This window comes from Gopherus flavomarginatus, chromosome 2 (genome assembly GCF_025201925.1).
Source record: "Gopherus flavomarginatus isolate rGopFla2 chromosome 2, rGopFla2.mat.asm, whole genome shotgun sequence".
NCBI classification, from domain to species: Eukaryota; Metazoa; Chordata; order Testudines; family Testudinidae; genus Gopherus; species Gopherus flavomarginatus.
In genome coordinates this window covers 277,016,183-277,304,540 of record NC_066618.1, presented here as the reverse complement: position 1 = coordinate 277,304,540, position 288,358 = coordinate 277,016,183, and the positions used below count along the sequence as shown (strand labels likewise).

The window sequence follows — 288,358 nt, the reverse complement described above, 5'->3', positions numbered from 1 at the left end:
TACAGCCACTTATCAGGTGGAACATCCCAGCTGTTTAGCAGAGCACAGTAGGTCTATCTTTTTTCCATTTTATCCACAGGTTGAATTTGGTTAGAGAGAATGTAGTGACCTGTGTTGGTAAGTTGGCTAGAACTAATATAACAATTCTGCTGAAAAGTTCAACAGGGTCTTTCACAACTGCAAATGGTCAGGAACTATTAAAAAATATTTCATCCAAAAGAAATCTCTCCAACAGCATAATGGCTGGGGCATCATCATCATCACTTTCTACAGAACATGGACTCCATGGTGGACTCCCAAACCATAAGAACACAAAAACAGCCATACTGGGTCAGACCAAAGGTCCATCTAGCTCAGTATCCTGTCTTCCGCCAGTGGCCAATGCCAGGTGCCCAGAGGGAATGAACAGAAACAGGTAATCATCAAGTGATCCATGCCCTATCACCCATTCCCAGCTTCTGGCAAACAAAGGCTAGGGACACCATCCCTGTCCATCTTGGCTAATAGCCATTGATGGACCTATCTTCCATGAATTTATCTAGAATTTAACCAAGAATTGACTGGCCTTGCTCTCTTTCTGCTATCTGACAGTGTCACAGCACAAGACATAATCAAACGTGATTAAAAACAGTCAGATGTTTATCAGTCAATGCAGTGGGACTTGTATAAAAGTTCTGATTCATACATTTCTCCATTTTTAAACTGAACCCATGTTTTAACTTGAACTCAGATGTTTGCATAGTATGAGAAAATAACAAAACAAAACATCTCTTACTCATACCTTTCTGACCGCCTAAAAACAGAATGTTTGTACTTACAGGTTTTTCCAGGAGCTGAGACACTGACTCCTTCCCCATCAGAATAGATTGGAGTGACAGTAACTTTGTATACAGTATCTGAGAGGAGAGGCTGAAGAAGAAGATTGTTTTGTCTTCCAGGTACCATCACCTGGATGGTTGGAACATCAGAAACAGACAAGGTTGACTATTAGCTTCTTAAATCCTTTTATAAACACATATGAACTCTGCCATCATATACCTCTCCCACTTCTGTACAGCAATTTATTCCTAATGAGCTGGTTTACATTTTAAATATGTTTGTGATGCTCTATTTTGACAACAGTTGCCCTCCCTAAATAATCAGCGGACTTGTTCACTATACATATCTAAGATAGTAATGTACTAAGAGAACCTGCCTATGATAGACAGCTATATCTGCATGTATGAACTATCACTCTGTACTAAATCTCTGAGCCAATACAACTTTCAAATATTCCTTAGATCGGTTATATTAACTGCATGATTACTATTCAAAGAGTGGTTTCACTATAGAGGGTGGGGGGAATCTGTATATTTTGCTTACACTTGGTCTGAAAGGGATTGCCCAGCACTGTCCCTGTTAACTAAGGCCCATCTAGGTTTAATTTAGGGATTATTCCTTATGCCATGAGGCACTTAAGCACGTGTTTTAGTTTAACTTCAGTGGGACTAAAGCACTTGCTTAGGTGCTTTGCTGAATCGAGACTAAAATGCCAGGTCCTGCAGCTTTACCGTTTACATTTATGGGCATGTGATCCAGATCAAAATTCATAAATATTTTAATAGCTAGAGTTTTAATATCTTTACTAACATTTTATTTTATGTTTTTAAGTAATAACTTATTATTGACTATTAAAAACATAGACACATCTATATTGTCTATTTGGTTTGGTTTAAGCTTTCACTGACCTGAAAAAAGTTAATCTGGGATTTGAATTTAATAAACCTCTGGCTATATCAGATGAAACAGAAGAATATTGCCCATTATGCTATATATTTTTGATATTGCCTTGTACTATAGTATTATATATGCTATGCATATCTATAAAGCTTTTTGTACTGGTCCAAAAAGAAACCACTGTATTTAAAAGGTTCAGTTTAGGATTACTGTTTTGAAATCAAAGAGATAGCTAAAAAGTAATTTTCTAACAAAGCCTCATAAAATATGGATGAAACTGAAAAGAAACAATAATATGATTCATATCTCAGTAGAAAATATATTCAAGTAATCCCTTTCTTTGCCGTTCTTATTGATCTAGTGGTCAAAAAAAAATAAAACAGAAAAAATGAAAAAAAAAACAGACTGCAGGGAATATGAAAGAATATCCAGTATGTCCAATAACACTTCCTGTTAACATAAATAGGAGTGTGCTGCATGAATGAGAACTCCATCAGATTACAGAATGTGAGAGAAAAAAGCTCGTACATGAAAGGACGCTTTTACATTCTGAAGTAATGATTTGGAGACATAAGCCTGAATGATACATTTTGCTCTATTTTATATATACTGTTAGGCCCAAATTTTAATACTTGACTTCAATAGGAAACTCAGGTATACGCTATTGACAAACCCAAGTGTTCAAAAATCATTAGTTGGGCCCCCAAATATTAAGAAACTGGCTCAAAAATCATGAGATTTAAAAAATAATAAATGTAAGGTTCTTTTTGTATTCTGGTCTTTAAACCATTAGTGTTCTTTCTTTCAAGCTTTCCACCCTGTCATAAACAGATAAGTAAGAGTTAATAGAACAAAACTGCTTCATATCTCTTTGCCTGGAAAGGGTTAAGAACAGTGAGCCTGGCTGTCACCTGACCAGAGGACCAATCAGAGGACAGGTTACTTTCAAATCTTGAGGGAGGGAAGTTTTTGTGCTGTGCGTAGTTTTGGTTGTTGTTCACTCTGGGGGCTCAGAGGGACCAGGAGTGCAACCAGGTTTTCTCCAATCTCTCCGATACAGGCTCTTATAAGTTCAGACTAGTGAGTACTAGGTAGATAAAGCGAGTTAGGCTTATGGTGGTTTCTTTATTTGCAAATGTGTATTTGGCTGGGAGGAGTTCAAATGTGTATTGGCTGAAAGGACTTTTAATTTGTACTTGTATACTTAGGCTGGGAGGGTGTTCCCCAGTGTCTATAGCTGAAAAGACCCTGTACCTATTCCATTTTAAATTTACAAAGATAATTTTTACTGTTTTTTCTTTCTTTAATTAAAAGTTTCTTGTTTAAGAACCTGTTTTTTATTCTGGTGAGACCCCAGGGGACTGGGTCTGGATTCACCAGGGAATTGGTGGGGAGAAAGGAGGGAAGGGGGAGAGAGAGGCTGATTTCTCTCTGTGTCAGGATTACTGTCTCTCTCAGGAAGAGTCTGGGAGGGGGAAGAGAGAAGGAGGGGGGAAGGTGCATTTTCCTTTCTGTTTTGTGATTCAAGGAGTTTGAATCACAGTGATCTTCCAGGGTAACCCAGGGAGGGGAAGCCTGGGAGAGGCAACGGTGTGGGAAAGGGTTTGCTTCCTTGTGTTAAGATCCAGAGGGACTGGGTCTTGGGGGTCCCCAGGCAAGGTTTGGGGGGACCAGAGTGTACCAGGCACTGGAATTCCTGGTTGGTGGCAGCGCTACAGGTTCTAAGCTGGTAATTGAGCTTAGAGGAATTCATGCTGGTACCCCCATCTTTTGGACGCTAAGGTTCAGAGTGGGGAATTATACCATGACACCCCCCAACTATGAGGGTTAGAAACTTACATTTTATTAAAAAATTAAAGATGAAAATCTCCTTGTATTTATATGACTCCAGAAGATGAGGCTTTAAGAAAAACACCAAATATTGCATGACTTAGAGTTGACAACAGTAGGTGTAAAGCACAGCTTAGAACGAAGACTTTCTTCCTGAGATGTCCGATAAAGATTCACATGTATCTTTCTTAAGCACCCAAATTTGAAAGTGTTATTCTTACTGTGATCCCAATCCATGAGTAGTGTGACAGACTTGGAGCTCCTCTGCACTAGTTTAGGAAAACTGTACATCAACCTGATTGTTGGGATGTTTACTATATGGATATATTGGTTTAGTTTAATAGGGGACCGTTGGGGGAAAACAAAGCCAGAAAAGAAAAATGGCTCAAGTGTAGCCACTTTTCCAAAAATGTTTGAGGGTTGGTAAGGGACAATGCCAGGGCAGACAAAGGTCCAGGTACACAGAAGATCAAAAGAACTCTGGTCGGTTAAAAAAAGGGACTCTCTCTCAAGAGAGAGAGGTAGTTGTTCAGAGGAACGAGACAGAGACACATACCCCCACTGGGGCTACCTGAAGAAGTTAAGCCTGTAGGTTACCCTGAGGGGATGGGAAGACTTCATGTATGATAGACAGTCTAAATGCATGTCTGTTGTTTAAAACTCCTTTTTCCCCCCAATAAGCTTTGCCCCTCCTGCAAACTGAACAATACTTTGCATTTCAGAAGGCTGTTTTGGCACTATACTTGTCACAGGTGTCAGAAACTCAGCTGCCTCTGGGCTTGGTTCCCTAGCAATCCAATAAGCTCAGTTGGGGCCGATAAATCCTCACTAAGTGACTGTGCTCCCAGATCACTCAGGAGGGCCAACAGATCACCATTTAGCAATAACAGCACTGTCAGTGGCGCTGGAACACTTTTAATAGTGGGGGTGCTGAAAGCCAGGAGCCGGGAGCAGGGCTGTGTCTCCGGGATGGGGAGGACCAGACAGGGGTAAAGAGGCCGAGTCTGGGGCTGGGAGCCCGCATGTAGGGCAGAGAGTAGAGCCCTGGGAGCAGGGCCAGCAGCTGCAGCCCCGCGTAAAACCTGGGGATGCTGCAGCACCCCCCACACCCGTACAGATGCGCCACACTAGCACTGCATCAGATCTGCTTCCTGCCAAGCCCTTCCTCCGGTCCTTGCCTGCTCTGCTCCAGTCCTAGTCCCTGCCAACCTTTGAACTCCTGATTCCTTCCCTTCTGGCTCTGACCACTGGCTTTTCTCTTGACCATGGCCTTGACTTTGCCCTTTGATTCACTTCTGGCTCCTGGCTCTGACCATTGGCTTGCCTCCTGATCACGCCCCCAATTCTCCCCTTTGATTCTCCTCTGACCACTAGGCCAAACTGTCGTAGTAGGATTTTATGTTTGTATTTTGTATAATTTAGCAGGAAGGATAAAGAATAATCATGTAGCATGTATTAAATGCGTTAGTGTATGATTTGATCATATCCTGCCAGCCACCCTTTCTGAAAGCAGAAAGGAATGGCCTAATGGGCCATTGGTAAAGATGCATCAGCCAGAATCTGTGTCTGGAGCTGATTTCAAGGCAGTGACAGACCTTTAGGGTCACCATTTTGTTGTAGGTTTACCATTTTGAAACAAGTAAAAGAATGCAATGATTGTTTTCTCCTGCATTGCAATTTGATATTCCTGTTCAAATGTTTTGTGTACATCAATCCTGTTTTATGTGTGAATGAGGAATGTATATGTTAGAAGTTAAGTGTGAAGGCCATCACCAGACCAGATGTTCTAGGGAGGAACCGAAGACAGATGTAAGGGCACCAGGAGATTGCAACCCGCCCCTATTGAGATGTCAGAGAGGGCAGACTGACAACCCTAAAAGATGTGGCAGGCATCCATCAATGGGGATGAGATAGCTGTGATCAAAACCAGCATGGGGTAACTCCTGAGAGACTGATGAAAGAACAAGATAAAGAGAAGAAAAATTTAAGAAAACAAGCACTTGTCACAAGACGATTGATTACAGCATGACAGTACAAATCTCATTGGTCCCAATGAAGGAAAATTACTATATAAACAGGGTGCTTTACCATGAAACTTTGGTTTCATCCTGCCAAGACTTCCCCGGATCATTAGGTTGCGAACCCAACTCCTACCTACCCATGATCAACCTAGCTTGCCATTAGATTGATCCTGACCCTGGACTGGTAATTATAACATCGACTGGTGGGACTGTGTGTGTGTGCATGTGTGACTGAATGCATATGCTAATTGTTGTATCTTCAATAAATGCGGCCTATTGCCTTTTCCCCTGAAAAAAGATACTGTGTGCTTCTTATAAGCATAACAAAACTCATGCTCCAACCACAAGGTTACCCTGCCTACATGTCAGTGTGTGACAATAGGATCCCAAAGGGAAGAACTGCGGGTACCTGAACTCAGTCAGGACTGCTAGGTAAACACAGTTAGTACAGAAGGCACTATAGCCCGGGTCCCAGCCTAGGAGTGGGGGAATTGGAAAATTCCACTCCAGAAGAGGTGAAGGCAGAAGGCCTGAAATCTGAGGGGCTGCACTAAGAGAGACAAGAAAGGGGACAGAGGTGCAGCTAGCCCTGAAGTCGTGAAAAGTACTTTCTTAAATACTTGTATTACAAAGATTGAGGCCCGTCATAGCATAATCAAGAACAGCAGCAGTTAAGCATCAATTAACCTAGAAGTTTAACCCAAAGTCCAGCATCTTTAGTCAGTTAGGCCCTAATCCCGTATTTGACAATGCACAGGTAGATTGCTTCACCTACATGGGGCACCTTGAACAGGTTTTTGCACAGACACAGCAGCCTGCCTGCACTGCATCGATTGCAGGATAGAGATTTAGAGTCCAATTCTGCAGCAATTCCATACACAGATCGTCCACTGACTTCGATGTAGGATAGGTGCAGGATTGGGCTCTTTGTTAATACTAATAGGATCTCTGAACGTTTATTTAAGTCATACAAAAAAAACTCATGCAGACCATTCTTACCACTTCCTCAGCACGATCACCTTTACTAGTGAGGTAGGTCACTCTGAACTGGTGAACGTTGTAGTCTGAAATGTCCCATGTCACTCTCAAGCTTGATGTGGTTTCATCATCTATAACAAGGTTTTTGATTCCTGTTCGGAAAACTAAAAATAAAAACAAAAGTAAATCAAAAGAATATGTCATAGATCTCATTTAAAACATGTCTTTTGAAATGTGTCACTCAACATTAGGGGACCATTAGGGGAGTGAAGTTCTGGAATAGCCTTCCGAGGGAAGTAGTAGGGGCAAAAGACTTTCCTGGCTTTAAGACAAAGCTTGATAAGTATATGGAGGGGATGTTATGATAGGATCGTTAATTTGGGCAATTGATCTTGAATTACCACCAGACAGGTCTGCTCAATGGTCTGCGGGGAGATGTTGGATGCGATGGGTACTGAGTTGCTGCGGAGAATTCCTTCTTGGGTGCTGGCTGGTGACTCTTGCCCACATGCTCAGGGTTTAGCTGATCGCCATATTTGGGGTCGGGAAGGAATTTTCCTCCAGGGCGGATTGGCAGGTGCCCTGGAGGTTTTTCGCCTTCCCCTGCAGCGTGGGGCACGGGTCGCTTGCTGGTGGTTTCCCTGCAGCTTGAGGTCTTCAAACCATTTTTGAGGATTTCAATAACTCGGTCCTGGGATAGGGGTTGTTATAAAATTGGATGGGTGGGGTTCTGTGGCCTGCCTTGTGCAGGAGGTCAGACTAGATGATCAGATTGGTCCCTTCTGACCTATGAGTCTATGAGTCTATTATTTTGTATTAATTATCAACAAGCAACAACAGCTGCACCCCATTTCTATGGAAGTAATTATGGGGGTTTGCAGTGGATTTAAATAGGAACAGAAATGAACCCAAAAATGTTACCAGGAATGAATGGATACTGATCTTAAGGAGCAATAAATGTTATATAAATGTCCCTCATTGTTTTATTTATTTATATGACACCTATCCTTGGCTGTCTATGGGTTTTAGAATAATTAACCCTGTACAAAAGCTCAGTTTGCTATAGAAATCACTATGCTAGACAGGCAGCCTACATTTAGAAACAAATTGTTTGATTCAAGAAAACAAACAATGAGATCTTTTTAATTCTGTTTTTTGTATGGGGCCTAAAACACGTTAGAGTACATTGTATTGACATTCATTTCTTTTACCTGCGGTTGTGGGTCTGGAGGTTGCAGTACTGCTAGTAGCAAGGCTGGTAGATACTGTAGTGGTTCTTGCAACTGAAAAAATAATACTCCATTCATTAACATTTCAGAAAGATCTGGAAGCCATTTGTGTACTCTTTTAACACCAGTTATGGAAATATTTTCTGGTATTTATAACTATGATCCTGAGCCCACTTACCTACCTTTATGCACCCACTTCATTTTAAGTAAATGAGTCTATTTAGGACCTTTCAAGAGCACTACATTCAATGTATAAGATGATATTCTGCAGAGAATGAAACAGTGGAAGGTATTATGTACCTCCTAGTCAAATTAGAAGCAAAAAGATTCAGATGTGTATCTGTAGGAAGAGGCTGGAAATGGGTGGGATGGGAATGGGAAAAGACAGGGTGGGGTGGGATGAGATGAAGCAGGGCGGGGCTGAGGACTTTGGAGAAGGAGGTGGGGGCAAGGCCTGGGGAGGAGCTGGGGCAAGAAGAGATGGGGTCTTGGGGGGAGGGGGCAGGACTTGGGGCCGAGCATAGGGTTGAACGTCCCCTGGGCCCGGAGGAAGCCAGCGCCTATGCCCATGACTTCTCTTTGAACAAAAGAAAGACATCCAGAAAGACAAAGATTTAAAGACTTCTCCCCTTGCTAAATTGTTCCAATGGTTAATTACCCTCACAGTTAAAAATCTGCATCTCATTTCTAATTTGAATTTGTCTAATTTCAGCTTCCAACCACCACTAGTATCACCCTTCAAGCGTTAGGAGGGTAGGCTAGGTTTCATGCCCATTCTTATATTTAATTTGTCTGCTGAGACAATCAACAAGATTGCCAGCAAGGCCAACAAATTACATTGTTGTCACTATACACAGTCATAGCCATGTCAGTCCCAGGACATTAGAGAGACAGATAAGCTTTCAAGCCACACAAAGCTAAACATAACAACAGCAGCAGTACTGATGCATGACTACTTGCATGGATATAGATTTCTTGCCTAAGTAAGGGTTGCAGGATCAAGCCAAAGTTACTAAATATGTATGTATACCTAGATTTGAGTCAAATAAATTTTCCTGTTTACAACTGAGAATACAGTTTCAACTTAACCAAGTCACTACCCAAAAAAAGAAAATAAAATGTATGTGAACTTCTAAAGAATGTTGTCTGATGATTTTTTATATTTTCTTACTTAATGAACAAAAGGGATACACATCAATTCACAGCTTACTCTACGTAATGCAACACTGTCCTAAGCTAGTTTTCAGTAATAAGTCATAGTGATATCACCATTATACAGTTGGTCAAAAAATTAAATAATCTTGCCTTCTAATAAATCTGTTTTATATTCAAGAAAAGAAATTGTTATGCAAGCTCCTTTACTCTTCTTTCCTAAGGGCTTTATTGAGCACAAAAGAACCACATCCTCCCCACAGAAGACTGATTTTTTAGAAACAAAGCACAGCGGCCCATTAATATTTATTTTTCATGTTGAGAGATGTCTGCTGCAAAGGAAAGGGACTTTGTTAAGATGGGCATAATAACTTAAAGATACTGCCTGAGTCTGCTGGGCTAAAAATAGCTTGTAGATTGCCCCAGAAGTAGAGTTTTAAACTTTCAGAATAAACCCATTTTAGAGATGGGTAAGAAAGGGAAGCACTGATTAAACACAAAGGTGGGGTAAAAGACAGACAGACTGAAGGAAAGAAACATGGAAAAGATGGGCGGAGACAGACAGGTAAGGAAAGAAAGAAATGGATGGAGACACAGACAGACAGACAGATGGAGGCTGTTAGGGCAACGTTCACATTTCAGAATGGGAGTGCAATAGAGATTTTTTCCAGATACAGAAAAGTACACCTAAATACAGATTTAGTGTAGGTGCTGGTTTGAGTCAGTAATTCATCTCAGTTCAGCAATGCACTTAAATTTAAGCATAGGAATGGATTTAATCATGTGCTTAAATGCCTACATGAAGTAGAGATTTTAAACACCCAAGCTGGAAACGGTCACAATGGCCACTATAAGCCATTTGTATGTTTTCTTCCGACGTCAGTGACAGTTGCACAGGCACTGATGTAAACATACAGGGCCAGATCCTCAGCTGGTATAAATCAGTGCAACTCCACTGATTTCAATTACATTACAAATGTGTGGCTGAGAAAAATATACAGTAAATGTCAAATACTTCTAATTATGTTTTTGAAAAGTATTTAAATTAAAATATTTCCATTCCAAAACTAAATCTAATATAGCTTTTAATTAAATATCCCACCCCCAGACTAAATATTGACATCTAGACCAAAGAATGTGAAATAATCTTTGAGCCAAAGATGTGTAACCAGAGACAGTCTAATGCTATTTAAGCTGGAAGGGCAGCCAAAACCTTCTTTCCGGGCTGGATGCCTTCTACCACACAATATTAAATAAAAGCACAAAATAGGTCTCCAAAGCCTTGATGATAAATCATATTTTTCAATATTAGAAGCAAAGGACAGTCTATATTTTAAACATAAGCTTAATATATATTATACTTTAAAGTATATAAAACTTTTTAAAACAATACAATACAACCATTAGTTTTTGTCTTACGTGTAGTTCCAAGAACAGCAACAGCATCACTTTCACTTTTATCACTGTAAACTGCCAGCAACGAAACTTCATACCCTGTATTGGATAACAACCCCTCAACAACATGCGTGTCCTTGTCTCCATCTAAGACAACCTAAAAAATAGAGCAATATCTAGAGAAACCATTCCCCATTTTTTACTGTTGTATTTGATTAATTTCATAAAAACTTTACTGAATTATAGGAAAGATAGAATTTCAGCACCTAAAATATACAGTCAGATATACCAAACTACTCACTAATAATTTGTTCAGCTCATAGATTGAGTTATTCTATTGCCAGTTTTATTGCTCTGCCATGTAACTTTATACTATGATCCACACAAATAACGTTAGCTTACAATTAAGGCTGATGAAGTTTAATTTGAAAGCAATCACTAAAACTCAAGGAACTGACCCCTAGAGGCCTAACTTAAACTTCATGATACCAAAACACATTAGTCAACTCAGCAGCCTTGGACTCTTCTGACTCCAAAGTACAAGTACTCACAAAACACACATCCATTTCCTCAATGTTTCACTTAATCACAGAATTTTAGCTTTAACCTCTGCAAAATTAAGGTAATTTACCAACACACATACTTGTAACTGAAAAACCAAGAATGTGTTATTACAATCTAAGAAATTACAAGGTCAAGAGTTCATATTTTGTATTTCAGTGTGAATTTGAGAGTTTTGTAGGAGGGAACTGAAAGGTAGTTTTTGTTGCTGAGCTGAAGACCATAGGTGTGTGTTTGGATATGACAATGTGTGGTTGAGAAAGCATGGATTGTCTTAAATGGTGATCTCCTTTATTTTTAGTGATTGCATTGGCAGCGAGTGAATTTGAGCAACATTAACTATATGATAACGTTTTTGTGTGCGGATTTCCCTGTTTCTTCATGTTTAAAAATTGAATTGGGCAGTTCAGTGGCTGACAGTGGATACAGGGGGACCAAGAGATGGAGAGAGGTGTACAAGACTGACCCCAGGATCAGGAGAAGTGAGGAGTGCTTCTGGTGAACTGGGTTGGCAAGTGGGTTTGGGACAGTGCGTTTAGGCCACTGCAAATATTGATATGACTCCCTGAGGCAACACTGGCAGACTTTTAGGGATGGACACTCATCTTATCATCTGAAGAGAAACAAAACCACTCCACTAATGAGAACCAAGTGAAGTGGGGAGCAATTTGTTCAGCATACGGTGTTTTTGAAGCACTCAGTCAGTATAAATAGCACAATATCTTTATTCTGTGCATAAAGACATGCTACAGTGTGAACGTTTCTTAATAAAGAAAGAGGTGCAAATCCAGGAAAAATTTGCTATGGTGGCTAACAGCCCACAAAACCATCACAGACTCCCGGGCTCTGTGGAAATAGAGACTGTTCCCAGTTCAATGGGGAATGGGTCTAGTCTTCTGAAGGTACAAAATGTTGACCTGGCACACTGCTCAAACAGATATTTTTAGGCAAAATTCAGATACAAGTCTGAGTGAGTCTACATGGAATTTAAGCTGGTATAACTAACACCTTCTTCCAGCTCCACCCACCCACCCACAATGCATGTCAAACCATCTTAGACACCCAAGACTCACTTGGACTTGCTAACTTATCTCTGACTCACATCACTTACCAATGTATAATTGACACCACCTGTGCGTGCATTCATGCACACACACACACACACACACACACACACACACACACACACACACACACACACACTCTCTCTTACTCTGGACCATGGAGCCTAAAAGAACCTCAGGCAGTCTATGCTGGTGCAACTAACAAGCCAAAGGATCACAAGAGATTAGTGTAACAAGCAAATCAACCAACTTGAGGGTATAATAATGTGTGCCCCCTATTCTAACACCCACGAAGAGCTATCCTTGATCATGCACATTTTAAAATCGTTATTCCAGCTCTTTGGGTAAGTTACACCAGCCTAGACTGTGTTACACATTGCCAGAGTTGGTGTGAGCAGGCACTTACAAAACCTTTCACATCACTCTCAGAATTTGGCTCCACAGCGTCTACCCAGTCAAATGGCAACAGCTCTTGAGAGCGAAGGTGGGTGTATTGTATTTCTGCATGCCTAATAAGGCAGATGGGAAAGAAGTTTAAAGAGGAAGCAGCCTGGAGGTTTTGTGCTATCCTTGGCCTGACCTCATTACAAAGGTCAACTGAGGAGAACAAGGAAGGAGCCTGGGTATTTTCTATATTTTAAAATGTAAAAATATTGTCACCCAGCAGCATTTTCCAATGAATGAACCATTCACCCTGATGAGAGAGGGACCCCAGATCAGCAGATATTTCATGATAATTTTATAAATATATACTAATACAAAGTGATTTAAAAAACAATACAAGGACAATAATAAGCTCCAATCCAAAATACATACCAGTCAAAGAGACTCATTGGCAACAACATTTTCAGGGTAGGTATGTGAAATAAACGTAGTAAAAAGGGAGTCCAGGAAAAGGGGAACCTTAACCCATCTCACGAGCAGGGGAACTCCAGGGTGTGACAGGCTTATCAACTAGCTCACTTACAAATTCCTTCTTTTGCTTTCTTACCCTCCAAATTCATCTCATCATGCACAAGAGCATCTCCGGCTAGGTGCGGGAAGACAGAATTAGGGCAAGGCTATTTTCCAGAAAAGCCCCAGTTTCACTACCCTAGTAGGACCAAGTCCTACTCACACTGCTTCTTCTCTGCTCCAGATGAGGAAGAAATGCTGCCCCAAACCCATATCTGGCAGTGCTTCCTCCACCCCTGCAGATAGCGTTGTGCATAGGGAGATGCTATCCCATTCCACAATGGAGTCACTAGCAGAAGGAGGAGAGGAACCGGGGTGGGGTGGGACAGTAGAGGATCATATCAATGAGTAGAAAAACATGGGTACAGAGGATGAATGAGAAAAGAGTAAGTGGAGAGAAACTGGGCAAACAGTGAACAGAGAAAAAGGGATGTCTACCTTTCATTTCTCTCTGCCCAAACAAAGGTTACAAATATGAGCAGAAAGGATAAATAAAGAAAAAAAAATCTTGAACTAGAGAACAAAACAAAACATTTTAAAACGATGAAAATGTTGCCTGAGGACAAGCACAGCTATAGAGAAAGAGATGCATGATGATCTAGAGCTAAAAGTAGAGCACAGAGAGAGAAAGGGGAAAGAGGAGAAACAGAAACACAGGATACCACTGTAATTTATTAACTGTGTGTAAAGTTGGTTTGTCAAATGTTTTGAAATTATGGTTTTATAGGAAGTTTTACTGTTTCCAACTGATTAAACAAATCTAGAACATATTCTCATCCCTTTGCTGGGCACGTCACCCAGCCTCCCCTAGAGTAATCATCTAGTTTTACCTTCATCTTTTTCACTGGGAAGTAGGAGAATTTGAGCATTCCAAGAATTGGGAGTGACAGAGAATGGAAGGGAAGTTCTATGGTAATTGGCACATTAGAGATTAAATAGCTAATTTCCATGAGTTCTCTTCCCTCCGGGTTTATCTACAAAGAGACACTGAAACATTGGTTCAGTTTAATTTTGGAGGGCTTCATGGTAAGCCAGGCTGTTCTCTGAATAGGTCAAACTGCCATGCATCAGTTCACTTGGATTTTGCTTTGCTTAGCTGGCAATGTATTTTCTACAGCATTGGGCCTCTCAAAGTGGAATGTATTTCCTCTTCCATTTATGAAGCATCCATACCAGAGCCTATGAGAGTCAAGAAAACTCACCTCTTCAGATGCACCCCCATTCAGGGGGGTCCATGCCAATCTGTAGTGAGCAATATCAGAGGAGATGGGCTTCCAATTGACTCTAAAACTATCTGTTGATACTTCATCTATTTCCAAATACTGTGGGGCTGGAACTTTTTCTGCAAAACAATGTTATGCGCAAAATATAAAAAAGTGTAAGTTAAAATTTGTAAAAAAATCTTAAAACTACACAAAATGGTGATATTCAACAAGTCCTTTATGGGCTGTAATACTTTGGTCTCATTTCAGTTGTTGGGTTTAGTATGCAGATGCTGGGTGATGGTGGTGGCCCGTGATATATAGGAGGTCAGACTAGATGATCTGCCGGGCCCTTCTGGCCTTAAACTCTATAACTCTCTGTGACTTTTTCAGCTGTAGCTACCTACACAAAATAGAGCATAAGGGATAGCTATCAAAGGTAGCTCCGGTTATAGTCACACTTGGTGATTCTCAAGGAGGCTAGGTATTTTCACCCTGATATACTTACTTAACCATCGAGTGAGCAACATTTTTATCACCCAGTTATTAATTATATTACGATAGTACCTCAAAGCTTCAATCAAGATCAAGATGCCACTGTCCTAGGTATCATACAAACACAACACAATTCCTGCCCCTAAATGGCTCACAGTATAAATAGGCAGGGCAGGCAAAGGGTAGGAGAAAGGAAATGTAATCACTATTATTCTTTTATGAAAACATTACTTTGCTCAGAAAAACTGTACTTAAGGGACATCTACACAGCAAAAATAAATAAATAAGTAAATAGAAATCCCCACAGCAATGAGTCTCAGAGCTTGGGTTGCCAGCCGTAGGCTGGCGCTGAAGAGCTAAAAATAACTATGTAGATCGGAGTGGCCAACCTGTGGCTCCGGAGCCGCATGTGGCTCTTCACAGGTTAATATGCAGTTCCTGGCATAGGCACCGACTCTGGCAGTGGAGCTACAGGCACCAACTTGCCAATGTGCCGGGGAGTGCACTGCTCATTGCTCCCCGCCCCCTAGTAATTTTTTGCTTTGGAGATGAGTAGTTCAGGATGTCAACATTGTAAACTCCATTGGGAGGAGGAGCAGTGATGAATGAGGGGTATTGTTATGCTAGATGGTAATCGGTGCCATCAACCAGTTATTTGATTTACAGACAATTGCAGAGGTGCTTGAAGCAATAGCTGTGCTAAACAGATGACAGGGCTTGACTATGCCTTCTCTTTACCCTCCTTTTCATTTTCTAATTTTCCCAAAAATCAATAGAGTTCTGGCCACTGATGCCTAGAACGTTCACTGAAATCTTGGAACTGACCTGCTATAGCATTCGGATGTTAGCATGTGACACAAAGATATATGGAGAAATGCCATAAAAGTGAGTGAATGGCCTAGCAAGCTCTGCCAAAAAATTATGTCACTACTTTACTAGAAATAAAGGATACAAAATATTGCTGCTCCTGCAACCTTTATATCCTTGATCACATGAGTATATTAATGATGTCATGGATTACTCACATAAGCAAGGATTGCAGCTTTGGTCCCATAGTCAGGACATAAAAAGTTGAAAGACTAAAAAGTTTCTCATGAAAGAAGAATGCAGACACTCATTTCCAGGGAATGAGTGCAAACTTCCAACTGCTTTACACTGTTAGATGAGAAATTGCAAAAATGGGTACTACATTGCAGGTTCTATGAAGAAATTTACATGGACTAAAAAAGCAAAAAAAAATTATGTAGTTCAGTAATTTTAGATTTACTAAGCCTTCCAGTCCTTAAATTTTTACTTTTTATAAACACTGGAGATGCTATTTGTCTACATTTTAGCGGCATAATGCACCCCAAATGAACAAAAAGCAAAAACACCCCGATATTTTGAAATCACAGTTGGAGAGTATCACAATTACTGGTCTTGCTTTCCAAAATAGTAAGTGAATATCAAAGGTGTTCTTGGAAAGCCTTCAAATATGCAGTTAGACTTACTTGTAGAAAAACTGCCAGTCAGCGGCTCAGACTGTCCTTCATCATAGAGGGAAAAAATGGCAACAGTATATTCTGTAAGGGATGTCAGCCTTTTCAGGGTGTATGTTGAAATGTGATCAACTTCCACCTGCAGAATTAATAATTTGTAATTGATACTGTCATGTGCTAGGAATACAGGAAACAAAACCCCTTTACGTTATCAGTGCCTGCAACTCGGCTGGCTAGTAACGGATATGGACAGATAATGCCATGCAATTATGAAAAGAGCCACAAATTATATAATTATATGCAACATTTACATTATGAATGAAGGTAAAGTCAAGGTTATCAAAACCTATTAAAAATGAGATAGTCTAGATTGTAGAAAACTGGAGGTAGAAAACTGGAGGAAGGGAGAATTAGAGAAGTCACAAGTATAAAGGCATTTCTGACAGATGAGCACTTTATATTTAATATTTATCATAAAAAGATGTTCCCATTGTTGTTGTAGCCATGATGGTCCCAGGATATTAAAGATAAAAGGTGGGTGAGGTAATATCTTTTATGGGACCAATTTCTGTTGTTGAAAGCTTGTCTCTTTCACCAACAGATGTTGGTCCTATAAAAGATATTACCTCACACACACACACACACCCCTTCTCCCTCTAATAAAAAATGATGACAGTTTTCTTTGGTCTTCAGCCAGAGTACATTTAACGTGGCATTATAGGGGACATAAACCTCAGAAAGCTGCATAAGCTAGCTGTATATCAGGGCATTCAATGTCACGTCAGATCAGGGCACAAAGAACAAGACACAAAACCAGAAAACTGGAAAAAATATACCATCTAATTTATGAGCAAGAAAACTGCAAAATATACATCACCAAACATTATATATGAGGCTCTCACCATATAAAGTATACATATTACATTACTAGGTATCGGAGATGTTTGCGTACCATGGTGATGAGTTTAGACAGACATTAAAAACCTCACAGATGCCCAGATTATAAGTAAACTACAGAATGGGATTAAGTGAAGTTTAATTTATTGACAAATGTTTAAAGACATGAAAAAACTACTCAGAGCTTTGCCACCCATGAGTTATACTGTCAAACTTGCGGGTAACCTGTCTCAGTTTAATATGGATATTTATCCCATTTCTAAGAAAGAACTGATAACTCTAAATAGTTATAGCCACAGGCTAATGTCAGAAGCTTTTATATCATATTTTATTTGCACAGAATCTGGTCTGTTTATATGATTGGCTCCACTTATTGCAACTATTTATTTAAACATTTTTCATATATTTTGTCTGATTTTTGTATTAAGATGTTTCATTCCATTTAGAGGCTGCTAATGGTGCATATGCTGGTGAAAGCTATAAGGAAAACTCTTCTAGTTACAATGCAGATGTTGTCAGATTGGTAAACTAAGTATTATAACTAAGGGAATGTCTACAATACAATTAGAAACCAGTGGCTGCCCCCAGGTCTGCTGATTCAGGCTCATCTTGCAGGGTCCTAAAGCCTTGGCTCCAGCCTGGGCCTGGAAGTCTAAACTTCAGTTAAACAGCCCCGCAACCCAAGCCCCAAGAACCCAAGTCAGCCGGTATGGGCCAGCCCATGGGTATCTGACTGCAGTGCAGACACACTGTGAGAGTTCAAGCTGAAATAGGTTGTTACAGTCAAGTTATATCCTGCCTAAAGCAAACACTCATACCTATTCTGAGCCAAATCCTACTTCTGTTGGAAGTCAGTTTTTCCTCTTACATGTAACTATAGCAATAAAATTAACAAAATGTAGTAAAATCCCAAGCAGCCAAGTTTTGGGGTAAATTTCTTTTAAAAATTAGCTTAAACTCAGAACCCACAGAAGTCATAGAATTGGAAGGGACCTCAGGAAGTCATCTAGTCCAACCCCCTGCTTAAAGCAGGACCAATCCCCAGACAGATTTTTACCCCAGTAACCTAAATGGCCCCCTCAAGGATTGAACTCACAACTCTGGGTTTAGCAGGCTAATACTCAAACCTTCATTATGTGGTCAGATCCTCAGACATTTTGGATACTGCCCACTTAGGTCAAAGGTCATATTCTACAAACACTTACTCACTGGAATAGTTCCATTCACTTTACTATGAGCATACGGAAGGAGTGCTCACGCAAGTAAGGTTTTGCAGGATCAGATCCCAGAGCGTGACACACTCTGAATAATGCCCTGTATAAAGCATAACGTTCCATGCACAGAGTTTGAAAATTTTAAGTCAATCTTTTGTTACAGCTTGAAAGATCTGATCTGTTTACAGAAATTACACTTAAAAATAATAATATGGTACATTATTAAGTGCTTACTTCATTGGTTTCTGTCCCATCAGTTTTAACATACATAATACGATAACCATTTATTTTTTCGGAAGCAGGATCCCATGTTATCCTGGAAGTGCTGTGTCCAATGTCTGAAAATCTCAAGTTCCTGGGTGGACTTAAAGGCACTTGAAAAATAAATAATTACCATCATGAAAATAGTTCTGTCTTTTTTTCATCCACAAAACATTCTCTCTTGACAATGAACATGAAACACTTTGTTTTAAAAATTATAATCTTAAGCAATATGACTGACATTCTTGTTTCTATATCCTTTTCAGTTTAGACCATTGTTCAGGAAAGTACTTAAGCACATCTTTAAATCTAATAGCTGTGTAGTGCCATTGATTTCAATAGGATTGCATTTGTGCTTAAAATTAAGTATGTGATTAATTGCTTTGCTGAAACAGAGGCTAAAGCACTGGTAAGTATAAGAACCATCCTCACTGTTGAATATTGACATTGAAAGAAATGGAAGTGGGGATCCTGCTTGCTGCTGGACAGTAGAGTTGGATTTATACTGTACAACATTTTCCCCACCTGTGCATTTGGATTTGTAAATTGATTTGTGTTAACTATCTGTGCTCCATGTGTTTGTTAGTGGAAATGGCGTCTTTTAAATGATTATATGATCGTTTAAAAAGTCATCTAATCAAGAAACAGACAATGCTGGGTGATGTTTATAGCTAACCACAAAGGGAATTGTGAGTGTTAAATGCAAATACACCATAACAATTCATATACGTAGAATATTTGATCTCAAAATTCATTTTTCACATGTTTTTATGCTAGTGATGCTTAAACACACAAAAAGTGGAAACAAAAGGATGACAAACATGGTAAATTCAAATGAATATTAGTGAAAACATTTCCATTATTAGTTCAGTTTTAGTTAACACCAAACTTCATTTAACAAATCCATTAAATTACCTTCATATTTTCCTAATCCAAGTTCAGCAGAACGATAAATGCACACTGTACATGTTCATAGAATACTTAACTTATTGTGGAACTTTCAGGACTGACAAAAAACAGTTTGTTTTTTAAAGACCTTAGCAAAGGGGAAAAGGTTTTTAAGATCAGAAGTTAAGTGAATTTCAGGATGCTTTCTCTTCAGCATATGAGAAAGTTAGGTGATAGCCTTCCATAAGTCTAATGGAACATTTGACCAGAGATTTCTCCAGTTCTTGGGCAGAGGGAACTGACAAGACCTATAGAGCTACTAGCTGTTCGACACTTATTATATTTGTTCCTGATTATATATGAGATTCCTCTTTAGGCAAGATTACATTTGGATGGAGTGTTCTCCAAGCAGTTAAGGCCTCCCTACTATATATTGGTTGACTGATGTAAAGGGGTGGCAGAGGGACTATGCTACATATACCGTCACAGTCTACTTCCTGGTTTCCCCTCCCTGGGGGAGAATGCAGATACTATTGTCTGTTTCTGGATCCCATTCTGTCCCATGTGTAGAAGCTGTGCAGGGAGCAGGCATACAGATCTATGCAGATCCAGTAAAGCAAGGAGAGAACAGAACCTGGCCTGCTTGGCACTTGCTACCTATTAAAAACACACTACCTATCACAAATGTGGGTGCTCTCCAATCCTTAGCTCTGCAAGAGGCTCCTCCTGCTCCTTTTTCCAAAAGGGCTTCTGTCCCACACTAGTGCTACTGTTGCCTTCTCTCCCTCTCTCCTAGATATAGCAGCGTTCAGCTAGAAGATGCTGTTCTGGGTGACGGGGAGCCCTCATACTCCCCACTGAACTTTGGCAGGTTCTCACTCTTAATTAGCACCTAAATACCAGCATTAGCCAAAGACCACCCTGGTGCTACTACTGAGAGCTAGCAATACCTGTGGCTGAAATGAAAAACAAGTGATAGGATCACAAAACAGAAAGGGACCATGCTCCCCGAAGCTCCGTTTCAACAACCTGTTATAAATGTGATCTGTTGTAAACAGAAAAAACAGAAGGACCTAGAGTAAGTTACTTGGGGAGTAACAACAGTGGTCCAAGAACAGCAACCCAGCCTCTCACAGGTCACTTCCTGGTGTCTCTAGTATTATTAATTCTGGATCTCTTTGGTTTGCACTCCTCCGTCATGATTCAAGAGAACTTTACTCTCTTATAAAAGGGTTTCCCTGCCTTCTCCATCTTGTTACTGCATTATTCCCTTCCATCCCCAACCATCTGATGTCTTAATTTGCTGTGTTAGCTACCTGTTCTAGATTGTACAGTTGTCTGTGAAGAGCCATGTGCCCCAATGGTAATATGTAAATAATAACTAAATATATTAATTGAAGAAGAAGAGTAAATAAATGATACTAATAATGTCCTCACAGCAAACGAAGCCTAAACTGAACATTACTTTTCATTTTAAAAGGTGGCCAGTCAGAATCTGGTATCACGTGTCAGATTGAGAGCAGCCCTTCCATGGTGACCAAGGGAAAAGCAAGACATCTCCCTTCCCACTTGTGCAGCTGCACAAGCACTGCTGTCAGTAGTGCTTGTGAGCTAGGAAGAGCTGGTGCTACTCATTCCTGCACCCTCTAGGACAGGGCCGGCTCCAGGCACCAGCCCAGCAAGCAGATGCTTGGGGCGGCCAACAGAGAGGGGCGGCATGTCCGGTTCTTTGGCGGCAGTTCGGCGGCAGGTCCCTCAGTCCCTCTTGGAGAGAAGGGCCCACTGCCGAATTGCCGCCGAAGACTGAAGTGACGGCGGTAGAGCTGATCGCGATCTTGGCTTTTTTTTTTTTTTGGCTGCTTGGGGCGGCAAAACCCCTGGAGCTGGCCCTGCTCTGGGGAACAAGATGCTAAAAAGGGAGAGAGGGAAAAGGGAGGGAAAAGGCAAGGCAGCACCACAAAACCACAATGTAATCCTAGGTAGTAATAAATAATAATAATAATAATAATAATAATATATGGCCAGACTTCTGCCACCCTCACTCACGCTGAGTAGTATCTTCCTGTGCAATTAGTTCCACTGAAATCAACAGGGCTATCAGCAGCACAAGACACTACCAAACATGAATCTGGTCTATGGAAAACATGCTCTTTTGTGGGGAATTATATACCTGGTCCTGCAATCTACAGTACTCTGTCTAAATTAAATAGCAGCAGCAGGAAACTGAACAATTCATCCAAACCGTAATGAATGGTATGATCTCCTCTCAGTTACTCCTCTATACAGATGTTAAAATCTGAGATCTATTTTCATACATACAAAGACCTCCTGGAGTTTTATTACTGCTGTATAGTGAATACAGATGTGTCTGACGTACATGTTGTTTCTTGTCCTGTCAGGGGGTCACTAGCTTCTTCTCCAAACATCGCATAAACTGTGACTGTATATTCTGTGTTAGGCAATAATCCATCCAGTTCAATATCTGTCAAGGCCTCTCCAATTTTCATCTAAAGGTAATATGAATAACAGACACATTATTTCTAAACTAGCTCATGAGGGGGAAAAAACAAGCCAGGAGCATTTTTGTATAGGAGAAAAGTATATTCAATAGAGAAAGAGCATATTATTATAGAGCTGGTAAATGCCATAAAATTGAATAAAAGCAAAAGGCTACAATATGCTCATTTAGGCTCCAGTTCAGCAGAGCACTTAACTCCAGGCATACAATCAATCCTTTGAGGGTCAATGGGACTATTCAGGTGCTTAAAGTTAGGCATGTGCTCAAGTGCCTTGCACAACAGGAGCTTCTGAGCACTGTAGTTAAATAGGAAATTGGTAGGATCAAATCTTGCTCTGTGTTGACTCAAAGAAATTGATCAGCTGAACCTGAACACAGAACTTGGCCCGACGTGAACAGTTTTGGTCTTGCACAGAGCAATACCTAACATTGTCTAAAAGGCAAACACCCCAAGGAGACGCCTAACATGAAGGTGGAGGGGATATAAAGGTGACCAGCCACACAAGCAACAACACAATAGTTCTCTGTTGTAGCAAAACAAACAGCCCTCAACTTCTCTTCAATATGCATCTATGCCTAAGAGACTGTTGAATCTTTATACCAGTTCAGTGGAAACTAATGGCCTCAAAATGACTGCTGAAGTGAGAATATTGCAATGAGGGGAAAGGACTCTGGTTTATTAATCAGAAGTCTGTCTACAGGCAGAGGCGTGGTTTTGCTTTTTGCTATTTCAGGTGTGTATCGTTTTCCCCTTGAGCTCCTTCAGTAGGTGCCGCATTAACCGGGACTGATTTATTTATTGAAAGATCTTTCGACAGGGTGAGGCTCAGTTCTGCTGATGTCAGCTCGCTTTCAATGAGGCCCCATTTGCAAGAAGGCTACATGATCATAGCTACTCATTTTGCAAAGAACACAAGTCTATTCGAGCTCTCAGTGGCTTCCCACACCCTTTCCACAATGTTGCATGCACTTGCATGCTGCCAATGAGTCCTTATAGAAAATACTCTTAATTTCACATACAGTCAATGGAGCATAAAACAATTTTAAATCTTAGCGCTAAGATTGCACTGGCACTATATTAGCCGTTTCCAAAAATCCAGTGATATTTCTAGTGACAACATAATATTCTGCCTATCATTTTACCTAATTGAGAACTGTACCTAACTCTGTTGTTCTTGTTCTACTCAAAGTTTAAAATTAATCATTTTATTCTTTATAAAACTAACTTAAAAAACAAAGCAAAAACAAAAAACCTTTGATATTTATTAAACATAAAAGAATGAAAACAAAACATTGAAATGTCACATTTATTAACTTAAGTTGATTTCCTTTCAAAAGTCCAACTATAAAGAAAAAGACTAAAACTTCATGATCTTCTAAATCTATTTTTCAGAAAGATCAAGTCATTTGTGTTTTGATTTCTTTTTTTCTCTGTTTGTGGTTTTGCCTTCATGCTGTGATACAATATTGCCTCATGAATCATTCCAAGAGATTCCCTTTAACTCAACTATAACTTGTGACATTTCTGTGTACTAATGAGGACAAATTTGAAAATACTGAAAATTAAAAATAGCTACTTGGCATGAAGTTTACACAGAAAGTCAGTAACATGTACAGTACTTTAAAAGTTAGAAAATAGACAAGCTTTGAAGGTAAGGACCATCTGACATTTTATTCTTTAAATGTTATGTTTTTTAATAGGTAGAATTCAAATGAAAGCTAAATACATCACCTCCTTTTCATCTGCTGCCTGTCCCTCTGTAAGGGGAGCATATAGGATCATGTAACCAGTGGCACCCGCTACTCCATTCCACTTTGCTTTCATCCTGCTCTGTGACACATTATACAACTGTAGATTTGATGCTGTAGGCAAAGCAACTGTGACAGAAAGAGGTAAAAAATTTTCAATTGCATCTAAAAAAACTTGCTTAACATTTCATAAGATTTTGTTTGACTATAGGGAACACAAAGGAATCCAGCAGAGTAAACACTGGAAACACTGTTTGACATAAAAACAAAGAGGTATAAAAAGATCTCAGAATTAGAGAGATGGGAAAAGGACTCTGTCATTTATCCAAGCCTCCAGTCAGAGCTTGGATTGTTCTTACAGAACATTTCTAGTACTTTGCTTCTGTCAGATTTTCAATCCTACAAAAGCAAGGACTTCTACCCTTTCCCTTGGGAGAATCCTCAATAGTTATAGATATACAGATATAGTTGGACCAAACTGCTCCACACAGAGGTCCCACCCCATCTTTCTTCTAGATCTGCATGGGGGTAAGGATTGGTAGTGGAGAGTGGGTAGGGCCACCATTGGGGTAAGCCACATAAGCAGCCACATGGGCACTGAATTTTTAGGGGTAGCTTCTGTCTGGCAATAACCTCTTCACCCCTCAAGCCACAGTGTGGGAGGCATGTTCATGGTGAGGGGGCAAGGTCAAGAGGAGCAACAGATGGCTGAGCTGTATTCTAACATGGGGTTGTGCCTAGGGTCCTGGGTTGCCTTAATTAGCCTTAATGATCTGCTAAGATCATTTTCCTAGCCTGTTGCTTTGACCACATCACCCCTTTCTTTGACTCCCTACACTGGTGCCACCTTCTTTATTGCATCAAACATAAGCTACTTGTCTTCACTTTCAAGGCCCTTCATGCCCTATCTTCACCCTCTCTACCATCTCTCAATCACTATTGAGCCATTGACTCCTGCCTTCAACTGGCATCATGCCAGTCTTCATTGGCCACTTGTTAAATATAATAAATTAATAGAGATATCTTAGTTCCTAGAACTGGAAGGGATCTTCCTTTGGTCCTGTCCCCTGCCTTCACTAGCAGGACCAAGTACTGATTTTGCCCCAGATCTCTAGGTAGCCCCCTCAAGGATTGAACTCACAACCCTGGGTTTAGCAAGCCAATGCTCAAACCACTGAGCTGTCTCTCTCCTCTTTCAGCTTTTCATCCTTTTTCCTTTCATTCCCTTTCATCCTTTTCCCCATGCTGCGCCTCATGCTTGGGAGGAGCTCCCCATAAACATCTGCAAAGCAATCTCATTATCTTTCCAAACCCCTCCTTAAAACTCTCCTTTCCAGTGATGCCTACAAAAAGTTTGATAACAGATAGGGTACTGGTGTGCTGGAACCATTGTCCATCATGCTGACCAATATTATCTCATTTCCTTGTACTCCCTCATCTGTCCATTTCTGTCTGTTGTCTCTTGGTTTAGACTGAGTTGTAAACTCTCTGGGGTAAGGACAATGTTTTGTTCTGGGTTTGCACAGAACCTAGCACAATGGGGTCCTGGTCCATGACTAAGTTTCTGAGGCGCTCCAATAAAACAAGTAATAAATAATAAGGAGAGAGAGAGAAGAGGGACAAAAAGATGGGAAGGAGAGAGTGCTTCTGCTACAATTTTCAAACTAAAATTAATTGCAAATGTCAAAACTTTAAGAGCATATTAGACAAAGATCATTTGCAGCTGGGATAGATACCTAATAATGCTGATAACTGAAAAAAATAAATTAAGAGGAAATTTTAAAGTAAATAGGATAAATATAGGTATAAAGAAAGCACACATTTGCAAGAATTTCCAATAAATATAAGTTTGATACTTATTTTGTATTTTTCAAAGTGATTAAAAGATAGGCTCCTCTCTTACTTTCCTATATTTTATGCATTTATGGCACTGAATATATTTATCTAAACAGCATACTACCGTAAGGCATTTTTAATGTACTATATACACAAATGTGATATTTTTCACATTTGTGCTTAATTTTAATCTGTCAGTGTCACACAAGGTAAAAAATGTAAACTATAATTTTTCACAGATTTCAACTGGCATGGTGAAAAATACTTCCAAACTGCAAATATTTTATAACCTGGAGTGATTAATACTTACACATTTCAGACTATTACTTATGACACTCCAAGATTTGTTTATATAATGCTTGCAGCCACACCACCTTGGGCTGTGATCTGATCGGATCTTAGAAAATAAGTAGGGTTGGGCTTAGTCAGAACTTGAATAAGTGACTTCAAAGGAATACCAGATGCAACAGGAAGTGATCCTATTGGCTCAGTATGTGACACTCTTCCCGCTGAATCAGAAATTAATCAATTCCTAACATGGTATTATAGAACATAGTGCTGCTCGAGATTCAATTTTTTTGGATGAAACAAAAGGCCTAGGTCTCAAACATATGTAACAAGATCCCATCTCACTTTTTGTAAGTTTGGTAGTGTTAGCTTTGATTTCCTGGCTGAATCCCAAACTAGATAATTGCATTCTGCCTATCTTCCACCCTGTAGTTTCAACTGGAAAAGTGATTCTTCCCTTCCCTGCATAAGGTCTGTCATATTGCTGGGACAAAATGATTTAAATTTAAAGGGCCTACCCCTCTAAGCTACTTCTATGACCCCCATTGAATACTTCACAGTGTTAAATGTAATTAGCCTTACAACATCTCTGAGGTAGGGAAGTACAATTATCACAGATGGGAAACTGAGGCACAGAAAATCAGAATCACTTCCCACCCTAACTTAGGAAGTCTGTGGAAGAGCAGGAAATTAAACACTTGTGTCTCCAGTCCCGAACAGTCCCCTATTGACTGAACCTCCCATCATGTCTTAAGGAACTAAGGCCAAAAAGTGGAAATAAGGCTGTTTGCCTAAGCCATAAAGTTTTGATCCAGCTGCAGCTCCAAACTGTTCCAAAGTCTAGGAGTGTTATAATTTAGAGGCTTGGTTTGGCCCATTACAGAGAGAATATAACTGACTCAAAGTTTGGGAGCATTTGGACCCCTGTCTTAAGTTCAGGCCCAAATCTAATAAATAAATGTCGGACAATATTAGTAAAAAGAGCTAAAGAGAAAAAAGACTTCATTCTGCATCCCTTACTCACACTGCACAGTGCCTATGTTCAGCGTTACTGAGTCAGGTCCATAACAAATTGAGTGAGGACACTTACGTGTGGTTTCAGTACCACGGAGGCCCTCACTTGCAGCACTTATATATATAGCAAACACAGCTATCTGATATTCAGTTAGAGACATCAGGTTTTTTAGAACTGCTGTTGATACACTTCCATCCACCACTACCTGTTTGGGAAAAAATTCAGTCAAATAAGGATAAAATAAATTCATTTTATTACTATTTAATCCATTTTATCGGTTTGTCTTATCTGTCATATTTCCAAGACACTCCTTGGCATGATACATAAATGTTAATCTATCTATGTTTAACACAGCAAAAATGATATTTGTATCTTCGTATACAGTACAGTACCCAGGAAACAGAATGGCAAACATATACATAATGAGGAGTTTTAAGGCAATACAAAGCAGAACTTTGGATCAAAGGAAATGTTAAAAATACAATTAGCATAATGGCAATTAAGAATATTGTGTAATGAACACTTTCTAATATATTTTTTATGTAAATCAAAATTTCATTATAGTACTGCATACACATACCTGTGTACACACACACACACACACCACAACAACAAAATCCCCAAAACAAAATATCTTCAAAAAATAAAATGCATTTAACCTCACCCTTTAATTATACTGCTTCTGTTGTCTGCTTCCACTCTCCATCCCTTCCCATACTGTTCTGAAAGTTGTCTGCTTAAATTGTAAACTTCTTCATGCAATGTCCTTGTTTTCATACCTACCTCCAAAGCACTTAGTGAACTGTTGGTGCTACACCAATAATAAATATCCATCTGGCCCCCTGGTCAGTTTTAGCCAGATTCTCAACTCTACATCCATGTTTTTTTTTAAAATGAGTTATGTTTGCAAAGCTCAAACTCATCCCTTCGGCCTCTTTCTGGTCCTGTATCCTTTGAAATAGCATCATACAGAGTTGGTCCAACAAGGCAAGTTGATGTATAAATAAAAACACAGTTTACATATTGGATTTAAGTCCTATCCTTGAACAATGTAATCACAGACTGTGGTGTATGTTTACATAGCCTGTGGTAGCAAGCCTCCAAGCCTGAGTCAATGTACTTGGGTTCATGGACTCATGCTACCGAGCTAAAAATAGCGATGTACATGTTGCGGCTGGGGATGGAGCTCAGGCTGTGAAGCGGGCCTCAGAGCCTGTGCTCCAGCCCAAGCTGCAATTTAAAGTTCTGCCTACACAGCTACTTTTAGCGGAGTAGTGCAAGTCCCACAAGTCTGAGTCTGTTGGCCTGGGCTCAGAGATTTGTTGCCGCAGGCTACAACTGACTGTGTAGATGTACCCATAAATGGAAGCAGCATCAAGCCTATGACCAAGTGCTATCATTCCGAACTGGTGAATTCTTTCTATTTATGTCTACTAGAAGTTCTCACAATCAGGAACCTGATAGGATTTTTCCTTTATTACCTCTTCTGGTTGGCCTCCTCTAGTGGGATAGTACACAACTCTGTATTTTTCCACCTTGCCCGGTGCATGGGTCCAGCTAACACGGAATCCTCTGGCTGTTACCTCAGATGTGACCAAATCTGTAGGAGCTCCAAGAGTGGCAATAAATGTTCCTTTTTATGAGATAACAGAGAGAAATTATTTTTACTCCTATAAAATAATGATTTGTTTTTGCTCTAATTGCTGAGTTCCCAAAGATCTCTCATCATTAGAAACTGAATTAATTGGAGACGGCACATTTATTTAGTTAGTTTTTAATATTAACTAAATAATAAAGATAATAATACACATACAATTCTCAGTAGGACCAGGCCTCCATTAGTTTATGTGGAAAACTTTACATGCATCACACACAAAGGTTTCAGCACAAACGCTTTTACAACTGCAATCCTTCTCCCAAGCTTTCCTGGTTGCCTGGCCCTCCATGCATTCACTCCCTCCCCAGGTGCTTCCAAACACCCTCTCCCCAAGTTCCAGAACCAGCCAGGAATCTCCACAGCTGTGAACCTGCTACAACACTCAGTAAGAAAGCCTGTCGCCTGTATTCCTTGGCAGGTCTGCAGGTGGGGTGGTATCTGACAAGACACATTGGAGCTTCACTTGGCAGACATCTACCTCTGCAAGACTCCCTCTCCCTGCTCCGAGATACTTCATTGGTTCATGAGCCCTTTGATAGCCATGTCTTCCAATCCACTGCTTCCTCCCACACCCAGACCATGGCCAGTCACAGATCCTCCTACCATCTGTGTAATTCTTAGGGGATCCAGGGGGAAGAGAGAAGTCTACTAATGCAACATCTTTTCAGTACACAGCTTCAGAGGCATGTGCAATGCAACCTTCCTCAGTGAGTCACTTCATAAACTTAGGGAAATGCATCTGGCATTTGCATCTGCTGCATACAATTTTACAGGGTCACAGCTCAGTCAATTCAAATACATTTCTCTGGAACATTTCACAGATACTTTCTCAAAGAGGGCTATTTCTCTGATGAATTTCAACGTTCTACCCCTAGCATTTTCAGCTGCTCAAAAGGTCCTAAGGTCAGCAGAATTTTTGTATACTTGTAATTTTTCCACCCCCACAACCTTTTCTTGTATTCCAAAATGCTGGGGGCGGTTTTCACTCAGAGATTAAAAAAATAAAAATAAAAAAGTTCAACTTCATGTAGAGACCAAGCCTGGGAAACTTCATATTGAAAGTCTGGCTAACTTATGAGACTAAGAAAACAAGGGATTAGAATGGAAACCAGGGCACAGCCTTAATTAGCTTTACTCCTTCTCTAATTGATCCCAAAACCTGCACAATAAAGATACCCTTTTTTTACCTGGTAACTAGTGATAACTACAGCAAAACGAATGCACTTTTTTTCATGTCACCTAACACTATAATAACAAAAGATAAATTACTATCATGGAACTAAGCAAAAGGTATTAGCATATGCATGAAGTACACACCAGAAAAAATACCTTCTCTGATAATATAGTATCCTGGTAGCAAAATATACATAGAAAGAGTAAAACGTCAGAAACTAGTTCAAAACTGTCCCTATTCTAAAATTGGATTTGCTGGTCTAATATCAAGATCAAACAAAGTTTCTTATTTACCTTTGATTTCCTTTTCCTGTTCCTCCACTCTTGAGCACACTGTTCTCGTAAGACCTTCTACAATGGTGTGCATAAAGTTAAAGTCAGCAACATTGTAGACATGAGTACTATCTGGTTCAGAGGCAATCTCTTTGAGTTCATTTATATCTGCATTCTTCACACCTTACAGTGGAGAGACAAAATAGGAAAATGTTTGCAACAAAAGAAATCGGTGTAACGTTTAAGCCATGCAGCTTGACCAAAGCCTACTGATGCCCATTTCACTGGCTTCAATGTGCTTTGGATCAGGCCTACAGTCAAGCTGTTAATTATAGGTAGTTATAATTAATCACAAGGGTTAATTTCAATATTATAAGTGTTACTGACATCTTTGCAGTATTCTGATGATAACTAGCATATGTTTATCCTGCTAAAATGTCAGTTACACTAACAGTCGGACGATACTGAAAAAAGTTAAACATTTCCAAAATATTTCTGATGATGTTTAATCCAGATAGAAACATGATAGGACTCTTATAAATACACGAGACAGACAGAAAAGATCAGCGACATATAAAAGATACAATGCAATAAATAGATACATTAGAATACATACCAATAGCAAATAATTCAACACCAGCATCACGCAGATTTTTTGCAGGTGGGATGACATCATCTTGGGATTTTCCATCTGTGACTAATATACCAATTTTGGACACATTGAGTCTTGCACCTGCTTCAGGCTTAAAGCTGTTCTCCAAAATAAAAGTTAAGGCAAGACCTAAAAAAAATAAAAAATAAAAAAATGGTTTGGCTAATGAAATTGTCTATGTAACAATGATATTTTTATTGATTTTTTGAAGTTTAACTTTCTACTCAAAGTAAAGAATGCTGAGAAACCTCCTACTGAATAATAACTTCTAAAAGAGAACAAACTTTCACTTAAAAATATACTGTTCCAAACAGGCAGCTTGAATTAAAGGCAGGGCAAAAATGGGAGCAGGCCTCAGCAATCTTCCAATCAATAAAATTATTTACAACAGAGAATAGAAACTTGTTTGAAACTAAAATGGGCTACTGAGCTACTCACATACCTTACCGCACCAGAGACACAAGGTGGGTAAGGTAATATATTTTATTGGGCCAACGTCTGTTGGCGAGAGAGACAAGTTTTCGAGACACCAGAACTCTTCTTTTATTGGACAGAAGTTTGGTCCAGTAACTATATTACCTCACCCACCTAGTCTCTCTAATATCCTTGGGGCTGATATGGCTACAACTACACTACATATTACTCCATCAGCAGTTAGAGGATTTCATCTATTAGTAAATTTGGTTTCCAATTCAGCAAAGGACTAAAAACACGCTTACCATTAGCCCTGACTTCTCAAGATTGAAAGCATCAGGACTATTCACATGCTTAAAGTTAAGCACATGCTGAAGTCATTTGCTGAACTGGTATTTCAAAGAGTAACATATACATTCTGTTTAACATACATTTTTAGAAATGCTGGTCAAATTACAAATGATATTTCTGTAATGAAATGGCCTTTAGTTGGTTTGTCAGCAGAAGTCACTGAAACAGGAAAACAGATTGCTAATTTCAGGCCTGAACCTGAAAACCCTCCCAGGAGTGGTTCTTCTAGTTCCACTGAATATGGGACAGATCCTGAGCAGCTTTCATTGCCCTCAGTTCCCACTGGAGTCTTTGAGAGCTGACAGTGCTAAGTTTTACAGGAGAAATTCACCCTGTGCAGAAATCCTGCTAAAAACACATTTACCACATAATTTAGGCCATTAAAATCCAGTTGCTGAGTACAATCTTTTATTTTAAAGCTTTTTACACTCACAAGCTGAGGAAAAGCTTAAATTAAGCTAATGGAGAATGTAACGTCAAAAACTGATTATTACTGATTTGGGAGAGGCAATTTGGCTCTATTTCAAAAGTTAAAATGAAGCCGTATGAAAAGAGGTTAGGCAAAAGCCACCTCTAATGCCAGAATATAATTATCATAGTGGATTTATTACTTGCTTCTTGGTATTTCTATCAAGCATCAGTTCAGCTATGGTACCACAGTATATCCCTTCTGTTCCCAGTCCAACCATAATAATTCTTTCCACCAAAATAACGATTGGTGGAGGAAAAAAGGGAAACTTCTAAGCCTCTCTGGAAAAAATAGTTTGGCAATAATTTACTCTTTCAGTCCATTATCCTCCAGACAAAAAAGCCAGGACTATTAAGTGTTGCACTGATGCTATGGGATTCCTCTCCAGAGAATATATATTTTATCATATTGACAAGTATCCCGCAGCTATCCAACACTAAATTTCTAAAGAGCCATGCAGGGTTTCAATATCATGAAAGTTAATGGAAGTCTAAACCCCCCAGGTGATTCTTTGAAAAATTTACCACCCCCTCCAGTCAGATGTTAAAACAACAGACTTTCTTTCTCCAACTGATGGAGGTTTTGTGTATGAACAGTGTTAATGGCTTTTGCTGCTCTAGCCTCTTTCCAGAATGTAAAACTGAACTTCCTTTGCTTTTAGTTTTGGCATAGACAAATCATAGACACAGATTTTGCAGACTGAGGCCTGAGTCAAAGCTCACTGAAGACATGAAGATTCCCTTTGACTGCCGCTACTTCAGATCAAGCTCTTAGGCAAACTTCAAAAATAAACAGCACATTCACCTTTACGAAACAGAACAAAACCCCAATACTTTAAGCCAGTGCAGCATGGCATATTTTGGAGCATGTGGCTGATGCAAAAATACATACTGTACCTGTTAATGTATTCCCTCCCTTATATGGCAGATTACGTACTGCATCCAAAACAGCATCCTTTGTGCTAAAGGCATTCAGATGCCATTCAATTCGGGGATCCCCACTGTACTGAGCAAGACCTAGTATATCAGAAATAAACACATTGTAGGAGATGCATTTTTTCAAGTATATACATACTAGGCTATCAGTAGTTTGTTGTCGTAACAGGGCTCTTTTGAACTCTTTAAAGATGAATTTATTACTCCCTAAGTTGTTCTGGATGCCAACTCCACTATGTATTTTCTAGGTTTTTCTTTCAAGTGCTAAAGAATTTAAGTAAAAGGTAAGGTGCATTTTTTCAGGTTTTAGTAAGATTGCAAGAACTCGTTTCATGAAAGAGAACAATTTTATTAAATGCCTCTTTGAACAGGCTACAATATAAGTAGCAAAACAGATACGATATATTGTTCAAATCAGTTTTAAACATGATAGAAACCATCTGTTGGCACTTTCTTCATGTAAAAAATCCACTGTAAGGGTCTGATCTAATGCCAATTGAAGTCAATAGGAGTCTTTCTGTTGATTTCAAAAGGCATTGGATTAGAATCCGAGATGAAAATATGTCTATATGTCATCTCAGGAAGAGATAAAATTCCTAGACACCATAAATGACTGCTTCTGGAACCCAGAAGGGGAGAGTCAATTCTTGATATAGTCCTAAGGGGAGCACAGGATCTCATCCAGGAGCAAATATAACTTAACCAATCAGTCATAATGACCATAATGTAATTAAATTTAACATCCTTGTAGGGTAAAAAGTAGCATTTAACTACACAAAAGTGAGGAAACTAGCTAAATGGAAATGAAAAGGAACAGTCAGAAGGATGAAATGCTTGCAGACTGCAGGAGCCTACTCACAAACACCATAGTAGAGGTTCAAATTAAATGTATACCCCAAATAAAAAAAAAATAAAAGCAGTAAGAGGACCAAACAAATCCCATCATGACTAGACAGCCAGCAGTTACAGGCAAAAAGGCATCCTTTAAACATTGGAAGTCAAATCCTACTGAAGAAAATAGAAAGGAGCATAAACTCTGGCAAGTCAAGTGTAAAAATATAATATAAAATTGAAGAGCAACTAGCTAAAGACACAAAAACTAAAACAGCATAAAACAATTAAGCACATCAGAAGCAGGAAGCCTCACAAACTATCAGTGGGGCCACTGGCTGCGTGAGGTTCTAAAGGGGCACTCAAGGAAGACAAGGCCATTGTGGAGAATCTAAATGAATTCTTTGCGTTAGTCTTCACTGCAGAGGATGTGGGGAAGATTCCCACATCCAAGCCATTATTTTTCAGTGATAAATCTGAGGAACTGTCCCAGATTGAGATGTCAATAGAGGAGGATTTGGAACAAATTGACAAATTAAACAGTATTAAGTCACCAGGGCCAGATGAACCTTCAGAGTTCTGAAGAGTTCTGAAGGAACTCAAATATGAATTAACAGCTATGGGATTAACCTATTACTTAAATCAACCTATGAATGAAATGACTAGAGGGTAGGTAATGTAATGCCAATTTAAAAAAAGCTCCGTCCGGGGCAACCCTGGCAATTACAGGGCAGTAAGCCTAACTTCAGTACCAGACAAATTGCTTGAAACTATAGTAAGGCACAGAATTATTAGATCCAAATGTGATATGGTTGGGGAAAAGTCAACACTGCTTTTGTAAGGGGAAATCATGCCTCATCAATCTATTAGAATTTTTTGAGGGGGTCAAAAAATGTGGACAAAAGTGATCCAGTCAAGACAGTGTACTTGGACTTTCAAATAGTCTTTGACAACGTCCCTCCCAAGGGGCTCTTAAGCTAACTAAGCTGTCTTGGGATAATAGGGAAAGTCTTCTCCTAGATCAGCAGCAGATAGGAATCAGAGGGTATGAATAAGTGGTCAGTTTTCACAGTGGAGAGAGGCAAATAGCAGGGTCCTCCCAGGATCTGTACTACAACCTGTAATGTTCAACATATTCATAAATGATCTAGAAAAAAGAGACAAAGTATGGTGGCAAAATTCGCAGATAGTACAAAATTATTCAAAATTGTACTCAGCTTTGTATTTAACTAAGACATACAAAAGGATATCACAAAACTAGATGACTTGTCCCCCAGTCATCTAGTTTTGTGAGATCCCTTTGCACGTCTTTACAGATGACAAATGAAATTCAGTGTTGGCAAATTCAAACTAATGCATATTGGAAAAAAATAATCCCATTTATACATACAAAAAGATGGTTTCTAAATTAGCTGTTACCACTCAAAAAAAGAGATCATGTAATCATCATGTATAGTTCTCTGAAAACATCCGCTCAATATGCAGAAGCAATCAAAAGAACAGATATTCAAAATGGGATATATAAGAAGACAGAAAATATCATAATGCCACTATGTAAATCCATGATACACCCACATCTTGAATACTGCGTACAATTCTGGTTGCCCCATCTCAAAAAAGATATATTAGAATTGGAAAACGGTACAGAGAAGGGTAACAAAAATGATTAGGGGTATGGAACACTTCCTATGAAGAGAGATTATAAAAACTGGGAGTGCTCAATTTAGAAAAGAGACAAAATATGGTAGAAGTATATAAAAACCATGAATGGTATGAAGAAAAACAGTGTTACTTCCCCTCTGCATAAGACCACATTAGGTGTCATCCAATGACATTAATAGGCATCAGGTTTAAAACAAGAATAAGGAAATACTTCACATAACACACATTCAGCTTGTGGAACTTGTTTTCAGGGGATGTTGTGAAGAACAAAACTATAATTAGATAAGTTAATTGAGGATAGGTCCATCAATGCCTATTAGCCGAGATAGTCAGGGATGCAACTCTGTGCTCCAGATGTTCTTAAACCTCCAACTGCCAAAGTTGGGACTAGACAAAAGGGGATGGATCACACAAAATTGCTGTTCTATTCATTACTGCTGAAGCATCTGGCAGCAGTCACTGTTAGAAGACAGGATACTGGGCTACGTAGGCCATTAGTTTAACCTAGCATGGCCATTTCTATGTTCTTATGAATATTACAATTCATTATGAGAAATACCTTGTGTACAATGATCAGGTCCAATATTACAAGCTTTCCATTCATGTTACTCTCATTGATTTAAATGGAAATTCTGTGTGTACAATGCTTTCAGGATCAGGCCCTAATATTTCTATTAATGACAAATAAATAGGATGATGTATGTTGTACAAATATGTAGAGATTAAGTTCATTACTACCTTGGAAATCAAGGGTTTATTGTTGTTTTCTTTTTTGTTTGCTTTAATTCAACTGTAAACTTACAGAATTTTCTTCAGAAACCTTACCTACTCTTGTTTTCTCAGAACCCACATTGAAGGCACCAACCAGATTTTCCAGGAAAAGCCGGACAAGTCTGAAGTTGAATCTGCCAATACTCCAGGAGCCATCTATCAGGATCACAATGTCTGCGATTGCTGGAGTTTTACATGTAAACTGATTTTCTGTAAATCATAATATGGAAAATAAAAAGTAATCACAATGATACTAGGGCAATTAAACATTTCTGGGATTTTTCCTTCTAAGTTTAATACTTAAAAGACAATATAGTCTTTTATAGACCATAAAAATGATGCTGAGCAAAGTTATTAAAAATAAATACATTAATAAGATATTGTCAAATATGTTCTAGCCTCTTATTTGGTTGTATGAAATTAATTTTTAGAAGAAGTATTGATTACTTAAAAATACAGTGTTCCTGTAAGAAAAAAGCATAAACTGCTATATTGGTAGAATAGCATCAAATGGCAGCTCATGTTTACATTTTGATTCCTGGGGATATATGCACTGGGCTTCTAGAATGCAACAGAATATAAATTATGTTTACTGCATAAATCCTGCTATGTATGAAGTAAGACAGATCTCAGAACACATGGATAATTCTAAAAAGCTGTCACCAAGTGGGGAAGTCCTCAGCTCGTACAGAAGAACATAGTTCTGTTGAATTCAATGGAGTTGTGCTGATTTGCACCAGCTGGGGATCTAGCCTAGTCTCTCTTGTACAATCAGAAAGGAAAAGCAATGTACAAAAATAGAGGATAGTCACAGAAGAGAAAGCTGAACTTCGGAAGCAGTGGAGATGTCTGTTAATATTCTTGCTGGCTTGGTTAAATTACAGGGAAAATGGAGGAAAGTGGTAATAGGAAAAGGGAAACAGAAAGTTAAGTAGGTTTTAGAGTCACTCACAGGCTAAGATAACAGGAAGATTTTAAGGTAAGACACAGGGATAAAAGAATTCCTGACATACTAGGCTGGACAAGCGAAATTGCAACATTCAACTGTGAACGTAGCAGTGAGACAGCTGAGAAAAGGCAAAATAATGCAGCGGATCAGGCAGAAGAGTGGATGGTTATAACATCACAGAGCTAGGGGAAATCATGGAATTTCATGACCAGAGGAGGGGCTGAACTGGATTCAGGGATGGAGGGGATGCGTGTGGTGGTGGACAACAGTTACTGATAGTTTGCATGGCCAAGAGAAGGGAAATTAATGGGGACCTGTCATGTAGGTGTGTCAATGGATTTCTGGATACCTGGCAGCAGCAATGAATTATCTTTTCTATGTTTGAAAGTAGGAATATAGCAAACTCCTCACTGCATTCAATGGAGAATGAGATGAATGGGGAAATGTTGGGGATAATTGAGTCAAACAGTACAGAAGGGGCAACATGCATTACAAACTGCCTCAATTGATATGTCTACACTTACACCAGTATGTAGAGTACATACGCTGCACATCCAGCTAGCATAGATATAAACTGCAGTGTAGATGGTGAGGCACGGCTTAGGGAGTAGAAAAAAGCCCCCTACATGCCTGAACCCCTAGGGTATATACCCTACACTGCTTTCTACAGGCACCAGTAATGCTTCCCACAGCTATACTGCTATTTTTCAGTTTCATGCTGCCTCCTTCAACTAGAGCCTTTCCCTGCCACAGTGAAAGGCTCTGTCAGCAGGGAAAGGTTCAGGCACAGAGGAGGCTCAGGCACAGAGGAGGAAGCGGGAATGCTGCTGGATCTTTTCACTACAGACTCTACACATGTAGCTACCTAAGTACGCTGTACTCTGCATGCCACCATAAGTGTAGATATAGCCAATGATAAAATAACCTGTGTCTTTGAACTTGGGAGAGAGGCTAAGTAGACAGAAAGATGAGTTTTCACTTGGCCTGATAGACAATAAGCTCTGATGTGCATCACCTGTTTCCCCAGGAGCCACAAGGTAAACTTGAGATTACAAAGGGTATTCAAACATCAGCATGAGTAGTGCAGAAAGAGGTGAGTGGAAAGGGATACAAATTGCTCAAGTGCTGAGAAAAGGACAGAGTTGTTTAAATGGGGGTTTAATAAGAGCGGAGGTTCAGTGAGAGGAGACGGGGTGCACATATTGGCCCTCTTGAATGCTCATAGAACATTGAATGTGATTACATACCATGTGGTCAGCAGCTTAAAACAACACCATAACAGTAAAGTCACTAGAATGATTATCTTAAATATAAATACAATCTGATGTGCAGAAGGACTAAGAATGGTAGCCAACGTCACAAACTTTTTTAACTGAACAGAATAAGTCATGTTGTTTGTTTCAAATTTGATATAACCACAGTGGATGGCAAACCCAGTCCATAAAGTTAATGCTAATTCACTAGAAGTATTTTATAAGGATTAGGGTGTTTTTCCTACATACAGTTAGCAGTAAGGAATAGACTACGAACACATGGAAAAATTCCACTTGTGAAATTGCCAAAACAAAACCTTTATTTCAGATTTTTACAGTACAAGACAACGGTATTTGAATTGGCAATATATTTTAGTGTATAAACACTAGAAAAACAGTAAGTATCAAGAATGTGAGCATATTGGAAAAAAGTGAGAATAAATTGGAAGATAACTTTAAATAAAGCTCCCAATCCTTCTGCCATTGAAATCAATGGCAAAGTTTCCATTGACTTCAGTGGGATTAGGATTTGATTTTTCATTATTTAACTGCAGCTGATATCTGCCACAGCATGGTCTAAACATAAGTATGTTTGCCCAGTTATGTTTCCTGTTGATCAATTTGCATTTCTTGACTTGTCACTAAAATGGAGGTCAGTTTTACCATCCTTACATTGCATAGTACATTATGTTCCATTAGTTTCAGCAGGACTATTGGCAGAGAAAAATGCTATTCAAACAAAGTGAGGATGGAAGAACAGGTCCCTGGGTTTTCATCCAAGTAGGTACACTGCAGCGCAGAAGTGACTTTTCAGTGTGATCCACGGAGATTTATCCATCCACACAATTAGGATAATAGGATTTGTGTGGCTAAAGTCCCTCTCACCACTTTTAAAAACTTAGGGTATTCATGGTTTCAGAATCAATCTATTTCTCACTTCTTACACATGAAGAAGTTTTTTTGAATGAGGCCTTTTCAATCCTGTAGTTATTACTTTGCCAAATTTATATATCTTTAATTGGAGTAGGCAGATTCATTTACAGCAGCAAAACAGTAAAGAAAACAAAAACCGCATTCTTTCAATATTTTATTTCCATATAATCAGACCAGTGTAAATAGTTGTATCAAAATAATCATTTGTGATTTGATTCAAGATTGTATTGAAATGCCACAGAATGTGAAAATATAGTTCACTCTTCATAGCTGGGATGCACTTGTGGGAATCTTTTCTGCTTAAAACATTTGTTTGTTACTTCTGTATACCCACTATTTGTTTATGTTTTCTCCAGTTCAACTTAATAGAAAGTGTAGAAACTTCCCTAAAATGGAATAAACAATAGTGAGACATTAAAAGCAGTCTTTGCAATTTGACAGGAATACAAATTCAACATCATCCCAGCTTACAGTGTTATTGTGAAAGAGATCATGAGATCAAATACACTTATTCTTCCTTTTGACCAAAACACAAGATTTAGACTTTCTAAACAAAAAAAAAAATCTGATTTTTAAGCCAAACTCATTGTTTGCTGGGGGAGAGAGGTTCTGGCTCATGACTTTTGAATGCTTGGGGGTGTCAAGGTGGATATTTCCTGGGTCTTCATGGGAAGAGGGGCAGAGAGAGAGGAAGAGGTTGAAAATGGACGTAAGCAACATCACATGGAAAGAAACTGAACCTCAGAAAGAGTGGTCTAATTTTCACCTAGTTTCAGATGTAGTTTGCAGAATGAAATATGATGTTTTACCTCCCTGTGACTTGACACTTTGCTCTGGTTTTCAAGAGCCAAAACACATGGTTTTTTTCTGCTAGGAGTTGGCGTTATAATTCTTTCTGAGGCTGCACTATATCATTTCCTTTCTTACTCCTGGTCACAGTGGTAAATTAGAATAATATATCAGGAAGAGGTGAGATGGAGAGTTTAAGCAGATGGCAGTGATTGTACAATATGAATGGAAAAACCAAGATAGCTTAGTTCATAGGGTAACGAAGTACAAACAGAAAGAAATTTGATGACAGATGTGAATGAAATATAAGATGGGAGTAGAACAAAGATGAAATATGGAAGTCAGTCCAGCACAGTATGATTGTGTGTGTGTGTGTGTGTGTGTGTATGTATGTGTGTGAGAGTGAGAGTGAGAATATGATGGACAAGGAACCATTATTATTCTGGCATTATTATTACAACACTATAATGACAATATCTTTGAACTGAGATCAGAGTCTAGTACACCCCATATATTAAGGCAGGGACCAACCAGATGCATAAAACATATCTGACCCTCCATTGAAACAAACAAACACTGCTTGAATTTGAAGGACTCAGATATTGGAACATTGTCATGTTGTGAGACCAGTCCAGCAAGCTCAGGAGCACACCCCTGAACCACAGGAGAAAATGAGGCCAGCCCTTTCCCATATATCTGTGTCTGGCCCAGAAAACTCTTTTAGTTCAAGAAGCAGACATACAAATTCTGAGGCCACTTGGTTTTATTTTAATATCCAAACCACACACAATCAGGAAATTCAGTAACTCTTAAAGGGGAGAAAAAAAACAAAGATTATTTCAGGGATAATGCTAAGCTTGAGGTTTTTAATAAAAGTTATAGCCAGAAATGCAGAAACTTGAGTAAATATATTTGGTAACAACTCTTCAGACCTGCAGCAGATAGTCAGCAATTCTTTTTAACCCTCCTTCAAAATCAAATGGTATTACAAAACCAATCAAATGTATTTTTAAAGCAATCAATAGATCTATTTAGTTTACAAAATGTTTAGGATTCTTTCCTATATCCTAACAAGAATTACTGCCTGTACATTTACTTGAGAGATGCGTTAAAATAACTGGTGCTTCCTGGTTGAATCATAGCCCTACTGGCCATGTAATATTTCCTGTGTGAAGTGCCTGAAACTTGAGAAAAACTCTTTCATAGATTGCAGTGATATTTCTATTTCTCTTCACTCTTTGGTACTGTATTTGGACATGTTGATGTTTTAAATGAAACAGCTGTTCTGAGGATTAACAAACAACTTTTCAACAAATTGGATTGTAAATTTTATTTATATGGACACATTTACTTATTATTTCAGTACAACAAATATACTATGATTTAACAGACATCTTCAGGGAATTAGACATGCCACTCAATTATAATTCAAGAGTGTTGAGTGTCAAGTTCTCTCAGAACTGCCTCAGATGGTTACTCCTAGATATTAACACAAAACATTCTCAAAAGGTTGATATGTCATTAAGCCACAGGAAAAAACATGGGCCATATCGTGCTATAATCTTTTCAATGGAACTCAATGGAGGATTGTGTTGAAAGAATCATGTCAGCATATGATTCATTAGAAGGAAATGTTTTTTAAATACCAATACAGCACATCATTAGCCCCTAGATCACATTACATGATGTACATTGTATGTAATCTGCTAGAAAATGTTTACGTGTTTAAACAAAATTTATAAGCATGTATAATATATGCAGCCATATTTTCAGAATTAATTTTGCATGCCATGAGATTTGTGTGTCCAACGTACAAAACCCTGAGTGACACGCTGGCTTCACTGACATCAAATAGAGTTTTCCCATTGACTTCAATATGGACAAGATTTTAGCACATGTGTCTGATCTGTAGAGATGCTGAAGTCACTGGATCAGCAACACTTCTGAAAATAAGGCACTAGGTGTCTCACATTGGTGTTTGCAAAGTACTTTGAGATCCTGACTGAAAGATGCCATGAGATTGATCCGGCAGTCTTTACACCTATTTTTCCACTGAATTCCCAAGAGAGGTATTATTTTCACTCTTTTTATAAGACTGTGATAAATTTTGTACAAGGTATGTCTTGTGAGGTATCGTTTGAAAAATCTCAATCTGAGGAACATTATTATCCTGATGAAATATGTGTGGCAACATTGTATGTACAGTTAAAAGAATCTACTGTATAGACTCCAAGTTTAAGAAAAGCAGTCCCAAGCCAGTTTTTCAGAGACAGACACATGGGTGCCCCAGCCATGTACCAGCATAATCAGATGAACTATTATGGAGTATCGCCTAGTTAAATGGCCATTCTTTGGCAGGAAGAAGGGTGTGAGCGAGAACTTTACACATTGACAATGGAACAGATGGAAGTTTCCATGTAAACAGACTGCCTCTCACTTGAACCTCAGCAGGAGATAATTCTCAAAGAGGGGAAAAGGGTATAGGAATGAGAAATAGAGGCCTGCCTGCAAATCACCTCTCTCGCCTCGTCTCTACTCACAGAAGTTACAATGCTTAAAAGACAAGGGAAGGATCATTGAATGGGGAAAGGGTCCCGGCTAGGAGGCTGTTCAGCCAGTACAGGCTGTTGTAAGCATATGGTGAGATAAAAACCTTTGTTTTGAATCCATTCAGTTTGCTATATTAGGTATTGGTTTGCAGATTATCTTTTATCTTCTTTGTAACCAATTCTGATTTTATGCCTCACTACTTGTCATCACATCAAATCTTTCTGTAATTAATACATTTGTTTTATCTAAACCAGTGTGTGCTTTGGATTGAAGTGTTCGGGAAACTCCACTTGACATAATGGGGTCTGTGCATATCATTTTCCATTGATGAAATGACAGACATTCTATTACTTGTATTGTACAGAAAGTTGCGGGGCAGTACAAGATGCACATTTCTGGGGGGCAAGTCTGGGACTGAGAGTTTGCTGCTGTTGCCCTGTATATAATTCATGAGTGACTGGCTGCAGCATTCATGTAATTCAGCTGGGAGTAATTTTGCATGCTAGAGGCTGCATATGAGCAAGATCAGGAGTGATGGCTTTTATAGCAAAGCACTGTAAAAGACACCCCAGGCTAGAGTACTGAGGGGACTCAGCTGTTTAGCAGTCTAGATTGTGCCCTGGATAACGTCATAAGACGTCCTTCCTTGTTCGTGAACAATGGACTTCAACAAACTCAGAGATCTGCTGGTGAGGTCCCATGGGAAGAAAATCTAAAGGAAAAAGGAATTCAGGGGGGCTGGCAGTTTCTCAGGGAGACAATATTAAAAGGCACAACTGCAAACTATCCCAATTCTAAGGAAAGATAGGAAGAAGAGGAAAAGTCCAACATGTCTCCATCAGGAGCTCTTAAATGACCTGAAAATCCAAAAACAATCCTACAAAAAAAAATGGAAACATGGATGAATTGCTAAAAAGGAGTAAAAAAGAATAGTACAAGCATGTAGGGACAAAGTCAGAAAGGCAAAGGCATAAAATGAGTTACATTTAGCAAGGGATATAAAGGGAATAAGAGGTTCTTTAAATACATGAAGAGAAAGGGAGAAAGGAAAGTGTAGGGTCTCTACTTAATGGGAAAGGACAGCTAAAAACTTGTGACTGAAGAAAGTTGAGGTGTTTAATGCCTATTTTACTTCAATAGTCACTATTGAACCTTTTAGTAAATAAATACTCAAACACAATTAATATTAAACAACAAGGGGGAAGGAACACAAGCCAAAATAGCTATGGACCAGTTTAAAAATATTTAACTAAGTTGGATGTGTTCAAGTTGGCAGGGCCTGATGAAATTCATACTAGGGTACTTAAGAAACCAGCAGAAGCAATCTCAGAACCATTAGCAATTATGAGAGCTCCTGGAGGATGGGTAAGGTCCTAGAAGACTGAAAAAGGACAAACATAGAAAAGAAGAATAAAGAGGACCTGGGGAATAATAGACCAGTCAGCCTAAATTTGATACCTGGAAAGATACTGGAACAAATGATTAAACAAGAAATTTGTAAGCACCTAGAGGATAACAGGATTATAAGGAAGAGCAAACATGGCTTTGTCAAAAACAAATCATGCCAACCCAACCTAATTTCCTTCTTTGATAGCGTTATTGACCTGATGAATGGGGGCAGGGAGGGAGTTGTAGACTTGAATATATCTTGATTTTAGTAAGATTTTTGACACAGCTCCATATGACATTCCCACAAACTAGGGAAATGTGGTCAGGATTGAATTACTATGAAGTAGGTACATAACTGGTTGAAAGGCAGCACTCAAAAGTAGTAGTTATCAATGGTTCGCCATCAAAATGGGAGGAGATATCTAGTGGCGTCTTCAGGAGTCAGTCCTCTGTAGCTATTAAAATATTTTCATTAATGACATGGATAATGAAGTGGAGAGTATGGGTATAAAATTTGCAGAGGGGTTGCAAGCACTTTAGATGACAGGATTAAAACTGGAATAAGTTGCCCAGGTAGGTTGTAGAATCTCTATCATTGGAGATCTTTAAGAGCTGGTTGGAAAAACACCTGTCAGGGAGGGTCTAGATCAGTGGTTCCCAAACTTTAACAACTCATGAACCCCTTTCACTAAAATGTCAATTCTCGCAAACCGCCTCCTAAAAATGAATATTTCCAGGGATTTTTTTTTACCTGAGTATAAATTAGAAAAGCAGTGATCTTGGAAATGTAAAATTGGTTTTTAGGACATGCTTATTACACACTATGTATTATTAATTATTATTTATCATGACAGTATTTTCATTACATTATGAAAATGGCAACACTCTTCCAAGATCTCATTTTCGTCGCTTGTATCACTTTGAATAAGCCTCTAATAAGAGAAGGCTCCTATGTTTCATCAAGGAGTATCAGATGTGAAACAGCATGTAGGGATTTAAGAAGCCAACTCAGCGTTCCTCCTACACAAGCATTCAGGTCTTGAGCAGTCTAGGCAAACAACGCTCGTTATAACAAAGCTTAAACTTGTTCTTCATAATAATTTTAAGAACAACACTAGCTGCCTATTTCATTTTAAAAACAGCAAAAAATATCCACCTCTCTTTGCATTTCTTATAAGGAGTCTTGAAGTTTAAATCTCAGTGAGATAGATATGCTCACTTTGATCTGCTTAGCTCTTGGAAGTCCAGGGGCTCCGGCCTGCTGGCCCTGGGGTCTCTAGGGACAACTCTGTCTGCCATTAGGGATTTTTTTCCCTGAGACCCTCCTGTAACATTTCATGAACCCCTAGGGGTTCACGAACCCCAGTTTGGGAACCACTGGTCTGGATAATACTTAATCCTGCCATGAGTGCAGGGGACTGGACTAGATGACCTCTTGAGGTCCCCCCTCGTTCTATAGAATTCAAAATGACCTCAACAAATGGAAGAATTGGTCTGAATTAAACAGGATGAAATTCAATAAAGATAAATGCAAAATATACTCCTGGGGGTATTCTGTGCCAAACAAATAAAAATTCTGCAAATGTTATTTGTCAAAATAATGCTATATAATCACACCAGTTTCAATTATTTTGGTAATTTATTTCAAAATACCTGTCAGCAAGTATGTTTGTAACAATACAGACACACAAATATCCCCCCAGGAGTAGGGATAAAGAAATTCCTATGGCAACCCATTTCTTGTTTCTCTGCCACCTCCCTCACAGAGCCCAGTCAAGGGGCCACAACCCCTCCACCCTAGAGGCCAGCCATGCGCCCCGCCAGCCAAAACACACAAATCCCCTCCCCCACAGAGCCAAGACACCAGCACTCCCCCCTCCCCGAGCCCAGCTACACCCCTCTCCTTGCCCAGATACCCACATCCCTCCCCACAAAGCCCAGGGATCCAGAGGGAGAAACAGCCTGATGCTCGGTCCCAAGCCTGCACAGAGTATCCTGCGTGTCGCCGTCTCCTTCCCTCTAGCTCCATCTCCCTCCCTCCAGCAGTGTCTTCTATGTGCGAGCTGGGGTCTTCCAGGTCCACTGGCCCCTAGTGGCAGCTAGCAGCACTGCAGGCCATTTCTGGGGGGGGGAAAGGAAATTCTGCACGTACAACATTAATTTCTGCAAAACTCTGCATTGCACAGTGGCACAGAATTCCCCCAGGAGTATTAAACTACCTCACTTAGGAAGAAAAAAGTCAAATGCACAAGTGGAAAATGAGAAATAACTGGCTAAGTGGTAATAATGCTGAAAAGGACCTGGGAGTTATAGTAGATCACAAATTGAATATGGACAAATTAGAGAGAGTCTAGAGCAGTGCTTCTCAAAGCTGGTCCACCTCTTGTTCAGGCAAAGCCCTCAGAGGTCCGACCCAGTTTGTTTAGCTGCTGCATCCGCAGGTTTGGTCAATCGCAGCTCCCACTGGCCGCAGTTCACCACTCCAGGCCAACGGGAGCTGCAGGAAGTGGCATGGGCTGAGGGATGTGCTGGCTGCCGCTTCTCGCAGCTCCCATTGGCCTGGAGCAGCAAACTGTGGCCAGTGGGAGCAGCAATCGGCCAAACCTGCTGATGCAGCAGGTAAACAAACCGACCCGGACCATCAGGGGCTTTCCCTGAACAAGCAGCAGACCAGCTTTGAGAAGCACTGGTCTAGAGAACAGCAACAAAAATTTTTAAAGGTTTAGAAAGCCTGACTTGTGAGGAATAAGAAGTAATGGGCTTAATCTGCAGCAGGGGAGATGTAGGTTAGATATTGGGAAAACTTGCTAAATATAACAGTAGTTAACCACTGGAATAGGCTTCTGACAGAGATTGTGGAATCGCCATCTTTTCAGAGGTTTTTAAGAACAGGTTGGACAAACAGCTGTCAGGGATGTTCTAGGTTTACTTGGTCCTCCCCCAGCACAGGGGACTGGACTTGATGACTTCTCAATGTCCCTTCCAATCCTACATTTCTATGATTCTATGAATCCATGTCACGTGGCACCTGCCACATGCTCTCTTTCTTTTCTTGTTATATTAAATATTTATATTATGGTAGTTCACAAATGCCCCAACTGTGACTGGATCCTTATGATAATAGGTATGGCGCAAACACAGAAAAGAGATAATCCCTGTCCTGAAGGGGTTGCAATCCAAAAATATGCAGTCTAAGCGGACGGGCTGGGGATAGGGATAGAGATACAATGCACAAGTCAGAGGAATCTACTGAAGACTTAGCACAGGATTTTTAGTTACATGGATTTAATTTTTTTAAGCGGAGGTAGAAATGGGGAGGAAGAGATTAGGAAAGAGGAACAATCAAAACTTGCTGCTTACCTAGCCATGATCAGGGGTTCCTGGCTGAGCCTAACCATGGTTATCTCAGAAGGGAAGAAATACAGACTCTTAGTTAAGCAGGTTCCAAGCCATATATAAGTCAAAACTAGGGCTGTCGACTAATCACCATTAACTCATGCGATTAACTAAAAAAAATTAATAGGTATTAAAAAAATGAATCGTGATTCATCGCAATCTTAATCACACTCTTAAACAATACCAATTGAAATGTATTAAATATTTTTGAATTTTTTACATTTTCAAATATATTGTATTCTGTGTTGTAATTGAAATCAAAGTTTATATTATTTATTACAAATATTTGCACTTCAAAAATGATAAACAAAAGAAATAGTATTTTTCAATTTACCTCATACAAGTATTGTAGTGCAATCTCTTTATCATGAAAGTTTAACTTACAAATATAGAAATATGTACAGAAAATAACTATTCTAAAATAAAACAATGTAAAACTTTAGAGCCTACAAGTCTACTCAGTCCTAATTCTTGTTCAGCCAGTCACTCAGACAAATAAGTTTGTTTACATTTGCAGGAGATAATGCTGCCCACTTCTTGTTTACAATGTTACCTGAAACTGAGAACAGACATTCACATGGCACTATTGTAGCTGGAGTTGCAAGATATGTATGTGCCAGATGCACTAAAGATTCATATGTCCCTTCATCTTCAACCAGCATTATGTGTCCATGCTGATAACGGCTTCTGCTCGATAACAATCCAAAGCAGTGCAGTCCGATGCATGTTCACTTTCATCATCTGAGTCAGATGCCACCAGCAGAAAGTTGATTTTCTTTTTTGGTGGTTTGGGTTCTGTAGTTTCTGCATCTGAATGTAGCTCTTTTAAGACTTCTGAAAGCATGCTCCACACCTCGTCCCTCTCAGATTTTGGAAGGCACTTCAGATTCTTAAACCTTGGGTTGAGTGCTGTAGCTATCTTTAGAAATCTCACATTGGTACCTTCTTTGCATTTTGTCAAATATGAGTGAAAGCGTTCTTAAAACAAAACATGTGCTGGGACATAATCCAAGGCTGCTACAATGTGGAATACATGGCAGAATGTAGGTAAAACAGAGCTGGAGACATACTAGTCTCCCCCAAGGAATTCAGTCAAAATTTAATTCATTTTTTTTAAATTAATTTAGTTAATTTTTTTAACAAGCATCATCAGCATGGAAGCATGTCCTCCGGAATGGTAGCCAAAGGATGAAGGGGCATACAAATGTTTAGCATGTCTGGCATGTAAATACCTTTCAACACTGGCTACAAAAGTGCTATGCGAATGCCTGTGCTCACTTTCAGGCGATGTAAATAAGTAGCCGGCATTATTTCCCATAAATGTAAACAAACTTGTTTGTCTTAATGATTGGCTGAACAAGAAGTAGGACTGAATGGACTTGTAAAACTTTAGCACCTACATTGTTTTGTTTTTGAGTGCAGTAATGTAACAAAAAAAAAATCTAAGTTTGTAAATTGCACTTTCACAATAAAGATATTGCATTATGGTACTTGTATGAGGTGAATTGAAAAATACTATTTATTTTGTTTAATTATTACAGTTCAAATATTTGTAATACAAATAATAATATACAGTGAGCACTGTATACTTTGTATTGGGTTGTAATTTAAATAAATATATTTGAAAATGTAAAAAAAAAATCCAAAAATAGCTAATAAATTTCAATTGGTATGCTATTGTTGCAATTAATTTTTTTCATCGCAATTATTTTTTTTGAGTTAATCACAATAACTGTGATTAATTGACAGCCCTACATTTTATTATTGTTTAACAGTGTGATTAATTGCACGATTAATTTTTTTAATCACTTGACAGCCCTAATCAAAACCCTACATCTTAGGTCTTGTCCACATGATGCACACCAAAGGTCTGTAAACTGTAGAACAGTCTAAAGTTTAGTGCTCTAGTTGTACTGTGTAGACTCTTCTGAGGTGCTCCAAAAGGTACCTTGTGCATTGACGTACTCCTGTAAGTAGTATGTTAATGCACACTAGGAACTTTTAGAGTGTGTCGGCATGCTCTACACAGGACAGTTAGAGTGCAAAACTTTAGAGCGCTCTATAGGTGCACAATGCCGCATGTGTAGACAAGCCCTTAGACAACCAATGAAGACCATGTTGTTTAACAAGGGTGACATATGCCACTTAATAGCAATATCTAGGGAATCATTGTGTCACCTGAATAACAAACACAAAAACAGAATAATATTTTTCTCAAAGGCCAAAAATATTTCTGAAAAAAAAAATCCGAAAGACAGACAACACAACAAGAACAAAAGAGCCTTGAAAGAACCTGATCCTGGATACCTTGTGCATCCTACACACTTGCTGAAGTCACTGGGGGTTTGGAGTATGCAGCAAATGCAGGGTAAGGCCCTGAGCAAGTTTAAAAAAAAAGTACTTTGTTGTATTCAGTGTTTATACCCAAATTATCTACGTCAGCTGTCACATCGCTCACAAGAAATTTGTTTTGAACTTTTTATTTGATGAGTCTCTGTTCAATTCAAAGTGTCTCATGTGATAGGATTGCCATCAATTATTTTATACCTGTTACTCCTACAGCGAGTACATAGATATAGATAAATAAAATTAAGGCTGAGATTTTAAAAGGGATATTTTTAGTAAAAATCACAGACAGGTCATGGTCAAAAAAGAAAAATTCATCAAAGCCATGACCTGTCCATGAGTTTTACTAAAAATATCTGGGACAAAATGGGGATCTGCAGGTCCCCACATGGCCTGAAGCAGGGCAGATGTGCAGGAGCTAGGAGCCCCCTGCAGCAGCTGGGGGCTGTGGGGTACTCCTGCTGCCTGCAACTTGAGAGGTCCCTGCTCTGCCTGTGGGGGCTGTGAGCTGTGGGGTGTCCCCACAGCCCATGGCAGCCGGGAACTGCAGGATACTCACACCACCCGCAGCTTCACGGGCCCGCAGCAGCCGGGAGCTCAGGGGTTCCCCGGCCACTCATGGGAGCCAGGAACTTGGGGGTTCCCCCACCACCACCAACTCTAGGGGTTTCCCCACCACCCACGGTGGCCAGGAGCTGCAGGGACCCCAGAGGCAGTGAGCATACCCTGCAGCTCCCTACCCCTGCGGGCAGCGGGGGACCCTGCAACTCTACCACCACAGGCTGAAGTCATGGATTCCGTGACTTCTGTGACTAAATTTTAGCTTTATATATAATGCATTCTCCTGTAGAGAACTTCCCTTTGCCTGCCACTCTCTATTCAGTAGTTAGAAGACTAGGAAACAATACCAATACGAAGATTATCACGACCCCATCATGCTAAATGCCATAAAATGCAGAACAAAAAGACAGTCCCTGCCCCAAGAGAGTTTACAATCTAATTGTGCTCCTTTCTTTCTAGGAGAAGTTCACTGTTTTTCAGGCTTCTCTCATCCTCTATAATAGCCACGAATAACCTACTGAATAACCATGTTTCAGATTATTTTTCCCACTGCTACATTGCCTTTTTTTTCAGTTTCATCTAATTTTTGTCGTCTACCCCTGTTTCTAATCTCAATAAGTCCCTTATTATTTTTCTAGCCTCACTCTTGTAACATGTGTGAGTTGAACAGATGTAGACGACATGTAGGCAGCCCAGCTGTCTGACATCATATTATATCCCCGATGATTAATGAAGAAGTTAAATCAGAGCAGACTCAACTCTAATCCCTGAGGTACTTTACTAGACACTTCCCTCAATTTGATGTCACTTATAACTATCCTTTTCTTATCGTCTTCATACTGCTTTAAAACCAAGTGATAATTCTCATATCCATGCCCATTTGAATTAGATTTTTTTAGGGTAGACCCTTATGGAAAAGTCCAATAGAATTTAATACAAAATTATTGTTGAACCAACCTATAGAATTAAAGAGAATTGTATCCCTCGTAGAGAATTCCATGGAATGATTAACTAACCTTATACAAAGGACACTATTCTCTATTAAATGCCATAGCTTTAGAAAGTAATTTATATAGAATACTATTTCACCATTATTATATTGTATAGAACTTTTCCGTAAGGGGAGCTTCTATAATATGGCAGAGACACTGAGAGATCCTAAATCTGAATGTTTTTAGTGTTGTACTTAAAAAAGGAGCTCAAATTTACCAATGTTATCATTTGAATTAAGTCAGCCAACGTTATGGAGACCGCAGGAATTTCTGTGTTAACTTGGTATATGATTTGGCTCATCTTTAGTTGGGTTTTGTAGTGACATTTAAAAATATAAAAATGTAGAGTCTGTAAAACCATAATTTACATGGTGGTCTGCTATCTGCCATTAGCACAAATGGTTACTTTCCAGCATAATGCAGGGACTGACTGGATGGTAACACTTCACGAATACCAGCCGATGAACACAGTTGCCAGAAGAAAGGAGATTCCTGTCACAGAATGCAGTGGCACCTAGTCTTCTGGGCTTTATTCTCAATTCAGCCAGTGGTTGGCTCCCTGTTTGTTTTCTACGAGTCACTGAAGCCAAAATTTGCAAGTTTGGGTGTCTAAAGCTAGGCACTTTCATAACCCACAGGTACCTAAATAAACAATGGCACTCAGAGAGCAAGATGGTGTTTAGTCCAGATTCCTGGGTGAGAGCTTAAGCTGATTTTGGTTTATAATGTTAGGAGAAACCCTTGGATATTGAACGCAGCCTTGGGTGGTGCTGACACCACCTGACAGAAGGATTACATAATTATTAGGAGCAAAGAGTCCTATGGCACCTTATAGACTAACAGATGTATTGGAGCATGAGCTTTCGTGAGTGAATACCCACTTTGTCAGATGCATGTATAATTATTGGGCTGACAGACAGAGTGTGTATTTGATTGAGACAAAATCTGAACATCTGAGGTTTTTCCTTTTACAAAACCAACCGTATAGAGTTGCCCTCACTGAAATAGTTATAAATCTCTTTATAACTATCAACCTATCTGTAGACACAGACAGATAGCTTCACCATTACTGCTTGCAACTCAGACTGTATTACTACTTCTTTGGAGAACAATGGAACACTAAATATTATGAAACTCTGAAGGCAGAAACATCTGCCACAGTTTGACAGCACCTGTCTGCCCTCTAGGTATTGAGCTAAATTGGGATATTGAGCTGGAAAGTTCTTAGAGGAGAAGAACAGATGAGATAACAGAGGTATTCTACAGGAAAGAGTTGATTAGCCTTCCAGAAAAAACTACCATCCCTATCTTCCACCTATAGTGTTTATCACACATCTAATTTAAAACAGAAGTCCCAAATATGAGCGTTCAACAAAAGGTGATTTTTCCAAATTCTACTAGTACTAGTTAAATAAACTGAACTGAAGCAAGGGCCCTGTTGAGGTTAAAATTTGCCTCACCTAAAGCTGCTGACTTACAGAAACCTTGCAAATTTCCTGATATATGCTGCTATAGGGCCTCATTCTCCAAACTGTTATGCATATAAGACACTTTCTATGCTCTATTATTTTCAGTGGGACTACTTGTGTGAGCAAAGTTATTCCTGCAAGTAAACATTTTCAGGATTGTGCCCATTGAGCCCACTCATTTGTAGTATGGAGCCATCACAGTAATATTAATGAGACTATAATTCAGAGTCAAGTTAATTAAACTGTTCACTAGCAGATTAGGCTTCCAGAAGCAACTCAAAAGTGTTCCCTTCCAGTAGTGGAATCTCAATCCTCAGCTAAGACAACTGAGCTCAAGAGAAGAAGTGACACAAAGGAATGGAATGGAACGGAACAAGTCATGCCAGAGATCCTAACATGAACGTGGGGTCATCCCCCGGCTGACTGACAGTTGGTGAAGGATATTAATGGATGTGCCAGCCCCCAAAATATCCCCATGACACTGAAACAAAATGAAAATTGGGGGCAGGGTTGAAAAAGGATTAAGAAGATTCCCTCAGGAATTAGGTAATAATGCAGAGGCCCAGCTCCCCTAGTCCCACATATTTGCAATTAAGTGTCAGGAGATCCATCCACCTCCATGAGGGGAAGACGGGGTCACCCAATCCTCAGTAACACACCTCCTCTCATGTTCAAAAGTTGTGTTCAATAGTTCTAGACTTCAACAGGCTCCTGAACCCTCTGACTCCCCTCTTGCAGCTGTGCACAGCTGTCACAACTCTTGTGCACTGGATAGCCCTAGCAGCATGGCAGAATTACACAAATCCCATGAAGATATACAGACATGTTACTCTGTAAACAACAACCAAACGTGCTCTCTCATCCCTCTGACCACTGCCAGAACTCCGTTTGATGGAGGCTGGCTTTTTAAAAGGTGCTTTTTGACCTTTGCCAGCAAACTAACATCTCTCCTGGATGTTGGCCAGCTGTGGGACCAGCATTCATGATATACCAGGTTTATCCATAGCTATAAAGCACCCAGCGCCATAGTTTTAATTCCTGCAAACCCACTATGACAATCTTTCTATGTGCAACTAAATACAGAAATCTATCAAAGGTGATTATGTGGCCTCCCTTATTGTAGTTTGAGCTGCTCACAGTCTTTAACGTATTTATCCTCACAATGCCTCTGTGAGGTTGGTAAAAGCTATGATCCCCATCTTACAGATGGCAATGAAGGGACTTAAATCCTGCACTCCCAAATCACAGACTAGTGCTCTAACCACAGAACTGCTCTTCCTCTCAGCAACAGTGCATATGGACAGCATCCTACACATTTATTTATAGACATTTCTATAGTGCTAGATTGAAGTATGGATTAAAGCCAAGAGGACTGGAAACACCATTAATACACAAAAGCTCTTGCCATGCCAGACCACTACAGTGTTTCTCAGGACTCCAGTTTGTCTCCCCTATCTCTTCTAGCACTGTCCACAAAGTGGACAAGTTCAAGCAGAGCTGTTACCTCATCTGCAAAACTTACTGTAGTGTAGATACAAAGGGATGTAGCTGAGATGTATACCAAGTAATCACAGTTTATATCATTCCTTGAAAGAACTTCTACTGAAGATGCAGCATCGTGCAAAGAAACCACACTGGAAAAGTTTTATTATGAAAGAAAATATTCATCAAAACAACAAAAGCACAGTTGTGTGGAGAGACAGACAGACGTGTCTTTTATTCTAAGGGAAGTTTTGCTTTCAAATATTACAGAAAGATTTACAATACTGTTGGATGATATATAGTCCAAGAACAATTCATTTACAGTTTATAACCTTAACTGCTAAAGATTAAAAGTAATTATTATACCACTTCATACCTGGGATAAGAGGGAAGGTCCTCTCATGGATTGGTAACTGGTTAAAAGATGGGGGAAAAGGGTAGGAATAAATGGTCAGTTTTCAGAATGGAGAGAGGTAAATAGTCATGTCCTCCAGGAGTCTGTATTGGGACCAGTCCTATTCAACATATTCATAAATGATCTGGAAAGGGGGGTAAACAGTGAGGTGGCAAAAATTGCAGATAACTATCTTGAGTAGTTTTGTAAGTCCCAGCTAGACTGCAGAGAGCTACAAAAGGATCTCACAAAACTGGTTGACTGGGCAACAAAATGCACATTGGAATACATGATCCCAACTATACATATAAAATGTTGGGTCTAAATTAGCAGTTACAACTCAAGAAAGAACTTGTAGTCATTGTGGATGGTTTAATTATTTATAATTGGAGATATACCTAGCTCCGGAAGGGACCTTGAAAGGTCATTGAATCCAGCCCCCTGCCTTCACTAGCAGGACCAAGTACTGATTTTTGCCTCATATCCCTAAGGGACCCCTTCAAGGACTGAACTCACAATGCTGGGTTTAGCAGGCCAATACTCAAACCACCGAGGTATCCATCTCCCTTGTACTGTATGGGCTTCCCCAGAGGTGATTTAAAGGGCCCAGGGCTCCAGCCGCTGCAGAACTTTAAAGGCCCCACCTCTTCCAGTTGAGGTCATGCCCCCACTCAGGACTCCGGCATACCAGTAAGTCCTTTCAGTTACTTTCACCCCTGCCTACACCCCATAACCTACTATAATACTGTGACCAGACAAAGAAGATGTTTCAAGCTTCCTCCAGTGAGTAAACTACGTTTCCATCCTGCACAGAGAAAATTCTCATCTCCAGGGCACACTGTGGATTTCTCTTACACATCACATACACAAAAACTACATCAAAAGGACATGGTTAAAGTTGTAAAGTCAAGATGTCAAAAGTTAGGAAATGACAGAATTAACATTACTCGTGCAATACGATGCAGGATTAAAACAAAATAATCACAGAAGCACCATGGGTAAGTGCCTGAATTGCAAGGGATGGCACAGCTGCCAATTCCCCCTCCCCATACCATTTGACAATAGGTTTTGCTTATGGAATAAGAAGCAGACAGGCAGTGGAGACACGCTGCCATTTGCAGAGTAAAAATGTATTAGAGAAATAGCAACAGAAGTGATCTAATCCCCATTCAGCTGACTGTGGAGATGGCAGAGTAACATGTTTGCATTTTTCCCTAATTAATGCTCTATCTCAACCCTCCAACATTTCATGATTTTCCAATGCCAAATGCTTGATGAGACAGCAGATACAGTAGAACCTCAGAGTTATGAACACCAGAGTTACAAACTGACCAGTCATCCACACACTTCATCTGGAATTGGAAGTATTCAATTGAGCAGCAGCAGAGACAAAAAAAAACAAAAAAAGCAAATACAATACTATACTGTGTTAAATGTAAACTACTAAAAAAATTAAGGGGAAGTTTAAAAAAAGATTTGACATGGTAAATAAATAATTTCTGTTCATGTTTTATTTAAATTAAGATGGTTAAATGCAACATTTTTCTTCTGCAAAGTAAAGCTTCAAAGCTGTATTAAGTCAATGCTTTGAAAGAATGACCATAACATTTTGTTCAGAGTTACGAAAAATCTCCATTCCCAATGTGTTTGTAACTCTGAGGTTCTATTGTACATTAAAATTTGTCAAACTGAAAGTCTGCACAAGGTTTAAGCCAGTAAAGAATCCAGCCTAATGGTGTCTTTAATTGACTTAAAAGGGGCTGGATTGGGAACAGAGCTGTACAAAATAAAGAATTAAAGTCAGGATCCACAAAAATAGCAACAAATAGGGCAAAAAAGTGAGCTACTTGCAAGTTTTATGTTACCCCAGCACACACCCCAGCTTCACAGAAAACCCTCAGACAAGACCAACAGTTTTTCATAGAAAACTTTTGCATTTCTTCTGAGCATATGGCACACTTCCATTTTGGTATTCAGTACTAACCATCCGTATTTACATGGCATGTGAAGACCTTCAGAGAACTAAAGCAAGTTTTGAAGTTAAAAGATTTAATAAATAAAAAAGGACTGAATCATGACACGGGGACACAACAGACCACAACTTTCTTGTGCCAACTTCATCTCCCCTTTCTCCTTTGCAGATAGACTCAGCTCTGCTTCTACTCTTGTCTCCCTGAAGGGTGTAGTAGATCCTCTCCTGAAATCTGACTCAGGCACCTTCTCACTCTGAGCCAATTCAACCCTTTCTTCAAATGTTATTACAGGCCCAGCTTTTTCCACCCTGGCCTTTTCCATTTCTTAAGCCTCTAAACAATCACATCTTCCTTCCCTAACCATCTCATTTCCCCCAGCTCAGACATTCTCCCAAATACTAGGTCAGATCACCTCCAACCATATTACATCGGCAAATGCAGCTCACAGTTTACAGAACTATACATGCTAGTAAACTTCTTTCCATAAGCTTCTTTACACACTGTATTGAATATGAAGACTTAGTGGCAATTTGGTATGAACCATGCTGTACAAAACCAAACCTTATTAAATAATTACAAGACAGTATCTAAATTAACAGCCATATAGGGTATAATCCACAGCCCACTGATATGAACGGAAGGATTCCCATTGACTTCAGTGACTGTTGGACCAATAACATAGTGCTTGCTTGAAATGGCACTGGAGAGGTGACAGTCTTTTTCAATGTCTATTTATTGCAGAAAGATTATTTGAGGTCATATTAAGCTTTTCTTGCCCTTGCTTGTTCTACATATCATAGATAACCGCTAAAGGAAATAATTGCCTTCAGTGCTATTTCTGAAAGGAGGATTTCTTTTAATAATTCAGAACCAACCAGAAGCTATGTTATGTATTAAATGCAGAATGGATTTTCTTGTATGTGCTATATATATTCTGGAAATGTTTCTGATGACTAGCACAGTTGCATTACCCTCCAAGTCTGCTAAATTTCTTTCTGTTAACCTGTTACGAATCTCTCTCTCATACACAAAATCAAAACATCTAAAATAAAACTCATGTAACTACACAGAACTTCCTGATTTTTGCATACAAGTGTTTTGCGTGCAAGTGTTTGCATGCATAAGACAGACAGCTGTACATAAAAATCAGGTAGTTATGCAAGGTTGATTCTAGGGGACAATGTAATAAAATATGCCAATTTCACATCAGTTCCAAGCATGAAAGTCATATTTAATTCTGTTATTATTATATATATACTATGTTGTATATTGAATAGTGAATGCAAGTGCAGAAATCAGGCAAGACAATCTGTTTTATGCAGGTTCAAAAGAATACTTTCAATTATTTTTCATGCTGTTTAGTTTTAAAACGCTGTTTAAAGCTGAAAAATAGAACAACAAAGTAAAGAAAACTTTCTATTGTAGCTAATCAAATATCCAGGGTGAATAAAATTGACTTTTACTTATATTTAATTGCTATAATTGCCATCAGTGCAATTAAATGCTGATAATTATCTTGGAAAACAAATGAAAAAAAAGACACATCTGTAACGAGGAAAACGGTCTATGTAATGGCAGAGTTATATATTTAACTGGTTATTAATGTGACATCACAAAATCATATTTTTTGACAATCTGACCTTCTGTAGATGGAGATGGTTTACTCCCACCTGTATCTTCCGTACCCTTGACCTTGGATTTACTTGATGTTTCCTTCTTTCTTTCTAGATCTTTAACTACAAAGATAAGAACAAATGTGTCGGACTGAGAAAAGTTTAGTTAAATGTATTATATTCTTCCCCCACACCACAATCTTCAAGCAAAGTTGTACAATTTGCTTAGGCAGCAAATGGCAGTTAGCAATTGTTTGTTTTCTAATCTCAGTCATGTTCTTGGTGGGTCTTGGTGAGAATGACTCCTCACTCAGAAGAGTCCAAGCACAGGTACATCAGTATTAGGACCTAAATTGTTTCTACTAGCAGTTCTACTACCAAGTTTAAGACAGACTTTGGTGATGGAAAAATCTGCCCAGAGGAAAGACACATGGTGAATTCATTCAGCTACTATATCCCTCCATGAAGCCCATGCCTTGGGATGCCTCCTCCCTGCCTTCTCCAGGGCACCACACACTCCTACAGGAGTAAGGCAGGTCCATAGCTCAGACTCCAATTGTGCCTAGCCCTAGCATGGGCTAAACAAGGTAGGGGATGGGTATGAAGGTTCCTTATACCGTCCCCCATCCACAGGACGCAGAATTCAGCCTGTTTAGTGATTCCAAACATTGTATTAAAGACCAGAGGGATCACGGTGATCATCTAGTCTTTGTACCACCCTGTTCTTCCCACTCAGAAATATTCTGGCAATATCACATCTAAAGTCCATGTGAATGAAGTTCACTCTGTGCAGGATATAGTTTTTCTACAAAAAATTGAATTGTTTTAGGAAAATTAATTGGTGTTAATATCCATGCAGCCACCACAGTGGCTAAAGATCTAATATACCACCTTGAATAGCTTTGAGTCTTGCCAAGAAAGGGATGTGTTTTGCCTGTGAGAACTGACATACATACTTATAAAGAACAGAAAATTAATCTGAGTAGAATTTAAGCCTTTAATTTATATAGTGCTGATTTATGGCCAGCATTGATCATTATTTATATTACGTGGTGCATAGAGGGCCCAGCTGAGATCACAGCCTCCTTGTGCTAGGCATTAACGCATAGTAAGAGACTCTCCCTGCCCCAAAGAGCTTACAAGATAAATAGACATGACAGTTGAAGGGTAGAGAGGAAATCTTATGATCCCTGTTTTGCAGAATTGAGATCAGAGATATTAAATAATTCACCCAAATTCCCAGAGAATGCCTGTAACAGAGCCAGGAATTAAACACAGATCTGTTGAGTCGCAGTCCAATCTTCCAACCTCTGCAGTACTGCACAGGGAGTAAGGGGGATACAAGCCTCCATTCTACAGTGTTGATACCCACATTGCAGGTTCCAGTGTGTGTGGATAGCGGGCGGAGAGGGGAGCAGCCTCTGCAGGCCTGCTATCCTCCCACCCTCACCCCAGAGCAAATGGGAGGCAAGAGCATGAATCCTGGTGGGAAATAATTGGAGTCTTGACTTCTTCCCCAGCACACTATGGCCAGCACAGCTCTGTCATGTCTATACCAATAGCAGATTACTTACCCCAGGAGCAAAGTGGGAGAACTGTGATTCAGAGACAATTCTGTCCTTTGTCTGCTCTTGGAATAGTGAATCCACATCCTATCCCTTACTCGGGGCAGACTGAGACCCTCATGAGCTAGCCCATGATTAGGTTATGCCTACACTCGAGCTAGGGGTGTCATTTCCAGGTTGGGTAAACATACATGCACTAACTTTGATTGAGCTAGGACCCTAAAAATAGAAGTATAGCTGCAGCTACACAGGCAGTGGGACAAGCCAGCCACCCCAGTAAGCATCTAGGCACGATTGTACTCAGGGTGACTAGCCCATACTGCCACCGGCACTGTTGTGGCTACACTTCTATTTTTAGCACACTTTCTCAATCAAAACGAGTATGAGGCCATTTATCTGAGTCAGAAATTACACCTCCAGCTCAAAGTGTAGACATACCCTAAGAGTCTTATTCAGAACTCTTGACTCACATCTTACCCAGGCAAATCTTGCACTGAAGTGAAAGGGAATTTTTGCCAGAGAAAGGGGGGGGGGGGGGAGAGAGAGAACAAACGTCATGATTTGGCCAATTGTGAGTGTTGCTTGGGTAAGGACTGATTTGGCATCAATAGCCAGTGACTCCAGTGGCTGTTGAAGATGTCCACGCACTAGACTGGTCTCCAGGTGGTGAACAGAGCACTAACATGAGAGAATTCTCACTAGAAGGCAAAAAACCAAAGTAATTCTGGCAAAGAGCTGGCCATTCTTCTACAGAGACTACCCCTATGGAGTTGAAGACATTGTTAAAAATATTGCCTCTATAAAGCTTTAAAAGCCAAAACTAAAATTCATTCACATATTTGCTTGATGAGGAAATTGAATGTATTAGTGCATCTGTCCAATCTACCTCTTTAAGATAAAACTCCATTACAAGGCCTTAGTTATTTTATATGTTTTTTATTCTACTGTGATTTGTAAGCTATCACATAAGAATTGCATGGTCATGTAAAAGAAAATATAAATTATCCTAAGGATAACAGACTACTGCAAGCTGTTAAGATTTCTGTAGGTGTGTGTGGGGAGGGGGACTTTGTACATTAGCTATAACTCAGAGTTTAAAATGCTGATGTGTCCAGTGTCCTGCTAGTCCCTCTTGATTTTACTCTGGCCCTTCCTTCCCCTCCCCAAAGGTGCCCTGGAACAGTTTAATCTTCCACAGTCCCAAGAATTAGTCATCACATTGTCATGGGGGAAGAAAAAGCCATGAAAATACAACATAAAAAAGGAAGGACTTGCATACACATTGTATCTGGTTTCATTCATGCAGTCATTATACTGTCAAATGGGATCCAAGTCTCACTACAGCCAATGAAAACATATTGCAGCTAAAGAAACAATATATTAAATAGAATGTAACCCCTGCATTCTAAAATCAAGCTGCCAGCTCTGCTTTTCCTGTGGAATACAGCCAGTTACGAACAACCACAGCTAATACTTTGGAAGTTTGAGTAGCCATTCCATAGGTTTTTCTTTAATGTTAAAGTAACCTGTGGTTTTGTGGGTTCTGCAACCAGTGATATTTAAAATAATAAATACAGGCAGTGGGGAATTCCTAGAAGGATTTGTCATGGCCTCTACATCAAGTAATCAGCACTGGTTATCATGTGCTGGATGGGATAGGAGGGTGGTCTAGCAATTAGAGCTGTGATTGGCAGACCCATTACACAGATAGAAACCTGAAGCACAAGCATCTCAGATATTAAAAATGTTCAAAGAAGGTGTTTTGTAGGAAGAGGATTCAGGAAAAATTACTTCCCTACCCACAGTCTATCTGGTTTTTGGTTCTATAGACTAAATCTGTCCTGACCTGTCTTTAACTGAGTTCCAGGATGGCTTGGCTACACTGCTGTAGCACTTCAGTGAAGACACTACCCAGGCCACTGGACAGGTTCTCCTGTTGGCATAGGTACTCCATCTCCCTGAGAGTTGGTAGCTAGGAGAATTCTGCCATCAATCCAGCACTGGTCATTGTAGGTCAGTTTCACTGCATCACTTAGAAGTGTGGATCTTTCACACCCCTCAGAGACATAGTCATAGAATCAGAGTTGGAAGGGACCTCAGGAGGTCATCTAGTCCAACTCCCTGCTCAAAGGGGGACCAATCCCCAGATTTTTACCCCAGTTCCCCAAATAGCCCCCTCAAGGATTGAACTCACAACCCTGGGTTTAGCAGGCCAATGCTCAAACCACTGAGCTATCTCTCCCCCTAATACTGACCTAATTTCCTAAAGAAGATAAGGTGCCACAGGATTCTTTGCTGCTTTTAAGGCCTGTGGTGTAAATCAGGGCAGAAAGTGCACCTAACTAATCAACACACCCTCAGACAGAACACATTTATCCTTTTCTGTATATATTTGTCTGGATTTCGCAGGATCATGTGCTGAACATATTAGGCCAGATTCTCAATTGGTGTAAACTGGCATAGCTCCATTAAAGTAAACAGAGCTATGCTGACTTACACCAGCTGAGCATCTGGCCTAATACAAGTTCAAAGTTTTAAGACTTACCCGTAGCTTCCCTCACCCCATTGTAAGAATTACACTGGAAATCCATGAAAAAGGGAAGAAATAAAAAAGATATTCCATTCATTTCCTCCTGCTCACAATTCCCTTTTTATGAGTTATGGGCTATTTTCACAAGGGAAAGAAGAAAATTAAAAACATTGGGCAATTAACGTTTCCTTTAGTTTAGAATTCCTGCTACTAAGATCTCTTGCACAATGTCCGATAAAGCCAGACTTTGTATTACCAGATGTACTTCACTGAAGTCAACAGACTTGCACCTTTTTACACCTGGCTGAAATTGGCTCTATGTTCTCTATTGGTCTAAGTATTCATAACATGCTCATCTCTGTGGTACCTGAGTACATTGCAAATGTATAAATTAAAGGGGTATGTGGTAAGACAGTGCTATATGTGAGATATGATATGTGCATACAGATACATACTTCTGAACTGCCCTTGTGCTGGCTTGCTCTCTTGGTCTTTATTGTATGTAATAATCTGAACTGCATAGCTTTGATCTGGAATAAGACCTTGAACAACTGCTTTGGTTGCACTGTTTTGAAGAGTTAGTTGATTGGTTTTTCCACCTGCAAGGAAACAAAACGAGAAATAAGATCAGCGGCATAGTATAAATAGTGAATGCTATGATAAGGTAAATTGCTACATTTTAAACCACTTAAATGTATATTTAAGCTACATTAAGTATGGTAATGACCAAAGTCCAGTCACTCATCACTTGTTGTCTGTTCCAAATCCTTGTCCCTTTGGAATGACCCAGAGAAAACCTAAGAAAAGCAGGGAGCCAAGTGGGCTGACATACTGTGACCTTAAAAGGATGGTCTCCTGGGGTGTAAACCTTCTCCAAAACCTAACATGAATAATAGGTAAGACCCTGGGTATGTACACACATGTGCAAGCATGCACGCGCACACACACACACGAAGGAAAGGCCTACATGAAGTGGAGATCCTGGAGAAGGGACAAAGTGAGACACAGGAGAGGAACTGGAAAGCCACCCAGGAAATTAAGCCATCTGACTAGCAGATACCTCTGTGGGAATCAGTCTGCTCAGGAAGCAGTCCAGAGACTCAACCCCAATTGGGTATGGGTCCGTGAAATGAGAGGCTACAGGAATAAGACATCATGAAGTAGACCTTGACTAGGAGTGAAAGGAGATGGCCAGGAGGCATAACTGATAGCAGTAGCATTCCAGAAGCTCTGAGGAGAAGTGTTGCAGTAACCCTGAGAGGCGCAGATAATAGAATGAGCTACTGGGAGGAAAGCAGCTACTAGCCTAGCATCATGAAACCTGGAGAGTGGGAAGAATCTCCTCAGAGAAGGAGAGACTGCATTCACAAGCAGGGACAGTCCCAGAGTGCTGAAGCCAGAAAGGCTGCTAGTGAAATGCAGATGCCAGTAGGCCCAGTAAGACAGCCAGGAAGCCCAGCTCAAACCCACTGTCAGGATCACATCTGGGATGTAGGCAGTCATGCATAATGGTCAGAACCATGAAGGTGGCCAGGAGATTAGAGCAGAGTCAAGAATAAGGGCTCTGTGGGTGGAGTTGAGACCAGAGCCATGGGTCAGAAACCAAATGGAAGAGCCAATGGGTGAGCTGGAGATGTAGTCAGGAAGTAGAACCCGGGGTCAGAGTCAGGGGTGTTGAGGATGAGAAGGGCAGGAACTGGAACAGGCACAAGAACAGCCTGGGTAGGAGCAGGCAGGGGCTGGACTGGAGCAGATGCAGGAAGCAGGATCTCAAGCACAGCTGTGGCATGGGATCGGGGCCGGTGCAAGCATTTAGGCGACCTAGGCGGGCACCATGGGCACTGGCATTTGGGGGGGCGCCATTTTCTTTGTCAGCGACTGCGGTGGCCAGATCTTTGGCCACCCTGGTTGCTGCCGGCATTTAGGGGGAGGGAGCTGGGGCAGGGGAGCACGGTCAGGGCCACCTGCAGCAAGTAAAGGGGGAGCGCGGCACGCAGGGGAACTCCCAGCCCCAGCTCACCCCTGTCCCACCTCCTCCCTGAGCACGTCGTGGCCGCTTCACTTCTCTCGCCTCCCAGGCTTGTGGCTGCCTAAGCTGATTGGCGCTGCAAGCCTGGAAGGCGGGAGAAGTGAAGCAGCCACGGCGTGCTCGGGGAGGAGGTGGGACAGGGGTGAGGTGGGGTGGGGGAGGGGTGCATCAGGGCGGAGGGTGAGGGGTGGGGAGCTGCCGCAAGGGGGGTGCCTCAGGGCGGAAGTTTCACCTAGCGTGAGAAACATCCTTGCACTGGCCCTGCAGGGGATGCATTGAGCAGCAATCGAGTTCTAGCTGCTGCTGGCTCAAGTCGGAGTTTGACAGCACTTCCTGACTGGTGGAGGGCAGGTTTAATCAGACAGCCCCTGCCAAGTTCAGCTGTGCCCAAGGAGTTGCTAGGAGACTGACCCTGCTGTACCTGGATCCCCAACACCCACATGGAGACCAGGGAAAAAGCAATTTGTAATGAGTGGCAGCTACAGGTCTGTTCTTCAAATGAGGCCAAAGCAGAGCAACTGAAACAGGAAGGGACAGTTTATAAGAGCAGAGAACTGAAGAACTGCAGGTAAGAAAAATCCTATGCGGAAGTTAATCTGGTCAAGCACACTTCAGGGGGTCAGCAGCTCTAAAAGGGTTTTGCTGCAACAGGACAGTCAAGACATAGGAACTAGCTGTAGCAAGAGTCAGGGTAGTTTTCAAGTGCCCTGGCTTAAAGGAATGGGAATGAGAAAAGGCTTTAAGAGGGGAGACAGTCTTGCACAGGGTTAACTCAGCAGAGAAATGGATCACAGTGCAAACAGATACAAATCAATGAGCATCGGACCCATGATCCGAGACACTAGGAATAAGGTGGGAAGAGTTACAAAGGGGGCACCAGCTGTGACACAGCTAGGTAGGTAATTGTGGGGAGGGAGCAGTCCATAAAGTCAAAACCTAAAAAGCAATTTTCAGCATGACTGAACCGTGAACACTTATCTGGCATTTCTGAGTCTCCCACAATCAGTGGCAGGGTGCAAGCGGCTGGGGGTGAATTTTTAACTTTTTAAAATACTTAGGTAACAGTCCCCGAAGGACCTATTAAAGGAGTTTGTTTTAGTTATTAGGCAGAGGAAGGGCATGGCCTAATAACTTTTCACAAGCGTGATCCAATAACCACTAGCAAGGGCTCAGCAGCTGCATTTTGTGCATTTCACTACTCCTGCCCCAATCCATATGCAGGCTTTGAATGCAGGGTGGTGAGCAGTAGGGCAAGAAGCACCAGCAGTGTATCCTACTCAGCACTGCCCATCAGTGCTCAACACACACTCCCTTCTCCATCCTTTCGCATGCCACTACTAGACTGGGCCCTAACCTACCACTGCTCTCATTGAATGTACAAACTATCCATGTTGCAAATTACTTTGAGAATTAACATTTATTGGAGACCATCAGCTGACTACCAAAGCATACCACATTCATGCTGTCAAAACTGATTACACTCTTTTTCCTTTTGCCCGTCTGACTCAGCAGTTATTCATTCCTTTTGCAATTTAATAGCTTTTAGCACAATAGCTGATTTAACTGCTTCTTATCACATATTGTTGTAACTTTTGCTGGTCTGTGGGTTTTGGCACATTTTGATTGCTTTTATATGTCACATGTCTGCTCATCTTAAGATTGAAAAGCCTGCCAGGCACAAGCCAGTGCAACAGTAACATATAGGGAGGAAAAAGGAATCTATTGCTTTCTCATCAAGAAATTGCTACAGCTGTTCTTTTAAATACATCACTGTCCAATTTGTAAGCTACATTTTATTCTTCAAAGTAGACTACATATAATGAAACAACAAAGTGCAAATGCAGTTTGTAGACCTCACATTTATAAATTTCAAATTAATACATTATAGTCTATATGTGATAGTTATTCTAAAATAATTAGGCTATAATTTAGTTCTCTTGGTACTGGCAATAACAATGTGGACATATTGCAAAAATTTGTTTCAGGTTTCTCCAGCAGCACAGTTTATAAACATACCCCATATCAGGAGAGAGTGACTGTAGGATAAGGGCTGTATTAAAGGATGACTAAAACATTATGCAGTCTGGAGAAGATTCTGAATAGTGTATTCTGAACTCTTAGTTGCATTGACAATGGAGCTATAAAAAAAATTATGCCAGCTAAGGACCTGCCCCTCTGCCTCTTATTCACTTCCCTTGTTCTAACTGACCAAAATTCCCATGAACATTCACAAAACTTCGTTTACTGACTCTTTTTGGGCACTTACTATTTCCCTATATATGGCAAGAAGGACAGAGGAGGGGATGCTCACAGGGACAGGACCAGAGGTGGAGCCCACTACGGATGATGAAGCACAGGAAGTATCTGTCAGTTGACTCCACTCCAAGGACACCCCAGACATCTGTATTCACACTGGCCTCCAACTGCTGGACAGCCAGAGCTCCTGGTTGTCCAGAGCCAGCTCAGAGCCCCCAGTTATGTGGAGTGAGATCAGCCCCCAAGCAATAGGAGGCTGCTTTCCTCCAGTTCACCATGACAGCATTATCACTGGACCTAAATGAAGCAAAAGTTTATAGACAAACGTAAATATTTTTACCTGAACTTGGAGTAACAAGAAGCTTAAATCCAGTAAATTTCCCTTTAGGGGCTTTCCATGAAATCTGTACACTGTCATGAGTGACTAAATTATATCTTAGTCTTGTTGGTGGAGCAACTGTAAGGAAAAAATAAAGAGACCTTACTTTACAGTAAAAAAGTTTATTAATTTTTAAATAAAGGTTAAGGAAAATACACAGGCAAACACACACAAGTTTGACAACACAAAGGATGCAAGTTATTCTAAATGTCACATAAATCAGCTTATTAGTTTGTAAAATAACATTAATCCCCATGGTGCCTTATTTCCCCCAGTGATATAACCTTTAGATTTATGGGGGAGGAAAACGCAAACTACTGACCTTATAAAAGACAGAGACAAATGATGTTAGATGTTAAGATGCTAGTTTAGCAAGCAAAGCTGGTTATACAAAATGCTCTTTGTTAATGTATAGGAACTAAAATTGATCTTCCTTCTTATTTGACAATATGCCTTTCCTAGCTCTTCTGCCAAATATCATGGGTTTTTCATTTAAGTCACTCAGGGCCAAATTTTCAAAGGCTTGTGTGGGCACAAATGTCCTTCTTACATGTTTATTTTAAGCTGCAAGCAGGGGACAGGAAATAGCACAATTTTCAAAAGGGATGGTGGGTGGGTGCGTGCAGAGCTGCAAAAATGGAGCATGCAAACTGATTGGGTCATGGGCATGGCCTCAGTAGTTAATGCCCATTCATCCCTATCAGAAACCAGAATTGTCCTGGGCCGCTCCACAGCTAACTTAGATGTATACAGGCTAACCAAGGTTCAGGCAAAGGCAATCCAGGCACTGTAGGTGAAGCCAGCCTCTACTGACTCCTGGATCATCAACTATAGTTCAAAATAGAAACAGTGGGAAAGAATGGAAACATGAAGGGATTGTGGGAGAAAGGGGCAGGTAGCATTTTAGGTGCCCAGGAACAAGCAGAAATTCCAGACCTGTGTGCTCTGAGGTGACCAGAGGAGCAGAGGTGGCTGAAGTAGAGGGAGGATGGGAAGGACTATCACGGGCTCCCCACTTGACTCAGCAAGGCAGCTGCATGCCTGGAATGCTTTCCACTGTGTGCTTTGGGGCATGCCTCAGCACTTAAGTGTACCATACTGGTTCACTGGCTTACTCTAATGTATTATTAGCATATGCCAGTGGTCTCCAACCTTTACACGCCCAAGATCACTTTTTGAATTTAAGGGCAACACAGGATCTACCCTTCCCCTTTCCCGAGGCCCCACCCCTTCCCCAAAACCCCACCCCATTCACTCCATCCCCCCCTCCTCCATCACTCGCTCTTGCCCACCCTCACTCACTTTCACCAGGCTGGGGCAGGGGGATGAGATTAGGGAAGGGATGTGGACCCTGGGCTGGGGCCGAGGGGTTCACAGTGTCTGGGATAGGGCTCTGGGCTGAGCCTGGGGCAGGGTGTAGGAAGGAGTGAGGGATGCAAGCTCTGGGAGGGCATTTGGGTGCAGGAGGGGGCTCCGGACTGGGGCAGAGTGTTGGGGTGCAGGAGGGAGTAAAGGGTGCTGGCTCTGGGAGGGGGGATCAGGGCTGGGAATCGGGGTGCAGGAGAGGGTTCACGGTGCTGGCTCCAGGAGGGGGCTCAGGGCTGAGGTGCAGCCTCACGCCAGGCATCACTTACCTTCAGCGGCTCCCTGTTGGCAGCGCAGAGTGGCTGCCGCTAAAGCAGGCTCACCACCTACCCAGGCCCCACGCTCCCGGACGGAGCCAACATGCCTGTGCAGCCCCTAGGGGGGTGGCACATGACTCCACGCACTGCCCCTTTCTGCAAGCACTGCACCCGCAGCTCCCATTGGCCGCTGCTCCCCCATTCCTGGCCAATGGGAGCTGCGTGGGGCGGTGCTTGCAGGCAGGAGCAATGCTTGCAGGTAGAAGCAGCGCACAGAGAGAGACCCCTACTGCCCCTGGGGCTGCACTGGCCGCTTCTGGGAGCAGCGGGGAGCCGGGGCAGACAGGGAGCCTGTCTTAGGGAGATCGTGATTAACTGGGAGATCCCCTAGGATTGCAAATGACTGGTTGATGACCACTGGCATATGCTATGGTCTTGTAATGAGTTGTGTTTGCCCAGCCCTGTATGTACAGACTGAATGATGTGCTATTTATGAAAATTGTCCTACCAGACACTTAGGAAAGGTAACAGTACAGGAGAATCAGCCCTAGTCTACACTACAGAGTTAGATCAATGCAAGGCAGCTTACATTGACCTAACCCTGTAAGTGTCTACACGAAAATGTCGCTCCTGCCGATATAACTCACCTGCTACATCGATTTAATAACTCCACCTCCAAGAGAGGCGTAGTGCCTATCAGTTAAATCGGTGCAAGCGCTCCTGGTGAGGACGTGCACCACTGATACAAGGAACATCGTGTGGACATGCAAAAGCGATTTAATTACTGCAGTGGCTGTATGTCGACGTAACTTAGGTTGATTTAATTTTCTAGTGTGCACATAGCCTCAGCAAGAGGAAGAAGCATTTTGCTAGCTCAAGGGCAAAGGTAACTGCTACCAAGCTAAACTACTCCAAATGGTTTATTCCAACAATTGGTTCTGTCCTGCCTATAAAATTGAGGATACATCCCAAGGGCCTCTGCCTTCACAATTCCAGATGAATATGGCTCCTCCTGCCACTGAACAAATAGTTTCTAGATCTGAAGGCCCAGACTATCGCACAGCAAACACCATGACTTAAAGATAGGATGTGCCATTTCTATTATCTTTTAATAAGTTTAATAATGTTTTAGTCATTTTTTTAGTTGCTGTTGGCCAAAACATGTGGTTTCTGGTCCCAATTTATATGATGAGCTAATATTTATCTTCTCCTGTGTTGTTTCTCATTAAGATCCACAGACAGGCGTGACGAGTGCCAGAGCCCACAGAGAGAAGGGGCTGCCAAGACACTCCCTCAGGTCTCACTAGTTCTCCCGTTTCAGTCAATGGAGCTGTGGCAATTTATACCAGCTGAGGATCTGGCGAAGCATTTTTTGTGGTTCATGGTCATATCATCGAGTAGGGTTTTTTTGCCTATTTGTTTCTTTACGAGCTGAGAAAAGAAAAGTCAGCTAGTATTTTTATGTTGGTTTTGTTTGTTGGTTCAATTGTTTCTCAATGTTAACAACACTACAATGTTAGAAGTTATCAAAATGTTAACCAAAGTTTAATGGTAAAGCTTTATTTCCTGCTATTGAGTTGTATTCAGCTTATTAGTTAGAGGGGCCTATTCTAGCAGAGCATACCAGCCTCGGTTATTCTCCAGCCTAAAGAGCCAGAGGTGGCAAGGGAATGTAGAAGAGCCAAGACCAGCTTAGTGACATCGCAGCTGCTCTCAGGACAGTGGAATTCAAGGGAGAGAAAATCAGAGGGAGAGTGGGAAGCGAGGGGCACAGAGACAATGAATGTCAAAACAGCCTGGCACAATGCAGACACTTTTTAAAATCTCTGCAATGAGCATGCGTACAAACTATGCGCTCACAGACGGTGGACATGATCTGGACAGGCCTAATCTCCAAACTGTCTGTCCACCCCAATGGGGCTTTAGAAAATAGGCATTAATCGATACAGAAGAATGAGCACATAAAAGTATCCTTTCACACATACAGCTTTGAAAATTTGGCCCTTGCTGTTTTGTGACTAAAAGATCAAATATGAAATATTGTGCTAGGCAAGATACTGCAAGAACATTCAGCATACTGTAAGTGTAATAAAATAACTGAAGCTGTGGTAAAAGTTTTAAAAGCCAGAAAGGCTGTAGGTATGGATTACAGTCTTTAATTCATTCTCAAGATTGATAATGAGTTACGCATAGCTCAAGGACAGATTCAGTCAGTGCTGAATTAACCTAGAGTGATGAATCATGACTACCAGTTCATGAAAATATGTAATTCCAATTATTTACTTTTTCTAAGCAACAGTAAATAATCTTTGGGAAAAACAGCTGTAAGATTCACAGGGATTCAGTGGCTAAGCACCAAGAATACAAATGCCAGCCAAGTGTGTCCTATACCATTGCAAGGGAAAACGAGCTCCAAAGCCCCCTTTTCTCCCATGTGTGACCTAAAGATTAAAAGAGCACTTTCTAACAAAGCAGTGGAGCTCTGACCTACTTGTAATTAGCCATCACCAAATCAGGTAAACTTTTGGAGCTTCTATAAAACCAGACACGTCTGACAATAACAAGCAAAGAAGGACATAATCACCAGAGGTGTTTGTGCTTACTATACAGCTAAAATATGATAGACTACAAGACTTGTGCCAGAATAATCTTTACATAACTAGCTGATCTTAGCTAACCACTTATTCATTTTTGTGTCTAAATGGGGGGAGGACATTTCCAGCCGCAATTAATCATAGGGAGAAAAGAAGAGTTGTTCACAAAACAGATATTTAACTATGTCTTAGTTATGCAAAGACTAGTGTTCTGGCACAGAGAGGTACATATAACTAAGGAAGTTAAATCTAACACTTGGACAAACACAACAAAATATTGATGGGAATTACTACATGGTCACCAACCTGAAGAGGAAATCTTTATTTCTGAGGACCTTTATTGTCTGTGGAACAAAATTTCACTTCTTGCAGAAAGAAAGAAAAATGAATACAAACTGAGTCAGTAGCGAGAGCTTGTTAAGCAGTTTTACAGGGATGAGCAAATGAATGGCCGTCAGCAACATTAAAGCAATCACCCAAAAAGACACTAAGGACAAGTTCAAGGCCTTGGTTTATGCAGCTACATAGAAGTCAGCTATTTTTGTTAGTGCTCCAAATACATTATTCTTGAGGACAAGCAGGAAAACAATGCTTTGAAATACTCAGTATTCTAAAAGGAGGACATACATTCTCAAGGACATAGCTGTCAAACAAACTGTGTAAAGTTGGCAATACTAGTTGCACTTGATTAAACTGAACAAATTGATACTCTACCAAAATTATCTAGCATATACATTAGCAACTTATGGAAATTCTCACAACATGAAGTACAATCACCATCTTGTACCCATAAAAGCAAATTCTTAAATTAACACCCCAATTATTGAGTGGATAAATGGGAACTCTAGCGAGAGCAGACATATTTTCCTTAGTTGTGATGGTTTATTAGCCAGGGTTGTTTTGCGGAGAGTAAACCTTTTATTATTTTAATAGGCTGGACAAGAAGCTCAAATATTTTTAAAGTAACTTTATCTGTTGAACAAGGGGAAAAAATGTTCAAACTAAATGTGAGAGAGTAATTAAATATTGAGTGAAAGCAGAGGGATAGTAAAGGATTTGGAAGGCAGCTAGTAAATGCATCACATCAAACTGGGAGTTCAACAAATGAAAAGATGAAAACATTAAAATCTAAAAGTTACATTTTGAATTATCAGTGACCAACAAATAATAATAATAATTGGATAATTCATGAGCAAGATGGTGGAATGACTCAGCAGAAAACAATCTCACTCAGCAGGGTCTGTTTCTCAAAGAACAACATTCATAACAAGAAAGTACTATAAATTAATGTGTGGAAAAGGGATCATAGGACTGGGATAAAACCTCAAATGTGAAACCAGACCTTCCCAAACATATTCTTTTTTTCTCCTAAGGAATCAATTTGTAGTAATTCCCCAAAGCACTTGTGCACACTAGAACTAACCCCTATTCTTCCTGCACCTTGTTACAATGTGTTATTTCTTTAATCAATGAAACATACTATATCATTTATAGTTAGCCACTTGTTACAAGGAGGAGGAAGTAAACAGTTTATTGCAAGAGGAAAAAGGAAAAACTTTGTCAACAAAGGTCAAAAGGAGAGATTCAGAGGACATGTTACTACTTTAAATGCAGCAAAAGAATATTCTCAACTCGTATTCCACAGGCTATGGATCCACACACTCCATTATTCAATAATATGATGGTGTGGCCTACATTTTCTGAGACCTGCACTTGATTTTAGTGTGCAATTTGTGTCCACTGCTAACATGTGGCTGATTAAATAATTTTTTTAAGTGTTTGATTTTCAAAGCAATTTAGGGGATTTAAACACACCTTCCACTGACTTTTAGATGTATCTGAATCCCCAAAACAGCTTTGAAAATCTGAACCATATGCCGTAACAATCAGGTCCAGACTCCTCACAGGGAGAGCAGAGGGTCTGGACCCCTCAAAAATAAGGAATTGAACCAACTGACTGTATACAATATTACTGCACTATAAAAAAAGTATAAACAAGTATGGTGTCTTATAAAACTTGGTGACACACTGGTCCCAAAAATCATTGTGTGATAGATGTATGGGTGGTGTACAAAGAGTTACATGAGTGTGCTGGAGATATGTTCTTAAAATGTGTTTGGGAGGCAGTGTATAATCCCAGCCTGTGCTAGACAAAGGAATGTGGATTTACTTTGCTGATTAACTTGACTGCAGGCAGAGGACAATAAAAGTACATTTACATATAAGGTAAACAAAGCCATCAAGTTAACAAGTGAGGGGAGAAGAAAGTTTAGCAATTGCTCTGGGGACAGAATATGCACCCTAGAAAGCCTTCCTGTCTCGTGAGGCCGTGACAATGGACTTTGGATAACATAAGGGGAACAAAATGACATTTCAGTTCTCCACTGCTTAGGGGACATGGGAAAAAGCACCTGGTGATCCTGAGAAAGTTGGATCTCCTGGCCAGAAGGGTTAGAGATGCTGTTAACTTGAAGTAAATAAGCAAACTACATAGGCAAAAATTGTAACTAGCTAAAATTAAGTTTTAGTCACTAGAAAGTATGTTTTATTTTGTTTGTAACCAAACTTGTCTTTTTCTCTTGTTCAATATCACTTAAATCTCTGTTCTTTGTTAATAAACTTATTCTTAGTTTTACTATAAAGTATCTAAGTGCTGTTCTATTAAAGTGAAGTGTGAGTCTTCAGCTAACCTAAAAGCCTGGTGTGTACACTATCTCTTGGAAGGAAATGAACTTTATAATTTCTGCGAGTGCCCAGTGAGAGGGACTGGACACTGCAGAGAGATGTTTCTGGGCTTCACTGATGGTTGCCTGCAGACAAGGTTTAGACTGGCAGAGTATCAAGGAGTTTGCTGGCAATGCAGAGAGGCTGGAGTGTCAGGGAGCTGACACACATCTTAGCAGCAGAAAAGCTCTCAACTTGCTGAGACAGAAGAGTAACACAGTGACTTACAGTTCTAGGAGTCCTGAGCGGAATGTCACATATGTATCAAGTGTAAGATATACAGACATATGTATAATCATATGCTTCACTTTGACTCATTAAGTCACAAGCATTTGGAGGCTAAGTTTCTGTTTAGAATAGATGCACAGAGGTAGAAGAAAGGCACAGTGAATCTCTTTCCTCTACAATAAATACTACAGCTAGCATTCCCCGCACTCTGGGAAGTGTGGTTAGTGCACCAAATGATGTTCCATAACCCCCAAGGGTCATGGTCCCCCAAGCAGGTGCGCTGAAATGGGAGGGACTGGGGGCCATGGCTCTCCCACTTTTTAATGGCTGTAAGGGTGAGCAACGGGGAGTAGGGGTGGAGAGGAGCGAGCGAGGGGGGAGGAGGCTTAGGGAAAAGAGTCAGCGTGAGGTCAGAGGCTTGGAGAGAAGGGGCAGTGTGAGGATGGGGCCATGGTTTGGGCGCCCATTGCCCCCCCTCAACTTTTAGGGCTTTTCCGCCACTCCTGCCTCCAAGCATCAGTCAGCATCAAAGACCATTTGCAGAGTGAGCAATGTCAGTGGCAGTATATGCATCTGTTAAGCATGCTCTTCCCGTGACCTCAGAGCCATTTCTACTTGTAACTATCCTCTGGAGATAGAAGATCTAGGCACTGCCTATCCACTGACCATGTTCATGCATAAACATACAACCCAACACTCCTTTCAGTGAAAAAGAGAGGGCCAAATTCTGCTCGGTTATGCCTGTGCAACCTCAGCTGAAGTCAAGGGGGTTGCATGAGCATAGCCAAGAGCAGAATTGGTCCTGTTTTTTCGTGCTTTCAAAGCAAAGGTTGGTTTGGAAGGAAAACACACTAGGACAGACTTGACACCACTGTCAAGACCACATAGGATCGTTTTTAAGCTTAGCAACACCAGCAGTATATTTTTTAATAGTAATACATAAGATATAGACACAATGCAAACAAAAAAGGGTGCATGAACAATCATGACACTTGGCAGCCCAGGGCAGCTCATGCCATCCTACATAATGTAATGATGGTATTAGCTACAGTTCTGGCAAAGCAGCAATATGTATTCCATGCAAGTTCTGTGTCCCACTGCAGAATGATCATTCCCCCAAAACTCATTTGCTTAGAGAGTAGTAACAGCAATATTTTATAGTTACATTTAAGTAAACAGAACTGAGTTTTTTCCCTATAACTCATTTTCAGACATTTTAGCTATACAGATAAATAAGAGCAAGCTTCCTTCTAAGACATAACAGTTCAGAGAATGTGTGAAAATGAGTCAGGAAGAGCGAGACCTGATGATGTACTCTTTGAAGTCAATGGCAAAACTCCCACTGATGTAAATAATGCTGGACTCTCCCCTTAGCAAAGGGCAAACACTATTGCATATGTAAAAGGGGAAACGCACTTCTGCACATCAGAGTGATCTAATGAAAAAGCACTGCTGTCTTATATATCAGTTACCTTGACCCTGAACATGACTGATGAGATGAACTGTGACCACTAAAAAAGCCAACAGGAACCAGTTCTGTATCTTGTATCGACAAATCTTCATCCTGGATACACGTAGTATCAGCAAGTCTGCAACATACAGAACAGAAATATTTATCAAACCTGTAAACCTAGAACATTCACTCAAATGAAAAATGAAGGGTCAAGTCATGGTTCCATCATATCAATGGCAGTTTTGCCATTGACTTCAAATGGGGCCAGGATTTCACTCACAAACTCTGGGTAGCAGAGCACTTTTCCTTGGAAAAGGCTAAGGAATTATTTGAGCATTTATTTCTCTCTCCAAAGTTGCATTCTGACAAAGTAACAGCCAGTCTCCAAATCTTGTCAGGAAAAGGGTTGGAGCCATGAAGTTAAAAGCTGAGGACAATTTTTTCAAAAGTGCCCCAATTTCAGATGCTGAGCCCCTTTGGAAATCTAGTTTGTGTCCTTTGTGGAGCAGACAGGGAGAGTGTTGGGAACAGAGACTGCTATAATGATGAACTAAAACCTCTCTTATTCCAAAACGAGCTTTAAAAAAAAAAAAAAAAAAGACAATGGTATCCTAACTGAGCATCCCTGTGAATGTCAGGCCATGTAATATGGACCAGTGCTGCCCAGACACAGTATCAAGGCATCTGAAACAGGGATTCTATGATCACAAATACAATAATAATTACAACTTAATATCTGCTTTGCATCCACTACTCTGAAAGTGATTCCTTTAACAATTGCATCATGGGGTAACATGTTTATGGTCTGTAATGGCTTCACAAATTTGCACAGTTTATAAGTAAACAGATGGATTTTCCTAATTGCCAGACCTGCAAACTCAGCCAGAAACCCATTTGTGGGGGCATTTACTGTTTAATTGATGTGTGCTCTTCTGCACACTGTGGTAAGGGGGTAAAAACTGTGCAGTCAATTTAGTTAACAGTTCTGCTGAGGAGTCACAATCCAGCTCACTCTCCCATAGCCCTGCAAAGGCCACTGAGCCAGTTCTATTCTACTGAAGTTTTTAATACCACCTTTATCACTCAAATATCTGATAACTGGAGTAGAAAATCATTTTGTCACTAAAGCAAGCAGATATGGCTCAGAATACACACTGGGAATAGACCATTTTTGTACAGCCGCTTTTTATTTTAAAGCTGTCATGGTTAGAAGAGGAGACTTGCTCTGAAATACATGTAAGAAACAATATGAATTCATCATCTGAACTTGGCCCATGAACAATTTATACTATTACAATTGTTGAATAATTGTAACCCCTCTCATAAATGAAAAAAAAATAGAAAATTCTTGATTATATTTAATTGTTTAATCAAACATCTATAAAGGCACAGATTTAGAAACAACTTTGGTATAATTTGGCAAATTGCCAGCACTATTATGATGGGTCTTGCGCTTTCTCTTGTTTGGGGGGGGGGTTCAAGGCGCCATTTCTTGCCCCTGCAGTGGAATGTTAACTGTCCCACTAGTGTCCTAGAGGAGGGGAATGGAGAGGAGGGACCTGGGCCCGGCCTCTACTCCAGGTCCCGGCCCTGAGGATAGTGGTAACCCACTTGAACTGACAATTCCTTCCCCTGGGCTACTTCCCTGTCCTGCCCTCCCTCTGTACAAGCCAGGTGCCCCTTTACTTAGGGTCTTTGACTTCTTAGCCCACCGCAGCACTTCTCCAAACTGTCCTCTGCTTCCCTTCAAATTGTTCTCTGCTCCAACACCAATTCCTCTCTGCTCCAACACCTTCAAACTGTTCTCTGCTCCAACACCAATGCTTTCCACTCCAACACCTTCAAACTGTCTGATTGAAGCAGGGGGTTTTATCATGTGACTGACTGCAGGTGCTCTAATTGGCTTCAGGTGCTCTAGTTAACCTACAGCAAACTTTCTTCCCCTTACAGGGAATAAGACTCCCTTCTAACCCTCTCTTGCTGCCCTCTGGCCATGCTGTAGCACAATATATTCTGCTTTGCAATTTCCTCCTCTCTGCTTCCCACCTCACTCCTCTACAATCTCCCCATATTACCACCAATAAAAAACCACAAACACAAACTTCCTGGTGACCTGTACTGAGTGGGTCACTCCGCTCTTAGGCCAGGTCTACACTACAGGGTTAGGTTGAATTTAGCTGTGTTAGGTTGATTTAAAAATGACTGCATCCACACAACCAATCCCGTTCCGTCAACCTAAAGGGTTCTTAAAATCGACTTCTGTACCGCTCCCCGGCGAGGGGAGTAGTGCTAAAATCAACTTTCTGGGTCGAATTTGGGGTAGTGTGGACGCAAATCGGTGGTGTTGGCCTCCGGGAGCTATCCCAGAGTGCTTCATTGTGACTGCTCTGGACAGCACATTGAACTCCAATGCACTAGCCAGGTACACAGGAAAAGCCCTGGGAACTTTTGAATTGTATTTCCTTTCACTTTAAAGCTCCTCGCCCTCACAGTTGTGCTGTGGCCTACCTTTGATCTCATTCTTTACCACTCCTCTTAATTTCCCAACTCCCTCCTCTTTGCCAATGCCTAAAAACATAAGAATATCCACCCTGGGTCAGATCAATGGTCCATCTAGCCCAATAGTCTGTCTTCTGACAGTTGCCAATGACAGCTGCTTTAAAGGAAATGACCAGAACAGGGTAACTATTAAGTGATCCATCCCCTGTCATCTTTCTGGCAGTTGGAGGCTTAGGGACACCCAGAGCATGGAGTTGCATCCCTAACCATCTTGGCCAATAGCAATGGGTGAACCTGTTCTCTAAGAACTTATCTAATTATTTTTTGGACCACCATGTTATCTAATTGACAATCAATTAACTTTAGTTAGAACAGAACCAAAACCTCTAGTCTAGACAAGCTTCATAGCTTTGATTTGTCCTCTTCATATATCCCAACCTTGCAAACACTTTCTTCAAAAGGAATTATGGGTAGTGACTGCTATGCCTGATAGCCTTTGCAAGGTCATACCATTAGGGCAGTGTGACACACAGTTTTTATATTGCCTTAACTGTATTGGTTTATAAACAGATACAGTTAAAGCAGTACAACCCCATTGTGTGGATGGAGCTATGCTGGTATAAAAGTTCCTATATGGATATAATTTCCATCAAGTACCATAGAATCATAGAATATTAGGGTTGGAAGAGATCTCAGGAGGTCATCTAGTCCAACCCCTTGCTCAAAGCAGGACCAATACCAACTAAATCATCCCAGCCAAGGCTTTATCAAGCCAGGCCTTAAAAATCTCTAAGGAAGGAGATTCCAGTACCTCCTTAGGTAGCCCATTCCAGTGCTTCACCACCCTCCTAGTGAAATAGTGTTTCCGAATATCCAACCTAGACCTCCCCCACTGCAACTTGAGACTATTGCTTCTTGTTCTGTCATCTGCCACCACTGAGAACAGCTGAGCTCCATCCTCTTTGGAACCTCACTTCAGGTAGTTGGAGGCTGCTATCAAATCCTCCCTCACTCTTCTCTTCTGCAGACTAAATAAGATCAGTTCCCTCAGCCTCTCCTCATAAGTCATGTGCCTCAGCTCCCTAATCATTTTCGTTGCCCTCCGCTGGACTCTCTCCAGTTTGTCCACATCCCTTCTGTAGTGGGGGGACCAAAACTGGACGCAATACTCCAGGTGTGGCCTCACCAGTGCCGAATAGAATGGAATAATCACTTCCCTCGATCTGCTGGCAATGCTCCTGCTAATACAGCCCAATATGCCATTGGCCTTCTTGGCAATGAGCGCAGGTTGCTGACTCATATCCGCCTTCTCATCCATTGTAATCCCCAGGTCCTTTTCTGCAGAACTGCTGCTTAGCCAGCTGGTCCCCAGCCTGTAGCAGTGCATGGGATTCTTCCTTCTTAAGTGCAGGATTTGGCACTTGTTCTTGTTGAACCTCATCAGATTTCTTTTGGTTCAATCCTCTAATTTGTCTAGGTCCCTCTGTAACCTATCCCTACCCTCCAGCATATCTATCTCTCCCCTCATCTTAGGGCTTGGCTACACTCAAAAATCCAAAGCGCTGCCGCGGGAGCGCTCCCGCAGCAGCTCTTTGAAGTGCGACTGTGGTCGTGGTGCCAGCGCTAGGAGAGAGCTCCCCGTGGGGATTAGCTTGCAGCTCCCCATCTACTCCACCTCCTTGTGGGGATTAGCTTGCAGCGCTGAGGCACTGTTTACACTGGCACTTTGCAGCCCTGTAACTTGCTGCGCTCAGGGGTGTGTTTTTTTTCACACCCCTGAGCGAGAAATTTGCAGTGCTGTAAAGCGCCAGTGTAGCCAAGGCCTTAGTGTCATTGGCGAACTTGCCGAGGGTGCAATTAATCCCATCATCCAGATCACTGAAAAATATGTTGAACAAAACCAACCACAGGACTGACGCCTGGGGCAGTCCACTTGATACTGGCTGCCAACTAGACATCGAGCCGTTGATCACTACCCGTTGAGCCCGATAGTCTAGCCAGCTTTCTATCCATTTTATAATGCATTCATCCAATCCATACTTTTTTAATTTGCTGGCCAGAATACTGTGGGAGACCATATCAAAAGCTTTGCTAAAGTCAAGATATATCATGTCCACCATTTTCCCCATATCCACAGAGCCAGTTATCTCATCACAGAGGGCAATTAGGTTGGTCAGGCATGACTTGCACTTGATGAATCCATGTTGACTGTTCCTGATCACTTTCCTCTCCTTCAAGTGCTTCAAAATGGATTCCTTGGGGACCTGCTCCATGATTTTGCCAGGGACTGAAGTGAGGCTGACTGCTCTGTAGTTCCCAGGATTCTCTGTCTTCCCTTTTTTAAATATGGCCACTATATTTGCCATTTTCCAATTGTCTGGGACCTCTCCCAATCATCATGAATTTTCAAAGATAATGGCCAATGGTTCTGCAATCATATCAGCCAACTCCCTCAGCACCCTTGGATGCATTAGATCTGGGCCCATGGACTTGTGCAAGTCCAACTAATCTAAATAGCAACATAACCACCTCTATGCCAGCATAGCAGTGTCCACACTGGGCGGTTGTTAAAGCTGTACTAGAACTGTGTTTAGACAAGCCCTTAACTTGTAAACTCCTCAAGCCAGGGGCAAGTCTGCTCTGAGATTTATACAGTAATGGGCACGCTGTCAGCACTCAGCAAATAACTAGAGGATAATAAAGAAGTACCAGCTCCTAGCTAAAAACCAGAGGTGAAACAAAAGGGAATGTGAAATGTGTGGCAGTTGGGATCAGGCCCAATATGAAATCATTGCACTGGAATGGGTTACCTAGGGAAGTGGTGGAATCTCCTTCCTTAGAGATTTTTAAGGTCAGGCTTGGCAAAGGGATGATTTAGCTGATGTTGGTCCTGCTTTGAGCAGGGGGTTGGACTAGATGACCTCCTGAGATCCCTTCCAATCCTGATAGTCTCTGATTCTATGAGCAGGTACCGGGAAGCTAAAGGGTGATTTCAGTAGCCTGCACGCACCAGGGAGTATTATTGGGAAATGATGTAACCCAGCATCAATCCACAGACAAGGCGGATTTCTCTGTTAACATTGCCCGGAGCGCACGGGCAAGAGAGCTTGACCTGATCCTTGGCATTGCTAGGAGCTGGCTACGGCCAGGTCAAGGGCTCGGGGGAAGTAACTGGGCCCGGAGCGGCTCGTGGAGCAAGCCCGTTACTCCTGGCTCCTGCCGGAGGGCTCAGGTGGTCTGGGAGTTCGCGGTTTCCTGCCTTCCCCCGAGCCCTGCTGTCTGCAGGCTAACTCGGTTCGCGTGTAACCCCACTGCTCTGGGGGCGGGGGGACTCTCCGGAGCCCAGGCCGTCCCCCAGCAGTGCCCCCCAGGAGAGGCTGCTGATCTCCGGGGTGCAAAGCTCCGGCCCCTTGCCCCGCACACTGGAAAACGGGACCGAGACCGAGAGTGGTTTTTTTTCCCTGTGCGGAGCTCAGCAAAGGAGCGGGGGAGGGGGGGCTGGCAAAGCCTCTGATCTCCTGTAACCGCCCTCCGGAGATCAGACAGCCCGAGGGGACAGCCCGCAGGTCCAGGCGAACCCCAGCGAGGAACTGCGAGAGCACGCCCGGGCGAACAAGGAAAAAAACCCGGGCGTGGGGGGGCAAGGGACAGGAAAGTGTGCGTCGTGCCAGTCAGCCTCGGGGAGCTGGTGCACCCGGCCGGCGAGGAACTGAAGCCCAGGGAGAGCCAAGACACTGATTCAGGATGCCACGTTTTGCAGAAGATTCTGGGGATTTTTCTTTTGCATCTCAGCCCCCGTTCTCCTAAGGCTTTCCCGCGCCACTCGCCTACAGCTTCCTCTCCTGGCTGGCAAGCCAGCAATCAGTCACATTCACCACCCATCACTGACTCTCGCCTGCTTCTCCTTTGCTTAGGGCCAACGAAAGGTTGAATTCCGAAGGTGGCAGAAAATTATCATGATCAGGAATAGCTGGGGTTGTTATCCTAGTTATTGTACAAGAGTTTAATCAGCTTTTAAATTACCTTCCCCCGCCCCATGGAAAAAAGGGTGACAAAATAAAAATCAAACAGACCTTTGCAGTCATGAGTGGTTTAGCTGCTTGGCGAGGAGGTGTAGCTTTGCCTGGGAGGAATCACTCTTTGCTAATACACACCCCTTCTTTCACTCTTTAATGTGGGTGTTACTCTGCCTCTAAAAGTTTCTTTCCACCCTCCAGCTGCTGCTGGCTCCTTCACAGCACGATCTGATAAGAAAGGGTAGAGAAACAAGGCAGCCAATTATAAAGCAGACGGTGGAAGGAAAAGGAAAAAGGGGAGGGGGGGCCTGAAGAGTCACTGACATCCAGCCAACCCCCTCCCCAGCCAGCTCCAACTCAGGATTTCAGGGAATGAATCCCTGGACTAGTGCAATTCCAGGTGTATACTGGAAATCTGAACTGAAGGTAATTTAGCCTTTTCATTTAAAGGAAACTTTAGGTGCTGTTGCGGGAATGGGATTAAAAGTACGTTTTCGGAGTGGAGCTCAAGCAACCATATTTTTTTCTGGGTGCTGTAGCTTTCCTTATGTCAATTATATGATGCCTCTTCCTTTGGGGTTTGTTTCCTTTCAATTTACATTTCCTTCCCCCAAAGTTACTTACTTATGTAGATTTAAATAATTTTAAAAGATGCCCAATCAAGACCCTAGGTGCCCTAATACATCATTCCTAAAACCATGTTTCCTGCACTATTTGGAATCCAAATGTTCTTGACCCACTTTGTAATAATTCATATCTAGACAAGCTACTTGGCAAATAGGCCTCCTGAAACACCCTAGTCATGGTCTGCCTAGGGCCCCAGGATTGGTCCTGCAGACTCATGCATAAGTCATTTTATGGGCAGGAATATCTTCACCAATTGCTTCAGAAGGGAGTTATTTAATTCACTCCCTTTCAAAATCATATTGCAATGCAAATGTTTAAAATATTCAACGGGAAAATGCAGAAATGTGGGGATTTTATTTTCGTTATACCCTTAGACTTTCTATTATACCTACATAGACTTCTATTACGGTCATTTCTTTGTATTCTGCTACATTGTGCGACGTGCAATAGCTGACACTTTGTACCACTTGAGAGAAAAAAGCCCTCTGCATTATGTGAGTCCTCTAGAGCAATAATGTGACAGTGACCTGGGTTGCAGTCATTGTACCAGAGAATCACACTGAACATTAACTTCAGTCACTAAATTACTTGGTGGGGGGGGGAGGGATATACAGAAGAAGGGGAGATGGGCAGATCTAGTAATTGATCCCCGAAGCCTTTGTAAAGGTGGGGAGAAAAATCAACGCAGTTTATGGACTGCACACGAAGCTGCAATCAAGCATAATGAAGTTGGAGCTCATTTGAAGACACTTCAAGGAGCAGAGTCTGGCTCTCTTTAAATACAAGAAAAAAAATCTGGTAGCAGTCAAAATGCATAAGCGCCACCATGTGGCGGCATCCAGCTAGGTTTCTGTACTAAGTAGCCACCCTACAGCACGAGAGCAAATCTCACCTATCATACCAGTGATTAAACATTGGAACAGCCTGTGAACAAATCTACACTTCAATTTTAAGCCACCTATCTACAGCAGAAATAGTTTTCAAAAATCTCTTCCATGGATACAATGCATCTATTTTAAAGGAACACTATCAAATTAAAAAGGATGGATCTGCTTCTGACCTCGCATTGGTTTTTTTTAATTGCATAACTCCATAGGCTTTATTTATAATAATCTCTCTTCCTGACTTACACCCCTGTATGTGCAGTTAAAACCAGCCCTCTCCCCTCCCCCCCCCATTGATTTTTCAGAATTAGTGTTCATTGTTTACACTTCACTATGCTTGGTCAGTGAAACACCACAGAAGAGCAGTGCAATGACAGAGCTGGATGTTTGGGTTTCTAGAACTAGTTGAGCATTTATGCTATTTAACAACTGTTTTTACTGAAATTTTCTCTTCATTTTAGGTTTTGTAAAACCCTATGAAAATAAAACAAGTATTGGGCCATAGCCTGCATACCCTCTATGCAAATATAGATTAATGTAAACATGTCTACTGTTGACATATGAACAAAATTCTTAATTGACTGTTACTATTGACATAAATAACCTGTCTACACTGAGGTCCAAACTTGCTTCCACTGAAGTTAATGGGAGTTTTTATTGGACCCTAGCCTTTATCTTCAGCTTGTGTAAATTGGCCAAGCTTCACTGATTTAAAAAAGAACAGGAGTATTTGTGGCACCTTAGAGACTAACACATTTATTTGAGCATAAGCTTTTGTGGGCTACAGCCCACTTCATTGGACGCATAGAATGGAACATATAGTGAGGAGACATATATACATACAGAGAACAAGAAAAGGTGGGATTTCAAAGAAGCAGATTTCAAAGGAGCAGAGCAATACCAATTTACACCAGCTGACGATCCAGCCCATTATTTTAAAACTATTCTTTAAACACGCTTTGCTTGGACAGTATGGATCATACAAAATATACGGCATTTTTTAAAAAATCGGAGTTAGAAATAGGTCCACAGGATGAACAAAGGTTGGGATCCACAAAAATCCTTAGGCACCTAAACCCCAGGTTTAGGCACTTGTGTCCCACTTTTGGCTCCACTGCAATCCATAAAACTCCCAATGAACCCTGTAGGCACCTAAACTCACTTGATTCCTAAGTTTTCAGAGTAAAAATTCCCACAGCGCCTAAGGTTCTACCACTCAGCATTTGTACTACTACCTCCCTCAAGGCACCTGGAAGCCTATCTCCTGCTTAAGCCCCAGAGCTATTCATGAACCATGGGAAGAGAGGGTGTTTGGACACCTTAGTTGTGTGCAAGGGCTGATACACTAGGTTGTAGTGATCACTGGGCTGTCCAGAGTAACAGCACTGTGACACTGGCAGACCAGGTGCCCGCTCTTGCCAAGACTTTAGGCATCAGCCAAGAACTGACAAATTCATTGCTGGAAACCAGTTTGTTTCATTGGTGTGTTAGTATGGTTAAGATGGATATTGGCCTTATAACAATGTGTTTAGACCAGGGGTAGGCAACCTATGGCATGTGTGCCAAAGACGGCATGCAAGCTGATTTTCAGTGTCACTCACACTGCCCAGGTCCTGGCCACCGGTCCGGGGGGGCTCTTCATTTTAATTTAAATTTTAAATGAAGCTTCTTAAAAATTTAAAAAACCTTATTTACTTTACATACAACAATAGTTCAGTAATGTATTATAGACTTATTGAAAGAGGCCTTCTAAAAAAGTTAAAATGTATGACTGGCATGCGAAACCTTAAATTAGAGTGAATAAATGAAGACTCGGCATACCACTTCTGAAAGGTTACAGACCCCTGGTTTAGACATTAGGAAATGCTTGTAAGATGTTGCATACATAAATACTACCTTATAGCATTTGATAACAAAATTGTAAGTTTTTGTTTTGTAATTGTAAACAATGTTTCTTCTGAAACTGTGAGCCCAGTCAGGAGTCATTGTCTTCTGCCCATGAAGAAGGCCTATCAAAACTAAATGGGCCATTGTGAGACATCACTATAGACAAACTTTAATAATTGCTCCCTTACGCCCATGAAGAGGCTATGTGCAAAAGGGCTTATCTCATCAGCTTGAATTCTGGAACAAGGAATTTAAAATAGCTGAAAAGAAAAATTTTCATCTTTTATGCTGTTTGGGCTTCTCACAGACCCAAAGCAAAGATCCCCAGGATCAACCTGTGTTAGCCTTAAGAGATATTCAGAGCTGACAGATCACTACAACTCTGTTACCTTTTAAAAACCATAGACTGTAACTCATTAGCATGTATATGTTTGCCTGTGTTAACTTGTAATAATGCTCTCTCTCGTTTCTTTTCTTAGTTAATAAAACTTTAGAGAGTTTACTATAGGAATGGCTACAAGTGTTGTCTTTCATGTGAGATCTAAGATACAAATTAACCTGGGGCAAGTGACTGGTCTCTTAGGACTGGAAGCAACCTCACTATTTTGTGATCTTTGGCATGCAGCAATTCCCTCTCACTATATCCAACTTGCCTGGGTGGCAAGATAGACTGGAATGTCCAAGATGACTGTCTGTGACTCCAGGGTAAGACTGATATAGTGAGTTAGGAGTTCACATTTGTAACTGTGTCTGTGAGATCTATAGTTATAGAACATACCACTAGTTTGGGGGTCTCTGCCCTACTTCTTGGCAGTTTCCCTGACGTTGGCATCATGGTCATGACCCACTCCAGACAGCATGACAGGCACCCGCCTGGCAGATAGGACACTCGGGTGCAGTCCTCCTGGTCCAATGACTCTTTCATTATTTGTCCACAGTGGAACAGCTTTGACAGGACAGGTTGAGGAAGCCCCCCCAGTCAGAGTACCTGATAGCTCAGCAGTTATGACATGTTCCCTGAGTCGTGGGAGACCCCTGCTCAAAGCCTTTCTCCCACTCTGCCAGAGAAAGGGGAAATAGAAACTGGGTGTCCCACACCCTGGGTCTGAGTGCTCTAACCACTGGGCTAAAAATTAAGGTGGGCACCACCACCACTTCCTCCTCTAGCTGTCATGTTGAATGAGGCAGGCACTGAATCCCACAAGAAATACCTTAGCCGCCTAACCCGCTTGACTTCAGGTGGCAGGTTCCCATTTGTGCATCTCTAAGCAGGATTAGGTGTCTATCTCTGGTAGAGGGGTGGGGCTTCGCACATGCCCCTCATCAGCATCTCCCTACCTAGGATGCTGGCTTTTGTGGATCACTCTTAGCCCCTATCGTTCCCCATTCATTGCAGAGGGATCCTAGGCACCTGGCTCAGGCTTTACGGGTTGCAGTGTTGTTCCTGTGATTTTCTAGGCCTCTAAAAGTTAGGCATTGTGACATTCAGTGTTGCAAAGCCTAAGTCCCTTCATGGATCCCACCTGAAGTGCCAGTGTAGAAGGATCATAAAGGATGGAATAACCATGGAATCATGGAAAGGTTTGGATTAAGAATGAATGTGACTGAAAAGCTAGTTGTAAAATTGAGCCAAGTATTGGATACATGGAAATAATATTCAGCTGAAGCCAATCAGAAGCCAACTATTAGATAAACTCTGTTGGTGGGGGGAGGGGGGAAGGGGAGATTATTTGCATAATTATAGACTCACCACTTTTTAAAATGTGGGTTTTTTTATTTCTCTCAGTTTCCCTGTTCCACAGATTAAAATTAATGTGTTAATTGGCAGTGATGTTCATTTTGGAACTTGTTTATTTTGTATTTCAAATAATTGCAAACAATTTGAAGTAAACCAGGCCTTTACTGTAATGAGAGAAGCCAAGTTATTAGTGATTTTTGTTCTCCTATCTTGAGAGCATGAGTGGCGTGAGGGTTTTTGGCGCCCTAGGTGCAGGGCCGGCTCGCCGGTCCCGCGGCTCCAGTGGACCTGCTGCAGGCGTGCCTGCGGATGCTCCACCGGAGCCACGGGACCAGCGGTCCGTCCACAGGAACATCTGCAGGAGGTCCATCAGAGCAGTCTGCCACCCTCCCAAATCCTGGTGCCCTAGGCGACCGCCTAGGTCACCTAAATGGAAGCACTGGCCCTGCTTGAGAGGCCTTAAAGAGGGCCTGATTTTTAGAAATTAGCACCCTCCTGCAAAAAAAAAAAAAAGCCCCCTTTATGGTATCTCAAGATGAGCCCCCAGAAGTCAACTCATCAAAAAATTCACTAGTCTCTTTTAAAAATCTTGCCCAGGGAGTTTTACTAAGGTTTGCAAAACTAGGCCTAATTGCATGGCTCCAAATAACATTCCTGGGATTTTAATTTTGTAACAAGAGAACAGAATACACACAAAGAGAAAGCTTAAGTTTGAAATTAAGTTACAGTGCATGACATCTACCTTAAAATTTGAAATTCTGATTAAGAAGCATGATAGTTCCTACCGATACTCTTTTGAAGCAGGTTTGCCAAGATCAGTCTTTAAACACTTGTGATAATGACATTATTTATGAAGTCATATGCTCAGAGACTTGCGAATGCTTTCGAAATCTATTTTTAAAGCACAGAAAAGTGATTTCATTTAACCCATCTTAAATCAACAGCAAAAATTGTATTGAAAAACATAATTGTGCTATACCATATTTGATATATTGCCCATGCATACAATGTAAGTGTCTTCTCTATAGCGCCTAAGAATTTTTCAGTTATTTTAGGACTTAGAAGCATAATCAAAGGACTTACTTTCAGGGGTAATTATTTTTCTGGAGGAATAATTTTTCTAATGCTTTTCTCTGTGTAACAACAGCTGTTTCTCTTCTGTTATCTTTGTTGATGTGGCTTTTTACATGAGAGTGTTTTAGCTAGGAAGTAACTGGCTAGTGCAACTCTATCCTATTATTGGTTGAGATGTTTCTCTGATGAATCACTTAATGAATTTCAGATGCCTTTGTCATCATCAGTACTTTGTGAGTGACAGGGCTGCTGGATTTATTCATTTGGAGTTTATTATATATGACGAGGTAAGGACAAGGGATACAGAGAAATAAAAGCCAGCATGATGATGTGGCAACTCAAGTGTTACTGTTGATGTACAGTGTTTGATACTGCCCCTATGCGTAGGCAAGGGAAAGGAGCAAACTGAGTGGAGATGAGCCAAAGAGGATGGAAAGAGGAGAGCTTTTCCTCTTCAGCCCCTGAAAGCAAGGAATGTCTCATGTCCCCATTAAATGGTGCATGGGTTAGCAGGCAACACAGAGCAATGGAGTAAATGCTGCTCCTAGCCACACTAGATTCTGCCCCACACATGCACAGGGTTTATTGGACAGGCTCAGGCAAAAAAATGAATTGCTTTATAGCATTTAAAAGAACTCTGATGCTAGAGAGTAGAGGGAGGCCAAACAGAAAGGCTGTTACACCATAGGGAAGTAGTTTCCTGTCCCTGGTATCTGTGATTAGAGACGGTGACCCCTTTAGGTGAAATCCATCAAATTCTGTGATATGGCCCATAGAAAAAATGATATTATTTTACAAAGACTGAAGGCCTGACCCTGAAAGTACTAACAATTACATGTGATGTTATTTACTACCTCTAGTAATTCTACTGACTATAGAAGGACTAGTCAAGGTTAGTAAGTATTATAGACCTGATCTTAAGCCCACTGAAGTCAATGGGAGTCTTTCCCCTGGTTTAAGTCAGCTTTCGATCAGGCCTTATACTCAGTAGATCTGACCCATAACTTTTTTCCTTTAATATGAAAGCTTGTGGGAGCTGAGAGCCATGCCAGTACAGTCTCTGTAATGTATACAGTGAGTTATGACATAAGTCAGAAGAAGTTATTCTAGTACTGCTCATGGGACACATCTGGAACAATGCACACACTCCTTTCCAGCTAATGCCTATCTTATGGTCTCATCTATTACATCGGAGGCTAAAGGCCAACAGAGAGCTTCTCTCTTTTTCCTGACTTGGGTAAGCAGCATTCCCATGGTGGATGCTGTGGTTAGCACTCCCCCATCTGTTTCAATCTACTTTAACCACTGTTACTGGATTTCTACATATAATAAACCAGACGTGGATCAACTGAACCAATCTCCACCCTTACTCTACAGCTAATTTCCATGTAACAATTTATCTTTGGTTGTGATGAGTTTGTGATATGAGGGAAACTGCACAGATGATTGATTACTTGGCCCAACTGCCAAAGTTCTTCAAAGGTTGATTTGCCACCTGTACAGCGCAACCAATGCAACCCACACACTCGGATGAATCAACACAACCACCCACACACCAATACAATCAGCACACCCAACCCCAAATACACACAACCCCTCACTGCAGCATGCACTTCTCTCTACCACCTGCACAAATCTACACAAAATCCCCCAGGACAACCCCCACAGATACAAATCAACACACAACAATCCCACATGTCCCAAATATTTCCATTTTCCTTTCTGGATAACTTTAGAGATAAGGGGTTATTGAACTCTGATGAATCTTGCCATTATTAAGTCCTTCCATTAAATACTTAGTATTTTTCTAAGGCATTTGCTTTTTAAAGCTTTGAGGCATTTGTCTAAAGTAATGCTTAAGTTGCAAGTTGCTGGATGTGATGCTTTTGAGGGGTATCCAGGGTTATGAAGCACCTCATCGCCACCTGGTCTAAGTGTAAGGAAGTGTTGTCTGTGCCTCTTGTGGATCAGCTTCCTGAATCCACCAGCCTGTGGTAACACAAGCACTGCATTCCAGGCCTCTCTCTATACAGGCTAGCGATGGCACACACTAACAGCCCCTGTTCCACTGAATGCTCACAGAAATCCCAGATTCACTATTCCCAAAGGATTAGTACACACCTGTATACAAGACTCAACTCAGGATCATCACCTTATTTAACACCCAGAACTTAGATATAGGTATATATAGTGAAAACATGAATACGTTTAGTATCAAAGCAGAGAGAGGATGTGATAGAAAGCAAGAATATTGGAAACAAATGGTTACATGTAAAACAAAAAGTAACACTTTTTCTAGAGCCTAAACTTAACTCACAAAGCAGTCCCCCATCTCCTATAAGAGAGCTTATCCCAAGTCCTTTTTCCAGTGCTTTCGACCAGTTTGGCTAAGACTTCCCCCTTTCATAGCATCAAGTCTGCCTGTTGCTTGTCCTCCTTATTGAAGGATAACTGGGAGGTTCATCTGCAATTCCGAAAGATCATTGTCTTACTCCTAACCAGGATAACCCCTGCTGTTTTTTTTTCCTGCAACCCCCACAATCTATTGGAATAGCATTTTGCTCAGACTGTAAGTGGACATCCACTGTGAATCATACAATACTCAATTTACACATGACCAGCCAGACAGCGATAAGAGTCTCTTCCCCTAAGCCTGACAGGAGTATGTGCATCACCTTTGTTGTACCTGCCTTAACTCTCAGAACTAGACTTTAATTTTTAGTATATAACTCCCCACATATTTTTCTGAATATACATCTCACAAGGGTTGTGATGACCACTGTGACACATGCTTTCAGTAGAGTCTTTACATGACCCCCTTTGGTGAACCCAGGGAATCCGTGTACCTCTACACCCTCTTCTAGCTGACATCAAGATGTTCCTGAGTCACACCTCCTCTCTTACATTGATGCAGTAGGGTCAGACACTGTCTGATCCATAGGTGTCAGTTCAAAACCTCTCTTGCCTGAACTGTGCATCTCCCACTACATTTCCTCTACCTTTAATATGTACAATTTCCATATTGTATTCTCAGAGGGCAATGCTCCAACATAGCAGTTTGGAGGTGATACCTTTTGTCCACTGTAGCCATTCCTAATGGACCATTCTCCATTGGTCTCTAAATTTCCTGTTAAGTAAGACAGGCCATAACTGCTGGACTGCCCACACAAGCCCATAACATTCTTCTGTGACAGAGTAGTTCTGGTCACTGGGTGTCAGTTTTTTTACTTAAGAAAGCAATGGGAGGAGTCTTGGTTTCTTCCCGTTTGCATTAATACCCCTCCTAGACCAGTGTCCAATGCATCAGTGTCAGTTCAAACATTTTGTCAAAGGCTGGACTGGCCACAACAGGCTTTTCTGACAGAATTTTCTTCACCTCATCACCCTGTCTGACAAGCTGCTGTCCACACTACCTTTATTGAGTTTTGTCTTGTGCACAAGTCTGTGATAACAGCCACAACGCTGCTGAAAGCACACACCTGGCGTAATACTTAGCCAAGCCTATAAAAGACTGGACTTGTTTTTTGGTCTGAGGCACAGGCCAAACAATGAATTCCACCTTTAAGGAATCTGGGGAAATCTGGCCTAACCAATGACCTAGAAAATGGACTGTGGCCACCCCTATTCTACACTTGGACGCTTTTACTGTGAGCCCTGCATCTTCAAGTCTCTTCAATACAATTACCCAAGTGGTTTTTATGATCTGACCAGAAATTGCTGAAAATTACATCATCATCAATGTAGGCCTATGCAAAGTCCTTCCAAACAGCTAACTCTTGATTAACGAGCTTCGGAAATGTGGCTCCTGCATTTATTAATCTAAAAGGAGGATTGTTTTCTGCACTTTACTGTCTAATGCAATTTCCTAACATATTTTGTTGAATCTAGGGTGTTCAGGTATTTTGCTTTGCCTACAGTGTTTAATGCACCATCAGTTCTGAACCTAAAGTATGCATTAATGTGACAGCATTAAACTTTCTGTAATTAACACGAAATCTTATAAGTCCATTCTTTTGGGAAACCATAACAACTGGAGAAACCCTGGGAGTATTTGATTTTGTAATTATCCCTATGTCCAGAATGCCTTTTATCTCCTTACAAATTTGCTCCTGCATTTTTTCCAGTGGTCTGATATGCTCTGTTAACAGCAAGCTGTAGCCACCCAGTATTAATCTTATGGAGTCAGAGTTGGTCTGCTGTAAAATACCCGCTGGTGACTCTGCGCCACACTCCCAATCTCTGCCTTTTCAGCTATAAACTCTTCACATACCTTAATGCTCATGAGGTGTCACCATGGCAGAGTGTAGCCTAACAATCCTCCTCTGCACAGTGTATCATGTTCACGAGTGCTTCTCAACTGTGATACTCCTTTAACCTGTTTACATCCACCATCTATGGAGTAACCTTACTGCAGGATCTCAACATATTGTAGGTAACATTAATCCTTTCCACAACTTCAAAAAGGCCTCTCCCAGGAGTTGTGCATTTTATAAGTAACACCAGCACCAAATCTCCCACATCAAGTGATCACTCACAGGTACTGAAGTCATACCACTTTTTCTGAGTCGCTTGGCATTTTGTGAGGCTTTGCTGACACATTTCCATCATAGCTTTTAAGTATTCCCTAAACTTTTGCACATATTCAGTCACCAGTTCCACCTCTGTCCCAGTGCCACCCTCCTAGGAGTCTGATGAGATCCAGGACCCTCTGACTTTTCTTCCATACCAGAGATCAAACAGGGTGAACCCCGTGGACTCTTAGGGCACTTCTCGGTAAGCAAATAACAGACAGGGTAACACTGCATCCAAGTCCCTCTCCCTTCTATTTACAAACATTTTAAAGTCCCCTTGAACCTTTCAGCTAAACTCTTTGTCTCTGAATGATATGGGGTAGATTTTAATTGCTTTATCCCACACATCTTCCATAACTCACTAAATTACTAAGACATGAAAATTTGACCCATGATTTGACAAGATCTCCTTTGGGAAACCTACTCTGCTAAATATAGAGAATACAGTATCTTAGCTACTGTTTCAGACTTTATATTAGAGCAACTGTCTCTGGGTATCTGGTAGCAAAGTCCACCATGACTAACATATATTTCTTTCCCCTCTGGATTGGCAGGTGTGATGCCGTATGATTGAACTATGACCATTTATATCAATGATATTACCACAGTTAGACAATTGCAACAAATCTTGTACAAAACAGGTCATGTAAGGCATCAATGGGAACATTATGATTTATGAGGTATGATTATCCTGTTTACATGCATGTATCATTTTTGTATTTGAAGTTATGAATATTGGTTATATACCTGTATCACTGTTGTGATTGCTCCTGGGGTAACACCCACTTGGCAGTTTACATCCAGTCTAGCCAGTACATTGTGAATAGACTTTTCAAGCTTGATTGCCCCAAGTCCAGTTCTAGGCTCCAGGTTGGGAGGCAAAGTCCAAAGCAAGTTGAATTCAAAGCTAGGAATAAAAATGGTCATGACAGCTACAGGAATCCATATTGTTGCCTGGACCCTTTCTGGAATGCCCCTCTGATTTATATAAGTGGGGAACCAATCAGGAACCCTGAGGCTGCTGCCTGTCAGACTCCTTGAGGCAGGACTTCCCATGGTCTATAGTCCACAACGGGTCATGGGCAGTGGCGTGCCAGTAGTTACAGCTGCTGCTAGGGGGCAGCATCAAGAGGCTAGCTACCTGGCAGCTCTGCAGGGCCAAATTTTATACCTGCAGGACTTTACAAAGACCTGCTTTGCCAAAGTGACCAATTCTGGCTGGTGTTGGGTTATAATCAGGGGTGAAAGTAACTGAGGACACTTACCAGTGGGGGGTGGGGCTGGCCCCTGGAAGAGGCAGGGCCTTGGGCAGAAGGTGTGGGGCTGGGGGTTATCCCTATTGGCAGCCCTGTCAGTATGGACCCTACCAGCAGGGCCCCTGACAGGGGAGGCAAAAGAGGCAGGGACATTAAAGTGCTGCTGTGGCAGTGCTTTAATGTGGGCTGGGTGTGGGCCAGTGCGGGTTCTTACCGGTACAGAGTACCAGCCCGTACCAGCTCACTTTCACCCCTGGTTATAATTCACTTTAGTATGGAAGGCAAGGTTAATGAAATGTTTTTATCCTTGTGGTATGAGTAAAGAGCAGAAACACTTACTTAGCATGCCCTGATTGAGGGAGTCACCCTCAGCTGAGCCTCACTTGCCAAGCAGTGGTAAAGATGCCAGATCTCCACTGGAGATGAGGGGGTGGGATCAGGTGTTATTACTGCTGGTGTGGATGCTGCCTAACACATCCTAGACACCATTTGACCCTCCCATCTCTGGTGTTTAAAGACAGAGCTGATTGGACTCAATTGAGAGTCCGTATTTCCCTTCAGTGATTACCAGAGCAGAAATCACTGATGAGCAGATCTAGGGACCTAGCCTTAAATCTTGTGTGGAGATAGTGTTGCAGTGAAAGAGAGGCACAGAGGTTCCCTATTACCCAGGAAAATCACTAAGGGTTGGGCTACATGGGGTAACCTCAGGTCATGGCATTGAAGAAGTAGCATCAAGCAACCACCAGCCGCTAGTCAGTTGCAGAGGGGGCAGAAAAAGCAGCCCCAGTACTCAACACTTGCTCCCTCCAGCTGTGAGAGGTGGACGCATGTGAATGCACCTCTGAACTCTGGGTCTTTGCTGGCTAAGAACAGCCAATGGAGTGGGGTGCAGCAGAGAGAAAGGAGAGTGTCTTGTTAAAGGAATGTTTGCTTCTTGGACTTTCACACTGCAGGATGGGTAACTGAGGCAAAGGACACTGGCCAATGCACTGTAAAGGTAGGTGTTTACTCATGGCCACATGCTTTCGAACCATGGTTGTGGTGTTTTCTCCCAATTAATGCTGGGTTTCCTTTCAATAATTGTTTTATTATATGCAGACTCAGTGCTTGGGTGGAGAAGTATTGCCTCTTAAAGGTGCCAGATTACTGGGTAGGGACTTGAGTCTGGTCTATTTTGTGTTGAGGAAGGAACCCTAGATAGTGAACCTAGTTCTCATTGCTGCCGACTCCACATGGCAGACAGGTTACATAATACTTTCTTGGGCCTTCCTCTTGGGCTGGGGGCTGGTTACTAAGAGGAGACCAGTGTTGGGGTCACAGGTACTTTGTTCCTGGGGAGAAAGGGGATGGGGAAGAGGAGGGAAATAACCATGAATTCTCTTTTAGGCACGTTTCTGCCCTCCCTTTTGGGACTTTGCATTGTCTGAAGTTTTGCTTGTATACAACAAGGCAGCTGCTTCCACTGATGCTGGAGTTCTGTCACACCGCAGGTTTCACTTCCTCAGAGCAGACCTCAAAGAGCTGCTCCTAGCAATTAACTGGGCTGACACATCATGAATTTCTGGCCCTTCGCTCTTTATCCATTTTCTCAAGATAATCTCTCATTTTATGCACATGTTCCCTGTGACTTCATTAATCAACCATTGTGAGATTTCTGAATTTCATAGAATCATAGGACTGGAGAGGACCTCGAGAGGTCATCCAGTCCCGTCCCCTGCACTCATGGCAGGATTAAGAATTTATTTAAGAATTTGAGGTGAGAGGGCTCTGTAGTAATTTGAAACATTATTCAACACACACTCCTTGAACTGAACATATTTCATAGCCTCACCTACATCCATATCATTAAATACTTCCAGAGTTTTACCAGTCAGTATGGAGAGTAGGACAGTCATTCTCTGTTCATCAAGGATTAATGTACCATGCATATTCTTTCAAAGATGATTAGATATTCTTCAGTGCACTCAGTCTTCATGTAAGGCAGGTACAGCTTGTCCCAGCTGTATGATCCCCGATGAGGATTACCCACATGCTGAGGGATCAGTTCTGTAAGTCCAGTATGCTCAGAACTTGCTACCTCTTTTTCTCTGCTTCTCAGACTTTGCATTTTTTTGTTTTCTAGCTCCAGTGCTCTTTAGTGGGCTGCGTGGTCTCTTACATCTTCTGCTTGTTTTTCTGCGGCCACCCACAGCTGGTATTCTTGTTACTTCTCTGACTTAGCCATCTTTAGTCTGGTCAGGTCTCTACACCGGGCTGTGTCTGCATGTTTCTCTTGCACCATGAGTGAAAAAAATCTCAGTTCCTCAATGGTTTTCCCTCCAGGGTCTAATTCTCAAGCTACACACTGCTCCTTGTTCAGTTTGGAGTATGGTTCTAGTCTATTCATGGGTTGGCTTCCTTTGTTTATTTTGGGTAAGGAAAATTGATCAAACGGAAAACAAACCATGAGCTTTACTTTTCTTGTTCCCAACTGTCTCACTTGTAAATTCCTCTATATCTAGATTATCTGGCATATTAGCTAAACAATAACCTTGGTGTATTTCCTGCCACCTACCCCAGGCCCCTTGTGATGCTTTCCAGGGGCATACAGAGTGGTGAGGAATCCTCACTATCACCAGTTTGAAGCATGAGAGTCTTGTCTGTTCCCACTGTGGATCAACTCCCTGAATAAACCAGGCTCTGGCACTACCTCTCAAGAGACGCAGATAAAAACATAATCAGTGTTAATTGGCAGTGATGTTCATCCTGGAACTTGTTTGTGTATTTTTTAAAACTGAAAACAGTTTTCTCATAAAATTCTTAGCTCCATCTTTGTTTACAATACTGGACAGTATTTCAGTTTTTATTGCACTTTGGTTGAGCTGTCACATAGATTTTGCTAACAGTATAGCTCTAGACATTTGAGTGTACTGTTGTTGAGCCAGGCACTGCCTTTGTCATATCCATCTATACTTTTGTATAATGAAGGCAATGGCAATGTAACCCTTCTGCCACGTGGAGCTGGCAGCAGCAGGCCAGGTTCAATAGCTAGGGGTTCTTTTTCAACAGCACAACACAGAACCAGCTCTAGCCCCTACCCAGTAACCTGGGATAATTACACACCACCCCTAGACACCTCTGAAAGGCAATACTTCCCCACTTGCAAACAGAGTCTGAGTGTAGAAAAGAAACTTAATGAAAGGAGGGAAATCACCCAACGTTAATTAGGGAAAATGCCACAAGCAGGATTCATAAAACTGTGACCAGGACACCCACTCCAGAGTGTGTGGAGCAGAGTCTTCTGCCTCATGTTCTTGAGTTCTACAATCAAGAGTTCCTTTTCTGTGCCCCTCTCTGCTCCCTCACCATACCCCACTCACAGTGGCTGTCCTTGGTCAGTGAGGACACAGAGTGCAGAGGTTCATCTGTGAAAGTGACCAGATGTCCCGATTTTATAGGGACAGTCCTGATTTTTGGGTCTTTTTTTTTTTATATATATATAGGATCCTATTACCCCCCACCCCCTGTCCTGATTTTTCACACTTGCTGTCTGGTCACCCTAGCGAGTTCACATCCCACTTGGGGAAGAAGGCACCTTGCTTGCTCTACCATCTAAGCACTTACTCTGGCTTGCCGCCTTGCCAGTCACCATTCCGCTCACTGGTCACCTTCTGCCACCTGCCTCTCTACTGTGACTGCTGCAAGTCAGGCTCGAAAGTTTACCCAACTCTTAGCATTTCTGCCCAGCACTGTCCCATCACAAGTATTTTCAGATCTACTGAGCACTTTAAATAACAAAAGATTCCTAATGGAGCCTATTTAGCTCTGTCTTTGAACAGTGAGGAGGAACAGGTTAAACCAGATTGGGGACCCTTAGGGAGAGTCCATACCTCCTGGTTAGGCCACCTGTCCCCATCCCTCTTACTTACCAAAGTCCTTTCAACTGAGGGTGACCCCCTCAAGTGGGACAGGCTGAGCACAGTTCTGTTCCCTATTATTCATAGAATAAAGACAACATTTCATTACCCCTGCATTCAGTACTAAAATGATTTGTAACCCAACAGCAGCCAAAGCTGATCACTTGAAGCTACATAGTTCCTGTCTGCTGGATACCTATGCAGAGTAGGTGTATTTATGTAAATACAGTTTGCTCCTGAAGTCTCTCCCCATCTCCAACTAGCTGTCAGAGGTGAGTTCATTTAGACCCTGCTTCTACCGTTTAGCACTGCTGTAGGTGAGAGAACGCAGATGTGTGGGTTTTGCTGATCAATGCTCTCTCTCCTGATTATTCTTAGGATGAAAAGCTAGTTAACAAGATCTTGTGAGTCAAAAGCCAGCCTGCTTTTCCCTTGGCTTCACCTCAATCACTTCCTATATAAATGTTTAAGATGATACTGCAGAAAATTTTGTCCCCACATTAAAAGTGCACTGCTTTGCCAGTTACCAAATAAAAGTGACCTAAGAAACTGCAGTATTTTGACTATAATGCTAAGCTCCCATTGTTCCAAAGACTTTTCCTGCTCCCATGTTTGTGTTGTTACTGAGGTCTGTTCAGCATCTCTTGAAAGTCCTCTGCCCATTGTGATTTGTTCTTTTTTCTATTGTTTAGCTTTGGCAAACCCTCTGGAACTTACCAGTTAGGACTTTGCTGAGCTTCTGAAGTGTTTTACTATCTCCTCTTTCCTCAGATGTTCCAGATTCTTTGGCAATGTTACCAATGTACATCTTGTCTTTCCCCACCACTTTTTACTACTCTGTCTTTTGTTTTATACAGATTTTTGCTGCCCTTTTTCTGGAGGTGTTTGCAAGGAGTTGTGTTTGCATTTTGGCTTGTTTCCTTTCCTTCACACAGTTCCACATATCCTCACTTATCCCGACATTAGATTTGCTTGTCTGGAAACCAGCTAGAGTTGTTGTGGCATGAGGGTGACCAGATGTCCCGATTTTATAGGGACAGTCCTGATTTTGGGGTCTTTTTCTTATGTAGGCTCCAATTACCCCACACCTGCGTCCTGATTTTTCACACTTACTGTCTGGTCACCCTATGTGGCATCTATGATACACTCATACAGAAACAGCCATGACATATGAACGTTGACTTCTTTTGCATTTTTATATGCAATAGAATTACTTTATTAAAAATTTCCTGTCTGTGCAAAACACACCCATGTATCTCATTATTTCTTCAAAATGTTTTGACTACCAACCAGACCATATTTTCCTTAGCAGTTTTGGAAAAGGGGGGGTAGGGGGAGACTTACAACATATTCAGCTTAAAAATAAAAAACCCACCAGGTTGTAACAACAGGGGGCAGCATCACACCACATTCACTTTCATGGTCGGAGGAACCAAAACAGACTTCCATCTCTACAGAATCTCAGGGTCGAAGTTCAGCACTGTCACTGATGACATTTTCTACAGGCCCTTGATTTTTAAAAGCTTTGAATATTTAAAATACGCTTGGTGTTTTGCTGTGCATTGCGGGTGTCAAGGAACGAATACAAGGAATGCTGCCATGGCCATGGCTGTGAAGACAGCTCTGGCCATCAAAGGCAATTCACCACAAAGTTTCTGTTAAAAGAAAAGGAAAGAGGCTTCTGTTAAGAGATTGACTCTGGGATTTTTGGCTTGGAACAAGCACCCTGAGCCCTGGAGACCCCTGGCTCCAGTTTTTGAACTTCTATCCTAACCCATATCTATCTAACAGACAGCACCAAAACAAATCACAAATGGAAAGGAAATAGGGGAAGCTCAGCTCTGAAGTACATGGCATAGGGCCAACTCTAGTTAAAAATCTTAAAATAGCAGGGAGTTTGTTGTTTAAAGGTAATACCAAGAGACAGAGTAGCTAGCCCCTGTGCAGGTGCTTAAGAAATTGAGGCACTCTTTTCTCCTTTCCCTTTGTAGCCCCTACAACCTTTTTGCCAGGCAGCAGCAAAGAGGGCTATGTTCGCTTATCCAGGGATTCTTCGGAAAACTTGAGCACCACCAGTTCAAGCCCGCATCCATCCAGAGGCTTAGGAAAATGATCTACACTAGGTGCCCTTAAGAGGCAGTACTTCCTCACTCACAAGCACTGAGTCCAGGGGTTTAAAACAAAGATCTCCTTACAGCAGGGGCAGCAGAACAAGCTTGGGAAAGCTAGCAATTAACCAACCAATACCTATTAGGTAAGACTCCCACTCCCAAGGGAGTCTTGGCAAGTCTTCAGTCTTCCTCTCCAGGCTCTGAGTGGCTAACAAGACAGTGCATTCTAGCATTAGCCACTTCCCACCTCTCGTGATCTTCACTCTGTTTTTTGTCCAGGGCTGGCAGTGTTCAAAAATTCACACAGGCCTGTCTCCAACCTGTAAGTGAAGCGTTGCCTGGGCTGCTTCAAGGACTTTACTGCCTCCCCCAGCTGAAGGGATTACAGCTTTGTAATTGGGTAGGGAGACCCTCAGAGTCCCTCAGCTAGGGCTACTGCTCTCTGCAGCTTCAGCCTAAGCCACCTCAGCTCTGTGCTGAATTTTCAGATAGGAATCAATATCAGACCCTTACCAGATGCTTTGTCCCATGAACAAAGCACTCCCAGCAGAAAGACAGAGAGAGAAGGAGTGTTATGAACTTTATCCAGATTCCTCTAGCCAACTATGCCAGACTGAGGTTTTGATTAAGAGGTTATCACTCACCCACTAAGTTCTTTTACCCTCTTGTTACCCAACAGGGATGATGAATATGTCCAAATTTAAAACAACTGAATTTTGCCCCAAACTGTCACTTAACAGAAATACAAATGAGGTGAGGCCCATTCAGTCATACCCTCTACCCCCCGCTGATGCCAGATCAAGTATACCTACATCATGCATGACAGGCCTTTTTTTAACCTGTTCTTAAAAACCTCTAGTGACAGGGATTCTACAACTTCCCATGGTAACCTGTTCCAGTACTTACACTTTCTAACTATCAGGCTGTTTTTTCTTAATATTAATTTAAATCTCCCCAACGCAGATTAAGCAGATTATTTCTTGTCCAATCTACAGCTGACATGGAAAACAATTGATCATCCCCTCTTTGTAACAGCCCTTAACATATTTGAAGGCTTATCACACAACTCACCCCTTCAGTCTTCTGTTAACACTAAACATGCCCTTTTTAAACTTTTCCTCATAGGTCACATTTTCTAAACCCCCTGTCATTTTTGCTGCTCTCCTCTGGAGTGAGTCCAGTTGGTCTACAGTTTTTCCTAAAGTCTAGCACCCAAAACTGGACACAGTTCTCCAGATGAGGCCTCACCTATGCTGAGCAGAGTAGAACCATTGTCTCCAATGTTTTACACATGACATAGTTAATACACTCCAGAATGATAAGCGTTTTTTCACCGCATCACATTGTCCACTCATATTCAATTTGTGATCAACTAATTCTACCTAGCCAGTTGTTCCCCATTTTGTAATTGGGTATATGATTTCCCCCCCACACACACACTCCACAGCACCCCATCTTAAGTGTAGTACTGTGCACTTGTCTATTTAGTTAAATTGGAGAATTGGTCTGAAATCAACATATCATGGTTTCTTTGGATTCTAACCCTGTCTTCCAAATCCTGCAGCCTCTCTGTCACAGGACAGGGCTTCTCCCCAGCTTCCAGACACTCACAGACACAGCAGTTCTCTTAAAACAGGCAAGTAAAGAGAGAACAGTCTTTTGAACTCTCTCCTTTTCTCTCAGACTTCAGGGCTGCCCCTTCCTGGGGTCTCTGGCACTGCTGGTCCTGGCAGCTTCCCAGTTCTAGTCAGCTCTACTCCCTTCCTAGAACAGTAGCCCCAGGGCTGCTTCCCTGAGCACCTGTCCTCTTGCTCCAGGTACCCACCCCAGCAGTTGGCTTCACTCCAACACAGCTTCTCTTCCCCAGGCATATTTCTTACCCTCTGGCAACCCTTTATAGGCCCAGAGGTAGCCCAGCCCTGTTTTAATTCGCTGGACCAGGTTCACCTGTTCTGGGACTCTGAGACTGGGCTCAACTAGAGTGTGACACCTTCCCCCTCCCCCTTACTTTTTCTGGAGGAAAAAAAAATTTGTAAAAAGAACAAAGGGAAAAAAACAAAAATATATTTTTGATAACACTCCTGGACCTGAAAATTTTGCCAGACCAACCAGTGTGTTCCCCTTAGTCTTTCAGTACAGAGATTCCCAAACTTTTTCCCCTGAAACTGCAATAGGCACTGCGACCCACTGTTAACACTTCTTGAGGAAAATCACTAATTGCATACATATAAACTACATGCACCCCATGAGTACTGGCTCCCTGATAGTATACCCTGGACCTTCAATGCTATGGCTTGGGGGCAGGTGCTAACCCTCCTCTCCAAAGGCAGTGCACCCAATTGATGCCCAGCATCCCTTCCTGACAGTCAGGGGAAAACACCCTGATCTCACCCCCCACAAGGAGTCACCCTTACCATAAGCAAGGACCTTCAGCCTCTGCTGATGAGGGGGGTGACTGAGGTTGCTTAGTGTTGCCCATCACCAGTGGTAGGTGCACATTCTGCTCAGCCCTGGGACTATCATGGTCCCAGCTGGGCCTGGTTCTCTTGCAGCAGACGGGAGAGCACCTACTCCAGCTGGGATGAGATGGGGGCAGAGAAAGCAGACAGAACCTGTTACCCGGCCCAGTCAGAGCAGAAGTTCAGCCCCAGAGAACCCCAGCCTACCCCTGGAGTGAGGAGGCCAACACTGAGACTAGTTTGGTCCAAGATGGAGGACACTGATGACAGATGGATCATGGAAGGTTGAAGGGTTGGGGTGGACGGTGGTGTATAAAGAGTTAAGAGCATTTTGGAAGGGGTGGGACATCCATGTTGGGGAGATTTGAGGTGTCTGGGGTGGATGAACCCCAAGTTTGGGGATATGGAGCAGCAGAACCCTGGGTTTGGCAGGGGAACCCCCAGTTGACAAGATGGTTGAATGAGCCCAGCTGCCAGTGACAGGCTGAGGATGCTCCCGTTGGCAGTTTCATGCTTCACCTGGTGAAGGATGGATGGCTGGGGAGGACATCGTACACAGCCTGCAAAGAGGATGGGGGGTTGACTTCTAACACAGAAAGCAGAGATAGGAGAGGGGAAGGGGACAGGTAGTGCCCTCGGGAGGAGAGTCTCCCAACACCTGACTGCAAAACAGCTCATCCCACCGCAGGCAACTGAGATGGAGGGAACAGCTCAGTGCATGGGCGTGGGTGATACTCCTAACTGCAAAAAGGTACCCCCGCCACACAAGCCAGATGCTGAGGAAGGGAGGCGGAAACCTTCCAGATGTTGGTCTAGATTTACCCTCAGCCAATCTTCCCAGACAAGAGTGCGCCCACAACCTGAGCCCAAAGTCCCTTAACCACTGTTCCTCTCAATCCAACTGGTACTACCCGTGGTCAGGCCTCCCCACTGCAGTTTTGGAGTGGACCCCACTGCCTAATCCCACTATAGTAACAAACTAGGTAATCATATTCCATGATAACCTCATGGGAACTGGGGTTATTTAGTCTGCAGAAGAGAAGATGAGGGGGGGACTTGATAGCAGCCTTCAACTACCTGAAGGGGGGATTCCAAAGAGGATGGAGCTCGGCTGTTCTCAATGGTACCAGATAACAGAATAAGGAGCAATGGTCTCAAGTTGCAGTGGGGGAGGTCTAGGTTGGATATTAGGAAGCACTATTTCACTAGGAGGGTGGTGAAGCACTAGAATAGGTTACTTAGTGAGGTGGTGGAATCTCCATCCTTAGAGGTTTTTAAGGCTCGACTTGACAAAGCCCTGGCTGGGAATGATTTAGCTGGTGTTGGTCCTGCTTTGAACAGGGGGTTGGACTAGTTGACCTCTTGAGATCTCTTCCAACCCTGATATTCTATGACTGGGCATTCTACTTAATGTGCCCAGGCTGGCCACACTTTGAAGCATGCCACAGGGCCTGCAGTACACCCCCTAGACTGTTTCAGCAAGACTGCAGGGCTAACCAGGACCCTTCTAGGTTGTGTGTGTCCCCCAAGTTTTGGCTGCTGAAGGTCTCTCCTCCTTGAGAGATCCCCTGTGTTAAGCTCCGCTTGGTTTACCATATCTCCCTGGCTGCATCCACCTGACAGAAGGCTTCAGCTTGTTCCACCACTTTCCCAGTTGGGTTCAGCTGAAAGCATCTTACCAGCTCTGTGCTCCCACCAGCAGAACCTTCAGGAACTGCTCCAAGACAATCTGACCCAGGAGGTTCTCTACTGAGCTGTTTCTAAGCCACTACATAAGGTCATGCCCCTGATGGAAATGGTTCTACCTGAATCTAGTGTCTATGTGCCTCAAGAGTCAGCCCTAATTAGTCCAAAACAGTTTCCAGCACTACCAGATAAGAGTTCACCTGGTCATAACTTACCTCCCAGTAAGGCAGCGATAGTCAATGGGAGACTACAGGCCAAATCCAGACACTTTTGAACAGACCAAGAAATTTATTCATTTTTTCCCTCTGGAGTTTGGACCTTGATTATACCTTGACCAAAAAATATTGACTACCTCTGCAGTAAGCCATCTGTGCCTCACCTGCCATGAATGGTGCTACATGGGCTGCCTATGTGGAGTCCTCTCAGTTCACTGTCTTTGCCACCCCCTGAAACATTCAGAAGAAGACCCCAGGGTCAGCTTTCAGTCTGAGATTCACTAGGCCCAGCACTAGCCAGCCCAGGGTCCCATCACCAACTGCATCAAGTGGGCTAAGAAGCACTAGACATTTCTGCAGCCACTTCTGTTGTTGGAAGAGGCCCTCTTGCCACTTCTGTTATGCTGCAAACTGAGCCTCCTGATGCTTCTTCATTAATTGCATGAGCAGGGCCAGAGTCCGCTGCTTCTCTTGTTGCTGCCTATATCTCAGCCATCTGCTTCTGCTGCCCTGTCACTAATAGGCAGATGACCTCCTGCATCTTCTCCTGAGCCCCCAAACTAGATAGAGTCAGTTCAGTTTTCCTCTTCATGAGGTACCAAAGATTCCTCTCACTCTTCTCTAAGGGCCAATCAAGGTGCCCACATTTTCCACCATATATCACAAGGGGCAGAACTTTGCCCCAGCTTCCAAGTAGTCTCTGCGATCCCCAGTCTCCTTTAAGACAGTTTATTCTCTTAAGACAGGCAGGTAAAAATTCCCAGAGAAGAGTCTTTGAACTCACTCCTTTTTCTTAGGTTTCAGGGGCCCCCCGCAGGGTCTTTGGCACTCCTGCTCCTCGCAGCTTCCCAGTTCTCACCAGCCCTGCTCCCTTCCTGGAGCAACAACGCCCAGGGGCTGCTTCCCTGAACATCTTTTCTCCAGAGTTTGCTGTGCTATGGCTTCTCTTCCCCAGGCACAGCCTGTCCTAATCACTCCCACCTCCCTTTTGGCAGCCCTTTATCAGCCCAGATGTAGCCTAGCCTGATTTAATTGGCTGGATTAGGTTCATCATCTCTGACACAGGGGCACTGGGCCCAGTGACCCTGTGACATCCTCCCAGTTTGATGTCATCTGTAAAATTTATAAGCATAATCTTCACTCCATTACCCAAGTCATTAATTAAAATACTGAATAGTGCTGAACCCAGGACTGACCCCTGTGAGGCTTCACTAGATAAAGCACTGTAATAAGAGAGTGCTCTCATTTTTTAAGTTTGTCTGGACTAGTTGGTGGACCTATTTTAACTCTGAGTTAATTGATTGATACTTTACTTGAGTTAACTGACACCTTTGTAAATTTTGTTCTGGGACACTGTGGTTTACCCTGTGACTCACCTATAACACTGCTCTACAGCCAAAATGCTTCTGAAATAAATGTAGTCCAACTTTACTAATTCTGGGTCACTGAGAATGAAAATGATGCTTAAAATTGTTGATTGGCTCTAGTTTTCAAGATATGCTATTGGGTCAGTATATACGACCCTTGACTTGGGAATGGCGGAGGATAAGTGAGTTATAAAGGGAAAGGATCTCAATTTAAACCAGAAATGACTAAAGTACATCTTTGACTGGATCTATGCATAAATCTATGACTGGGTTTGGACAGTACTTGCTTTTTAGGCAAAACAATGAATGATGCAATCTGAAGCTGGTATTGCATCATACATGATATGAATTGCATCATGTTATTCCTAGAAGTCATGGATGATGCAATCCTAACGAAGCTTACATCACTCTGCTGAACAAATTGCCCTATATCAGCTCTAGAAATCATACAGTGTGGTGCTCTCTTATTTATCAGTGTCTGATTTTGCAAAGGGACACATTTCTGTTTAGCCAAAGTGAGCAGAGATGCCTCGTACTTGTGTGAAAGTGCAGATAACTTCTGCTATGTTTGTGGTGAAGTGTCTTTTGCATCACAATAGCGGAGTATAACCACTATGGTTAAGAAAGCCTATCACCTTTCTTTTGGCTGCAAAATTGGAGATCAGGACAAGAGGTGGGCCCCACACATATGCTGCAACACTTGTGCAACAAATCTTGGCCAGTGGTTGAACAGGAAAAGGAAATCTATGCCAGGGAAGAGCAAATAAGTTCAGACCATTTAGCTTTATGGCATCTTTATTAGGTTCCATATGGAGGCCATATTGTGAAACTCTGTGTGTCATTTTTAAGCACTGGTCCTGAACTGAGACACAAACAGGCAAACCCCTGTGCCTGTGTACAGACTAGTTTCGTTTGATGCCGAGGGTCACCTGTTGGTTGTTAGTGCTGGCTCAGGGTCTGTGGCATCTCTGCAATATCCCAGATTTTGTTAAATCAAATTCCTAAACTAGTCATGTCTTCGGATTATGCCAAGCAGTGATATTATATATCAACTGCCCTAATGTAAGAATCTATTCACACTGTAGCTACAACAAGCAACCACTGCCATTTTTGTCACCCTTCTTCTTCTTTTTTTTTTTCCTTCTTCCCAGGAGTAAATTATATTGCCATGATATGCGAATAAATTATAGTACCTGCACTGTTCACTGTGAATACGAGGCAAGAAACTCATGAGGCTGCATCCTGTGTATGATACCAGCTCAGGCTTACATGATCTCCCTCTAAATATGCATTTTCTCCTTCTGTCCCTGATACAATCAACCTGTTAGATACAGGCCCAGATTCTGAACTCATTTATACTAGTGTAAACAGAGTGAAGCTAATAATTCCAGAAAAGCTAATGGAATTATGCCTGATTTTCACCAGCGTAATATGATCAGAAGCTGGCCCTAAATGTTTTTTTATTCTGATGTTGTCATATATCTATTCTCTTGAGTATGTCAAACAATAAACTAATATTATGTAATCGATCAAGACAAATCTGAGGCCTTGGTCCTGTAGGGCTTTAAGCATGTCCATAGCTTTCTGCATGTGAGTGGCCCTACTGATGTCAGCAGAGCGACTCACTTGCATAAAATTACACACATGCAGAAGTCTTTGCTGGATGTGGATGCAATTCACAATTCACTTCCTTTCAAATGGCGAAAACCTCCCCTTCTATTTTCTCACAGCCAAGTAGAATATATGACCTTAATCTATGATGGCTTGTCCCTTTTGTGAGTTCTGCCTATTTAACTAAAGAGAGTGTAAACTCTTACAAAAGTCATCAGCTAGTCGCAATTTTATTTTGAAATGCCTGTTGGCTTCCTAATGTTTGCTACTGCACTAGGAAGAGATGTATCAGGTATCATCAAGTCCTCAACTGAATGTATTATTTAGAAGGTACAATTTTCTATGAATTGCAGGCTGTTTCTGTGGTTTCAGTACTTGCTTAAGTAAACATGATGTTCTCTGTACAACATGTAACTGCTTGCGTAACCTGGCATGCTGTTGTGCCTCAGCATCCTCCCACATTCTGTATGTAACCGTTGTACACTGTTCTGGAGATTCCAGGCCTGATCCAAAGTTCATGGCAGTGAACTGGAGTATTTACATTGAGCTTTGTCCTATTAAATTTGGCACTAGCGTGGGCTCTAGAGGAAGCCTCTTGCAGCTGAAAGCAAGACTTTACAAACAGCTGCTACAAAGGAAAGAGAGAGAAGAACATTCACATAGTAATCAGCCTGAGACGCAAGAGGGTGGTGGTAGGGAGCTGGGAAAACGGAGCAGATATCTTTACCAAAACTGTACATAGGGTCAAGACATGATTCAAGACTCCTTCATGGTTGTAGGAGGCTCAAAATGTATCAGAAATAGTGTGTTCCAGCACCATGCAAATGAGTGCTGGCTCTCTGCAGCGAAGTCAGAAAGTGGGGAAGAGGTAGCTGAGGTGGCCTCATATGTAATATGTAGGAAGAGGAAGTCTGTAACAGAAAGCGGAACGAGATAGGAAGAGTAGTCCAGCGGTTAGGGCACGGTCTTGGGAGACCTGGTTTCAATGCTCTGCTCTACCACAGACTTCCTATGTGAACTTGTGCAACTTGCTTTGTCTCTGTGCCTCAGGGTCCCATCTGCAAAAATGGGGGCAATAGACACTTCTCTTGTATTGAGAATCAATGTGTTACAGCTTGTGATGTGCTCTCTTACTGTGGTGATGGGGGCCCATATAAATACCTAAGATGCATATTGATACTTCAGTACAGCTGAGAGCCACAGTATCTATCAGGGGTTAAAGCGGTGGAATGATACCGAAGACCAGCTTGACATGTCCCTTCTGCACAGTACCGGGTTTATAATGGTACCAGTGGTGCTGTGGCCCAGGCTCACACTTGAGAAGAGGCCCAGAATCCCTGCCCTTACTACTTGCAGCTTTCCCTGGGGCTGGGAGGTAGGAGAGGAAGGCTGGGTGAGGTGTGTGGTGAGGGCAGCAGGGGAGAGACTGTGGGAAGCTACGGGATGTCTGGCTGTCCCTCAGCTGAAGGCAGAGGATGTCAGTACCTCATGCCAGCTGCAGGGCTCAGGGAGCTCAGCAGCCTGCCACTCCAGCCCCCCCCCACCCCTTCCCCTGGCCTAGCAGCAAGCAGGAGGCTGTGCAGTGTATCTGGCCCTGCCTCCCCCCCAGCAGCTCATACCGATCAGCGGAGTGCATGGGCATGTGGCTTGGCAGGCCGCAGTCAGCATTTTCTGGCTGCCATGTGGACAGCTGAGCTGCCTTGTGGTGCCTGTATACAGATCATGTGGCACCTGCTCGGCCTGGGGTCGAGAGGGATCCTGGTGGCTCCGGTTAGCACTGCCGAGCAGTCCATTAAAAGTCCAGTTGACAGTGCTGCAGAGCTAAGGCAGGCTAGTCCCTACCTGTCCTATGTGCTGTGCCCCGGAAGCAGCCAGCAGGCAGGTGACCCACCTGCTGCGCCTCCACCTAGCACTCAGGAGCTGGACCTGCTGGCCACTTCTAGGATGCAGTGCAGAGTCAGGATAGACAGGAAACCCAACCCCCAGCCCAGAGTCCCCTCACGCACCCTGAATCACTCTGTCCCACCCTCCAGCGTGAAGCCTCCTCCTGCACCCCAATCCCTCATCTACGGTTCCACCCTGGACCCCACACCCCCTGTTAGAGCCCTCACCCCCTCTCACACCCCAACCCCCTGCCCCAGCCCAGTGAAAGTGAGTGATGGTGGGAGAGAGCAAGCCACCGAGGGAGGGGGAATATAGTGAGCAGGGGGCATGGCCTCAGGGAAGGGGCAGGGCTAGGATGTTTGCTTTTGTGCAATTAGAAAGTTGGCAACCCTAGGCTCTCCCACCCTCGTGTGTTATTCCAATGCAGAGGCTGAGCCGTGCAGCGGGATGTGTGGGGGTCCTGGACCAAGCTGGGCATAGAGGTGGCACCTGGAGGAGATGCACCCTGACCAGCAGGTGCTCCTTGCACCAGATACTGCCCCTCGGCCTCCGTCCTGCTGAGCAGCTGGAGCTGCAATGACCCATCCCCGCACCAGCATCCCCAGGGGAGACTCGAGCCCCCTGTCCCCTGAGATCCCCTGGCCCACCTGTGCTCCAGGCCTGATGGGGAGCTGTACATGGCCAAACTGCAGCCAGGTGAGGCCTGGCCCAGTTCGATTCAGTTTGGAAGAGAACAGGGGATTGACAGCAGGGGGTAGCTCTAGAGCGAGTAGCCGAGAGCGATCTGGTTGGGAATTTGGGCGAGTCTACTTTAGGAATAGAGGTTCAGTTCGAGGGTTTTGGTCTGGTGAGGAATGTGGGTCTGGTCCAGTTCTGAGGGGTTGTTGTGGGGACAGATGTGGGTCTGATTCAGTTGGGGGTGGGGGGAGTTGTTCTGGGTAGGGATGTGGGTCTGGTTCAATTTGGAGGGTTGACTCGGTCTTTTGGGGGTCACAGCTTGTCCTGATCCTAGTCTCTGCCTGACTAGCAAGTCTAGTGTGAATAATGACGCTGTAAATAAAATGTATTAAAGTTTTTCATATTTTTTATTTTTAAAATGTTTTAAATCTGCCCCAATTTCATACAAAACTGTAATTCAAACCCTGAAATGAGAAATATGAAGGGTGAGATAGTGTGAAGGTTCCCTTTTAGTGAGAGCAGCACATGCCTGTTGTTTTGGCCAGCTTAGGTTTTTGTTAGCTGTTTTTACCCCCCGTTTTATTTTGTATGTTTTCTTTTATAATTTATTTTTTGTATACTCGTGTGTATTCTCTTTGCCTTAGCCACCTCCCTCTGCAACTTAAAACTTCTAAATATTACAAATAAAACCTGTGCAGCTGTGTGCTGTGTCAAAGACAACTCCTGTGTTGATCTCCTGCCTGTTACAATTGTTCCCCATGGGGGCTCACAATTATGTTTCGTGCTGGGTCCACAAAAAGTTAATCCAGCCCTGCTTCTGCAAGTAGCTCCCATTCTGTCCCTTTCTACCTCTGAGAGTGATGGCTGCTGCTGCTTCTCTTTCCTCTGCTCCTCTTATTGCTCCCTTGGGAGCAGCTGTCTGCATCCCTGTGAGCCCGGGGGCAAAACTAGTAGTAATGCACTAACTTTTTTAAAAAAAGAAAAACAAATTAGGAAAAATCTGCTGACAGGAGACCATTCCACAGCCTGACAGAACTCATGAAAGAAGGGACGAGAGACCTATTTCTTGGCATTTTTAAAAATGGACTGCACATAGGTATGGTCAGAGCAGTACAGCATAATTCTGCAATGGAGGATAGACTAGATGACCAGACAGGTCTTTTTTTCATCTATACTATTGGATAAACACATTAGCTGAATGTTTCCAGTAAAACTATCAGCAGCAAAACAATTTAACCATGCCGGAATTAAATTGTGATAATTAGGTCTCTGAGCTAATATTAAAATTAGATGCATGGAGGAAGTTGGCACTTCTGTGATGTTGGTTTCAGGCTGTCTGCAGACTGAGGAAGCTGGCACTACATTGGGTCACACTCAGCAGGACATCTTTACAATTTACAAAACCTAGAGAGTGATTCAGAACACTGATAACCAGTAGAAATTAGGTATCAGCCAGCCTCAAACAATGTGGGCAATCTGCCTTTCCTTATGACAATATATTATTGTCATTGCTGTGTAGTAATGTTTAGTAAGATCGCTTCAGAACCTTGGGCCACTCACATTTTTCATAAAAGTCTTCCAATGAGAGTTAAGGGAAATATTTTCTGAGCCTTCACCTTCAAAAACAAACAAACAAAAAACCAAAAACAAAAAAACCCAGCTAAACCAGAAGAGAGAAATAGTATCTCCAGCCAATAAGGTGATGAAATCAACTGGATTTTATATTCACATGGAGTCTGGGACTGACCATAGACTGCCGCCACAAGGTAGGCAAAACAACAACTCTTTGATAAGAGGCTCTATAAGAATGAAATACAACAATCACAGAAGCACATAGAGTAATGCTGAATAAAACAGAGTGAAAGCTTTTTAATGCAGATTTTACTAGCAAACTGGTATTACACATTATAACTCAATAGCATCATTTTATAAATGGCACTTCAGTCACATTAGAGATTTGCAGCTTTGGTATTTAAATGGAAGAAAAGTAAAAAAAAAAATCCTCTGTTTTTGGTTTGTTTTTTAATTTTTCTACAATATCTGGTAGATGAGCAGGAAAAAAAAAAAAGCCTAATCACTTTACCCTTAAATTTGGGTGAGCCAGTGAGCTGATAATTCTAGAGACACAAACCAGTCAAAGAAGAAAACATTAAAAATGTTATAAGTGCTATTGTATTCTTCCATAAACCTATTCTGCATATTTGCCTACTAGCCAGTTTCATTCTGCAATGTTTAAAATAGCTTTGAGACAATCTTATCCCATGTAGAGAAATATTTTGGATGTAAAGCAGCATGGATACTGGTACATTTAACAAAACACAGCTAGCTTGGAGGATGATCCTGCAAGCTGCTAAGCATCCTTTGTGAGCTGAGGCCATTCAGCTCTTCACAGGGTCTGCTCTGCATCATGCCGAGCTATGTTCTGGCTAACAATAACCAAAGGGCTTTCAGCGTCCATTGAAATCAACAGCAAGACTCCGCTGACTGTAATGGGAGTTGAATTAGTCCCTCTATTTGTGTGAGGATTTGCCATTATTCTAACATGCTAAAACACTGTTATACTATAACATAAATAAAAGAGATTTTGTAAAGCGAATAGTATGGGGGTAGCTCTATGATTTTAAAAAACAACAACCCTGCTTCACAGAACCAAAGTCTAACTTCTACTACACTCTCATCTAGACACTATCAAGTAAACATTATAGGATAAAAATTTGGCCTACTGTACCATAAAACTTTCCCTCTGGATTCTACATTCTTGTTGATTGATATTTACAACAACCGATAGAATTTTTAAAACAAGTTTGCCAAATAGCAGTAAGCTTATACAGAAGGAGTGGCTTGTATTTGCTGTTTATTTTCAGCAGCAGTGAACTAGTACTGGGCATAATAATGCCGTTTTTACTTGGACAAAACTCCCCTGGGAAGACTCATTGGGAGTTTTGCCCAAGAAAAGACTGCAGGGTGAGACCCGTTATTCTCAAAGTCATGCTGGGATAAACAGGAAAGTAAACAAGCATTCTGTTAATCTTAACCTCCATTAGAAACAGGATGGAAAAGCTCATGGTTCCTAAATGGAAAAGAATGAAATGGGGGAGAAAAGTACTTGTTTATAAGCGGGTATTACAAAAGCAAAGAGGGAGAGGAAAAAATTAACTCTAAAGACTAACTTCTGCAATCACACTTCTGCAGCCCCACTCACTTCAGCAATGCTGCATTGTAGTGCTTTGGAGCATCCCTATGGCTCATAATTTACTGCAGTTAGAACTGAGGTGCTGAGGCTGTGCTCCAGCCACGATGAGAGAGAGAAAGACCTTTAACTGTTTGTTTAACAATATTGTGCAACAAAATGTGAGATAACAGGCCAAAGAGTTTATGTGCATTTCTGTTGCCTAGGTTTTTTGGGGCTCTTTTCCAATGCACCTAATGGACTGGAAAAGAGGAACAAATTTTTTGAGCTCTCGCTTTACAGATGACCACACAAAATGTACGTGTGACCTACAGCTCATATTACATTTTATGAGTCAAATTGAGATCTGGTGTTAAGTGGGTGCACCACTCTCTTACAGCAGGGATGGATTTGCTGCTATATTATAATACACAGGTTCAATTGTATTCTCCTATCTAGGTTTTGGGTTTTACATTATGCATATCACAAATTATTCGATAGCTGTTTACATCACATTTCAGCAGCAATCATAAGCTAACAGCCATTCTTTAATTTCACTCACAGTGAAGAGTCAGTCAAAAACCAGAACACTAGTGTCAGAGAAGCCAGACAATACTAACTGCTTCAAACACTCATTTTAGTGCTGGAACCAGAAAGTAGGAATTCTGGACTAAATAACTTTTCTACTGTTGGGCAAAGAGAGGAGCGAAGAGTGAGAAAAGCCTCTTAAATGTGTCCATAAAGCTTTGGAAGGAGAAGAGCACAGGCTTCCCTGCATACTTTCCCTGTCCCCAGCATGATGGAAAGCCCCTCTGCAGGAACCCTTCTGAGATGAAAGTTCTTCAGCAAAGAGACAAGGGTGCAATCAAATATAAATTGTGTATACAACCATGATCATTTCACAATACAAAGACAAATCAGAGGAGAGCTATTGCACAGTATATTAGCAAGAACTACAGTGACATGGGGATAAAGAAGTTATGGTAAGTATGATATTATAAGAATGCTACACTACAGCTTACAATACAGTGTGTGTGGTGATCATTTTCCAATGTACCTGCCCAAAAGTTAGTCATCTACATTGATATTTAGGCACATAACAAATTAGTCTGGTTTTCAGAGATGCTGAGCCCTCTCTGCTCCCATTGACAATATGGATTTAGGTATATAACTTGGATAACTTCACCTGTGCTTTACAGGACACTCATTTTGGGGTGGATATTTTTTTCTAACCTAAAAATGTTCTTTAAAATATTATTCATAGATTCATAGACTCTAGGACTGGAAGGGACTTTGAGAGGTCATTGAATCCAGTCCCCTGCCCTCATGGCAGGACCAAATACTGTCTAGACCATCCTTGATAGATATTTATCTAACCTACTCTTAAATATCTCCAGAGATGGAGATTCTACAACCTCCCTAGGCAGTTTATTCCAATGTTTAACCACCCTGACAGTTAGGAACTTTTTCCTAATGTCCAACCTAAACCTCCCTTGAGGCAGTTTAAGCCCATTGCTTCTTGTTCTATCCTTAGAGACTAAGATGAACAAGTTTTCTCCCACCTCCTTATGACACCCTTTTAGATACCTGAAAACTGCTATCATGTCCGCTCTCAGTCTTCTCTTTTCCAAACTAAACAAACCCAATTCTTTCAGCCTTCCTTCATAGGTTATGTTCTCTAGACCTTTAATCATTCTTGTTGCTCTTCTCTGCACCCTCTCCAATTTCTCCACATCTTTCTTGAAAAGCGGTGCCCAGAACTGGACACAATACTCCAGCTGAGGCCTGACCAGCGTAGAGTAGAGCGGAAGAATGACTTCCTGTGTCCTGCTCACAATACACCTGTTAATGCATCCCAGAATCACGTTTGCTTTTTTTGCAATAGCATCACACTGTTGACTCATATTTAGCTTATTAAAGAATTACAAATATAATCATTACATATTTAAATCTAACACAAAAAAGTCATGTTATAATCTGATTTTGAGGTAAATTAAGTGCTATGAAACTCTTAAATATTCCCTTGCATTAGTTGTTCAGCCTAAAACAGTGTATAAAATAATCTTTAAAGCTTTCTTTTCATTTACTAAATTTTTATAAAAGTCATTTCATATTTAAATACATTTCTCTGTAATACATTCTAGTTTTTTCATATGTATTACACATTTTATTTGAACATTGTCCATGTACAGGAGAGAAAAGGATCGTGTTTGCAATTTCACTGTTCTTAAAGCACCCAACAAAATATAAAGTATGTCACACACTAGATGAAGAAAGATTGTTCCATTTTTAAACAATTATTGTAATATTCATGATATTTTGATGGCTCTGTTTATTATAAAAAGACAGGATATCACCATATTGAGGCAGAGGTGTGTTCCAGTCTTAAGTATTTGACTGGGAGGAAGGAATTCCCAAGCTTTCTCCCTCTATGGCCGTGGGCAAACCATTTAACTTCTCTGCCTCAGTTTCTCCACAATTAAGATAATTCTTACTTAGCAAGGATGCCTTTAAAATGTCAACATTCAGCCACATCGTTTTATCTAAGATTACTACTGCATTTCCTATAGTTAGAATAGGGCTTCTCATTCCTACTTGATCTATGGCAAAAGGAAACTCCATACACAGATTCCTATGTGGATAGAGAAGGAGGTCAGCCATCATTCCACTCTCCAATTAAACATCAAATTGCTTTCTTTGGGTCCAGGAATCTGCACCAGCGAATGGGAAGAATCTCTACTAGTGAAACCCTGAAGGCAATTCTTCCTGACCTCATTCTGTAGGTATGTTTCCATGGAAATAGAGGTGATAGGATGGACCCATTGATATCTCAGTTGTCTGTCATATAGCCGTACACAAGTGCTGTCTCTTTTCAGTTCTGAGCACTGGACCTTCAACTTCTATGGGGTCCTAAAACAGTTAAGGTCAGACTCAGATACACTTATGTTGAACAGTGCTTTACTTCATGAGTGATCCCAATAAAGGGTTATTCAATACAAGCAAGCATATCAGAATCTGACCCTCTACATAGTGCCTACAAATTACACCTATTGTACATATTGCAGCATACTGAACTGGTGCTCCAATTAGCTCAACAACTGTTTTAATAATTTGTCTAGCACACTATACAGATATCAATATTCCATCGAGAACTTCTGTAAAGGACCTGCTGAATGTATATGTACATACTAATTTTACACTTCTGTTTATACCACAAGATCTTTGAGGTTTACTACACTAAATCGCACAAGATTTATAAGACCTTCATTTTAGCAAATTTGTGTTTGCATGAGATATCTCAGTATTTCACAGTAAGGCTTAGGAGGTTTCCCTAGCAACTGACGATATTGAGCATCACTGCTGGATACAATGGGGCTGATCCTCAGCTCACTGGCATAAATTGTCTCTGCTCCATTCCCTTCCATAGACTTTAATTGAGCTACAGCAGTTTACACCAAGTGACAATCTGCCCGTCTGTCATTCCATGTTAGTTCCCCTGGGCCAGACTGTGATACTCTCACTCATGTTTGCCAGTTCCATAATTCCATTGACTTCAATGGTAATTCACATGGAGTAAGGTTTTACATAATGGGTGAAATCCTGGACTCACTGAAGTCAATGTGAGTTTGCCATTGACTTCAATGGGGCCAGGATGTCACTCAGTGTGAGTCTTTCTCTTAGCGTATGCGCAATTGCACAACATGCCTCAGGTAGCACGTGACCAGGATTCATCACCGAATTTGGTCCAGTGGTTGGATTATTAGCTTCCCCAGCATGGGCTAGGTACTGACAGGGAGTGCGATTTGAAACACATCACAGCGTGTAGCTACATAACATTCTAATCTGAGATGATACATATCATAATTATAATTTTAAAAATCTCACAAAAATCTTACAAATTTCACAGCTCAAATATGTAGATAATTTAAAAAATCTCAGCAACAAAGAAGAGGGAAAGAAGTTATTCAAATTCGGATCACAAATCAAGCTTAGAAAACAATATGGAAATTGCCATGAAATGGCAGGCAAGTAATGGTATTCAAATTGCAACAGAAACAAATGTATCTCATGAATCAAAATGCTGTTTTCTATAATGAAATGCACAAAGCTCCCTTTCCGCTCCACTGTAATCACTTCTTACTAAGGTCTCAAGAGCTCTCTGCATTTCATTATGAATCTAAATTCTGACCCAGTTTCATAATTGCCTGGAGGATACAGGGAAGCGGAAGCAGCATATTAACTACATCAAGGAACATAAAATACAAATGCCATGCTGATATTAGCAAAATGCTAGTCATTGTCTGTAAAACAACCCTTGGTATTTTAATAGTTAACACATCCTTATATTTAGAAGTTACATTTAAAGAGAGGTAAAGAATATAACAAATTAGAAGTATTTGGGGAAGCATTACCCTTCCTATATTCACTGAGTTGCAACTATTATATCATATTAGTAACTCGTCTGGGACTTCATCCTACGCCTTTTAATCAAGTTCATTTGAAGTTGACCAAAGCCCTAAATGCTCTACACTAATGCCATATCACATAACATTATGCAGTATGGAAATTTTAGTATATTTGAACCCTTTTGCGACAATCTATTTATTTTAGTTGCACTTAGCATTATGGAAAGGACAGTTACCTTAGACATGTGTTGCTCATGTCTATTCCACAGTAGGTGTGCATGTTCGCCACATGCACTGGTGCCCGAAGTTTTTCCCTTAGCAGTACCTGTGGGGGGGGGGTGCTGCTGCAACCCCTGGAGTGGAGCCTCTATAGCGCGCAGTAAGGGGAGCCTCGTGCTCCCCCCACCCTCAGTTCCTTCTTGCTGGACCAACTCTGACAGAGGGGAAGGAGGGCGGGATGTGGAATAGACATGAGCAACACATCTTGAAGAACGCCAGTTACAGAACAGGTAATTTTTCCTTTCTTCTTCGAGTGCTTGCTCATGTGTATTCCACACTAGGTGATTGCAAGCTATGTCTGATGGAGGTGGGTAGGAGTTCACAGATTCCCTGGCTGAAGCACAGCTCTACCAAAGCCAACGTCATCCCTGGCGTGGGAGACAATCGCATAGTGCGACATGAACGTGTGTACTGAGGACCAGGTAGCAGCTCTACAGATGTCCTGGATAGGGACATTGGCCACAAAGGCAGTCGATGAGACCTGAGCCCCTGTCGAGTGCCCCTCATAATAGGTGGTGCGGGAATCCCTGCTAGGTCGTAGCATGTGTGGATGCACGATGTAATCCACCTGGAAAGCCTCTGGGTGGAGATCGGTTGACTCCTCATCAGAGTTGGATCCAGGGGTTTGGCCGCCCCAAGCAGCCCAAAAAAAAAAGCCGCGATCGCGATCTGTGGCAATTCAGCGGGAGGTCCTTCGCTCCAAGCGGGAGTGAGGGACCCTCTGCCGAATTGCCGCCAAATACGTGAAAGTGCCACCCCTGTCCAGAGTTGCCGCCCCAAGCACCTGCTTGATAGGCTGGTGCCTGGAGCCGGCCCTGCCCCTCATGCGGTTAGCTGACGCAACAAAGAGTTGCAAGGACCTGTGGAACAGCTTAGTCTAATCCAGATAAAACGTGAGCACCCTGCACACATTGAGCATATGGCATGAGGCATGAGGTTTGGGGCAGAGGACAGGCAGGAAGAAGTCCTGGCCCATGTGAAAAGCGGAGACCACCTTAGAGAGGAATGCAGGGTGTGGGCAGAGCTGCACCTTGTCATTGTGAAAGACTGTGTTGGGGTGGGGGGCGCAGGTCAGGGCCCAGAGCTCCAAGACCTGCCGGGCTGATGTGATAGCCACAAGGAAGGCTACCTTCCTTGAAAGGTGAGAACATGAGCATGTGGCCAGGGGTTCGAACGGGGGCCCCATGAGATGGGATAACATCAAATTTAGATACCACTGAGGAACTGGGGTTCTAACATAAGGGAAGGACCAGTCTAGCCCCTTGAGGAGATGCCCGGTCATGGTATGGGAGAAAACCAAGCAGCCCTGGACTGGCGGATGGAATGCCGAAATAGCTGCCAGGTGCACCCTGACGGAGGAAGGTGCCAGGCCCTGAGTTCTAAGATGAAGGAGGTATTCAAGGATAAGTTGGATTGGGGCAGCCATTGGGCAAGTACCCCATTCGCCTGCCCACCTGGAGAACCGGGACCACTTCGCTGGGCAGGCTCGGTGCGTGGATGGCTTCCTACTTTCTAGGAGGACATGCCTGACCCCCTCAGAACACCTTGCCTCCTTCGCATCTAGCCATTGAGCATCCACACTGTCAAATGGAGGGTGGCCAGGTTGGGGTGCAGGAGGTGGCTCTCGTCCTGGGAGAGTAGGTCCGGGCGGAGTGGCAATGGCTGTGGAGGAGTCACCAGCAAGCCCAGGAAGATCTCATACCAATGTTGCCGGGACCAGGCTGAGGCAATCACGAGGATGCGTGCCTTGTCTGTTTTTACTTTCTCCAGGACCTTGCCAATGGGGGAAAGGAGTTGACCTCACCATGACAGGAGGAAGGCATCTGAGATGGTGTTCCTCTCCACCCTGCCTCTGGAACAGAACCTGGGGCAATGGCGGTTCTGTCGGATCGCAAACAGGTCTACCTGGGGAGTGCCCCACACTCGGAAGAGCTGGTGAGTGACCTCCAAGTGGAGGGACCACTCGCATTGGAAGGAGAAAACCCTGCTCAAGTGATCGGCCTGTGTGTTGTTGATGCCTGGCAGGTGGAAAGCCTTCAGGGAGATGTTGTGGGCTATACAGAACTCCCAGAGTTTGAGGGCTTCCTGGCCAAGGACCTTGTCCCGCCTTGCCTGTTGATGTAAAACATTGCAGCAGCGTTGTCCATGAGAACTCTGACCACCTTGCTGCGTAGCTGTGAGCTGAACGCCACACAGACTAAGAGGATCGCCCTGAGTTCCCTGACATTTATGTGAAGGGACAACTCCACGGACGACCTCATTCCTTGGGTCTGTGCGTTCTCTATGTGGTGTTGGACATTAGGTCTAATGACAGGGTCAGGCCCTGGAAGGGAATTCCCTGGAGCACATTGGCCGGGCAGGCTCACCATTGTAGCGTGGTGATCACCAGCGCCGGAACCGAGAGGATCTTATCCAGTATGTCCTGGGCCTGGGAGAACTCTGAGACCAGCCAGAGTTGGAGGGGACTCATCTGAAGTCTGGCGTGGCGGACCACGTATGTGCACGCCACCATGTGGCCCAGAAGCTGCAGGCATGCCCTGGCCGTGATGACGGGAAACTCCATGACTGAGGCTATAAGCCCATTCAGGGTCTGGAACCTGACCAGGGGAAGGGAGGCTGTGGCCTTGAAGACATCCAGGAGAGCGCCTATGAATTCTATGCGCTGCATCGAAACCAATGTTGACTTGGTCTTGTTCACTAAGAGGCCTAGGTTGGCACACGTAGCCAAGAGCAGATCCACGTGGTTCTGTACCTGGGATCGCGAGCTGCCCTGGAGCAGCCAGTTGTTGAGGTAGGGAAATATCTGTACCCCTTGGTGTCTGAGGTAGGCTACTAATACCATCATACACTTTGTGAATACCCTGGGTGCAGTGGACAGGCCAAATGAGATGACCATAAATTGGTAGTGGTCCTGTTCCACTAGGAAATGGAGGAAGCATCTGTGTCCCTCGAATATGTGGAAATGGAAGTATGTGTCCTGAAGGTCCAGGGCCGCATACCAATTGCCAGGGTCCAGAGCGGATATGATACATGCCAGAGAGACCATGCGGAACCGGCATTTTACCATGAACCGACTGAGGTCTTGCAAATCCAGGATGGGCCTGAGTCTCTCTTTCACCTTGGGGATCAGGAAGTAACGGGAGTAAAACCCTTTTCCCTGGAATTCCCATGGAACCTTCTCCACAGCTCCCAAGCTGAGGAGCCAACCCACTTCCTGCTGTAGCAGGGGTAAATGTGATGGGTCCCCCCTGCCGTTTGAGAGAGGGAGGTGGCAGGGTGGGGATAAGACAAATTGTAGCATGTAACCCTGGGAAATGGTGTTGAGGACCCATTGGTCTGATGTTATTTGGGACCATTCCGCAAGGAACGCAGACAAGTGGTTGCTGAAGGCAAACTATATTGGTAGGAGAGTCCACTTGGGGGCTACCCAGGCACCCTCCTGCAACCAGTCAAAAACGCCTCTTGCCTTGCTGCTTGCCCCTGGAGGGCCCAGGCTGTGGGGCAGAACGATACTGCCTCTGAGGTTGCCTCTTTTGGGTTTTGGACCTCTTGTAGGCAGGGCCGGCTTTAGGCCTATTCCGCCAATTCTCCCGAATCGGGCCCCGCACCTAAGAGGGCCCCACACCCAGTGAGAATCCCTTCCCTGGCTAGAAGGGCCTTATTAATTTTTACTCACCTGGTGGTGCTTCGGGTCTTCGGCGGCACTTTGGCGGCGGGTCCTTCGCTTGCGCCGGGTCTTTAGTGGCGGGTCCTAGAAGACCTGGAGCGAGTGAAGGACCCACCACCGAAGTGCTGTTGAAGACTCGGAGCACCGCCGGTGAGTACAAGCCCCACATGTTTTTTTACGTGTGGTTTTTTATTTAGTCATCCCTGCTGGGGCCCCGTCAAAACTTTGAATTGGGCCCCACACTTCCTAAAGCTGGCCCTGCTTGTAGGCGGGTTCGTATCTTGGCTGGGGCGCTGGGACGGGGGCCTGTGGCTTAGGCTTTTCCTTGGGCAGAACATAGATCCCGAGGGTTTGAAGGGTAGTATGTGAGTCCTTCATGCCATGGAGCCTCACGTCTGTTTGTTCTGCGAACAGGTCCTTGCCATCAAAGGGAAGATCCTGCATCATAGATTGTGCCTCCGTGGAGAGCCCTGACAGCAGAAGCCACAATGCCCTGTACACAGACATGGCTGAGGCCATGGACCAAGCAGTCATGTCAGCTGCATCCGACGCCACCTGCAGGGCAGCTTTTGCAGTGGCAGTGCCCTCCTCCACCAGTGCCTTAAAATCCTTCTTTTCGTGCTCCAGAAAGAAGAGCTCAAATTTCAGCAGCAACCCCAACAAGTTGAACTCATAGTGACTGAGGAGGGCATTGTGGTTGGCCACCTGGAGCTGGAAGCTGGCCGACAAATAAAACTTCCTGCCAGTCCAGTCTTTTAGAGTCTTTATTTTTGGGTATGGGTCCTGGTTGACCCAGTCTTTCTCTATGATTTACGGAGTCCACCACTAGGGAGTTGGGGGCCGGGTGGGTATAAAGGTGTAACCCTTCTGCCCCTCTAGTTGGCAGCAACAAGGGCCGGGTTCAGTATCCAGGGGTTCCGTTTTAGTAACACAATGCATAACCGGCTCGAGCCCCCACCCAGTGACCTGGGACACTCACATACCACACCCCCCTGGGTGCCTCTAGGAGGCAATACTTCCCCTCTCGCAAGCACGGAGTCTGAGTGTAGCAAAATCTTTTTTAATAAAGGAAGGAATCAATGCGGCATTCCATTGGAGAAACACCACAAACAGGGTTATAACACAAACCATACACAAAAACCCACCTCCAAGTACGTTTGGCACTGTCCTTTTTCCGCTTAGGGTTTTAAGTCCAATCACCCCAAAGTCCAACAACCCAAAAGTCTTTGGTCAATGCCACCCCAGAGTTCGAGAGTCTATCTGTAGAGGTCCCTCCCCCCAGCCTGGGTAGAAAGGGGCACCTTACGTGGTCCAGGGCCAACTGCCCTGCCTCTCCGTGGGTTCTGCTTCTGCCTTCTCCACGAACTGCTCCGCTTCACCAGCCGCTCCACTCTGCTCCTCCAGCCGTCCTCAGGAACTGCTCCGCTCCACCAGCTGCTCTGCTCCATGAGCTGCTCTGCAAAACTGCTCGGCTCCGCTCACTCTGTGGGCCGCTCCACCCGTCTCACAGCTACTCCGCTCTGCCAGCCGCTCTGCTGCCACCAGCTGTCCCGTGATCCGCTCCAGCCGTCCCCGCAACTGCTCCACTCCGCCAGCTGCTCTGTTCCACAGCATATCTTCAGGCTCCCCTACTAGTTAGCACAATGCTCAGGGCTCTCAGCTCAGTCATTCCAGCTCTTTAGTGATTTCAACTCTTAGTGATCTCAGCTCTTAGTAGGGGAGCCCCAGTGCGAGTGCACCATTAGCCCAAAGTGAGTTCAGCTCAGCAACCTGTATTTAGATTCTTGAGGGAATAAAAAAATCAACTCTGACATTCCACAGTGGAGAGAGGAGGGGGTGCAACTGGTGCTTCTGGCTCCACAAGGAGACTGCACCACCAGGCACAGATACCTGTCCCCAGCCTCTCTACTTCACTGGGTTTTGGAACCCATGTCCCTTGTCTAGCAAGTACCACCCAACTGAGGGTGAGTCATTTGTCACCAAGCAGTCCCACCGCTCAGCAGTCTGGGATAGGGTAGGCGTGTCTATGCAAATAAACTCTCTGACATTCTTTCCACCAGATGTCAGGGTAGAGCTTATCCTGACTCTGCTTACATCCTTCCCCCAGCCAAGAATTTGTCGTCCCGACAAATCACATTCCCTACTATACTAACTTATTGGTCCCCTCCAAAAGGCATTAGATAGCCCACTTTAGCTTTCACAAACCTGTGTGCTAAATGTATAGGCTCCTTACTAATCACCCCAGGTGCATTGTAAGTTAACCGTTTCACTGGTCTTATTACCCTGTCTCGCCTATTAAGAATTTTTGTTGCTATGGTAGGGGGGACATCCTTTTGAGTGCCGGATGGGGAGGTTTCCTGTGAGTTCCCCTCAGATACTGGCATAGGCTCCTGCATTTCTAGTTCTAACAGTGGAGGGTCGCAGGTGCTCTGGACATCCTCCATCTGTATGTCACCATTGTCCAATAGCCTGTGTAAGTCATTACACGGGGGTCCCACCAGTGGCTCAGGGATGTCAGGAATGGGCCTAAATACTTCTGCCATAGGGTTTAGGGCGGAAGAGGATGTGCTCTCTTCTGATTCAGCGGATCGAGACTGAAATCTTGTCTTCATCCCAGGATACACCATGGTTGTGTCTTCCTCCTCAGACTCACTGTCAGATGTGCCGAGTAGGGGTAGGTTAGCTGCAGGAGGCCGGCTGTCCACATTGGAAGGCGGCTTTGGTACAGCACCTTTGTTCTGCCCAGTTGCCATGTTGTGGCCCATCTCATAAGGGCTGCCTACCAATTTTCCCACAGGGAGCAAAAGGTTTCTATGCACGGTTTTGGTCTGCCCTGGACCCTCTTCAGGTTTTATTTTGTAGACCAGCAGGTCTCCTAGCTTTTTCATCACTAAGTAAGGTATTGCCTTCCATCTGTCAGCTATTTTGTGTTTGCCAGCAATACCCAAATTTTTTAGCAGGACTCTGTCCCCTGGCTGGAGCTCTTGCAGACGTACCCTAGCATCATATCGATGTTTGTTGCGGCCTGCATTTTTCTGAGCTGCAGATGTAGCTAAGTGATAAGCATCCCGCAGCTTTTTTCGTAGATGGGATAGATATTGCTGGTGAGTTTTATAGCTATCTCCATCCTTGGATACACCAAAGCACAGGTTTATGGGTAATCTTGGTTCTCGCCCAAACATTAAGAGATATGGGGTGACTCCCGTAGCGTCGTTCTTTGTGGCGTTGTAGGCGTGCACTAGAAATGCGACATGTTGGCTCCAGGTTGCCTTTTGCTCTGGCCGCAAAGTCCCTAACATATCTAACAGGGTTCGGTTGAACCTTTCTGGCTGAGGGTCACCCTGTGGGTGATAAGGCGTTGTCCTTGACTTTTTAATTTCTGCTATCCTCAGCACCTTCTTCAGAAGGTGACTCTCAAAGTCTCGTCCCTGATCTGAGTGTATCCGGGCTGGGAATCCATAAACTGAGAAATATTTTTTCCACAGTACTCGAGCGACGGTAGTGGCCTTTTGATTACGTGTGGGATATGCCTGCGCATATTGCGTGTAATGGTCGGTTACTACTAGGATGTTCCCAATATTCCTTTTGTCCACTTCTAAAGACAAGAAATTAATGCAAACCAGCTCCAGAGGTTTGTTGCTGGTGATGTTCTTCAGATATGCAGCCCTCGTGGGCAGAGTTTTCCTTTGCACACATCGCGCGCAGGTCTTACATTTCCGGCGAACATCTTTAGCCATCCGTGGCCAATAGAATTTACTGCGGATAAGTTTCAGGGTCCTCTCCATCCCTAAATGTTCAAAGTCATCATGCAGGGCCCTTATGGCCAGGGCTCTGTAATCTTTTGGCAGCACTAGTTGATTCCGTTGCTTTTGTAGAGGGTCTGTGGTCGTGCGGTGTAGCACTTCCTGAATCAGTTTTAGTTTGGTCCATTCTTTTAATAGTAGTTTGCCCTCTGGGGTAGGTGGGACAACCTCAGCTGGGCCTCGCCCCTCTCTTTTGGCAAGTAGTGTATCACGAATGTCAGCATCTTGTAGTTGGGCCTCTTGCCAGTCAGCCGTATTGAGCATGGGCAAGAGAGATTGGTCCAAAGCAATATAGTTCACTGAAGCAGAAGGCACGCCTTCAGGGGGTAGGCCCAAAGCTTCAGCAACACATCCATGAAGGCTCTCAGGGGCCTCCGGCTCTCGGCGACTCACACTGCAAATAGCTCTTACGCCATTCGTGGGTATCACAGCAACATCAGGTGCCTGCGGACGTCTGGACAAGGCATCTGCATTTACATTGCTTCTCCCTGATCGGTATTGAATGCTGAACTTATAGCTAGCCAAGGCGGCCACCCATCTCTGGCCTGTAGCATCCAATTTAGCACTTGTTAACACATAGGTCAGTGGGTTGTTGTCTGTTCACACCTGGAACTGAGCACCGTACAAGTAGTCTCGGAATTTCTTAGTGATGGCCCATTTCAAGGCCAAGAACTCCAGCTTGTGGATGGGGTAGCGAGTTTCACTGTCAGACAGTCCACGGCTGGCAAAGGCTACCGGTTTGCGTTTGCCTTCCACTTCCTGATACAGTACTGCTCCCAGACCCTCCAAACTGGCATCAGTATGCAGGATAAACGGTTTGCTTGGGTCAGCAAAGACTAGGACGGGAGCATGAGTTAAGCGAGTAATGATTTCCCGAAAAGCTCTCTCACATCTTTCATCCCACCGTTGCCCAAATGGTTCGAAGGGGCCATAGTGTCTCTGCAAAGGCGGCTTTGGAGGCCTCCGCTTATTCTGGGTCTTAGATTTGTTTTTGTTGGACTGGTATTTTCTGGTAAGATCATTCAGAGGTTTTACAATCGTAGCATAGTTCTTCACAAATTTGCGGTAGTAACCACTAAATCCAAGAAACGTCTTGAGTTCTCTGTAGTTAATGGGACGTGGCCAGGTAGTGAGTGCTTCTATTTTATCGGGGTCAGTACTCACACCCTTTTGGGACACGATGTGACCTACATACTTCACTGAGGTTTGGCAGAACTGGCATTTATCAATTGAAAGCTTCAAACCGTATGCCTCCAACCTGTCGAGCACTTTAAGAAGTCTTTCTTCATGTTCCTCCAGGGTTCTTTCAAACACAATCAGGTCATCCAAGTAAACTAACACCTGCAGTAAATTCATGTTTCCCACGATTTTTTTCATAAGACGCTGAAATGTGGCAGGTGCTCCAGAAATCCCTTGGGGCATGCGTTCGAACTGATAAAACCCTAATGGGCAGATGAAGGCTGTCTTCTCCTTATCTTCTTTACCCACAGGGATCTGGTAGTATCCACTCCGAAGATCCAACACAGAGAACCACTGACTACCCAGCAAACAGTCCAAGGCATCTTGTACTCGAGGCATGGTGTACTGATCAACTGTAGTGCGCCTGTTTAGAGTGCGGTAGTCAATACACATCCGGATTTTTCCACTCTTCTTACGAACGACCACAATGGATGAGGCATAGGGGCTTCGTGACTCTGTGATGATACCATTCGCGATCAGCTCTTGAAGATGATGGCGCACGTCTTCCATCTCAGAGAGGGCAATCCTCCTAGACCTCTCCCTGAAGGGTCGGGGATCTTGTAGCCTGATATGGTGTTCCACTTCCTTTGCACATCCCACATTCCACTCATGTAGTGAGAACACCTTGGATCTCTCGCAAAGCTTCTTCCTCAGGCGATCCTTCCACTCCTCAGACAGCGGTGAGTCCCCGAAGTCAAACTTCGCAGGATCTATCATTGGAACTTCAGCTTCACACTGGGGTCTCACAACGCTTTCAGGCTCAAAAATGTCTGCAATCTTCTGCCCTGGTTTTACAAACACATCACGGCGTGTTTCATTAGCAACCAGTATCGTCACCTCCTCCTGGGCTTCAGCAGGTAGGGTTATGACTAAGCTGAGAACCAGCACTCCTTCTGGGAGCCCTCCCTTGGTTGGCTGCTCTACCACAGTTAATGTTCCCTTACTGCCTTTTAGGCAGGTACTCCTGACAATTACCTCCTTTTCTGACATGGCAGGCACCACTAAAGGGACCGGGCCCGCATACCTCAGTGCTCCGACTGGCAAATCAGGCAACACTTTTCTCGTGTCCTTAATTTTTCTGTAAGCCTCGGCACAGTGTGTGTGTATCACCAAGGTATTCAGATATTGGTCTTCTGCTTGCTGTCTGCAGTAATCGGCCAGTATCCTAAAGAGGCTGGAGTTGGTCCCTATTAGCACAGACACATCAGAGGTTTCTTTGGGGTCAGGGCATATTAAAGCAGCAGTGTCCACCTCCTGTCTTACCCCAGCAATCTCTTCTGGGAATTCCAGGTGTACTATGACATAGCCCTGATAAGGGTATTCATCCATGCTGAGGCCACACAGACCAATGCCAGTCAGTGGCTGTATGGGCAGGTGCCTAAGCATCTGTTGGTAGAATGACTGAAATATAATAGTCACTTGAGATCCAGTGTCAAGCACGGCTTTACACTCCGCCCCTTCAATCCTCACCATGACCTCTGCTCGAGGCCCTATCAGTCCTGCAGGGATCCCAGCTGGTTGGTCTCTTCTGGGGGAATCTTCAAATTCTCTAGGCCTAGATGGTCTCCGTCCCCGGACCTTCTGGCAGCTACTGGATTTCTCCCAACTGATCCTCAGCTTTTCATACACTAAGGAGGGGTTCTCTTCCTTATGGCAGTTAGCAGCACTGTGCCCATCCTGACCACACCGGTAGCAAAAGAAGTGTCCTTTCTCCATTCGGCGAGGTGGGACGGTGACTCTAGATACTGACTTCTCTATCATCACAGTCTGAGGCTCCTTATTCCGGGAAGTCTTAGCTTGGTCAATGATGCTTTGCAGCTCAGCTATCCGTTCTGTCAGGACCTGCATTTGTTGGGCAAGTTCCTCTGTGGTGCTCACCATCAGTACACTGGCCATTGGCGGTGGCGTTGTACTGGCTCGTTCCAATGTTTGGGCTTCCCAACACTCGCTGGCTGCCTGCCTTTTTTCTTCTTCCCTGACCTCCTTTATCAGCTGGGAGTAACTTGGGGGATGTTCCTGCCGTTCTCTTAGTCGGAGATGAAGTAGGATTGGGTTCCGATACTGAGTCCCTCTTACAACTTGAGCCAGTCTGGTCTGATCCATCTGCTCAGCAGTCACTGCTCCCCTCATAACAGCTCTCTGAAGTAATCTCTCCAGCCTCTGTATATAGGCTGAAATTTTCTCACCCCTTTGCTGTCGGGAATTAATGAATTTACAGTAACTGTCCTCAGGGCCCTCTACGCTCCCAAAGGTATTATCAAGGGCCTCTAGGCAGTCCTTCACACTGACCTCAGGGTCAGTAAGCTTCAGGGTGCGAATTACATCTAATGCTGGGCCACTAAGGCTCTCTATTAGACATCGTCGCTTTTCTACATCGGGTACGGCCCACTCCCGCAGCATTTCAGTAGTATGCTCCGACCAAAGTTCAAACTCCTCTTCCCCATCAAATAACCTTAACTTACGACAAGAGTTTGACGTAGCATAGGCCAACACAATTTTTTCCAATATATGCCCCAGTGCTTTTGCCCAATCATAGGCTGAGTCTGCCACCCCTGAGCTAGAGGCTGCAGGACTGGGGCCCAACAAACCCGACATATTAGCCATTATACAAACAGTAGTTTCCTCAAAATATAAACATAATTATTTCCCAATACAGTGGAACACTCAACAAGTGCTTGCGAGGGGTACTGACCCAGGGATCCCGGACGAGCCCCCAAAAATGTAACCCTTCTGCCCCTCTAGTTGGCAGCAACAAGGGCCGGGTTCAGTATCCAGGGGTTCCGTTTTAGTAACACAATGCATAACCGGCTCGAGCCCCCACCCAGTGACCTGGGACACTCACATACCACACCCCCCTGGGTGCCTCTAGGAGGCAATACTTCCCCTCTCGCAAGCACGGAGTCTGAGTGTAGCAAAATCTTTTTTAATAAAGGAAGGAATCAATGCGGCATTCCATTGGAGAAACACCACAAACAGGGTTATAACACAAACCATACACAAAAACCCACCTCCAAGTACGTTTGGCACTGTCCTTTTTCCGCTTAGGGTTTTAAGTCCAATCACCCCAAAGTCCAACAACCCAAAAGTCTTTGGTCAATGCCACCCCAGAGTTCGAGAGTCTATCTGTAGAGGTCCCTCCCCCCAGCCTGGGTAGAAAGGGGCACCTTACGTGGTCCAGGGCCAACTGCCCTGCCTCTCCGTGGGTTCTGCTTCTGCCTTCTCCACGAACTGCTCCGCTTCACCAGCCGCTCCACTCTGCTCCTCCAGCCGTCCTCAGGAACTGCTCCGCTCCACCAGCTGCTCTGCTCCATGAGCTGCTCTGCAAAACTGCTCGGCTCCGCTCACTCTGTGGGCCGCTCCACCCGTCTCACAGCTACTCCGCTCTGCCAGCCGCTCTGCTGCCACCAGCTGTCCCGTGATCCGCTCCAGCCATCCCCGCAACTGCTCCACTCCGCCAGCTGCTCTGTTCCACAGCATATCTTCAGGCTCCCCTACTAGTTAGCACAATGCTCAGTGCTCTCAGCTCAGTCATTCCAGCTCTTTAGTGATTTCAACTCTTAGTGATCTCAGCTCTTAGTAGGGGAGCCCCAGTGCGAGTGCACCATTAGCCCAAAGTGAGTTCAGCTCAGCAACCTGTATTTAGATTCTTGAGGGAATAAAAAAATCAACTCTGACATTCCACAGTGGAGAGAGGAGGGGGTGCAACTGGTGCTTCTGGCTCCACAAGGAGACTGCACCACCAGGCACAGATACCTGTCCCCAGCCTCTCTACTTCACTGGGTTTTGGAACCCATGTCCCTTGTCTAGCAAGTACCACCCAACTGAGGGTGAGTCATTTGTCACCAAGCAGTCCCACCGCTCAGCAGTCTGGGATAGGGTAGGCGTGTCTATGCAAATAAACTCTCTGACATTCTTTCCACCAGATGTCAGGGTAGAGCTTATCCTGACTCTGCTTACATCCTTCCCCCAGCCAAGAATTTGTCGTCCCGACAAATCACATTCCCTACTATACTAACTTATTGGTCCCCTCCAAAAGGCATTAGATAGCCCACTTTAGCTTTCACAAACCTGTGTGCTAAATGTATAGGCTCCTTACTAATCACCCCAGGTGCATTGTAAGTTAACCGTTTCACTGGTCTTATTACCCTGTCTCGCCTATTAAGAATTTTTGTTGCTATGGTAGGGGGGACATCCTTTTGAGTGCCGGATGGGGAGGTTTCCTGTGAGTTCCCCTCAGATACTGGCATAGGCTCCTGCATTTCTAGTTCTAACAGTGGAGGGTCGCAGGTGCTCTGGACATCCTCCATCTGTATGTCACCATTGTCCAATAGCCTGTGTAAGTCATTACACGGGGGTCCCACCAGTGGCTCAGGGATGTCAGGAATGGGCCTAAATACTTCTGCCATAGGGTTTAGGGCGGAAGAGGATGTGCTCTCTTCTGATTCAGCGGATCGAGACTGAAATCTTGTCTTCATCCCAGGATACACCATGGTTGTGTCTTCCTCCTCAGACTCACTGTCAGATGTGCCGAGTAGGGGTAGGTTAGCTGCAGGAGGCCGGCTGTCCACATTGGAAGGCGGCTTTGGTACAGCACCTTTGTTCTGCCCAGTTGCCATGTTGTGGCCCATCTCATAAGGGCTGCCTACCAATTTTCCCACAGGGAGCAAAAGGTTTCTATGCACGGTTTTGGTCTGCCCTGGACCCTCTTCAGGTTTTATTTTGTAGACCAGCAGGTCTCCTAGCTTTTTCATCACTAAGTAAGGTATTGCCTTCCATCTGTCAGCTATTTTGTGTTTGCCAGCAATACCCAAATTTTTTAGCAGGACTCTGTCCCCTGGCTGGAGCTCTTGCAGACGTACCCTAGCATCATATCGATGTTTGTTGCGGCCTGCATTTTTCTGAGCTGCAGATGTAGCTAAGTGATAAGCATCCCGCAGCTTTTTTCGTAGATGGGATAGATATTGCTGGTGAGTTTTATAGCTATCTCCATCCTTGGATACACCAAAGCACAGGTTTATGGGTAATCTTGGTTCTCGCCCAAACATTAAGAGATATGGGGTGACTCCCGTAGCGTCGTTCTTTGTGGCGTTGTAGGCGTGCACTAGAAATGCGACATGTTGGCTCCAGGTTGCCTTTTGCTCTGGCCGCAAAGTCCCTAACATATCTAACAGGGTTCGGTTGAACCTTTCTGGCTGAGGGTCACCCTGTGGGTGATAAGGCGTTGTCCTTGACTTTTTAATTTCTGCTATCCTCAGCACCTTCTTCAGAAGGTGACTCTCAAAGTCTCGTCCCTGATCTGAGTGTATCCGGGCTGGGAATCCATAAACTGAGAAATATTTTTTCCACAGTACTCGAGCGACGGTAGTGGCCTTTTGATTACGTGTGGGATATGCCTGCGCATATCGCGTGTAATGGTCGGTTACTACTAGGATGTTCCCAATATTCCTTTTGTCCACTTCTAAAGACAAGAAATTAATGCAAACCAGCTCCAGAGGTTTGTTGCTGGTGATGTTCTTCAGATATGCAGCCCTCGTGGGCAGAGTTTTCCTTTGCACACATCGCGCGCAGGTCTTACATTTCCGGCGAACATCTTTAGCCATCCGTGGCCAATAGAATTTACTGCGGATAAGTTTCAGGGTCCTCTCCATCCCTAAATGTTCAAAGTCATCATGCAGGGCCCTTATGGCCAGGGCTCTGTAATCTTTTGGCAGCACTAGTTGATTCCGTTGCTTTTGTAGAGGGTCTGTGGTCGTGCGGTGTAGCACTTCCTGAATCAGTTTTAGTTTGGTCCATTCTTTTAATAGTAGTTTGCCCTCTGGGGTAGGTGGGACAACCTCAGCTGGGCCTCGCCCCTCTCTTTTGGCAAGTAGTGTATCACGAATGTCAGCATCTTGTAGTTGGGCCTCTTGCCAGTCAGCCGTATTGAGCATGGGCAAGAGAGATTGGTCCAAAGCAATATAGTTCACTGAAGCAGAAGGCACGCCTTCAGGGGGTAGGCCCAAAGCTTCAGCAACACATCCATGAAGGCTCTCAGGGGCCTCCGGCTCTCGGCGACTCACACTGCAAATAGCTCTTACGCCATTCGTGGGTATCACAGCAACATCAGGTGCCTGCGGACGTCTGGACAAGGCATCTGCATTTACATTGCTTCTCCCTGATCGGTATTGAATGCTGAACTTATAGCTAGCCAAGGCGGCCACCCATCTCTGGCCTGTAGCATCCAATTTAGCACTTGTTAACACATAGGTCAGTGGGTTGTTGTCTGTTCACACCTGGAACTGAGCACCGTACAAGTAGTCTCGGAATTTCTTAGTGATGGCCCATTTCAAGGCCAAGAACTCCAGCTTGTGGATGGGGTAGCGAGTTTCACTGTCAGACAGTCCACGGCTGGCAAAGGCTACCGGTTTGCGTTTGCCTTCCACTTCCTGATACAGTACTGCTCCCAGACCCTCCAAACTGGCATCAGTATGCAGGATAAACGGTTTGCTTGGGTCAGCAAAGACTAGGACGGGAGCATGAGTTAAGCGAGTAATGATTTCCCGAAAAGCTCTCTCACATCTTTCATCCCACCGTTGCCCAAATGGTTCGAAGGGGCCATAGTGTCTCTGCAAAGGCGGCTTTGGAGGCCTCCGCTTATTCTGGGTCTTAGATTTGTTTTTGTTGGACTGGTATTTTCTGGTAAGATCATTCAGAGGTTTTACAATCGTAGCATAGTTCTTCACAAATTTGCGGTAGTAACCACTAAATCCAAGAAACGTCTTGAGTTCTCTGTAGTTAATGGGACGTGGCCAGGTAGTGAGTGCTTCTATTTTATCGGGGTCAGTACTCACACCCTTTTGGGACACGATGTGACCTACATACTTCACTGAGGTTTGGCAGAACTGGCATTTATCAATTGAAAGCTTCAAACCGTATGCCTCCAACCTGTCGAGCACTTTAAGAAGTCTTTCTTCATGTTCCTCCAGGGTTCTTTCAAACACAATCAGGTCATCCAAGTAAACTAACACCTGCAGTAAATTCATGTTTCCCACGATTTTTTTCATAAGACGCTGAAATGTGGCAGGTGCTCCAGAAATCCCTTGGGGCATGCGTTCGAACTGATAAAACCCTAATGGGCAGATGAAGGCTGTCTTCTCCTTATCTTCTTTACCCACAGGGATCTGGTAGTATCCACTCCGAAGATCCAACACAGAGAACCACTGACTACCCAGCAAACAGTCCAAGGCATCTTGTACTCGAGGCATGGTGTACTGATCAACTGTAGTGCGCCTGTTTAGAGTGCGGTAGTCAATACACATCCGGATTTTTCCACTCTTCTTACGAACGACCACAATGGATGAGGCATAGGGGCTTCGTGACTCTGTGATGATACCATTCGCGATCAGCTCTTGAAGATGATGGCGCACGTCTTCCATCTCAGAGAGGGCAATCCTCCTAGACCTCTCCCTGAAGGGTCGGGGATCTTGTAGCCTGATATGGTGTTCCACTTCCTTTGCACATCCCACATTCCACTCATGTAGTGAGAACACCTTGGATCTCTCGCAAAGCTTCTTCCTCAGGCGATCCTTCCACTCCTCAGACAGCGGTGAGTCCCCGAAGTCAAACTTCGCAGGATCTATCATTGGAACTTCAGCTTCACACTGGGGTCTCACAACGCTTTCAGGCTCAAAAATGTCTGCAATCTTCTGCCCTGGTTTTACAAACACATCACGGCGTGTTTCATTAGCAACCAGTATCGTCACCTCCTCCTGGGCTTCAGCAGGTAGGGTTATGACTAAGCTGAGAACCAGCACTCCTTCTGGGAGCCCTCCCTTGGTTGGCTGCTCTACCACAGTTAATGTTCCCTTACTGCCTTTTAGGCAGGTACTCCTGACAATTACCTCCTTTTCTGACATGGCAGGCACCACTAAAGGGACCGGGCCCGCATACCTCAGTGCTCCGACTGGCAAATCAGGCAACACTTTTCTCGTGTCCTTAATTTTTCTGTAAGCCTCGGCACAGTGTGTGTGTATCACCAAGGTATTCAGATATTGGTCTTCTGCTTGCTGTCTGCAGTAATCGGCCAGTATCCTAAAGAGGCTGGAGTTGGTCCCTATTAGCACAGACACATCAGAGGTTTCTTTGGGGTCAGGGCATATTAAAGCAGCAGTGTCCACCTCCTGTCTTACCCCAGCAATCTCTTCTGGGAATTCCAGGTGTACTATGACATAGCCCTGATAAGGGTATTCATCCATGCTGAGGCCACACAGACCAATGCCAGTCAGTGGCTGTATGGGCAGGTGCCTAAGCATCTGTTGGTAGAATGACTGAAATATAATAGTCACTTGAGATCCAGTGTCAAGCACGGCTTTACACTCCGCCCCTTCAATCCTCACCATGACCTCTGCTCGAGGCCCTATCAGTCCTGCAGGGATCCCAGCTGGTTGGTCTCTTCTGGGGGAATCTTCAAATTCTCTAGGCCTAGATGGTCTCCGTCCCCGGACCTTCTGGCAGCTACTGGATTTCTCCCAACTGATCCTCAGCTTTTCATACACTAAGGAGGGGTTCTCTTCCTTATGGCAGTTAGCAGCACTGTGCCCATCCTGACCACACCGGTAGCAAAAGAAGTGTCCTTTCTCCATTCGGCGAGGTGGGACGGTGACTCTAGATACTGACTTCTCTATCATCACAGTCTGAGGCTCCTTATTCCGGGAAGTCTTAGCTTGGTCAATGATGCTTTGCAGCTCAGCTATCCGTTCTGTCAGGACCTGCATTTGTTGGGCAAGTTCCTCTGTGGTGCTCACCATCAGTACACTGGCCATTGGCGGTGGCGTTGTACTGGCTCGTTCCAATGTTTGGGCTTCCCAACACTCGCTGGCTGCCTGCCTTTTTTCTTCTTCCCTGACCTCCTTTATCAGCTGGGAGTAACTTGGGGGATGTTCCTGCCGTTCTCTTAGTCGGAGATGAAGTAGGATTGGGTTCCGATACTGAGTCCCTCTTACAACTTGAGCCAGTCTGGTCTGATCCATCTGCTCAGCAGTCACTGCTCCCCTCATAACAGCTCTCTGAAGTAATCTCTCCAGCCTCTGTATATAGGCTGAAATTTTCTCACCCCTTTGCTGTCGGGAATTAATGAATTTACAGTAACTGTCCTCAGGGCCCTCTACGCTCCCAAAGGTATTATCAAGGGCCTCTAGGCAGTCCTTCACACTGACCTCAGGGTCAGTAAGCTTCAGGGTGCGAATTACATCTAATGCTGGGCCACTAAGGCTCTCTATTAGACATCGTCGCTTTTCTACATCGGGTACGGCCCACTCCCGCAGCATTTCAGTAGTATGCTCCGACCAAAGTTCAAACTCCTCTTCCCCATCAAATAACCTTAACTTACGACAAGAGTTTGACGTAGCATAGGCCAACACAATTTTTTCCAATATATGCCCCAGTGCTTTTGCCCAATCATAGGCTGAGTCTGCCGCCCCTGAGCTAGAGGCTGCAGGACTGGGGCCCAACAAACCCGACATATTAGCCATTATACAAACAGTAGTTTCCTCAAAATATAAACATAATTATTTCCCAATACAGTGGAACACTCAACAAGTGCTTGCGAGGGGTACTGACCCAGGGATCCCGGACGAGCCCCCAAAAATGTAACCCTTCTGCCCCTCTAGTTGGCAGCAACAAGGGCCGGGTTCAGTATCCAGGGGTTCCGTTTTAGTAACACAATGCATAACCGGCTCGAGCCCCCACCCAGTGACCTGGGACACTCACATACCACACCCCCCTGGGTGCCTCTAGGAGGCAATACTTCCCCTCTCGCAAGCACGGAGTCTGAGTGTAGCAAAATCTTTTTTAATAAAGGAAGGAATCAATGCGGCATTCCATTGGAGAAACACCACAAACAGGGTTATAACACAAACCATACACAAAAACCCACCTCCAAGTACGTTTGGCACTGTCCTTTTTCCGCTTAGGGTTTTAAGTCCAATCACCCCAAAGTCCAACAACCCAAAAGTCTTTGGTCAATGCCACCCCAGAGTTCGAGAGTCTATCTGTAGAGGTCCCTCCCCCCAGCCTGGGTAGAAAGGGGCACCTTACGTGGTCCAGGGCCAACTGCCCTGCCTCTCCGTGGGTTCTGCTTCTGCCTTCTCCACGAACTGCTCCGCTTCACCAGCCGCTCCACTCTGCTCCTCCAGCCGTCCTCAGGAACTGCTCCGCTCCACCAGCTGCTCTGCTCCATGAGCTGCTCTGCAAAACTGCTCGGCTCCGCTCACTCTGTGGGCCGCTCCACCCGTCTCACAGCTACTCCGCTCTGCCAGCCGCTCTGCTGCCACCAGCTGTCCCGTGATCCGCTCCAGCCGTCCCCGCAACTGCTCCACTCCGCCAGCTGCTCTGTTCCACAGCATATCTTCAGGCTCCCCTACTAGTTAGCACAATGCTCAGTGCTCTCAGCTCAGTCATTCCAGCTCTTTAGTGATTTCAACTCTTAGTGATCTCAGCTCTTAGTAGGGGAGCCCCAGTGCGAGTGCACCATTAGCCCAAAGTGAGTTCAGCTCAGCAACCTGTATTTAGATTCTTGAGGGAATAAAAAAATCAACTCTAACATTCCACAGTGGAGAGAGGAGGGGGTGCAACTGGTGCTTCTGGCTCCACAAGGAGACTGCACCACCAGGCACAGATACCTGTCCCCAGCCTCTCTACTTCACTGGGTTTTGGAACCCATGTCCCTTGTCTAGCAAGTACCACCCAACTGAGGGTGAGTCATTTGTCACCAAGCAGTCCCACCGCTCAGCAGTCTGGGATAGGGTAGGCGTGTCTATGCAAATAAACTCTCTGACATTCTTTCCACCAGATGTCAGAGTAGAGCTTATCCTGACTCTGCTTACAAAGGTATTTGTGCTCTTTCACGGACACAAAATATTTGTGCTCTGCCTTTTTCGATATCGGCACAAGGGAAGCCTGCATTCGCCAGAGGGCATTGGAGATGTTAGCTACCCCTTCGTGCAGCGGGAGGGCCACTCTGCCTGGTACCGAGGACGAGAGCACGTTGAACAGGGAGTCCAAGGGTCCCTCCACCTCCTCAGCTTGGAGTTGGAGACTGGACACTACTTGCTTCAGTAGCTCTTGATGAGCCCTGAAGTCCTCTTGCAGTGTGGAGGGGCGTGGGGCTGCAATCTTATCATCCGGTGCGGGGGAAGGGGCCGGTACAGGGCTCTGCACGTCGACCTGTGCCACGGGATCCACCCCTTGGTCAGACTCCTCGTGCGGTGCTGAGGATCCATGACCCACCGATCTATTCCTCAGAGGTCTAGATAATGTGGCTGAGGGAGCCTCCGATGCCCCCACTATCAACCGAAGGCCTGGCTGGGCGTGCACTGGGGATTCAATGGCACCACTGGTCTTGTCACTGGGGCCCTTGCCATTGACTCTGCTGCGGTACTGGCAGCACCAGCTGGTCAGGTTGGCCAGCTGGATTGTAGGGGACCACGTGTGTGTTGAGGCTCGGGTTACTAACGACCTATCGGTACCGTGGGAGCGGTATGAGCAGTGGTACTGAGAACGATGTCTGCCACGGGACCGGGACTCCGATGTCAAGAATGGTGCCACCTCGAGCTGCTGCTCCTTGAGACGCTGTAATGCCTGGATCTGCGGTGACGCAGAGCTGGCGATCCCCACTGGGAGTCTTGGGCACAGTGCCTCGAGGTGAAAGAGCTGGAGTGTGACCAGCGCCGGTGCCTGTGTCAGGAGTGGCTTTGGTAGCTCCGCCGAGAATGGGAGAAGCATCTATGGCGTCTGTGCCTGTCCCACTGATACTCCCTACTTGGTGTGGAGCAGTGCCTGGAGCTCCACTCCGATGGCACCTGACCAGATAACCTGGTGGGTGACAAAAGCAGAGGCTGGAAACTGTATCCTGACAGGACACTGAGCGGCGAGCAGGCCTGAGAGTGGTCCCCTGACCGGGATTTGTGTTCGGTCAGCGTCGACTGTTGAGAGCCCAGCAGTGGCTTGCCTCCAGAGCGGGGTCCAGGAGCCGGTGGTGCCCCAGGCACCTGCAGAGTCATAATATCCTTGGCCACCTGTAGGGCCTCCGGTGACGAGGGCATCTGGACATCTGGAGAGGCCTGAGTCGACGCAACTGGGCTGCTCCATTCGATCTGAGTCAGAGCTCTAGAGCCCGGGGGGAAATTGGGCTGTCTGACGCGGGTCCAGCCTCACCCCCTGCTTTCTCTCAACGCCTCTGAGAAGATGGAGCCTTTCTCTGCTTCTTCGACGGGGAGTGGTGTTGACCACTGGGAGATCGCCGCACACCAAAGACGAAGTGCCTGGTGCCGATTCTGCTCAGCGTACCGGGATTGGAGCCAGTGCCGACTCCATGAGAAGGACCCGAAGTCTAATGTCACTCTCTTTTTTTGTCCTGGGTTTAAAGGACCTGCAGATCTTACAGCAGTCACTGATGTGAGATTTGTCCAGGCAGCAGAGACCGTTGGTGTGCGGGTCACTTCTGGGCAACGAACGCTTGCAAGACTCACACGATTTAAACCGTGGGGTCCGGGGCATGCCCCAGCCCGAACACTAACTAACTGACTAAACTGAAACTTTTCTTGGACTAACTAACTAACACAGGTACTACTAATGATGAAACAAGTTCTGGGATGAGCTGCAGCAAAGCTGGAGCAGGTAGTTCCGATGCACCGTCACTGGCGGCAAGAAGGAACTGGGTGGGGGAGAGCGCACGGCTCCCCTTACAGTGCGCTATAGAGGCGCTACTCCAGGGGTCACAGCAGCGCTCCCCCTACGGGTACTGCTAAGGGAAAAACTTCCAGCACCTGTTCACATGGCGAGTACACACACCTACTGTGGAATACACATGAGCAAGCACTCAAAGAAGAACTAGCAGTACATTAGTGACGTCTGATGAAGGCTCTAGATGTGTACAAGCATTCTTCAGCTATGTTAGTATAAGGTATAAGTAACTGTGATACAAAGTGACATGTTAAAAGAATCCCTCAAACACAAGGCTTTTATACAGGGTTAGTATAGGGATAGTATTCTCCGCTGCATTTAAGATCTTCTTGCACTGGTAAACATGAAGGAATTATGAGGAATTTTGATTGTGAGTCAGTCTTTTTGATGTGCTTAGAAAACATGCAAACATACAATTTCACTTATGATGTTGCAAACTCATATAATCTCAAAGTCTTATTATTCCTTTGATCAAGCCTGTGCAAATATCTGAGTGAGTGAAAATCATATTGCAAGAAGAATGTGCAATGAGGCCAATTCCTTAATATAAACATAGTCAACACTCTTAGTAGGGAAAAATACCAAAAATAGGTAGTTAATGCTTTTGGGTATTCTTGCACTGAAGGTCAAGCATTTTTTTTTAATTTAAAAAGTATTACTGTATATAAACTGAACAGTACCAGAAAGTCTACAATCTAAAGATATACATATTTATGTTTTGTGAACAAGACTGTATACATTCAATTAATCTCAGTTTGAGAGACCTATGGCACTCCAGATATCACAGAGTTGAGAAGCAATTTAGATTCAGTAAAGTATATCATTCAAATATACATTTTAAAAATATTTTTTCACAAGTTCATCAACAAAAATTCCTGCTCGGATTTAAAATGAGGAAAAGTCAGTTAAATATAATGTGTTATTAATAATTGCATCAGATGTAAATTATGTGACACATCTGTAGTTTTCAAGCATTTAATGGTTTGAAAATGCTGATAATCAAAGAGACATTAAAGTACATTGCTTCAATTTGAAGTGTACTGTACCATACCAGAGCTACTAAATATTGCAATGCTAATGCTAACATTGTGATTCTCTGACTTCAGCTCTTTAAAATATTATCATTCTTCTGATATCAGGGATAGCCAAACTTTGTGAAAAGAACCACATCAACTAGTTTCCAGGAGATAAGAGCCACATGTAGTTTAGACAGAAGTTACATAGACCTAAATTTTCAAACTTGGGCTCCTAAATCTGTACTTAGACACCTAGATAAGAGGTCTGGTTTTCAAAGGCCATATGTTCAAAATGGAAAATTAATGCACACATGCATAACATTTGTGTGCTCTTGTATTTTCCTTCATAGAACAATTGCTGCAGGTTTTTATAAGACTACCCATCTCTGGTAATTCAGTGGATTCCACAGAAAGGCGCACATTTTTTCATCTCTACGAGTTGCAATGTTGTCTGCTACTTGTTTGAATTCACTGACAATAAACATGAAGTTGCTCACCTTTCTCTTTGCTCTATGATTACAGAGAGGGAGCAGTAGCAGGCAGCCGCTCTCCTGGGGATGTACTTTGGACACGCCTAAATTACATGGAGGGGAGTACGCTAACATTCATATGCCATGCCAACCATATGGAAAGTCCTTACCAAACATTCCTCTTTTCAAGTATTGTGATCACAGGGTTGAACGGCAAGGTAAGTTACGTGCAGCCTTTTAAGTAGGATACCATCCCAACAGAGACAGCTGGATTGACAACTAAAGACCTGGTCCTTGTCTTCAGCAGAACAGTTTGCAGGATCGGGTCTTAAACGATAACATGCTGATATATACTGTTCACTTCTTAGCATATGAATCACAGCTACTATTGTTAGACTGAAGGGGAAAGCACCTGAAAGGCAGAATAATCTAGTTAGACAAGGTAAGGTTCGTCTCCTTGTGTTGTTTGGCGTTGCATTGGTTCTATTTCTATTCACAGCTTCCAGTGAGGAAATTTCCTTCTCAGGAGTCTAATTCCTCCATCACTTCCATGACAATAGTTCGAGGGCCAGTCAGAATGAGATTGCTCACGGTCCTGTAGTCCACATGGAGAACATTGAGTCCATTCACAGAAACCACGAACTGACAGACCTACAGAGAAAAGAGAAGGGATGTATTACAACTGCGGTGGACTTAGGCTTCTCTTTATGGTAGCCGATGCTGTAATACTGACACCGTATTCTACTCAATCAATTCATTTTTCCAGTGGAACTAAAATTCATACATTTTTTCACATCTGCTGATACCCTGCCAATAAATAACAAATAAATAAATAAATGAAAAATAAAATAATAATACTTCACTGAAAGAGTTCAAATACACCAATATGCAAGGGGTTAATTCCCTGTTTAACCCACTTGCTTCTTATGTCTGAAACGATGAAAAGGGATAGGTAATGAGGCAGGCTCCTGACTGACTATTCAACCAGATGCTAAGTACCTAAGAACCTGATCCAAAGCTCATTGAGTCTTTCCATTGACTTCTGTGGGCATTAGATCAGGCCCTACACTAGAGAGTTAATGAAGAAATAACAAAGGATAGCAGGAATCAGCTCAGTTCTGATAATTATGGCGACTCGGGCATTCAGACGCTATGGTGTTGGATACTGAACCTGACCAGAACCAGCCAAGGCAAACCAGAATGATAAGACATAATGCTTAATGCTTCTCCCTCCCTGGGCCTTTTTGTCTGTAGGAATAATTTTTTTTTGTATGAAAGCAGACAACAGCTACATTTGGCACACATAAGAGTTCTAGAGTTTTGAAGGATTCCACCACTTAAAGGTTAATTTCCAATTACAGTTGTCAGGAATATCACTGGAAACAGCAGGATCTTTCAAAACTTTGGAATTTTTAACTACTCCCACTGTATCATTCAATTTTTCATATAATACCATGATTCACATGGTGCTTTACCAATCTATAGGACAATAAGACTCTGAACCCAAACAGTCTACAGTCTAAAGCCCTGATTAGTGCTGTTGAAATCAGTAGCACTAATACTAGTCAAATTAAACACATGTATACATGTTTGCCTAACGGCATAGAATCAGGCCTAAAAGGGAAATCCTGATTCCACTGAAGTCAATGGCAAAGATTTTACCCTAAGAGTCCAATTCTGTGAGATGCTAAGTGCCTATAATGAATGGGAGTTAAAGTCACTTAGCACGAGACTTAGTCAGAAAGTGCCAGTTTTTTTTTTAAATTTTTTTTGCAGGACATTTTTTAGAAAAACTCATTTTTTTCTCATTTTCCTGAAAATATTTTTCAGATTTTCATCAAAAAACTGACCAATTTTAGTAAGTGAAGCACTGTCAGTTTCAAATTTATTTTTTAATCAAATGAAATGAAAATTTTCAATGAAAAATGGCCACTTTCTGACAAACAGTGTTTGGATGCAAAATACTTGACCTGATGTATTTAGAGCTTTAAAAAGTTAGAATCACTCAGAAAGGAGGAGGCCGTGCCATTCATGCTAAAAAGGCCAGAACTGTGGATTGGAAGAAAAAGACAATGTTATTCATTCCCCAGTGAAATGCAGCCCCCTCTGAGTCTAATCAAAGTATTCTATAAAGTTACAATGTTTGTAGTTTTTGTATCAATGTTTTTTAAACTTATGGCATTACTTTTTGTTTTTTTACTGCAAATAAAATAATTGTCACAGAAATGTTTAATGAAAAGGATACTTTTGTCATGAATTTACTTTATTCATAACTGATAATGAGTGCACATTAAACCCACTTTAACTGTGAAAGATGTTTATATTCTAATCTGTTGTGGTTTAGGGAAGCAATATGATATAATGGTTAGAACAGAGAACTGGGAAATAAAGTACCTAGTTTATATTATTGTTTCTGCCACTGATTCTTTGTGACTTTAGCCAAGGGTCTTAACTTCCGTGCCTCAATATCCCTTTCAGCAAAATGGGCAACTCATGGGGCTGTTGTGAAGCTTCATTCATGTTTGTACAGTATTTTTATATTATTCACTGAAAGGTTCTATAAAAAACAGAAGTATTATTGGGGCGGTTGTTTTGTCATGTCAGGTTTAAGAAAAATTATGGATGAGTCAAGGCCATTTGTTAAAAAGCTCTCAAATCTTCCCATTACAAGAACAGCAGCAGATGTCTCTAACGGCCAGCTAGGTTTCTCTCCCTATCTCACCCCCCACAATCTCTTCAGTGCATTCCAGGGTGGGGACTTCTGGGATTTAGCCTTGCTGGTAGCCTGGACAGTCAGCAAAGTGGGATGATGACTCTATTAGAGTTTTGATGATAACATGCCTAGAGGGTATGTGCTTTGTCAAGAAGTCGCACCATAGACAAGACCACTGCCTTCATTTTTTATTAAAGAAACAAAGGGGAGGGAGGAAAGTTCCTGGGGGGAACTGAAACATTTTGCAACAAGGGAGCTATTATTCTGCTGTCATCCAGTTTCTAAAAAGTATTGTTGTTCAATTTCTGAACTGTTGGCTGAAATATTGCATGACAGTTGCTGACAAGGGGCTTAAAGAACGGGCTAGCACCTTGCTTACTAGATTTCTCCCTTGCCATATTAGGCCTGGTGGACATAAAGATCTTGCATGAGTATAACTATGGCAGTTAGGAATGCGATTTTAACCAAAATAATAACAGTACAACTGCTAATGTGCATGCAGTTATACCAGTATAAAGGTGCCTTATGCCAGTATAGTTTATTTCTTTTCCCATATGGGAATAAGCTATAACTGGTATAAGTACATTTATACTGGTATAACTGCATCCATATTGGGGAGTTGTGCTACTTTAACTATACCAGCATAGTACAGCACAGAACCACATAGTTAAAGTGGTCTACACAAACATTTAGTTTATGGCAATCTACTTTGCACTAGCCTGCCGAGTACTGCCTGTCCCTGTGGACCCTGATGACATGCACTAACAGTTTGTTAGTGTGCTTTAATCTAGTCCCATTTCAAATCAGAGTAGATCAAAATGCACTAACTAACTGCTACTGTGTGTCAACAGAGTTCACAGGACAGTTAGTGCACGGCAAGCTAGTTGAGGTTGAATTGGACTTGTAGGCTCTAAAGTTTTACATTGTTTTGTTTTTGAGTGCAGTCATGTAACAAAAACCCTATATATTTAAGTTGCACTTTCATGATAAAGAGATTGCACTACAGTATTTGTATGAGGTGAATTGAAAAATACTATTTCTTTTGTTTATCATTTATTTGTAATAAAAATAATATAAAGTGAGCACTGTACACTTTGTATGCTGTGTTATAAGTGAAATCGATATGTTTGAAAATGTAGAAAAACATCTAAAATATTTAATAAATTTCAGTTGGTATTCTATTGTTTAACAGTGCGATTAATCACAATAAAAAAATTAATTGCGATTAATTTTTTTGATTTAATCGCATGAGTTAACTGTGATTAATTGACAGCCCTAATAATCTTTAATTAAAAATTAATCTTTAATTCCTGGAGACTCCAGGCCAATCCTGGAAGGTTGGCAACCCTAGTATAACGGCATAAGAGAGGAAACAGTTCAGGCAAGGATGAGATGAGAGTAATTGTGACAGGAACACATGGTTCCACAGAATAGCTGTGTGCACAATGAGCAGGCTGAGTCAAAAATTTTACTGTGAAATCCTGACCTCATCGTAGTCAATGTGAGTTTTGCCACTGAGTTCTATTGTTACTATTAATTACAGTATTACCACAGCGCCTGGGATGCTAGTTATATAACAGGCCCCCATTGTGCTAGGCATTGTACGTAGAACAAAAAGACCCTGCCCCAGAGAGTTTACACATATAACGCAAGACACACCAGAGGGATACAGACAGACAGATGGAAGAGCACAAAGAAACAGTGAGACAACATTGGTCAGTATGACAGGCTGTGGTCTCAGCAAACCTAATCATTATCAAGTGCTTTGTAGACATGATGGCAAAGGAGAGTTTTAAGGAAGGTTCTGAAGAAGGTTAATGAGGTAGCTTGGAAGGTTTTTATGGGGAGTTCCTCCTAAGTGTGAGGGGCAGCAAGGGAGGTAGTGGGGAGGGCTTGGGGGGAAGACTAAGAGCTCTGTTTTAGCCATGAGTTTAGCTTGAACTGATGGCTAGACATCCACATGGAGATCTCAGAAGGAGAGGCTGAAATTTTAGTTTGGATCAGATACTGCTTGGGGGGCAGGATTTCACCCAGAACTTTTAAAAACTATTAAATAAATAATAGTCATGCTTACTGGCCATCTGCCTACTGATAATCTGAGTATTCACTAATATTACATAAATATCATTTACGAATACATATTTAGTTCTTAAAATAACATTCTCGTATTGATTTTACAATTAATGTTAGCCTTCCTTCCTTTTACAAAACTGTTTGTAACAGTGTCTCTTTGATTTTAGTATGCACAATGTTTTAAGTTTGAGAGAAAGTCCTGAAAGATAATAAAATACCAGGAATTCCTGCAGCAACACTTGGCATAAATGAATATTGCAAAATTTCACTGGAACAGTCCCAAAGAAGCACTTAATTTTATAGATGCCCGAATGCAAATATTAGTGAGGTCACTGAAGTAAAGAGCGTTAAATCAGGGATGAAAACTGGATGCAATACTCCATACCATACCAAAAGTGCAGTTTTAACAGATACAAAATAGCAGATCACTTTTTATTTTAAAAAACATATTTATCACAGAATCATAGAAGATTAGGGTTGAAAGAGACCTCAGGAGGTCATCTAGTCCAACCCCCTGCTCAAAGCAGGACCAACACCAACTAAATCATCCCAGCCAGGGTTTTGTCAAGCCAGGCCTTAAAAACCTCTAAGGATGGAGATTCCAACACCTTCCTAGGTAACCCATTCCAATGCTTCACCACCTTCCTAGTGGAATAGTTTTTCCTAATATCCAACCTAGACCTCCTCCCCCTGCAACTTGAGACTATTGCTTCTTGTTCTGTCATCTTCTACCACTAAGAACAGCCGAGCTCCATCCTCTTTGGAATCCCCCTTCAGATAGTTGAAGGCGGCTATCAAATCCCTCCTCACTCTTCTCTTCTGCAGACTAAATAAGCCCAGTTTCCTCAGCCTCTCCTCGTAAGTCATGTGCCCCAGCCGACTCATCATTTCCGTTGCTCTCCACTGGACTCTCCAATTTGTCCACATTCTTTCTGCAGTGGGGGGCCGAAAACTGGATGCAATACTCCAGAAGTGGCCTTGCCAGTGCCGAATAGAATGGAATAATCACCTCCCTTGATCTGCTGGCAATTCTCCTACTAATGCAGCCCAATATACCGTTAGCCTTCTTGGCAACAATGGCACACTGTTGACTCATATCCAGCTTCTCATCCATTGTAATCCCCAGGTCCTTTTCTGAAGAACTGCCGCTTAGCCAGTTGGTCCCTAGCCTGTAGCAATGCATGGGATTCTTCCGTCTTAAGTGCAGGACTCTGCACTTGTCCTTGTTGAACCTCATCAGATTTCTTTTAGCCCAATCCTCCAATTTGTCTAGGTCACTCTGGACCTTATCCCTACTGTCCAGTGTATCTACCTCTCCCCTCAGCTTTGTGTCATCCATGAACTTGCTGAACAAAACCAGCCACAGAACTGAACCCTCAGAAACTCCGCTTGATACTGGCTGTCAACTAGACAATGAGCTGTTGATCACTACCCGTTGAGCCTGACGATCTAGACAGCTTTCTGTCCACCTTCTAGTCCATTCATCCAATCCATATCTTTTTAACTTGCTGGAAAGAATACTGTGGGAGACCGTATCAAAAGCTTTGCTTTACCCATATCCACAGAGCCAGGTGTCTCATCATAGAAGGCAATCAGGTTGGTCAGGCATGACTTGCCCTTAGTGCCCTATGTTGACTGTTCCTGATCACCTTCCTCCTCCAAGTGCTTCAAAATGGATTCCTTGAGGACCTGCTCCATGATTTTTCCAGGGAATGAGTGAGGCTGACTGGTCTGTAGTTCCCCAGATTCTCCTTCTTCCCTTTTTTATGCAATGATACAGTACTAATCCTGGGCCCAGTGAAGTCATTACTGACTTTAACAGTGCCAGGATTTCACCCATACTTATTATCTGTGCAGTTGTGGTACCACCCAATTAACAGCAAATTTCTAGTTCATGAAGTTGCCACAAGTATGATTCAGTTTTCTTCAAGAGCAAAACCAAGTTCAAACGGATTATTGGGTTTCAGGGGATACTTCATCAATTGATAATTTCTGAAAATAGCTGGATATAGTGCTGGATAGAATCCAGGTATTTTCAGTTATCCAAACTCCTTCCAAATATGTTAGCACCCAATGCTAGAGACAGAAGTATCCCCTGAAACCACCCACGGCATCTGAACTTGTTTCTGCTGAGGGAGAAAATGGAACTATGCTTTTGTAAGTTCTTTGGGACAGAGACTTCCTTTTTGTTTTAGGTTTCTACAGCACCTAGCACAGTGGGATCCTGGTTAGGGTTGCCAATTTTGGATGGGCATATTCCTGGAGGTTTCATCACATGACATAATCTTTAATTAAAGAGTAATCCTTTAATTCCTGGAGACTACAGGACAATCCTAGAGGGCTGGCAAACCTAGGACTCCCGGTCCAATGCTGGACTTGTAGGCACTATGATAATACAAATAACAAATAATAATAGCTTATGTTTAATTCATGAACTAGAATCTTGCTGTGGATGGATTACCACAACTGCACATATCATTTAAAAAATAAAGTAGATGTGGTAGTGATGGGTGTCAAACCTTTTCCGATTTACATGTTAGCAAAGTGAAAAAAACCACTAACCAGTTCAGAATTAGGTCTTATTCTGCTGTCATATGTCACCACTTTAAAAAAATGAAAATACCAGGGGTGAAATTCTGGCTCCACTGATGTCAGTAGCAAAACTCCTGTTGACTTGAATAGGGCAAGGATTTCATCCCCAGGCTATACACAGATCCTAGACATTTTAAACAAGAGCACAGCTTGTTATTTGTAGATGTTAAAATCTTGAAGATGAACTGCAACGCGCATGAAAAAAGTTATCATCATGTATTGTCCCTTGTTATGTATAACAGTGCTATAATTTTTTTGTTTACTTTTATGTTAAAAATATCACTTTTTGCTGCAGGATTTAGGCAAGATATTTGGAAGACATGGATGGTGACATCACATGAGGATGAAACCTGAACTGCAGGTCTCTCAGCTTTTAACTGAGAGGAAGGGGATGTTCAGCCGGTAAAAATTTAAAGAAACATTTGTACAGTAGAACGTCAGAGTTACGAACACCTCCGGAATGAAGACTGTTCACAACTCTGAAATGTTTGCAACTCTGAACAAAACATTATGGCTGTTCTTTTGTTCTTTCAAAAGTTGACAATTGAACATTGACTTAACTTTTTTATTTTTTTTTTTAGTAGTTTAACACAGTACTGTGCTGTATTTGCTTTTTTGTTTGTTTGTCTGTCTCTGCTGCTGCCTGATCATGTAGTTCTGGTTCCAAGTGAGGTGTATGGTTGACTGGTCAGTTCTTAACTCTGGTGTTTGTAACTCTGAGTTTGTAACTCTACTGTAAAACTTCATATCCACTTGCTGCTTATTTGAGGCCAGAGAGAACCTCAGCTCATTCCAGCTTCCTGCTGTGAGATCCAGACCCTTCAAAGAACTTGTCAGGGTCCTCCAAGGAAAGGACGGAAATCAAGTTTTAATCCAAAATTTTTAAGATTTTTTAAAAATACTCCCCATCCAATTTAAGGTAATCATTAAATGTCATAGAGGAGCAGTAAAGGGTACCCTTTTTGTTTGTTTACTATTTTGCCTTGTAAGAAGCATAATGTACAGAATCTAATGTATGATCTTGTAAGTGAAAATGTTCATACCCTCAGCTGTCCAACTCATAATGAAGTTCCTGAAATAATTCATCCTCTGTTGAACAAATAACTGTATTCACAAGTATCAGAGGGGTAGCCGTGTTAGTCTGGATCTGTAAAAGCAGCAAAGAGTCCTGTGGCACCTTATAGACTAACAAGTATTCACAAGTACTCTGGATTGAGATACTGTCAGAGAAGATCCAAGGAAAGATGTATGTTTGCCCCCTCCAAATAAAGGGAAACACAAACAGTTCTGTGGTGGCCTGCTTCCACCCTCTTAATCTTTACATTGTCGTATTGGAAGAGGGAAGGAGGTAAAATCAGAGGTCCTGGCACCTGGCAACTTAGCATTTTGGATCCCTCAAACGTGCTTCATGAAATCCCTGTTGTATTAGTACAATGAGGAACATCGCATTTTGACTACTACTGTACATGATCCAAAGGTTTAAATATGAGCAACATCCTTTTCAACGTATCTGAGTTTACTGCAATAAAACAGAATCAGCTACAGCTGTGTGTTCTGCTCTGTAAATATCCCTAGCAAATGTGTAATTGGCTGTAGAGTGGGTGGTGTGGGAGTAGGCAAGGATCCAGTTCTTGCATAAAACACAGGATTAGCTCTCCAGAGAACTGCAGTTCTCTTTCATTCTCTATCGAAGCTTTAAGCTTGCTTAATGTCATAACTGTGTTCCCAGAAAATGCTTATTAGAAAATGCGGGGCAATTTCCAGTAAAGAAAAATAACTTCATTTATGGAATAACAGATGTGTCCACATTACAATTCCTATGCACCCTGTTCTTCAGTCTTTACTCAGGCAAAATTCTCACTGGAGTTTGGAATAACGGGGGGCAGGTTGTTTTTGTAATAAGGACTGTGGGTTCAAGCTATATAAATGTGAAAGTTGACATTTTCCCACAGGATTGTTTAGAATAAAGCAAGTGATTGCAATGTAAAAGCTAACAATTTAATTTTTATGGTGCTCCAAACCCAGAAGTCTGTATGACTGAGGGACAAAATTAGTAACTGAAGCAGCAACATAATAAAGTAACTAAAATAAGGTCACACATTCAACAGCACTGAGCATCTGCTTACCTAGACTCCAAGTGGAGGCAATGGGACTTTGACCATTGATTTCACTGGAGTGGAGTTAAGCCAACACTTTTGTAAATCCCATGAATAAAGTCACTTAAATCAAATAATTAGAATGGGCAAAATAGACAAATGAAACAAAGAAAGGCCTGGGGTTAGGTGATCTGAATTCTGTTTTCCACTTTGCAATGGACAGCTTTTGTGACCCTGTGAAAGTCACTGAGCTCCTGTGTGTCCAATTCTTACCAGCTATAAAAGGGACTGACCTACCCGATAGGGGGTGTTGTGCCAATTAATGTGTTGGTGTTTGTCAAGTGTTTTGTAACAGGAGTGCAATTTAGAAAGTTGCACACCAAGAAGAGGACAACCAGCTTCAATCCTCAAAGCACATTGTTAGAAAGTAGTAATAATATTCACTAAGCCCGGGAGCCTACAATACTTTTGCACATGTTTAATATTATACATCTAAGTAATCACATAGAAGTCAACAGGATTACTCACATGCATAAAGTTAAGCATGTGTGAGTACTTGGAGAATCAGAGTATAAGAGTCTAGAATGGGAGTCTTCCAAAAACAGATATGTGGAATAAGGGAAGATAGGGCACTAATGCCTAGGAAGACTAATGCAGAATCAGTGTACAGATGAAAACCCACTTTGCAGCTTAGAATGACTGAAACAGCATGATCAGCAAAAGTCCCAGCATGAAACACCAGGAGGTGAAGTAGCTCTAGATTCAGGTGCATTAGGAAAGCTTCCTCAACAACTCACTAATTGTATACTTGGCTTTAAGGACTATTATTATTTATTATATATCACACTTTGAGACCTATGATAGACACTCTATAAATGTGTTAAATGAAAAGAGAAATGAAAAGAAATGGGTGAAGTACTGCATCAATAACAGAAGAAGAACATGCTTTAGGTTGAGAACACCTCCTTTTTATGCTTGTTTTGGCATTTTTGTGCTTTTCCCCTGTATGTCTACATGTAAACTAGTTACTAAAAGCAAAACTATGCAACATGAACCTGGCATTAATAACACTACAATCATTTATTTAAAAAAATCAATGGGGACTAAATTTGACACTGCAGGTTGCCGAGTGTATAAAAAAGATCTGACATTACAAGGTGCTGAGTTCCCTGAACTTCCACTAAACTCTCTGCGAATAGAGGGGACTCAGTGCCTAGCTCAAACTCTAATTCTGAACATAGGGGTTGATTCCTCAGGGGGCCCCTCCTTTGAAGTGTAGAGAAGTCTCCAAAATTGATGGGATTTAAAGGCAGTCAGGAGCAGAATCGAGCCTGTAATGCGCATCAGTGGCATTCAGCATTTCTAAGCCAAATAGCTGCTCGCCTTGTCTTCACAAACAAAAGTGCAATTATTTCTGATTGGGTATGACTAGCTAAATGGAGCCATAACTTTAACCCAACATCTTTTCCTAATTATTCATCAATATTGTTCAAGGATGACAGCGTGGGTCTTGGACAACAACAAAACACAATAAGAATTGTGATGAAGGGTTCTATTAAATAGGTCAAGCTGATCAGAACCCCTATATGCTTTGTAAACATTTAAGCCAAGTAACTACAATATACACAATGCTAACAATGACACAACTATGGAGGAAAATAAATCTAAAGAGTTCAGGACATTAACTAAACTGTTCTATAAGGTGCTAACCCTAATTGGTACCAAAGTGCTGACTGCAGTGAGAGTTAAAAATATTCAGCATCTTGAAGGACTGGGCCCCAATTCACTATTTATTAAACAACGCCCACCCTTAATATTCTAATTTAATGTTCAACCTTTCTGAGACTGTTGAAATCCAGTCATGGGACAATTTTTAAAATGCGGCCCCATTATTTAAGCAGTCTCTGTTGTCTAGGAGTGATCTGCAGTAGCTAGAAAAAACTCGTGTGTGTAAGGTCACAGCTGCTCTGTCTGGCACTAAATCTCACCATTTAATGGGTTGTAGACCATTCTGGAATTTAGAAGTTGTATCAAAACACAAGCACAGCACTGTTTTACATGGCAGCTGAAACCAAGACTGCTTTATCTCTGTCAGACTGGATATAGCTGTAATGGCTCAGAAACAATTAAGAAAAGCAAATACACAAATCCTGGGTGTGTGGATATCTGAGCTACAATGTCATAAAATTCCCTCCTTGTTCAGAAATATTTTTTAAACATACATTTTATTTTAAAAGTGTGAGTGGGTTTAAAATAAAACAACAATCCTAACTAAGAACTAACTTTCTGAAACGTGTTTGCAGCTGATATCAAAAGATGGTAACGTATAGACACAAGTATAGTATGTTCATTGTTTCCAAGTGACGTTTTAGAAAGCAGACACACAAACACTGGGTTAAATTCTGATGTCATTTTACAGAGTCGTAAACTCAGACACAAAATCTGACACATCACGAAGAATTCATATTTTTGGAATATTTCAGTTCTTATAAGGAAAGTAGGCTGATTTCTTTTGTGGACCTATAAAGCTCTCTGTTATAATACTGTCTTTAAAAAAAAAGCACTGTTATCAACAACATAGTACTCTTTCACATTGTCTTTATGGGTCAGATTCAGATCTGGTGTAGGCAGGTACAACTCCATTGAATTCAGGTCCCATATGTTTAAGTATAATTGCAAACATATTATGGTGAAATTCAGACGTATGCACAAAGCAAACTCATTCTATTCTGTAGGTTCTTATACCACCCTCGTTATCATAGTATCTGAGTATCTTCCAACTGTGAATTTAGCAACATGACTAACATCTCTCCTGTAAAAGCAGCAAAGAGTCCTGTGGCACCTTATAGACTAAAGACGTTTTGGAGCACGAGCTTTCGTGGGTGAATACTCACTTCGTCAGATGCATGTAGTGGAAATTTCCAGAGGCAGGTATATATATATATATATGCAAGCAAGAAGCAGGGACTAGGGGTCAGAGATCTTAAACAGACAAAAACTATGTCCCACTTAAGTGCCACTTGAGCCATATTTTGTGGTTCCATTGGTCTTGTCTTAGTCCTCTGAATAGGGGTAAATTTTACCCTTATAACTTTATGGGCTAACATTTAAGATCCTGAATACTGAGAATAGTACTCCTTTGTCATTTAGCCTGGCCCCCATGCTAGCTTTAGCAAGGCCCACAGACCAAATAGAAAGTGCCATGCATAAAGCTGGCTAAAATTTTTAAAACTAATTTTACATCCAATAATTCAGACAGAAGTCCAAAGTCCACCAAAACAAATGCAGTGTCTCCCCAGCGACCCCTGCCTTCTTCATGATGACTATGCACTCAAAGACATCTGCCTGCAGTTGGGGGAAGATTTTGTAATCATCGAAAACACAACTAACATAAAGAGCAGAGTCTCTGATAAGATATCTTTGAAACAGACCAACCCTTAAACAACCTTATAGGCAAAAACACAACTAAAGAAACAACTTGACTGAACTGCAGGGTGGTGGACAGCCTCAGAGGGAAATAGGGTGACCAGACAACAACTATGAAAAATCGGGATGGGGTTGGGGGGTAATAGGAGCCTATGTAAGAAAAGGACTGAAAAATCAGGACTGTCCCTATAAAATTGGAACATCTGGTCACCCTAAAGGGAAAGGGTGCGGGGAATGCACACCAGAGGGACGTAAGGATGGGCCCTCTACCCCATCAGCTCTCTGCCTCCTATGGGTCAGCCTGAGGGAGGTGGGAGTGGATTGGCTTCTTGCTTGCCCCACCTCAATTTAAACCCTTGCTCTAGTCTTCTGGAGCCTCTTGCTCCACTGTCATTACCTCACCCTTTCTCCATGTAGTTGTAATACAGCAGCTGTGTTGTCTGGAATATGTGGGTCTGACAGATTGCCAGTTTTGTAGGTCAATTGTTTATTGTTGGGGCCAAATCAGCAGAGGCCTGGTGGGTTTTTTCACCTTCCTCACAGCACCGTGCAGGTGCAATCAGATTAAATAGGAACAAGACTTGGAGATTAGCTTTAGTGATTTGTATGAATGTTTAGTTTGTCACAACTTGCAGCCAATGTCCACTGCAGATAAAAGGCCAAAAGGGCCAGCTCCCAGAAGTAGAGAGACATGGGACTTTTACTGGAAGATGCTGGGCCTATGGGGAAAAGGAGAGATCTGGAATCTTAACAGACTGAGGTCCAGCTTTGTTACCCTCTGTTTCCCTCACAGGGTGCAGGAGGGGGAGAAGATTGCGTCCTCGATCACCTCATCTCCTAATCAAAGGGCCAGTTGGCTTCCAAAGTATAACCCATGTTACCTAACTCCAGTGAATACTCAGCAGCTGTGAAACTGCTGCTTTGCAAAGCATGTGTCCCTTTTAAAGCCAGTCCCTGCAAAACTCTTTACTGAGCTCTGGGGTTAGGAAATCCAGAGTGCACTGAAGAATGTTGCACAGCTCAGGGGGACATAAGCAAACTTTGGTAAACCAGAAGTTTACATTTATCAGAGTTTGTACTATACGAAGTTCCACATAATGGATGCCAATCCTTTCTCCCTGTTCTGGAGGGCCCATTTCTCAAGCACAAGCAGCTATTTCAGTCTCTATTGCCCCCATTTGCATGAAAATCTGTGTCATCTATGATGTAGTTACCCACCCACAGGGAACTAGAGACCACTAATCATCTCACAAGGCTGAGTCAATTTGTTCTAATGGTTCAGATTTATACACATGTATCATCTGTATGTACAGTGCTTTGAGATCACAGAGAGCAAAGTATCATTATGGGGAGAGTAACTGGCTCAGAATCACTCAGTGGATCAATGGCAGAGGCAGGAATAGAATCCCAGTTTCCTAACGCCACATCCCATGTCCTATCAACCCAGCCACATTGTTGTCTCCTCCAATCAGTGCCATCTTGAGTCAGATTCAACCTGCCTCTCAGCAATGAAACCTTGCATCTTGTTACCATGCTCCTAAAACAGGCAGTTCCCTGCCACTCAGAAAGATATGACATTTTCAGACCACACCCTATGCCCCAAGATTCTGCCACAGAAGAATGAAAGAGAAATTGTAGCTGCAAGGTAAGGAGATTAGCAAGGGTGTTGAATCCCAAAGGGGAATAGCTAATAACTAGGAGGAAAAAGGTGGCTGAGAAATATTGCATGATTTAAATAAACCTAAAGATCATTTGCTGTTATAGATGGTCACCACCCTAGGGACTCGCTGGTTATACTCATTGTACTCTAGAAGGATGGCAAAAGAAAGCTTTGGCAAAGCTGATCTGCATTTAGCAGGCAGACTAAGTTTTGGAAGTGACTTAGTATGTAGACCCAACTCCCAAGGTCAGATTTTCCATCACAGACTCCCTTATTAAGAGAATCTTGTTTTTCACTATGATTTTTCTTTGCTTGTTTGTTTGAAGATAAAAAAAGTGATCTTCTTAATGAGTCAATTGTGTTCACGAACGTCACAAACAACAGAAACATTTCCTGTGATTACTGAAACACTGCAGGATTGGACTCCTAAATGAATAGCAGCAAAATTAGACATCTAGTGCCTGATTCAGCTCCTGTTTTAGTCAATAGCAAAATGCCCGTAATTTAAATGGCATACAATCCACTGCTTAATTCCCTGCTTGAGCAGAGGAACCACATTACTTCCATAAATTAGCATCAGAAGTATTTCTGCGTCAAAAACTGGGCATAAGAATTACTTTAAAATCCAAATATTAACTCAGAAGTTACATGGCCATTAGTAGAGGGTTTAAATGAGCCCTTTTTGCTTCTTCAAACACTATAAATGCAGGAAATTTTTATTTTTTCAAAAAAGCTTTTTTTTGGTTCTAAATCAGTGGTCACCAATCTGTCAATCGTGATCAACTGCTTGATCCTGGAGACTCTCCCAGTTGATCGTGATCTCCAGCTGTAACGGCACCACGTCACTCCCGGAAGCGGCCAACGAGGCTCCCAGGGCGGGGGCAGGGGGAGGAAGACAGGGGTCTCCGTGCGCTGCTCCTGCCTGCAAGCACTGCCCCCGCAGCTCCCATTGGCCGGGAATGGGGAGCTGTGGCCAGTGGAAGCTGCGGGAGCGGTGGCTGCAGAAAGGGGCAACACATGGAGCCACATCTGCTGGGTGCTGGCATACATGGTACTGCATTGCTACACAGCAGCAGATCTTTGGCCTTTTGGCAGCAGACAGTGCATTACGACCAGTAGCCATTGCTGTCGTCTCCTGGGTGCTCCTGAGGTTGGCCAGGGGCGCCTGGGCAGACATGGGTGCTCCTGGCAAACCTCGGTGAGGTCTGTCAGGGGCGCCTGCACATAAATGGGAGTGACTCCAGGTCATTCTCTTTTTAAGTTTTGTCTCATGGAGATTCATTCCTGCCTGCAGTCGTACTGCACCGTCTTCTGGAAAGCAGCCAGGAGACGAGGATGGCTAACAGTCGTACTGCACCGTCTGCTGCCAGCCTAAGATGTATAAAAGAGATGGAGTGTATTCATTTGCTCCCTCCCTCCCTCCCTACCTCCATGAACAGTGGGTGGAGGGCTAGCTCAGTGGCTTGAGCATTGGCCTGCTAAACCCAGGGTCATTGGCCTGCTAAATTCTTGAGGGGGCCATTCTATGTGATAGTTCTGTATTTCTCCTTGATGCAAACCCACCCCTTTGTTGATTTTAATTCCCTGTAAGCCATGTCATCAGTCGCCCCTCCCTCCGTCAGAGCAACAGTAATCGTTTTGTCCCTTTTTCCAGTGCAGACACCATAGCACAGCAAAATGGAGCCTGCTCAGATCACCGCGGCAATTATGAGCACTGTAAACACCATGAGCATTATCCTGCAGTATATGCAGAACCAGAACCTGCAAAAGCAAGACCAGGTGAGGAGGCGACGGCAGCGTGGTGACAAGAGTGATGAGGACATGGACACAGACTTCTCTCAAAGTACAGGCCCTGGCAATGTGAATGTCATGATGTTAATGGGGCAGGTTCATGCCATGGAACGCTGATTCTGGGCCCAGGAAAGAAGCACAGGCTGGTGGGACCGCATAGTATTGCAGGTCTGGGACAATTCCCAGTGGCTGCAAAACTTTCGCATGTGTAAGGGCACTTTCATGGAACTTTGTGACTTGCTTTCCCCTGCCCTGAAGCACAAGAATACCAAGATGATAACAGCTCTCACAGCTGAGAAGCGAGTGGCGATAGCCCTGTGGAAGCTTGCAACGCCAGACAGCTACTGGTCAGTTGGGCATCAATTTGGAGTGGGCAAATCTACTGTAGGGGCTGCTGTGATCCAAGTAGACAACGCAATCAAAGAGCTGTTGATATCAAGGGTAGTGACTCTGGGAAATGTGCAGATCATCGTGGATGGTTTTGCTGCAATGGGAGTCCCTAACTGTGGTGGGGCGATAGACGGAACCCATATCCCTATCTTGGCACTGGAGCACCAGGGCAGCGAGTATATAAACCACCAGGGGTACTTTTCAATGGTGCTGCAAGCACTGATGGATCACAAGGGATGTTTCTCCAACATCAGTGTGGGATGGCCGAGACAGGTACATGACGCTCGCATCTTCAAGAACTCTGGTCTGTTTCAAAAGCTGCAGCAAGGGACTTTCTTCCCAGATCAGAAAATAACCATTGGGGATGTTGAAATGCCTATAGTTATCCTTGGGGACCCAGCCTACCCCTTAATGCCATGGCTTATGAAGTTGTACACAGGCAGCCTGGACAGTAGTCAGGAGCTGTTCAACTATAGGCTGAGCAAGTGCAGAATGGTGGTAGAATGTGCATTTGGATGTTTAAAAGCACACTGGCGCAGTTTACTGACTCAGCTAGATCTCAGCGAAACCATTATTCCATTATTATTATTGCTTGCTGTGCACTCCACAATATCTGTGAGAGTAAGGGGGAGACGTTTATGGCGGGGTGGGAGGTTGAGGCAAATCGCCTGGTCGCTGATTATGCACAGCCAGACACCAGGGCAGTTAGCAGAGTACAGGAGGGTGCAGTGCGCATCAGAGAAGCTTTGAAAACCAGTTTCATGACTAGCCAGTCTATGGTGTGAAAGTTCTGTTTGTTTCTCCTTGATGAACCTCCCCCATCCCTTGGTTCACTCTACTTCCCTGTAAGCTAACCACCCTCCCCTTCCCCCTTCGATCTTCGCTTGCAGAGGCAATGAAGTCATTGTTGCTTCACATTCATGCATTCTTTATTAATTCACCACACAAATAGGGGATAACTGCTAAGGTAGCCTGGGAGGGGTGGGGGCGGAGCGGAGCACTGGGTGGGGTGGGGGAGTCCTCTGGGGTGGAGTGGTTGGGTGCCCAGAGGCGCCCCAGCCCCATGTTCTTGGGCGTCTGGGTGAGGAAGCTACAGAACTTGGGGAGGAGGGCGATTGGTCACACAGGGGCTGTAGCGGTGGTCTGTGCTCATGCTGCCATTCCTGAACCTCAACCATACACCAGAGCATATCAGTTTGTTCCTCCAGTAGCCTCAGCATTGCCTCTTGTCTTCTGTCACCAAGGAGACGCCACCTCTCATCTTCAGCTTGCCACTTATTATCTTCAGCCTGCCACCTGTCCTCGCGTTCATATTATGCTTTCCTGGACTCTGACATTGTCTGCCTCCACGCATTCTTCTGGGCTCTTTCAGTGTGGGAGGACTGCATGAGCTCAGAGAACATTTCATCGTGAGTGCCTTTTTATCTTCACTAGCCTCTGAGAAGGAGAAGATAGTGTGAGTGTTGAAACATTTGCAGCTGGTGGAGGAAAAAAAGGGAGAGTGGTTGTTAAAAAGACATTTTAGAGAACAATGGGTAGACTCTCTCACAGTAAACCTTGCTGTTAACATTACATAGCACATGTGCTTTCGGTACAAGGTTGCATTTTGGCTATTAATGGGGATTTGCTGGTTTGGTGTGAGAGATCACTCATGCAGGGCCAGGCAACAGAATTCGGCTTGCAGGCAGCCATGGTAAGACACAGTCTTTTGGTTCTTTAACCTTCATAACATGTGGGAATGATTTTGAACAGCAGCGTCCTCATTTCCCATACCAAGCAGCCGTTGGGTTGGCCATTTAAAATGGGTTGGCAATTGGCAGAGAATTGGGTGTGTTGGCAACACCCTCCCACACACCCAATTCTCTGGGATGATCGCTTCACCCCTCCCTCCACCATGTGGCTAACAGCGGGAACATTTCTGTTCAGCCACAGGCAAACAGCCCAGCGGGAACGGGCACCTCTGAATGGCCTCTTAATAAAATCACCCTATTTCAACCAGGTGACCATGAATGATATCACTCTCTTGAGAATAACACAGATAGAGAAAGAACGGATGTTGTTTGAATACCAGCAAACACCGGGACCATACGCTGTGTTGTGCAGTGATTCCAGACTACGTGCTACTGGCCTGGCGTGGTAAAGTGTCCTACCATGGAGGACGGAATAAGGCTGCTCTCCCCAGAAATCTTTTGCAAAGGCTTTGGGAGTATATCCAGGAGAGCTTTATGGGGATGTCCCCGGAGGATTTCCGCTCCATCCCCAGACATGTTAACAGACTTTTCCAGTAGCTGTACTGGCCGCGAATGCCAGGGCAAATTAATCATTAAATATGCTTGCTTTTAAACCACGTATAATATTTACAAAGGTACACTCACCAGAGATCCTTTCTCCGCCTGGTGGGTCCAGGAGGCAGCCTTCAGTGGGTTCAGGGGGGTACTGACTCCAGGTCCAGTGTGAGAAACAGTTCCTGGCTGTCAGGGAAAACGGTTTCTCTGCTTGTTTGCTGTGAGCTGTCTTCAACCTCCTCATCTTCCTCATCTCCAAAACCTGCATCCCTGTTGCATGCTACTCCTTTGACAGAGTCAAAGCACAGGGTTGGGGTAGTGGTGGCTGCACCTCCTAGCATGGCATGCAGCTCATCATAGAAGCGGCATGTCTGGGTCTCTGACCTGGAGCAGCCGTTTGCCTCTCTGGTTTTTTGGTAGGCTTGCCTCAACTCATTAAGTTTCATGTGGCATTGCTGTGGGTCCCTGTTATAGCCTCTGTCCTTCACGCCCTTGGAGATTTTTTTCAAATATTTGGGCATTTTGTCTTTTGGAATGGAATTCTGATAGCACGGATTCATCTCCCCATATGGCGATTAGTTTCCATACTTCCTGTTTGGTCCATCCTGGAGCTCTTTTGCGATTCTGGGACTCCATCATGGTTACCTTTGCTGATGAGATCTGCACTCACCTGCAGATTGCCATGCTGGCCAAACAGGATATGAGATTCAAAAGCTCGCAGGCCTTTTCCTGTCTATCTGGCCAGTGCATCTCAGTTGAGAGCACTGTCCAGAGTGGTCACAATGGAGCACTCTGGGACAGCTCCTGGAGGCCAATACTGTCGAACTGCGACCATACTACCTCACACTACCCCAAATTTAACCCAGAAAGGTTGATTTCAGTGCTAATCCCCTCACCAGGGGAGGAGTACAGAAATCAATTTTAAGAACCCTTTAAGTAAAAAAAAAACCGGCTTCATCATGTGGATGAGTGCAGGGTTAAATCGATGTAAAGCTGCTAAATTGGACCTAAACTCATAGTGTAGACCAGGGCATAGTTGGATAAGTGAAGGATAGAGTTGCAGTTTCAATTTGAAATTTTCTTCCTTTTGTCAATTTAAATCAAAACCAAACTGGACATTACTGTAGAACAGGTTTTATGGTAAAAATTTTCAAGTCTGGCTCACTGAATTTAGCCCCCTAAGGCCATATTCAGACACCTACGTATAAAAAGGCCTGATCTTTCAGAAGAGCTAAGCACCCACAGACCCAGTGAAGTAGATGAGACCAGCAGGTGCTGAGCAACTAAAAACTGGGCCTCTTATACATAGGTGTCATGTTTAAAAATTGTGGGCACATATATGTTCCAAGCATGACATTAGTAACACTAACCACAGTCTGTTATTACGTATATTTATGTCTGCCCCCCTCCATATAGCCTGCGTTTAATAACATAGCTACAACGTGCCATGTAACACATTCATCACCAACTTTTTTGATTGTTCACCCTTCCTAAATAAAGGCATTTCTGAATTGAATCTCTGTCTAATGTAATTATCAAATTCTGCAGCCATTTGATCACACAACCCTACTGAAATATCAGTAAGCTTCAGTGTTTTCACGTAGTAATTGGAACCAGACGACAGCCCATGTCATTTGGTGTTTTTATATAATCAGTAACATTTTTGTATAAGATTGGAATTCTAAGAGTGAACTGCATCTGCCTCAACAGCACGACATGCTATTACACTATGTAAATATTTATCCATGGTCTCTTTCACTCAGTCACTTGGGGCTCAATCCTGTAAGATGGTGAGAGCATCCTTTTGATATGCTCAGTTCCCTTTGCAGTCATCTCACAAGAGCCATTTAATACCTTGCAGGATTAGAGTTTGAGGGCCAAATACTAAGAGTTGCTTTGTACCCTCAAAGCCCACTGAAATCAATGGAAGCCCTGGTTTCTCAGTCGCTCTAAGGACGTGGCCTTCGAATCATTTCGGAACACAGATCTAAAGCATTCATCTGTGAATGCAAAACAACTTGCTGCAGGAAGAGACTTATGGGGCTGACTCCCTAGCTCTGCCATTAAAGATCATATGGAAAGCAGAACCATGTAGACAGACCTGATGGTACTGAGAGAGCCCTGTACCATAATCCCAAAGCAGCACTCAGAGCAGCAGGGGTATAAGTGATTATACAATATCCCAAATCTCACCGCTACCAGCTGAAAGTCAGGGAAGGGGGAACAGGGGTATGCGATCATGTTTTATGGGATGGAAAGGATTGGGTGGCATTGCTAGCAAATTGTGTAATATTAAACCCTTAGGTATAAAACTATAAATATTTGTTTGCTGGTTATTATTCTGGGGCCTCAGATATATACTCCATATTTTAACAATGATCTTTGTCCCCCTCCCAGACTTAATGCTATGTGCTAAATTCCCCAAACAGGATAGAGGGACAATCAGCAAATTAGTAATAAAAATGTACCTTTTTTAAAATCTCATTTGCAGCTCCTAAAGAGCAGCCCTGCACTGAACACCAGCTTCTACTAGGTGTATTGTTCCACCGTGCACTCTGGTGGCTATGTCTGTTCCACCATTAAAGAATGCTGCCTACTGAATAAATCAAGTGGTTTTATCAGCCAAGACTGCATAAGGCATAGTTCCAAAAATGAACTTGTCTACAAAGTGACATGCTGAGTCTGGGCTTTTCTTCAAAATTTTGCCGTTTTTATCATAGCCAGTTTTCCTTGTTATGGTACAGTGCTCAGAGCAATACTGGCAGACAAAGCTTCTTACATCAAAACACATCTTCACTGCCAGCAGTTATTATGCCTAATGTTCTATTGAAAATATGCCTGCCTCTGTGCTTCTAAAAAAGGGAAAGATTTACTTTGGGGGGCATACGTACATTATAATGTATTGTCACATACTTTCTTTAAATAGTCCAGACAGAAGAGTTTTGAAAACAGACAGATTAAGTAAACAGATCAAGCTTTTCAAAAGTGGTGCCTCAAATTAAATACCTAATTCCAGGGGAGTCGAGCATCCAGATTTCATTAACAGTGGCAAGTGCTCAGTACTTCTGAAAATCAAGCCAGCTATACAGGTGCCTAGATAGATTTAGGTGCCTACTTTTTGAAAAGTTTGATCATAATGTTTAAAGTGCAGCTCTACTCTGAAAAAAGACGCTATAAAATAGCACCATTGAACTTATCAGATCTGCTCTGTGTGTATGTTCAGAGCAATTTTTGCTGATTTTAGTGACTAAAATGAGTTTTTATTGTTTGCCTCTATGAGTCAAGAGTGTGCTGCATTCCATTCCTTCTTGTATATCAAACTGTTTTTTAAGTTCCCACTGAAAGCAACTGCGTTGCACATGCATCATTGATGACGTAAGTGGAAGACAATGAAGTTACATGAGTGTACCTGAAGGCATAATTTGGCCTGTAAAACCTCTACTGCAGTTGATGAAGCATGAAATGGACAGAACCCACCTTAAGTTTATCATCCCGGAGTGAAGAGATGACATTTTAAAACAAAACCTCACTATGTTTTCTGGTGAAATGAGCAAATTAGAGCTGAAGTCATTTAGACAATAAATATGAAACCCCACAATGCTATTTTTACAAAGTCACATTTCAGAGGAGAACCACATTATCGTAAATTGGTAAAATGCAGAGAGAATAAAGACTGCAACAAACCACTTGAGTAAACTGCTACGTTCAGGGTTCTAAACATCGACAGGAATAGGAATAAGTTTGAAGTCCTGGAAGTATCAGACCTTTATACTTTAGGCAGGATTAATGTTCTAAGATGACCCATTTGAAGTGACAGTGTCAAGATATTTTAAGTCTTTACCTATGTTATTTATAGCTGAAGATTATTCAAAGTGATAGTATTTAGAAAAAACAATTTTCCCCATGTATGCTTTTTCTCTATCCTTTGCACTTGACTCAGGTTGGACATTGGAGCAAGATGGTGGTCAGTTTTCCCTTCCAGTTCTTACACATATTGGCACAATCAAATATAGCTAAAGTGACATCTGGAAAGAAAACACCGAAGTGCTTTTAGTTAAAAAAAATGAGAGTCAAAGAACCTCAAAGACAAAGAGAAGAAAAGATGAAGGGTGACATTTTGGAGGAGGAGAACAACAATATTTGTCCCCAGAACGCGAAAGACTAGTGTCTCACAGTGACTGGCCAGAGAGCATCACTGAGGGATACAGAAAACCACTAGATAAACAGCTGATGAAAAATTACCTTCATCCCTGCAGCAGCTGCAGGGCCACTGGGATCCACAGCTTGAATATGGCATGGCTTGCTCCCTCGCACAACAAAACCCCACCCGACAGCGTCACCAACAACCTTAAAAAGGAAAAAAACACAAAACAGTGTCCATGTAACTCATGGGGTAAAGTCCAAGTGATTAAAGATGATTTCAGCATCTTGTATTCACCAGCATACAGTAAATGCTGCTCTGTGGCTAGAAATACTTCACAGTGCCCTCTTCATGGGCTATTAAATCTTTGTTTATAGAGAAATCTACCAAATGAATGACTGCAATTGCTTCTACTGTACTCTTCTTCTTTAAGTTACATTAGAGATGTTGATAAAAGGCTGTGAGAAGCTGTGCTTCCAATTAACAGGTTCAAAAGGGTTACTTTTTGAAAGGCTTTTCTTTTCTCTCTTATTGAATATAAATCAACATTTCAGTCTTATATTAGTCTAGTGGCCCTATGCAACTCACATTTAAAACTTTAATTCTGGATAGGTAAATGCAGTACATATTTCTAATCTCTTTATAATCTCAAGTATTAATCAAAAAACAGTTCAGGACCATTAGTCCAATTAACATTACTAGATTTTTGTCAGCGTAACTCTACCAAAGTCAATGGTGTTAGGCTGGCATACTGATGGGTATAATAGAGTGGAGAATCAGAAGCCACATGTATAAAAGTAACACTAATGGGATCTTATGGCTGAGATTTTTAGAGCACAAATATCAGGAAATGTAACTAGGATCTAATTATACCATCAGAAAATATTTGTTTGAACGAATTTACACAATGTATAGAAGAAAGATATGTACTGGAGACGTACTGTGAATGTTTTTCTTGCATATGGGGCTCCAGGCATCAAGAGTTCATCAGAAGTCACTGGTCTCTTTAATACTGCAAAAACATACAAAGGAGTATTAAATACAAACCTTTCTGAGGAAACTTTCATAAAGAATTGTTCTAGGATACAAGGTCTTCTCTGTCTTACTTTATTTATAGGGCTTAATGTGTTGTGACCGTAGTGCATTCCTAGACTGATGCAAAGTTGTAAAAGTTCATTAAAAAGTCAAATATAGTATAACCCTCATTACCTGAAGGGATCATGGAGGGATTGAGATACTATGCTGACAAGCATCCAAACTCTTCCTCAGACAGAGAGACAGATTAGATAATCTACATTACGGTAAACAATATTATTAGTATCTGTGCAGTCATTTACTCCTGGGTAAAGTGTGTGTAAAATGCTACAAAATCAGAACAAGTGTAATTGCACAGGTGTAAATGACTTCCCCAAGTGCAAGACAATGGATACACAGGCCCTCTATTAATTACATTTGGCTTCCTCTGTTTTTTTAATTATGATTATGTTTGCTTTTTGTTTTCAGTGATAAACTATTTTTGATGACATTTGATTTTCTTATATCATGGAAGCACCCTGGAATTTTTCAGGGATAACATCCTAACATATCTGTTAACTGTCCTAAAATCCCATATATGGAAAGAAAAAGAATTCAGGAAGACACACTAATAAAATTTCTTTCACTAGTATATTGACAAAATTATCTTAAGAGTTAAACTTTGCAGATTCTGCCAGTACTATCATTCTATCTTTTTGAGGTCAAAGACAGGTCAAGTTTCTCCTTTTTAGTTATCAACTCTTATGTTTGTACTGCAAGATGTTTTTCAAGAAAATTCAACATGTTCTGTTGACTAACATGTCACTGTTCTGTAATTCAGATCAACCGGTCACAATTAGAAAAATCATCTGTTCTGGAGCTTTCACAGTGTTTCCCTAAAATATGCCTTCAGGAATAGTTTCTTTTTCGCTTGTGATTGGCCAAGCCATCCCCAAGACTTCCTTTAAGTTTTCATTTCTCATGAAATACAGCAGAACTCATCCAACAACTGGTCAAGGTCCAGTTTATTAATGTTCTTCTCACTTGATCATTTTGGTTCTGCTATTGAGAAACTTTATAAAATACTCATTCCAGTTCAGCAGAGGATTACTTGGAGTATGGGAAATCCCTGCTCACTGGTCCTTGTTTCAGACTCAAAAATAAGTCTGCTAAACTGTTCTGAAGGTAGAATTTATGCCTAAGTGATTATTCATTTTAAATAGAAAGACTGTGTAAGGAAGGTGTTGGTATGTTCTTTTCCACCAAAATTTTATAATCAGCTATCTTAAGATATGCTTCTTCTCACTACTGACGTGACATATATAACCAGAGCAATAAATGAATGGAAATAGTGCGTATACTTAAGATAATGCATACGTTTATCAACAACAAAAATGCCAGCCTGCTTGTCACAGTAATATTTCCAGGGTATAATGAATGGTTTAACAGGAGCAAAAGTTCACCATTTAGAATACGTCATAGAAGAATCTCTGGAGAGAATACCCAACAGGTGCACCTAAAAAAGATTACATTGTGGCATCTACAAATTGGAACATACAGATGGCATGATGGAGATGAGTGGTAGACAGCAGTTGACTTTGAGTGTGCAATGAACAAGAATGAATGTGATTCACAAAGAAGATATCCTCCACAGAGAACACGAGCACTACTGAATTATGGCTCTAGTCATGTGACCAAACTGAACCCACCAAATTCTTTTAATGTAAGACTTTACTGAAAACTCCAAGCCAAGGCCAAAGACAAGCTGTGCAATGTTCCAACACAGTGGTTCTCAAACTTTTTTTTTTCACAGACCACTTGAAAATTGCTGAGACCACTTAATGATCTTTCTCTATTCCCCCCAAGGCCACCACCTCACCTTATATGTGCATTTTCTCCAGGGTCCAGGCACGTAATTAGTGGGTTGCCTGCATGGCTCCACTAATTAGGTGGGTCGCCCTTCATTCTCTAGTGTGTGGCTGTCCAGGCGCACACGTTAGAGAGAACTATCTGCGGACCACTCGAATGGACCTCACAGACCACTCCTGGTCCGCAGATCACAGTTTGAGAATCTCTGCTTTAAAGGCCAGAAAAAAAACAAACAAAAATTTATCACTCTTTGTATCTCTACACTTATACCGAGTATAAGGATTTTAAAAATTGTAAATTTAATGATTTCAGATCTATCAGAAACTTCAAGTCTGAATAGTCCTACTGAAGTCCATGCTTACATATAGCCACTGGCCCCTTCCCCAGCCTGCTCCAACACCCTACTCCCCATCAGTTCAGAATCCCTTTCTGTACCACACTGAGGATGCAGCCCCATGCTCTATTCTCCCTGTTAAAGGACTGAGGAAATCATTTTAAAAAGAATGTTGGCTTGAACCCTGACTGCCTTCAAATTGTTACACAGAATGGTGTAAAATCTAAACTAATTTAAGGGTTTAAATTGTCTCTGACATTCTCAAAGCTACATTTGCTATGCTTGCTCTGGGCTGTGTTATTTACACAATAACTCAGGTGGTTACCAAAGCCTAAGTTTTCCTCTCACCCACGCAATGCCAGCGAAGTCACACCTGTGTAACTGAGAAGAATTTATGTTTGGCAGTTGATATGGTAATCTGAAGGTAGGAGTGGATATAAGGCTGGGCGGCCTTCTAAAAAGATATGCTCTAGCTCAAACAAAGTTATGGATTTGATGCAGAAATTATTGGGTGAGGTTCTCTGGCCCATGTTATGCAGGCGGCCAAACTAAATAATCATAAAAATTTGACTAGCTGCAAAATCTGTGAATCTATCGATCTTTAAAATATGCCTCAAAAGACAAACTTCGAAGAAGAAATAGAAACAGTCACTCATTTACCCTCGCTCTCTTTAGAGAGAGCTGCATGCTGTCTAATCTGCATCCATTCCATCTGCTTACCAGATTTTGGGTTGCATAATACTGGGGGACTGCTGCTGAGGGTAGGGCTGCTGCTGAAGTAACCACTACTGCCGCAACTGCTCATGCTACTCCTTCTGACTGCTGATACGATCTTTATCTCTTTGGTGGGACTCACTGTACAGAGGAGACAGAAAATTCAGACAGAAAGGGAAATTGTCCTGATTCTTTTGGCACATTTCCCCTGCTTTGTTTCAAATAACATCAGAACATGCTTTCATTTATAATAGAGTAATCGTACTATCATACTCCGCCGAGTCAGAACACTCACCTGTGTGCTGCAGGAATTAGGGTGGCCAGATGTCCCAATTTTATAGGGACAGTCCTGATTTTTGGCTCTTTTTCTTATATAGGCTCCTATTACACCCCCCGTCCCGATTTTTCACATTTGCTGTCTGGTCACCCCAGCAGGAATACTTGAATTACACATGAAAATTATATTTTTACTCTGATATGTCGGATTACTACATGATCCATTTTAGCTAATTTAATTCTCTGTAATGCTTCATCACTGAGATTTCTGGGTGCCAGTGCAATAGAGTGAAATAGGCATTTTAATAAGCAGAATATTTTCCGCAGTTATCCCCTGCTTTCTTCCTATTTTCATCTTGCTTCCTAATGTGTACTGTCATAGACTCATAGACTCTAGGACTGGAAGGGACCTCGAGAGGTCATCGAGTCCAGTCCCCTGCCCTCATGGCAGGACCAAATACTGTCTAGACCATCCCTAATAGACATTTATCTAACCTACTCTTAAATATCTCCAGAGATGGAGATTCCACAACTTCCCTAGGCAATCTATTCCAGTGTTTAACTACCCTGACAGTTAGGAACTTTTTCCTAACGTCCAACCTAAATCTCCCTTGCTGCAGTTTAAGCCCATTGCTTCTTGTTCTATCATTGGAGGCTAAGGTGAACAAGTTTTCTCCCTCCTCCTGATGACACCCTTTTAGATACCTGAAAACTGCTATCATGTCCCCTCTCAGTCTTCTCTTTTCCAAACTAAACAAACCCAATTCTTTCAGCCTTCCTTTATAGGTCATGTTCTCAAGACCTTTAATCATTCTTGTTGCTCTTCTCTGGACCCTCTCCAATTTCTCCACATCTTTCTTGAAATGCGGTGCCCAGAGCTGGACACAATACTCCAGTTGAGGCCTAACCAGCGCAGAGTAAAGCGGAAGAATGACTTCTCGTGTCTTGTTTACAACACACCTGTTAATGCATCCCAGAATCAGGTTTGCTTTTTTTGCAACAGTATCACACTGTTGACTCATATTAAGCTTGTGGTCTACTATGACCCCTAGATCTCTTTCTGCCATACTCCTTCCTAGACAGTCTCTTCCCATTCTGTATGTGTGAAACTGATTGTTCCTTCCTAAGTGGAGCACTTTGCATTTATCTTTATTGAACTTCATCCTGTTTACCTCAGACCATTTCTCCAATTTGTCCAGATCATTTGACCCTGTCCTCGAAAGCAGTTGCAATCCCTCCCAGTTTGGTATCATCTGCAAACTTGATAAGCGTACTTTCTACGCCAACATCTAAATCGTTGATGAAGATATTGAACAGAGCCGGTCCCAAAACAGACCCCTGCGGAACCCCACTTGTTATACCTTTCCAGCAGAATTGGGAGCCATTAATAACTACTCTCTGAGTACGGTTATCCAGCCAGTTATGCACTCACCTTATAGTAGCCCCATCTAAATTGTACTTTCCTAGTTTATCTATAAGAATATCATGCGAGACTGTATAAAATGCCTTACTAAAGTCTAGGAATATCACATCCACCACTTCTCCCTTATCCACAAGGCTCGTTATCCTATCAAAGAATGCTATCAGATTAGTTTGACATGATTTGTTCTTTACAAATCCATGCTGGCTATTCCCTATCACCTTACCACCTTCCAAGTGTTTGCAGATGATTTCTTTAATTACCTGCTCCATTATCTTCCCTGGCACAAAAGTTAAACTAACTGGTCTGTAGTTTCCTGGGTTGTTTTTATTTCCCTTTTTATAGATGGGCACTATATTTGCCCCCTTCCAGTCTTCTGGAATCTCCCCGTCTCCCATGATTTCCCAAAGATAATAGATCTTGTTCAGGCATTTCCCTCCCTTGTTCAGGCATTACTTGTTCAGGCATTTCCCTCCCCCCTACCCCAAATTACAACATACAGTTTATGCAAAAACACTTTTGCTTTTTAAAATCTTTTTAGCAAGTTTAAAAAAAAAAAAGAAAAACGTCAAAGCTGGCTGATTTCTGCCTGTGGAAAAATGTAAGCCTGAAATCCTTTATTTATACGTGAGCAACAAAACAACACAGGCAGCTAATTATTTGAAAGGCCAACCAGGTCGAAGAACCTGTTTACTGGATATGATATTTATTCATGGATGATGCAGTGAGCACATCTCTTCAGCTAAATCTGCCTCATGCCAAAGTGAAGGGGGCTAAGCTTTAAGAATGACATATGTTTTCAAGCACATGTCTTAACAATGGAGAAGTTAAAGGCACAGAACCAAGGAGTCACCTGACTGAAAACTGGTGTGTTTTCGGTTGTCATGGTTCTGCTTGCGCAGGCAAAAGGGACTGTCGTGACTTTCTGGCATCAAACGGGATTTCTCAGGGAGCAACTCCATCAGCCTCCGTCGCCGGCGGAAATTCATTCTGAACTGGTACAGCAGATTGCTATCCATAAAATGGTGCTTGCTGGACACTGGGGAGAGAAAAAGGAGTGAAAACTCCCTGTCTGGCAGAACACAAAGTAGGGAGTGAATAGTATACATGAGGTTGCCATTTATGTGCATGCATCCTTCTTGGTGATAGCAGCACTCTAAAGGTATGTCTACATTCCAGAATTCCATTTATCATTTGCTCCTCCAGAGAGAATATTCATTACAGGTGTGACAAAGAGGGGCAATCACCTGTAATATCCTGGATAAACCTTGTTGAATTAAATTAAACCTTATGACTAGAGTCCTACCAATTCACGGCCAGGAAAAATGCATCATGGACCCTGAAATCTGATTTCTGCCGTAAAATCTGGTCTTCTGTGTACTTTTATCCTATACTACACACAGATGTGGATTAGTTTTCTGAGGCCCTAGAGGCCAGAGCAAGTGGGGGCCACTCCCACCCCATCCACTTGCAGTCCCCCCATTTGCCCCAGTGCTTCTGCAGGGGAAATGGGGTCGGGGAACAAGGGCTTGCCCCACCCTGTCCAACCACCAGTGCTCCTGCCAGGGACCCCAGTCCCTGACAGGAGCACCAGATAGATGGAGCAGGACAATCTCCCATGCCCTGACTCCACTCCCCAATTCCACTCCCCAGCAGGAGCACTGGTTGGGTGAAGTGGGGCAAGCCCCCACATAGTGACTCTGCTCCCCAGAGTGCTGGGCTGGTGAAGCAGGTCATGCCCCCACACCCAGACCCCATTCTCTGGCAGAAGAGCAGGAGCGCTCATTTTTCTGGGGCCCCCCAACTGGTAGGGGTCCCTGGGCATGGACCCCATTGGCCCAGTGACTAATTTGCCACTGACTATACAGATTTCAAAGGGGAGACCAGCATTTCTCAAACCGGAGGTTCCAACCCAAAAGGGGGCTGTAGGGAGAGGAGCTCTCACAAAGTCATTATAGGGTGTCACAGTATTGCTATCCTTACTTCTGCACTGCCGTCAGAGCTGGGTGGCCAGAGAGTGACAGCTGCTGACTGAGGGCCCAGCTCTGAAGGCAACAGTGCAGAAGTAAGTGTGGCAAAACCATACCATGCCATCTTTACTTCTGCGCTGCTGCTGGTGGTGCTGCTGCCTTCAGAGCTGGGCTCCTGATCAGCAGCCACTGCTCTCCGGCTGCCCCGGTCCAAATACAGCGCCACCTCCAGCAGCAGTGCATAAGTAAGGGTAGCAATACCATAAGCCTCTACAATAACCTTGTGCCCCCTCAAAGTCTCTTTTTGGGCCAGGACCCCTACAGTTACTGCAGCATGAAATTTCAGATTTAAATATCTGAAATCATTAAATTTACAATTTTTAAAATCCTTTGACTGTGCAATTGACCAAAAATGGACTGTGAATATGGTAGGGCCCTACTTATGACCTTAAGTTGAATACCTTTGGGATCCATCATACTGAAAAACAATCGTTTATGTGTTATTGTGGAACTGTACATAGCTCTTCTAGGAAAGAATCAATGCAATCTCTGGAAAACATCATAAAATTCAAAAGGACAATACATTCTCACCTCCAAAGCCAATCTTTTGAAGCTATGCCCTGGGGAGAGAACCTGATTGTCTAGTGATTGTCTGCAGCTGGAAACTCCAGATCAAAGAACCCCAAACTGAATACAGGAGGACCTAACCTTTTCACAAGTGTTCTTGTTCTAGGCAAAAGTGGGTTATGAACTTGAAACCACCAGAAAACTCTTGTGTGGGGTTTTTAAGGACTGCTCACATGCCAGAGCCATTGTTAGGGTGAGGTGATCTCTGGTAACCTTATTAGTCCGTGTGTAGGTTCTTTTATTGTTTTTAATGTTTTCCCTGTCATGCTTTTACCTTATGAATACAATGTACTTGCTTAGAAAGAGCTGTGTGGTAACTTATAACCGTTGGCAATTTCTCTGTTATTAGACTCTGAAGAGAAAGCGAAGCGCAGAGGCAGTCTGTCCTGCTGGGTGAATTCACAATATAGTCAGAGTGCTGTGCAGCCTGGAGGTACCAGGTCAGAAAGGAGAGAGACACATGTCTTTACTCAAGTGAGCCAATGGCTGGGTAGCCTGCCCTTGCTGGATCACAGAAGGGGAACAAAGGTTCAGTTGCCCTGAACTGTGACAATAGGTAAGAAAAATTATTTAGCACTATCAGACCATAAACAGAAAGGCTTGACCTTAGTCCTGTGATCCATGGAGCTCAACCATCCAATACCTAATTCCCTGCTCTGTCCCTCAACCGGACGCTCTTCTTACTACTCATATCCCACTGTGTTTCTATCTACATAGGTACTTACATGGACCTCATCACTGGTGTATATGAGAATGAATGATGCCAGCCTTGACTCCTTGTTTGTCTGCCTCTCTCACAAAAGCCTGTGCTCTCTTCCACTCCACCTCTAAGCATGGGAGGCCCTGCCTATGCTAGTGTGCAAGGCCACTGCCTTCTCCTCATTCAAATCTCTCCTTGAGACACATTTCTACTAAGATGAGATGCCGACAGGAAGTTATACAATCAGTATCAGGAAGGTAGAGTGGCAACTGGGGGAAGAAAACAGCCAGGGGCCGCAACAGCCACAACCATGCTATGTTGGAAAAACCTCTCATTTGAGTCAGGGAGGGGAAGGGGGAGTGTCACAGAAGCAAAGGAATCAGTGACAGCATGATTCAATCGGAGCTCTCCAATACATTAAGGGAGGGGAATCCTCATAGACTTGCTTCCTCCTGAGGAATCAGGCTGATGGCGGTCACACTTATACCGTTTCTGTTTTCTAACAGCCATAAGCAGGAAAGTGTTGTAATGGAAGCGATCAGCAACGCACAATGAGTAACAGTTGAACAAATCAGTAGGAACAAAGTCACGTATCCAAGTAGGAACTAGGAACAAGCAAGCTGCAGGAGCCTTTGGAACTGTATTGTGCATATCATGCATACCACTCCTCCAACCTCCTGCTGGTCATCTCAGAGTTAAGGGCATTTTGCTGAAGTGCCTCACCCTAGTTCGATGGTGCTTTGCAACACTGCAATTTGTCTTCACTGATAAAAATGGTGTGTTTTTTGCTTCAGGGTAACTAAGGCTACGTCTATACTACTCAGCTTTTATGCAGCCACAACAGCCAGGCCACTAAAAGGTGCGCAGCGTAGCCACTCTTTGTCGGCAGGAGAGAGCTCTCCTGTGGACAAAAAAATTCCACCCCCAATGAGCGGTGTTAGCGTTGTCGGCAGGGGAGCACGCCTGCCGACAAAGTGCTGTTCACACCAGTGCTTGTCCTCAGCAAAACTTTTGTCTTTTGGGGGGGGTGGGGGGAAGGGAGTGTTTTTTAACACCTCTGAATGACAAAAGTTTTGTCTTTCACTTGCCAGTGTAGACAAAGCCTAACACACATGAGCTATCCCAAGATGAAAACACAGCGATGATAAGGCACTTGAGGATAGGGCACTGTGAAAACACAGTGAGGATAAGGTCCCTTCCAGTCCTAGAATCTATGAATCTGTGAAATTTAACACAAAGTAAACCTGTCATGGGCAATCCCTGGAAGGGGTAGCCAGCTGTTTACTGTGTCTTCATGTATGTTTTTACCTCAGGATAGCTCATCTGTGTTTGTTACCCCAAGATGAAAATGCTTTTTTAGCACTGAAAACAGTCTTAGAGCAAACTAATATAGTTTCTCATGAATAAACAGAAAGGTCATGCCAATCAGCCAAAACTGTGATGTTCCAAGTACTGAGTAATGAACCAGCCTGCTTTGCTCCTTGCTGTTTGTTTTTTGAACTGCCAGAAGGACACAGCATTGTTACATTGCTTTAGGAAAGCCAGTGGTACTCAGCTTTATTGTGCTTCATGTCAGTGCTGAATTTGTTGGCTCTCCAAGCCAACACCCCAAGGTCTTTGTTAAAATTAGGAGTTTACATTTTGTAGGCAATTCAATTCCTGGTTGTGAGATTCTAAGTACACCACTGATGATAGTGTCCCATTCTGCTGAGCTCATAATTTTGAATACTTTGTCATTTTATAGTAACAAAATAGAGTTTAGGAATTATCCCCATTTTTAAAATGAAGAACAGAGACAGAGAGGTTTGGAGTCTTGTCCATAATCACAAGAAGGATCCGCTGTAAGAGCCAAGGCTAAAATTCAGGAGTACCTATTTCCCCGCCCTATTATCAGACCATTAAAATATTTCATAGAGGACTCCCAGCAGTATTGTATTATCATAGCAGAATAATGTAAAACAAACTCATGAAACTTCTCTTTGTGATAATCTCATAGACAATCTACTAACCCTGAAGAAGACATGCTATAATTTATACAACATTCCAATGGAATTTTTATTCCAACTTTTACGAGACTGGGCCATCATGAATATTTACAGGGAAATATATATTTCAATTACCACGTATCTATAAGTATTAATAAAAATATAATAAATGATTTCTGGTTCAATTTTAATATTTTCTGCACTGTATAAAATTCTTCTTAAGTAAATATATATAAGTAAGTATATCACCCTCTTTCCTTTATTAGTCCAATTGTTTCGACATTCTTAAGAAATCATGACTCCCGGATCATTGGAAAATCAACACACATTTTCACTACAGATGTCACAAAGCAGTCTAAAATTGTGGAGTGACTCTTGCCCATTACAGCTTTCAGAGTAGCAGCCGTGTTAGTCTGGATCCGCAAAAAGAACAGGAGTGCTTGTGGCACCTTAGAGACTAACAAATTTATTTCAGCATGAGCTTTCCTGAGCTACAGCTCACTTCTTTGGATGCAAGAAGTGAGCTATAGCTCACGAAAGCTCATGCTGAAATAAATTTGTTAGTCTCTAAGGTGCCACAAGTACTCCTGTTCTTCTTGCCCATGACATTCCATAGCTTAATTTGCTTATGATAAGATATCCCTGTGTATCCTACAATAAAAAAGCTTGTTTTGACTAATATACTAAGTAACCATGAGATAAAGGTTACAGACAGAATGGGCCTCGCCCACCCCTGGGTTAACTCATTTTAGACCATGGAGTTATGCCAGGGATGAGTTTGATCTAGTATGTGAATATAACTGGAAAGAACATAGTCAGAATGATGCTATCATCATCTGTTGTAGAAACACAAAAATATATGCTTTGCCATCACAATATTCTCCCCTCTCACACAAAAAGTGTAAGTACAGAATTCTGAGTGCTCATTCAACTGTTACAAAATGTTTCCCAAATTCTGAGTTATACCTATGTTAAAAATATGAATATTGGGGTGCCAGCTCTCAGCCTCAGGAAGAGTAAATACCTGACTCTCGGATATTGTGTTACTTTATAGGTATTCCTCGCCAAATATCAGCGTTAATGCATAATTAAGGAGATTGAAAAACCAAGCTCTTAGAAAGGAAGGAAATTTCAAAAGTTAACAATTAGCGCTCAATTTTAGGTATTTTTAAAAAGTTATTCCTATGAGGCACTGACTATTTTCTGCTCTAAAGTTGCATAATGGTTTCCATCTGAGTCACTCTACTTTAAGACTTCACCTTTAGGGCTGAAATTCTCCATATCTGATCTCTGCCCAAAGGTGACTTTATCTGGAGTGTCTGAGCAAAAATGGCTCCACCAGTTTTGAGCACAAAGAGAATGGGGGATCATGGAATTCTATTTTTTGAACTACCACACAGATGAAAAGGTTGCATTTTTGAAGCTTAGCATGGAAACAGCCTTCTAAAAGGAGCAGTGCATAACCTTGTTCCTGAGGAACCTAGTTTGAACAAGTTACAAGCATTTGAAAATTACATATTGGGGATGTATAGTAGCTTGTCTTTTGCTAAGCCTCTAAAATGTGGACCATGAGAGCTCATCTCAGCAGTCAGCTTACCCATCACATATTTTGCTTAAGTCAGCAGAGAAGGAAGGAAAGAATCCTAAACAATTTTCACAGTCATAGAGAGATGCACAGACTTGCCTAGCATGGACTTTCTTAGGTGTAATTCAGTGGATGAGGTTGTTAATAACCTTAAAACTAACTTAGATGGGCAAGCTATGAAACTAAGGAAAGCCTTACCAATGACTGAGAAGGAAAGATACAGTAAATTGGTGTTTACAAAGTTATTAAAATACATAAGAATTTATCATACAAATCCTAAGTCGGACAATACACCCAGGACTAGAGATAGGGCTGTATGCTGTGCTTCCCTTCTCATCTACACCTGTTTTGCATGGGTGTAACTGCAGTGAATTCAATGGCATTACTCCTGATTTACATCAGTGTAAGTGCAAGGAAATTTAGGTCCCTTAAACCTGACATATCCCACACTTTGAGTTCTTAATACTGGAGCTTTAGCAGTTTTTGAATGGCTCTATCTAGTCATTATTTGCCAAACAGTACAACAGATAAAATGCAATACAAACTGTAACTTCCAATATAATTTTACATACACTTGCTAACACTTACATACAATCTTGTGACCAGCAAAGGCCACAAACAACTCTCAGATTTACAGTGAGAGGGAAGCACAGCAGGAGAACAAATATTATCTTTATCAAATTTCACAAAACTGGAGAGGATTAACAAAATGTGAAAAGTTATTTTAATAAATTAGGTGACTCGTGCTTTAAAACCCAGGTAATTTTCACAACCATCTTTTTCCTGCAATTTCACCCACAATTTCAGTCCCACGTGATTTTTAATGCTGATATCTCAGTCACCACCAAAATGAGGTGATTAATACTTTCTGTCATTTGAAAGCTGTGATCCCCACTGAGACAGATTCACTGGTACACTCCAGCTGCTTTGCACCCTGCAGCCACGAGAAGCAGCCATAAACTCAGCTTAACTACCAGTTAAAACAGGGTTATGGCTATTTTATGTCACCGGTGCAGAGCAAAGGAAACGGAGTGTGCAGGTGAATCTGCTTGCTAGCAGTTTTCAAGTCAACAGCCAGACAGGAAGTAGCAAATGTTAGCAAACTGTATGGGATTTTAAGACCTGATGTCTCATGTCTTTTCACAGCTGGAAACAAATGCTTCACTCCACTCTGAAGATGAGAAACTCCGCTTTCCAGAAGCACACAGAATGCAATTCTAACCCTTTTCCTGATTGGGACAGAGGCCCTGGTTCTACATCATGTTACACTGATGTAAAACAGGAGTAACTCCACTGGTTATGATAGAGACCTGCTGGCATAAAACTGGAGTAAAGGCCACAGATCCTCAGCTGTCATTAGTCCCTCCAAGAAATAATATTTTTGGCAATAATCCAAGACGTAATATTGCAAGTCCCAGACCTCAATGTAATGTCTTCATCTTTGAAACAACAGGACATTGCCCTGAAGTTTACACTCTAAAGAAACAGCAAGTAAAATACAAAACAAATACATGATGAGGGGCAGATCCTAACTGGAATGCCTCGCAGAACAGGTGGTCGTTGGAAATTATCTGAAGGAAGGAAGGGCAGGAGCTTGGTGTACATGAATGGGATGTACCATCCTTCTGTGACTGAACTGCTTTCTAACCTGGCTTTTCCACACCCTCCTATGAAATGTTTTGGATCAACTCTGATTTCTTTTTGATTCTTCACTTTTGCACACTATCCCAAGAAGAACTAATGTTTTTTAAAGCAGACAATAAGGCAACATTATTGTGACAGTTTGTGTCCCTATGCTCATTCTTTTTACAAAACTATAGTGGGATTTTGTAGAACGTATGGCTTGTGAGGTATCATTTAAAAACATAATGTGCTGATCATTATTGTGCTGGTAAAATATGTGTGGCAACGTTGTATGTAAAGTTTTAAAAATCTAGTCTATAACATTAGTGAGACATATACCAAGTTAAAAGAGTGGGTAGAAACCAGTTCCTCAAAGACAAAAGGCAAACTGATGTCTCAGGCCATGGCTACACTAGAGAGTTGCAGCGCTGGTGAGGGGGTTACAGCGCTGCAACTTAGGATGTGGCCACACTTGCAAAGCACAGCCAGCGCTGCAACTCCCTGGTTGCAGCGCTGGCTGTACACCCGGTCGAGCCTCGGGTGTAGCGATTCCAGTGCTGGTGATCCAGCGCTGGTCAGCAAGTGTGGACCCCACCAGCGCTTTTATTGACCTCCGGGGTATAAGGAGGTATCCCAGAATTCCTGTCCACAACAAACCGGAAAAAAGGGAGAGCTCGGAGTTCAGCCAAACTGCTTATTTAAAAAACAAACACAGCTCCTGTTTGCTGAGCGAGCGGAGGCAGGCAGGGGATTTACTTTGGAATGTTCACAGCTGTTTGCTTGAAGAGAGAAACAGCAGGCTCACACGGCAGAGGGGGAGGGGTTGCTTATCTGGTCTGACGGCTATTTAGGAGTGCATAATTTGCATTTAGTGAATGAGAGAGGAGTGGGGGAGGGGAGTCAGAACTTTTAAAATGATTGAAAGTAGGTACTGTGTGTCTTCCAGTCCTTAGAACTTGCAAGGCAGGGAGCTGAGAACAGTGTCAGCTCCAAAAATCCATTCTCTCTGTCTCCTCCACGCTCCCTGTCACATTCCACCCCACCCCCCTCTTTTGAAAAGCACGTTGCAGCCACTTGAATGCTGGGATAGCTGCCCACAATGCACCACTCCCAACAGCGCTGCAAATGCTGCAAATGTGGCCACACTGCAGCGCTGGTAGCTGTCAGTGTGGCCACACTGCAGCGCTGGCCCTACACAGCTGTACGAACACAGCTGTAACTACCAGCGCTGCAGAACTGTAAGTGTAGCCATGGTCCTAGCCAGGTGTCAACAAAACCAAACGGACTATCACCTGATTAAGTGGCCATTCTCTGGCAGGAAAAAGGGGGTGAGTGAGAAATTTACATCTTGGCAAAGAAACTGCTGAAAGTTCCTGTCACACAGACTTTCTGTCTCCTGAACCCCGGCTAGAGATGATTCTCAAGAGGAGGAAAAAGATATAAAAATGGGGAACAGTTTCCCCAACTCATCTCTCCCTTCCTCTCTACTCACAGCATCAACAACACCTGAAAGACAAAGCGATCAACACTGAACTAGGGCAGGGGGTTCTGGCTGAAAGGATTCCAGCCAGTAAGACTGCTAAAGCATGTGGTGAGAGAAACCTTTGCTTTGAATTCATTTAGCTTGTTAAGTTACATATTAGATATATTTTAACTTTTATTTACTTTTAACAAATTATGACTTTTATGCCTCATTACTTGTAATCACTTAAAAATCTATCTTTCTATAGTTAATAAACTTGTTTTCTCTAACCCAGTATGGGTTTGCATTGACATTTTTGAGAAACTTCATTTGGTATAACAAGATTTGTGCATATCATTTTCTATTAATGAAATGATGGACTTTATATGAGCTTGTGTTGTCAGGGCACTGGGCAGTACAAGATGCACATTTCCGGGGGAAAATCTGGAACTGGGAGTCTGCTGGTGTTACCCTGCAATGCAATTCATGAGTGGCTGGCTACAGCACTCATACAGAATAGTGGGGAGTGATTTACATGCTGAAGTCTGTGTGTGAGCAGACCAGGATGGTTGCTCTCACAGCAAAGCAATGTAAGAGGCACCTCAGGTTGGTGAACTGAGGGAACACAGCTGTCCATCAGTACAGATTGTGCCCTGGTTAATGTTATAGTTATAAAATAATGGTGCCCTTCTTGGAGGAGAATACATAGCTTTCTGAGGCTGCCTCTTATTCCTCTGGCCTTTTGCCAGCTCAGTGTCCATGTCTTGGAGACAGAAGACAGAATGAGGGCCAACTTGTTGAAAATGTGTGCACACTTTTGCATGAGGCTCTGGCAGGGTAAGCCTGCATACTTTAAAAACAAAATTAGGGCCTTGCTCTGTTATCACCCAGCTTCATCGGATGCATGCAGTCAAAAATACAGTAGGAAGATATATATACACAAAGAACATGAAAAAATGGGTGTTGCCATCCCAACTCTAACAAGACTAGTCAATTAAGGTGGACTATTATCAGCAGGAGAAAAAAAACTTTTGTAAGAGTTGGTATGGCAACACCCATTTTTTCATGCTCTCTATGAATATCTCTCTCTCTCTCTCCCTACTGTATTTTCCACTGCATGCATCCAATGAAGTGGGTTTTAGCCCACGAAAGCTTATGCCCAAATAAATTTGTTTTTCTATAGCTAATCTAGCATCTGCAAATGTGTTTTAATAATGGTACCTATTCAGATTAGTTTCTTATTACATATTGCTGAATCACATCTGTTTGGAGCTCTCTCAACCTAAGGAGGAGTCAGAATGTTTGCACATATGTTCAATAAGCAGAGAGCCAATTATTGGTCCTTGATTCTCCCTTCTATATAAACATTGTACATGTATCTCTAGCCTTATGAATGTGTATATATTATTTGAACTACAGATAAAACCATCTGTGTACATACTCCAATAGACGTTTAAGTTCTTGCTATGACAAACCAATATGGTATTGTTTCCACATTTGTACTGCAAAGATTTCACTTTCCACGTGCAGAACATGTAGTGTTGAACTGCTTCCGTTTCAGACTGTCTCATATAAACAAGGAGACATCTTCTCAGTGTAAATCTTCACAGCTGTTCCAAATTACACTAGCTGAGGATATGTCCCTGTGTGTGTGTATATATACATACAGGGGCGGCTCTAGGGATTTTGCCGCCCCAAGCATGACAGGCAGGCTGCCTCCGGCGGTTTGCCTGCAGAGGGTCCACCGAAGCCGCGGGACCAGCAGACCCTCCGCAGGCAAGCCGCTGAAGGTAGCCTGCCTGCCACTCTTGCGGCGCCGGCAGAGCGCCCCCTGTGGCTTGCCGCTCCAAGCACGCGCTTGGCGTATTGGGGCCTGGAGCCGCCCCTGTATACACACACACACACACACACACACACACACACACACACACACACACTCCAATTGCAGGTCAGGAAAAAAGTTGTAATGTAATGAAAGAACCACATTTCATGCATCACAGCTATGAAATATGACATTTTTAAGCAGTATAAAAACTTAAGCAATAGGATTCCAAATTACAGGTCTCTGAAGTCCAATGGTAGCTTATCTCCTATTAAGTAATGTATCTTGTACTGTATCAGAGGGGTAGCTGTGTTAGTCTGGATCTGCAAAAAGTGACAGAGTCCTGTGACACCTTATAGACTAACAGAAGTATTGGAGCATAAGCTTTCATGGGTGAATACACACTTCGTCAGACACATGCGTCTGAAGAAGTGGGTATTCACCCATGAAAGTTTATGCTCCAATACTTCTGACTGTATCTTGTACTGATTGTTCACTGCTTCAACACTATACTTCAAGTAGTTTAAAGCATGAAAGCAGGTTAAAGTTTGTAAATGTAGCATCTAGACACATAAAGGGTAACAAGAAAACATTCTATAAATACATTAGAACAGTGGTCCCCAACGCAGTGCCCGCGGGCGCCATGGCGCCCGCAGACGCATCTTAATGCGCCCACGTCCTGGCCCCCAGGAGAGCACCCGCCGAAATGCCGCCGAATTTCAGCGGCATTTCGGCAGGGACGCCTCTCGATGACGACGCTTGTCACCGAGAAATGACGTCATCTTGAGGTATCGCCCTCGAATTTCGGCAGGGATGCCTCTCGCTGATGCCGCTTGCCGTTGACAAGTGACGTCATCGAGAGGTGTCGCTCCCGAATTTGGGCAGCAACACCTCTCAATGATGCCGCTTGTCGATGGCAAGCGGCGTCATCGAGAGGCATCGCCGCTGAAATGCCGCCAAAATTCGGTGGCATTTTGGCGGGTGCTGCACTGCCGCAGTGGTCCTTCGGCTGGTGCCAGCCAGCCAAAAAGGTTGGGGACCACTGCATTAGAAGAAAGAGGAAGACCAAGGACAGAGTAGGCCTCAATGATGGGAGGGAAATAACAACAGAAAATGTGGAAATGGCGGAGGTGCTTAATGACTTCTTTGTTTTGGTTTTCACCAAGGTGGTTGGTGGAGACTGGATGTCTAACATAGTGAATGTCAGCGAAAATGAGGTAAGATTAGAGGCTAAAATAGAGAAAGAACAAGTTAAAAATTTCTTAGACAAGTTAGATGTCTTCAAGTCACCAGGGCCTAATGAAATGCATCCTAGAATACTCAAGGAGCTGACTGGGGAGATAGGTGAGCCATTAACAATTATCTGTGAAAAGTCATGGAAGATGGGAGAGATTCCAGACCACTGGAAAAGGGCAAATATAGTGCCCATCTATAAAAGGGGAAATAAGGACAACCTGGGGCTTTACAGACCAGTGAGCTTAACTTCTGTACCTGGAAAGATAATGGAGCAATAATGGAGCAAATAATTAAACAATCAATTTGCAAACATCTAGAAGATAACAAGGTGATGAGTAACAGTCAGCATGGATTTGTCAGGAACAAATCATGTCAAACCAACCTTATTGCCTTCTTAACAGGGTAACAAGCCTTGTGGATAGGGGTGAAGTGGTAGACATGGTATATCTTGACTTTGGTAAAGCTTTTGATACTGTCTCGCATGATCTTCTCATAAACAAATTAGGAAAATGCAACCTAGATGGAGCTATTACAAGGTGGGTGCAAAACTAGCTGGAAAACCATTCCCAGTGAGTAATTATCAGTGGTTCACGGTCATGCTGGAAGGGCATACAAGTGGGGTCCCGCAGGGTTCAGTTCTGGGACTGGTTCTGTTCAATATCTTCATCAATGATTTAGAGAATGGCATAGAGAGTACACTTATAAAGTTTGTGGACGATACTAAGGTGGGAGGGATTGCACACATACAAAATGGGAAATGGCTGTCTAGGAGAGTACTGCTGAAAGGGATCAGGGTCACAGTGGACCATAAGCTAAATATGAGTCAACAGTGGGACACTGTTGCAAAAAACAAACAAACATCATTCTGGGATGTATTAGCAGGAGTGTTGTAAGTAATACTCAAAAGTAATTCTTCTGCTTTACTCTGCACTAATTAGGCCTCAACTGGAGTATTGTGTCAAGTTCTGGGTGCCACATTTCAGGAAAGATGTGGACAAACTGGAGAAAATCCAGAGAAGAGCAATAAAATGATTAAATGTCTAGAAAACAAGACCTATGAGGGAAGGCTGAAAAAATTGGGTTTGTTTAGTCTGGAAAAGAGAAGACTGAGAGGGGACATCATAACCGTTTTCAAGTACATAAAAGGTTGTTACAAGGAGATGGAAGAAAAAAATTTCATCTTAACCTCTGAGGATAGGACAAGAAGCAATGGGCTTAAATTGCAGCAAGGGCAGTTTAGGTTGGACATTAGGAAAAACTTCCTAACCATCAGGGTGGTTAAGCACTGGAATAAATTGCCTAGGGAGGTTGTGGAATCTCCATCACTGGAGATTTTTAAAGAGGTTAGACAAACACCTGTCAGGAATCGTCTAGATAATATAGTCTTACCACGGGACTGGAGTAGACGACCTCTCGAGGTCCCTTCTAGTCCTATGAATCTATGATCTTTTTCTGAAAGTGTAAGAATGTTTTCAAAGGCAGTGGATTTTATCTAGAATATTACACAACGCCAGCATTACCATGCATTCAGTTCAGTGGTCTGTTCAGTGAATCATTACAGTTTGCCTATGTGCAGATTTAGTCTTTAATAAAGCAAGTTTATAGAACACAGTTATCTGCTTTTCTTTGCTTCTAAATAAAATATGCAAACTATGGAGTTTGTGGGTAGGAGATAGGAGAAGATGAAAAAGGCCTTTTATGTTGCAGCTGTTAAAAATTGAAACTTTTCTCAGAAAAATAGAATGATGAAGATAATTTGGAAACAAGTCTTCCTGCTTTACTTACACAGCCCCACAGATGTGCACAGTGCATCATGAAACAAATACAGACAAATTCACTGCCCACAAGAACAACACTGGAAGGAGTGAGATAACACAGGGAGAGAATGGTAAAGGGGAAGGATGAAACTGAGGATAATAAGATTACATGATCACATGGGGGGCTCTCACTCCTTAACCCCCTTAAGAGTAAAAACTTGAGAAAACTTGAACTGATAGCAGAAAGGTTGTTTTTAAAACCTGATGTAAAGTAAATAAAATGGGCTGTGGATTTAGCCTAAGAAGTTAAATTGGGTGAAATCTGTATTTGAATTCCTCTAGGGACACAGCTAGCATGGAATTTTGTAAAACAAACAACCAAAAAACTTATGGAGAATAGTCTCCTATGGACATCACCTTTAATTTGGTCATATTTATACTAAAATCAGATATAGTGTGTGTGGAGGTCTCTAAGGCTTCTTTGGGTGCTGAATGGAGGTTTGCGTCACTGAGATAAAGCAGGCCATCACCTATAAAGAGTGATTTTATGATCTTTAGCATAGACGCTGATGGCCTGAGTACCTGGAGAATTTCTGATAGCTATTGCAAGAGATTCAAGGATTAAAACAAACAGAAGAGACGATAAAGCACGTTCTTGTGTCACTCTTCAAGGGAGAAAGTCTCTGGTTAGGAGCCATTCCAATGAAGGAAAGCACACAGTGAATTACTAACAGAGATTATAAATTGAAGAATGAACTTATCTCCAGTATCCACAAATCATAGTCCAAAAGAGAGAATGGCAATTAAGGAAGCTGTACATGTCAATGCCATGTTTCACTCAAAAAATAAGAAACAATAGTTAAAAACAGGCAATTGGAGAAATATATTAATGCAACACATACACTATAATAAATGAAAGATGCTTCTGGACAGCTTAGCCCCTTTTGCAAGCAGTAAAAGACAATCAGATCATAAGAGTTTTTTTTAAATTTTCTTCTACTTTCAGGTCTGTACAAGATCAGGTTTATTGGTGAATACATAAAAAAGCATTATATCTTGCTGCTTAATATTGCATTCCTTTGCTTAGAGAGTTTCTTGTTACACAGTGCTATACCTCTACCCCAATATAACGCAGTCCTCAGGAGCCAAAAAACCTTACCATGTTATATTGAACTTGCTTTGATCCACCGGAGCACACAGGCCCCCAGAGCGCTGTTTTACCATGTTTTACTGCGTTATATCCAAATCTGTGTTACTGTTATATCGGGGTAGAGGTGTACTATATTTCGGCTTGCAGAAGGTGGTGATGTAAAAGCTGATGCAGAAGTCAATAGTTATTGTACAAGTCACTGTGAACGTTGTCTTCATCCACGAGAACAGTGGATGATTAGTTGACAATAGACAAAATCTTGAGAGGTGCTGAGCTCCCCCATCGAGCTCTCCCATCTGCTATAAGTTAGTAGGATCTGCATGTGCTCAGCGCCTCTCAAGATTGGGCCCAGTGCAATCAACCAGAATACATTTTTTAAAATGTATTCAGATTTAAATAATAACTTTATAATACTACAACAAAACCCTTATTCAAACAGGAACTCTGCTAGCCAGCTACCTTCAAAAGAGCTTCTTTCCATTCCTGCATCTTTCAGGGAAGCAAATGCTGAGTCCTCTCCAAAAACCCTATCAAACAGATGTATTAGTGCTGATGGAAAGTATCAGGTGGAGAACTCTGGATTCTGAAGACTTGTTTATCACCACAACAGGTAGAGCACAGTCATTAAGAATGCAAGATTCTTCAAAACACACCACCTCCAAGCATCATCTCTGTTCTACACTGTCTACCTCTGCCACTGTCTACCACTGCCATAGGGGATAGTTCAATGACAAATGAGACAGAACAGAGATACCAATTAGTGCCAATTGTGAGGTGAACATTTTCCCAGCAGGAACTGGGCTAAAGTCATTGACTGTTTCATCATGGCCCCCAATCATCCTTCAGATGCTAATGTATGGCTATTACTGACCAGGTCCAAAGTCAAACTGATAATCTAAATGAGAAAAGGGACTAGTAATGGAAGACAGAATCTAAGCCATCCATTTCCTTACTCTTGTTTCTAAACTATGTCTTAGTTCTACAAAAGAGTTGGGAGAAGACTTCTAACTTCATATCATAGAATAGCAGGGTTGGAAGGGACCTCAGGAGGTCATCTAGTCCAACCCCCTACTCAAAGCAGGACTAATCCCCAAACAGATTTTTGCCCTAGATCCCTAAATGGCCCCCTCAAGGGCTGAGCTCATAACCTATGGTTTAGCAGGCCAACATTCAAGCCACTAAGCTATCCCTTCCTTCCTTCCAACCCCATGCTAGCTTCTTTATTGATTTGGAAGAGATTGCAAACATCGTATTAATGAAACTCACAGAAGATAATAACTTGAGAGGAGTTAACACCAGTCATGACAAAGGACTAATACAAAGGGAAATGGGGAGACAAAAAGCATGGGGAGAAAACAACAAATGAAATTTAATCTGGAAAAAGGCAGTGAAATAACATCATAAATATAACATAGTAACATGAAAGGGTATTCTGGGCCCTGTTCTGCACTGCCTGTAATGGTTGACACCTGATTTGGTAGCATTTTATATCTACTTTGCACTTCAGTCCATGACTACACAAGGTGCAGGGCACAAGACAATCAGACCCAGTGAATCTAGGAGAAAATAATCCAAAATACATGCATGCAAATGTAAGCAGCAGCCTGGGAAGCAGGAATACTGAAAGAGATGAGTAATCTGGCATAGAAACAAGAGATTGAATGTTGCTTCCTAGGTGCTACATTTCTCGTAAGTTGGAACTGGATACAAGCACAAGCTGTACTGCATATACATTGACGTAAAATCAATGTGTGTTTTAATTTGGTGAGAATTTTTAAAGCATTTAAAAATATACTATTTTAAGACACTGCCACAGAGCATATGCAAGTACTGCCTGGCAAACACAAGTGGTGTCATAGGAAAGGACTTCCCTCTCCCAATATGAACCAGATCTAAAAGGGAAAGCACTTAACAGCTTGAGATCCCTTGATCTTGATCTGATCCCAAACCTTCAACTTGACTGACTGCAAGCCTGCAGGTATACATACAGTCCCGCAACTCCATATCCATGGGGCTCTGGATGAAAGAGAAGGAACACTCATATGCCAATCTTTGCAGAATCAACCACATTTAGTCTCTTCACCTAACCATGCAGCATTAATTTATATTACAAGGGCCAGACAAACTGCTAATATGCTGACCTTGAAATTAGCAAATTAAGGGCCAAATCCTGCTCCAGCAAGTCTTGTACAGGAAGCAGGAATGCTGCCTAGTACATTGGTCCTATGGTCCAGGGATCCTGACAGGATTGCAGGAGGAATGAGCCATGAGGCTCACACTGCTGTACCTTTGTAATGGAGTAGGTCACGTGTCAAGCTAGTGTGTGCTACAAGCAGTCTTTTGGGGGACTGGCCACATCCCTCAGCAGAAAAACCATGCCATGATGTGCCAACTGATGTTGTAGCCCCTCCCTCTCCTTAGAGATCTCTTGAGCAGAGGTTCCCAAACTGTAGGCCATGGTCCAAAGGTGGGCCATGACCCAGTTCCAGGTGGTCCGCCATCATGGGTGGAGTTTTGGCAGAGCTGGGTAATGGCCGCCGCACCCTCCAGCCTCAGGTAGGTGTAGTCCTCGGTGCTGGGAATCACTGGGTGCTGGAGGTCACAGTGACTGAGTAGGATGGGATGGCCCAGCCCGGCGCACACACAGCCACAAGGAGTGGAGCTGTCCCACTGTGTCAACTAGGGACTGAGCACACAGCCTGGCCCTGCAGCAGCAGCAGCACCCCCTCGGACACAGCCCCTCCCGACACCCTGAGTTTCACCCCTGGCTGCACCCTGAGCTACCCCACTCTCAGCACACAGCCCCTAACTACACCCTGCCTGCACCCTGAGCTACCCTCCTCTTTGCACAGAGCCCCTAGATACTGCTGCCTGCACCCTGAGCTGGCTGAAAGGCTGAAAATTGTAGACGAGATCAGGCTGAGCCTCACTAACATATATCCCCAGCTGGAAAAACTGAACAAGGAGAAGCAGGCACATCCATCCCATTAAAAAGACTCCTGGTCTAGAAGTTATTTTATATTTTATTTACAATATTTGATTTTTTTTCTAATTAGTAGAGACTAGGGTTGGGTTTACTTAGCAGAGAAATTCAAATTTTACACTAAAAAAAAATTGAAGACACAATTGTCATAGTATAATTCCCAAATCTGGACCTTAGCATCCAGGATATGGGTACTAGCATAAAGTCCTCTAAGCTTAATTACCAGTTTAGATTCTGTAGCGCTGCCACGAATTAGGAATTTTTAGGGCCTGATATCCTCTGATCCCACCAAAACCTTCCCAGGGGACCCCAAGACCCAGATTCCTTGAGTCTCACAACAAAGGGAAATAAACCATTCCCTCCCACCTCTTTACCTCCTCCCAGATCTTTCCTGCCTGGGTACACTAGGAGATACTGTGAATCAATTCCTTGAAACACAACACAGAGAGATCAAGTTTCTCTCTCCCCCTCACCCAGAGGCAATACAAATTTACCTTTCCCTCCTTGCTTCCCACCAATTCCCTGGTATATACAGACTCAATTTCTTTGAGCCTTAATTAGGAGAGAAAAATCAACAGGTCTTAAAAGTAAAACTTTTAATAAAAAAGAAAGAAAAAAAAGTAAAAGGTTTATCTCTGCACTTTAGATGGTAAACAGTTACAGGGTCTTTCAACTTATAAACAATAGAAAGAAACTTTCTCCAGCAGAAACACAATTTAAGCTACTTCCAGCAAGTACACATATGCAAATAAGAAAACAAATTAAAAGACTATAACTGCCTTTTTTCTTACTCACAATTCTGAATAGAAAAGAGACTGTAGCAGGGAGATTGGCAGAAACCTGGTTGCACCTCTAGTCCTGTCCCGGACCCAGAGAGAACAAAGCCAAACCCAAAACCCACAAACAAAGGCTTCCCTCCACGAGATTTGAAAGTATCTTGTCTCCTGATTGGTCCTCTGGTCAGGTGTTTGCAGGTCACTGTTTGTTAACCCTTTATAGGTGAAAGAGACATTAACCCTTAGTTTATATTTTATTTACAATATTTGATTTTTTTTCTAATTAGTAGAGACTAGGGTTGGGTTTACTTAGCAGAGAAATTCAAATTTTACACTAAAAAAAAATTGAAGACACAATATAATGTTCAAAGTTGGACAACTATTTTGTTTTAAAATCACATAATAACACAGTGTGTTTTTTAAACAATTTTGTTAACAATATGTTGCTTACTGTTCGGTTTTATACAAAATTGTGTTTTGCCTCTTTGAACACCTCATTTTGCTCTCAACATTTTTTTAAAGTGTAGTTTTACTACAACTGTTTGGTTACAAAGATCATGAAGCATTTCTTTGAGTGCCTACTGCTAGGAATTTATTTCATTATAATTGTTGACATTAAAATGAAAAGGAAATGTACATTGTTTATTTACAGTGTTATAGTTTATATGAATGTAATAATTAAAATTAATAATTTTCCTTGAGAAGTGTTAATAGTGGGCTGCAGTGGCTATTGCACTTGCATGGGGAAAAAGGTTTGTAAACCCCTGGATTAGAGCAGCCTGGGGATTGCTCTAACCGACTGCAGAACTTGGCAAATGGAGAACTGCAACTAGCTCCCTCACTCCCCCTCTCTCCCCTCTGCCCCCCACTGCATTGTGTGAATTTTAGTCACAGCAGATACTCTGTCCCAGTGCTTCCAAACTCTAGATAAAATATGACAGATCCCCTGTGTGTAAAAAAAAACTCCTTTGTCTGAACGTTACAGCATTCAATGTGTCTACATGTCTTAAGAACCGGAATTTTATACAGCTGCAAAATTTGTCCTGTGCTCTTTTAGTTTTATGTATGCACAGACATGCTTCTCATTCCTTTATAGAATCTTTGCTCCAATCATCTGATGAATTTAATCAGTGGTTGCAAAGGCAGACTAAATACAGGTCATTGTAAGTGGCAACTCAAGCTTTAAGAGATGTACAGGATATGCTGCCCTAGTACACAAAGAGACAAATTTTCAGGCTATGACCTCTATTAGGGCATGCAATTTTTGTGAATCATGATTTGCATACACAAAGTAGTAGAATACTCATACAAAACCACATTTGCTTGTACAAATCCTGTAGACGTCAACAAGGCCATTTACAAATTCAGTCATAGCGTGTGTAAAGTTGTATATGCACAAAGGGAGGTCAGACCGAGGTCCTTTTGAAAATATACCCCAAGTTGTCTATCAACTGGCTATAGTACAACACTTCTGAAGTCAAAACATTTCACCTTTCTACAGCATTTGCATAATTCCTTTTAAACATCTAGTTTTCCTTTTTTAAATTAAGCATAGCTAATAGCTTCTTGTGTGAAATCTGGGTTGAGGATGACTGAATAAAATGAAGACAAATATGACAGGACATTGTGCTCAGCACATAAGAAGAGACAAATACTGCCTCAGCTGCAAAATATTTTTCTGAAGTCAGTGAAATGAGAACAGGTATCAATAACTAAATTGGCACTATTTAGTTACAGATGGAAATTATCTTTATACAGACTAGTTCTATCATACTTATGATTGCAGAAGTAATATAATAAAAAAGTGTATTTTATTCTGCTTCAGGCATATTCAACAATATTGTTCGCTAGAGATCACCTTTAGAGAAAGAAGGAATTTCATTCTCCATTCCTATTCAGTCCATGTCCTTGCTGCTTGTACTGCCAACAAGGATGTCAATTAGTGTCAAGTGAAACTTTATAGATCATGACAAAGAAAGCATGAGGAACATAGTTTGGTAATGAACTCACTATGCTGGCAGTGGGGGAAAATACTGTTTTTATTGGTAAATGGAATGCATCTGACCTAGAATACAGTAAGGGGGGACAAACAGAATACACATACCCACTGTTACAGTTCGAGTCTAAAATTGTGTAAAGAAAACCTCTCAAGCCTAGCTCAGCTATTTAAGGAAAACTAAACTGCAATGACTTAGTAAGTCTATAGATATATCCATTTGCTACAGCTCAATCTGTAATCTTTCATGTTAAATCTTTCTCCAAATAATTTCTAACCCTATCCAAACAAACAGATTTAGTGAAACCTGTATGTCAGAATACCCTTATAAAACAAACTTATGTTTTAAAAGTCTGCCCAAAGTATTCCCAAATATAGTGCTAAGTTCCAAGGCCCTGGTTCAGTTTTTATTCCATCTTTATGCAAGCAAAATCTCTACGATGCTAATGGAATTTACCTTTGTCAAATAAAGGTGAATAAGGATCTCAGTGTTTAAGTTACATTGGGTACAATTCTGTTCTAGTTTATGAGATGACCACTCATGTTCAGCCATTGATTTTCATTGCCCTTGAGTGATCACTTAAAGGTTCATGGGTTTCAAAACTGAATCAACTACCCTAATTCCAGGTTAGATTGTGCTCTTGGCACCCTTTAGCTTATTGGAGCTAAAGTGTAAGAATAGGAACAGAACAGAGTAGACTAGATGGATGTGGAGGAACTCACTGTATCCAGAATCAACTAGGAGAAATCCTGGTTGACTAGGCTTACCCAGGCAGTGTACACCAGCAGGCCCAGCAAACTACCCCTTTTCCATACTGGCTGGTGTGGGAAAAGGAAACACCTTCACATCACCTCTCCCCCTTTACAACTAACCAGTGCCTCAGGGACACTCAGTGGAAGCAGGACCTGCACCTTCCTTCCAGCCATATGGTGAGCAATCCCTTGCAAGGGTGCAAGAGAGGATCTTTGTGCATCCACCCAGAGCTGATGAGGGCGACCCTTGGTTATTCTTCGGATTCTGTTAATGAGAACAATGCTTGCTTTGCAATAAATCTATCACATCCTGATTTTCTTTCCTCTGAACACATTTCAACAGTGAATCAGACTTTTTTTAAACCAGTTGGCCCTGTATCTACATATAGAAAAAGCTTGGGGTAAAAATACAAATGAAATAATTGCTGCTATGGAGGGGGGTGGAGGGGGTGAACATTTTCACTTTGTACTAAGTCCTCAGCAGTTGGCACTCTATAAAGCATACATTAGCAACAAGAGTAATTATAGAATGTGAAGCTGCTTCTTGTAAACATTCAGAAGTAGCTGCTGTTATTACAAGGTAAAGACAAATTTCACATTTGACTAAAGTCACAGAGAAACCGTAGAAGTACTTTATAACACCTAGCCTTTTTTGCAGCTTCCTTCCTTGAGAATACAGGTATTGTCATAGAACAACAGAAAGACAATCCATCTAATCTGGTACTCTGCTTCATGCAGTTACCTGTTATTGTTAAATCTGTACTGTATTCTAATCTATATAGGTCTTATGCCGTGCTCATCATTGTAGCATCTGAGCGCCTTCCAGTAGCGCATTAAGCAATATGACTAACACATGTCACGAGTCTGTTCTCTCATCCCCTCTCCAGGGGGAGAAGTACATACCGTGAAGTGGTCTAGATTTATTTTTTTAATATTTACACACACACACACACACACACACACACACATTGGTATATGTTTATGTTAGAGAAAGTAAGGTCAAAGAGATTCACCTTGCAGTTAGAGCAAAAGGTGGTGAGGTTTGCGAGGGTCCTTAGTTCCTGGGGGAGTTCATGCCCTCAAGAAAGCTCTGTCACGTGCACAAGTGAGATTTACCCTTATTGTAGCAAGTTATGTTGTGCCAGTAGCACCAAGGGGCCCCATTGTGCTGAGCACTGAACAGATACTAAAACCCTCTTTCAAAGACCTTACAGTGCAGGACTAACTGTAATAATGTTTCAGGTGAAAGTGATTTCCCCATCCTTTTCCAAACATATCTAGCCAAATGTGCAATACGATAGGGATGGGGACATTCTTCTCTGATATCAGATTATGATCTGCTCATGTCCTGAAGCATGAGGATTTATAAAGCTTGTAATTTTTATTCTAGCTAGTGTAACTCTCCTTATTTATGGCTCTAATCCTTTGACTTTTACTAAGCTATTTACCTCAATTATATCCTAGGGCAATGACTTCCACTGTTTAATTATCCACCACCAAAAAAAAGGTTGCCTTTTATTCATTGCTTATTTGTCACTAGCAACTCAAACCCAAATTCTAGTGGTTTTGAGTGCTTTTGAAAATTTCACCCTTTCTTAAAAATAATTATACAGCCATCATTTAGATCGGAGTTAGAATTGGAAATGTTTTAGGACCAAACAGCATGATCTGCAACCTTTTTACATGATCCTGCATGGAAAAAGTGTTGTAAAAAGTGTAGCTTTTGTTACCAGGCATTAAATTCCTCACCGTGCTGTATAATTCCATGCTCTAACAGCCTACGGCCAAGTTGTTCTGCCTCAGTCCTTGTTGTGACTTCTCCTTCCTGGATCAGCCACTCAATCAACTCAGATGCCATGACGGTCCGTTCATACTTGACTCCCTCCTCTTCCCTGGCTTGTAAAAGTGTGTTCTCAGAATTCATCAGCCTGCCATGGAAGGAAAAAAAAATATATATATGGGGAAAGCAGTTCTTCAGAAAGCAATTCCTGATCCATTTTTAGTAGTCATTAACACTAAGCAAACAGATGCAACTTTTTATTATCCGACACAGTTCTTAATTATAAACAGTTCTTAATTATAAATTGGCATGTGGAAAGCTAAAAACCAACAAAAACATGGTCAGGCTAATCATGTAAAACTAGGCATTGCAAGTCAGAAAGCCACAGGGGCTATTAACAGATGTCTAAGGAGTCTTGAAACAGATATTGTAAAATAAACTTACAAAAAAATAACTGTCCCAGTGTTTTGGATACACATTTATAAAACTGAAAACGCTTTTCCTTAGCAATACTTGCCTTTGCTATTTGAGTAACCTGTCATCTTATGAAGTTGAACTAAGCACAGCTGTCTTTCTGTTAGGTCCTCCATTGTTTATTGGCATCATTGAGAACATTCAAGGCACTGGTGTACTAGGGTATATTAGTCACCTTGTGTTCTCTCTGTGAGCCAGCTACTTTGCTTGAAAGATATCAAACTTTGTTGTTCCTCTATTTTTAAATTGCTTGCTATTTGTTATTATTTAAAGCACAGTAGTGCCATGAGGCCCCAGACCATGACTGTGCTGGACGCTATACAAATACACATTGAAAAGCTTATAGTCTAAACAGTATTGGTTACAAAGTGGTGAGGATTTTGTAACAAAACAAAAGGATGGTAATCAGAATCCAGAAAATGTTCCCCACACAAGGAGGATCATTTTAAATGGAGGCCAATTTATTTTGATATCAAAAGGTGTACCCAAAGATTCAGAGGAAAGCATCTCCGATGCAGTGTTTTCCCTAACTTGAACACAATCAAGTTAATTCCATTTTCGTGATTGCCTCACCCTACAGGAAATGTTTTCTATTTTATATTACTAAAAAGTTACAGTCCAGACCTATTTGTAAATGAACTTGTGACCGGTAAGAATGAATTTCAGCACTGTGTAAAATGCCATACAGAGTGCACTGGAAACATCAACAACTTTGTTTATTAACTAAAGTGAAATGAAAAAAGTGGCTGATCAAAGGTTAACTTCATCATTCCATCACGGTGCCTCAGTGGTTCACCTGAAAGTACTGGACTATTCAGCACTTGGTCTTTTAAGGGATGTCCACACTGCAATAAAGACCAGCATAGCTGCAGAGGGCTTGGGTCAGCTGATTTGGACTCTCGGAGCTCAGGCTATGGGGTTAAAAACTGCAGCACTCAGGGTTGGGCTGGAGCCCAGGTCTGAAACACCGCAATAGAAGATCTCAGAAACCGAACCCAAAAGTCTACATGGCAAAAATGTCTATATGACTTGGTACTGCGGGTTATTTTACTGCAGTGTAGACCCCAGGCACCCTTTAAAAACAATCCCTATACCTTTTGGTACAACTGTATAGTAAGTTGGGAAGGAAGGATACCCCAGTGGTTAGGGTGTAACCTTGGTATTGGATTCAGTTCCCTGCTCTCCCACAGACTTCCTGTGAATTTGGGCAAGTCACTTAGGCCCAGATTCTCAAAGGTAAGCACCTAACTTCCATTGAAATGAATGGGAGTTAAGCACCCCTTTGAGGTCCCATCGTCTCTCTGTGCCTCAGGTTCCCTTACGTAACAAGAGGATAATAGCACTTCATTCATCCTTAGCTCTATTTATGAGATCTGCATTGCAGGATGGTCTGCCTGATAACTACATGATCTTTAAGGGGACTTGTGTCCTGATTTTCGAGGGCCAAGCTAAGCGTGTGCAAAATTGCTCAGGATCAGCATAACAATCCTCCCAAATCATTCTACAACCAGCCAAATGGAGATGTTACAACACAAATATCCTGGAAACTCTTACACTTTTTGCCCTTCTGGTCACAAATCAGAATTAATTTCATTCCTAGCTAATCTGAAGGGGCACAACTATACATTAGATATATATATATATTGATGTTACTGATTTTATATTCCCTTCAAATAACTAGGTCTAGATTGGTAAACAAGCTTAGCTCTGATATCATATGGAAGATATCAGTATGGCGTACAATAACACTCAGCAGCGGTGAAAGCTTCCTAAAAGTGTGGAGCGGGCACCAGTGCCTGAGTAGTGACCCTGCTCCCGCCCCCTCCCTCGCTGCTCCTTCTCCCCAAGCCTCCCCTCCCCACTCACTCCTCTCCACCCTGTCCCACCCATCGCTCACCCTTATGGCCAGTAAAAGTGATGGGGCCAGGGCCCTCGGCCCCCCTTCATTCCGGCATCCCTGATAACACTTGTGTTGGAAGGACACTAGATATATTACATCACCTCATCTGGGGAGATGTTTAGAATTAATTAATGGGGGCATCAGAAAGTGATGGCATAGGAAGATAAGGAGAAGGCTCATTTAAAAACAACAATGGTTTAAGCAGTTGGTCAGATAGACCCTGATGATACTATTTCAAGTCCAAAGGATTTATCCTACTGTCTTGAATGGGAGTTAGCTGGAACACTTAATCTATTGTCCAGACAACCTGTCAGCAAAGCTATAGGTTAAGACCAGTGTCAAACTACATGGTCACAGTTGTTAACCGATGGCAGACAAAGTGAACTGTTATACATTTTCTTGTGCCCCTTCCAAACCTTTTGAGCTGAGTAAGAATTGACACAAGAAAACTTAGCTGAATTCAGGGACAAACCCAAAAGCAGGTGTGACATTCCAGGGTGCAAGCCATACCAGTGAGGGGCAGTGTCATCACCGGCCTTGTAAGCTGGCATGCCCTGCAATGCCTTGCTGCTGGAGCTCCCAACCTGGATGGCTCACAAACAGCTACCAGCATGCAGGTGCTACTCAGTGACTATGTGTAACTGCAGCCTGCCAGTCACACTTGACTTACCCTCTGGCTTTTACCAGCCTTGGTTACTTCTGAAGGGTGACCTCAATATGCTCCCAGTCCTGGATTTTCCCCAAGCAATGTATGTTCTGTACTGTCCAGCCCTGTCTTGGATAGCCAGACATATTAGGTCCATTGTCCCTTTAAGGGAGCAATACATAACAACTTGCCACCTTAAATGGAGTTACCCAGACAATTGAATTTAAATGCACAAGATCTGTTTCAATTAAAGCATAAACCAAGTTTATTTAACTACAAAGAGATAGGTCTGAAATAAGTACAAGTAACGAAGCATACAAGTGAGAAATGGTTACAAGAAAAATGAAGATAAAATGCTTTCTAGTGCCTAACTTAACAAACTATACTTGATTCAAATTAAAGTCCTTATCGCATCTGTCTAACAGCCTTACTGATCAAAATCTTCAGGTCCAGTCTCCTCCCCCAAAGTACAATGGCTATTTCTTTTATCTTCTTAGATGCAAGGAAGGAGCTGGACAGAGAGAGGTAACTTGATTGCCCCTCACTTTGCTAGCTCAGACCCCCTCATAAAGATTTTTTTCAGTTGAAAATAAGGAGACATGGTGTCTGGTGGGGGTGGGGGTGCTAAGTTGTTTATTAAGATGCAGATCTGTTTGTTCCTGCCTCCTTTCTTTGCCAAAGTAAGTCACTTGATAGCTGATGGCTCATCAGCTTTGATGACACCTGGCAAGATGTCAACTTGTCCTTTGATTTTGAGAAACAGGTTTACCCACTCCCCAGACTTGTCTGGTAAATGCACTTCAGAAAAAATTCATCTTATGCTTATAAGTTCACATGTAATGTTGTTACATGTTTTACCATCATATTATTGACAAATGAGTTATTAGTTTTCAAATGATATGTTACAAGATATATTTTGTACAAAGATTATGACAATAGTGTACAGGGGTGCATTCTGTCACAGCAGTAACATAACAACACAAGGAATAAGATGCAGAGCATGCAGACCACTTGTACATTTGCATAGTCATTCTTCCTTTCAGGGTTTTTTTTTTTTCAAATACAGTTAAGCAAATTTTAGCTCTTGAACGCATAGTTTGGCTACATCCAGTACAGAAGGAGCTCTGAAGGAGCATCTTCAACCATGCCTTGCTCAACCTATATATATCAAAAAACCACACACACACACACACACACACACACACACACGACAACCGAGCCTTTTCAAACCAGCTGTTGCATAAGAATTGGTTGTCCACCCTCTGCAGGAACCAAATAGAAATTCTTTACAAAGTCTTTGTTAATTATTCTTACATGTATATGTAATTATTGTGTCTGGATGATTAAAGAGGCAGACAGAAACATCCCTGCGAAAGAGATGCTAATGACTGAATTTACAGGGACACAAAAGAATCTGGAAAAAAATCAAGTGAAAAACATTCAGCTTGATATTTCACATCGTTCTCCCTGAGCCCAGACTAGAACTACTAAGGATTTGAATTTGTGAACAAGCAGACACAACAAATTGAGTTTCACAAATTCAGAAATAAGATTGTTAGCTGGTGTAAGTCACTGAAACTCCTCTGACTTCAACAGAACTAAACCAGTTTACAGCAGCTGAGGACATAGACCCTTATCAGCCAAATTTAAAGGTGTTTAGAGACAAAAAGACATCTTTTAAAAATTGGAAGTCAAATCCTACTGAGAAAAATAGAAAGGAGCATAAATTCTGGCAGCTCAAGTGTAAAAGTATAAATTGGCAGGCCCAAAAGAGTATTTGAAGAGCAGCTAGCAAAAGACACAAGCACTATCGGCAATTTTTTTTTAATACATCAGAAGCAGGAAGCTTGCCAAACAAGTAGTGGAGCCACGGGATGATCGAGGTACTAAAGGAGCACTTGAGGAAGACAAGGCCGTTGCAGAGACACTAAACGAATTCTTTACATCCATCTTCACTGCAGAGGATGTGAGGTAAATTCCCACACCTGAGCCATGCTTTTTAGATGACAAATCTGTTGAATTGTCCCAGATTGAGGCGTCAATAGAGAAGGTTTTGGAACAAACTGATAAATTAAACAGTAATAAGCCACCAGGACCAGATAGTATTCACCCAAGAGTTCTGAAGTGGGGGAGGGATAGCTCAAGTGGTTTGAGCATTGGTCTGCTAAACCTAGGGTTGTGGGTTCAATCCTTGAGGGGGCCATTTAAGAAAGTGGGGATTACCCCTGCTTTGAGCAGGGGGTTGGACTAGATGATCTCCTGAGGTCCCTTCCCACCCTGATAATATATGAAATTGTAGAACTACTAAGTGTGGTACATAACCTACCACTTAAATCATGTTCTTCACCAGATGACTAGCAGATAGCTAAAATGACTCCAAAGGTAATCCTGGCAATTACCAGACAAACTGACTGAAACTATAGCAAAGAATAGAATTATCAGACCAATAGATGAACAGAATATGTTAGGGATAAGTCAACATTTTTGTAAAGCAAAATCATACCTCACCAGTCTATTAGAATTATTAGATAGTGTCAACAAGCATGTGGAAAAGGATGATATAGATGATATAATATACTTGGACTTTCAGGAAGCTTTTTACAAGGTCCTTCTCCAAAGGCTCTTAAGCAAAGAAGTCATGGGCTAAAAGGGAAGGTCCTCTCATGGTGCAGTAACTGGTTAAAAGACAGGAAACAAAGGGTAAAAATAAATGGACAGTTTTCACAGTGCAGAGAGATAAATAGAGGGTTCCCCTTGGGATCGGTACTTGGGACCAGGGCCGTCCTTAGGCATAGGCAGAATAGGCAACGGCGTAGGGCCTCACACTGCCTGGGGGCACCACTCTCCAGGCAGCCCAGACAGTGTAGAAGCAGGGCTGCTGGGTCCTAGAGAGAGCCGAATGCAGCACAGTCTGAGGAATGGGATTGGCTGCTGGGGTCTCTGGGAAGGGGAGGGGGTAGGGGTTGGGAAAGGAGCTCACCTGTGAGTGTGACTCTTTCCCCCCAGCTGAGGTCAGGTGAGGCTGTGGCTCTAGAACCAGTATCCTTTGTTGTCTCCCATAACATCCATTCTTCTCCCCCCTGCCCCACGGAGCACCCCCTCCTTTCTCCCTCCTCCCCAGGAGCACCCATCTCTCTCTCCTCCCTCCCCTCCGTCAGGGCTGGGTTGGGTGAGGTGCTGGGGGTAGGTGGGGGGAGGGGAGGCTGGCTGCTTGCTGAGGAATGAAAGTGAAAGTAACTCACTTCCTCGGCAGGCAGCCAGAATTGGAATGTCACACAGGGTTTGGATGGGGTTAGCCAGATGTGTGACAAATCGGGATTGGGGTAGGGTGAGCAGATATCCCTATTTTATAGGGACAGTCCCAATTTTGGGGTCTTTTTCTTATATAGGCTCCTTTTACCCCCCCACTCCCCCTCCATCCCTGTCCTGATTTTACACACTTTCTGTCTGGTCACTCTAGGTGGGGGTAATTGGTGCCTATATAAGACAAAGCCCCAAATATTGGGACTGGCCCTATAAAATCAGGACATCTGGATCTGGCCACCCTAGCTGGGGAGTGCCTGTCCCCCAGGCTGGCAGCTGCCAGCTATCCATCTCATCCAGGGGGAGCTGCATAGGGCAGGATGAGCTGCTGTGGCTCCATGGGTGCCCTGTCCCTGAGATCAGATGCTGTGCTAACTTCACCATGGTTCATAAGGCTGGTGGTGGTGCCCATTGGCGTGTGATTGGACCTGAGGGTTTGCTGCTACTGTTGCCACTCTGCACCCCAAGAGGTGGATTTTGGGGTCCTGCAGTTTTCCACCTATCTCCTCCTCTACTGCAGCTGTTGGACCACCGGGCTGGGGGGTGAGCCAAGCATGAAAGCAGTACTGTGTTGGCATTTAGATTGTCATTTAACAACTTTGTTTGCCAAAAATTCTTGCTAACAATCCTGAATCCAATTTCAATATTATTTAAAAAATATCTTAGCCAAAAACAGAAAATTAAGTTGTTGACAATTATTAGTGACAGGTTTGGTTTGAGGCAGGGAGTGGGCCAGTTTTCATCAGAGAAACAAAAAATGTTAACTGACTTTCCTATAGCCTGTTACTCCTGATAAGAGCCCTCCAACAACTGTAATATGCTCATCTCCTTACTAGTGTATAAAGCAAGGGTCGGCAACCTACGGTACACGTGTCAAAGGTGGCAGGTGAGCTGATTTTTGATGGTATGCAGCAGCAGGCTGAGCGGCTCAGCCCATCACTGCTCTGGGGTTCCGGCTGCTGCCCTATTGCCAGCTGGGATACCAGCCATCGGCCCCACTCAGCACCTGCTGCTGGCCTGGGGACCCCCAAGGAACCCCAGGCTGGCAGTGGGCTGAGCAGGCCAGCTGAACCACTCAACCTGCTGTCAGCCTGGGGTTCCATTCACTCAGCCGGCAGCAGGCTGAGTGGGCTGGTGGCGGGCTGAGCAGGGCCGATGGGGGGTTGAGTGGCTCAGTCTGCTGCCAGTCTGGGGTGCCAGCAGCACTCAGCCTACTGCTACTCCAGGGTTCCGGCTGCCGGCCCCTTGCCAGTCAGGAGCTCAGCCGCCAGCCCCACTCTGCCTCCTGCCAGCCTGGGTGAGCAGAATCCCAGGCTGGTAGCGGGCTGAGGGGGGATTGGCGGCCGGGATCCTGGCTGGCAGGAGTTGGTGGTCAGAACCCCAGGCCAGCAGCGGGCTGAGCAGGGCCTGGGATCCTTGTCTAGGGTTCCAGCCACCAGCCCGCTGCTGGTTTGGAGTTTCATTTACTCAGCTGGCAGTGGCCTGAGCAGGACCGGTGGCCAAGACCTCAGATAATAACAATAGTTTATTTATATAATATAGACAGAGAGAAACCTTCTACAAACATTAAAATGTATTACTGGCACGAGAAACCTTAAATTACAGTGAACTTGGCACACCACTTCTGAAAGGTTGCCGACCCGACCCCTGGTATAGAGTGACCATATGTTGTACTAAGATTCTCCTGCTTTTTTTTTTCCCTGTGAGTCAGTATAACTTTTGCCAGCCCAGAAGTTGGGCAGCCAATGTTTTACGTTTTCACAATGTTTTCTCCAACTTTCATAAAGTAAATACATAGTTAATATGAGTTAAAAAGGCCAGGGACACTTCTTTGTGAAGAATCTGTACAGCAGATCATGCCCATAGACGATCCAGAAAAGAAATCTGAGGTTGAATTTTTTAATGTTGTGATGGATAAAGCAGTATCTGCTGTTGATGAAAGGTTTAATACCTTGCAAGTACACCATGAACAGTTTGGATTTTTGTATGACATAACTAAATTCAATGAAATAGGAAAACAAGAGCAACTAATGACAAAGTGCAAGAACCTAGAGAGCCTCCTGAAGCACGGTGATAGTTTTGATTTAAATGGACTTGAACTGTACAAAAAATTGAGTACACTGTCATCAATGTTGCCACATGCAAAATCGGTGATGGACATTGTACAGTTTATTCATACCCGCAAACTTGTTGACATATATCCTAATGTGTACATTGCCACTCGTATTCTACTGACAATTCCTTTAACAGTAGCGTCAGGGGAACGGAGTTTCTCAAAACTAAAGCTCATTAAAAACTATCTCCGCTCTACAATGAGTCAGGAACGCTTAACTGGTCTTGCTATTCTTGCTATTCGAACAAGACACGACTTTGTCTTTGTCATACGATGACATTATTACTGATTTTGCAGCCAAAAAAGCCAGAAAGATTGCTTTTAATTAAAAACAAATCTTCGTTTCAATACCTCTTCATATAAATTTCCAATAAAATTTTGATAAATTAAAAATAAATTTGCATCATTCTGTCATCAGAATTTTTTCTATAGTGCTGCTTCTTTCGTGCTAGTCCATCAGCATTACAGTGTGCTTAATTAAGTTAAACTGGTTTTAATAACGTGAATGTGGCAAGTTTTCCAATACTGTAAGCTTATGTTTGCGTTGCTAAGAACTGATCAGGCACAGGGGCACCAGTTTAATAATCTCGCATAGGGCACCATAAATCCTAAGGCCGGCCCTGCTTGGGACCTGTGCTTTTCAACATATTCATAAACGATCTGGGGGAAAATAGCAGATTGTGAAGCATTACAAAGGAATCTCACAAAATTGTGTGAATTGGTAACAAAATGGCAGATGAATTTCAATGTTGATAAATACCAAGTAATGCACACTGGAAAATGTAATCCCAGCTATACATATAAAATGATGAGATCTAACTTAGCTGCTACCCCTCAAGAAAGAGATCTTGGAGTCATTGTGGATAGTTCTCTGAAAACATCTGCTCAGTGTGCAGTGTAGGCAAAAAAAACTAACAGAACATTAGGAACCATTAGGAAAGGGATAGATAATAAGAAAGAAAATATCAAAATGCCACTACATAAATCAATGGTACACCTACACCTTGAATACTGCATGCAGTTCGGGTCACCTCATCTCAAAAAAAGGTATTAGAATTGGAAAAGATACAGAGAAGGGCAATAAAAATGATTAAGGGTACAGCTTCCATAAGAGGAAAGATTGAAAAGACTGGGACTATTCATCTTGGAAAAGAGACGACTAAGAGGGAACATGATACCAGTCTATAAAATCATGAATGATGTGGAGCAAGTTAATAAGGAAATGTTATTTACTCCTTCACATAACACAAGAACCAGGAGTCTTAATAGGCAGCAGATTTAAAACAAATGAAAGTACTTTTTCACACAATGCACAGTCAATCTGTGGAACTCATTGCCAGGAGATGTTGTGAAGGCCAAATCTATAACGAGGTTTAGAAAAGAATTTGATAAGTTCACAGTGGATAGGTCCATCAACGGCTATTTGTCAAGATGGTCAGTGATGCAATTTTATGCTCTGGGTGTCCCTCGCCTCTGATTGCCAGAAGCTGGAAATGAATGAAAAGGGATAGTTCACTCAATGACTGCCTGTTCTGTTCATTCCCTCTGAAGCACTTGGCATTGGCCACTGTCGGAAGACAAGATATTGGACCAGATGGACTACTGGTCTGACCCAGTATGGCTGTTCTTATGTATAAAAGAGACAACTAAGGGGGAATATGATATAGGTCTATAAAATCATGACTGATCTGGAGAAAGTGAATAAGGAAGTGTTATCTCTTGACATAACACATGAACCAGGCTCACCTGATGAAATTAATAGGCAGCACCTTTAAACCAAACATAAGGAAGTACTTCTTCACATAATGCACAGTCAACTTGTGGAACTTGTTGCCAGGGGATGTTGTGAAGGATAAAAACAAAATAACTGGATTCAAAAAAGAACTAGATCAGTTCATGGAGGATAGGTCCATCAATGGTTATTAGCCAAGATGGTCAGGGATGCAACCCCATGCTCTGGGTGTCCCTAAACCTCTGACTGCTAGAAGCTGTGACTGGACAACAGGGAACAGATCACTCACCAACTGTTCTGTTCTGTTCATTCCCGCTGAAGCATTTAGCATTGGCCACTGTCAGAAGAGAAGATACTGGGGTAGATGGACCATTAGTCTGACCCAGTATGGCCGTTCTTACGGAATGCAGATAACTGAGAGATTTCCTCACCAAACAGTTGCTAAACCAACAAGAGGTGATGCCATTTTAGATTTGATATTGGTGAGTAGTGAGGACCTTATAGAAGAACTGGTTGTAAAGGACAGCCTTTGTTTGACTGATCATGAATTAATCCAGTTTAAACTCCTGGATCCAGCCTTAGAGGTTTTTAAGGCCTGGCTTGACAAAGCCCTGGCTGGGATGATTTAATTGGGGCTGGTACTACTTTGAGCAGGGGGTTGGACTAGATGACCTCCTGAGGTCTCTTCCAACCCTAATCTTCTATGATTCTATGAAACTAAATGGAAGGATAAACAAAAATAGAACTGCAACAAGGATCTTTAATTTCAAAAGAGCTAACTTTAATAAATTAAGGAAATCAGTTAGGGAAGTGGACTGGACTGAAGAACTCAAGAATTTGAATGTGGAGGAGGCTTGGAATTACTTTAAGTCAAAGCTGCAGAAGCTATCTGAAGCCTGCATTCCCAGAAAGGGGAAAAAAATTGAAGAGAAGGGTTGCAGACCAACTTGGATAAGCAAGAATCTCAAAGCAGAAAGCCTACAAGGAATGGAAGATGGGAGGGATCAGCAAAGAACGTTACCTCTTAGTGGTCAGAAAGTGATAAAGGGATAAAGTGAGAACTGCCAAAAGCCAAGCAGAGTTAGATCTTGCAAAAGGAATTAAAGCCAACATAAAAGGTTCTATAGCCATAAGAAGAAAACAGGAAAGAAGAAGTGGGACCACTAAGCACTGAGGATGGGGTGGAGATTAAAGGTTTTCTAGGCATGGCCCAACACCTAAACAAATACTTTGACTCAGTTTTTAATGAGGCTAATTAAGATCTAAGGGGTAGTGGCAGGAAGGCTAATGGCAATGAGGATATGGAGGTAGAAATTACCACATCCACGGTAGAAGTCAAACTCAAACAGCTTAATGGGACTAGATCGGGGGGCCTGGATGATCTCTAGCCAAGAATATTAAAGGAACTGGCACATGAAATTGCAAGACCAATAGCAAGGATTTTTAATTAATCTGAAAATTCGGAGGTTGTACCCTGTGACTGGAGAATTGATAATATTGTTCCTATTTTTAAGAAAGGGGAAAAATGTGATCCAGGAAACTGCAGGCCTGTTAGTTTGACCTCAGTTGCATGCAAGATATTGCAACAAATTTTGAAAGAGAAAGTAGTTAAGGATATAGAGATGAACGATAATTGGGATAAAATACAATAAAATAGTTTTATAAAAGGTAGATCGTGCCAGAAAACCTGATCTCCTTCTTTGAGAAGATAATGGATTTTTTAGACAAAAGACATGCAGTAGATCTAATCAATCTGGATTTCAGTAAGGCATTTGATAACGTTCCACATGGGAAACTGTTAGTTAAATTGGAGAAGATGGGGATTAATATGAGATCTGAAAGGTAGATAAGGAACTGGCTAAATGGGAGACTACAACAGGTCATACTGAAGGGTGAACTGTCAGGCTGGAGAGAGGTTACTAGTGGATTTCCTCAGGGATCAGTCTTATTTAACATTTTTATTAGTGACCTTGTCACAAAAAGTGATAGTGTGCTAACAAAATTTGTAGATGACATAAATTTGAGAGGTATAGCCAATACAGAGGAAGACCAGAATATCATACAAGAAGATTTGGATGACCTTGTAAACTGAAGTAATAGAAATGGGATGAAATTTAATAGTGCAAAGTGCAAGGTCATGCATTTAGGGACTAACAAGAAGAATTTTTGCTCTAAGCTGGGGACTTATCAGTTGGAAGTGACAGACGAGGATAAAGACCTGAGTGTACTGGTTGATCACAGGATGACTGTGAGCTTTCAATGTGATGCAGCCAAGAAAAAAGCTAATGCAGTCTTAGGATGCATCATGTGAGGTATTTCCAGTAGAGACAAGAAAGTGTTAGTATCATTACATAAAGCCCTGGTGAGACCTCATCTGGATTAGTGTGTGCAATCATGGTCTCCCAAATTGAAGAAAATATAAATTCAAACTGGAACAAGTGCAGAGAAGGGCTACTAGGATGAGCCAAGGAATGGAAAACCTACCTTAGGAGAGGAGGCTCAAAGAGCTTGGCTTGTTTAGCCTAACGAAAAGAAGGCTGAGGGGAGATATGGTTGCCCTTAATAAATTCATCAAAGGGATAAATATCAGGGAGGGAGAGGAGTTATTAAAGCTAAGCACCAATGTGGACACAAGAACAAAGGGCTATAAACCTGCCATCAGCACATTTAGGCTTGAAATTAGATGAAGATGTCTAATCATCAGAAGAGTGAAGTTCTGAAACAGCATTCCAAAGGGAGCAGTGGGGGCAAAAAACCTAACAGGCTTCAAGACTGAGTTTGATAAGATTATGGAGGGATGGTATAATGGGGCTTCCTATTATAGCAGGTGGCTCATCAGCGACTGCCAGTAGCAAATATCTCCAACAGCTGGAGATGGGACACTAGATGGGGAGGGCTCTGATTTACTATAGAGAATTCTTTGCCATGTATCTGCCTGGTGGGTCCTGTCCACATGCTCAGGGTCTAACTCACAGGTACCAACTTTCATTTTACCGGGTGGGTGCTCCATCCCCCACCCTTCGTGCTGCCCCCACTCTGCTCCTTCCCCAAAGCCCCACCTCCTTCTGCCTCTTCCTGCCCCTGCTCCGCCTCCTCCTCCCAGCACTTCCTGCCCACTGCTGAACAGCTGATTGGTTGAGGTCAGATTAGTTGAGGTCAGCTTGGCTGAGACCTTGGGGGGGTTGACTTCCTCTGCAGCATGGAGCACGGATCACTTACCATTTACACAAGTGTAAATGGTGAATTCTCTGTAACTTGAAGTCTTTAAAGTAACTCAGCTAGAGGTCAGGGGTTTATTTCAGGAATGGGTGAGGTTCCGTGGTCTGCAATGTGGAGGAGGTTAGACTAGATGATCACAATGTTTCCTTCTGAAAGTCTATGACTGTATGACTCAGTCCTGAGTTTTAACAAGGCTTTCTTTCCCCTTAGAAAAAATGAAGAGCAACACACATTTATAACAGGAATGCTACCTAGAGTGAGAAGTTTTTCAGTAGAGCTGGCAGAATAATTTAGTGTGATTATGTTTTATGATGAATTTAGTCCTTTTTTTTCTATTGGTAAATTGTTCATGAATGGTCTTTAATTCCAATACATTACTATTCACTATAATTGTCCAAAGAGTTTGTGCAGACAAACTTCAGCACTGTCTATTATTTTCTTCCAATATTCTGTTATTTGTCGTGTAAGATTGGTCACTTCAGACTCATTAAGTTATTTCTGCTCCCTGATTGGAGGACTGGAACTTTGTAAACAAGAAAGCAATGAATGGCTAGCAAATAACCAATAGTGAATAATGAGCCCTTTTGTTCTCATCCAGATATATGTGCTCATACAGGATGAACTGTACTCCATCTCCTTCTAAGGATTGAGGGATCCGCTCTCAGTGCTTTTGTGTCAGATATAGGAGGTATTCGCCTTTGTCATAAACAGATAGCTAAGGGTTAACGTCTCTTTCACCTGGAAAGAAGTAATCTGAAACACCTGACCAGAGGACCAATCAGGAAACCAGACTTTTTCAGGTCTGGGTGGAGGGAAGTTTGTGTCTGAGTCTTTGTCTTGAATCTGTCCCTCTCGGCTTTGGGAAGGATTTTTCTGTTTCCTGCTTTCTAATCTTCTGTTTCCAAGTTGTAAGTACAAATATAGTAAGGCAGTAAGGTTTCTATTGTTTTCTTTTGTATTTACCTGGGTATAGTTGCTGAAGTGCTTTAAATTGTATTCTTTTTTAATAAGGCTGTTTATTCATATTTCTTTTAAGCAAATGACCCTGTATTTGTCACCTTAATACAGAGAGACCATTTTTTATGTATTTTTCTTTCTTTGTACATAAAGCTTTCTTTTTAAGACCTGTTGAAGTTTTTTCTTTAGTGGGGAACTCCAGGGAATTGAGTCTGTGCTCACCAGGGAATTGGTGGGAGGAAGAAGTCAGGGGGAAATCTGTGTGTGTTAGATTTACTAGCCTGACTTTGCATTCCCTCTGGGTGAGGGGGGAAGAAAGATTAGCTCTCGGTACTTCTGTTTTCCAAGGCTGGAAACGGGGAGGGTGGAATCCCTCTGCTTAGATTCACAGAGCTTGCTTCTGTGTGTCTCTCCAGGAACACCTGGAGGGAGGAAGGGAAAAGGTTTATTTCCCTTTGTTGTGAAACTCAAGGGATTTGGGTCTTGGGGTCCCCAGGGAAGGTCTGGGGGGACCAGAGTGCCCCAAAACACTCTAATTTTTTGGGTGGTGGCAGCTTTACCAGGTCCAAGCTGGCAACTAAGCTTGGAGGTTTTCATGCTAACCCCCATGTTTTGGATGCTAAGGTCCAAATCTGGGACTAGGTTATGATAGCCTTAAATCAAAGGGTTGACAGAATAAAAAACATCTTGAAACCTTCCTGCTGAATGAATCAATTTTGTTGTTCATGCAGCAATTTGCTTATTGTCTTAATTCATGTTCCTCATAAACAACCCGCTGAAGGGACAAATCTGCATGTAATGACAGTAGATATTTTTTGGCAAGCACAAGCTGTCCAAGATTCTGAATATTAATGATGCTTTCATTCAACAGAGGGAGGTAGGGAGGGAGGGAGGAGGAGAGAATAATATTTCAATGCACTAACTCCAACTAGCCAAATGAAGGTTAACCAAATACCAACAGCTCTTTGACACTGATTTTTAAAAATGGTAATAATAAAATGTGAGTGTGACACATGGCAAGAAAGAGTTAAACATCCTGCAAAATAAATAACCCACAGAAGACATGTGGGGAAATAATATTTGAGTTTCTGTGTATTTACATATGTATGAGTATGGTGGACAATGTAATCAACAGTCCCTGTCTATGCTGTATTTTGATAATTCAGAGGTCAAAAGACCATCCTATCATATAAATGAATTTTAAACACGGGATATCTCATTATTCATCTCTCTTTGAAATGTACAGTGAATGGTGGAGGAACAAGCAAATGGCCTTATGTTAATTCGCATAGCTAACTGCTAGTGATGGAACTTCTTCAAAGTCATCCTAATTACCTTTTGCTCCCTGAGGAACTTCAACTTATATAAAAGATCCTTGAGTCCTGATTCTGTCATCTCAGATCTCTTTAAACTTCATCAGGGGAAGTTTGAGTCGCAAGACTGAGGTCCCAGTTAAGCTGGTGAGGCCTGAATATGGTATTTGGACATTGGACTATAAACCATGAACTATTTCTGAAAGAACTCTTTTCACCTATGAAGCTCACCATCTCTGCTATGAATCTGCACCTAAATGAATTGAACTCATGTCTGTGTGTATAATGATCTTTTAACCACACTCTCTCTGTCTTGTTTTTTAATAAATTTTAGTTTAATTAATAAGAATTGGCTGTAGCGTGTATTTGGGTAAGATCTGAAACATTTGTTAATCTGGGAGGTAACATGTCTGATCTTTGGGACTGATAAAACCTTTTCTCTTATATGATGAAATAAGATTTACAAAAATGTTCATCATATTTGAAGTGGGTACCTGGATGGAGGCCCGAGGCAGGATCACTTTAAGGGAACTGTGTTGTTTGGACTTCTGAGTAACCAGTAAGAAACTGGTTTATGCTATCTTGATGAATCTAAGTATTGGAATATCCACCAGCTTTTGGGAATTTGGCTGCCTCATTCTTTGCAGTTCACCCTAACTGAGTGACCACAGCTGGCCCCCACTAGGACAGTGCGGGATTCAGATTAACTTTCTTGGGTCAATATTTAGCATTGCTTCACTCTGAAGTAAGAATTGCAGGCATTTTGATAAAAGGTATGAAATACTGGCAATGGTAAGAAACCTTATATCCTCCACATAAGTGCTATATGGCAGAGTTCTCATCAGTGAGTCAAACAATATTCTTCCTTCAGCCACCTCAGAATTTCTCCAGCAGTGTAAGTAGAGCTGTATAAAAAACATTTACTTCAGTTACAGAACTAGGTCTTTTTACATTGTACCAATACTGTAGCTTTTGAATGTAAAGTGTATCAAATGAGACTTATAGGTGCTTAGGGGTGGGTGGACCAGAACAAAGGATTTCTGTAACCCATTTTATAGTGCTTAATATAATAGATTTACAAAAATATGCAAGCAACTTCTAAAAATCAAAATCTCAGCTCGCATTCTTCAGTTAACATCAAAATAAAATTGTGCCAGTGATCCAGGCAGAAATTGTTTCTTGCACTGAATGTAACCAGCTGTATCTACTGCTTTTCACAGATCACACATTTTCACATCTGAACTGTAGTGTTAGCCTGCAAATGATGCACATGGTAAGGAGTGGTATGGTAGAGAAGCCCTATGAGCTGATGTTATCCAGTCCATCCCCCCGTTCCTTACAATATATTTTCTAGTGTGTTGTCCAGTTTATTTTGAATTGTCACAGGCATTGAGTTTCAGCAACCTTCAAAATCTTATATATGATATATGCGAGGAGAGAAGCTGCATTTACAAATGACCATTCTATATTTCAGTTTACCCTTCTTCCAGTAGTTTGACAATTCTGTCTTTTAAATATGACAACACACTCATCATCAGCCTTTCAACTCATGCATGTCCTTATTTGTATAAGGCTGCAGAAAGAAAATGCCTACACTACACAACTATTCATATTCTATATCTAAGCACTTATAATACCTCTACAACTCTAGAACTTTGCTTCCTGGAGGGATTCAATAGGTACATATTATTTTACAGCACCTCTCAGCACAGAGCACTTTATAAACATATCACCAATGAAGCATATCTGTCTTTGGGGTGGAGAGTGGTAGCTAGTACACAGCAGAGGGTAGAGGAAGAAGAAAAAGAAATTTTAGCTAAGCACATTGCAGCAAAGGCTATTTAAAAAAGTGCAACAGGACCTAGGACTCAGCTCATGCAGACCAGTTAGGCCCTTGGTTTTTAATTTCTCAGCTGAAACAGCCCACACAAACAAGTGTAAGTATATCTGCTTATCTAAAGGGCTGAGCTAGCTCTGCCAAGATTCAAATCTGGGACCAGCAACTCCAGTCACTGCAAAACTGATATCAACTGCTAAGCCATTCCCTCCAGAAATAAGGTACCACCTGGGGTTTTTTCCTACGACAAGTAAGAAATAGTTGCCATTGCCAGGAAGTATTCTACAGAAAAAACTTAGACATTAAACACTATACCTGCAGTAAAACAGTCTTTGGCAAGCCGTGATACAGGCCTAGGGTTGCTAGGTGCCATTAAAAGTCCGGTCAGCAGAGAGGGTTCCGCAGGCTGCTCCCACCCCAAGCACTGGCTCTGCAGCTCCCATTGGCTCGGAACCGCAGCCAATGGGAGCTGTGGGGCGATGCCTGAGGATGGGGCAGCACACAGAGCCATCTGGCTGTGCCTCTGTGTAGGAGCCAGTGGGGGGGACATGCCGCTGCTTCCAGGAGCTGCTTGAGGTAAGCATCGACCAGAGCCTGCACCCGTCATCCCCTCCTGCGCCCCAACCCCCTGCCCCAGCCTTGATCCCCCTCCCACCCTCTGAACCTCAGTCCCAGCCCAGAGTATCCTCCTGCACCCCAAACTCCTAATCCCCGGCCCCATTGTGGAGCCTGCACCCCCAGCTGGAGCCCTTATCCCCCCAACACCTCAACCTCCTGTCCCAGCCCGGTGGAAAAAAAACTGAGTGACTGACTGTGGGGAGAGCAAGTGACGGGAGGTTGTGGAGTGAGCAGGGGAGGGGCCTCAGAGATGGGTGAGGCAGGGCAGGGCTGTTTGGTTTTGTGTAGAAAGTTGCCAACTCTATACAGAATAGAGGCACTAAGGCATTTTGCTAAGTCAGAAACTTTTGGATCACGTCAGAAAAAAATCTGCTTAGTCATATTTCTCCCTTAAACAGTACAATTCACATCTTTCCTTTCTGATCACCATAATCAGAAAAAGGAAATGGAGAAACAAAGCACACTGCTTTGTTGTTGAACAACGGCCCAAGAAGCTTAAGCCAAAATTTTCAAACTCTGTTGATTAAACAGAGGCACCACAAATTGTATTTAAAGAACCTAAATAAATGTATGGTGCCTAACTTGAGAGACTCAAGTTTGAAAATGTGAACCTTTTTTCTAACCAGTGAGCTTTCCTGTATATTTTCTAAATCTAAAGAGTCCACAGAATATAATTGGAACCTAACAACAAAGCACAGTTTCTGTGCAGAATGACACATCATATTGTTAGGCCTTTTGGTGAGGATTAAGAGTTGTGTTGGCTTAGTATCTGATTTTTTTTTCTGTCAGGAGACTGTGTGCTGTCCTTGAATATTAATTATTAATGCACTAGGTGATTTAAGACAGATCCTAAACTGGTACAAATCAGCATTGTTCCATTGATTTTCTATCAGCTGGGACTCTAACCTACGGTCTCTGCCTTGAACAACTCACCATTAAGGAATAGGCAAAAAAAAAGACAAGTGATGCTAGATGGGGCGGGGGAGAGGTATTTGGTGAATAGGTGAAGGGTAACAAGCATGATGTGATTACATTGGTGCATGCTTCATGGAAGTTAGTTATTTTTTATTTATTCTGATACTGTAATTTGGATCTGAAGTGTCTAGGCCATTGCATGACTTGTTTTTTAAGGGAGTAGAAGAGAAACTTTGCTAGGGGGATGGATCCTGGACCTTTCCCAACTCTACCAACTATGATCCTAAAAATAATTCACAAAAATGTTTTTATTAGCCGTTTCTGCGGCTCTCTACAAGGCTTTGAAGAAATAGAATAAAAATGTGAGCGTCTGAGGTGTCTGTATTCCACTGTTTTCCTGAGTTCCAAAGATAAGTTCCAAGTTGCAACTTCTAAATCTGGCCACAACAGTGAAATCTCCCAGTTCTCCTCTATCTGAGAAAACAATCTCAAGTGGTCAATTACTGTATTCAAAATAGAGTTTGCCCTGTAATTTGCTTCTTTTTTCAATTAAAAATCAAAGACATTTGTGCTCTGGCTTCTGTATGTCAAAGTGTTGCCAAAAAGCAATAAAAGGAAGACATTCATAGTCAAAAGTCCTTCGCTAAATAGGAAAAACAGGACAACTTCACAACACTTTATATCAGCACCACATGGTGCACAGATGACAAAGTATAAGGCTTGTTTACAGGCGGCACCCCAAATTGTTCCTCCAATCCAACCCTGAATGCACATGCAGCTGTGAAGTGTCTCCATGTCTCCTGCCTTACCTCAGGCTCACAGCTGATGCAATGTTAGCTGCTGGCACAAACTGCTACTCAGCATGCACTGAGGAAGCCTGCTCTGATACAAACTGTAGGCCAAGTAAGTGCTTTAGAGGAGTTGCCAGCTACCCTCCCTGCTGCATGGCAGTAAAGTTAACCTCCCACTGAGGATTTGGCAGGTTCTCCTAACCTTGTTGATCCTTTGCCTCTCCCTTTGGGTGCTTCCCACTACTCCTCCACTGCCCTCTTCCTCCGCAGGCCAAGCAGAAGGAGGGACAGCTATTTGGAGACTTGGGCATGTAAGTACAGCTGGAGTTGCTGGAATGGGGTTTACGTTAATGGAGGTTTTATTCTTGCCTTTAATAACTTTCTCTGTATGAACTTTTCATTTAAGACTTTATTCTAGCAGGGAAACAATACTGATGCAACACCAAGTGAACACAGTGGCTCACATGGCTGCTGTACGCTTGTTCCTTAAGGGTATGTAGGCGCCTAACTCTTATTGCAATTGACTGCCTAAATACTTCTGAGGCTCTGGGCCTTGCTGCCCTAGGTAATCACATGGGTACTGCCTGAAAGCTGGAGTCAGTCTAGAATAATACTTCAAGCATCTTAATAAATAATACATCTGTTCACACTTTTGTACAGTCAATGTTAACATTTTATTGATTCTGCCTGAAACTACCATGTTACAACTCCCTGTGCCTTGAATGAATTAAATTAATTCTACAGTGGACAATCTGGTTAAACTTCTCAGTTATTTGACCCGAGTAATCCAGTTGGATATACCGTATCTCAGCGTAACCATCTGTTTCAACTCTTAATTAAACGCACTGGACTGTTTTTGGAACTTGTTTTAATATAATCTTTCTTCTGTGGAAATAGTGAAGGCTGACTCAGTCAAGATTAGTTTTTCTTGTTAACTAAAATGAGATCTACTATTAAGGCCACAATCTGACAGTTTTAAGTCCCTGGTTTACACTTTTAAATGCCACATCAGCTATTATTTATTATGTGATAGTGTAGGCAGGCTCCAGTGAGAATCGGAGCCTCTTCATATTGGGGACTATTCAAGCATTTACAATTCAAGACAGGAGGACTTGCAATCTAATGTGAAACAAAGTGCTACAAGGAAGCTAATACGGTCAACATGCTATCGTTTTGCATGCAACCTACTTTTCATATAGCCTCTGTCCTCTCATGAACACCTTCACCTCGTTATCCAGTGGCAAAGTTCCATCATCTTTCCTAAAGCGGTAGAAAAGTTTGACATCCTTGAATTCCTTATGCTCATCACAAACTGAAACATAAAATAAGTAACATCAGAAATGATCACACTTATGTTAAAGACCTAACACAATCAGAACAAGATACCAATCATCACTAGTGAACTCAAAAACAGAATAGGCATATACATAGCACAGTTCTGTCTCCTCCACCCCAAAATTGTTTATTGTATAAATATGTCCCCACACATAAAAGACTGAGTGGTATCTTCTGGAATCCAAACTTTTAGATAATTATCCGAACAGAATCTTTAATCTTTTGGAGCCTGCCAGCCATTCATTTCAATGGATGTTGCAATAGCAATGCATAGCAAAAGACACCTATCTGGCAAAAATATGTGATTTTGCACCCTCTGCAAGTTCGCAGATGACACTAAGCTGAGGGAAGAGGTAGGGTTCAGAGTGACCTAGACAAATTAGAGGATTGGGCTAAAAGAAATCTGATGAGGTTCAATAAGGAAAAGTGCAGAGTCCTGCACTTAGGTCAGAAGAATCCCATGCACTGCTACAGGCTGGGGACCGACTGCCTATGCAGCAGTTCTGCAGAAAAGGACCTGGGGATTACAGTGGACGAGAATCTGGATATGAGTCAGCAATGTGCCCTTGTTGCCAAGAAGGCCAACGACATATTGGACTGTATTACTAGGACATAGCCAGCAGATCGAGGGAAGTGATTATTCCCCTCTATTCGGCACTGGTGAGGCCACACCTGGAGTATTGCATCCAGTTTTGGGCCCCCCACTACAGAAAGGATGTGGACAAATAGGAGAGAGTCCAGCAGAGGGCAACAAAAATGATCAGGGGCCTAGGGCTCATGACTTACGAGGAGAGGCTGAGGGAACTGGGCTTGTTTAGTCTGCAGAAGAGAAGAGTGAGAGGCAATTTGATAGCAGCCTTCAACCAACTGAAGTGGGGTTCCAAAGAAGATGGAGCTTGGCTGTTCTCAGTGGTGGCAGATGACAGAACAAGGAGCAATGATCTTAAGTTGCAGTGGGGGAGGTCTAGGTTGGATATTAGGAAACACTATTTCACTAGGAAGGTGGTAAAGCGCTGGAATGGGTTAGCTAGGGAGGTGGTGGAATCTCCTCCTTAGAGGTTTTTAAGGCCCAGCTTGACAAAGCCCTGGCTGGGACGATTTAGTTGGTGTTGGTCCTGCTTTGAGCAGGGGGTTGGACTAGATGACCTCCTGAGGTCTCTTCCAATCCTAATCTTCTATGATTAAATCAGGTGTTTCCTAAAAACCATGAATCAGTAATTTAAGGACTGGCTAACTATGAGTGTCACTTGCATTAATCCAGGGCTGGATCAAGCAAACCTGAGATTTGTTGCAAAGACACAGAATAAGGTCTAAGATTCACTGTATGACCTTCCTTCTCCACTTCTCAAATTGCTCTGCCATGCCAGTTGGGGAGTGGGAGAGGCAATGGGGAATGTATTGCGAGCTAGAAAACGTTTTTAGGGGAACAGTTGATGAAAGTCTTATTAAATCGGAGAGGATGGACTGAAATGAGCACCAACTAAGACAGAGGTAAAGTGGGGGACCGTCCAATCAAGCAGTTATCACCACAGAGCTCTCAGTCAGCATACACAGACTCATCCTCCACCCCATATGGCACTAGTGCATGAGCATTAAACATTACATTACCATTTTAAACTTACTGCTGGTGGCATAAGAGGCCCCTATGGAACATGACTTACTAGGCTATCTGAACTTGTCCTACATTAGAGCATGCTTGAAACAGCTGCATTATCTTTGAAGTCACTGAATGAAAATCCTTGAAAATAGCAATTTTGCACTTAATTTTTTTAACATCTTCTTTTGTCAAGGGCTCCTCACCTAGCTGGAAGGAGCAGGCTGGGATTATGTTCTGAGGTGGAAAACATTTTAAAGTTTTATTAAAGATTTAAACAAACTTTCACATATATAGTTTCCATTGCTCAATTAAATTAAGTTACTCTGACCTCCATGTAAACTATTCACTGACATTTCTTCAACAGAGGATAAAGCAATCGGCATTTGGAGCCCCTATAATTATTTTGTATCTGTTTTTTAATTATCTATCTCAATTCGGAGGTTCCATAAAGACCCAGAATTTTAATTTCTGAATCAAGCAGAGGGTAGTAATGGCAAACATTCCGTCTGCATACTTATCCCTTTAATTAAGGTATTGTTTATGCATTGCTGACAGTTGCAGCAGTGCTTGCACACTTACAGATGTCTCTGGAGAAAGTCAACTTGTCAATTACAAAAGTTCCTCTATTCCCTGTTATAAAGAGATGGGAAAATTGCAATTTCATATGTTGACTTTTTAACTGGACAACACTGTGCACTCGAAACAAACGGCTTGATTCTCCACTGACTTGTACATTGTAGCCGTTTTGCACCTACACTTTACACAGGTGTAAAATGAGTATATAAATATTACTGTTGTGATTTGATAGTGGTTTGTGTCCACAGTTCACAAATAATGCATGTAACTTCCAATACAAACGAAGCTACAGGATCACCATGATACAGAACAAGAGAAAAGGTACAGAACAACTTCAGTTTATGAAGAAAGGATGTTGCATCTAGCATGTCTCACTACAGTCACTTGATTTACTAAAGGAGAAATCCTTCCCTGCAGCAGCCCCAAGTCCAGGTAGTTAGATGTTAGCATACAGAGGAGTTCTACAGACAACAGAATCCCTGTCTGCTGCAGGAAAGTACAGGTGCAGCCACTCTTTAGCCACTAAGGCAACAGCGTTATCTGAAGCAACTGCATCCCCCTTTACAGAGGGAAATGGACAATGGACCTGAGTAGTCATGGCTTCACCCTTACATCTCTATTAGTCACCCCGTCCACTGGCATGTATGGGAGTCCCCATGGAGCAGAGATATGCAGGGCACGGGGTGTTAGGACTCCCTTTTCCATGGGAATTCCCGAACCCTGCCTCACCCACATAAAGCAAAATAATCAGAGGCCTTCTTCAACTGCAGAAGCAGGGTCAGGAGTTATACCCTTAACTGCATCACAGTTATCAAGAAAAAAATAAAAATAATTGTGGCTGCTGCTGTTTCACTCACCATGATGGATAATGCTGCGATCCAATAATTTCTGCACAAGTTTAATTGCTGTTTCTCTGTCTGAGGCCTCTTTGCGATCAATTAGCCAGTCAATCAATTCTTTGGCAACAAAACAGTTTGGATATGTCTTGAGATGATGCCTTCGATCTTTAATTACCTTTTCTTCATGCAGTCTGAGCCTGTGGGTCAAATCACATTATTAATAACCTTTGAAGAGAATCAATATAACCAGAGGAGGAAAGGACTTCTTCATATGTAACATGCTAGGGTCTGACTGTCACACAATTCACATACACCCCAATAAATGTTATGCCTAATTATAAAAAGTTATAGTGGCAAGACTGCTGAAAGGCAGAGAATACAAACACAGATTGGCAACTGACTATTTTCATTTTAAGCTGGGCAAAGAAAGAAAGGCAAAAAAGAAACAATATCAAAGATAATTTTAAATCCAGCATATGGAGAATTTTCATTTCTAGTGGAAAACAAACAGGAGGAGAAGCAGATGTAATTCTCAGTATAATCTGCTAAACACAAACGCATGCCCTAGTGCTTCAATAAAATTAAATGTTAACACTTTGGCATAAGCTGAGACTAATTCTTGCACATTAGCTTTAATATGCTTGAATTACTGTATTATTTTGGTAAAGCTCACTGCCAAAGATTCGTTAACCCCACTCGGTGGACTAGGCTGCAGTTTCTTTGTGGTGCCGTTCTTTTAACTTCCGCTGGTTATGGAACTACATTTTCTCGAAGCTACATACTAGGTACAGGGCTTGCCGTTTAGAAGTCAGCATCTAGACAGTTTCCACACAACACTGTCTAACACACAGCAGCTACTTTCTTTTCTATGGGATCTCAGCAACTGGCAATGGAGGAGCTTCATTATCAGAGCTGTGACAGCTGCAAAATCCCACCCACCATTTTGAAAGCAAACCCAGCAAATGCTTCTTATACATTTGGTATGGGTGGCAAAAAGCCCATGTGGGGGTATCTGGACTGACCACAGAAAGTAAAGATTTTTAAGATCAGTAGCTTTATGATAAGTCGTTTTCCCAAATTAACGTAACTGGTAATTTATTTTGTATTTATCCGTTGGTTATCTATTTTATTTATTACAGAACAACAAGCAGAGATTTTGTAGAAGTTAACTGCATTCTTATTTATTACGTTTCACTTTTACTGAATAATTTTACTGATAACTACTGAATTTTTTATAGTGCCATTTATCCATAACAACTATGAAGAAAAAACAGGAACCACTCTATAGAGCACATCACCGGGGTGGGGAGTGGGGAGGAATCTTGAGCTCCTATTGCGAAGACTTACACACATATGTAACTTTATGTGCTCTGAGTGAAATTCTGGTTCCACTGAAATCAATGGAAGTGTTGCCATTTACTTCAATGGTGCCAAAATTTCACCCTAGGAACAGTCCCATTGACTTCAGTGGGGCACTGTGTAGCCACAGAGGGGCTGTCCTCAGGAAACAAGTAGCCTAAAAAGGTAGAACAGTTTAAAGTATTGCCACATGTACAAATTAGTGCTAGATGAACAACAGTTATTCCTGACAAACTAATGTAGTCTAAAATATTTATATGGTCCTCAGTATAGCAGCACCTCACAACCTTTAATGTATTTATCCTCAAAATGCCCCTGGGAGCTAGGGCAGTGCTATTATCCCTATTTACAGATGGAAACTGAGGCACAGAGAGACGAGGTGACCTGTCTAAGGTTACGCAGGAAGTCTGTGGCCAAGCAGGGAATTGAACTTGGGTCGCCAGAGTAGGGCCCTAACCACTAGTACATCCTTCTTCTCAGTGTGGTATTAGTAGGCCCTAGCATCACACTATTTCCTTCTGAAACCCACCAAAGGGACGTAAGTCAGCTGAGGATGTTATTGATGCCATTACTGAGTCAGAGATAAGACTTAAATAAGGCTTTTACCTAAAACCATCCACAAATAGTAATGTAGCAACTTTTCTGATTTGCAATATTTATCCTCAAACTAGATTGCTCCCCCTCCCCCAAGTACATAGTATGGATTAAGAGGCAATTTTACAAACACTATCAAAACGAATACTTTTAAGTTAAAAACCACAGACAAATCAAATTAATGTACTTAAAACAAACGATAGGCCGTCTGTGCACTGTGAAATACAGTAAGCTAAAATATGTCTTTGCTTACTTTCCAGCTGCACAGTAATAGCTGTCATCTTGCTTTGAAGGAAAAGTCTGCACTTTTTATTTAAAGATCCTGGAATTATCAGTGTCCTATGTCCATTTTGTAAGCTACATAGTCATCTGAAAGTACAATACTGAAACAGTATCAATATATCTATATGCACAGAGTGGGTTTGATCACTCTTTCACTTCTATTGTATAAAAGTAAATGAATGGAGTTACGCTGGCATAAAAGGAGAATCAGGCTCTCACAATTATTTGCACTTACATAAGGTGTTGATATGAGTTAAAAGGGCACCAGTATCAAGGCTGGTACTGTGTTCTCCAAGCAAGAATCAGCATTTACCCACAATTATCAAATGGGAATGGGAAATAACTGTTATTCCAGACATCACATTATGTGACAAGTGTCTCAAACCTCTCCCTTCCCAAGGCGGGGATGAGGAAATTATTTGTACTACTTCTGGGCCTAACTGGCTTGGGGTGTGACACCAGAAAGGGAACCCAACCCTCCTGCATAGCAATGTATAGCACTACCATTAAGCCACAGAGCAGCTAGCCCACTACTCTGAACCTGCTATATGCTCCTAACTGAACAGAACAAAATACAATAACTCCTCACTTAACATTGTAGTTACGTTCCTGAAAAATATACATATATATATATATATATATATATACACACACACAGTATAAGTTTTAAACAAACGATTTAATACTGGCACACAGCGATGATGATTGTGAAGCTGCGTGGAGGTGGTGAAGTCAGAGGGTGGGATATTTCCCAGGGAATGCCTTACTGCTAGATGATGAACTAGCACTCGGCTGAGCCCTCAAGGGTTAACTGGTTGTTAATGTAGCCTCACTCGACAAGGCAGCAGGCATGGAGGGAGGGGAGAGAGCACAGCAGACAGAGACAGAGACATACAGTGTGTGTCTGAAAGCAAGAGATGGACATTTCCCCTTTAAGTAGCTGACCCCAGTCTTAAGTACACTGCCTTGTTAATTAGATCAGCTTGCTGAGACTGCAGCTGCTGCCTTGAAGCTCCCTCCGTCCTGAACCCTGTCGTGTGTACCCCCTGCTCTATGGAAATGGGGTAAGCGGGGTGCAGGAGCAGGGGGAAGGGGTACACCCTGACATTAGCCCCCAGCTTTCCCCCTCCCCTGCAAAGCAAGCAGGAGTCTCTGGTAGCAGCTCCAAGGCAGAGGGCGGGAGCAGCACATGGCAATGGGGGAGGGACAGCTCAATGCCGGCAATTGCTAGCCCGCTGGGCAGCCGCAGCACAGGGAACTTAGGGGAGCGGGGAGCTGATAGGGGGAGCTGATGAGGGCTGCCAGTCCACCCTGATTACAAGCCGCCACCAGCTAGCTCCAATGGGCTGCTCTTCCTGCAAGCAGTGGACAAAGCAGGCGGCTGCCAAAAGACGTTATAAGGGAGCATTGCGCAACTTTAAAGGAGCATGTTCCCTAATTGATCAGCAACGTAACAACGAAACAAAGTTAACCGGGATGACTTTAAGCGAAGAGTTACTTTAAAGACATTTTTAAAAAAGACCTAGTGTTAATCATGATGTATAAGCCCCATATACATTTACTGCATCTATTTTTAATTAGACAGAGCAGATGTTTGGACTCTGACATTCTGAAAGTGTTTCAGTGGTCAGCCCTGTGGATCAAGAACACAAGCATGGTTTCTCTAGCTAAGTAGCTATAAAAAGAATTGCTGCTTGGAGACAAGTTTGATTCACAAAGCAAATCTCACTCATCAAACTTAAAGAAGGTGGAGGAATCTTGATTCCAGAGGCCTTTGAAGAGTGATCGAAGAGTCGCCTACCATCCAGCCACTGATACTTTGCAACTCGACTGTAACTACCACAAGAAACCCGCCTTCCTCATGGTATTAGAGTATCACACAAATGTAATTCTTCATATTACTCAAGATGGCATCAAGGACATTTTGTACTGGGGGACACATTCTGCCCTATTTGAAGAAAAAAGTGAGAGCATTTCCACAGGTCTCTAAAACTAACAGGACAGTAAAAAGCGTATACACTGTATTTAACATTTACATATTTGCATGTATAGGTCTTTGCTTGCACATTTGTCTGTTTTATTCTAATCAAGAACAATCCGTCATTTCCTTACCAGGCAAAACATGGACTGGCACAGCAACCATAATAAGCATTACTTAAAGGAAAAATTGAGCTTTTTGGTTGAGAAACCAAAAACTAGTCATTAACTCCCTGGGAAGAAACCATTCCTAGTAGCATTTGTTCATTAAGTTTTCTATTAGGGAAATTATCCTTTCTGAAGTTATCACAGTTCAGGGCAACTGCGCCTGTATTCCCGCCCTCCATGATCCCCTCAAAGGCACCTACTCTAGGCTCTCGACTCTTCAGCTATCAGCTCTCTTGGGCAGAAAACTGCGTCTCTCTCCCTCCTGACCAGGGCTTTTCCAGATGCACATCTCTTTGCCTATACAGTGATATCCCCAGCAAGCCAGACTGCTTAAAAAGGCAGCACTTGCAATTTGCCTTCTCTCCAGATACTATGAATTACAATTCATCACAGAGCTCTTTCTAAGGAAGCACATTTATTCTTAAAGTGAAAAGATTACAGAGAAAGCATATTAAAAACAATAGAAGAACCTACATGCATGCCAAAAAGCCTACTAGAAGTCATTCATCAATCTTATGAGGCTCCATAGGTTAAGTCCTTCCAACCCTTCCACAAGGATTGGAGCGCTCCCCCACCCCCTTGAACAGAAGGTCCTGTCTGTACGCTGTTTCAGAAAGAAGGATCTGAGTCAGTTTAAACTCAGGCTATTTATCCAAAAGTCATAGAAACATAGAAGATTAGAGTTGGAAGAGACCTCAGGAGGTCATCTAGTCCAACCCCCTGCTCAAAGCAGGACCAACACCAACTAAATCATCCCAGCCAGGGCTTTATCAAGCCAGGCCTTAAAAACCTTTAAGGATGGAGATTCCACCACCTCTCCAGCTAACCCATTCCAGTACTTCACCACCCTCCTAATGAAACAGTTTTTCCTAATGTCTAACCTAGACCTCCCCCACTGCAACTTGAGATCATTGGGAACAAAGGGTAGGAATTAATGGTAAATTCTCAGAATGGAGAGGGGTAACTAGTGGTGTTCCCCAAGGGTCAGTCCTAGGACCAATTCTATTCAAATTATTCATAAATGATCTGGATGAACAGTGAGGTGGCAAAGTTTGCAGATGATACTAAACTGCTCAAGATAGTTAAGACCAAAGCAGACTGTGAAGAACTTCAAAAAGATCTCACAAAACTAAGTGACTGGGCAACAAAATGGCAAATGAAATTTAATGTGGATAAATGTAAAGTAATGCACATTGGAAAAAATAACCCCAACGATACATACAATATGATGGGGGCGAATTTAGCTACAACTAATCAGGAAAAAGATCTTGGAGTCATCGTGGACAGTTCTCTGAAGATGTCCACGCAGTGTGCAGAGGTGGTCAAAAAAGCAAACAGGATGTTAGGAATCATTAAAAAAGGGATAGAGAATAAGACTGAGAATATGTTATTGCCCTTATATAAATCCATGGTACACCCACATCTCGAATACTGTGTACAGATGTGGTGTCCTCACCTCAAAAAAGATATATTGGCACTAGAAAAGGTTCAAAAAAGGGCAACTAAAATGATTAGGGGTTTGGAGAGGGTCACATATGAGGAAAGATTAAAGAGGCTAGGACTCTTCAGCTTGGAAAAGAGGAAACTAAAGGGGAAATGACAGAGGTATATAAAATCATGAGTGATGTGGAGAAAGTGGATAAGGAAAAGTTATTTACTTATTCCCACAATACAAGAACTAGGGGTCACCAAATGAAATTAATAGGCAGCAGGTTTAAAACAAATAAAAGGAATTTGTTCTTCACGCAGCGCACAGTCAACTTGTGGAACTCCTTACCTGAAGAGGTTGTGAAGGCTAGGACTATAACAGCGTTTAAAAAAGAACTGGATAAATTCATGGTGGTTAAGTCCATAAATGGCTATTAGCCAGGATGGGTAAGGAATAGTGTCCCTAGCCTCTGTTTGTCAGAGGATGGAGATGGATGGCAGGAGAGAGATCACTTTATCATTGCCTGTTAGCTTCACTCCCTCTGAGGCACCTGGCATTGGCCACTGTCGGTAGACAGATACTGAGCTAGATGGACCTTTGGTCTCACTTGGTACGGCCGTTCTTATGTTCTTATGCTTCTTGTTCTTTCATCTGCCACCACTGAGAACAGCCACACTCCATCCTCTTTGGAAGTCCTCTTCAGAGAGTTGAAGGCTGCTATCTAATCCTCCTTCACTCTTCTCTTCTGCAGACTAAATAAGCCCAGTTCCCTCAGCCTCTCTTCATAAGTCATGTGCCCCATCCCCCTAATCACTTTTGTTGCCCTCCGCTGGACTCTCTGCAATTTGTCCACATCCTTTCTGTAGTGGGGGCCCAAAACTGGATGCAGTACTCCAGATGTGGCCTCACCAGTGCTGAACAGAGGGGAATAATCAATTCCCTCAATCTGCTGGTAATGCTCCTACTAATGCAGCCTAATATGCCGCTAGCCTTCTTGGCAACAAGGGCACACTGTTGACTCATATCCAGCTTCTCGTCCACTGTAATCCCAGGTCCTTTTTTGCAGAACTACTGCTTAGCCAGTCCAGGACAATCCCTAGCTATTCTGGGAACCTACGCAGCCCCCCCATGGGGGGGCAGGGCTGGCTTGGGGGCTAGGAGGAAACCATCCCCCAGCACTCACTGGCAGCATGGCTTGGGCCAGGTTTGCATTTCCTAGCACCAAAGCGTGCAGACCTGGCCATGCTGCAGAGCTCAGGGGAGTGGGTGTGGGGTTGGGGCTGGGAAGGGGCAGAGCAGGATTGGGGGCCATGGGAAGAGCCGGAGCGGAGGCTGGAGCAGCTGCGTACTTTGCGTATGGGTAAGGGTGGCCCTGAGCCAGTCAGTCCCCAGCCTGTAGCAGTGCATAGGATTCTTCCATCCTAAGTGCAGGACTGTGCACTTGTCCTTGTTGAACCTCATCAGATTTTGGCCCAATTCTCCAATTTGTCTAGGTCACTCTGGACCCTATCCCTGTCGTCCAGCGTATCTACCTCTCCCCTCAGCTCTGTGTGAAAACTTCTTTCTTTGTCTGCCAGTCTCTGGAGAATCTAGTTTGAACTAGCATATGTGAGCATCCCCAGGAAGCAGTACATTTTGGGGGAGGGAGGGGCACATAACTTTGCTGATTTGCCTTAATCCCTACCCACTGTTTTTAGTTCCTGGACGAGCTGTGGTAGCCCTCCCCCATGGAGTCGAACGCAGTCATACATAAACCATTCATTTAAAACAGTGGACCCCAAAGATATCGAATAGGGTTCCAACGGCTGTCATATCTCCTCCCTAGAGAGGTTACATTTAATCCCACACCACAATAATACATAAACAATACAATAAGGTCTTTCAAGGATATTGCAGGAAAATTGCCATATCCGTTGCAAAGGTTTCTTCCACCTTTTTTGAAACGACTGGTGTCATAACCTTAGTCCCAGATTTGGACCTTAGCGTCCAAAATATGGGGGTTAGCATGAAAACCTCCAAGCTTAGTTACCAGCTTGGACCTGGTACCTGCTGCCACCACCCAAAAAATTAGAGTGTTTTGGGGCACTCTGGTCCCCCTGAAAAACCTTCCCTGGGGACCCCAAGACCCAAATCCCTTGAGTCTCAAAAACAGAGGGAAATAATCCTTTTTCCCTTCCCCCCTCCAGGTGCTCCTGGAGAGATACACAGACACAAGCCCTGTGAATCCAAACAGAGGGACTCCCCCTCTCTGTTCCCAATCCTGGAAACAAAAAGTACTTTCCTATTCCCCCAGAGGGAATGCAAAATCAGGCTAGCAAATCCAACACACAGATCTCCCCTGATTTCTTCCTCCCACCAATTCCCTGGTGAGTACAGACTCAATTTCCCTGAAGTAAAGAAAAACTCCAACAGGTCTAAAAAGAAAGCTTTATATAAAAAAAAAAAAAAGAAAAATACATACAAATGGTCTCTCTGTATTAAGATGATACAATACAGGGTCAATTGCTTAAAAGAATATTGAATAAACAGCCTTATTCAAAAAGAATACAAATCAAAGCACTCCAGCACTTATATTCATGCAAATACCAAAGAAAAGAAACCATATAACTTACTATCTGATCTCTTTGTCCTTACACTTAGAAACAGAAGACTAGAAAGTAGAAACTGCTTCTCCAAAGCTCAGAGAGAGCAGGCAGACAGACAAAAGACTCAGACACCAACTTCCCTCCACCCAGAGTTGAAAAAATCCAGTTTCCTGATTGGTCCTCTGGTCAGGTGCTTCAGGTGAAAGAGACATTAACCCTTAGCTATCTGTTTATGACACGAAACGACTGGTAACTGGTCCTCCAGCACTTCCTATGTTGTCAGCGTAGCACTTCCTACACAGTCACTACACCTATCCCAGCAAAGCTCTGGCATTATACAGTTTGGTTCTGATATGCTTATTTCAGACAAAAGCATATGAGAAAGTTTTGTATCATTCTGACCCCACTTCATTTTCACCAGATCAGGCCTCTTTTGCAGATATGCCATCACATAGTGTAAGACCTGTGTGTGGCCATAGAACTGCAAACTTTTTAAACAGCAAAACCCCCAGTGAATGAACAGTTTACAGCTGAGTCTCTTAATAATTATTAATTATCTCCTAGTGTTCACCAATGTGCTAGCTAGGAGCTTCACAGAAACGGCACAGAAAAGGTTCCTGCCCCAGAAGAGCTTAAAATCCACACCTGCAAACCCCTGCAAACACTTACTGCTTTGTGTAGTGCTTACTACAGTGAATAGTCCCATTGGTTTCTATGTGACTACTCATGCTAGCAAGTGTTTTCAGGATGAGATTCAAAAGATGGACTTGACAGAAAAGTGAGGACACAAGGAGGGGAAGGGATTATTCATTATTCATCATTTAACTCTTTATATGTTTTTGTAAACTTAAAATTGGCACCACATAACACCACAATCTCTTCCTTTGAAATTAACAGATAAATACTGGGTGGATCAGCTTTGCTGTGGGATTGCACCAGCTTCTCCTGTCATAAAACCCACTGCAGGTTTCAGACTGCTAGAACATCTAACAAGCAAAGAGGTTGCATTGGAGTAAAGCAGGGCCACAACCTCTTTTCTGCCAGAGATGGCTGGGTTTTGGGAACAGAGCTGCCCAAATAGTGGGAAGTGCTGGACAAGAAGAGAAGAGAGGTTGTAGCAAGGACAGCCAGAGACACTGGGTCAGCACCCTCCCTCAGTGACCCCTAAACAGCAGTGCAAGTAGGGTGGTACAGTACGCCTTACCAGCTAGGTATTTATAGCTGGTACCGCATAACAGAAAGACACAGGAGGAGCAGAACATGGGGCCACCAGGCAGCCCCACGCCAGCAGCTCCTCCGGCGCCACTGTACTGCCCCCAGCCTTGCCCCCACCCCCAGCCCTGTTCGCTGGCAGGGCTGCTGTACAAACGGAGGAGACCCTGCATAAAAGGGCTGGTGCGGTAGAGCCACTCCAGAGGAGCGGCTGGCCTGGGGTGCCCAGCAGGCCCATGTTCTGCTCCTTTCACTGCTGCGGTTCTGAAGTCTCCAGTGCAACAGGAGGAGGACAGAGCCCCCCGGGGGCTGGATCATGGGGAGGGGATGGGGAGAGCATGGGGGCTCCAGGCTGGGGTTGGGAGGAGTCACGTGGAGGGTCATGTGAGGAGGTCACATGCCCCCATTAGCTGCTGCCCCCCTCGTACTGGTAAGAAATGGATTCCACTTGCACCACTGCTCCTAAAGAGCCCCAATGAAAGACAAAACTGCCCCTCTCCAGATAGAAGCAAAACCTAAATATTATAGTTTTATTCTAGATTTAAACCCTTACTCTCTCTCTCTTCCCAGCCAAAAAAATGTTAATTCAGTGAAAATATAAACATTGCACACAGAGGCCTAGGTAAAGGTATTCTGGAAATGCAATGCTTATCGCCTAGGACAAGCATTTCCACACAGGCCTGCCAATTCTCAGCAACTAACCACTGACACTTTCCAGCTACACGTTCCTCTTTCTATTTATGCCTCAGCTATGAGACTATGTAGTTCTGATACCCAATATTCATAGCAGCTAGAACAGTCTTGAAACCAGTGAGCTACACTAGAAACTGGACGAAGATATTTCTGGTAGTATGTGTGGCAAGGGAGAAAATTCTGTCCCCTGAAATAAAGGTTGTCTTTAAAGCATCTTCTGAAATCAGTTCTGCACACCATGCCTGTCTCTAATTTATGTAGGTAGCTGTGTCTGCAATGTGGGATGAAGGTGCCAAGATACACAGCCAACTCTTCAGAGCATTTTTTCAGCTATTCTGTGCCAGGTGTGCAAAGAGAAAAAAAAAATTCTGTGTCACTCAGTCACGCTTAGCCTCAAAGAGCTGAAGCCATTGACTGGTTACAAATTAAGAAGTCTGTTAAGAATTACTGTTGAAAAAAGAAAAGATAAACCACAGAAAGTGTGTCTTTCTAGTCCAGCATATGAAAAGAAGCAGAGATTCAGATGAAGAATACAAGGGCCTGATTCCTCACTCCATTACACCAATTTTATTCTGGTGTAACTTCACTGATTTTATTAAACTGATGTAACAGAGTAGATAATCAAATTCAGTTCAGCCAGCACAGGGCAGAGTCTGCCCTGGTATAACACCAACAAATTCAACTAAGTTACACTTGGAATGAATTTGGCCCCTTATTAACAAAAACACAGACAAGATATTTAGGCCCTGATCCAGCAAAGCATTCACACACATGCTGAACTTCAAGCACAGAAGTAGGTCAGTTGAAGTCAATGGGACTACCCTGTCTCTTTCACCAATAAAAGTTGGTTCAATAAAAGGAAAAGTCTTGTAATTTTAAAATGCACACCTAAAAAAAATAGGGAGCAATCTTATTCACAGACTTTTCTGTGACGTTCTTCACCACAGTATCAGGGCATGTCACACACACAGATGGATTTAGTGTAACACCACTGCTGTGATATAGGGAAACTGAGGCAGAGATGGATTTAGGGGCTAGACCTCTCCCCCAGACTTAGGAAGCCCATGAAAGGGAAAGGTACAATTGAATTCCCTGCACCAAAGAGAGTGGTTTTGTCTTCGGTGCCTTCCCCTGCTTTCACACACTCCTGTCGATATGGCTTTTCCCGTTGCCTCATATACAAATGCAGCTCCCATTTTGTTCTGGCTTTCCCAATACTTGATTTACATCAAAGAGATAGGTGAGGGAGGTAATATCTTCTATTGGACGAACGTCTGTTGGTGAAAGATACAAGCTTTCGAGCTTACACAGAGCTCTTCTTTGGAACCTGGAAACATACTGTGGGCTGGTCTACACTACGGGGGAAAATCGATCTCAGATAAGCAACTTCAGCTACGTGAATAACGTAGCTGAAGTCGAAGTATCTAAGATCGAATTACTCACCGTCCTCACGGCGCGGGATTGATGTCCGCGGCTCCCCATGTCGACTCCGCAACTCCGTTGGGGTTGGTGGAGTTCCAGAATCAATATAAGCACATTCGGGGATCGATATATCGCGTCTAGATGAGACGCGATATATCGATCCCCGAGCAATCGACTGCTACCCGCCGATACGGCGGGTAGTGAAGACGTAGCCTCAGAGTGCCACAGAGAAATACAAGAGGTGGAACAGATTGTTTAGCATAAGTAGTTAACACATATTTCAAGTGGACCTGGAATGGTCCACTTGAAATATGTAACTACTTATGATAAACATTCTGTTCCACCTCGCATTTAGCTGTGACACTCTGTGTAAGCTCAAAAGCTTGTCTCTCTCTCCAACAGAAGTTGGTCCAACCAAAGATATTACCTCACTCATCTTCTCTCTCTAATATCTTGGGACTGACATGGCTGCAACAATACTGCATATATCAGAGAGCTAGGCAGACAGGCAAATCAACATTCCTTTGTCTTGAACAAACTTGTTAATCAGCTGTGCCTGGTTACACGGTTTAAACATTCTTAGTATATTCATACAACAATTTAACTGTTGCCCACACATACAATGTGCAAAGCTTATAATAACCAGTTTAATATAAGCTTTCTTTTGATACCTCACACAACATTCTTCATAGGTAAATACTATGACAGCAATGTGATAGGTGTAGTGAGTTTGTCAGGCCTGACAGCAGTTCACTACTCTGTGTCAGCAGCTAATGGGCCTCTTTGTCACAGGGTCCTTCCCACATCAGCCAGTTAGGAAGAGGGTGAGTGTGTATATGCCACATTCCTGAAGGGTGTGTAGCAGGCTGTGTACTCCCTCAGGCAGCGGGAGAGGAGAGTGGATGGAAGGTGTCTCCTCCCACTGCCTCTCCGTGGAAAGGTGCAGCTCCACACTACCCATAAAGCAGGGCTGTGTTGAACAGGCATAATCTAGCCCTAAGTGATTTTCCCAAAATTCCCTAGGAAAACTGGGGTAGAACTGGGATTAGAATCCCTATCAGGTCTTAATTGCAAGACCATCCTTCCTCTTTAAATACACTTCTGTCTGAGCAAGAGGTAAAAGACCACTGCTGCTACTTGCTCCTAGGCAGAAAATGAATGATGGAAGAAGTAGCCAGATCTTCAGAAGCATGTTCTCTAATTTGGTGAAATGGTATTTCTCCCACCCAGTTTCACGGACTGTAACAACAGTCAAAAGATATTCATATTATAACAGTAGTTAAGACTAAATTATTTTATGTCAGATTTACCTCTATACCCAGGCAGAACTCTATTTCATGTTTCATGACCTTCTCATAAACAATCTAGGGAAATGCAACCCAGATGGAGCTACTATAAGGTGGGTGCATAACTGGTTGGAAAATCATTCCCAGAGAGTAGTCATCAGTGATTCACAGTCATGCTGGAAGGGCATAACGAGTGGGGACCCACAGGGATCAGCTCTAGGTGTGGTCCTGTTCAATATCTTCATCAATGATTTAGATAACGGCATAGAGAGTACACCTATAAAGTTTGTGGATGATACTAAACTGGGAGGTATTGCAAGTGCTTTGGATAGCATTATAATTCAAAATGATCTGGACAAACTAGAAAAATGGTCTGAAGTAAATAGGATGAAATCGTCAATATGGACAAATGCAAAGTACTCCACTTAGGAAGGAACAATCAGTTACACATATATAAAATGGGAAATGACTGCCTAGAAAGGACTACTGTGGAAAGGGATCTGAGAGTCATAGTGGACCACAAGCTAAATAGTGTAACACTGTTGCAAAAAAAGAGAACATCATTCTGGGATGTATTAGCAGGAATGTTGTAAGCAAGACACGAGAAGTAATTCTTCTGCTCTACTCCATGCTGATTAGGCCTCAACTGGAGTATTGTGTCTAGTTCTGGTTGCCACATTTCAGGAAAAATGTGGACAAATTGGAGAAAGTCCAGAGAAGAGCAACAAAAATGATTAAAGGTCTAGAAAATATGACCTATGAGGGAAGATTAAAAATACTGGGTTTGTTTAGTCTGGAAAAGAGAAGACTGAGAGGGGACATAACAGTTTTCAAGTACATAACAGGTTGTTACAAGGAGGAGGGAGAAAAATTCTTCTTATCCTCTGAGGACAGGACAAGAAGCAATGGGCTTAAATTGCAGCAAGGGAGGTTTAGGTTGGACATTAGGAAAAACTTCCTAACTGTCAGGGTGTTAGAGTTAATAAACTGGAATTGCCTAGGGAGGTTGTGGAATCTCCATCATTGGAGATTTTTAAGAGCAGGTTAGACACACACCTGTCAGGGATAATCTAGAGATAATACTTAGTCCTGCCATGAGTGCAGGGGACTGGACCAGATGACCTCTCAAGGTCCCTTTCAGTCCTAGGATTCTATAATTCTATATAATTCTATTTCAACATGGGACAGCAAACTAGGTAGTCATGTTATGGCCCTTTTAAATTTCACTTAGCTATTATGTTTGCTTATGAAAGAAGTGTTTTGATACGTTACAAGTCAGAATGCTTTTCTGTGAAAGCCTTACGCACCTACTGAAGAGAAGAGATCAGCCAATGTCCCTTAATGTTTCATTATAAGTGCCAAATAACAAGGAAGAAAATTAATCACTTTCTGTAAAGAAACTGGGAAATACCTTGGAGAGCTATTGATTGTACCAGACTACACTACATTGCTTCCAAATGCATTTATGCTAAATGGCAACAATGATTTGACTCAGGAGATTCTGCAGCATCAAATCTTTTCTTTTCTCTTTTGGTAGAGTCACTTTTTATCTCTCCACAAATACTTCCAAATGACAAAACCAATCCTATCTGCTTTACATGGGTTTCCTTCATCAAGCCTTGATCCTGCAAGCACATAAGCATGTGAACTTGAGAGGGACTACTCAAGCGCACAAAGTTACTCACATGCTTGGGATTCACAGAATCAGGGTCTTAGGAACTAACACAAAATTTCATCTTTGAGAAAAATTGTGTTAATAAAAAATTCCAGGTAAGACTCTGAGGTTTTCAAACCTACTTAAAGGTTTTCATTTTAAATCACACACAAAAATACCCAAAGAGGCAGGGTTTTGTGCAAGCTCAGCACTTTCCCTCCACCAGATTAGTGATATGAATGTGTATACAACTGTCAAGTAACCACTTATGAATCATGAATGCTTCCCTTTGCCAACCAGCTACCAAGGATTTTGTCTGGCTTGATTAGATCTTGTTAAATGTTCACAAGTGGACTAACTTTCAAAAGATAGGAAGCATTTCCCCACCACTCCTTGTAATTAAATGGAAATGTTCCTTTACAAAAGCACACACAGAAAAATTTGCCCGTTCTATTGAACAACTTGCCCTCCTTCTCCAGGAATGTCAATGGAGATTTTGTGTATGGCCAGATCTAAACTACAGACCTACATCGGTATAACTACATTGCTCAGGGATGTGGATAATCCACACCCCTGAGGAACATAGTTATACCGACCTAACCCCCCACCCCGTGTACACGGGAGAGCTTCTCCTCCCAATATAGCTACTGCCTCTCGGGAAGGTGGATTAACTGTACCAATAGGAGAAGCTCTTCTATCAGCATAGAAGTATGTTCACTTAAGCACTATGGTAGCACTGCTGCATCAGTGTAGCTGTGCTGATGCAGCATTTTAAGTCTAGATCTGCCCTAAGCCTATGTCCTTGCCACTCATCATTCTGGGTGAAATGGACACACACAGGAGAGCTAAGAGAGTAGGTGTGCTATCTTTGGGAAGTAAATGTATAATCAGTTACACAGATTTAATGCTGTTTTATTAGCAGAACTCAAGCATCCTGCTCCTTACTCTGAGTCTCAGCACCTGAGTCCCATCCAACAGTGTTGGGGTCCTCAGATCACCTTAAAGAGAACATCATTACAATGGATTTTCTGCCTGGAACAATGGAGAGGTCTGAATTTACTCACCAACATGTAGGCATGTCAAGGGGCGCCTCTGCAGCTGCTACTCCAGTCCCTGCACTAGGAAGGGGCAAAAAATTCACTTTACATATTCACTGCCAAAGGTTTGTGGTCGGTGAAGGCATGACCCCTACTTCTACCACATCATAAGCAATGATGGTCTAGAGCCTCTGAATACAAGAATGCTCAGTCTCCTTTGCACCCACTTGGCAACTGCCCACACAGAACTGTTAGAATTCCTCAGCTTTGGGACATTTCCAGGGGCCCTACATGCTTGAGTGAATTTCTCTCTTAGTGCTTATTCTACTTCCTCTTGAATGTGTTGTGCAATCTCCTCTTCCTGCCTCTTTGCCTAGTACTTCAATTCCCAGGAGCACAATAGTTACTGGCCTTTTACATATAACTCAGATGTTCCAAAATGTAACAGAAACGGAATCAACAAGAAGGCTATTATTAGCATGGATGTATTTTATTCTACACAATTTAAGCTGCTTCAGTTGTTTTTCGAGAATGAAAAGAAATCCTCTAAAACTGTTAATTTTTTAATTTAGTGCAACTCCATCCCCTTAAGTCACTTATTTTCCAAACATCAAGTATATTCAAGCAGTTTGTCTTTCAAATGCCCCTTTGATCAATTTACAAAGATTTTCTATAAAACCTAAAATCAACAGAAAAATCCTATGATTTTATTCCCTGCTACAACCATGTGGCCTCCTCCTGGGCACCTCCTCAGGGCAACCCTGCAGGTGGTGCCTCACCTCAGTTTCCCTCTTGATTCCTCAAATAAACTCAGTACAGCCTTCAAATTACAGAAATAGCCCTATTTGCAGGGGAATTAATTACCAAAAGTCGCACTACCATAAACCAGATCTGCTGTCCCCAACCCAGTCCAAATACTACATGTATCTCAACACCAAGTTCGGCTTCAGCCTCTCTCAACACAACTCACCCCAGTTCCCAGTGTCTCTCAGCAGACCTCCCTCCAGTTCCCAGGTAGGCTCCAGCTTCTCTTATCAGACCTCACTCCAGTTCCCAGGTACAGTTTCAGTGTCTCTCATCGCACCTCAACTCAGCTCCTCTTTAGCTGAGGTGTTTCTCTACACTGTTGCCTCCCCACGCATGGTTACAATTTTTGCGGAGATCTCACTGGGCTCATCCCTGCACCATTCCTCAGTCTTCAGGCCTCTCTGGCTTCAGCCCTCCAGTGCAGAGAGCCAGGCATCTCCATCTGCTACTTTCAGCCTTCAGGCCTCTTTGGCCTGGGAAAGTCTGCAGGTGACTCCCTTCCTCTCTCACCATCTTGATCTGGCTCCATGGCTCAACAAGGGAATTTTCACCACTTCTTCCTCCTTAAAGCTCTCAGCCCGCCTCTGGCCTTTCTCTGAGCTCTCATGACTCTCCATTTCTTAACCGTGATTTTTTTCATGAATCTCACACTATCTGAGGTGAAATCCTGGCCCCATGGATGTTAATGAGAATTTTGCCACTGACTTCCATGGGACCAGGATTTCACCCTTGGTGTTTTTCTTAAAGCTCCAGCTTCTTGAATCAAGTGATTGCATGAGCATCTCAGCTTTCATTTAAAATAAATAAGTTTCTAACTCTCATGGTCACAGAGAAAAGCCTGAAAATGTGAAACAAGTGCACCCTATCTTCCTACAATAGTTACACGGCTCCTATCACCATAATATCTGAACACTAATCATTATCATTATAACCCTTCTGTGAGATACCGAAATACTATTATCCCATTTTACAGCTAGAGAACTGAGGCACTAAAATGAAATGACTTGCCCTAGATCACACAAGAAGTCTGCAGCAGAGCAGAAAATTGTCTCTCGAATCCGTGGCTAGTGTCCTAACCATTGTACCTTCCTTCCTCTCATCCTAAAGGCTGAGAAATCAGAAGGCAAATAAAAATAACCCCAAAATTTAGTTTTAAAAATCTCATGATTTTTAATCCAAGATCATAATTTTAGGGCCTGACTCATTATTTTTAAATGACGGGTTGCCAATACTAGAGTTGCATTCTACACAGATAGAGTAGGGTTGCCAACTCTTACTGAAGCTATTCCAGAAGTTTTTTTTTTTCTCCAACATAACATTGTCATTTTCTTAAAATATCCTATTAAAATCTCCTGGATTGCTTTCAACAGTCACTGGGAGGATTGATGGCGATCCTGAGAAACTCCAGGCCAATCCTAGAAAGTTGGCAACTATATGATAGAGTCATATCTCATACCAAGGCTCCCATTTACTGCTCAAATTTATATATGGGCAAAATTGGGCCCTTTCTTTTCTTCACTGTGAATTTTAACTTGACATTTTCAGCACCTTGACAACTTACAACAGGCAACAGTGATGAAGAAGAATGGCAGTTACCTCACATTATGGAGAAAATAAAAGATTTTTCTGGTCACAAACATCCACTAAATAATTTAGCCTCATCTGTTTTTCCTGAATGACTTTATAATGCTCTTTTTATGTTACCCAAATGGTGCTAATTTTTAAAGTACTTCAATTTCCATGTCAGTTCCTTCTTCAGGCTTCTGTACTCATAATGTCTCCACACAATGCATTTGGTGTGTGTACGATTTAATGCTACTTTTCGTTTCTTTATACCTAAGTTTCTCTTTTTGCACTGACCAGGCAGCAAATATATCAGCTCAGGTTCTCCCTTCAAACTAAATTACTCACAGCCAGCTGCTGAGTTCATTCAGTTGAATCCTTAGAAGTCAAGAAGCAACAAACTGCTTCCTATGCCATAAAATTATATTCTACAGTCTGTAACAAATTTGGGTAATAATCAGTTGGATGGATAATTTATACAATTATTATGATCTTGCTTGAAATTGTTCTACATACTTGCCGAATCACTGCTGTGAATAATCAGTGGCGTACAGCTCTTCAAAAGCAACTAACATTATTTGATATTCTAAATTTGAACAAATTTTATTGGTTTCTCTTCCCTGACTGGGTTAGCATAAATTCTAGAATCAGGTTTCTGAGGCAAACACCATTTCAAATTAAAAATTTGCTTCCTCTGAATATTCTGTAATGGTCATTTAAATTAAATTAATTAAATTAAAATTCACTGTTTCCATGATGTGTATTATAATTATGTGTTAGGTTTTTCTGGTACAGCTGCACTGGCAATGTGTAAGGCTCTGTGTAAAACCAGGAATACACAGTCCCTGCTCCAATGTGCTTGCATCCTTTAAAGACAAAATATACTTACACAGGGAGAAAGAAAGGAATACAATATGCAAACGCTATTTTAAAAAAATCCTGTCAATACATTCCCTTTGTAGACTATACGCAGGAGGAAAAAGGCAAAACGGATGTAAACATATACAAAGCAAACGTGGTTAAAAATTGAGATGAACACTAATAGAAATGTCGTGACAGTATTCATCAGCTCCAGTGGTCTTAACAAGAGGAGACAGTGAAATGAAATAAACAAACAACTGTCTTGGATCTCAAGACAAATGTGGAACTAGAGAATGGTTTACACAAACCATGTAAAAGCCACATAATAGCCAGAAAGGGTAAATATGTCAAAGCTGATCATGTTGAAACTGTTTATAAAGTGAAGGATTCCAGGGGCCATGTGGATTCTTCCTGCATAACATCTCTGAGAAAGAGCCTTTCCTCTCCATCCACCCCCTAAAATTCTGATCCAGACGCTCATCATTTGATGCCTCAAGGCTTCTCCTCTTCTCTACTCTTGAGAAATGCATATTTGCCCAGCTCACAACCATTCAAAAACAAAGATAATTTTCCTGGCTAGTCATTTTGACCATGTCACCCCTCTGTTTGCACCCCTCCACTGGCTCTCCCTTCTCCCTCCCATCAAACATAAACTATTCATCTTCACTTTCAAGGCCCTTCACAGCTTATCCCTACCATGTCTATTATCTCTCTCATTGGCCACTGGAGATAGTGACTCACATACATACCTGAGCTCAATGGTGCCAAAGCATCTTTGTGCTTTTTCTCATGCTGCCCCTCACATACAGGAGGATCTCCTGGTAAACCTTTGCAAACATATCTCATTGGCCTCCTTCATAACCCTTCTTAAAATTCTCCATCGCTGTGATACCTACAAAAAACTTGATAACAGGCAAAAGGTGTGCTGAGACCACTCTCTAACATGCTGACCAGCCCTGTCTGAGTTTCCTTGTGCTCTCTTGTTTGTCTGTATCAACAGTTGTCTCTTGTCTTCTCTACTTGTAGTCTCTCTGAGGCGGAGACAATCTTTTCGTTGTGTGTTTGTGTAGCATCTAGCTACATGCTACCACAATACAAATTAATAATAATAAATTAATAGTCCAATTTCAAGTAGAGACAGAAACAATTTTAAGAGTAGCTAATTTGCGGAAACATATTTTGCTAAATAAACCATGTTTCCTTCTCTCATGCCATTTCTTCTCTCTGACTTTCTACCTCCTCATTCCCAGCATTGCTGTGTTAGGCACAAGAAAGAGTTGTAATGGCTAAAGTTTCACTACCAGTGCTACCAGTAACAGACACTGGATACCACACTGTGAGTGATTCTAGCACCTCATGTTGTCCTGAGGAGGCTAAAATTCCTTACATTTGTGCATTAATAAAAAGTGCCAAAATTTACAGTTTAATTTTGGGTTTAGCATCTGTGCCTCGGTCTTCCCAACCGTGAAATAAGGACAATGGTACTTACCTACCTACCAGAGTTATTGGGATGATTAACTGAAGCTTCTAAAACACTAATGAGGTATTCAGGGGAAAGACACTATATAAGTACAAAGTATACCAATGTGACATAAACCTCCTGAAAGCCTGAGTCTGTGATCAGTTTCATAATTTTTGAAGTTTAAATTCCAGGAAAGGGTCTCATATTAAAGACCTGATTCTCCCCTGCCTTGCACTTTGTACAGCCATTTACACATGTGCAAAGTGAGTGTGAAATGTTATCACTTTGATTTGGTACACAGCATTGAAGAATCAAAAAAGAATCAGACTTCTGATATTTAAAACTCAGCCTTCCTATTTGTACTTAATTTTCAGGCCTAGTCAGATACTTTTTCAGTTACTTGAAAGTACATTTGATGTCACTGGGATGGCCAAGGATCTGAATGCACCTGCTGGATGAGGCATTGTTAAAAATAGGCCAGAAGTCACTGCAAAATCATATTGTTTGAAGTTCTGAAAAGAATTTTACATTTTGGAACTGTGTTTTTATATAGGTGGAGCCTATGATGAATCAATTGCGTAGTTTGTACAACATAGTTTTCAGCACCTATGAAATGGAAAAGTCAATATTTGCCCCTCCTTTTGTATTATATTCTGTAAAGCGTAGAGTAGAAAGATACAGCAGAAACTTTGACTAAGAGAGATGTCAGACTTGGTTGTATGTAAATAGCTTTGCTCATTGTGACCTTAGGGCCCACTTATCTTGCTGTAACACACGTTAGGTTTCAAGATCAACCTTATTTTTAAAAACTGTTGGACTGGAGTCTGAAAATGCTTTATGTTTAAGACTGGACATCCTCATGGTTCTATAGGTCTTTTTTGCAGTGTAGCCATATTCTCAGAACCAAATCCTACCTATTCCCAAACAAGGAGGGACCCATCTGAGGCAGCAGGAATAAGATTTGGGGAGCCCATCCAGTGGTGCAGATGGCTTGCGCGTCCCTAAACCCAGCTCTATGAGGTCTCCTTCTTTGTCCCTGCCGGGTTGTGGTGGAAATGAGGAACCTTAGTAAGGCAGAGGGGCAAGGCCTAGTGGGCCCAAATGGCAAAACAGCCACAGGATACTGCCCTCTGAGAAGTAGGGTGTGAAAGCAGCAGTGGTGACTGAAGCCTCAGAGCTGCTTTGCAGTCATTACTCTAACCCTGCCTTCCTTTCTGAGCCCCAAATGGTGGATTCACCAAGCTCAGCCAGTCCAGTATGGTGTGGGGGAGAGAGGATTTGTCTTGTAAATAAGACTCTTGCACCTTTAGTGCAGCTATTTTCATATAGTCATTCAACTATTACAACTTTGCTGCATGTTACAGAAAGCCAAACTTTGGATCACAACTCTCCGACTGGTTATTTGTGTAGATCAGGGGTTGGCAACCTTTCAGAAGTGGTGTGCCGAGTCTTCATTTATTCACTCTAATTTAAGGTTTCGCGTGCCAGCGATACATTTTAACGTTTTTAGAAGGTCTCTTTCTATGTCTCTAATATATAACTAAACTATTGTTTCATGTAAAGTAAATAACATTTTAAAAATATTTAAGAAGCTTCATTTAAAAATAAATTAAAATGCAGAGCCCCCCGGACCGGTGGCCAGGACCAGGGCAGTAAAATCAGCTCGCATGCTGCCTTCGGCACACGTGCCATAGGTTGCCTTCTCCTGGTGTAGAGTCTCTGCTGAGGCAAATTTTAACTGTAACTTGCTCCCTGCTCTAAACTGATGAGATTTCTCTCTTTAGTGAACAGGGCTAATTTCATTTCTCTCTGTTGGAACCATCCTTGCTTTCCTTCCTTCACTCACTCTCTCAGTGCTGAGCTCCCAGCTACTGGAGGGTAAGAGGTATCTGTGTTATGTCAGTTACCAATCCAAACAGAAGCAGCACTTCTTTCCTCTCTGGGTTGCCATCTCTTTTCCTATCCCAAATCTCTCTAATTTTACATAAATCTCTCTCTTTCCACAGTTGGATAGTCATATCTTTCTTAATTCTCAAACCTCCTTGGATTTCCTGTGTTTCTCCCTGCTGACACCCTTAGTGTCTGTGTCATCTTTCCCCTTCCCCTTTGGTTCCATGCATTTAATTCCTCTTCCTTGTTTCAGAATTTCCAGAAAAGAAGGAACATGATTGCATATTATTATACCCATAATATCGCACAATAGCACTTTTCTGGCAGCGCAGGACTGTCTAGATTTAAATATTTTATTTTTCTTTAGATCTAAATTGAGTTTCACTTGGCTGTGGCCACTGCTACTGTGCAGGAACATAAGCATAGTCATGCTGCAGATATTTATCCTCAAGGGCTTGGGAAAATATGGGATTTCAATACACAGTTCAAACCCCTCCTCCCCCAAGTTAGTAGCAAAACTTGAGTTTATTTTAAATACTCATGAATTTGATTAATATTTAAATTTAAAGAAAATTGCAGAGACCTTGAGAGAGAAGCTAAATATTTAAAGAGTAACGTATACAAAAAGAAATAAATTTACATAAAAACGATGGTAGGATTACACAGTTACCATTTTGGGAGAGCTTTAAAATAATGCAAAAATTAAAGTCCCTACAGCAAAATAATCTTGGCTACGTTATCCAGTACATATTGAAGTAAATGTGGTTACACAGCGATAACTAGGAATACAATTTAGATCATGTTTAATTTGTAATACATACACTATGTAAAAGCCTAAATGGATAGTTTGAATATTGTATATTCTTGTTTACAAAGAAAAATATGAATAAAAGGTAGTGCACATATGGAAGTTAGTATTTCTGTAGAGATCTTAACTGTTGCATTTCCTGACATTATTAACTTTGCAAGCTAATGTTATGTTTATGTAGGCTTTTTTGGCAATCAATCTTCTAGGGTGCTATTATAGAGTATACAATTCCTGGAAGCTCAGGTACACTTCTTGAAACCACCACATGAACTAATCCTGCCCTGCTGATGCCTCTTAACTTTGGCCTTCCCACTCCCTGTACCAGCCCTCCAGCAACTCAGTCTCCCCCACAATAGTATTTATTCAAATGCATAATTATACATTTATGCTTGGGCTCTGTACTCCAGAACAGACTGGGGTCTACAGAGACCAGGATATTCGTCCCAAGAGAAGGAAATACCCAGACTAGTCCCTAACAACTTTCAGCCAATCCGGGAGAGGAGGCCAATCCACCTCCTTCCTAGTTTCATGGTGTTCTCCTCACCTCATCCATTCAAAAAAACTCTACCATGTTCTCCAGCTCCGGTGATGTGAAAGGAGGACCCGACAGAGGGAGTTCCTGTCAGAGCTTTGTGCACAGAGCTTCCCCATCCATCCTGATACCTATGAGACAACCTCTGAAGTACTACACCTGGCAGACCCACTCTCTGCTGTTTCAGACTCCCACCTAATTAGGCCTTGTGTGCCTGTTTCTACAGGGTAACGATGGGTCTACAATCAGTGAACAAATCGGGGTTGGAGTCCAGGCAGAATCTGACCTCAGTTTCCTAGGAACAGCAGACTCAAAGTCTCTCTCTTTTCAATGAGATCCTAATACTGACACATGCAGCTGCCATCAATTGTCCAGCAGGACAGCTAGCTGACATATGGGATGAGATCTGTGTTGCGGACAAGCTGTGTATGGACCATTTTTTGTTCTGCATTTGTGCAGCACCGAGCACAATGGGATCCTGGTCTGTGATTGGGGCTGCTGGGCACCACCACAATAAGGTAATGATAACATGTCATATGCCTACCTCTTCAAACTGCCCACACCAAAAACACTGCAGTGGGAGAATGGGTAAAGAGCCCAGCATACAAAAAATGACAAAGTCAGGCTGCCTGAGCAGTGTTAATTTTGCCCTCACTGCATGGGCATGATTATTACTTGATCTTCAATTCCTTGACCATAGGGTATTTCTCAAACAAAACATAAATAAATATACATGCATTTTAACAGTCTTGCTACACACATGTAGCTTCCTGTAGCCGTGCTGACTGAAGGAAATTGTTTTCTACATGGTGGCTGTAATTATTAAAACACATGGTGTAGCATCTTAAAGGTCTAATAGCTTGAGCTACAGAAGTGCCAAACATTCATAAATTCCATTTCAGTCAATGAGAGCTGCAGATCCCCAGCACCTTTCGAAATCGAACCATACACCAATAAAGATATATGGAACCATAACGTTACTAAAAATACTATAAGTGTACAGCAATGAAGAACGTAACAGGGTGAGACGCCTCAGAGGCTGTATGAAAAAAAATAGTATAGTAATACTTGCAAAATAGTATGCTGATTATGTAATAAGACTGTGTAATGGAACAGATTCCCTGATCTTGGAGTGCTCCACTTTGATGCTTTCAAGGCAACACTTTGATGAAATTTCATTGGGTTTTTGGAAGGAAAAAACAAAATCCATAATATTATTTATTTGGGTAACTAACACTGGAGCACCCTGTCCCACACACTGTAGAAGGTTCAAAAGATGGAAATCTCCCCCCATCTCTCAACTGTCTTAGGAAGTCTGCAGGGGAGAGACACCTCAGGTGAACCAACAGATGAATCTAACATAGTCTGCCTCTAGTAAGGCCAAATCTCAGGGCTTGTCTACATCAGAAAGTTGCAGCGCTGGTGAGGGAGTTACAGCGCTGCAACTTAGGAGGTGTACACATCTGCAGGGCACCACCAGCGCTGCAACTCCCTGTTTGCAGCGCTGGCCGTACTCCCGTTTTGTCTCGGGTGTAGAGGATCCAGCGCTGGTGATCCAGCGCTGGTAATCAAATATAGACACTTACCAGCGCTTTTCTTGACCTCCGTGGAATAAGCAGGTATCCCAGCATACCTGAGGAAGCCTCTGGTAATCAAGCTGGTCTCCTTCCCCGGTTTGCTCTCGCGTTCCCCGAACCCCGAGCAAGCAGGTCTCCTTCCCTGAGGTTTGCTGGGTGGTTCCGGGAACGCGAGAGCAAACCGGGAAAGGAGACCAGCTTCGCCGCGGTTTGCTCTCGCGTTCCCCGAACCCCGAGCAAGCTGGTCTCCTTCCCTGAGGTTTGCTGGGTGGTTCCGGGAACGCGAGAGCAAACCGGGAAAGGAGACCAGCTTCGCCGCGGTTTGCTCTCGCGTTCCCCGAACCCCGAGCAAGCAGGTCTCCTTCCCTGAGGTTTGCTGGGTGGTTCCGGGAACGCGAGAGCAAACCGGGAAAGGAGACCAGCTTCGCCGCGGTTTGCTCTCGCGTTTCCCGGAACCACCCTGCAAACCGCAGGGAAGGAGACCTGCTTGTTCGGGGAACGCGAGAGCAAACCGCGGCGAAGCTGGTCTCCTTTCCCGGTTTGCTCTCGCGTTCCCCGAACCACCCAGCAAACCGCAGGGAAGGAGACCTGCTTGTTCGGGGGTTCGGGGAACGAGAGAGCAAACCGGGAAAGGAGACCAGCTTCGCCGCGGTTTGCTCTCGCGTTCCCCGAACCTCCCTTGAAGCCGCCCAACAGCGCTGCAGTGTGGCCACATCTAACACCGCTTGCAGCGCTGGTTGCTGTAAGTGTGGCCACTCTGCAGCGCTGGCCCTATACAGCTGTACTAATACAGCTGTAACAACCAGCGCTGCAAAATTTTAGATGTAGACATGGCCTTTAAGGTGCCACCAGACTCCTTGTTGTTTTTGTGGATACAGACTAACACCATTACCTCCTGATCCTGAAGTACGTAGCACTTACTCATACACATTTTATCCACATTATCACCAGATACTAAATCATCACTTCTAAGGTCTTATGTAATGTTTGTAAGCATCACTAAAAACTGACCACAGTATGTTTCTTCAGAATATGTGTGTATTTTAATTTTCTAGCACCAGTTTGTCTGTTCTATACACATCTATAATACCTTTATTGTAATATCTTCCTCTTTGAGGCAATCAGGCAAGTTATTTATTTAGCATTAATATTTATATACTTCTCTTAGAGGGAAAAGAAAAGGAAACCACAAATATACCATTGGCCAAAACTTGCCTACCACCCTGTTTGCTACCATATACTGGCGGCCCTTATTTTCTGAAACAAAATGTGCAGCTAACAAACTTATTCTGTTGCCCAGAAGATCTAGATAGTGAAAAAATAAGACACAAATATTTGTGACAGAGGGGGGTACAAATTCAGATATAAACCTAGGCCCCAATCCTGCAATCAGATTCACAAAAGTGGATCCTTCCATCCATGTGGATCCCCATTGATTTACAGGGGTACGGACTGTCTTTATTTTCTCTGGTAGCATCATGTAAAAATAAGTAACATATTATTACTATAGCAGGATGGCTTACCCCCTAGGGTGGAGAACCTGCGGGTAAGCTAGCCCTGATTACAGAATGAGCCCCAGCTATATAGATGCTACAGGGCTCCTGCAGGACCCCAAGTCAGCAGGAGGGAAATTCAGGAATCTGCAGGAAGTCAGAAAGGCTCCTGGAGGGAAGACACTGATATCTGGGGCCTTGAAATCCAGAGCCAGAAAACTGAGGCTTTGGCCTGAGAGTGGCCTACCAAAGCAGGAAAGGCCCCAGGCAGGAAGTCCTGGGAGTAGCGGCGTGAACTGGAGCATGCTGGGAATGAGCAGGCTTTTGTAGAAAGACCTGTATTGTGGGGTTTCGCTAAAGACACAAAAGGCAGAAAAAGGCCAGAAATGACACGACAAGAACGTAAAACTGGTGGACTGTGTCTTGGGACTGAGTTTTACTTTGGAGCATTATTTATGTAAATAAACTTGGACCCCTGAGAAATGGTGGTGAATGGACAAGAAAAGCCTGTGCAGTGTTTATTTAAGAAGCCCTTTGAGGGGAAAATCATTGACAGGTAGGGTGACCAGATGCCTGGTTTCTGACTGGAACACCTGGTCGAAAAGGGATTGTGGCGGCTCTGCTGACCAGGCTATTGACTGTCTGGTTGGTGGCGCTGCAAAGTGGGGCTGGCAGGCTCCCCGCTAGCCTCCGTGCCGCACAGCTCCCGGGGAAAAGCAGCATGTCCCCCCTCCAGCTTATACACACAGGGGCAGCCAGGGTACTCTGCACACTGCCCCTGCCCCAAGAGCCATCCCTGCAGCTCCCATTGGCCAGGAACTGTGGCCAATCGGAGCTGTGGTGGAGGCAGCGCCTGCAGACAGGGCAGCTTGCAGAACCACCTGACTGTGCCTCCGCGCAGCAGCCAGATGGGAAACTTGCCGCTGCTTCTGGGAGTTGCCTGGGGTAAGCTCCTGGAAGGACCACTTTGCACACACACCCCTGCACCTCAGACCTGATCCCCCTCCCTCCCTTCAAACCCATCAATCTCAGCCCAGAACACCCTCCTGCACACCAAACCCCTCATCCCCAGTCCCACCCCAGAGCCTGCACCCCCAGCTGGAGCCCTCCCTCCACCTGCACCCAACCCCTGCTCCAGCCCAGAGCCCCTTACCACACCCTGTACCCTCAGCTCCACTCTCCCAGACCAGAGCCACTCCTGCACCCTAAGCCCCCCTATCCCTGGCCCCACCCCAGAGCTCACACCCTCAGCTGGACCTCTCACCCCTCTTGCATCCTAAGCCACTGCCTCGGCCTGGAGCCCCCTCCCACACCCTACCCCGAGCCAGCCCAGTGAAAATGAGCAAGTGAGTGAGGGTGGGGACAGCGAGTGACAGAGGGAGCGGGGAATAGAGTGAGCAGGGGGCAGGCGAAGGATGGTCAGTTTTGTGCGAGTAGGAAGTTGGCAACCCTATTGGCAGGGCACCACAGCAGCATCCCTGGCCATAATGGGTGTATGGGAGGTGGCTGACTCCACTATAACTTCTACAGCAGTGGTGAGGCGAGTCTCCAGGGGCCAGATTTTTAAACATATTTAGGTGCATAAAGGTGCACAGGGGTCCCTAATGGCATTTCCAAGAGAGCCTAACTCAGTGGTTCTCAAACTTTTGTACTGGTGACCCCTTTCACATAGTAAGCCTCTGAGTGTGATGACCCCACCCCCCCAAATAAATTAAAAACACTTTTTTATATAGTTAACACCATTATCAATGCTGGAGGCAAAGCGGGGTCAGGGGTGGAGGCTGACAGCTTGTGACCCCCCATGTAATAACCTCATGACCCTGAGGGGTCCTGACCTCCAGTTTGAGAACCCCTGGCCTAACTCCTATTGCATATCTGCCTCTTTAAGCACTTAAGTACCTTTAAAGACTTGGCCCCAAAAGCTGAAGCTAAGATTCCTAAGCTAATTGCTAAGGAAATGTATACATACCAGTTTAAAATAAGAACCAAAACCCATGGGCCAGATCTTCATCTGATGCAAATCAGCAATGCTTCACTTACTCTGGAACTGCACCAATTTAAACCAGCTGAGGGTCTGGCCAGCATAAGTAACCTAAAACACCAACTACAGTACTAGCTATGAAAATGTCCTCTGAACTAGCATCTTAAAACAGAAGATGATTCCTAAACATTCTGCTTTAGTACTAATTATTTTCTTAGTTTAACTGCCATCGATATACAACTTTAAAATACAAACTGATCTTAATAATAACTGTTAGTCTGAATATTTGATTTCAATTGAGATGAAATCAAGGAATTTTGGTTCTCATCTTAACGGCTCCCGGATCAAGCAATGTTTTCAAAATTTTGAATGAAAAATGTTAAATCAGCATTTTAAATTATTTGCTGAAAATCTGAAGAAAACTTCTGGCCTGCTGCTATTACGTCTTTCTGATTATGCCACTATCATACAATCGTCTGCATTTCCTGAATCGCAAGTTATGTTAACAGTGAGAATTGGGAAGCTTTCAAATTTTCTTCTTTATTGCTGTGTGTGATGCACAGGAATTTGGTCAACAGATCCAAAATTTAAAAAAAAACTATAAAAAAAGGACTGTGTAAGACCCAAGTCTTTCTGCATTATTCCAAAAGACTAAAAAAACCTGGATCTTAATGGAGGTTTATTCTATCCTTCTAACTTAATCATTTTTATAGTGCCAATCATATTTGACACACTGGACCAGAAATCCATTAAATTCTGATTTTAATTATTATTCCTCTTCTGGTTGCCTTTTAAAAGCTCTTTGCTGACTTGCTGTCACCTTCCCCCGAGTCTTCAGATTGTACAGCCATGACCAAATTAGAAGACCCCAAACAAAATGGAATAGAAAGCTGCCCCTGGACTGTAGCAGTCTCAGTAAATATTGCAAGGAATGCTAGATAACTCATTATTCCAGGCCTGCAATACTACTTACATATAGCCCAATTCCTAGCTGAAACAGCAGAGCTGAGCAGCTGTGACAGGCTGAAAGCAGGAGTTTTTAAGAATCTAATTGAAGCACATACAAAACCCATGCATTTCCCAAATGTGTGTGGTTTAGCAGGTCTGACAGAGGTATGTGTGTGCACTGGTAATGTGGGTTTAGAGAGGATGAGGCACACAAGTTCACAGAGGTTGCAGTTCTGATTCCTCTATCACTTACATCAGGTTTACACCATTGACATCAGTGGAATTATTTCTGCTTTACACCAGTGGGAGACCAGAATCAGACTCTACAGGATTGCACCTGTGCAACCGAGAGCAAAATTTGAGCCATTGATTTAAATGGAGTTAATCCAGATGTACACCTCTGTGAAGTAAAAGAAAACCAAAAACTGTCCATTTAACAGCAATTTCCTTAAATACAAGAGCAAAGGAGTTTCCCCTTTTAAAGTTTGTAGTAATGTTTGTGCGGGAGGAAGGAGCCATCTCCTACCGTAACTGCTCCCCAGTGAGCAAGACCTCAGCCATGTGCTCCAGCTCAGCAGCCTTCTGCTGCATGCTGCCCATGTCCTCCTCCATCGCTGCCAGCCTGCCGGGGACAGACAACACAACAGGGCTAAGGGAGGCTGCAGCTCTCAGCACTGGATGACTGGGCTGGGTTAATATGCTCGTTAAATGACAACTACGTTAGATTAAATGACAACATGAATACATCCCAACCCCTCCCCCACCCTTATTAAAATCCCCTTCCTTCTCTGCAAATTCAGTAACTAAACATATCCGTAATCTGCACCGCACAAATCTTAAAGGGAACATTTCAGTCCAGTTCCAGTCTCCTGCAGGATATGCCCCGTTTTAATTAACCGATCGATGGGACTTAGTTTGATTGCGTTTCCCAGCTGCATGGGTGGCTGGTTTTTATTTTGCAGCACATCGCTGCATGCCTGCTTGGCTTCTCAAACTAGAGAGCTGAGCTTTTAAATTCCTGCATGCAATTTATTTCTGACAGCTCAAAGGCAACACGCTTTTCGCTCAGCTTCCCTTTGCAAAAAGCCTTTCTGAGGAGCCTGACTTCCCCGCCTGCTTATTTCAAGGTACACTGCGCCACTGCCAGTTCCTAACAGAAGATTCACGGCTCACTTTCGCTTACCTTTGTGCAGGTCACCTTTCCCTTGTGGAGATAAAGAAAGATCCCACCAATTTCCTTGTTACTGTGTCACAGCCAGAGAGAGAGACACATGGTTGCAGTAGCAGCAGATCCAGCCAAGGCAGCAGCGTCCCCCTCTGTCTATCACATTGCTCGCCACTACTTCTCCAGCATGGAAAAGACTGAACGTCACAGCCAAAGCCGTAGCAGCCAAGGTTGTGGGGCGGAGGGGGCAGGCCCTATGTTTATCACAAGCGACCTTTGAGACGGCAGCGTGCAGCCCAAGCTGCCGAGCAAGAGGAGAGGTGTTCTAAGGACTCAGGATACAGCTAACACAACAGCCTCCCCTGCTCCCCACCCTCTTGCAAGGAAAACTCCAGCTGTTCCTGTCCTCGCTCTCCACACAAGAGTTTTTCCTTCCTGTATTTCTTTCTCTAAAGCAATTAAAAATAAGGGGGATGGGTGGGCAGAAAAAATAGACTGATCCCTTAGAACCAAATTCCCCCGCCCTACTCTAATTTTGCCTTGACCCCTTGTAGTGAGTGCAGAGCTCCCAGTGTGAGCCTCCTCCGAAGTCACCCTAGACTTTTCCTTCTGAGGCTCCCGCAGCTGGCGTTTCTTTCCCTTGCTCAGTGCAGGGGTCTTTAGTGTCAGAAGGAAATGGAGAAAGAAGAAACCCAGCCAAGAGTGCAGAATTGTGCTAGCCTGTGCTGCAGTACCCGGTGCCTGGCAGAAAGTACAGCGCTGCTCAGGTTGCACAGAATGTACCTTGGCAGCTGTCCTTGGGTATTTGCAAAGAGGCATCGGAGTCCAAATTCTGAGTACTCCGGTCTAAAATCTCTAGCACTTTGTATTCCTGGTCACCTGTTAGGCAAACTCTAAGTAGGGTATTTATCAGAAACAGCTCCCCACTCCCAGTTCTTTGCATCCCCAGTCAAAAGAGGGTGCTAAATTCCAACAGGTACAGAGAAACCCACAGAAACTTCCCAAATGGGAAACAGATTTCAAGTGCACCTATAGTGCATCTGTCATAAACAGATAGTTAAGGGTTAATGTCTGCCTTCACCTCACTCACCTAGGGTTGCCAACTTTCTAATTGCACAAAAAGGAACACCCTTGTCCTGCCCCCCTGAGGCCCCAACCCCACTTACTCCAGCCCCCCACCCTCCATCGCTCGCTCTTCCTCACCCTCACTCACTTTCACTGGGCTGCAGGTTGGGGTGTGGGAGGGGGTGAGGGCTCCAGCTGGGGTGCAGGCTCTGGGGTAGGGCTGAGGGATTTGGGGTGCAGGAGGCAGCTCCTGGCTGGGGCCAAGGGGTTTGGAGTGCAGAAGGGGGTGCAGGCTCTGGGAGGGGGCTCAGGGCTGAGGGGAGAGGGTTGGGGTCTGTGAGGGAGTTTGGGTGCAGGAGGGGGTTCTGACCTGGGGCAGGCGGTTGGGGTGCAGGTGGGAGTGTGGAATCTGGGAGGGAGTTAGGGTACGGGGGGTTCCGACCTGGGGCAGGGGGTTTGGGTTGCAGGCTTCAGCTGGGCAGCGCTTACCTCAGGCAGCTTCCAGTCAGTGGTGCAGCAGGGCTAAGGCAGGCTCCCAGAAGCAGTTGGCATATCCAGCCCCTAAGTGGAGGCACAGCCAGGCGACTCAGCACTATGTGCACAGCCCACGCCCGCAGGTGTCGCCCACACAGGTCCCATTGGCTGTGTTTCCCAGCCAATGGAGCTGCAGAGCCAGCGCTGGGGGTGGGGGCAGTACACTGAATCATAGAATATCAGGGTTGGAAGGAACTTCAGGAGGTCATCTAGTCCAACCCCCTGCTCAAAGTGGACCAACCCCCAACTAAATCATCCCAGCCAGAGCTTTGTCAAGCCTGACCTTAAAAATGTCTAAGGAAGGAGATTCCACCACCTCGCTAGGTAACCCATTCCAGTGCTTCACCATCCTCCTTGTGAAAAAGTTTTTCCTTATATCTAACGTAAACCTCCTGCACTGCAACTTGAGACCATTGCTTCTTGTTCTGTCATCTGGTACCACTGAAAACAGTCTAGATCCATCCTCTTTGGAACCCCCTTTCAGGTAGTTGTAAGCAGCTATCAAATCCCCCCTCATTCTTCTCTTCTGCAGACTAAACAATCCCAGTTCTCTCAGCCTCGCTTCATAAGTAATGTGCTCCAGCCCCCCAATCATTTTTGTTGCCCTCCACTGGACTCTTTCCAATTTCTCCACATTCTTGCTGTAGTGTGGGGCCCAAAACTGGACACAGTACTCCAGACAAGGCCTCACCAATGTCTAATAGAGGGGAATGACCACATCCCTTGATCTGCTGGCAATGCCCCTATTTATACAGCCCCAAATGCCATTAGCCATCATGGCAACAAGGCACACTGTCGACTCATATCCAGCTTCTCTTTCCACTGTAACCCCTACGTCCTTTTCTGCAGAACTGCTGCCTAGCCATTTGGTTCCCAGTCTGGAGCAGTGCATGGGATTCTTCCATCCTAAGTACAGGGCTTGGCACTTGTCCTTGTTGAACCTCATCAGATTTATTTTGGCCCAATCCTCTAATTTGTTTAGGTCCCTCTGTATGCTATCCCTACTCTCCAGCGTACCTACCACTCCTCCCAGTTTAGCGTCCATTGTCAGTGGCTACCGGTTTGGTACTCTGCTTTCGTTCAATGATGATAACAGTCGGCTGTGTGCATGTTCCCTCTGTGTGCTGCCCCGGCTCTGCACAGATAGCTGACACAGCAAGCCCCGAGAGGACCCCCAAAACTCACAGACTCTAGTAAGGTACAAAGGAAACCGAGCCAGGTTTATTGTCAAATGAAGCACAGTAATAGTTTCCCGTAGACTCTACAAGACATACTATGAATTTGTTCCCCCTGGCAAAGGACCGGCTCAGTCAGTGGAGGGACTTTCCACTGCCCCCATGGCCAGACAAAGATGTGCACTCCGGGACCTACTTTTATACAGTTACAGGGCAGATTACTCATCTTGACTGACATATGGAAGTACAGACCCTTGACTCATTGGGGGGCTGTCTCTCTCTTTAATCATGGTTCAAACAAATCTATCCATCATGTTGTCCTTTTGACCCTGTCTTTAAGATGCATCTGCCTGCTCCTTATTATCTCTGTGGAGAGTTCTGATGCCATCTTGGCACAACTTCCTCTTATTAGCACTTACGTGTGGATGCACCTGCTTCTAACAACCCTCTTCTCGCCAGCTTCTGTGAGTGGGGCTTGCCTCTGGCTCACAGGCCAGCTTTTGCTTAGCAATGCCTGGAAGTACTTTGGTTCAGGCTTCAGGCCTCAGACTGGGCCTTTGATACAAGAGTTTATGTTTCAGGGCCTCATCTTACTACAGTGTCATCTGCAAACTTGCTGAGGATGCAATCCGTGCCATCCTCCAGATCATTAATGAAGATCTTGAACAAAAGGAGCCTCAGAACCGACCCTTGGGGCACTTCACTTGATATCGGGAGCTTCCCTGGTCGCCCCTATGCCTAGGGGCCGGACATGCCGATCACTTCCAGGTTGCTGCACAGAGCCAGGGCAGGCCGAGAGCCTGCCTTAGGCCCCCTGCGTCACCAACTGGACTTTTAACAGCGGCCATCGAAAACCGGCCAGCTGGCAAGCCTACACTCATCCAGTAGCGTCCATGCCCCAGAGGGAGACATGACTTTGGGAATTTCACCACTGAAGCCTGACAATGCTTCATATGTAAATATTCTATGCAAATTTCACCTGAATGCTCTTTAGTTACATGATATTCCTTTTTATTCCAGCCCACTTTGGGAGGACAAACTGGGCAGTGTATATTTTGGTTTCTTATATTTCCATAAATTCATAGAATTCCAGGCCATAATAAACCATTTTGATCATCTAGTTTGACCTCCTGCATAAAGAATTTCACCCAGTAATTCCTGCATCACAGCCATATAGCATGGTTGAGCTAGAACATATTTCAAAAGAATGTTTCTTATTCTAAATTACAGAGCATTTCTGTGTAAGATGTGAATTTGGCTGACTTTTTGTTTTTAAACTTAGAAATCTAGGAGAATGTCATTTTCTGTTCAGAATTATCTAAAGATTACATAGTTGCATTTCTGTGTGTATACACCTGACATCCAATTTATCACTTGTTACACATGTGTAAATTGAAAATTCTTACACTATATATAGAACATTACTGCATGGATGGGAAAGTCTGAGGATATCATGTTAGAGTACATCCCACTAAATATATATTCCAACATTATGCATTTGTATAATTTCCTCTACATTCTAAAAGGGTAAATGTTTAAGCAGGTAAAATGGGATTAATTAACTAGCTTCATCCTGCAAACAAGAAGCTTGGAACACTAAGAATCAAACTTCATGATTAAGACTTTGAGTATCACCTATCAAAGGAGGGGGTTATTTTCACACAGGCAGTAGTGGATACTGCTTTGCACTCTTTCTTACTTTCACCATCAGCTCTAGGGGTTGGCGTGAGTGGGCATACGTACAATCAGGCTTGGGGAAAGTTCAGAATGAGGAAGACATGTTCCAGGCACATAGATAGAACAAGTGGAGATCCCTGGGTGGCACTGTGGCAGAAAGTGCAACAGATGGGAGTGGTGTGATAAGCAGAGCAACTTTTTTTAAATACTGTTCAAGGAATACTGTTTTGCAAACATGTATTAGTCTGTGACTTTCTCACAAAATGACGGATACAAATATTCATGTATATGTCATTTCTGCTATGTGAGTCACATAATATTGTTTCTCTTTCCCCTGAGTGGATGACTAGAGGTACATCAGGACAATGACAGAACAAACCATTAAAGCCTTTATTATTTAATGGAAAGGATGGGGGAGCTCTTTAGAGAGAAAAGGCATCAGATAAATAGGATTGAGGAATTTTAAAACCATTTTAGTTTTTCCTCTCCTCTTTTTCCACAAGAGCAAGCATTATGTCAACGTCAGATTTTAAAATACCTGGATCCTCCCTCCTCGAGGGAGACAGAAAAATATAAACCAAATTTGTGGCTTTTCAGCTTTACTTTTATTGTCACACACACACACTTATTTGCAAAGAATACAGTCACCTATCATTGTCTCACAGCTGGCTAATTTTTCAAGTTCCAGGGGTCTGGCCAGGTATTGTCAACTCTCCCCTCCTCATTTCATACTGAATACGGTACTTTTTCCCATGTTCAGATTGCATTTATTGGTGTTCATTTGTTATAACCTTCAAAACATTGTTAAGACAACATAGTTTTCCCACTAAACAAGTCCAAACTTGTCAGACACATCAGTGCTTATATGATTAAAAGAATGGAACAGATCAGGTTTTTAGGCCAAGCTGTTTTAGACATGTGACAAACCACAGGAAAAGTTAGGAAACTTTCAAACCAAGAAACTGGCTCGTTTTAAACTTCCCTATCTCTAAAATATACTTTAAGATCAAAGTTCTTGCAAAGTTCATCAATAGCAGATGACAATTTAAATCTTGTGCTGATTTGTTATCCTTTTGCAAAGTTAGAATTGAGGTCCTAGTTATTTAAATTCTTACACTTCACCCCTCACCATGGTAATATCTGAGCTCTGATTGAAATAGAGCTTTGATAGGAAAGATAGTTTGATCCTTAGCTGTGTAGCAATGAGTGTCTATCCATAAAACAGACAATTACGTATATTAGCAGGACAAGTACTTCTTTTTATATTATTAATTAGTATTATATGATACTTAATTTTCTCAGAGGCTGCAAGTGGTGATAAATTTCAGAAAAGTAGCAAAATACTACACAAGCAGCAAAGAATCCTGTGGCACCTTATAGACTAACAGATGTTTTGGAGCATGAGCTTTCGTGGGTGAATACCCACTTCGTCAGATGCATGACTACACGTGGATCCAAAATTGCAGGACAGAGATACAGAGTGTATATCTGTGTATGTGTATGTTTTATGCTGATGCTCTTGAACTTTTAGAGGCAGATTGTCAGCTGATTACATGCTATTTTCATATTAACATGACTGCATGTTTCACAGTGTTATATTGTTGTGAATATCATTAATTAGATTATGCACATTTTCCTGACAGTTCTTCTATTAATAGGGTAGAAAAAATAATGGTTTAGTGCGGATAAACCTGATAGAGACTTCTTAAAACTGAATATGCTATAAATATGATTTCACTGCTACTGACTGCTTTGCAAAGTAGATAGAAGGCTTTTCCAATGAAGAAGAAAGCTACACCTTTAAGTGTGCAAAAACTAACCAATTTGGTTGATCCAGTACATATTCACTGATCAAGGTAAAGGAATTCTTTATGAAGCAGCATTATAGAAACCTATTCTAACCTTATAGTAATTCTAATTAATAATGTGGCTTAGCCATAATACATCATGTAAAAATCATGTTTTGCAGACATTTTCTGAAGTGACTGCTGGTATCTGACATATTATTACAAAACAAACTCTATCCTCCTTCCCATATTGATGACTGACATGCTAGTCCATGCCATACCAATTATCTTGACTACTATGATCTCCTCACCACTAGTTTTCCTGATACTCATATTTTTACCTCTCTGTCCATCCAAAATGTAGCAGCCACATATTCCTGGCCTGTTTATAGGATGGTTACTTTGCTTTTTGAAGCATTTCACTGGACTCCCCTTATCCATAGATCAAGTTTAAATACTACTCAGCCTTGCCTTCAAACAACTGTGTTCAAACGTTTCCATTCTCCCTTTGCTCTGCCAATTATGCCACTTGTTTCTTCCACTCACGTCTTCATACCACCTTGCATTAAATGATCTCCCAAATCCAGAAAGTCAAGGAAATCAACAGAGACATCAGAAAGCAGTCTGCCAAATATGGGGGAGATGCCTTAGAACGAGGGCCCTACCAAATTCACAGCTCTGAAAAACACATCATGTACCATAAAATCTGGTCTCCCTCGTGAAATGTGGTCTTGCGTACTTTTACCCTATACTAAACAGATTTCACAGGGAAGACCAATGTTTCTCAAACTGGAGGTCCCGACCCAAAAGGATGTTGCAGGGGCGGATGGGACATAGGCCAAGGGGCCCCAGCTGCCAGGGTGGGGGAAGCCCCTGCGCTCCAACCCAGCTCTGTGGCAGCAGTGGGGGGGCTGTGGAAGCTCCCCCCACCAGTGGCCTCCATTCCTGGCAACAGCTGCAGAATGCAGGAAGCCCCACCCCTTCCTCAGTGGCCCCCAATCCCATCTGCAGCCATGGAAAGGGGAAACACCCCCTCTCGCCATGGCCCCAGACCCCCTCTCCAGCAGAAGCCAGCTAGATGGGGGCAGCTCCATCCCCTCCCCAGTGACCCCCAAACCCATCTCCACCGGAGCAAGCCCCTGTGCCCAACCTGCTCTCTGGAAGAAGTATTGAGTGGGAGAAGCCTCAGGGCCCCAACCCTGGTCCCCCACAGAAGTGCGGGAGGTGACAGGGGAAGTCCCATTACCCAGATTCCCACTTCTGCCCTGGGACTGGAGAAGCTCTTACTCCGTGCTGCAGCCCTGGAGCTGTGGTGTGCTGACGAAGCTCCTCTGGTCTTGAGCCCATAGTTGGGGGGAGGCAGAAAGGAGCAAAAGGGATGGCGGGGATGGAATGTGGGGGACCCTGGGAGAAACAGGAACAGGCCCTAGGGAAAGGGCAGAAAAGGGTGGGACTGTGGGTGGAGGCACAAGCAGAAGGGGTAAATGGGGTCAGGACCACAGGCAGAAGGGGTGGGGTGGGCCCCCCCACTTGCTCCATGCCACTGCTCAGGGCCGGCTCTAGCCATTTCGCCACCCCAAGCACAGTGGCATGCCGCGGGGAGCGCTCTGCCGCTCGCCGGTCCCACCGCTCCAGTGGACCTCCCGCAAGAGTGCCTGCGGATGCTCCAGCGGAGCTGCGGGACCAGCGGACCCTCCGCAGGCGTGCCTGCGGGAGGTCTACCGGAGCTGCCTGCTGCCCTCCTGGCAACCGGCAGAGCGCCCCCTGCGGCATGCCGCCCCAAGCATGGGCTTGGCGTGCTGGGGCCTGGAGCCGGCCCTGCCACTGCCCCAGGAAACCCTAATCCACCTCTGTGTATGCGTGTGCGTGGGGGGGGGTGTCACAATATTATTGTAGGGGGGTCACGGTATTGCTACCGTTACTTCTGCACTCCCTTCAGAACTGGATGGCTGGAGACCAGTGGCTGTTGGCTAGGAACCCAGCTCTGAAGCAGCACCTTGGCAGCAGCAGCATGGAAGTAAGGAAGGTGATACCCTCCTATGCCACCCTTACTTCTGAGCTGCTGTTGGCAGGCCGCTGCCTTCAGAGCTAGGATCCCAGTTAGCAGCTGCTGCTCTCTTGCTGCCCAGCTCTGAAGGCAGCACCACCTCCAGCAGCAGCCAATAAGTAAGGGTGCGTAGCAAGGCGTGCACTCACTGCCACGGCACTTCCTGCTGGTTGCCTCACGAATTAGCTCTTCCAGCTCCAGAGCGCTTTCTGCTGGCTGGCAACTGTCTCTCCTGCTGTCACTACTGGTCTTACCACTGGCATCAGTGTAGGCCCCATGTCCCCCCTGGCCCGTGGTGCCTCTTCTCTGGGGTGCTGCCCCAAAGCAGTACCTCCACACTCAGGGGTCCTTCCCTCCCCAGGGGAACCTCAATCTCCTAATCCCACCTTGCCTCAATGACCTACGGCCAGTCTTCATTTAGCCACATACCTCAGGGGCAAACTGCAATCTGAAGTGGCCACTCATCAGCAACAAGAGGGTTGAACTAGCTGCCTCTTCCTTCCTTGGCTGCTTCCCCACAGCCCCAGTACTCAGACCTTGGAAGCAAAGCCTCAGCCTGGGAGTTCACCAGGCTGGAGCTCCTTAGCTCCTCCTGCTCTTCCCAGCACTGATGTGTCCAAGGTACCCCCTTCTGCTTGAAGGCAGCCAATCTTTCCCTCTCCAAGGTTGAAGAGAGACTGGCAGTCTTCTGGCTCTGCAGCCCTTTAATAGGGCTCAGCCTTCTGTGATTGGCTCTCAGCCCCAGCCCTCTCCAAGGGCTGGCTTTTAATCCTTTTGGAGACAGAGCAGGGTGGCTGCCCCGCTACAGCAAGGCTGTGATGGGTTGGGTCACAGAAACCACCTTGGAACTGCCACCTGATGTGCTGAGAGTACCTCTGAGCCTGTTTTCCCTGCCAGCTTGGGACTTCAGTACCTTGCCTGGTTGTGCCAGACACACTAGCCTGCTACAAACACAAACCCAGGTCTGAATCACGTCCCTCAAAAGCTGCAGGCTTAACTGAAAACAGTTTAAGAAGTGCTCCTGTCTCCAGCACCCAGATACCCAGTTGCCAATGGGATCCAAACCCTAAATAAATCAACTCTGTATACAGCTTATACGGGGTAAACTCATGAATTGTTTGCCCTCTATAACACTGATAGAGAGATGTGCACAGCCGTTTCCTCCCTTGGAATTATTTACTTGCTCTGGGTTAATTCATAAGTAAAAAGTGATTTTATTAAACATAAAAAGGAGTATTTAAGTGGTTCCAAGTAATAACAGACAGAATGAAGTAAGGTACCAAGCAAAATAAAATAAAACATGCAAGTCTAAGCCTAATACATTAGGAAAATAAATGCAGGTAAATCTCACCCTCAGAGATGTTCCAATAAGCTTCTTTTACAGACTATTCTCCTTCTAGACTGGGTCCAGCAATCAGTCACATCCCTGTGGTTACTGACCTTTGTTCCAGTTTCTTTGAGGCCTTGGCTACACTGGCGCTTTACAGCGCTGCAACTTTCTCGCTCAGGGGTGTGAAAAAACATCCCTGAGCGCAGCAAGTTACAGCGCTGCAAAGCGCTAGTGTAAACAGTGCCCCAGCGCTGGTAGCGCGGCTCCCAGCACTGCAAGCTAATCCCCACGGGGAGATGGAGTACCTGCAGCGCTGGGAGACCTCTCTCCCAGTGCTGCCGCTGCGACCACACTCGCACTTCAAAGCGCTGCCGCGGGAGCGCTCCTGCAGCAGCGCTGTACGGCTGCGAGTGTAGCCATATCCTCAGGTATCCTTTGAGGGCAGAGGGGCTCTCTCTTGAGTTTCCTGAAGACAAAATGGAGGGGTGTCCCAGGACTTTACATGGTTTCTCTCTTGTGGGTGGACACCTCTTCCTCCCCCTGTGTAGAATCCCAGCTACAAGATGGAGTTTTGGAGTCACTTGGGCAAGTCACATGTCCATGCATGACTTAGTTCTCTATAGGAATGTTCCCAGGAAAGCTCAAAGGTGGATTGGCATCTATCAAAGTCTATTGTCAGACTAAGTGTTTCTTGATTGGGCACTTACTGAGAATAGTCTTTTCTCAGGAAGCTGGCCAAATGCTTCACTGAGGCTACTTAAAATCAAACAAGTACATATAACTTTGAATACAAAAATTATACATGAATACAAATAGGATGAATACATGCAGAAGAACATAACCTTTGCAAAGACATGTTACATGGCATATCTAGCATAAAACAAATTCCAGTTATGTCATATTTACACTCATAAGCATATTTCTATAAAGCATTATGGGGTGCAACATCACAGTGGCAGTACTAAGCTCCCCCTACAATAACCTTGCGACCACCTCCACACAACGCTCTTTTGGGTCAAAGCCTGCTACAGTTACACCACTGTGAAATTTCAGGTTTAAATATCTGAAATCATGAAATTTATGATTTTTAAAATCCTATGACTGTGAAATTGACCAAAATGGACTGTGAATTTGGTAGGGCCCTACTTAGAACATTTGAGGATTTTGTACAATTGCCCCAGATGTGTCTTTCTCTGACTATGTTTATCTGATAGTGACTATGTTCAATCTGTTATGACTTGTTCAATCTTGATATACAATTATGGTTTTTGAGGAGCAGGGAGTTTGGTGGGATGCCAGCCAAGCAGCTGCTGCCATGATATTTGAAATCACAGTCCAGCTCTTTTATTAAAGAAAACTGTAAGCTACAGCCATAAGCAAACAGCGTTCCACAAAGCTAGAGTTTCAGCTTTGTCTCGCTAATTTACCAAACAGAGACCATTCCCTGTCTTTAACGCTATACAGCACAGAGACATCTAGAGGCTGAATAATATGCTAGACATAAAAACATCACTAGTTGCTAGCGGCATCTGGTGGTACAGCATAGTCTTGCAGATGTACATTTTGTCTCCACTTCAGGCCAAGGTTGTGGGGAGAGGTTAGTAACTCTTTGGTTACTCCTAGTTCCAAGCGTAATTCTGAGCTCACTTGCACATACTCATGTGTAGCCATGGTAGCACGTCTGTGTGAAGTGCATACCCACAGGGTTCAGGAGGGTTTATACTTGGCATGGCTAGTCCATGTCACTGCTGGTTATTCAGCGCTGCCCGTGCTACCCTGACTACACTACTATTTTTAGCACACTAGCTCATTGAGCTAGTGTAACTGTTTCCATGGAAAGTGGGAATCACACCCCCAGCTCCATGTGTACACATACCGTCAGAACAAATGGGGTCAGTCAATGCTATTAAGACAATATCCACCACTGTCTATTCTTTTTGGCCTACTGTGCAAGTTTGTGTCCAGGTCTGGGTGGGCAAAACAGTTATAAATGTCCAGCTGTTTATTTGGTCAAAAGGTAGTTTAGGGTCAGAATAACTGGTCATAGCCAATCCTTTACCACAAAAATTACAATTTCATCCCTTCCTGTTGTTGCTATTACATGTTTAAGGCTGGTAACTGACGTTGTAGCCTTATAAAACATCCTTATTTTATGAGGTATCTTTTTTTCAAGAAGCCCCTGGGATACATCACTGTGCATAATTTAAAGTGCTAAACATAAAAAATGCTCTTAGCAGCAGCATGCATACAATTTGTTATCACAAGTGTTTAAATAAGTATGTGCAATCTACTTAAAGAGAGGGGTTACTTGCATTTGCACCCCCATGGTCCAAAGCCATCTTGTTGGATGATGGGTAGGAGAAAAGGGGCATAATTAGGAGCTGTCTTTTAGATTGGCACCTGTCTGCCAGGAAGCCAGCAGAAGAATAGATCTTCCCCAGAGGGAAATTCAAACAGCTGGGGGGGTGGGGAGAGGGGGGGCTAATAGGCTTTAAGCCACCTGCAAGTAGTAGAACTTCGGGGTTATTTACATTAAACACAAGTGAGCACTTATATTAGGTGAGCTTTTACCCCAATTCACTGAGTTGCTTTTTAAAAAAAATATTTGTCAAATAAATTGTTTTTACTAGGTATGTGTTAAATCAGTTTGCCACCACGTAGTTATTTTTGGAAGCCACCTAGGAAGGGAAATGTAAATTAGAGATTTGTTATCTGATGTTCAAAATAGGGTTGTGGGGAGGATGTTGGTAAGTGAGGCTACAGGTTCTTTTATGAGAGGAATCTTTAAGAAACATGGAAATATTACGTTAGTTCAGTGAAACCTCACTGAAGCTAATGGGCTTAACAGCCACTCTTCATTCAGTATAAATGTAAGAAGCAAATAAGCTCCTTTTGGAATAAGATAGCTGAAACACAGGAGTGACCACACAAAACACAGGCACACGCAAAGCTAATTAAGAACTGAGCTATGTGGACAGAGGGGTTTCACTGGAGGGCTGAATGGAAACACAGAGGGCTGCGTATTGTTTTTGGTGGAACCGTGTACACACACACAGGCAGCAAGAAGAGAACACAACAGAAGCAGACAGAAAAGGCAGGCAGAAGCCAAAGACAGCCAGAATCTCACTTGTAGCATGACGCTAGGACTGACCACTTTTGGGATAGAGTGCGGGCTGGCTGGCAAAAGAGGCTTGGAATATTGAGCAAAGACACTGCCTCCTGTTGATTGATTCCTAATGCATTCAGAGAAACATGACTTTTTACATTCTTTGTAAATAAATAGGATTGCATCAAAGAAATACCTGACTCCATCATCAATAAGGGCCCTACCAAATTCAGTCCATTTTTGTCAATTTCACAGTCATAAGATTTTAAAATTTTAAAATTTCATTATTTCATCTATTTAAATCTGAAATGTCATGGTGTTGTAATTTTCGGGATCCTGATCCAAAAAGGAGTTGTGTGTGTGTGGGGGGGGCGTTTCTCAAAGTTATTGTGGGGTGGGGGTTGTGGTATTACTACTCTTATTTCTGCACTGCTGCTGGTGGTGGCACTGCCTTCAGAGCTGGGCAGCTGAATTGCTGCAGGCCAGGAGCCCAGCTCTGAAGGAAGAGCCATGCCAGCACCAGCGCAGAAATAAGGATTGCATGATATGGTATAGTATTGCCACCCTTACTTCTGCACTGCTGCTAGCGGGGCACCACTTTCAGAGCTATGCACCCTGCCAATAGCCACCATCTCCGGCCACAGCCACCACACTCTGGCCACCCAGCTCTGAAGGCAGCGCAGAAGTAAGGGATGCAATACCATAGCCCCCCCTAAAATAACCTTGCAATCCTCCTGCAACTCCCTTTTTGGGTCAGAGCCCTCAATTTGAAAAACATTGGTCTCCCCCATGAAATCTGTATAGTATAGGGTTAAAGCACCCAAATGACTAGATTTCAAGGTGAGAGACCAGATTTCACTGTCCACGACACGTTTTTCATGGCCTATAACCATGAGTTTGGTAGGGTCCTAATAATCTTTTTTTCCTAAACTTCTCCTAAAGGAAACAAGCTGCAAGATACTGAACTGGCTAACTGCTTGGGTCACACGGGGTAACAGAGGCTATAGAAGACTGGAGTTTCTTATCTGAATAAAATTTCGTATTTCTTTGTATCTTTTCTGTTCTGAGAACAACTTGCTACGAGTATTTGGCCAGCACTTTCTGGTCTCTTAGCCCAGTTAGAAGTTTACTGGGAAGCTACAGACTGACAGGAATTTAACAGAACAAGCCTACAAAACAAGATTGGTACTGCATTGTGTTATGCCTTTTCCTGTAAAAAGGATTTGATCAATCCTTCTCTCTGTTATTTTTTTAGTATCACCCTTCATTTGTGTGATGATCTATTACAGTGGTTTTCAACCTCTGGTCTGTAGGCTGTGTCAAAGGGGTCCGCATCTCCACTTGAAATTTTGTAGAGGTCTTCAAATGAAAAAAGGTTGAAAATCACTGATATAAACACAGTCCACAATTGCAGGCTATCCAGTGCATTGTTTCCTCAGCAAATAGGGCAACTGATGGAAGAGGGCTTACCACACACACTATAGGGAAAAGACTGTGTATCCTAGTTTATGACGATGATTCTGTCCCCCGAGACCTACTAGCTGCCTGAATTGTCCTGGTTTTTTATTTTGTCAGTCAAAACATTTTTTTCTTAACTATGAAATGTTGGTTCAAGATGTATCACAACACAGAGTAGGCTGTGCTTTGTGTTGACAACAAACAGTCCAGTGGAATGTTTAGTGTTATGAACAGTGATTGGGGAGAAGAACCAAATGAGATTACACTTTCTTCAAGCTGTTATTTTGGACAAAGTGAACGTTATTGATACTTGTTCAGTGATTCATGATTAACTAATTCAGATCACCAAGTTACTGGGGGGAAAAATCCTCCACTCCAAAAAAATATGCTTGAGTCACTGTTGAGACCGAAGCTGACAATAGTGGCACCAATGCAGCTTTAAAAGAATGTGCTCTTTTACAAGAATTTTGTCACCCTATGATGTGTTGCCACAAGGGTCCTGTGTTTAGATTACGGAATTGGAAATATACTTTCAGTTTAGCTGTGTCATCCACTTGTCAAGACTCTTCTCATATGATACTTAACTCATTTTTTAATCTTCATTTTAATAGATCATGTGTTATAACATCTGAAATTACAAATTAATATATCAGAGAAGCACACATTCAGTCAAATCTACAAAAATCAATAGTGAACAGAATACTTGAAATTCATTGTATAATTAGGATTTTTTACATGATGTATACATATGTTAATACAACATTGCAAACAGGCATTTTTACTAAGTCTGTTTAGTATTACTATTAATGATATTTTAAAAGGTTCAATGACTTGGAAGTTGGAGGGGAAGAGTTGTAACAGTAGCAGCTGCCATTGGGCAGGGGGGAGGGGAGAGGTAGTGTCCTACAAGAGGTCATACAATTATTACCCCTGGGACTCCTGCCCCATCCACACACCCTGCTCCCTGTCCCCAACTGCCCCCGGATCCCCTCTGCCCCATCCAACCCCCTCCCCTTCCTGACTGCCCCCGCAGGATCCCTTCCCCTATTCAACCCCGTTCCCCCCGACCACCCCGACCTCTATCCGCACACCCCCGAACACCACCCCGAACTCCTCTGCCCTGTATCCAATACCCCCCCCCGCTCCCTGCCCCCTTACCACGCTGCCTGGAGCAGCGGTGGTTGGCCGCACTACAGCCACGCCTCCGGCTGGAGTCAGGCATGCTGCCACTGCCACTACCGCTACCACCACGCAGCATAGAGATCAGATCAGGCCTGGCTCTGCAGCAGCGCTGCCCCAGGAGCTCACAGCCCCAGGAGATCATTGCGCCAGTGGTGGAGTGAGTGAGCTGAAGCTGTGGGGGAGGAGGGACAGCAGGGGAGGGGCTAAGGCCTAGCTACCTGGCCCAGGAGCTTAGGGGCTGGGCAGGACGGTCCTGCGGGCCGGATATGGCCCGCGGGCAGTAGTTTGCCCACCTCTGATTTAAAGGCTAGTGTTGCCAACTCTAATGATTTTGTCATGAGTCTCATGATAAGGATTGTTTTCCTTAACATCCCAGCTCCTGGAGTCAAGTGGATATGTACTGATTTCAGCCTTCATTTTTAAAGAAAAATGAAGTTTCTAGCTCTTGTGGCTGTGCAAAAAGCATCAAAATGTGACCTCAGTGCACCTAAAGGCTCAAAAAGCAGAAGGCAAATAAGAACACCAAATCTATTATTTTTACATAATCTCATGATTTTTGAGAATTTGGGATTGGCAATACTGTGAAAGTTACTTGAAAGTGTCTGTTTCACTCCTGTTTAAGATTAGTTTCTAGTCTATTATTTGTAGTGCGGTAACACTCAGAGCCCCAGGCAGGCACAGTGCAAACTAACAGGGCCTTGCCCTAGTAGCATCTTTCCAAAGTTAAATGATCTATTCCAAGCTTGGTGAACTACAAGAAGTGATAGAAAAATCTAATTATTTTTCTACAATTGTTTCAATTGTTGTATTCAAGAGTTTGTAACAAAGTAAGAATATACATTAAAATTTTAAATCTAACCAATGTCCCTTAAGTCAGGGGGCTATGATGGGGGCTGCGGGAAGTGGCAGTCAGCACATCCTGCGGCCCACGGCGCTTCCTGCAGCCTGGAGCAGCAAACCAAGGCCGTGTTCACGGCCGAACCTGTGAACAAACAAACCAGCCCGGCCCGCCAGGGGGCTTACCCTGGCAGGCCACGTGCCAAAGGTTGCCGATCCCTGGGCCAGGGTAATCAAATCCCATATCTCACTCCTAAAGGTAACCTAGGATGCAAGGGTATGCTGTTCACCTGTGTGCTGCTCTGGTTCCTGCAGAAATAATTGCCGGGTGCTGCAGCAAACTTTCCTACAGTGCGGGGAGAAACAAGGCAGCTCTCCCAAAGAACTTTCAGCAGAGGATTGAAGAATACCTACAGGAAAATTTCCTAGAGACCTCTATGGAGGATTCCCATGACATCATTGTGTATATTAAAAAAATTCCACCATGGCCCCACTGCGTAGATAGACAGGCACTGTTGTTTATTTCTGTCCCTTACCCCTCCTCTACCATATAACAAAGTACATGAGAGCTCAATTTCCTCTCACCATGCAGGGTCAAAGCAAAAACAACTTACCAGAGCACCCATCTCCTGCATCCTGTGCGCCAGAGCTGGAGTGCAGGGGCTGGTTAAACCCCTCTGGAGTGGAAAGGAGATCTTGACTTGCCGTACCACCGGATGACCCTGCTGTGTGCTCCACATCATCCTCCAATTCAACCTCCTCTTCTACCACTTCCTTATCTGGGTTGAGTCCGCTCGCTGCTGGCTCCAGTCCCCCCCGAAGTTTCCATAGGGTTCTTGGCAGTGGAGGTGGGGTTGCTGCCTAGGATGGCATGCAGCTTCTTATAGAAACGGCATGTCTTCAGTGTCACATCAGAATGGCAATTGGCCTCCCTTGCCTTCTGGTATGCCTGCTTCAGCTCCTTGATTTTAGCACAACACTGCTGCGTGTCCCTTTTATGCCCCTTCTCCTGCATGCCACTAGCAATCAGCCCATAGGTATCAAAATTCCTATGGCTGGTGCGAAGCTGCAGCTGCACAGCCTCCTCCCCCCAAATACTCAGTAGGTCTAACTGCTCGGGTGTGCTCCATGCAGGAGATAGTCTGTTGTGTAAAGCCGACATGGTCAGCTGGGAAGATGCTGTGAGAACTGTGCATGCTGAGCAAACAGGAAGAGGAATTTCAAAAATTCCCAGGCCTTTTAATGGGGAAAGGGTGCATACCTGTTTACCGTCAGGGCAGCAAAGTTCAAACTGCTGACCAGAGTGGTCATGATGGGCATTGTGGGATACCTCCTGGAGGACAATTAAGGTGACATAACCAAGTGACAGGTTTCAGAGTGGTAGCTGTGTTAGTCTGTATCAGCAAAAACCACGAGGAGCAGGGCTGGCGCTTCCATTTAGGCGACCTAAGTGGTCGCCTAGGGCGCCAGGATTTGGGAGGGCGGCATTTTGCCGCCCTTGGTTGCAATTCGGCGGCGGGGGGTCCTTCCGTGCTCTGGGTTGGTGGCGGCAATGCTGCGGCAGCTCCTTCACTTGCTCCGGGGCCCGCCGCCGAAGTGCCCCAAAGACCGGGAGCGCGGAAGGACCCCCCCCCCCCCGCTGCAGAATTGCCGCCAACGACCGGAAGCGCAGAAGGACCCCCACCTAGGGCGCCAAAAACCCTGGCGCCGCTCCTGGTGAGGAATCCTTGTTGCATCTTAGAGACTAAAGGTGTCTACACTCTATATCACAAAAAGCTCTGTGCCGCTTGTCAAGGTGGTTTTACAAAGCAGGGGAGTTACATCGTTGGGAGGAGCATTTTAATGTATACACCTCCACTGTTTTGTTGATGAAAGCTGACTTTTGTCGACAGAACTGTTTAGTGTAGACAAGCAGGGGGTATGGTCAGAGCTCTGGTACTCTGGGGCCCCCAGTTTGGCCGGGGCCCCTGGGCATGGGCCCAGCTGGCCTGCAAAGTAATCCATCACTGATTGCATCAGCATAACCTAATGTGTGAATTTAAGCCAATATTGTAAATCTGGGCAACCCATTTGTGAACACTTATTTCTAAAAGTGGTTTTAGTTGATGTAGCTTAAGTTGGTTGGGATCAGGTTTAAATTAAACCAAAACAAACCAGTCAATCTAAAACGAGCATGTACACAGAGGTTTGTGCCACTTTAACTATCTCATTTTAAAAAGGGATTTAGACTGGTGCAACCTTTCCATGTAGACACGGCCTACATTTCTAGCCCTCATGGTTATGATATGAAGAAAAACCTGAAAACATGAAACAAATATAATCAATGCAGGGACCTCAGCCTCAGTCTGAACAGAACCAAACCAGTAGCACTGAGGGCACCAAACTACCCCATTTACTTCTACGGGGGTGTTAACTCCCACCCTACTGCTTTAGGGGCCTTTAACATCACCCCAGTAAAGTGTGGCAGAAGAATGAAGTATGCACAGTGAACTCATGAACCTGTGGAGATAAACCCCAGCTACTGAGGTAAGTATTGAGCCACCCTGTGCCACCACAGCCTCTCCGAGGGGTAGTGGAAACCCCTGTTGTCACTCCTGGATGGTAAAGGAGATCCATCTGCTGCTGCCCTGTCAGTTTCAATGGGAGAGGGGCTGCCACCTGTTGATCTCAAGATAAGGGATGGGCCTCTGCTTCCAGAAGGAAAGTGGAGTCTTGTCTCTCTGGAACATGGGAACTAGGGGAAAAGATTCCAGATTCCTTAATCTGGCCCCATTGAATAGCAGTTCCCTGTGGAGGCATCTTTTCTGCTCCTGTTGCTAGTATTCAATAGCTCCTCCTCATGGTATAAAGGAAAGTGAACTGGAAACAGAACCTGAGATTTCACTCACCACAGCCTTTCAAAGGAGATGTTGGTGTTAACAGCAACAGCAAAACAACTTCTATTGTTTGTTGCTGGAAGGGCCTCACCAGCATCATGGTTATTTTTTCTGCTTTGTAATTCTGATTTTCAGGGATTCAGGCCATCAGAGCCATGACCACTGCCCACAGTGATCAGAAAATCTCTCTCCACCTTGCTACATTAATTGTGGTTAGATCCCTCACATGGCCTGTCACTCCAAATAGGAATCAAAGGGCAGTCAACAAACAGCTGCTCCCCTTGTATGGGAGTCTAACAAGGGGGTGGGAGTGGGGGATTGTATCAACTCCCCTAAGCTCAGGGTCCCACCAAAACATCTATATCAATGAAGTGCAATGGGAAGCAGTGAGGCCAAAGGGAACACAGTGGGTTAGGGGCCACATTTCTCTGGTGCCCTTCTCTGTTACAGATTGTCTTCACTGAACACAGCTAGCTCGAGAACCATCTGCATGTACATGAGAACAGCCAGACTGGGTCAGACCAAAGGTCCATCTAGCTCAGTAGCCTGCCTCTGACAATGGCCAACGCCCGCCTGAGGGGGAATGAACAGAACAGGGAATCAGGGCCAGCTTTCCGAAGGGTGGGGCCCGATTTGGCAGCAGTCTGGGGCTTCGGCAGCACTTCGGCGGCGGGGGTCCACTCTGGGTCTTCCGCGGGACCGAAGGATCCCCCACCACCGAAGTCCCGGAGCAGATCCCCCCGCCCCCGCCACCGGGTGAGTAAAAATAAAATTATAAAAATTTAAAAGACTCCTAAGGCGTGGGGCCCAATTCCGGAGAATCGGCTTAAAGCTGGCCCTGCAGGTATTCATCAAGTGATCCAGCCTGTTGCCCATTCCCAGGTTCTGCAGGGACTGGGAACCTCCGCGCAGCTAAAGCGGAGAGCCGGGAGATGAGCACAGGGCAGCCCTCCACTGAGGAAGGAAGCAGCAGGATGGGGGAAGCTCTTTTCCCTTTACTCCTCACACCTCAACTCCACCGCCCGCACCTGCTCTGCAGAGAACACTAGTGCGTGAACAGAGAATCGCTGGAATCCAAGTCGCGCACGCGCGTTTGTGCTTCCCCCAGCCACAAGGAGAGCTCGCGCTCATTCTTGCTCCTTCTCCTCTAGACACTGCCGCATGCCTCCAACCCCCTTCTCGCGCACTAGGGGTCACGTGACTCTTCGTAGGGCTCCCTCCCTCTTCATGGCCCCGCCCAAGCGCGGCGCGTGGAGGTGGTGGGGGGCGCGGTGTTTTGGCGCGCGGGCTTTTGGAACCGTTTGCCGCGCGTCGCTAGCCCGTCCCTTTGAGCGGGGAGCCCGGCGCCGGGCAGGATGCGGAGCCGCGAGGAGGTGGAGGCCACGCTGCACATCGCGAAGCTGAACCCGGCGGAGCTGCTGCCGCCCGTGCACTGCCTCAGCTTCAGCCCCCGCGCCAGCGCCGGAGAGTGCTGCCTGCTGCAGCTCGAGCCGGGCCTTTGCGCCGAGCTGGAGGCGGGGCACAGGTGCGCAAGTGGCCCGGCCCGGGACTCGCGGGGCACCGGGCTTGCAGCGCCCCCTGTCGGACAGGCAGCAACGATAGGGGTGGGGAGGTTGCCGGGACCTTGCTATGCGATCGTGTTAACGGGGTAGATCACAGTTAAGATGGGTCTGTGCCATTTGCCCAACTGAAAGCCTCCCTGGGCCCCTGCACATCTTCGCTGGGCGGAGTTTAAATTTATATTTTTAATTATATATTTGTGAAAATGTGATGGGATCTATTTTTGGATACCTAGAACATCCTACGAAGTGGGTATTCACCCAGGAAAGCTCCTACTCGGATATGTCTGTTAGTCTATCAGATGCTTTGCTGCTTTTACAGATCCAGACTAACACGGCTACCCCTCTGATATAGAACATATCTGTTTCCCATGTATAGCACAATTAATGAAATTGTGGCTCTCAACTTCTAAACATTTCTGCCTGTGAATAATTCTTTTGTGCTCAATAGGACTATTCATGAAGTGCGTATGTGTGAACCACATTTGTTTTTTGTGGTTCTGGGTAGTTTCGTTTGGTTTAAACAATGGGATGTATTCTGGTTGGGGGGGGGGTCACAGAGGACTCTGGAGCATGGAGCCCTGGGAGAAAGTGTGGGTGGCTTGGGGGCTGTGGTTTTAAAAACCCCTTCATTTGACTACAGTTGTCCTCTAAGGCAGGGGTTCTCGACCTTTTTCTTTCTGAGAACTCCCCCAACTGGCTATAAAAACTCCATGGCCCAGCTGTACCACCACACCTGTTATGCACATAAATGCTGACATTAGGGGGTAGCAAACAGGGCACTTGCCCAGGGCCCCATGAAGCTAAGCTGCTCAGGCTTTGACTTCAGCCTGGGGTGGTGGGGTGAAGAGGCTTTGGCTTTCTGCCCTGGGCCTCAGTGAATCTAATATCAGAGGGGTAGCCATGTTAGTCTGGATCTGTAAAAGCAGCAAAGAGTCCTGTGACACCTTATAGACTAATAGATATTTTGGAGCATGAGCTTTCGTGGGTGAATACCCACTTCGTCAGATGCATGTAGTGAATCTAATGCTGATCCTGCTTGGAGGACCCCCCTGAAACTTGATCAGGGCCCCCTGAAAACTGCTGTTCTAAGGCAAACGTATAAGAGAATGTTAAAAATCATATGTAAGTAGAATTTTTTTCTGAAGAACATTCAAAGTTACACTGTTAATAGGTCTGGGTTTGTATTAGAGGAGTAGTGCCATTACCCAGTGGCCTGAATTAAGCTGGAAGCGATTGGGACTTCAGTGTGGCATTGGTCATGTATATGAGCTTGCAGGATCAAGATTTAAAAGATAAGAGAGTGAAATGAACAAATGAGCAAATGGTGTGGGAAGGAGGAAGGGGTAACAGTAATATGATTAAACTAACTGTATGTCACAACTTGTAGATATGATATTCCAATTGGTATCAGTAGTCGTCATAACTGCAACTTGCCACCTGGTTAGCAATACACCTCTACCCCGATATCACATGACCCACTATAACATGAATTCGGACATAACACGGTAAAGCAGTGCTCCAGGCGGGTGGGGCTGCGTACTCCGGCGGATCACAGCAAGTTCGATATAACGCAGTTTCACCTATAATGTGGTAAGATTTTGTGGCTCTCAAAGACAGTGTTATATCGGGGTGGAGGTGTACTTTTAATATATTTGAAATGTTATGTCATCTGTAAATAAAGATGAATATTCCTTTGCTATTTTTGCATTTAAAAACAAGCACTTTTTTTTTCAGCCTAGTGATCCGTGGTGAAAAAGATGAACAGGCTGTGTTGTGCAGTAAAGATAAAACTTATGATATGAAAATAGCAGATACTTCAAATATGTTGCTGTTTATCCCTGGCTGTAAAACTCCAGAACAGCTGCTTGCAGATCAAGCATCATGTAATATCATTCACACCCAGGTATATTTTTTGTTTCCTTATCACCTATTTTTCATATTAGTGTTACATCTAAGGTGCATGTTGTTATAAAGTCTTACAATTGCAAACGATCAACATGAGTGTATTAACATAAAACTTACCTATCATGGCTTCAGTTATCATCTGTTTAACAGATCCAAGCATATAGTCTATTTTTGGTGGTGCAGTAAGCACTCATGGTGCTTAGTCATGTGAAAGAATAGATATTTTCTCCTTCACTCAAGTGAGCGGTTTTAAATGTGAGACCCAAAGAGCAAATTGACACTTTTACATTAGTAAAGTGCCTGTTTAAATAGCTTACGTTCAAAGGCAGATTGTGCTGCACTTTCTTAGTTTCATAGTCTAACAAAATATCTTCAAAGATGATTCTTCTATCCTAACTGTTGCATCTGGAAAGACTCTGTGGGGTGGAGGATTTTAGAATTATGAATTTAAAGAATTCATTGTTTCTGCCCCTTTGAAGCAAATATAATCAAATTTTCCTAAAAATGGTTAGGAAAATATTATCACTTGCTCTTAATTTTGTGCAGTGAGTATAATGACATCACTAAGGAGGAGTCACCCTCCTTCTCCAGTCCTAGAACAATCAGAACATCATTTATTCCACAAAGTCCGCAGTTCTGCTGGTAGGAAAAAGTCAATTAACAAGAAAGTAATATTCCTCGTCTTGCTATGTTCTGTAATGATTTTTTTAAATCACATGCACCAAGATAACTTTCTGTCAAATCACTTTATTGTTTTTTTTGGCTGGGATCTTTCTAAGACCCTCCCAAACATGTTGTTGTGTATAGGTTGCAAACTCTTTGTGGGAGGTACTTTCGTTTTGTTATGTGTGCATAGTGCTAAACACAATGGGGTTGGAGCCTGTAAGTGCTACCATAATACAAATAATGAGATAAATTACCTTTCTTCTGGAAGTGGTATTGATAGGCTCATGCATCAGTCCAAAGAGATGATCATTCAGGAGCAAGCACTCCCTTTCAAAGGGTCTGAGCATTCTGCTATGCTGGTCCAGGGTGAGCAACTAGCTCTGGCTATGAACTCACATGTGTTAGCATATTTTTCTACCACTAAATGACCAGGACTATTATCTTCTCTGAGAGATTTGAAAAGAAATGAAAAATAAGCACAGAAAAAAAGACCCAATGTTGTAGTTATTCTGCTTATGTAATTGCCATTGCATGTGAAAAGAGCTGGAGAACTGAGGTCATAAACTAATATTTATTTAAATAAACGAATAGGCAAAAACTATAAACAAAAAAAAAGTCTAAGATTTCCAAACAGAATTTGTATACAGCATTTTGTATCTAGGCTGCTTTCTTGAGTAGTAGTGTTTTGGTTTTTTTAATTGACAATATAGCTTCAATAGTTTAAGGGACAATTTAAAAAAAAATTACTTAAAAATTAAATTTGATAGAACATCTTTAAAATCCTGACTTTTTAAGATACATTTTTAAAAAAATTGAGCTTTTTTGTTATTCCAGCTGTAAATAGCATTTTTCATACAGGGGTAGGGGCTGGGGCTGGATCTGAGAGCAATACCACTAAATGAGCTTGCAGCCTGCTGTGCCTTCCCCATTCTGTGCTCTTACCTGTCTGATTGGTGGCCTCTTCAACAGCAGAGCATTGACTGAGGCCTCCTATCATCTGAACTCAATAGGACTTTGGGGGATGCCCAAGGTATGCTTCAGAGATGTACCAAAGCACCCTGAGATTCCTCTGAAGAGCCTAGTGAGTTTAGAAGATTGAAGGCACTGTATCAATTACATCTCTTGTTTTCGGTTCTCCCTATGTGGTAGATTAGGGAATGAAGGCAGTTCTTCTGTCGGTTGCCCTACTCAGCTTCTGACATGTCCTGTCTCTGTATAGATATCTTGGGCAAGGGAGACACCCACGTTGGCTCCAAACCCCGCCATGGTGTCACTGGTAAACCTCTTTTTCTGGGCCTGGGGAAAAGAAGCGTGAAGTATTTTTAACAATGACCTCTGGGCACACTTAGTGCATGTGCCTGGCTTACATAGCTGTGTAGCGAACATCTTCTTTCCCAAGATGCATGTTTAAAGCAGTGATGAGTCATAGCTCCCTTCTTCATTCATTGTGTAGTAAAATATCCATTATCTAGGAGTTCAAGAATGTGGGAAATAATTGGAAAGATGAGAGAAGGAGAATAAAAAGATGGCTTGTGGAGAGCAGCAAGACTGAGGTATTAAGAAGAAAAGAACAGATGTTGGAAGGGGTGAAATTGACAGGACTTTAAATTATCTGGCCATTAGCAGGTATAGTCTGTATGTAGAGACCAGCTGGTTTCTTTGTCATGTAGACAGCAGGTATGCTTTTATTACTGAACTACAGACTTCTAACTCTTATTACCAATAATGGACTTCAGTGTGGAGAATATTTCTGCTTACTCTTCTTTAGAAAAGAAGAACAATCTCTTAATAAAAATCTTGTTGTTTGTTTTTTATGTGACCTCTAAAATTCATTGCTAATTATTCTTTGCAAGTTACTTTGGCTGACAGTGTTAAATTAAATGAGTCACTGAACATTTAATTTCTTTTTGTAGATTGCTGGTTTCTCCAATAATTACTGGGAATTAAGGAAATGTCGACCTAAACTAAAGAAACTAAAGAAACTTCTAATGGAAAATCCTTATGAAGGGCCAGACAGTGAGAGAGAGAAAGCTCTGACTGACTCAAAGGTAAGCTGGTTAAGTAAATCACTTCCTTCTTTTTACTTTTCCTTTGTAATTGGTAATGATATAAAAGCCTAGTAAAGTTACATTCTTAACTAGAAAAAATGCCGTTGCACCCAGTTTTACTTAATTATGCAGGACTGTGCACTTGTACACAGTCCTGCTCTGAGCTTTTTCTCCCTGCTTGAGACAGCCTGGCATGCTAGCCTAGTCGGGAATTGCTAGCAGTGTTACTGGCTACAGTCAGTAGGTTGTTTGCCTGATGGTATGCAGAAGAAAAAGAAAGGTAGTGAGAAGAAACGGAGTCTTCCTTTTTTGTGTAGACTAGAGCGTGGTTTTCAAACTGCGGGCTGCGGGCCGCGACCCAGTACTCGGTCGCAGAATGTAAGGCACTGGGTCGTGGCGGCTTTGGTCAGCACTGCTGACTGGGCCATTAAAAGTCCCATTGGTGGTGCTGCCTGGCTAAGGCAGGCTAGTTCCTATCTATTCTGATACTGCGCCGCGCCCCGGAAGCAGCCAGCAGCAGGTCTGGCTCCTAGGTGGGGTGGGGGCACTCTGCACTCTGTTTCCTGGCCAATGGGAACTGGGGCGGGGGGGCGCCTGCGGGCAAGAGCCTTGCGGAGCAGCTTCTGCCTAGGAGCCAGATCTACTGCTGGCCGCTTCTAGGATGCAGCACAGTCCACAGTGTCAGGATAGGCAGGAAGCCTGCCTTAGCTGTCCTGCTGCACTGCTGGCTGGGAGCTGCCACAGGTAAGCCTGTGCACCCCAATCCCCTACTCTAGCCCTGAGCCCCCACCCCAGAGCCCCCTCCTCACAAAGCCCTCATCCCTGGCCCCACCCCAGAGCCTGCTTTCCCAGCCCAGAGTCCTGACCTCCTCTCACACCCTGAACCCCTCATTCCCAGCTCCACTTGTAACAGGCATCAGCAACTTTCTTCAACTAAAAAAGTTTGAAAACCATTTAACTAGAGAGTAGTGAGAATTACTGTCCCCCTCTTGCAGGGGAAAGACTTCTGCACTAAGTCTGCAAAATGAAGCCAGAAGTTGGTGGAGGAGGGACTGGTAATGTCCATTTTGAAATCTTAAGGAACTGGCTATCTAAATCCTCCAAATGTTATGTGACTATCAGGTGTAGTGGCTTTCCCCACAGTTACTTGTGCTTCTTGTGACTTCATCACTTACCCTATGTAAAAGGCACTCACCACTAAGGAAAGGGAAGTAAAATGATATGGGAAGGAAGAGAAGTAGAATAGCAAGGGTGATATGGTTGAAGTGGAGGGAGAAATGGTTGAGATTACTCTCAAGGCAAATATAATTACAGAACTGTACTGCCAGCGATGGGTTTTATTTTGCTGTTAACATGCAAGTTCTGCCTTTATAAAAGCCAGTTCAGACATCAAGAATGGTCAGAATGAGAGGTATGAATCAGCTGACCTAAAACATAATGCAGGTCTTGAGGAAATATTAAATAAAGATGGAGTAAAATACAGTTTCTGAACATTTACATATGATCTATTAGCTGACTAGTTTTAAAGCTAACTTATATTTGCATGATAATGCAAATATCCTTTCAGATATTAATGCTCAAAGGTAACATCTAAGACTTCTCTGCATTTAAAAGAAAATACTTTTAACATGGCTGTTTTGTCTAATTATCTTGTGAATTTTGGTCAGAAGACAGAATATTAAAGGAATAAAAATGATTTTTTTTGAAACATAAGATTCTTAATTGTTACAGTTAACACTGTGGAATTTTAAATTAGATTGTAAATTCCCTGAGAGGAGAGGCTACACCTTGCTTTGAGTGCTGATTCTGACTGGAGCCCCTAGATGCCACCACAATACAAGTGATTATATGAATTTTTGCTTTGCTCCTTGTTTACTCGTTGCATTTCTCTTGGCATGGGCAACTAATGAGTGATTTTTTTTTATTTTTTTTTTTTTTGGTCTTCTGCATGAAAATGAGCAATTCAGTAGATCATGAAAACATGAGTTTCCTATAACACAGCATACTGCTAAAGTGTTTGTTACATTTAAATATTTCACTGCTAAAGTAAAACAGCGAATGTTTAGTATCCAAGTACAGCAGCACTAAAGTGTGAGGCAGAAAGTGAAGAATACCATTGCCAGTGAAATTACAGTCAAATTTAGACAGAATAAATGACCTAAGATGTAATTTGCTTAAAACACTTGAGTTCATTTATCTACTTTTACATAGAAATCCCAGGCTGCTTAATGAGCATTAGTGGTCTGGATTTCGGTGTTGCTTCTCATCTGAAAGAAAGCATATGCAGCAGTGCAGTGCTCTCAAACACCATTTTATAGGACATTTATTCTATTCTAACTCTGAGAGTATTGTTTCATCTGCAAAATTGCCAATAACACTTCTTGAAGTGCCTGAGCCTAGCTTGGAGGTCAGCTGTTTAAGTATTGACATAGTCCCAACGCTGCTGAGTTTGTGAGATGTCATGGTACTACAGCATGCATCCTGATAGAAAAGGAAGGAAGCATGGAAGAGAAAAAAGCAATCACCAGGAAAGAAGAGAAATATGGAGGAAAACAGAACATTTTTTTATTCCAAAATTAAGATGGTGTCCACTAAAGTTAGTGGTGGTTTGCTGTTTTGCCTTCTCCTAGTCTACCAGATTACTGTACTTGAGATGAATCAATTCATTCCTGCCAGGAATTTTTTTAAAAAACAAAAGCTTAAATATTAGATATGCCTTTTTAAAAAATGTAAAGGCATAACAAAGACAAACCTGGTGAGGTGCATTTTGGGCAATCAAGTAGAACATGTTTGTCAATTATTTGGACTGATGTGAAGCAACTTATTTTGCTGACAACGATTGAGGTAACTCATTCACATTTCAGAACTTGTTTTGCCTAATTTAAACCTGCTTGAAGACTGTACATTTTAAAGTGACCATCCTCCGCAGAGGGGGAATGAAAAGCAAATGGGTACCTTACATAGGATGCCCACTTGAGCTAGTCTGACTTCTGGAGGTAGTCTTATATCACTGGTACATGGTGCAAAGACTTCCTTTAATTAGAAAGAATGTTATTTTTAAAAAAATTGAATGATCTTTGGAGAAACTAATTTAAATTGCAGGAAAAGATTGTTTGCAAATTTGAACTAGTGTGGTAAATTTAAGAGACTTCAAAACTCTGCAAAACCCAAGCCTCCACTCTGTTCTTCCATCCCTGTTCTAAATAATGTTTATCTTCATTATCGTTATATAAGGTAATATTTACTTACTTCAATTTAGTGTTAGCCAGGGTTGAAGGTAACCCATTTTTTTTCTTCTTGCATGTTGCAGTATACAATGGATGACTTGCTAGATCGGATTCAAGCAAGTGAGGAGGAAATACTGCATCAGTTGCAGGTTATAAACGCCTGTGAAATTGAAGGTATTTGTCCCTATAGGTAGGATATGCATTATTTTGTAGCATAAGACATGGGGTCAGCTTAGTGAAGAACATGCTGGTCTCTGCTCCATTCTACTATTCTGTTCCTTTTTCTCCTCTTGTTAAATGTTGTTTAAATAACCCTTTAAGAGCTTGGTGTTCTGTTTGTGCCTTGAAAGGGAGCTGAGACTCAAGTGTGAGAACCCTGAAAGATATTTTCAGAGACGCAGAATTACAAAGTATTATTACATATTTCTTCTGTTTGGCAGGATATTGGCGGGTTCTAGAATTTGATTATGAGATGAAACTTCTGAATCATGTGACTCAACTAATAGATTCTGAATCTTGGTCTTTTAGCAAGGTTCCTTTAAGTATCTGTCTTCAAGAACTTGGACCCCTGGAACCCGAGTAAGTATATTTTTGTTTCTTTGTGTTTAAAGCACTAGAAAACAAATTACTGTTACCCATATTAATCATCATTAGTATTTGCACTTACCATAGAGGAGTCCTATAATATAACTATATTCAACTAACAGTGGTCAAGATTAGAAGTTCTTTGACTCTGTAAAACATAAATCCATTTCACCTTCAAGGCACAGTCCTGCTCTGAGGTCAGTGTGGAGCTGCACCGGCTCATAGTTTGGAACACATTCATTGCTACAACCTACTTGGGGCGGAAGGGATGCACTTACCCCCTACCCACTCTAAATACTTCTGGCCACCTTTGTTGTCTGATATGTAGGTGGGACAGGGCAATGGCCTGTCTCCTCATGTTTTGCAGGAATCTTTTGTCCCACAGAGAGGCAGTCCTTTTTATAAAGGGGGTATGTGGGCTGCACTTGTGTCCCTTGCTGTGCATTAGGCACAATGGGGGCTTTTTTCTCACCTATCATTTTTTTATGTGCTCAAGGGAAGCATAGCATGGCCCTGAATAATTTTATGCAGTAACAATCAGGTGTGGTTAGACTAATCTCTGTTCCCTGATCACTGTCAGATAACATGTGTCGGGATTACAAAAGATCCTACTCCAGTCTCTTGGCAGGCATAAAGTGACAAGTGTTAAAATGTACACTGACACAACAGCTAAAGTGCTGTTCATACCCACTACTTAACTGGCAAACTGCTGCCCATGGTGGAATACCATTCAGGAAGCATGGCAAACCAAAACTGTGTGGTGGGCACCTCCTGCATAATCATTTTGTATTAAGCACTGGTACTTCTGGTAGTGTAATGCTATATTTGAATAAATATCAGTGTTCATATTAATAGAATAGTATTAAAATATTTACAGGCCATTCCGTTCAAATTACAACGCTATTGAATTGTGCTTGCCGACTGAGGCTTTATAAATTTTTGTTGAACTTCGTTTGGGGGAAAAAAAAAACATACTGACATTTGCTTTTATCCAAAATCTGCAAAGTAGTACAGCTTAGGCTATAATTTCATAGATTCATAGACTCTAGGACTGGAAGGGACCTTGAGAGGTCATCGAGTCCTGTCCCCTGCCCTCATGGCAGGACCAAATACTGTCTAGACCAGCCCTGAGAGACATTTATCTAACCTACTCCTAAATATCTCCAGAGATGGAGATTCCACATCCTCCCTAGGCAATTTATTCCAGTGTTTAACTACCCTGACAGTTAGGAACTTTTTCCTAATGTCCAACCTAAATCTCCCTTGCTGCAGTTTAAGCCACTTGCTTCTTGTTCTATCATTAGAGGCTAAGGTGAACAAGTTTTCTCCCTCCTCCTGATAACACCCTTTTAGATACCTAAAAACTGCTATCATGTCCCATCTCAGTCTTCTCTTTTCCAAACTAAATAAACCCAATTCTTTCAGCCTTCCTTCGTAGGTCATGTTCTCAAGACCTTTAATCATTCTGGTTGTTATTCTCTGGACCCTCTCCAATTTCTCCACGTCTTTCTTGAAATGCGGTGCCCAGAACTGGACACAATACTTCAGTTGAGGCCTAACCAGCGCAGAGTAGAGCGGAAGAATGACTTCTCGTATCTTGTTTACAACACACCTGTTAATGCATCCCAGAATCACGTTTGCTTTTTTTGCAACAGTATCACACTGTTGACTCATATTTAGTTTGTGGTCCACTATGACCCCTAGATCTTTCTGCCATACTCCTTCCTAGACAGTCTCTTCCCATTCTGTATGTGTGAAACTGATTGTTCCTTCCTAAGTGGAGCACTTTGCATTTGTCTTTATTGAACTTCATCCGGTTTACCTCAGACCATTTCTCCAATTTGTCCAGATCATTTTGAATTTTGACCCTGTCCTCCAAAGCAGTTGCAATCCCTCCCAGTTTGGTATCATCTGCAAACTTAATAAGCGTACTTTCTATGCCAACATCTAAGTCGTTGATGAAGATATTGAACAGAGTCGGTCCCAAAACAGACCCCTGCGGAACCCCACTTGTTATACCTTTCCAGCAGGATTGGGAGCCATTAATAACTACTCTCTGAGTACGGTTATCCAGCCAGTTATGCACCCATCTTATAGTAGCCCCATCTAAATTGTATTTGCCTAGTTTATCGATAAGGATATCTTGCGAGACCGTATCAAATGCCTTACTAAAGTCTAGGTATACCACATCCACCGCTTCTCCCTTATCCACAAGGCTCGTTATCCTATCAAAGAATGCTATCAGATTGGTTTGACACGATTTGTTCTTTACAAATCCATGCTGCCTATTCCCTATCACCTTACCACCTTCCAAGTGTTTGCAGATGATTTCTTTAATTACTTGCTCCATTATCTTCCCTGGCACAGAAGTTAAACTAACTGGTCTGTAGTTTCCTGGGTTGTTTTTATTTCCCTTTTTATAGGCGGGCACTATATTTGCCCTTTTCCAGTCTTCTGGAATCTCTCCCGTCTCCCATGACTTTCCAAAGATAATAGCTAGAGGCTCAGATACCTCCTCTATTAACTCCTTGAGTATTCTAGGATGCATTTCATCAGGCCCTGGTGACTTGCAGGCATTCATCTTTTCTAAGTGATTTTTAACTTGCTCTTTTTTTATTTTATCTTCTAAACCTACCCCCTTCCCATAAGCATTCACTATGTTAGACATTCCTTCAGACTTCTCAGTGAAGACTGAAACAAAGAAGTCATTAAGCATCTCTGCCATTTCCAAGTTTCCTGTTACTGTTTCTCCCTCCTCACTGAGCAGTGGGCCTACCCTGTCCTTGGTCTTCCTCTTGCTTCTAATGTATTGATAATGCATTGCTTCTAATGTATTTGATGCAACCAGTCCATAAAATACCTTTTATTAATATGTTATACATAACTGCAGGGCTTTGTGAAACTCTGATGCTTTTTGCCAGTGAAAAATGAGAGAAGGCAAGAGTCTATTTTCCTTCCCTCTGTACCTCTTCAAAGCACATGGGAGTGGGTACTAGGGAGGCAGTGGGAGATAAAGTTGCTGGGGTAGTGGACTGAACCATGGCACATCCCATCCCCTACTGTCTTTCCTGCTTTTGCCTTGCCTGTCCATGTCCCTGTTTCAGTATGTTAGTGGGAGGGAGGAAGGTATTTATAATGTTTTTTTAATGATTGTATGCTAATTAACTTTATATAATACATTTTTTCAAACTGCATTCCCTTGCCATGAATCTGAAATGCATGAAAGTAGATCTTAAAGTTTAACATTTTCTTTCAGAGAAATGATACAGCATATTCTTTTAAGTTATGGAATGAAATATACTGATGAAGGTAAGTTACGGCAGAGATGCATTTATTAAGAAAGGAGGGTTAAGAATTAATAAATTACGTAACTAAAATAAAATGTAAGCGTAGGGAGGCTAACACTGAGTTAAGAAATGTTTAGGCTGATTATCATGGAAAATTTCTGTAAGAGTGAGGTCTACTAAACTGTGGGATAGGGAAACTAGTGTCATTAGAGAAAAATCATGAATTAGCAGAGAGGTACCTGAGATCTAGTAGATCTTTCCAATTCATAATTTCTGTGGTTGAGTTTGAACGTGTTGCACAGCATTAAAGAACTTTTTTTCTGATGGATTTTGTTATCCAGGCATTTGAATTAACTTGTGTAGTAGGGCATAGTGGCTCTTAGAGGACTACAAGCCCAAAACGAGTGTTTCTGATTTCAGCCATAATGTGGGGTTGGAATGAGTGTTGGGAAAGGCAGAGCTATAGAAGGCACTCTACCTGTATAAGCTGAGACCAGGGAAGTGGCAAGACCTGGTGTGGAGTTCTCCACTAAGGGCATTGGGAATGGCATTATAGCAGCAGTGACTGTTGGAATATCTCTAGACAAGCATGGGAGGGGTTGGTTGGTTTAAGCCCAAGGAAGTGGCTTGGAAGTCTGTGAGAGGACCTGGATGCAGGAGGAGCTTGGGAAGGGAGAAGGTGAAGCAGGTAAGCTTGAGACCCAGGGTTTGCACATATATTTTTAATGGGCTTTGGACTAGGCCTCTCAGAGACTGGGAGAAAGTGCACCTCACCCTCTTCATTTCCCTGAATCAAGGGAGAAGACAAGGATATGGACCTTGAGGAAGTGAAAGGACTACTGAACTGTTTAGCTCAGAGAGTGCAAACAGCTGTTGATATCAGACTTGCATAAAGAAGAGTGAAAGAGATGGGGGTGGAGCGTAAAAGGATTGTTTCGCCTGAGGAGGGTGCAGGTCTATTGATGATAGTCCTGATTAACAGGGCTAACAGCTGGGGCCAGCAGAGGACTAAGGATGTATTTGTTTCTGTTCTGACTCTTGTTTACCTGGGAAGGAAAGGGACTTCAGTTTAGCCCGAGGGTAAAACATAATTAAATTTCTCAATCAGCCAGAGGGGAAAATTAGGCACAAATTACCCTGCCAGGAGGGAGAGACTGCAGAACAGAGGGGAAATTTGAGGCACAGAAATGTCCTGATACCAATGCAGGTAAGAACCTGTGAGTGTAATTTTTTTTCCCTTTGCAGATGAAGTTTATTTTGAAATGAAAGCAGATAAAATATGCACAGCTACAGCACAAATGCTCTTGCAAAATGCAGTTAAATTCAATCTAGCAGAATTTCAAGAAGTATGGCAACAAAGTGTCCCTGAAGGGCTGACAACAAGGCTGGATCAGCTGAAGGTAAAAACTAAACTAGTGGATTTGGTTTCATGTATTAGCAGAATGTTCTTACTGGTGTATTGTGTAGGACAGGGGCTGGCAACCTTTCAGAAGTGCTGTGCCAAGTCTTCATTTATTTACTCTAATTTAAGGTGTCACGTGCCAGTAATACATTTTAGCATTTTTAGGTCTTTCTATAAGTCTATAATATATAACTAAACTATTGTTGTATGTAAAGTAAATACGGTTTTAAAAAAGTTTAAGCAGCTTCATTTAAAATTAAATTAAAATGCAGAGCCCCCTGGACCGGTGACCAGGACTCAGGCAGTGTGAGTGCCACTGAAAATCAGCTTATGTGCTGCAAGTTGCCTGCCCCTGGTGTAGGACTTATACATGAATCATGAACAACCGGCTTCTTATTTTTTATTTCAACAGTATTTGCCAGCAGCTGAGAGAAGCATCCTGGTCCTGCATTAAAGCACTTATGAGGTGTTTTCTGTAAAGTGAAACTGCCTAGGACCTCTGCAGTGTAGGAGCGTGACAGGGCTCTCCTAGCTGTGTCCCTGAATCTGATACACATAACTAAAGAGGAAAAAATTCAAATCTAGAGTCTATTACTATCACTATAGACAGAACTAGAAGTCCAACAGCCTTTAATGATTCTAGCATGCTGCAACTAAGATAAATTTTGTTGAAGGTGGTAGTGGGATATCAAGTTGTGTATTTTTACACACTCCTCTCTCTTAAGGGATGTGAGAACTACCTCCTTCATGATGGCAGGTACTGTGAAGGCTTCCATTTTGCTTTTAGTATTTTTACTTCTTGTACAGTTCAGGTGTTAAAAATATTGAGGAAAATGGCAATAGTAACACACATTGATATGACAAGAGATGGGAGGTTTGATCATGTTTTCTGTGTTAAAATTTGTCATCCTATTGTTGTCCCTATAGGGTTTGGCTCTGTTGGACAGAAACTCAAGACCAGAGACTATCTTCTTGCTAAAAGTAGAAGAGTTGCCTGAGGATAACCAGGAAAGGTTCAACAAGTTATTTTCCATTCGGGAAAAGTGGACAGAAGCAGATATTGCCCCATATATTCAGTAAGTAGTTCACTACTAAGCATAATACTGTTTTAAAGTACAGTAAGTATATAAAGCCTTCTATAGTACTTGTAGTATATACTTGGTTGCATTATGGACAACTATAGCTGATAAAAACTTAAAAGTGCTAGATTTTTCTCGCAAATTCTACATGAGTAAAATATACTTACAGTATAGTCATTCAGAAGTATTATCTGTACTTTGACTGTGAACATTGAGGACTAAATCCTGGGCCCCACTGAACTAAATAGAAGTTTTGTATTGACTTTGGACAATCTACCCTCACTGAAGTCAAAGGTTAAAAAGCAAAAAGTTAAACTGTCTTCCAGTAGGCCTTTTTCTCCCTTTAGGAACACTCTGTGACCCATACATGAGCTGTCTTGAAATCAAAATATTTATTGGATGTTATGTAACCACTTTTCTCTTGCAGATTATTGAGAGAGTGAGTTCACAGTGGGTGTTGAACCACACTCTGGAGAAAGGACAGCCAGGCTAGTGGAAGATGAAGGGATCAGAAGAGCATAGTCAGGAAATACTTAAAGTGAGGGAAAATTTAAAGATTAGCAGCAAATATTTATGACTTTAGAGAAAAGTCCTTGCCTCAGAGCTTTGAGCCAAATTCTGATGTTCAGAGTAAAATCTGAAGTATTGCCATTGACTCAGGCTTGGTCTAAACTAGGGGTCAGCAACCTCTGGCACGTGGCTCGCCAGGATAAGCACCCTGGTGGGCCAGGCCAGTTTGTTTATCTGCCATGTTAGCAGGTTCGGCCAGTCGCAGCTCCCACAGGCCGCTGTTTGCCGTCCCAGGCCAATGGGGAGGCAGGAAGCCGCGGCCAGCACATCCCTCGCTCATGACACTTCCTGCCTCCCCCATTTGCCTGGGATGGCGAACCATGGCCAGTGGGAGCCACGATTGGCTGAACCTGCCAACTTGGCAGATAAACAAACTGGCCCAGCCCACCAGGTGCTTACTCTGGCGAGCCGTGTGCCAGAGGTTGCCAACCCCTGGTCTAAACTTATCAGTACAGCTATGTCCATCAGGGGTGTAGAAAAAAGCTACATCCCTGACCAATATGGCTATGCCAGTTCCCAGTATAGCTACAGCTATGTGAACTGAAATGTGTTTTTGTTGACGTAGCTAACATAATTCAGGAAGGTGGTGTATCTACACTGACAGAAAACCCCAGTGTAGTCTGAGTTTATACTACGAGGCTATGCTGATATAGCTATGACGGCATGGGGTCTATAGTGTAAACAGCTATACTCGTGTAATGGAGAACAGAATTAGGCTTTTGCCTTTTTAGACTGTAAGCTATTCAAGGTAGGAACCATCTTTAGAACCATCCTTTGTGTTTTGTAAAGCATGTAGTATGCTTTTGGGAGTTACATAAATGCAGCAAGGTATGCTGAGGTATGAATTTTAGATGATTGAAAGCATTTTGTGAGAAGTACACCAATAGCTTATGAACAAACATTCTAGCCAGGCTGATTGCTACATTAGGAAAACAGGTTACTGAAACAGTTTGTACTCAATCCTGAAATAGTTTGTCCTGATAACTATTTTTTTAAGTTACTGAAGAGTGTTTTCACTTTTTTTTCTCTCCAGAGACTTATGTGCAGAGAAGCAAACAGTAGCTGCACTTCTGACCAAATATGCTCGTTCTTCCATGCAGAATGGAGTCAAAGTTTATAACTCTAGAAGACCCATCTCATAACAAGAAACAACCTTATTTAAGAATCAAGAATACATCAAGAAATAACAATTGGTGGTGGTCATACCAGAATTATTTGTAATTATGTAGCAATATCAACTAATTTGAAATGTCACTGTTGTGAAAAATCTGCCAGCTTAAAAAAAAAAAGTGTAGTACTGTACACCAAAGACAGTGGAATTCTTTATTTTAGATTTTGTGGAAACAATTGCTCTACCACAATCTAAAAACACACATTGCTGGAATCTAGGGTCCACCACTTAACCAGGAAGACTTACAAATTTGTTTGTATTGAACTGAAATTTGTAGTTTGTCTTAAAACTCTAGAAGCAAAATAAACTCTATCCTTACTTTGCTTGCCCTTCGTTTGTGCAAAATTTGCACACTTTTTTCTTAAGTCTGCTGATAGAAAATTATTGCAGAGAAAACTATTGTTTCTACACAGCAGTCATTTTCCCATTTATCTTGTAAAAGCAGTCTACTTCCAGTGACAGTACTGAATATAGTATTTCAAAAGCAAAGCAGAATGCTTGATTTGTTTGCTATTAAAAACTGAACTGTCAGAGCGTATTAGTTAACAACAAGCAATATTAGTGTTTTGAGCTGTGTGGGTAAAATGAGAAATTTGGCCTTATAGGTGAATTACTCATTTCCACTGTGGACTACAGGTCAGGCCTTTGGAAGGTGGTCCTTATGGTTCATGTCTTTGAATGTGGATAACATGAAACAGAAGTATGAGGCACTTAATGTTCTGGGTTCTTGACAATTTAATACTATTGGCAAAATTGCCTTAAGTTACATAATGCTAAGGGGATGCCTCAAATTACTCAGATATGTTATGGACTCAGCAACTTTCTGTAACCTGTCCTTCACCACTGGAATATTGTCAACATAAAATTAATATACCAGAAAGCTTCCATTTTTAAAAGTGGTAAATTAAACTGTTTCTAGTAGTATACGGCATATCTAGACTATATGAGAACCCTAAAAAAAAGTTTCTGCAACATTTCCACCCAAACGTAAATTTTTTTTTTAAATGTAGAGCTGTGAAGCATATACTTTGTAATGTTGCTAAATTAAATTCTGTAAAGGTTTTTTATAACTGGATTTCCATTTGGCATTTATTAGTAACCCTGTGCACCCCAGTTTTCTATTAGACAGCTTTGCAAATCTCAGTATTAAATGGAAATAATATTGTAATACTTTAGGTAGCTTGCTATTTAAAATATGAATGCACATAAGGCATTACCATATACATGTGGGAGACCACATGATGGTTAATGTGCCAATGAGTGGGGAAGGAGGGGAAGAGAGGAACAAACATTTATAAAATAACCTAGTTTCACCCTTAAAATAGGGTAAACTTATCCTTCGAATCCTAATGTAAGAGCTGAATAAACTGCAGCACCACCACCTTGCTGTTGTCAGCTTTTTAATTTTTTTTTTTTAAATTGAAGGACAGTCTTTCCATTTTGCTAGAATATCCCCAACATAATATGGATGCTAAAAGGCTTTAGTGAACAATAAATCTCACATTTTCCATAAACTGGGTCTTCAGGGCAGAATTTGAGGCCTCTGTTTCAGGAACTATATATCCTAATTGTTAGGCTAGTGAAGCAGAAGTGTGGGGGCTTTTTGTGTGTTTTCTTCCCATCAAGGGCTGAGCAGCGTGTGGCCCAGGAATCTCAACTTGTGCTCCTTCCTCTCAGCAGTTCCATTCTCCCACCCAAGACCCTCAACACAAAAATATAAAACAGGATTGGTTAGCATGTTAAGGATCAACACTTTTAATTGCTTAATACAAGATTACTCTTCCTGTGGATTTTAAATAATGCCTTACTCTGTAAAGCACCAAGTAAATCTACAGTGCTACTTAATTGGTAATGTGATCTACTGGAAAGCAGTAGGAAGCCATGATGTTGTCACTAAGAGAACTGATCAGATTTGTCTAAACACTCTAATGAATGTATAATCTTCACTGCCAGTTGACTTTAATAAGACTACAATATACCTTCTCATCAGTTTTAGCAGACTGCCAAACAGGAAACAAGCTGGCTTTTAGAGTCAAAGCAATCCTGGATTTGAAAAGCGGAAGTTGAAGAGATGGTAGAATAAAGATTTCAGTAACACCTTAGACCAGGGCTGGCCAATGTGTGGCTCTTTAGAAGTTAATATGGAGCTCTATGTACAGACATAAACTCCGGGGCTGGAGCTACAGGTGCCAACTTTCCAATTGCCAGGGGGTGCTCACTGCTCAGCCCCTGATGCCACTCCACCCCTTCCCCTAAGCCTGCTGTGCCCTCCCTCCCAAAGTCTCCTGCACTCCACAAAACAGCTGATCAGGAGCAAGGGGGGAGGTGCTGAGCAGTGGGGCTGCTGACATATTACTGTTGCTCTTTGGCAATGTACACTGGTAAATTCTGGCTCCTCCTCAGGCTCAGGTTGGCTACTCCTGCCTTAGATGCAACAGCGTTCATCCTGAACTCATGGAAACATGACAAAGAGCTTACTGGGAACTTAAGTGTGAAGAAACTTTTAGTGGCACTTCTAGGAAAAAATAGGGGTGATGTGCTAAATTACAAAAGGAGTTCATTAAAACACAGCAGCTTTGTTCAGTAGCATAATATTTAAAATCATGGAGAGAATTTCACGTATTCACAAATAAACCACACACTACGCTGCTCACTACTGCACCTCAAGGATTATATGTACTATTACATGAGTAGATGAGGACTGGGGCCATGCAGCAGGAGCTTGAATGAAATCCACAATACATTTATTTCCTTTTCTCAAATTTAGAGATAAGTGAGCTGTAAATTATACATGTAGCTATTCATACAGCTTCCTGTAGCAACTTACCTAGTCTGTCTCAGCCCTCATATACAACAGTCATTATTCACTTGTGGGGTTTTATTTGAATCAAATATGTAAACTAGATTTTGGTGATTAATCCACCACTCTCAAAAGTTAACTATTGCTATGACTGCAGGAAAAATCAGCTTTCCATTGACTACTCAGTTTGTCTTCTTTCCTTGGACACTTCCAGTGATTGCTATTAGTCTCCCTCCTTGAGTTATCCTCCTAAGTGAAAGTACTTTTTAGATTAAGATCCCCACACCCACTCAGTTATGAGGGCAGTATACTATAGCAAAAATACACATGCAATAGCTATTTGTATATCATTCTGCTGTGATCACTTGATTCACTCTTTTTTGCTATAGTATAGGCTGTATACT

At 42.9% G+C, this 288,358-nt stretch overlaps 3 protein-coding genes across 9 annotated transcripts in view; 1 reads left to right on the top strand and 2 right to left on the bottom strand.

Annotated features, from left to right (window-relative positions):
- The window catches only part of COL14A1 (collagen type XIV alpha 1 chain), a 175,969-nt gene extending 93,868 nt beyond the window's left edge, over positions 1–82,101 (bottom strand). For both annotated transcript variants that reach the window (XM_050940487.1, XM_050940490.1), the window contains exons 1-20: positions 81,971–82,101; positions 75,418–75,534; positions 66,739–66,855; positions 62,569–62,712; positions 58,046–58,141; positions 35,984–36,139; positions 32,627–32,746; positions 30,461–30,625; positions 29,866–30,027; positions 28,223–28,374; positions 26,817–26,946; positions 23,586–23,731; positions 21,713–21,842; positions 18,421–18,560; positions 16,088–16,214; positions 14,103–14,242; positions 10,346–10,478; positions 7,757–7,828; positions 6,567–6,709; positions 819–948 (exon numbers count right to left, since the gene is read on the bottom strand). In XM_050940487.1, the coding sequence (XP_050796444.1) occupies positions 819–948; positions 6,567–6,709; positions 7,757–7,828; positions 10,346–10,478; positions 14,103–14,242; positions 16,088–16,214; positions 18,421–18,560; positions 21,713–21,842; positions 23,586–23,731; positions 26,817–26,946; positions 28,223–28,374; positions 29,866–30,027; positions 30,461–30,625; positions 32,627–32,746; positions 35,984–36,139; positions 58,046–58,141; positions 62,569–62,712; positions 66,739–66,855; positions 75,418–75,508 (2,494 nt within the window). In that variant the 5' untranslated portion in view covers positions 75,509–75,534; positions 81,971–82,101. The remainder of the gene's footprint in view (positions 1–818; positions 949–6,566; positions 6,710–7,756; positions 7,829–10,345; positions 10,479–14,102; positions 14,243–16,087; positions 16,215–18,420; positions 18,561–21,712; positions 21,843–23,585; positions 23,732–26,816; positions 26,947–28,222; positions 28,375–29,865; positions 30,028–30,460; positions 30,626–32,626; positions 32,747–35,983; positions 36,140–58,045; positions 58,142–62,568; positions 62,713–66,738; positions 66,856–75,417; positions 75,535–81,970) is intronic.
- Positions 82,102–139,837: 57,736 nt separating this feature from the next.
- On the bottom strand, positions 139,838–249,222 carry DEPTOR (DEP domain containing MTOR interacting protein). Of its 5 annotated transcripts, none has more exons than XR_007772646.1 (11): positions 248,597–249,222; positions 247,940–248,035; positions 217,812–217,990; positions 214,635–214,758; positions 193,598–193,776; positions 170,277–170,462; positions 167,734–167,868; positions 164,738–164,808; positions 163,898–164,002; positions 159,746–160,340; positions 158,288–158,848 (listed from the first exon to the last, which is right to left on the bottom strand). XR_007772646.1 is itself a non-coding variant. In XM_050941090.1 (10 exons), the coding sequence occupies exons 2-10, from the start codon at positions 248,023–248,025 to the stop codon at positions 141,152–141,154; spliced, it is 1,194 nt and encodes a 397-aa protein (XP_050797047.1). In that variant the 5' UTR covers positions 248,026–248,035; positions 248,597–249,219; the 3' UTR covers positions 139,838–141,151. The 5 variants fall into 5 exon arrangements, 2 of the variants coding, with proteins under 2 accessions (XP_050797047.1, XP_050797048.1); XR_007772647.1 differs by having other exon boundaries at positions 158,288–158,807; XR_007772648.1 differs by lacking the exon at positions 158,288–158,848 and adding an exon at positions 163,497–163,734 and having other exon boundaries at positions 160,263–160,340; positions 248,597–249,218.
- Positions 249,223–268,775: 19,553 nt separating this feature from the next.
- On the top strand, positions 268,776–286,535 carry DSCC1 (DNA replication and sister chromatid cohesion 1). Of its 2 annotated transcripts, none has more exons than XM_050941106.1 (9): positions 268,776–269,177; positions 270,949–271,117; positions 273,699–273,833; positions 277,144–277,250; positions 277,589–277,639; positions 280,902–280,954; positions 282,178–282,332; positions 283,262–283,410; positions 285,017–286,535. In XM_050941106.1, exons 1-9 carry the CDS (start codon positions 269,008–269,010, stop codon positions 285,123–285,125), a joined length of 1,098 nt encoding a protein of 365 aa, XP_050797063.1. In that variant the 5' UTR covers positions 268,776–269,007; the 3' UTR covers positions 285,126–286,535. The 2 variants fall into 2 exon arrangements, with proteins under 2 accessions (XP_050797063.1, XP_050797062.1); XM_050941105.1 differs by having other exon boundaries at positions 268,777–269,177; positions 277,144–277,234; positions 277,501–277,639.
- The last annotated feature ends 1,823 nt before the right edge of the window (positions 286,536–288,358 follow it).

Excerpts from the sequence above, each read along its gene's own strand:
- DEPTOR (XM_050941090.1), bottom strand. The coding sequence starts at position 248,025 with ATGGAGGAGGACATGGGCAGCATGCAGCAGAAGGCTGCTGAGCTGGAG. Across the intron at positions 217,991-247,939 it reads CTCACTGGGGAGCAGTTACG|GCTCAGACTGCATGAAGAAA; the intron begins GTAGGAGATGGC and ends TTTGACCCACAG. Across the intron at positions 193,777-214,634 it reads GGACAGAGGCTATATGAAAA|GCTGATGAATTCTGAGAACA; the intron begins GTAGGTTGCATG and ends CTTCCATGGCAG.
- DSCC1 (XM_050941105.1), top strand. The coding sequence starts at position 269,008 with ATGCGGAGCCGCGAGGAGGTGGAGGCCACGCTGCACATCGCGAAGCTG. Across the intron at positions 269,178-270,948 it reads GAGCTGGAGGCGGGGCACAG|CCTAGTGATCCGTGGTGAAA; the intron begins GTGCGCAAGTGG and ends TTTTTTTTTCAG. Across the intron at positions 277,235-277,500 it reads AAACGCCTGTGAAATTGAAG|GATATTGGCGGGTTCTAGAA; the intron begins GTATTTGTCCCT and ends TCTGTTTGGCAG.